Source organism: Perca fluviatilis, chromosome 6 (genome assembly GCF_010015445.1).
Source record: "Perca fluviatilis chromosome 6, GENO_Pfluv_1.0, whole genome shotgun sequence".
Taxonomy (NCBI): Eukaryota; Metazoa; Chordata; class Actinopteri; order Perciformes; family Percidae; genus Perca; species Perca fluviatilis.
The window spans coordinates 13,712,742-13,942,902 of record NC_053117.1 but is presented as its reverse complement, the minus strand read 5'-3'; the positions used below and the strand labels follow the sequence as shown (position 1 = coordinate 13,942,902).

Sequence of the window (230,161 nt, the reverse complement as noted above, 5' to 3'; positions counted from 1 at the left end):
TAAATGTCCGCCAGGACATCTGTTTGTCTGTAACATCTAGTTTGAAAATGATGTGTTTTGAAATAATATCCAATAATAGAAATGGTAAGATTTTTTTTAATTTGTTTTTTAATCAAGCACAGAATGATATTCATTCTATCTGAATGTCTGACTACTTAGAGTATTAAGCCACTATCCTATTCATGAAAACCAAATATATATAGTGTATAAAATCCAGTGGGTTGCTAGGCATTACAGTGGCTCCAGCTGTTGCGAGTACATGTGAGAACCAACTGCACAGCCTCTACAGGGAGTGGAGTTTGCCTCATGAATCCAGGCTGTTATCAGCCCTGGGTAATGGTGAGGGACTAAAATAAAAGGTCATGCGTGAGGAGTCATCTTAACATTACTCAGTGGATTTGGGGCTCCTCTGCAATGCTTTTATCACCACGTCATACTGATTTAACTTAAAAGGAGGACAGGTGCAGAAGGAATTCATACAGTCTGCACTGCGTCTGTCTTCACTTTCACCTTAACTTGGGACTGAATCCAGCAGAGGAGGGTTTGTGGCTTTCAGGGGGCTGTCTGTTGTCATTTACATCAGCAGCTCAGAGCTCGCTTTTTGATGGTATCCAGGTGAGATCTGGTGCCGAAACACAGAAGCTGAACTGACAGTACAGCCACCACTGCCCACGAGCTGGGTTTATGTTTTGACATCTGTCATTCCAGGGAGCAGGAGTCTGTCAAATTAGGCACATGTGCGTCGACTGTAGGAGCAGCATTCTGTTATTCCATTTTCACTTCATTTGTATTACCCTACTATTGACATAAGGTTCTTAGAGTGAAGATGTCTGTCCATTGTGGCTCTACATCATCCCCCTTATTACATGGCTTATTTACATGGCTACAAGTCTATATCGGCAACATTTAAATTTCCTTGGATTGTTGAGGTGTCACCAGAAATTCCGACGGATGTCCCTCATTTCAGCATTCTCATTAGCATTCTAAATGGTGGATTTGTGAGGACTATGGTCAACTGCTCCTCAGATCTCTGCAGGGTAAATCCAGACAGCTAACTAGACTATCTGTCCAATCTGAGTTTTCTGTTGCATGACCAAAACAACTTTTGAACGTACACGTTCCACCAAAACAACTTCCTTCCTGAGGCTATTTTGCAGAGGCACCGGGGCTTCATCCTGGATTTTATTATCTTGGTTATTCGGTACACACAACATCTATTCCATGTCTGTCCATCCTGGGAGAGGGATTCCTCCTCAGTTGCTCCTCCTGAGTTTTTTCTCTCCATTTGGGGGGTGTTTTTCCTTCTCTCATTTGCAGCTCCATGACTGGTAAGAGTCTGAGAACAGTAAAATGAATAGTCATAGTTAACTTAGTGGGGTGTAATAGACACTGCAGCCTCACGGCAGTGTTCGCATGTCTTTCGACGTTAATCTTATTTTGCTTAAAACAAAAGGGCATGCAGCTTTGGAACTGATTCAATAAGGATGTTTATGTTTAGCACATTAGAAAAGCAGCCTCATCTACGAGATTATAATAGAAAGCATGTGTGTGTGTGCTTTCCACAGGCCTTTGGGGACAATGTTTTACATGACCTTTCACCACTGCTGCCACAAGCATCAAGCTCTCTGTAGTGTGTCGTACCTGCTGTTAACCAGTTCACACAGTTGGATGTTGAACAGATCCACTGGAGCAACTGCTGAGATAAATGACAGCTCAATAACAGTTATTGGCGGATAAGATGACATCACAAACTGGTTTTCAGACCATCACTCTTCTGCTTATTTCTGTTCCACAGTTTTATTTGTGACTTTCATGGGAAACTTAAATAATCCCTGTGGGAAGATGGGGTTGCTGCAGTAATAAACAGGATCAACAAATAGTTTTCTCTCATTCCTTTCCCACTTCCTCTCTCACTCCACCCCACCTCACCAAACCTAACCCACTCAATCCCCCACATCCAATCTTCTTTCTATTCACTTCTTTTATTCACTAACTTTCCTCATCTAAAAATACCTTTTTATTTCTGTACTATCCCTGCTAGAGCTCCCTCTGCGATTCAGCCTGTCTTGTAATAGTCTATATCCACGATGTTCCACTTCTGGGATTGCTTTGGTGCCGCCGGAAATTCCACCGGATGTCCTTCTTTTCGGCCGGATGTCTGTTAGCTTCTGCTTTCTTTGTGTTGCCGTTCTCCAGTGGATTTCGGACTATGGTTAACTGCTCCTCAGATCTCTGCAGGGTAAATCCAGACAGCTAGCTAGACTATCTGTCCAATCTGAGTTTTCTGTTGCACAACTAAAACAACTTTAGAACGTACACACGTTCCACCAAAACAAGTTCCTTCCGAGTCTATTTTGCAGCGGCACCGGGGCTTTGTGCTGCGCTTAGCGACGCCCAAGAAGATTGGGATTGGTTTAAAGAAATGCCAATAAACCATAGCACGTTTCTCTAGACTTTGGAAATGTTACCAAATTTCCCCACTGACACAAAGATGCCTGGCAACAAAACCTACCCCCAAACAGATGTGATGTAATGCCCTCTTAAAACCATTTGAACTAGAATGCTGGAGACCTTTCCAGTGAGCTGTCTTTAAGCTGTTTTGAGTTCTATTGATTTGGACACATTTTGCATAACTGCTGCATTCTGAGCACCAGTGATCCAGTGGCAACCCGTGAAACAGATTAGGTTACTAAAATCCAAGTGAATCCTCACTTATCTCATATTTGACACAGGCCCTATTGACCAATTTCTCCCCAACTTCCCCTTCTTCAGAGGGATCCCCTCGGTGAAAAGAGTCCCAGTGTGAGCTGATGAGTGTGAATGTGGAAATGTTTTCACCACACTGCTGCCCTTGTCTAAAGGATCTTCATGCTATGTCCCTCTCAACGTAATTTGGGGTTTTTTCCTGGTCTGAACCATGATATCATCGTGCTTTTCTCAAACTCAGCATGTTGGGTGGGGGGGGGCGGGTAATGAAGCTTCACTAGGTCAAGACTCCCACCCATTCTTCTTGGATCTCTGCAAAGCTGATGAGGTGTTCCATTACATCTCTTGTGAGCTCGTGTTGCTTCAGCTGGGAGAAACGTTTCATTGTTACACCCTTTCCGTTGCAGGTTTGGGCTAATGACGCAGCAGCATCGCAGCAGCATCGCAGCAGCGTGAAATCTGCTGCAACCTGAAGCAGTGTTTTTTGATGAGAGAGTATTTAAACATGGTGCAAAGTGGAAGGGGCGCTGACAGAGCACATGAAGACACATGATCTGTATAGGCATGGAAGACTTCAATTTGGGCCAAGCAACAAGGTAAAAACAAAACTGGGCAACATTATTTTGTAAGTGTTACTTTATTGTACATACGCAACACATTATTATCAATCAATTAATTCATCAATAAACCATTATGTGTATAACACTGTTCATACTAAAGTCATGTAACACAAATTGCTTCATGTTATAGAAACAAAGACATGAATGTCACCCCCCGCCTGTGTGCGCGCACACACACACACACACACACACACACACACACACACACACACACACACACACACACACACACACACACACACACACACACTTTAAGTAAAAGGCAATAAGAACATGAGGTAAGGAAACCTTATATAATGAATGGCCTCTACCTGCATAAAACTCAAAACTCAAATTTGCAATGAGGATATTAAGTTTATTATTGCCAGAGCGTGTTTGCATGAATGCCAAAACAGCATAGGCACTCACTTCTCTCTATCCAAGCCATAAATTAATAAACCATTTTTCTTCTTAAAATCTCCAATCTGCAAGTAGCCACAAAAGAAACATTTGTTGGACAGTAGATCGTCTTTATTGCTGGTTAAAGCTGCATTACTGAATATAGTGTTTTCTGTTGACATAGTGTCCTTAATGACAATGTGAAATCGATTAATTCGCAATTATTTATCATCGACTCTGCAGAACTGAAGATTTCAGATGTAATTAATCTGGCTGACAAAAACTAGACTCCAATGGAATAATAATGTTGCTCTCTGTTTGCTGGAATTGTGTGTAGGCAATAGTCTGCTAACATGTTGGTCATAGCAAGTTCATCAGACAATGTCAAGGCTGTATGTCTGGCAGCTCGAGTCTTCCCACCTCCTAGTTGCAAAAAAATGATTGATGCAGCTTTAAAATCAAAAAGAATGTTACTAAAGCAAGCACACTGTAGGCTACAAATATGATATGCTATACTGTTTATGCTATACATTTTTTTTTTTATTGATATTAATTATAATGCTAATACTGTGGGCAGGAGGTTGCATCAACCAGAGGAACAGAACATAAACTGTATGTAAAATAAGTTCAAAAGTATAAAGCCTTGCTAGCAGGCCACACTTTTCATAGAACAAAAAATCATGATGATTTTATTTTATGTAAGAAAGCAAGAAATAATACTCAGGAACTTATTAGAGATGCAAAATCAACCCACTATAAGAATGATATTTTAAATAATAAAGATAACCCAAAAAAGTTGTGGAAGACCTTAAAAGAATTGGGAGCTGCTAAGACAAATACTAAGAATACAGGAAACACGGGACTAAAAATTAAGGGCTCCCTGAATTTTAATAAGAAAGAGGTTGCTAATCATTTTAATATTTATTTTACTGCTATAGCAGAAAAGTTGGTCTCAAATCTTCATCCTTCCTCTGGGTTATTTAACATAGATAGGGTGAAATCTTTTTATAATAAACTTGGAGCACTGCCCAATTAATTTTCCTTACAGAAGGTTGAGGTAGGGGAGATGGAAAAAAAGCTTTACAGCTAGACTGCTCTAAGGGCCCTGGGTTAGATGGGATATCCCCTCGGTTTTTACGAGATGCTGCTGCTCAAATAGCCCCTTGCATCTCCCATATTTTTAACCTGTCTGTTGAATCAGGTGTTTTTCCCAATGACCTCAAGAGGGCCAAGATAGTTCCCCTTTTGAAAAAGGGAAGCAGCCATGATCCTGGTAATTACAGACCAGTATCTATTTTGTGCACAGTCTCAAAAAATTTTGAAAAGGTGGTTAATGAGCAATTTAATGAATACATGAATAAAAACAATTTCATGTTTAAATTCCAATCTGGATTTAGAAAGTCACATTCCACTGAATCATGCCTATTGTATTTATCCGACACCATACGCAGGGAAATTGATAATGGAAATCTCTGCGGAATGGTGTTATTGGATCTTCAAAAAGCATTTGATACGGTCAATCATGACAGACTGATTGCCAAACTGGAGGCCTTGGGGGCAGACAGCTCCACCTGTAGGTGGTTTAGGTCTTACCTATCAGGGAGGGAACAATTGGTGGTTTTAGGGGGACTATTGTCTGAGTTTAGTCAAATGTGGCGTTCCACAAGGAAGCATCCTTGGGCCGTCCTTATTTTTAACATACATTAATGATATGGCAGACTCCTGTTCATGTGAACTATTTTTGTACGCTGATGACTCTGCACTTTTAATGTCTCATAAACAACAATCCACTCTAGAGAGTGCCCTGAGCTTAGAGCTATCTTCCGTAAACAACTGGCTGATTGACAATATGCTGTCATTACATTTTGGTAAGACAGAGGCCATCTTGTTTGGTTCAAAATACAGATTGAACAGATGCTCGGAATTTAGTGTCATTTTGAATAATGTTATGGTCAGTGCAAAAACGTCAGTAAAATACCTGGGGTGCATACTAGAAAACAACTTGGATGGCAGGAATATGGCCAACAAGGTTTTGAATAAAGTCACGGGGCTCACAAAGTTTTTAGCCAGAAATTCAAAATTTGTAGAAAGGTCAACAATGTTCATCTTAGCCAATGCCTTAATTTTAAACTACTTTGAATTTGTATGTACCTCCTGGTTTGAAGGCCTAATAAACTGACTCAAAGGGAGGCTACAAACAGCACAGAATAAATTAATACGAGTAATCCTGAACTTGGGCCATAGGTCTCACATAGGTAGGTCACAATTTGTTGAGCTCAACTGGCTCCCTGTAGAGTCTCGTGTTAATATGTTAAGACTGACCATGATTCAGAAAATATTGTTTGGTAAGGAAGGAACTTTTGCCTATATAGGGGCAGTTCAGTGGAACAAGTTAGATCGTCATATGAAAGTCATTTCCAGCCTGAACTCTTTTAAAAAGAGCATCAAGGTCTGGTTATTAGAGAAGGTTGCGGAATAGATTAAAGGGCAAGTTACTATTTTTATTTATTTAAAAACAATGTTTTTATGTCATTGAGTATCTTGTCTTGATGTTGTGTGTTGAGGACCACAATGGAAATAAGTCTTGGACTTTATTGTGTTTTTATCCTCGATTGTATTTGATGTCCTTTTATCATGTGTAAGGCATTCTTGTTACAATTAAATAAATCAAATCAAATCAAAAATCATAATAACATGTCTCCTGAGGGTGGAGTTAGATGTAATACTGCTCACTTTTAATATTTCCTGTATAGAATTGGACATTTTGTCCTGATGGAGGCGCCACAGGAGGGGTCCCAATATTCCAAAATATCTGAAGGATGGATGGACCGACGTCAGCATGGTGATGATGGTGATCATCCAACCAGTTCTCACTCCAACGCTTTGGCAGTGGCTGTCAGCGTCAGATTTGACGCAAAAAGCATCCTTCAGCGTGTGTGTAGAACGCACCGGGGAGAGCAACAGCTACACGGCGCTTGAAGATGACGTAGCATTAAGAGCAACAAAGGTAGCGAGTAGTATGAAAGCCTGAAAATCTGCATAGGGAGGTTGGTTGGGGTGGTGGATGGGTCAAACAACACAGGACTTTCACCCAGGAGACCGGGGGTTCGTGTCCTGATTGTCACGTTTCCTAAACCCAACTGTCGCTTTCTTCTTTTACTAAACCCAACTATACCGTTCTTCTTTTCCTAAACCCAACTATCCCCTTCTTCTTTGCCTAAACCCAACTGTCCCGTTCTTCTTTTCCTGAACCCAACTGTCCCATTCTTGTCCTGTGTGTCATGGAAACCTATCCTTTTATATGCCCACCCACAACCTTTTCCTTAACCTAACCTAACCTCAAAAGTGACGCCAATAGTCCTGACCAAGCGCATTTAGATATGACGCTAAAGGAGACTTTTAGCGTCAATAACAAAATAGGGCTTAAATAGATTTTGCCACCTTATTTTACCAGAAATGTTCCCATTGAGATCTAGAATCTCTTTTACAAGGGAGCGGAAAACCCAAATCAGAAACAACATTTGCAAAGATTAGAAAATAAGCAAATATTAGAAAAAATACTAAACAAAAAGCAGTAGCAGAAATATGTTTTTCTACTTTCCTATTCTATTAATATTCTCATGACCCCTTAGATTTATTTAACCCCTTTGAAAAGTCCCAACCCTCAATTTAGAACACTGATATAGAAAACCTGCAAACTAGGTACAGTAGTGGTTTAATTACATTTAGTAAAATTACTCCTCAACTATTCTCATTACACTATGTATATGATGTTTGGTTAGATGTAAGTATGTGTCATAAACATGATGCAAGAAAAGTTTTACAAGCATACCACCTCAAGTTAGACTTGAAGTAAATGTTTGGTTTCATAATGGGCATCTTACATGAACGTTAGTGTGTGTTTTGGCTTTGTTACTTGGCTAGAGAGCTCAAATCACTTGGGAGGAGACACGGTGATGGAATTTGTGGGAATGTGAGATTGTTCAGGCCTCTTGGTGTTACCTGCACTCACTAAGGACGGATTGAAATATTTATCAGTGGAGTAAGACATTTCTCCTGGGAGGAGCCTTACAGGATTTCCACACATTCTTACCCGTGTGAACAGAATGAGTGTTATAAAACCCCTGATGTGCTCTGACCCCAGATAAATTTCACATAAAAACCATAAAAACTGTGTTTCCATGTGGTGCTTTTCAAAGAGGAAGCAATGCTTTTGCACACGACACGCTAGCTCTGAGAATATAACCTTGTGCGTAGTGCAGCCCTATATTGTTCCCCACATTTCTTATTGTGAGGTCAGTTCTGTTGGAGGAGCAGGGGTCCTGATCTCTCACAATGAGAGACTAGTAATCGCCACAGCAGAGGAATGTGTGTTTGTTTCTGAAACTGCACTGGAATCCAAAACTTAACTACTCATGTCCCACTGAACCACTGCTGTGGTCTTCAAAACCCAAACAAACCCAAACATGCACTGCGGTTTTAGAGTGTAGGACTGCAACCCTCAATTTGGCAACCAAATGTGCCTCTAAAAAGGTTCTTTTCGGTTCTAAATGACTTTGCAATACAGTAAAAATTATTGCCTATAGTAAACCTGTTATTTTTTTCTATAACGCTAACCATACGTAACAAACTTGAACAATAAGGTTTGGCAGCTGTAGTGTTAAACCAGTTTTATGCAGTCTATGGTTACACCCAATACTTAATGAAACACTAAATGAAAATAGCAACATATCAAACATACCATGCAACATGGATCAATTGTAGTAACAGAGCAAGATGATAACCATTGTTGTGGTACCCGTTATCTCTGATTAGGGCTTCAGGCTTTGGCTAGTCTCGCATTGCCAGACCATCCTCCACAGCACTGTTGAGGAAGGTCTGGTTAGTCCACACAACATTCCAGGATGAGAGAAAAACGTGCTCTGGTTTCATTTCAAGTCATTTCTTTAAATCAATCACAATTGTCTCGGGTGGCACTAAGCCCCGGACAAAATGACGGTGCCTCTGCAAAATAGCCTCGGGAAGGAACTTGTTTTGGTGGAACATGTGTACATTCAAAAGTTGTTTTAGCCGTGCAACAGAAAACTCAATTTGGACAGATAGTCTAGCTAGCTGTCGGGATTTACCCTGTAGAGATCTGAAGAGCAGTTAACAATAGTCCTTAAAGTTTAAAACGGCAACACAAAGAAAGTGGAAGGTGTGGGACATCCGGCCGTAAAGAGAAACATTCGGCGGAATTTCATTGATTGCAACGGAGCAATCTCGGAAGTGGAACGTCGTCGATATAGACTAGGCTAAGGCAAAGAAACCCTGGCCTTGCAAACTTGCGCTTAGAGCCCTACGACATCGTCGACGACGTCACTGTGACCTCTGATTAATATTTAGATAATTTCATAACGGTTTAATGTAGCTGCTTACCGTCTTTTCCTGCTAAAAGCTAAGGAGTTAGCCATCACGGGGGTGTCTTCGGTGTCTTTGTAGCCTTTACAGAAGGTTTTATATCCAGCCTGGAACTTGTGCCTCTTTTCGGAGTTGTTCAGAAATAATTTCAAACTCTTACATCCAAGATTTATCCACGTTAGGTCTATAATTTATCACGTTTTCGGTAATTTCTGCCCGTAGCTCCGTGCTACCGTCTAGTATAAATCTCCCATGATGCTTTGCGAGAGTGTGTTGACATTTTTCAACCAATGGGAAGGCAGGACCGTCACACAAAGACTATGTAGTGGAAAAGAGAGTTCACTGCAGGGAATCCGAGCAAGGAACAAAGAGTAAAGTGAAAAAGAGAGAGAATTCCAGTCTATTACCGTTCTACAGAGAAGAATGGTGTCACTGTTTAGATATTTGGGATACATTTGGGCCTTTTTTTTGAAGAAATGTAAATAGTTTGTCATTTATATGAGTTATAATGTTCATTATGTTTATTTTTGCACTGGATGACTCCAAATATATAGGATAACTGTTTTAGACAACACAAATGCTTGTGTAGCATTGCTGTGTGTGTGTGATATCAATAAATATGACATTATTATTTTGATTATTGGCAAAAGCATCTGGACTTTTTTTGGAAAAATGTATATATTTTGTCAACTGTATAAGTTATAATGTTTATTTCTTCATACTTTGACATCCAAGACATATGAGAAGTGTTTTAGACAGGAGATTGGCTTAGCTTTTATTGCTCTGTGTGTGATATCAATAAATATCTGTGAGATTCATTTTCCGTTTTATTTATTTATTTGTCTTTAAGGTCATAGAACCTTTTTTACATTCAAGTGACCTCACTACAGCACAAATATTCTAATAGCCCAGTTTGTCCTGAAAAAAATGATGTACATTGATTGACTATAGACAACAGTGTTGATGTTTTACAAGCTTTTTTAGAAAATAAAACCAGATGGAAAAGGAATTGTAAAAATGGCCTCAGGGTTCTCTTAAGGAACGCCCCTCAGGTCTTCTGTATTTATGCTTGACACAATACAGGGCAGAAAAATAAAGGCTAATGGTGCTCTTCTGTTGCAATATCCAACCCTGAAAGTGGCCAACAACTTCACAGAAGGTACTGCAAACAGTTGCATGTGGTGTCATTTAGCCAATGGAAATACACAAACACAACTGGTGTTTACAAGCTGACACAGCTGCTCCCACCAGCCAAACATGAAGGGATTGGTTATAAATTTCAATGACATGTTAGTGTATGAGGTGTCTCGTGTCCTTTTCACACGCACAAGAAACACAAGTTTAGTTGCTTTAATTTGTAAGTCAGCTGATCAAAGGCCTTGGCAGTTGGCTGGGCTGAGGGCATTTCCAGTAAAACAGGGTTGTTAACTGAGATCATCTTGTATTTGGCTTTGTTGACTCGTGCTGGGTTATTATTGCAGCATTTTGACTTATGAGATATGGATAGTTGAAACACTCCAAAACACTGCTTACTGCAAAACAGTCCAGTCTGAAGTTCTCTAGACATTTGTGTGTGTGTGTGTGTGTGTGTGTGTGTGTTGTGTCTCTTGACGCACTAGGTAGAGCAATCAAACTTGGATTTCAACACTATGTGAAGAAAAGGTTCACATTACAAAATAAACAAACATAGTTCACTGCAGAAATAAATTATTTAACAATAAAAAAAATGATCTGTGTTTTAATTTACAGTTGATTTATTGATCAGTGTTGTTTTACTTATAATACAATGCTCTTGCAACAGTGCTGTATCAGAGATGTCTCTGAACTAAAGTCCATGTCAAGTCTCAAGTCTCTGAGCTACAGTCCGAGGCAAGTCTCACGTCACCGAGCTACAGTCCAAGTCAAGTCTCAAGTCACCGAGCTACAGTCCAAGTCAAGTCTCAAGTCACTGAGCTACAGTCCAAGTCAAGTCTCAAGTCACTGAACTAGGGCTGTGCAATTAATTGAAATTTAATCTTGATTATGATTTTGGCTCCCAACGATCACAAAAACAGAATAATCGAGAAAAACAATTATTTAGCTCATTACGTTTTGCAAGTAAACTCTTATTTTCTCTTGTGTTCTGAATGAAAAAATAAAGTTTAAATAGGAAAAGTATTAAGGCAAATTTCACCGATGTATGTGTTTTTTTACTGTTGATTTATTTAACTTTTCCCACTGTTTTTTAAGTTCAATAATTGCAACATATTTCCAGAAGTTAACGAGTAATCGTGTCAAATTATCGTGATTTCAATATTGACCGAAATAAACGTGATTATGTTTTTTCCATAATCAAGCAGCCCTACACCGAGCTACAGTCCGAGTCAAGTCTCAAGTCACCGAGCTACAGTCCAAGTCAAGTCTCAAGTCACTGAGCTACAGTCCAAGTCAAGTCTCAAGTCACCGAGCTACAGACCAAGTCAAGTCTGAAGTCACTGAGCTACAGTCCAAGTCAAGTCTCAAGTCACCGAGCTACAGTCCAAGTCAAGTCTGAAGTCACCGAGCTACAGTCCAAGTCAAGTCTGAAGTCACCGAGCTACAGTCCAAGTCAAGTCTCAAGTCACCGAGCTACAGTCCAAGTCAACTCTCAAGTCACTGAGCTACAGTCCAAGTCAAGTCTTGAGTCTCTCATGGTTATAATGAGTGTTGTATCACCTAATCTACGACCACAAGTTCACCAAACAAACACTCATTCATCTTTTCATCACATATAGCGAACGACAGTGGGAGTTAACCTCCCGTAGGTCGTACCTAAAGTAAGAAGCATGCTAACGATAGGCCAATTTTGAGCTAAACATGTTTGCTAACCTATCAAGGTGCGCTTTCAGGTGCCTTATACAATTAGGTGTGGCGGAGCCAGAATCCTTTATCTTGATACCACATATTTACCAAAGATTATACATACAAGGCTTCTGATGAAGGGCACAGCAGCTGCCAGTGCGGTCAACATGTTTGTTTTTCTCTCTACCGTGTGGCCGCAAGCAGCAGATACGTTACCTAGTACTACATAGGTAGGTTATAGGTTACTCAGGGAAGGGAATAACATTCTATAACATTCAGCTCCTCAGACCTTTCCTAAAAATAAAGATTGTTCACAAGTCCTGCACCTCGAGTCCGAGTCGAGTCTGAAGTCTTTTGAGGGCAAGTCTCAAGTCAGGTCTCAAGTCAAGTCTCAAGTCACTGTGTGTGCGACTTAAGTGTGACTCAAGTCTCAAACTCGAGTCCCCTTCCCTGTGCTCTATCAATAATTGATAAATATATAAGACATTTTTGGACCTTGATTTTCCCAGTCATAATGACAACTTGGTGGTGTACATATATTGGTGTACATAGCAGATGCGACAGGATGTGCAAAAAGAGTAGGAAGGGGTCAGGGTCCTCATTAAAACCATCTTAACACGGTTCAGTATTCCAGATGTCCTTTGTTAAAAAAAAAAAAAAAAAACTACAACAAGCAGTACAGGCAATGTGACAGTTTTGAGAAATTTCTTAGTTGGCATATCCAATATGACGAGAACAGAGACATCTTTGTCGCACATGTCTATGGCTCTCACTCCTCCAGACAGATACTTCTGTTGTCATGTGAAAAGTCTTATCCAGGGGCCTTGGACTAAGGGGGAAAGGGACTGAGTAGGGCCCTTATGTGAAGAGGGCCCACACAGATACTAGAATAATTAGATGTGGATGTGTGGATGGTTCCATAGAGAATATACAGGGTCCAGAATGTTGTGCTACGCCCCAGCCTGTACTCATACAGTAAAAGATGGGAATACTTCTCCCAGCGCTCTGTCTGTTTCTGAACACATTAATCTTATCCATTCTTTGCATGATATGTGCAGCGGGGGTTGAAGTGTGCCATTCATTTGCATGGACTGTCCACGCAGCAGTGACACAAAAATGGTTGAAAATCATCTGTTTCTCTTAAATTCATTTAAATAAAAACACCCACTTAATACTTCATCTAACTCTACTTATTTGACAATTGTTTTACATGTATGCTATTACCAAATAAATCAACCAATACCTTTTTTAAACATGGTTTCCCTTTTGTGGAAATAGAGGATTTAAAAAAAAAAAAAAAAGTATCCTTTATTTGAATTTGAATTTGTTTACACTAACGCGCCCAAACCAAAATATCTTATCAACATTCTGGTATACTGGGCATAAACAGGAGTCAGCGTGTAGACTCCACCCCGTTGCTGATTAGTTAGTAGCTTCAGTCTCAGCGAACGAGACGTTGTGACTGATAAGACCCAATCAGGAGGAGAAACAGTGGCGTGTCGGTGTTGCCGAAGGTCTCCGTTTGCGGCCGTTGAGACTGCAACACAAACCTGCAGATTCCAAACCAAAACGGATCAGAAGTGTTTCCAAAATGTCTCAGGTTTAGGGGCTCGGAAATGCCAGAGCAGGGGGAATGAGAGAGGGAAATGCCAGAGCAGGGGGAATAAGAGGGGGAAACACCAGAGCAGGGGGAATGAGAGGGGGAAACACCAGAGCAGGGGGAATGCGCAGTGTACACATCGCAAAAGATATTTGTTTTTAAACCAAAACGTAGCTATGTAAATGTTCTTCTATTGGTGAAATTCAGAGAGATTTGTTTTATGTTTCATGATATGGTATATCACGTACCATCTACTGAAACACAAATATCATAGTTTGGCCTCTGAATCCCGAATATAGACTCGAGACACCTCCCAGGCCTCGAAGGCCCGGTAGGCTGTCTAGCCATCGCTGTTCACATCAGAGCTATCCGGCTGGTGTTCCTTGTCACCAGTAGTCACCATCTTCTCATCCGATTCCCGCTGTTTCTTGTGTACGTCATTGACGGACTCGCCTTGGAGGAACTTGCATAAACCACTGAACTTATCATACAGCCCCCACCACTTCCAGTCAACGTTGTTATCGGTGGAATCAGCTTTGCTTTCAGCGTTAGTTTGTGATTCTTCGGTGACGAATAAATCATTCGACTCCCACCACTCCCAGTCGAGATCAACTTTGTGAGACTGGCCTTTGTTTTTGGGGTCATTTTGTGGCTCATCATTCATGTCAGGTCGGGGTTCCCCAGTAGTTGCGGACTCATCATCTGGCTCACCCTGCTTGTTCTCTTAAAAACCGCACGTTTTTTCGGGAGGATTTCTCCTGCCTGCGGGGGAAGATCTTTCTGCCTTTCTCTACTGTTCTCATTTTCTAGGCGATTCATCTGGAGCAGGTCCTTTTCTGTGTTCTGTGTTCTGTGCTCATTCAGATCCTTGTTTTCTATTTTACTTTTACTCTCAATAATTTCCCTATGGCGCTTATTCTCTTCTCTTAGATCCTCCTTTTCTGTCTTGAGGACAGCATTTTGATTGCCCATACGCTCAATGGTTGTGTAAAAGATTCTATGGAGCTCCATGAGATCCTTCTCTTTTGCGTCGATAACAGAGCTCCTATGACGTGCACCCTTAATGACTTTTCTCAGGCTGTGAACCTCTTTTTGAAAAAGATAGTTCTCATCAGATACATCTGCCTTGATTTTTTTCAGGCGTTCAACCTCTTTTTTGAAATGAGACAGCTCATACCTTTCATCCATAAGGATTCTTTTTAGGTTTTCAACCTCCGTTTGGTGCGCTAGTCTTACTTTCCAATCAACAACGGTCGGTTGGTCTTCGGTGAGATTCTTATAGGCCTGTTTGTCTACTTTGAGTTCCTGTGATTCTGCCTTTCCTTCCTCCAAGGTATCTACGGCGCAAGCCATATCCATGTTCTTTACTTTTGTAACTAAAAGAAATACTGCAGATAGATGTATCTATGAAACACAGGTCTCGTCCGAAATCGCAACAACGATCAATCATCACCAGATGTATCATGGTCATATCTTGTCATGAACACTTAAGCCTGTCAAAAAAACTAAATCGAAATCCAACGATTAAGTTATCTCACGTGTGTCAGATAACGTCCATAATATTTGGACATTGGGTTAGATTTGACCGTTTTAAGTGGTTATAATGAGCAATATAGAAGAGATTTTTTGGTGATGATTGATCATTGTTTAGGTACATTAAACCATGTTAAGCTTTTTCACATTAGGACTTATAAAGCCAATGAGAACCGTGGAGAGTCAACCCCCAGCCGCTCCGCTGCCCTGAAGCAGAAACGCTTTATGTCAGATAACGTCCATAATAATTGGACATTTAGTTAGATTATTTGACAGTTTTCCGTGGTTATGATGGGTAATATGAGAGAGAAATTTGGTGATGATTGATCATTGTTTAGGTACATTCAACCACGTTAAGCTTTTTCCATAGGTTCTATGAAGCATAAACGCTTAATGTCAGATAATGTCCATAATAATTGGACTTTGGGTTCGAGTTTTTGACAGTTTTCAGTGGTTATGAGGAGCAATGAAATTTGGTAATCATTGTTTAGGTACATTAAACCACGTTAAGCTTTTTCCTCGCCATATTAATAATATTAATACGGCCACTGATGAAGAAAATATTAACGTGAGATAACTTCTATAATCGTTGGATTTTGATTTAGTTTTTTTGACAGGCTTAAGTGTTCATGACCAGATATGAACATAATAAATCTGGTGATGATTGATCGTTGTTTAGATACATTAAACCACGTTAAGCTTTTTCACGTTAAGCGTTTTAGAATGTCCCTGTCGTAACCTTTGTTGGTCATTTCCTTCACGAGCTCCTGATAAATGATGGCGTTTCTTAGATTTTTGCTATCTAAAATAGCTGTTATATTTTTCTGGTAAATTAAATTAAAAAAGTATTTTGTCTCCTCGTTTGTCCACTTACATCTGTTTTTGTTGACACCTGTCATGTGTGCAAACAGAGCGGAAATACTGGGCGGAAATGAACTGAAACTTCTTCTTCTTCGTTTTATTGCGGGTTGCAACCATAAAATGACCTAAAACTTAATCGCAATTCATTATTTATTCGGCAAATAACGTTTCCATCAGCGTTTATCGCATAAGCCGTATATCGATCAAGAGAAAATCCGATGAGACCGAACGTATTTTCTTTGAGTCGATATTCATGAAATTCAATTGGATTTTACTGTTTCCATAAGGCATTTTTCATTCGATATCACTTAATTCGGATAAAAACGGGTCGATGGAAACATAGCTATAGAGTCTTAGATCAAAGGCAAATGTCTTTCATAAAAAAATTATGAAAAAATGAATCTTAGATAATCTTAGCTAAAGGGACAACTGCCCCAACAGGAAGTGATGTCACGCTCTGTTGACGGTTTTCTTAGAACCACCCTCCATAGTTACTGTTGCTATGCCTGTCAGGAAGGAATGGAACTTTCAAAGTAAATTTCAAATAAAAACATGGATCTGTTTTTGTAAATCAATGTCACTCCATAGAAATAGGATGAACACATTCATACATTTAATTTTTTTGTGTCACTCCCACACAGATGAATGTAAAAACGTATCAATAACTATCCAAAGAAATACAAAAAACAATTAGCAAAGAAAGTATTTTTTTTCTTTTTGGTGAAAGTACTGTTTGTTTGACCTATCCACCACCCCAACCTACCTCCTTACATGGAGCTCTTATACTTTGTCACCTGACTTCCTGCTTTGCTCCTGTCATAATTGCTATAGCCACTAGTGGGCGCCACATAACAACAAACGTAAATATAGATCGTGATTACAGCATGTAAAGACAAATTATACAACAGTTAGAACAGTCTGGTAAGTTCAGAGAATTAAATTACTTGACTGTAATGCAGCCTTTAAAACCAGGAAAAGACAAACACTTGTGTCATATTACACTATTATGATATCCGAAATTTAAAGATGCAGTAGGTAAGTCTTATAAAACTAACTTTCTGTCATATTTGCTGAAACTGACCCTATGTTCCAGTAGAACTACATGAATTATGTAAAATAAAAAAAATAAAACTCCTCTGGCACCTCCTACAGCCTGTAGTGCCATTGGCAAAATTCCACTGCTCCCAGTTGATTTTCTCCAATCAGGGCCACAGGAGTGGTCTATCTGCCAGTGGCTTTTCAGAGGTGGCGTGAGCTCCGGAATTTTAAAGATCTGAAGAACGATGCAGATGTAGCCACATTTCTTCTCAACAGGTAACATAATTACCATGAATGATTTATCTTTCACTTGGTTAGTAGTCAAAAGTCCACAAAGCTATGTTGGTGAGGATGATAGTAACGTTTGCACAGTGGTCGGTCTGATATGATGCTGAAATGGCTAACGCTAGCCTACTAGTTAGTTAGCATCGTTTAGTGTTGGTGAGTAAAGTTAAAGGTGCAATATGTAATATTGTATGCAATACTGGCAGCTAGCGGTTAAAATAGTTACTGCACTACCAATTCAAAATACTGGAGAGTCGTTTCCCCCGCCCCCTCCTGCCCAGACTCGAAGTTCACGGGGGTTGCCAGGCTGAGATCGCAGCATTCACAACAATGTTGCTAGACGCTTTTCTCACATAGCCAGACATTACTCCACAGCACAGCGGGGTAGCTAACGTTATATGCTGGCTATATTGACAGTCATAAAAGCCCGTGCTCACATGGAGCTCTGTAACCAACTGACAGACACACTTTTTCGGGTTAGAATTACAATACGAAACGCTAAAAATACCACTAGCTACCTTGCCGACGGAACACACTTCATTGGCTTAGAATTACGGCAACAATCGCTAAACACACTGCAAACTCACAGTCTTCTCTTCCCGATTTACAGCCCCCCTCTCGTGGCTTAAAATAACTCACCGTTGTCGGCTCCAGCCGCTGAACTACACGTTATAAACAGCCATGGGCTGCTTGCCTGGTCCTCCTGGTAACGTTAGCAGTTAACAGGGTTAGCATGGCGGCGTTAGCCAGGACCAGTCAGGATCACTTTACTGGCTATGTCTCAATTGTTTTTGCGAGTAACCAACTCGGGTACTCTAGCTATATAATTCAATGTGAGTACACAAATGTTGAAATGACATAAAATGCCCGTCTCTAGTGGCTGTGATAAATTAGCCTGAAGCTATGCTTACCTGTTCAGGAGGAAATAAGCCAATTCTGCGTCCTTTTGGGATCTAAGCTGTCTCCGTCTTTCAAATACATCTCCAATATTTACCAGGGGGTTGTTACGTCTCTGGTCACGCAACTGTTAGAAACATGCTATTTTCTTTTTTTTAGGTCGGGTAGAATCTATCTCCGTTGATCCTGTTCGTTTGTGTGCTGCTTTCATGGCTGTACTACCGTTACAGCTGTAGCGCGCTGGGTTTACGTTTTTCCAGGTAACCCGGCCTGGCTGTCAAACTGGGCCGTTGATAACAACACACAGATCAAAACATAAACATAAATTCCGTCACGGAATGTAAATTTCAAAAAGAAAAAATACTGACATTAGCATTGTTGTCAGAAAAGATAGTATTTCAGTTTAACATGTTTCCTTAATATCTGATGAGGCATTGGTGTCATTTTTGGATTTATTACAGTACAAATATTACATATTAGACCTTTAACGTTGTGTTAGTGTTTAGTTATTGAACATGTTGTCTGACATGCCGGCCGGCAGTTCTGTCAAACTCCATTGTGTGGGAGGGGCTTAGGAGATGGTTTGGGCTTTAGCAGAAAGGGGGGAGGGACTGAGAAGTTGTCAATGACTACATTTACATGCAGCCAATAACCCGTTCAAAACCGGAATATTAGCAATAACCCGGTCGCGCACGGCCATGTAAACACCGGCAAAAACCCGAATATGCTCATATTCCGGTTTTTAAAAACCCGAATATGCTACCTGGGTTACCCCTTTTCTAACCCGAAATTTTGGTCATGTAAACGCGTATCGGCATATCCCCATCAAAAGGAACATTGATTTGTGTTCTGCGCATATTCTATTCGCAAGGAATCTTGGTTTTTTGAGTAGAGGAACTTCTTGTATGTGCCAGAAAACATAGTTATAATAATAATTATATACTATAATAATATAGTTATATATATATATATATGTCAATGCAGAAAACCTGCGCGCAGTATACCGGAAGTAAACAAGAAGTAGAGGTAAACATGGCGAGACGCAGCACAGCACCACAGTTTTGGAGCGAGGAGGAAACCAATTTCTTTATTAGTGTGGTGAAAACCATGAATATAATAACTTTTGTTGACGGCATAAAGTACCGAGATAGTGAGATTTATGAGAAGGTGACCAAAAAGTTATTGCGTCTTAAGGTTGTCCGTAGGCTACGTCCAGACACTAACCGTGCGTCGCCGTTTACGTCGGGATATTGCCATTTGATTACAAATGCCATGTTTACAGGAGTAACTCTCTCTGCTCAAGCATGTAAACGGGTTATTCAGAATGTTTCAGAAACCCGAATAGTGACCTTAACCCGACCATAACCCGAAAATTGACAGCTTGTAAACGTAGTCAATGTTCAAATTTGTTGGCGAAGTCCTGGATCTTCACAATCTTACCTACATCAGCTTTAAGACCATATCTAGCCTCATGTATCGATACATTGCCCAGCCCTATATCAAAGTTACTTTGATGAGCGAAAGCAGTAAGAACAATTTGGTGACACTCAGGTGGTGGTATAACGTCACATTCAAAATTGAAATTAAGGAGCTGTATAACTTGGAGTTGTTGAAGCATGCCATTTTATTGTGAAAAATGGAAGCATGGTCCCAGATGTGTTGATAGCATTGATGTCAATTTGGGCAACTTATTAATACGGTTATTAACATGGATGGTTAATACCCCCGAAAAACCAGCAGTGCCCAGTGAGTTTTTACAGCGGGGAGATATGGGTGTCCGAGTTGGGGCAAGAATGACACAACGACTGATTCAACGGTATTAGCGTCTTTTTGATGACTCTTGTTATGACAAAGCTAAAGTAAATAGCTAAAATAATATACTGTCAGAAAGGCTATGATTTAGCCTTTAGTTTTACACTATTTAATTAACTGAAATCATTACACAGTCATTTATGTTTGTGATTAAAAGGAAATGTTGACAACTGTCCCTATAGACGTCTGACATAAGCAGAAAACAGGTTGGAGAACTGTATGTTCTTCTTTATGGCCTGTGATGTTTAATATGTGATATGAAAAAGTCACAGATTTTTTTTCCTTTCTGTTGTGTGTGTCTGTTAACACTCATTTTCACTCAGGTTTTCAGAACTATGTCCTCTGCATCCACTCCTGCTGACATTTTTCTCCATAAAGCAACGCAGACAATTCCCCAGAAAGAATGTCCTGGAATTATACATGCTTTCATGCTCACTTTGCTTTCCTCTCTGTTTTACAAGTGAAATGAAGCATGCTCTGCCAACATCTGGCAGTAAATCTACTTTCATATTTGACTCTTTATCATTCAGCATGCTGGGATCCGCCACATGATCCCTACCTCTGGGGACAGCAGCATCCAGAAACTGGATTCCTTTCATTGATATGCTTGGCATGGCTAACCTTATGGGTGAAATCACTGCCACGCCGGAAGTCTGGGCGTCTGTGTTCCCGTCCCTTGTCTCTAGAGGTAGAATTACTGCTCACTTTTATCCAAAGAACTGAAGTTCTGCATATGAGCCGACAGCAGAAATATTTGCTGTGGTGTGTAAACCATGACGACGACCACAGGCTGCTTTCTTTTGTCCTGAATGCTTGTTCTCTTAGGTCAGTGCACAAGGCAACCTGTGAAAGGGCCGAGATAAGATTCCCTTTTGTTTTTCATGACGCTCCATATGTGTTTGCAGGGTGTCAAATGCATTCCCTACTAATTAGATTAATCACATCTTGAGCACAGATGATGATAAATGTAAACAGCGTTCCATTTTGGAACATGATGCAAGAGTGGCTTTAAGATGCATCAGCCTCCATTAAACAAAGCGTGAGTCATTATAAGGCTGTAATGTACCTCACTTCATGTTCCACAACATGGTCAGTTCCCCGAGCTGTCTTTTGTCAGCTCCACAGTTGGAGCGCTGCTAATTTGACATCTGTGAGAGGCAGCTTTAGGTGTTGAATATTTGACATATCCCCATGGATCTGGAGGCATTAAGTGCATTGAAAATGCCAAATCTCGTACAGTGGTGAAACTGATCTGCACTGCTGGATGGGTGTCAGTGTGAACCAACCAGAGGGGATTACACAGGGTTTTCCCCCTTCTGACATCAGGGTGAAATTGATTTAAGCAGCAGTTGGCCTCAATTCATCACATTTGCTGTCAAGAGTGTGACCATGCTCTGAGTAGTGTCACTCTTCAAAAGTGGGTAATTTTCAACACTTTAAGGGTGACAGATTGGTGGTTAGCATTAGCTGGCTGGAAGGGTTCTGTCTTTGCATGTTTTCCCAATGTCTCCATGAGTTTCCTATCATAGTGCAAAGACTGGCAAGGTTAGGTGTCTTGAAAACTGTTAAACTGACTGCCCATAGTTGTGAATGATTGCGTACATGTGTGCTAGCTCTGTAATGGACTGGCAACCTCTCAATCTGTGCAAGGAATGCTTTTGCAACCCTGAACAAGAGAGTTGGAGAATGTTTTTTTTATCAATGTGAATGTTGTTTTGAGAGTATAACACAACCCAGAGATGCACTGAAACCTTTTCTTTTCAAAAACATGACATGTATCACTTTATAAAATATTCATAGGAGAGGATGGCAACAGTCTGATTTTCACTTTAAATAATGTATAATATAATGCTGAGGATGACACTAATAATCCACCTGGGTGAATTGGCTCCATAATGGTAATGTGAAATAGAAAAAGATTGTCAGTTCAACGGAAATACATTTTCAGGATAAAGCCTGACATCTGGCTTGTGACTCAGTTTGATGCCGTTCTCAAAATCCCTTTGCCACAGGAAACAACAACAACCTTCGAGCTAGCAAGCTATACGCTGAAAATGGCAACTTTTAAGGGCGCTTTCACACCTGTAGTTTGTTTGCTTTGGTCCGAATCAGTTGGTGAGTAAGTAAATTTGGAGCATTTGGAGTAAACATGCGAGTAAACATGCGACTTTAGGGTTACCAAATATATTAAGCACAAGTGTTACATACCACTAACCCTCTATAGGTTTTAGATATACAAAAGCCTAACGATACACATATGACAATAAACAGGAATAAATATTCAGTGTTAACCTACATTTTATTTATCACTGCACATGAACAAAATTGCCTCTTTGGGGATAAAGGTTAAAAATGTATGAATATATTTGCCACAGTTAGGGGGGCCAGAGGGGTCGAGGCTTAATATTCTGGCGGCACTGGCCACCCTTTCCCCCCCACCAGAACTGCCACTGGATAGTTTGTCCAATTAAGGCCATGTATGTATAGACATAGCACCCTCTCAGCACTAAACACTTTGAAGGAAGACTCTTGTCTTTCAAGCTTTCTAATCAGCTTAATGATTGAAATGCTTCCCAGATCCCTACCAGAAGTCCCTTCTCGTATTGTCTGATGAATAAAGCCTGTGTGTGAATGCAGGAGAAACATGCGTCAAAGCCTTTAGCCTCCAGGCAACAGCTGTCTGTGGTGCATGCAATGGTGGCAGAAGATCTGACCGTCAAAACAATGGTCACATTCTTTATTAGCCTATATTCAGGCTATTGTCACTCAGCCAGCATTCCTCAAGGCCAGGGGAGAAACTGGCTTTGTGCTGAATGTCAAGTATGTCTGGGATTGCGTGGCACTATCAACAAGCCTAGATCAAAGTCTTTGCAAAATGCCATTCACTTTTTGCACAGTTACAACTACATACAAAACTCAGAGCAAACAGTTTCCCTAAAGTGGTGCTGGAAAGTCATGGTGGCTTTAATTCAAACAACTTAACTACTAAAAGACAGCCCATTTCAAGGGAATTATGTATTTCCACCTTTAAAGGTTCTTCTTTCAACCAACACTACTGTTCAGTCCTTCCAGAAAAATGCTGAGTTTTTTTGTGAAAAGCAAGTTTTCTTAAAAAATGTGATGGAATATGCGGGATATTTATGCAATTTTATGTGATGAATTTTATGTGATGAAAACTGTGGTTTGATGAAAAAGAGAAAAAAAAGTGATTCCCCCAACACCCTGCTTTTCGATGATGTTCACGTCGCATAATTACGTCACTTCATAACGTTCCCCATGGCAACAGGGGAAAATGGCTGCTCGTGTGAAGTAAACGCAACATTTTTCAACTTTCTGCTAAGATATATGGGACTTTTTTGCAACGAAAATGCGGCGTTTATGAAATCATGCAAGCCCTGCATATTTTGCGCGGAAATCGTCAATTTATGCAGCAATTTCAAAAAATGCGGCCCCCGCATAAATATGCAGACTTTGGCTGATTATGCATTGAATTATGCGATCGCATAATCGTGTTTATCTGGAGGGACTGACTATTGAGTGGCAATCAATATAGTTCAGTGCAAACTACTCAATTTAATTAGATTCAATTCCAAACACTTGGTGTAATCTGAGGAACGCTAGATTTTGCACACAAACAATTGATTTACACACATTAAAAACTATCTAAAAATACAAATATGATTAGATAGTGTTAGAGTTGAAATACACAAGGATTGATGGCAGTTTCCAATCTGTGGCTGGCCGACAATATCCAGCACCACAAAAGCACATTATCAAAAGTGTAAAAGTGCAAGTGCAGTGCAATTCAGAACATTGATAAAGCAGCAAACAAATATTTGCTATGTATAGATATAGTGGAGTAATGGCATTCTGAATAGAGAATGAAGTCACTCTCCATCTGTGTGTGTTGAAATCTGAGTTCCTCTGTTCTTTGTGTTGATAGCCAGCCGCACATGCGTTTGAGTGCATGCTAGTCTCTACATCTGAAACTGTTGGCCTTCCCCGTTTCTACCTCCCTTTGTGTTCATGTCCCGCTGGCTACCTAATCCCCACCGCTCTGCACTGTGCACTACCCAGACAGAGTGCTAACAGTGTTAATGGGGGTTAGCTTACAATCACCGGGGTAACTTGGCTGCCGCGGGAGAGCGGTACTCATACGGTGTTACCGCTGATGACGCCAGTGTCCCGGTCGTGGCGGTTACCGTGGGGGATAGTCTATATCAACGACGTTTAATTTCCGGGATTCTTCAGGTGCTACCGGAAATTCCGGCAGACGTCTCTCATTTTGGCCGGATGTCTATCACCTTCCACTTGGAGTATGGTTAACTGCTCCTCAAATCTCTGCAGGGTAAATCCAGACAGCTAGCTAGACTATCTGTCCAATCTGAGTTTTCTGTCACACGACTAAAACAACTTTTGAATGTACACGTTCCATCAAAACAAGTTCCTTCCCGAGGCTATTTTGCAGAGGCACCGTTGCTCCGTCTGGCGCTTAGCGCTGCCCAAGACTACTGTGATTGGTTTCAAGAAAAGCCAATAAACCAGAGCACGTTTTTCTCCCATCCCTGAATGCTGTGTGGACTAACCAGACCCTCCTCCAAAGCACTGTGGAGGAAGGCCTGGCAACACGAGACTACCACACGGATAATGACGTCCCGACATGCCACCATGTGAGCTATCCCGCATTACCACTGTCAGCACTGTTGCTGTTGTTAGCTCTGTTAGTGGTCCCCATTTCTTCCACCCCCCCAGCACTACCTGGGTGCTCATGTGGAGGTCAGGGGTAACCATTCTGACTGGGATGGCGTTATTATTGGTAACCGCCATATGAGCTCTACCACTCTGCTATGGGAGCCCGGCCCAGGTAGTGCGTAGTCCAGAGACTCAATTTTGTTCTGTCATGAACAGTTTTATATGTCAAATACTGAAGATATCTCTACATTGTGCACTGAAACGCTTTGTTGCCCCCTATGATACTGTGCTTGACATAAATAATAATAAGATATCAAATTAGAAAATTGCAATATATACAACAAAATATAAAACATAAACAGATTAATTGCAAGTGGTTCAGATAAATTACAATATGGTGCAGTATATAATATTAAATATGATGCAAACATTAAAGGTAACAGGGAATATCAGAGATGTGTTAGTCTATCTGGAGCCATGGTAGTGTCCTTGTTCAGGATTTGGATGGTTGGAGGGAAGTAGCTCCTCGTGAGCATCTCCGTTTGGGTCCTATGACCGCGGTATCATTTCTTTAATCGCAACTGTTAAAAGAGGCCATTGTTCGGATGGCTTGAATCCTTTATGATTCTCCCGGCCTTGGTACTAAGTGCACCCCCAAGCAGTCCACACATCACCTGGAACATGGCTGATTTGAAATTGGTGCTCTGGCCACTGCAGGGACTGTGGGGCACCATTGTCTCATAGCAGCTTGATGGGTTTTCTTAGGATGAGCATTTGCTGCACAACTGGTGCAGAGGTACCACAGGGTCCTTCATGTTGTACCTATGGTCTGAAGGCACGCAAGGGTCCTCTTCAGCCCAAAGTGGCCACCCGCTGGACCATCATGCATCATTTCATAACAGGGGGTTGCATGCCTTCGGTGCAGTAAAATTTCCTCTCTAAAGGGCCGTCACAGAACAATAACTATAATGATTACTATAAATATATAGTTTTAAAAAATCGTTCTAACTCAAGTGGATGGCAGTGTCCACACCACAACTATAACGACAGTGGCAAACGATATTGTTGGGATCACTTTCAGAGCAATTTGACAAACGATAGAAAAACTGACAGAATACATCTGAATTTACAACATGGCACGGCCAATGACATTGCTGAAAGATTACATTAAAATAGGACTTGATTTTTCTTCTCAAGAAAATAAAATTGTTAACTTATGTATGAACCGTATCACGGTCTGCAGATTTTGGCTGTCTTTGTATTTTTAAACATAGGTATTTTGAAAGTATTTCTTATGGCCCAGAAACCACTGACTGCACTACATTCTCACATCCCGACTCAAACACTTTTGAGGTACCTTTCCACCAAAGAGGGTTATCTCTCGGTGACCATAGTTCATTTGAACGGTGATGCGTTCTCTTACCAACTTACATAGCAAAGTACATTTGGAGTGATGCGACCGCTTAGCTTAGGAAGAAAAGTTAACAAACTACATCATCAGTGATGAAGAATATTTGCACTGAGCTGAAGAAAGGGATTTCAATGATACTGATACTTCTATGACTTCTCAAACCTCAGATGGCAGCACTGATAGAGAAGTGCATCAACACAAGCAATAGCTCTCTTGGTTTCATTATGTCCACACATGTTGATCTACAATCACTCTGATTTTATTTGTGATGTTTTTCTTTTCTTTTCTTTTCTCTTTTACAATATGTTCATTCTTCACAGATTTTGAGCTGAAGCCGAACATGACAGCTCATTCTTTAAATCACCTCCTCTGTGAATTAATGTGATTAGGTTTGTAGTTTAAAGTTTTGCAGTCTTGATTCTTAAAAACAGGCCTGCATTAGAAGGATCGTGTTACTGTACTGACTGAGTTGTTTTTGTGGAATGGTTTGAACTGAAATCAGCTGTTAAAGTATAAGTGAAGTAAAGCTCAATAACGCCAGCTTTAATTACTGTGCATTTGATTCTGGGATACCCCCATGTTTACCAGAGTCAGTTCTTTGACAGCTGTAAAGAATTTTCTGACATTTAGAACAAATCAATCCTGTTTCCGATGAGGCGTCACCTCAACACTCCTTCACCCCCCCAACAGCTGCAAAGTGGTGTTCCTATTCGGCGTCATTGGAGCTGGCGTCTGGTGTTGGGTGGGGCAGTGTGACGGATGGCAGGGTTGACTGAGACTGAAGTCACTTTGGTGCTGTAGTTCCAGCCAATGGCAGCTGTTGGGATGGACCGTGTGGGTGTGTGGATTGCATTAGGCCTACTGGTGGGTGGTTTGTCTCAGAACCCTGCAGTACATTGTTGTTGGCCTAAAACTATTGTTATTAGCCTAAAAGCAAGACCAGGACACCCCTGCCCCCTCCAAAACACTCATCATCAGATTTCCCATCCCAACATATTCCAGTTATCTCTTCCCTCTCATGCTGATCCAGGAGAAATACATATAGATAGATTTCTATATATTTGTTCTTTTGTTAAAAATAAGGATAGATGGTGTTGCCAGTAGGAATGTGGTCTGGAAGTAATTTGTTGATTTTTTTCAAGGGTATTTCTCTCTGATGAACATCATGTTTCTTTCTCTGTCTGGGCCTGGCTTGTGTTGCTTCAGTTCATTTGGAGGGAGAAGTCCTGGAGGAGTCAGATGATGTGTATACACTACAGGATTTTTTTAAATAATGTGACGTACGTTTGTACAGTATATGAAAAAAATTGTGAGGAAAATAAATTTTCATAATGAAGTGCAACTTACTAGCTTTTCCTGGAACTATCAATCACATCTCATGATCTTCATCGGTGGATGGCAACTGACCAAACTCCTTTTGCTGATGAACTCTGTGAAATGTGGTTGAAAGCTCCAGAACAAGCTCATGACTGGACAGACAAACTAGTATTTCCAAGACCAGGAATGTGCATTGATGCTCAACTGAATCCCTTTTTCAGGCATGAAATACATAACTGCTGGCAATTCAGAAACGTGTGACTTTTACGTTATACATTATGTTTTTTTACAGATGTTTTCAGACATGACAGCATGTTCACAGTAAGGGCAGCTTAAGAAGTTCAAACTGCCAAAACAATGATGGTTCACACACTGCCATCACTGAGTCTCTTCTCCTGCTCCATCACCATCTGGTGCGCTGCTGCCACTGCCAAGGACAAGGGCAGACTGCAGCATATCATCTGCTCTGCTGAGAAGGAAAGCTTGTAGCCTATCCCTCTCAGCCTAGACACAAACTGTTTATCAGGACCAAAACCTTGCGCCATAAAAACAGTTTCTTCCCCTTTGCATTCAGCCTTATTAACAAGGCCCCAGACCCCCACTGACAGACTCTTAACCCTTGTGTGGTCCTTCGGGTCCCAGTGACCCGAAGGACAACACAAGGGTTAATCCTACATCCTGGACCATACCTGTCCTCTGCACATTCTATATAGCCTGAACTTTTGCACATCCCGCAACATTTTTGCACATCCTGCACTAATCCATACAGCCTAGTTTTTCCTTAATGTTAAATAGTTATAAGTATGTGTTATTTGTTTCTTCAGTTATTGTTTATTTCATTTTTCATTTAATGTTTATGTATGCACCAACAACCAAGGCAAATTCCTTGTAAGTGCTACTTACTTCCTTTTGTGATTCTGATTCTGAGAGAAGCAGAGAACTTTTCTTTGGCACTGAAGACTGTTACGATCAGTAATTGGTGGACCCAGACACAGACCAAGAGTGTATGCAGACCTAAATGAAGGATGCATTGTAGTGACAAAGGGTGATGAAGACGGTGAAAGGCTGTGGAGGAGAAGAGTACGGCAGGGTGATAAATGGTGAGAGCGAGGCTGCTGAGAGAGCTCAGTGTCATGGTCAGGGGAGGGGCTAGAAGGGGTGCACAGGGTGGCACAGGCCCCTCCTGAAATACAATTGCCCCCCCAGTGCCGCCCCCCAATCCACTGGGCTAGAGTTTAGTCAATCTGACAATTGTGACTTCCATTGGATCAGGCGAGGCAGGCAGGCAGGCAGGCGAGGCAGGGGAGATGGAGGGTACTGATCCTGAAGACAAAAGAAAAAAACAGCTTGTTCAGGTAAAGCCAACAGCATGAAAAAATAACTCTGATTACACAAACGAAAGCGGCCAAGAATGACAAACTACCACTGTAGTTGCAGTAATGATCTGGCCACGAGTGGATGGAGAACCGGAGTAGATATACAGTACTGTGGAGCTGATGAGTTGATGGAAGGCAGCTGTGCAGACTGGACAGGTGAGGCGAACCGTAATCAGGAGCCGGGGGAGCGCCAGGAAGGGAGCCACGCCCACACCACATACAGCAGAGACAGACGAGGGGGGGAAACAGGAGACACAGAAGAAGAGGGAAACGCAAGGGAAACAGCTGGAGGCCCGGCCAGGCCGTGACTGAAGACTTCATTAATGACCATTGTTAGAGCAAAGGATGCACTTAGGCCTAAAAACATTACAATGCATACTTTTTCTCAACAATCTCATAATTGATCAGCCTACTTTTTGAAGCCAGAAAGTTCACAAGCAGAGAATAAAAAGACATTGATTTGGGATTTAATAAGTCCCATGGGACAGTGGTAATATATTTTTGGTCATATGCTGTATCTCAAGCATCTTGCTGAAAATTAGGACTAGGGTAAAAGGTAAAAGGTTATTTTTAACCTCTTTTGCGCTGCACTGCATGGGGCAAAAATACAGTACATGTTAACTGACATGATAAGAATCTCCCCAACAATGTAAAATAGTCTCATTCACAGTGTTTCATTGCTTATGAGTGATTAAGTTTTCTTGGAGCATAGGACATGATAGGGCTACTTATGTAAAAAACATATTGCAGTGATCTTAATCCGGCGAACACGGATTTAATTTCTCTCTATGTACGTTGTACTGCTGCAGTCTTTGCATACATCTGATGGCATAATTCACACTTGTGCTGTGTTGAAAGTGTTTGTATACTTGTTCCAAACTAAAATGTAATCTTCCCTTGCGGGATTAATAAAGTATGTTAGAAGCAGGGTCCAAGATTCACTTTTTTGTCCACCAGCCAAATGGCTAGTGAATGTTCAAATTTTGCCAGTCACTCAATAGATTTCCAGTGTTTTTTGGCTGGTGATTAAAGCAAATCTATCAGCCACTTGCATATTTTACCAGAATTTGGCTAGTAAATGGTGCTAATTTTAGACCTTGGTTATTTGTAGTTAACTTCTTCTACAGTAGTAAGATTGTTGTTGGGAGTTTAACGTAAAAATGTCTTGAGTGCTTATTCGGACATGAGATGTTGCAAGACATCGGATTAATGTAAGGGGGTGCATGGCTGAATAAAAACTAATGAAAACCATAGGATTATATGGAAAACAACAAAACGTGACAGACAAGAGCCAGAATGTTGATATCTCCAGTAAAGGACTGGACACATGCCCTCTCCTCCTATCAGCAGCAGTATAAGCCAGGCTATGGCAGTGCACTGAATGTAACACAAAAAGTAAGGAAATTTGTGTTTGGTAGATTATTTCTCTTTGGTAACAATGCTTTTTGGCAATAAATCTTATACCGTTGGGAAGCCTGTTTAGTTCCCTTTCAAATGGTGCCCCATTCGTAAGGAACATGCATTTGTGCATCCCATTCTTCAACCAAGATTTGTCGCAAGTCAGCCAACGTGGTTGTGTTGGTCACTCTGGAATGAACAGCACGCCCAAGCTGATCCCACAAGTGTTCAATGGGGTTGAGGTCAGGACTGCTGGTTGAAGAATGGGATGCCATCCCACAGCAGTGTGTGACCAGTCTGTTGTGGCTGTGTATGGTTCTTCCACACGCTACTGAGGCTCCTGTTTGTGAAATGAATAAAGTGTTCAATTGCCAATAGCCAATTTGCCACAGAGAAATAATCTACCAAACTCAAATTTCCTTACTTTTTGTGCTAAGTTTAGATAACACTGTGAAGCAGCCTTATTTGAATGAATTCACAGTATGACTGTAAAGAAAAATGTTTCTTTATGCTAAATTTACCCTCACATTTATGTATTTATTATTTTTATCTTTGCAAGATAAAACACTGAAGCGTATTTGTCCAGCTGCAGCAGCTCTATTGTTGCTGTTGGTTGACAGATTTGTTTTCCTGTCACCTAGTGAACAGATGGAGCTTGCTTTCCTTTCATACTGTACATCTCATTCTTATCTGAAAGACTAATATATTAAGATCAAAGTGAAGCAGGTGACTTATAGATGTATTTAGAAGAATAGTTTCCCTTTATAAATAATCTTTGTTGAGATATGTCTATGACTTTCAGTGTTTTTGCCAAAAATCTGTGGGCGTTTTGGGGCATCTTTGTCTGCGCCTCTGCTACAAAATGTTGATGTGAGGTCCCTACACACACCACTCTTCCATGATTTCCAAAGGCCTCCATTGTATCTCGTACAATGGCCTCTTTGGTGTGCTGCTTGGTCGCAAGCCTAAACCGCAGGAAAGCCCCTCTGCAAAGAGCATGAGACATTATTGAGTGTGTGTCAGCTACAATAGACAAGCACAGAGAAAAGCACTTCATTACTGGATTGTTATTGAGTATTAGACCCCCCCCCCGGGCTTTATTTTACATATGAGATTCCATAAAGCTTAGGGGATTGACAGAAGTTTGACCAAGCATAAGTTTCCATGCAGCTTTGAAAAGGATCCTGTTCAGCCAACTCTTTCTCTTAAGTGACTGCTACAGGAAATAGCCCAAAGGGTCTTAATTAAAGTCACGTTGAAGTTCTTTCTACATTCTGTTGAGCACAACACTTGAGCTGTCAGAAGCCCCAGTTCCGTTTACACACACTTTAATGCATGCACTAATGTGCTTGCAATATGTTATTAAGGAGAGCTCAAAATTTAAACCTTATGGGATCCTGCAAATTTCTATTCGATCCATGTGAAACATGTATCACACTGCAGTGCTTTACACTTTTTTTGAAAGCTTGTGATTGATGCCATGTCAATCATCAAATCATCACGTCATCTCTCGTCTGGTGTTTCAATCCCTTAGTCTGATTCTGGCAGAGGTGGGACAAAGCCAGTGTTTTGTGAGTTACGAAGTCTCAATTCTGAACTATGAAGTCCCAGGTCAGCACCATGAAGGACCAATTCAAGTCCCAAGTCCTTGTGTTTTGAGTCCTAAACAAGACACTATGCCCCCCTCACCACATGCAATGTTACAGAAAATACAGTGTAAGAATGAGTACATTTACAGAAATAAAATTTGTATTTATTACTTTCATGTACATTTAAGGATAATTAAATGCAAAATGATCAGGTGTATTTTGGTGTGTTATACCTTGGACTAATGGTGGGGTTCAATAAATTATTTTAGGTTTGAATCCCTAATAGAAACCACAAAGAGTTGTGATGCTTCTTTTACCTCACAAATGATATTTGGGCAGTACAAAGAGCATTAACAAGACAACAGCTAAAAGTAAATTATGCTATCAATATGAATTAGCCACAGCTGAAATAATCTGCCGTTGGAGAAGTTTGTAATTTTAGTTAAGGAAAGATACAAAGTAGTAGTCTGATTAACGGAATGCTTAATTGTCTGAATTTGATAATGTGTTGGACTGCATTGCCAAACAATCCCTCCTGCTTGTGCGATCTGTGTTCGGATTGATTCAAAGTATCTGTAGTCAGGAGCGATTCGCGATATAATCCATTTTTTTGCAACACAATTTCTCATTTTTGGGCTTGGTGAGAATATTAAGTCATTCTAAGTCAAAAAGGCAGGAAGTCACAAGTCATTCGTTATAAGTCCAAGTCGAGCTGGAAGTCTTTCAGGATTTTGTCAAGTCAAGTCTTAAGTCATGGGTTATGCGACCTGACTCCACAACTAAAGACATATTCTTGGCTGGATGTGTAGGATTTTCTTTATGAGACTAATACGCAGAGGTCTTGATGAATTGTTGCAGTGCTGGGTGTGTATCTGTACAACACATTCTCACTTCCAGCATGTCAAAAAACAACGCTTGGTCAGGATGCTTGATCAGGCGTTTGTTACTGACGTACATTTGACCGACGTGGCACAAGTTAGGTTTAGGATAAGATCGTGGGTGGGGGTATAACATGTACGTTTCAGTGACACAAGGAACAACAGTAGGACACAAACCCCGGTCACCTGGGTAAAAGTCCTGTGTTGTTAGACCAATCCACCACCCCAGCATAACTCCTTACATGGATTTCCGGTCTTTCATACTACTCTCTACCGTTGTCTCTCTTAATACTATGTCATCTTACAGCACCACAGTTGAGCTGCTGCTCTGCTCGTTGTGTTCCATACAGACTCTAAAGGGTGATTTTGAGAGCCACTAACCAAGCGTCAGTATCTTACGAGTTGTGAATGAGAACGGGTTGATGTAAATGTGGGTCGACCATGCAACAGAAGGTCTAGCAGAGGCCTGTGAGGGAGTCAAGGAGAGCCTCTTTAACCCAATTACTTCTTAAATATGAATTATGTGGCTCAATAGTGGAGTTTCTGGCTTCATGGTGGCATGTAACATGGGGACAAAGGCTTTACATCCCGGCCACTATGAGCACATGATCGTACATGATGAGTATGTGATGTTGAGGAACAAGAGGCCCTGCTGATGTAGGCAGGATCAAGTTTAGTCCTGATTTAGCAACAGGATAGCCTTTGTGTTTGCCATGAGGCACAGGGACTGAAGGAGCATAGGTCATGTGAGTTGTCAGTGTTCATCACCACGGCTATGGTGGACATCATTGTTCCATTACAACTACATGTCAACATTTCGTGACAGAGTTCATGATTGGACACACCATTAGTGCTGCGCTCATCAAACCTACAGCCTCGCCTTGCACTCATTAATGAACCTCATTATGTGTGTGCAAAAAAAGAACAGTGCACTAAGATCTTCTTAAATGAGGACCACATGCATGGACCTACCACACCCACTATTTAGCTTTTAGTATATTTCAATGTCTCCCTCCAGAATTGCATTACTTGCAGCTAAAGTTATAGATTTAAAAATTCCCAGCCAAGAAATGAGGCAGCCATGTCCAAATGCAGCTCCTTTGAGTATATTTTGGGATTGAGATCAAGCAGAGCATGGTGACCTTTACCCCAGATCTAAACCCAGCTCATAAGAGCTTTGTAATCCAGAAATCAGAAGATCTGAGTCATCATCCCTTCAACACGAGCTGGGCAAGGCGAGTCCTGCTATCCCATGGCATTTACAGGGTCACTGCGGATTGACTTATACTGGAAGACTCGCAACAGACTTTTATGGAATTTTCTTCTCATAGTACGACACACACACAGCTGGTTTCAAGTGTAGCATTTCATGCTGTAAACCGAATGTTACAGACACCAAAAAGTGAGGCAATCAGTTGCCTCCATTTTAGTACAAAGCAAAATCGAACTTAAAGGTTGGTTGAATTGTACTTGTACTTTGATAACAGTTAAATTAAAAGTGCTCATTTAGCTCAACTCAAATATTTGCAGTTACAGTGCCTTGAAAGTATTCGGCCCCTTGAACGTTTGCCTTTGCCACTTAGCCTCAAACATAAAATAAAAACTAATTTTTGTGAAGAATCAACAACAAGTGGGCCCAATTATGAAGTGGAACGAATTAATTGGCTATTTCAAACTTTTTAACAAATAAAAACTGAAAAGTGGGCAAATTACACCCTACCAGTGCAGCAAACTCTCCAATCAGTGAGACTCTGAATATCAATGTTGACCTAAATACAATGATGATAAATAGAATCCAGCTGTGTGTAATCAAGTTCGTATAAATGCACCTGCTCTGTGATAGTCTCAGAGGGTGTAAAGCGCAGAGAGCATCATGAAGAACAAGAACACAAGGCAGGCCGGATACTGTTGTGGAGAAGTTTAAAGGATGATACAAAAACAGCTTTAAACATCCCAAGGAGCACGTGCAAGCGATAATATTGAAATGGAAGGGTATCAGACCACTACAAATCTACGAAGACCCGGCCGTCCCTCTAAACTTTCAGCTCATACAAGAGAACTGATCAGAGATGCAGCCAAGACATATCACTCTGGATAACTGCAGATCTACAGCTGAGGTGGGAACCTGTCATAGGACAACAATCAGTGTATACTGCACAAATCTGGCCTTATGGAAGAGTGGCAAGAAGAACCATTTCTAAAGATATCCATAAAAGTGTCATTTAAAGTTTGCCAAAAGCCACCTGGGAGACACACCAAACATGTGGAAGAAGGTGCTGTGGTCAGATGAAACAAAACGAACTTTTGCAACAATGCAAAACGTTATTTTGGCGTAAAACAACACAGCTCATACCCTGAACACACCATCCCACTGTCAAACATGGTGGTGACACATGGTTTCCTGCTTCCAGCAGGGACAGGGAAGATGGTTAAAATTGATGGGAAGAGATGAGAAATACACATGGAAGAAAGATGGAGTCTGCAAAACCTGTGACTGGGGCGGATGTCTCAACACAATGATCAAACAAAACAAAATACAATGGAATGTTCACAAAAAAAAGGTGAAAGCAGCAAAGGACAACGAAAGTAACGATGTTACAAACCACACTGACAACTGTTGCAAGGAGAATGCGTCTCATGTGCAAAACATAAACAAAACACAAACTGTACCAGCAAAGGTGGCCTACAAATATAACTAGGTGAATTTTATTTTAAATTGAAATAAATAATTTTTCCACTTCATATTGTTACGTTGTTATTCTTCACAAACAATTATGTAAATGTGGCAAAAGGTCGAAAAGTTCAGGGAATCAAACTAATTTTCATTATTCATTTAACAAATATAAAAAAAAAAAAAATTAATATTTTATATTTTTATTTTATATAATTTTTGTAAAACATTATCAAAAAAAACAAGCCTCACAATAACTAGAATGAACTTAACATAAAAAATTATTACTATAATCTAAACAACCTTAATGTCTATTATACTCTTAGAAGCAAAACAATTGTTTTAACCTCCTGTCTTACACATGTTGTACAAATCACAACAGTAAATAAAAATGTATTTGTCACAAAATAAGGAAATGTCTAATGGGTACAGACACAGTGCGTGTTCTTATCTAACTTGGATACTTGAATAATCCCAATAAGTACCGTATTTATATAACCTTTTTTCTACTTTGGTGTGTCTTTATACAAAATATATATATTAACATGTAAATGTAAATACTGAAACATACCATCTACAGCCGCAAGGTTTGCTTGTACACTAGAATGCTGCTCCTAAAGACAACTGAGAAGAGAAAGAGATAAACTGAGGTAGTAAAATATGCGGAAAACGGTAATCGAAGAAAAGAAAGTTTGACAGGAGAAACTTGTGAGGAGAAAGGTGATCTTATGAATGAAGAAACAAAGAAAGCTAATGCTAAAGAAGTAGAGTGGAGAACGAGTACACATGGGTGCTTGAACAACGTGTGCTGGGAGAGCTTGACGGTGCAGTTAGCTCGCTACGTCACGCCCTGGTAGGCGTGTGCTATTGTATAGTTTAATAACTGTTAATGTGTTACGTTAACATACCGGACACCACCGTACACTGTTGTTCTGGGTGCTATTGTGTAGTTTTGGATTTTGTGAAATACATTTCTAAATAAATGCGACTTATAGTCCGGTGCGATTTATATATGTTTTTTCCCTTCATACGATTTGATATTATACTTATAGTGAAAATACGGACATGTTTTAGAGAAAATTTATACAATTGTATTGAACATAAAGATAGGGAAAATAATCGGAGTAAAAAACAATAATACCAAAATGAAGTTATCGTTCGTTACAGCTATAAAAGAAAAACACTGCTTTTGGCTTCCTTTGCTAATTCCTGAGTAGCAGCACAGGGCAGCAATTTGGATGAAATTTCAAATATTCTATAGAGTTTAAGAACATTTTCACTTAAAACTCTAAAATGTAAATGTTTTACAAACCATATCAAATGCACAGTGAAATGTGAGTCATCTTGCGCAGCCCACAATGGAGAAGAAAACATTAAAACATACAAAACATTAGCGTTACTTTTGCATTATATTAATGAGAACAAAGGCATATTGAGTAGTTTGGGCCTATTGGCTGAACAACTCGAGTGCAGTAACTTTTTGAGGCATTATTTAGACAAAAGGAGATAACTTTGAACTAGCCTTTATAATGCTTTACCCTGCAGCCTTTTTTCAGATGAGTTTCTACATCATTAATTCATTCTTGAGGGTCTGCAACCTCGGGATAGTTTACCACTTTCTAGACCAAGTTAAATCTTTAGAGTGAATTCAAAAGTGTTGGTCAGTGCTTTGGGATAGCTGAGGTGTAGTGCATAGATCACTCCACAGATTACCAGGAAGGCATCGCCAAGTCTGGGAAGGCTGACCACGGCATCACTTTCAATGACGACAGTGATTCTCACAGGGTGGTAGTGGACTGGACTTGCGTCATGGTCACCGATGAAAGTAATGAGGCCCACTGCAACACCATCAAGCTCTGGCTCATCAGACTCATCCTGAATGAATGAAAAAAGAGATACTAATCACAAACCAACACATGGAACAGAACAGATGACATAATTTGTCTCTTCCTTAACCAAGTCCCATTGAAATCCAATACCACTTTTACAAAAGAGACCTGGGTCTCATTGTAAGAGTTGAAAAACATAAGATCCATGTTCTGCACACATGAATCAGCCAAAATACCAGAGAATCTAAGTGCTGACTGAAACCAAGGACATTTACAAGAAAATGTTTTACTGAACATTGAATAAAATGTTAGTATTTACGGGTTAGATAATACACAGCAGAATCTGTTAGTGACTTAAGGAGACTCACTGTGCAGGTTCTTAAACATCCAGAGACGTCCTCACGCAGATACACAGGAAGGACGTGGAGAACAGTAGTGCGCTTGGTGTGTGTGTCATGGATTTCCTATTCAGATAAAAACAGAATTGCATATACTGAAGAGTTTACATAAAGCTGATTTTAAACAGTCCAAACAGAACATATGTCCACAAATAACCTGTTAACATCTTTAATGCAATCAGACAAATGGCAAACAAAGTGGACTAATTGCAAAAGTCAAAAGCTCATTTCAATCATTGAACCTGTTCAATGTTCTACTGGTTCAACCTATGAAATGTGTAAAAATCTATTTACCTGTTCATCATGGATTTTTAAAATTTCAGCCAGAGCATCTGCTGTCTTCCCAGTTTTTGATGCCTTCCGTCTGAATAAGGTCATCAGTCGAGGAAGATAGCGGCAAGCTCAGCATAGCACGTGTTGGGCAGGTTCTGATTTGTAATCCGCTGGAACTCTGCATACAACTACATAGAAATAACAGCCAGAGGAGAATACAGCAACAACTATTATTAAAAAACAGTTCAATTTGAAGAATCTTGCACACATTCATAAAGCAAAAATATCAGCCAAATGAGTAAGAATCACAATTTTCACTTTAAAAGAGAGAGCTGATCCATATTACCTCAGACTCTATTTTAAGAGCAGGCCAGAGGTCCATGAGGTCGTTCACTGGCGGGCAGGACATCACTATGGTCTGTCGGCGTAGGGGAAATGTGGTCTCCATCATCTTTCTAATGAGGGCAGTTTCTTCTCAGTCTTCTTCAACAATTTTTGCAAGCAAATACAAAGTTAAGTAAAATATGATTAGTAGTATTCGTGAACAGAACACATTCATTATTTGTTGACTTAAATACAGCAAAACACTTTATTTTGATCAAACAGGCAAGTAGAAAAAACAATGATGTGTGTATGTGGGAGCCGTATGATTTGGGGTTACCACACTAAAACCTTGTCTGAGAAAAAACAACAATTCAAGTTATTGGTATTTAGAGGGCGGGGAGGGGGTGATAGAAGAATTCACATTCATTGGATTACCTGGTATCGTTATCACATCTCCAGTTATCTTCCTTAACTTCTTGAAACTGGAACAGCAAGATGCAAAGGCATAAACTGATCTGAAACTGAACAATTAAAAGATTCAAAGAGTGTCAAATTATAAATACTTCCATTTATAAATGTTCCCTGTTAATGATCTTTTCATTTAATCCCCATAAGTGTCAAGTTACTAAAGCCATCAAGCAAAATTAACATTACTGTAAAGAAAAGCAGCCACACTTGAACCTTAGTGCATGGTTAATCAACAATAATACCATTTCTACAAACCAAAGCTTTACTGTTAAGGGTTTTACTTTATTCATCTTTGTCATGAAAGCAGCTTGCCTCCAGCAGGGTCGTTTGTTTTAAAACCGAGGCAACACAAGTAGGCAGGCACGGGCAGTTGACTCGTTCTGTTAACAGCAATCTCCGTGTCTCAGACAGTCTGCTCACACAGAATTTAAAACTAGCGCCCCTAGAAGCTACACACAGAGCGGGACTTGCAGTGTAGGAACTCAGTTTGAGGCGTTTATGCTCTTTTGTGCACTATTGAAAGTTTCCAGCAACAAAAACTAACTATCGCATAACGAGGTGTCTGTTAGTGCTTCTACTAACAACTAATTTTCTAACACCACCTTTAAGCGGGAATGAGGGTGTGATTACTAGATTCATCCGTCACAATTCTTCAGGGAGTCGGTTAGTGGTAGCTATAGTCGCTAGTTGTGCTGCTGGAGTGCGTAACGTCAAAGTCCTTCTAAATAGTCTCTGGTAACGTTATTGGTCGCGCTAAGTGGCTAGCTAGCTCTTTAGCAGCTAACCTATATCTGACAAGTTGCCAATCCCTACAAGACTCTCCGGATAAGCCAGTGAAGGGCGGGGGCTTGGAGAAGGTCTACGCTCTCTGAGACAAACACATACAAAATGTATAAAAGAAGTAAAAGCGAATGAATATTAACATTCAAAACTTACAGTAAGTCCAGTGAGCCTGATTGCTGCTGCAGAGGGTAGTTTCTGCAACCCTACTGTCTGCTGCTTCCCCGCTTTGCTGCGTTGTTCAAACTTTTCTTCTTCTGTGTTTTTCCAAAGAGCGGTAAGGAATCAGTGTAGTGTGCAAATTAGCGCCACCTTCTGCTTCGCAGGTTGAATCAGAGATTAACTCTCCATACAAAATTATCCCTGCAGCTGCTTAAATAAAAAAAATAAAAGAATATATAGGCTACATTAAACTGATGAAGCAAAAAAAAATAAATACATTTTGTCCCTTCACTAATGTCTAATGCATTTCAGACCATTTGCTATTGCAATTTATTTATTATGATCGATTTTACTTATTTGGTGGAAAGCACTTTGAGATTTTATTGTATTTTAACATGTGCTATATAAATTCAGTTTATTTTTAAATCATCCCTATTTTAAACAATAGAAATAACAGGACTTTATCATTCTTAGTATGTTATTACTCAATTCTATTACATTGTACTTAAGTTATGTTTTTAAGTTATGCTTACTTATACACAAAATAGTTCCATTTAATCAAAAAATATTAGTTAACAATACTCAAAAAGGAAGAACATGTTACACCAACTTGACAAAATTAAGTTAGTAGAACTTGTTCTAAAACTTTGAGTATACACTACTTAATCTATTTAATTACTTTGAACGTTCGGGTTTACAGTGTGACATTATTATTCATGTACTGTATGAAGACCTTGCAATTGAAAAAAAAGACTTTATTGCAATTAGCATGCCTTTTTATGAATACACTTAACAAAACACTCCTGATAATTAAAGAACAAGCCAATGTGGTGGGGAATCGTTAATGGTGTACAAGACCAAAACAACACTACAAAGTGTTGTAAGAGTTACCTCATTGGTTTTAAAACCACTTCACCACTTCATTATGTGCTCACACGGTACTGTCAGTCATTATCACAAATAAAAAACATTCATGGGTTATGGTGTTCATTATTGAAGATGGCACAGCTAATGGTACAGTGCACCTTTTGTATAAGCATGACTGATCACGGTTGTTATTTTCCATTCAGGTAATAATGTTCAAATACTCAATTACAACAAATGTAGTGGTTAGGCAATTGTTATTAATGATGAAAGCTGCATATTTGAATACAACAACACAGAAATTCAACAAGATGAATGGAAATTAGAAAAAAAGTGGTATTATATTGTCAAATGAATTCATGTAAATATAAAAAAAAATATCTTAAGCTTAGACAATTGTGTACATTGTTTTGTTTTTGGGGTTCACAATATATTCAACACAACCCTCAAAACAACATCAATGGTAAAGAGACAGGAAGCATCATGAGGCCGGAATAATAATCAATGATCAAAGTGCTTGGTGATAGGATGGAGTAGATGGGAAAATGAAAAAAAAATAGTTGATAGTTTAGTTATACAAACATTTCCCAGAATGAGAACTACTCTGGAGGCAGAAATAATCTCATTGATTGAGTTAAAATGATGGGGGTTGGAGCCAAGTAACACGCGCCGTGTAGAAATATTTGAAGCCATAAAACACGGGGTATCTAACATTAGGAAGCCTGATGGTGGTTGCTGAATCTAGCCATGCTACGTTAGCTAACAGGTTAGCTACTTATAGCTAGTTAGGTTATCCTAACTTAAAACTTTAGAGTTTAAACTTAGTGAGAGAAAACATGGCTGAATACTGAAGGTAAATGCAAATGTCTTACACTACATTTCCTTCAATACCTGGGAAGGGAAGTTCCTCCACATGTCCTCATGAAATCGTCAGAGCTAGAGGCTTGCTGAAATAGTGACTATTCACAGGACTGTGTAGCTAGCAAGCTGCCTATTTGCTGTTTAACTTGCTTATATTAAGGTCACAATAGCTCTTAGCCACTAACAGACCAATACATTCTCACAGTTTATTCAAGAGATGTCATTGTACCATCAACTCTTGTCTCATAATTGTCTGTTTCGGGGAGGAGTTTATACTCTGGAAGAGGAGGGTAATAAAAGTTGATGAAACACAGCTTAATACATTAAATAGCTTCCTCCATTTTGGACTCTCCTGTCCTCAAAAGTCAGCACTGTCAAGGTGGTTTGCTACTGGTTAGTCTAGATTAATGTAAGTACTTCTCCAGGATAATTGCCTGACATCCCGCGCGATGTCAATCCCCTTCCACTCTCTGTGTGCTGCCGTTCTCAAACTCAGTTTGTTTCGGGAAACAACAAACTTCAAGCTAGCAAGCTACACGCTGAAAATGGCAAGTTTTGAAGACATTTTGGATCGTGCAATAAGGCATGCATGCTTAGTTCTTTCAGGGAATGATTGTAAAGATTTACAAAGAAAATGTTTACGGCATTTACTCTCTAACTGGGACATCTTAAGACCAATCGGCGGGATTGCTATGGAAGAAGTACACACGGTGATCCACTGGTAAGAGCTAATTACGTTTAACCATGTATCCAGCTTATTTAAATAGCTCACGTTACTGTATTGTGTGAACAGTTAAGTTAATTTAATGACGTTTCACTAACTTCACTGTGATTTAAAGTTCATGTATGTGAGGGTATGTCAAGGGAGATTAGTTCTCCCATTATTGTCCTAATTGCTGCTTGGATGCTTTAAGAGTTCCTTCAAAGAGCAGAGCCTTTTCCGCCATATCTATCCCAATTGCACATACTTTATGGTCAATTTCTCGACATTCCTAAGTGTCTCTGACTGAACTCTCTTCTTTTCTCTTTCCACAGGACGATATAGTCTCAATGACTCTTAACTATTTCACTTCTTCAATATGCGTCTTGGTAGCAATTTAAAAAAATAAATATTGTCTCATTAGCTGATAGGTTTTGAAATTGTCCTGTCTCCTTTAATACAACACTCAAAAGTCCAAATATATGTTTAAAGAGTTGTTGGACACTGTAATCATGTCTTCTGTCTATAGTGGTCGTTAAGTGACTCCACTGTAAAACAAATTGGACACAAAATCCACCGTAACACATGATGTAACACATGCTATGTCAATTTAAAACTAACCATTTATAGCTATATATGTCTGCTAGTTAGCCAGCCTGCTGACATTTCATAAATGAACATATAAAGAAATCTCTTTGCTTTCCTAAAATCTGCCCGATGAGTCTTCAACTCAACCTGTGAGATTATTTTCACTGTTCGTTTTCCATTCTATTGACATATTGTACAGTCACATCCCAGTACACATTTGAGACATGTATTTTTGGTACACTGTGAGGTCAGGTGTTTGAATAGTGCGCATTAGCTCTGGAAGGCTGGTGTAGGTTTATCTGTCATCCTGAGTCCAATATGGCTGCTTCTAGACTGTGAAATACTGGGTAGCTTTTTATTTAGGTGCCATACTGACAGGCATACAATGAGCTAATCTGTAGCACAAACTAGCTGTGCTCACTGGTCGACAAAGTTTACCCGATATGTGAGCTGATGGCCATTGTCCCAGGCATACAAAACCTTTTCTTTGGGGTTGTAGTCAATCTGGGTGGTGAAGGAGTACTCATTGGTGAATGGCAGGCGTGGGATGGCTTCAGTGTTGGTGTGGGTGTCATAAGCATAGTTCACCTCACCTTCCTTTTGGTTGTACACATTGACGGCGTACAAGACACCACAGATGATGAAGCAGTTTCCGTAGGAGTTTCGCTTGAGGCCTGTCCTCCAGGTTGTTTCCTTTTTCAACGACAGGTCTCCAGGATCCAGTTTACTGATGATGATCACCTCTTGCTGGTTGTAGTCGTAATCAATGGAAGGGTAGATCACCCACAGGCCACTTTCGTCCACTGCAAAGTCAATGTCCGAGTGGCCCCTCCATTTCCAGGGGGTGGTGTCCTCATAAACCACGTCATGCAGCAGTGTCCAGGCCGCCACATATCGCATCCTCAGATCATACTTGATGATGTTCTTGGTGAAGGCTCTGTTGTAGTAGAAGGCTCCATTATAAACCACATGGCCTGTGCCTATCCAGTTGTAAGGCAGTTTGAAGAGGTTGCTCCATCGGCCTACGATAAACAAGAATATTACATTAGCTTTATAATTATTTATTCGCTAGAACACAACACCCTTACTCTGAAAAATGGCTCGGTTACGATGCTCCATTAAGGAGGTTGTCAGATTCAGGTCAACTAGCTAGCTATGTGTTCAAATTGCTTCTTAGTTAATGGTAGTTAAATCCGTGCTCTGAATACATTTAACAATTGGTAAAGGCTCATTTATGCTTGTGATGACCACTCTGTGTGTGGCTCTTGGGTATTTTTCCCTGCAGCTGTTTAGGAGGCAGTCCGAGTGGCAAGGTGTAGCAAGAGAATCAGCCACACCTGAATCCAGTCTGCATGATTGCCTTGTGATTCCTATTTAAAGGTCCCATGACATGGTGCTCTTTGGATGCTTTTATATAGGCCTTAGTGGTCCCCTAATACTGTATCTGAAGTCTATTTCCCAAAATTCAGCCTTGGTGCAGAATTACAGCCACTAGAGCCAGTCCCACAATGAGCTTTCCTTAGTATGTGTCATTTCTGTGTCTGTAGCTATTGAAGAGGAGAGAGGGAGGGGGTTGGCCTTGACCAACTGCCACTTTTCTCATTTGAAAGCCATGATGTCTCTCTCTCATGGGTGGGCCAAATTCTCTGGGTGGGCAAACCAGAGAAAGGGGAGGTAACCATGCTCCTTATGACCTCATAAGGAGAAGATTCCTGATCGGCCCATCTGAGCTTTCATTTTCTCAAAGGCAGAGCAGGATACCCAGGGCTCGGTTTACACCTATCGCCATTTCTAGCCACTGGGGGACCAAAGGTAGGCTGGGGGAATGCATATTAATGTTAAAAAAAAACTCATAAAGTGAAATTTTCATGCCATGGGACCTTTAAGATTGCTGAAGTTGCAGTGCTGGCTCTTTGTCCTCACAGCCAGTTGGGTTTGTTTTTGGTTTGGGATGTCTTTTGGGTTCTGTTTTGCTGTCACCTACACCCATGCTCTCACTACACTACTGATACTACTGAAATGCATGTTTTATCCTATTTTGAAGTATTATTTAATTTGGATTTAATACATTGGTTTTAATTGAATCCTTAACTATGTGTGGTATCCCTTATTTTGTTGAACTATGAGCTGGTTCATGTCAATGCTCAACATACTTATACATACAATGCTTATTTGTGATCGTAGTAAATCGTGGTAGGCAGTGTAGTCAGTGTTGCCCTAGTTGCTCTGTAGCGAGTAGCGTATTCATCCCACCAATGCCATTTTCAGTCATTACCATTTGTAGTTGCTTGGAGTTAACTAAATGCTTTCCAAGACAATACAAAACTATGCTGATTTAAGATTTGTTATTTCTGTATGTTGACTTTCAACAACCTGTACAGCTGTGTCCAGCTCATCCACATTTTTTCATGCATTTAGCTTGGTAGCTAGCTATTTGTGTAGAAATGACAATGTTTTTACAATGCCAGACTGTGCACACACACACGCTTCATGTGACAGTGACACAGTTTGTTTAGTAGTTCCTTCCTGAACAAACACTCTGTGTACTGTAGGTGTAATTTTCTAATCACATCCTATCTGCTATCCTAACCTTCCAACCTCAGGAAGTGCAATTTAGATAATGATAATAAAGTGAAGGACAAAAACAACGTGCAATAGTACACCCCCACCCCACCGCCACTATCCCCATCTACAAGGCCAGCCCACACTCTTAATCCCTCTCCACTGTGCCCAGTTCAAAGGCAAGGCCAGAGCACAGGGAACAGCAGGCATCACCGCCACTCCAAAAATCTAGTCATCCGCACACAGCTGTGAGCTCACCACACTGCAGGACGCCTCGCATGTAAGTGCATTTAGAAAGCCCATTGTCCAAACACATCTAGATCAACAAGTTAAGTCCTACGAGGGGAGATAATCTTGACTCTCTTAGAGATGTATGTAATCCAATTCCTCAGTTGATTTGGATGTGAAAGAAGTTGATTTTCCCACCCACTGGAGTCATGAAACACCTACGACCTGCATTCCACAGATCTCATCAGTCTCACAGAGCTCATTGGATAATCAACATGAATCAATGTCATCAATGGTATTAGTGAAAACACAACTATGCATTAAAACAGGGTGATACTAGAGTTGGACCAGTGTGTTGGGACGATAATGGTGTTTTCAGTTAGATGATGCGAAAGATGTTCAAGGGAAGATATGTGTCAGTCTGAAAACACTGAAATAGAACCTCTTATAAAGCTGCTGACCCACCCAAAATCATAAAACATCATGTCAAAATGTCTGTTATTAAGGCTTTTCAAACGGTCATTTCTTAGCCCTAAATCTTGGGCTAGCTAACCAGAGATAGCTTTATGTTGTGCCACTTTATTTTTATTAACTTACTACATTCTGTACTTACTGTACAGTACGTCTCCAGTTAAGGACAGATATGGTTATGTTTGATTGACAACTGTGCCATTGCTTAGTCATGGCCTCAGCGTGTTGTTCTAAGTGGATTAGATAGGGTTACACAGGAGTGTTTGAGTTTGTACAATAATATGAGTACAAATGAATCCATACAGGTTTGTGAGCAAGAAAAAGAGCCCACAAGGTCTCTCTAAAGGTTCAAGGATGTCATGATACAGACTGTGGGCTGATGGATAATTGCTGTTTGAGAGACAAAAGTGTATTGTGTAAATTATATTTAAGGGTGCAGGAGTTAACATTTTGGCTGTTTAGCTACGGCTATTAATAAGGTTATTCTTAACTTTTGACCAAGAAGAAAATGTACCTGTAAGTTGAGTATATTTAATTTTATATTGTATATTTAATTTTCAAAAGGTCCTGATAAACACCAAATAGGATGCGGATGCAGACAGTAAATGCACATGCAACCCAGATCCCTGTGGCTATCAAACATGGAAAGGATAATGTGCACTTCAGACTGAGAAGGTTTGGTTGTGGGCTGAGGGGTTAAAGCACGTATAGTCTATATCGACGACGTTGTTCAGGTGCCGCAGGAAATTCTGCCGGATGTCCCTCATTTCGGCTGGATGTCCCACACCTTCTGCTTTCTTTGTGTTGGCATTCTAAACTTTGGTCGATTTATAAGGACTATGGTTAACTGCTCTTCAGATCTCTGCAGGGTAAATCCAGACAGCTAGCTAGACTATCTGTCCAATCTGAGTTTTCTGTTGCACGATTAAAACAACTTTTGAACATACACGTTCCACCAAAAAAAGTTCCTTCCCGAGGCTATTTTGAAGAGGCACCATCATTGTGTCCAGGGCTTAGAGCCACCCAAGACGATTGTGATTGGTTTAAAGAAATGCCAATAAACCAGAGCACGTTGCTGTGTGGACTAGCCAGATCTTCTTCCGCAGCACTGTGGAGTAAGGTCTGGCAATGCGAGACTAGAGTACGTGCTTAGGCTTCAAAGCTATGGTGTAGACCAGAGTTTTCAAAGTCTGATACTGTAAAACCCCTCAAACTGAATCAAGAAAGCCTCCTCCCTTGCTCATTTCATTGCTCAAACATCATTTTGCTACTTTAAGTACTGTACTTGCCTCCAGGAGTTGTGTATCACTGCAACTGCTGATCTCATGTAGTATCTTTGCCTCATGATTCTCCGTCTGGGCCTCCCCTCCCTTCAACTTTACTGCATCGCCCTTAGGGAGCCTTGCCTCACAGTTAAAAAAACATCTGCCATAGGCCATATCATAGCTGTCGTCCGCCTCCTCAAAAATGTAACACATCAGGACTACGGCCCAAGAATAGATTGGTCACAGTGTATAATGACCATTGTTGAAATAAAGCATGACACTGTTTAATCATGTACAATACATTTGTCTAGCATTTTGTTGGTACAATAAGCACACCTTGCTTGAAGTTTTCCAGGTTGCGGAACTCCACCAAGTTGTTGCCATAGTAATAGTTAGTGACGTAGATCTTGGAGTCTTTAGCCAGGGGATCCTTCATCCAGGCTCCCTCGTTCCGCCCATAACTGTGCTGCTTCTCTGGCTGGTCAATGGATGCTAGAGTCCCTTCACAGTTAAGGATCTTCCCTGGAAGAAACAAGCAGCACATTCAACGTGTACGCATGGGAGAGAATTAACATGGGCTTAAATCGATTTCACGCAGATACATTTCTTGGCAGAGTGAACCTACACACTTTTCTGCTGCTAAATTGGCCTCTGTCACTGCAGTCGCAGCCTGCAACACAATACTGAGCTTAATCACAGAGGGGTATTTAGCAATGTTGTAGTACTCGAGATCGGTCTTGGTCTCAAGACCACTTTTTGAAGGTCTCTGTCTCATAACGACCGCATTTTTATTCGGTCTTGTCTCAGACTCAGACAAAGAAGTAGTTCCTTTTTTTATTCCCAACTTGTATATATTGTTCTTGTATTTTGTCCTATTTATTATTTCATTTATAGTGTATCTTATTATTTCATGTATATTCTGTATGTGTGCTGTGTGTCTAATATTTTGCTATTGTAACATTGTAATTTTCCATTTTTGGGATCAATAAAAATCTATCTATCTAAAGAATACTCAGGATTTTATTACGCGTGTGTGTGTGTGTGTGTGTGTGTGTGTGTGTGTGTGTGTGTGTGACTCCCTCCTCCTCTTCCAGCTTGCTGGGATGTAGTGTTGACAGGTGGGCTCTCAAGTTGTTGGTCGTTGCGTGGTATGTAAGTTTGGTCCTACATATTTTACATATCGCTTTGTCCTTACTCGTGACTTTTCCCTGTTTTTCTTTGGGAACCCAAAGTAGTGCCACACGTTGCTTTTCAAATTGTCAGGAGCGTAGATTTCAAACTCCTCGTCAGGCATGGTTGTTGTTGTTGTTGGTATACAAAATAGGCGCTAACCAGGACGCTAACGTCACCTACAGGAGCCCAGATGACCAATAATAGCCTTGCTAATGAGCTCGCGATTCACAACTTCACCAGGCGTGAAAAAGCCTCAGAATCTGAATTGAAAACAACATTTACAGGCAAACACATTTACAAAAAATAATGCCCATAACAGGTTCGAATATTAAGGGCTGCCTAATATTCGTTCGACTATCATTATTTTTTTAAATATTGAAATTATATTCGAATAACAAAGTTGGGAGTCAAAGCCCTAGTGTAATGGTTTGGGTCTTGGTCTTGACTTGGCCTTGCGTTGGTCTTGGTCTTGACTTGATCTCAACCCCAAAAAGTGCCTCTAAAGTTTCTCCATACACTCTCAATTTAGGTGGTCATGACTATACTAGTATTTAGCACATACCTGCTCTGTGGAGGATGGGTCGACTGTTGTTGTTGGAGTTGTCCAGCACCAGCACAATGGTCGGAGCTGGTCTTTCAGATGCTGGTGTACTTAGTGTAGTGATGGTAGTGGGTGTAGTAGTGGTGGTAGTTGTGGTGCCAGGGGTTGTGGTGGTGGTAGTAGTAGTTGTAGTGGTGGTGGGAACAGCAGTGGTGGCGATGGGTTTGGCCACAGTGGCCTCCATGGTTTCCAGGACCATTTCAGCTCCTCCATCCTCTGACTGGTTTTCCGTGATGTGATGGACTGTGTATGTTTTGGCAGAATGGTCTGGGGGGGTGGAGACACACAGAGTCAGGCCAGACTATAGAGAAGAATAAGCAGTGATGGAAGAAGTATTCAGATCCTTAACTTAAAGTAAAATTACTAATACCAGTACTCAGTGGCGCCAGAAGCCGTAATCCTGTACGCACTGAGCGTATTTTTTTTTCTGTGAGACGTGCAACGCATCTAATGATAACAATGTATAAGTGGGCAGAGGAGCAGCAGCTGACGGCAGCTCTGTTCTGCTTTCTGCTCTGTTCACGGTATTGATTTTCTCATCAATTATACGTTATTTCACCAACAACCCATCCACTATTAATCAGAATGTTCATTTTTATGACTCGATCCGTAGATAAACTGGTTGCTGGACGCGGAGTTTCGCTGAACCCACGGATGGAGCTATAGCATATTGCGGTTAAAGGTGCAGTAGGTAAGCCTTATAAAACTAACTTTCTGTCATATTTGCTGAAACTGCCCCTATGTTCCAGTAGAACTACATGAAGCAGGTAATAAAAAAAAAATCTGGCTCCTCTGGCACCACCTACAGTCTGTAGTGCTGTAAATATTTTTATGATCTGGTCATTATGATGTGATAAAAGCACGCTAGGTGCACACTCTCATACACATTAAATATTATAAGAACAGCTCATTTCTGGCATAGTAAACCGCCTCCGCGGGCGGGCAGTTTCTGTGCGTACTATGACTGCCGTTACTATATATTTTTTTACATTCTGGCCTCCTTTTTCTATGCTAAACAGCTATTTTGTATATATTTGTTTCTGTTTTGGTATTTATTGTTTATTTAATGTTCAATATGTTTGTTTATGTATGCACCAAATACCAAGGCAATTCCACGTACGTGTAACCTACTGTGGCAAAACGCTTTTCCTATTCTAATTCTGAAAAAGTTTTTTTAAACATTTCCTTCACTGTACAGTACATAAAGTATATGGCTCCTTGACAGCAGGAGACATTATAGTGTGCTGCGTGCAGAACAAAGAGAAAACTAACTTCCTTCCTCTTCTCTGATCTTCTTTCTCCTCTTTCCTTCCTTACCCAGGCTGCTCTGCTGTCTGTTAGCTTTAACTGCTTTCTTAATAGAGAATACTGAAGCCGCATTTTGCTTTTAACAAAAATGGGAAAAGGAGGCCTCAGAATGTAATTACAGCTGCAACCTAAAATGATTACATTATATCTATGGCTTTTAGTGGAGAGTGTTAAGGTCTCAATACGTTTAACAACGTTTTTTTCACAATAAAGGGGGCGACTCCACTGGTTGCAAAAAGAAGTCTGTTTCTATATGTGAGAAAATGACCCTACTTCTCGCTTTATTTATTACCTCAATAAATGTTTTCCTAATGAGTTCATGGCCTTAATCGTTAGGTTTAAGTCTTCTTAAACACAGCATGATGTTGATTTAGCAAATTATAGTCCAAATTATATAATATATAATAGACGATAAAGCAGAGCGTGCTTTAGGGCGTGGCTACACACGATCTGTCGATCATTACAGGGGCTTAGCAATGCTAACCATGGCACTGTGTACATTAAAATAGCCGTGAACTTTTGATTTGACTCTCTCAAAGTTGTTTTTAATTCATCAAAGTTGTTGGGAACATTTTGGTCGCCTAAAAAAGCTTGTTGAGCGTTCGCTAGCACCTTGCCAACCAAAGCTTGCTAGCTACCGCAAGGCGTTAGCCAATCAGAGCGTTCTGCTCATGAATATGAATTAGTAGTGGGCTGAACATTCCGTCTAACAGCGAATCCGAGCATTTGTGGGAGGGGAGAAAAAAGATTCTCAGAAAAGGGTGGGAAAATCAGCTCAACTCTTTTGTTTTTGGTAACACTATTATCTAAGTGTTTAATAGACACATATAAACGGTACAGATTTAAGTATAAGTGTCACCATATGGGACTTTTAAGGGAAAGTCTGACGATTTTCTGTACTGCTGTACATGAAATGTGGCATGGTGCCAGTACCCAGAGGTCCGTAACTACCTGCCGGATAACCCGATTCAAAAGAGTTAAAAATTGGTGACTCTTGAATTTTAATACAGTGATTGGTCAAGTGTGCGAAGTCGTGAAAGTAGGCCTCTCTTTTAAGGCTTTGACACCAAGGGGTCCCGACCCAGAGCATCAAAAAGTGACACCAAAGGGTCCTGACAGGCGCGTTAAAAAACGATGCTAAAGTGTACCCAGAGTGTTAAAGGTGACGCCAACGGGGTCCTGACCAAGTGTTAGTATATGACGAGTTGGCAGTGTGACTGTGTTGTACAATCAAGTGCAACACCGTCAATGCCTTCGAGGAGAGACTGTCTGAGAGCTATGTTATTTCCATTTGCTCGATTAATTGTATCTCACCCCTTTTCACCCTGCCTTTGAGTGGGGCCACAGGTAACCAGTTTTGCCTTTAGACGTGGTTGGACAATATGTTGTATTGTGTTTGTTTTAGTCATACTGAAGCCTTTAGTGTCCTTTGATGTTCTAAACACTGTTGCAGAGGCTTGGGATAACATTCAGTAAAACACTGAATACTATCATCTTTTTGGAAAATGTGCATATTTACTTTATTTTAAATCAAAAACCCATATTGGTCAAACTCTTGCTTCTTTTTTGTTTTGTTTCAGTCACTTATGGTCTGCTGTAAAAAAAAAAAGAAAAAGAAAAAGAAAAAAAGACAGCAGGCTAAATCAAATATAATCCTAGCAGAGGGAGAGTCTGCTCTCCTTCTGGTCCACATACTCTGATTTCCTGTGCTGCCAGACAGATGTGGGGAGATCACAGCAGTGGTAGATAAGCAGTGCATCTTTCTGAAACACATACATTAAACACATGGACCTGATAAGGGAGTAGAAACAATATTCTGAGTTTTTTTTCTCTCACAATTAATAGTAGGAGGTTTCAGAGAGCCATCAAGTCTTTGGTTAAGGTGCTTTAAATTGTACCTGGAATTAAATGCAACACTCATTTCCAAACCAAACTAAAGACACAAATCTGTTACATTGTATCTCTGGTTGAGTGTAGCTAATGACTCTACGTGGACACTACATGAAAGAGGACATCAAATACTTGTTAATGGAAGTGACATCCATCTGTGTTCTGTAAAGCAGATGGGACACATATTGTATTACGTTTGTTACTTTACTATTACACAGATCAAAGACCCCTTTAAAACATTGTGATGCTGTGATGAAGATTAGTTTTTGAAGTGCCATGATGGTTTCTTTTGCCTACTATAGTCCATATGTCAAATCATTTATGCTATATTACCAAGTACAACTAACAAGTTTCCAAACAATACAATGGTTCTCTAGGTTTATAAAAATTAACAAGGAAACATTGTACTTGCTTTTTATCATTGTCCAAGTTGCATTCTTGTTGCATGGTAATGCAGGGCAGACTTTCCAAACCACTCTGCACTTATTGCAGTGTTATCATGCAGTGGTTAGGCAACTTTTTCAGACTTTGCAAGGACCTCTGCTCAATCCTCATTGGTTACAAATACCTCAATCTCAATCTTAGGTTGTGAACAGTCAGTTGTCTAGATGCATTCATGGTCACAGGGACAAGTTTGCAGGCTGGCAAAAGTAGCCAGGTGAAGTGAGTGTTCAACAATTTCCTCTTGTCCTACATCTTGCGCCAATGTGCCATTGAGCAAGTGGCCAACAGTAAAGAACCGTGGTTACACTGGGCAGCTCCCTGTAACATGTGTGTCACTGTCGCTAAATTTGAAAAGAGGCATTTCAGGAAAAAGCGGGAAGGTGTATCAACCTTCGCAGGATGAATAAAAAGTTCCTGCGTCCTGCTCTTTGCCAGAGATTATGGAAATGCAGCCGACTGGTTTCAGTGATTTGACAAGGGTGGCTGGTCTCGCTGAGGTTCACATACATGGCAGAACACACGGTCTGACAGCGTTATGTGCGTGGCAAGCGCAGCATGCCTATTCACTCAACTAGATTTAAAGAGGATTGGAAGGAGGCAGGAAATGTTTTCTCTGCATTGGTAAGGGTACCCACGCATTGTTGTGAGGAGTGAAGCGGAGGCATGTCATGGACATGGCAGCGCTCCATTGAGACAGCATTCCATAAGCTCCATGTATTTTTTTCAATAAAAGATTTGGATTTCCTGCACGCTGAATGCGCACCATCAATCCAATCCTGCGCCAGCTTTGCTAAAAACAACACCAGAATATAGCTTGTATTGACGTGATCTTGTGTGCCACACAGCTATTGCTGAAAGATTTCGGGAGAAAATCTATTTGCGATTTTTCTGCCAGATATTGCGATTACGATTCAATTTGCGATAAAAAAAAAAAAGTATAGCTAAAGTTCAATATTCACTGTGTAACTGATAAACACACGGAAACTGCTACCTCTGCCTTTTCTCTGTCGAAGCCTGCCTTTGATTTGCAGTTTCTGTGACGTCTGTCTCCGTTGCTCTGATCGGCTGTAGGTCTATCCAATTGAGTGCAGAGGCATTTTCTTTCCTGGTTCGGTTGAAACACGCCCCATAATCACAGCCGAATGGAGCAGCATCAGACTCAGATTCTGACTAGAATCTGAGTACGACGACGTCAGGCTACATTATAACATGAGACATCACCAAAACTGCTCTATATTGTTATACAAAGATGACAACATAGATATGAAAAGCCAGTAATAAGTTTTTTTTTTAATAAGCATGGAACTAAAGCTAAGCAGAAGCTCAGAGGAGACCGTGCCTTTGCTGTGGCGGCTCCTAAATGATGGAATGATCTGCCTCTGTGCGTTAAACAGGCCTCTTCTTTGTCTGTTTTTAAATCCCGTCTTAAAACCCATCTCTTCTCTGTGGTAAGATGTTGACTTGTTGTACTTCTCTTAATTATTTAGATTGATTGTTTTTCATTGCGCAGCTATTATTTTTGTATTCATGTTATATTGTTATGTATTTTATTTATGATGTCTTATTTATTCTTCTGTACAGCACTTTGGTCAACTTTGGTTGTTTTAAAGCGCTTAACAAATAAAGTTGGATTGGATTGGATTGGAACATTGAACATTCAACTAAATATTCACTTTGATCAATCGCGGTCTTCACGATTAGTTAATCACATTCTTTCAAATCGCGTTTTCGTTTTGAAAACGATTAATCATTCAGCCCTACACACAGCGATGGATTCCCTCTTTTATTGCCTTGCGGTTAAGTGTCAAGTCTGCAACACAATCACAGCCTTATCTTACACTTGCGTAAAAAACAACATTCTCAGGAAAGCTTTGCATTGTCCTCTATTGGAAACTAAATCCAGCTTATAAAGCTCTTGACTCTGGCTTTATGACTCTATGGCTGCGGGCTGATCCTGATCCAGCGAAAGTCTCATGCGGGGTTAGATTAGATTGCTAAAGAAACAAATGTGGATAATTTTCAACACTCACAGTGGATCACTCACAGACGATCGCACACAGATGGGAGTGCAAACTCAGCTAAAGTACAAGCACATTGTTCACTTTAGCTTACAGAGGGTGGCTTCCTACAAACCCACCACTATGCTGGGAGAGTATGCAGGGTGTCCTGGCCAAGCTGAAGACTCTCACCTCCTCTGTGCTCATCCTCGTCGGTCTTGGCAGCCTTGTAGTATGTGATGCCCCTCACCACGCCAGGCTGGTGGCCAACCACCTTGGCTTTGGCCGTAGGGTCAGGCTTGGCCGGCTTCCCAGGTTTAATGACCTCTTTCTTGGGCTTTACGACCTTTTCTTTGGGCTGTTTTGGTGAAGGTTTGGCAGCAGGGGTCTTTTTGTTGGGTGCTTTTACAGCCTCCTTGGTTTTCTCATCATTAGTGTTCTGTAAACATGACATTGTGTTATGTCAGGACAATTGGTAATATTGGCTTGTGGGTTTTATATGCTGACGATGCTAATGAAAGAGCGTGTTTTGCTAGTGTACTTTCTATATGTGAAAGATTTTAATAAGTGACATGCAATATATCTACTGATAATTTCTCACAGTGTGTTAACAGAAAACATGTATTATCATACAAATGATGCGTACGCTTATACTACTATTACTACTACTTAATATACACTCTAAGAAATACATCTGAAAAATAACAGAAAAGGTACTGGCAGCTCATTAATGGGACTTTGCCACATAATAAAAAAAATGGAAATTATGTGTGTACCTACAGTTAAAATGTAAGTACACACATATTTAGAAATGCGTAAAAAAGAAACGAATGCCGGAAAAGCCACAAAAACATCGGAAAAAGTGACAAGTGACAAAAACCTCGAAAAAAGGTCCGAAGTTTCAAGAAAAGTGAAAACAAATCTCCCAAAACTAACCTCCGTGGCAGACAAAACTTATTGAAGGACAAATTTTGCAATTTGAAATGTTAAAAACTAAAATACAACCGTGAATAACGTTCTATGGACAATTTCCATTAAAATCTACAGTCATGTAACTGTTAATACACAGATATTTCTTGGAGTGTAATATATTAATATGTACATCTGCTGCTGGCATCCCTGTTCTAGGTTAATGTGCTCTTGTATGTTTTCTTTTGATGGCATCCACCTGCAACGGACTGCAGATGAAAATTAGCCAGTATGGCTAAATCTGGCATGTTTACGTGTTGGACTCAAGTGCTCATGTTAATTAATGTGTATTGTCCCTTCTTAAATAAACAGATATAAAATAAAAGATATTATAGTCAAAGTATTCTTGCACAATGTTACAAGCTAAGACCAAACACTGTGATATGTGAGGCCGGTGACTGAGAGCAAAACACCCACCTGTGATCTACTGCTAATCTTACTAACTAACTACTATTACTTCTATTAGTTAGGGCTGGGCAATATATCAATATAAATCAAAATCGTGACATGAGACTAGATATCGTCTTAGATTTTGGATTTCGTAATATGATATAAGGGTTGTCTTGCATCTGTTGAAATATAGAAAAAAAACAGCTAAAGACACATCTTTTTAGTCAGGCGTTCATTTAGCCACATTGCTCACTGTATTATTTTGTATTTATGCTTTTGTGCTTTACTACGATTTATTGTGATTTATTGTCCTTTTTATGACTACTGATCTCTTTTAATGTATGTATTTATTCAGTCTGTGATAATTGCTATACAAATAAACTTTACTTACTTACTCTTCCTGGTTTTAAAGGCTGCATTACAGTAAAGTGATGTAATTTTCTGAACTTTAAAGATTGATCTCGTTGTTCTAATATTTCCCTTTACCCACTTAGTCCTTATATCCACATTACTGATGATCATTTTTCACAAATATTTTGTGAAAGCACAGACAGTCAACCCTACAATATCGTCGCAATATCGTTATCGAGGTATTTGGTCAAAAATATCGTCATATTTGATTTTCTCCATATGGCCCAGCCCTGCTTCTAGCACAACTACTAGTAGAAGTGCTACAATTCTACCAGTTAGTAGTTGTTGTAATGCTAACATGTTTGTACAACAGCACCCAAAGTGTTTCTTCGAACCTGTGCTTTGCTCTCCGAGGAGTCTTTCTGCAGCAGCTGCAGGCTGAGGCTGGAGATCTCCTTCTTGATGCTCATCATGATGTTGGAGTAGTTCTCATACCTCTTAAACTGGTTGGTGAGGCTCGTCATGCTGTCTCGGACAAATTCATTGTCTCGCGTGAGGTTTGTCTTGATTGTCTGCAAGAGAACGTCACTATTATCATAGCAATCACGATCCGTTGAATGACATCAGGGTTTCAGCGGGGTCCTAAAAAGTCTAAAAAAAAGTCTTAAATTAAAAAATCTAAATTTTAGGCATTAAAAACTCTAAAATTCACAAAAGTATTGTGTTCTAGGTCTTTCATAATTTTAAACAGGTCCTAAATTTTCCTACATCCATGTAGCACTACCTCTAATGCTCATTAAAATGTTTGTTTTTTTGATTCTGTGGTGTTGTAGTTCTTTGTTTTGCTAGTCTGAATATAATTTGCTGTATATGTACAGATTATTATTACTCCATGTTGCTTTTATTCAATTTTAATAATTTTATTTACTTTGCAAGTACTTTTGTGGCTCGGCATTTCATTGTACTTTTATGTTGTGATATAGGTCTTAAATTTCATTCATAAAGGTCTTTAAAGGGTCTTAAAAGGTAACTCACATTTTTTTTCCCTATGTTTTTGTGTTTAAGTGACTGATGGAAACAACAATCTTTAAAATTGGTCCAGTATTAAACGAGATCGCTGCAGTCGGCAGCGGCGAAACAAGCTACAATGTAAGTTAATAGAGCAATTGTTCCATTATGGAAAGGATTTCTAAGGAGGTCGACCTTTCTGTTAAACAGTAAGATCCTTTTTTTAAAACATAAAAACATCCGTGAAATTACGTTCGCTAAACCCACCAGACTCACTGTAAATAAACAGTAATTTTAGCATCATAAAATACACTTCATTCAAAGTCGACAGAAACAAAATAAAACTATGAAAAGTCGTTTTGGGTCGTCTTTCCACTATTGCAACCATCACAACTCTAGTGTTGGTTGAAATAAACACATGGTTTACCGATTTACATACATATGAGTCTGGTGGGTTTAGCGCTAGCTCCGTCAGAGCTGTTTCTGGTTAAACAGAAAGGTCTCAAAGAGGTTTTAAAGGTCTATCTCTGAAGGGATTCTTTCCATAATGTTGTGAGACACTGAGGACATTAATTTGAGCCTGTCAGTGGCAAAACAAGCACTTTTGTGAAGGTTAATACAAACTGGACAATTGCCCAATAACTTACATTGTAGCTTGTTTTGCCGCTGCTGACTGCTGCGATCTTACTTAAGACTGGACCAATGTCAAAGATTGTTGTTCCCATCAGTCACTTAGACACAAAAAACATAGGAAAATAGGGTTGAAAAAACAGTAGTTACCCTGAAGTGTCTTAAATTTGACTTGTTGAAACCTGCAGAAACCCTGGACCAAAGCCCATAATGCAAAGCATAATGCATAATGGTTCTTCGATTATAACGATATACATATGAGGAAGTACGTGAGTTTGGTTGTTTGCCTACCTCTTCGAGGGTGTTCATTTGAGACACCACCTTGTTGATGTAGGAGTGGACTTTCATCAGGTCCATGCTGTAAAGTGTTCCCTCCAGGAGGTCCACCATGGATTGGAGCTGGTCATTCGTGCCATAAAAGGAGAAGAAACTAGCGTAATTATTCACCATCTCCTGAACACAAAACCTGACAGCTTTATGTGCCTCTGTTCAAATGCAGTAATAGCCTAAGTGCCCTCCCAAAACATTTGCTCTGATTACCACTATTGACATCCACACTGAGTGCTCTCAGTCTTGGGGTTCATTCAAAGTCCAGCTTAATTATTTGAGACCTTCCCTTTTCAATGTTTCAATGTTCATTTCCTTCAGAGATGCATTAGCTTAATGTACATTTTAAAGTGGAGTCAGACATCTGGAACTGCCTTGTGTTTTATAGGCTACATAGCGTGCTTCTCCTGCCTGTGAAAAATGTGCAGAGGTATGCTGACGTGTTCACAAAAGATGTTCGATGACATACAACTATAGCCAGGTCACAGAGAGTTGAAGAATGACCTCTTATGCTTTTAAACTGAACGGGAATTTTGCTTTCACTGATTGCTTCTCTTTTAGTTCCATTTTACAGTGCTGACACTGATTTTACATTAATTCAGCTTTAAAATAGCTTTGGTGCTGCGCCTAAACCTTATAATGGTAGGGGAAATCCTGGACTATGCAAATATATATGAGATGTAATTGTCAAATTTTTGTACAAACAACAACTGGTGCCATCAGAATTCTATGAAAGATACTATTCTCAGAAACATATTCGACATTTAGCAGCTCAGTTCCTCACCTTTAGTAACTCGGGGGCCTGTTTCTTCAGCTTCTCCATCTTCCACTCATTCTCACAGGGGTTTAGGGAGGACGGTGGGGCCGTGCACGAGCACTTACAGTCGGAACCGGAGCTGACCGTCTCCACCGTGTAGAAGTCCTCCACTCGTACAGTGCCGCTCCGCAGCCGCAGGCAGGCATCCTTGCTTAGAGGCCGCATGATGCACTTACAGCGGCAGTCAGAGCCTTCTGACGTCATCCGAACAGGCTCAGTCTCCCCAAAGATCTGGAAGACAGAATGTGAATTGTCCCATTTGTATGAATCAGAATCAGGAAGGGATTTATTGCCAAGTAAGGCAAGTCAAGGCAAGGAAAGGCAGCTTTATTTGTATAGCACATTTCAGCATCACAGCAATTCAAAGTGCTTTACATAAAACAGTAAAAAACTGTTAAAAATATAAAAACAGATCAAATACGAGAATAAAAATCACAGTGCAGTATGAGAACAATTATTTAAAGAAGGGCAGCATCAAGGAGATGAGTCTTCAGCTTTGATTTAAAAGAACTGAGAGTTGCGGAGGACCGGCAGTTTTCTGGGAGTTTGTTCCAGATATGTGGTGCATAAAAACTGCTTCGCTGCTTCTCCCTGTTTAGTTCTGACTCTGGGGACAGAAAGCAGACGTGTCCCAGACCACCTGAGAGGTCTGGTTAGTTCCAGTGGTGTAGTCTAATGTATTGTAGTGGGTATACTGTACTGTATATAAATATTGGCCAGAATCTGCATTTGGGGGAGGGGGGGCCATATCATAGTGGGGGGTCAGGGTGTCCTCCCCCAGGCAAGTTTTGAGCATCAACAACTTCATTTCCTGCATTCTGATACACTTTTATGCACCAATTTACAGTGGAAATACCTTTATTTAGCCTATGTGAAGAAGAAAAACACATATGACAATTCAAAATATATCAAAAGTATAATGGAAAGTATGTTGTTGCGTGTTATTGGGCATTTTTAAGTGGGTATATGGAACTCCTGGAGGTTTCTTAGTGGGTATACTGCATATACCTGCGTATCACGTTGCCTACACCACTGGGTGGTTCATAGATAGCCAGCATTTTAGTTTTTTTTTTGTTTCCTCCAGCTTCTTTTGAAACTTTGAAATTTGTCTTCCAGCTGTGGCAAACAGCCACATGCCGAGAATCAAAAACAACACACCTCTTCGACGTTCTGTGTGTGTGTCCCCTGCAGCGTTGAGACAAGTCCAAGCTAGTAGATGGCTTGCATTCAAAAATTCAAAATTAGTTCATGTTCATATTGTAAATATGCAGGTAATGATGGTCTCCTGTAAACTCTGTGAATATCTCCACTTTGTCTATCTAAATCCATCTTTCCTCATTTCTAGGGCTGTCCTCGATTAAAGAAAATTCTTATGATTTTGTCGACTAATCGATTAGTTGATTTAAATGACAGATCTGTAAAGATCTCCACAAAGATAAGGTGCATAAGCACCACTATAATCTTGTGTTTACCAGAGATTATTCATAAGTGTCTTGGAAATAAGTCATTCAGCAAGAAAAACATTAAAAAACAAAATAAATGTTATTCAACTAAGACCAAACGACTGATTAGTCGACTAATTGACTATGAGAGGGGGCAGCCCTAGCTATTTCACAGTGGAGGGTGGGCTATAAGAGACTGAAGTGCTGCTGAGTGGTAGTCTCGCATTGCCAGACCTTCCTCCACAGCGCTACGAAGGAAGATCTGGCTAGTCCACACAGCATTCCGCGATGGGAGAAAAACGTGCTCTGGTTTATTGCCATTTCTTTAAACCAATCACAATCGTCTTGGGCGGCGCTAGGCACCGGATGGAACAATGGTGCCTCTGCAAAATAGCCTCAGGAAGGAACTTGTTTTGGTGGAACATGTGTACGTTCATTGTTTTAGTTGTGCAACAGAAAACTCAGATTGGACAGATGGTCTAGCTAGCTGTCTGGATTTACCCTGCAGAGATCTGAGGAGCAGTTAACCATAGTCCTCATAAATCAACTGGAGTTTAGAACGCCAACACCAAGAAAGAGGAAGGTGATGGACATCCGGCCTAAATGAGGGACATCCGGAGGATTCTCAGGCGGCATCGGATCAACTGGGAAATGAAGCGGCGTCGCTATAGACTAGCTAAGTGTCAGCATCAGTCCGACTCTGAGCTGTAGCACAAACACAGCACAGGCACACTGCGCAAACACACATGGTCTATCTGTAGCTTTCTTTGTTTGGCCCCAATAAACATGGACTTGAGTGGTCAAATTTACACAAATAACTCTGGGTTAAAATGAGCTTTGTGCTCAGTCTGATCACATCATAGGAGTTGTGGTTCCTATCCATCTTGATACTGAATACCTGTTGATAAGAAGGCATGCGCCAATGTTGAAATGCATGTGAATACTGTATACCGTAGCACCAAAATGAGAGCTGAGACCATGTCAGTCAATACCCATAGTGCAGCCTGCAGCATTTTTGTCTCACTAGTAGCAAAACCTAAGGATGGCCAAGAGGGTAAAACATGTAATACAGTGGCTAGATTTCCATGAAGTTTGTTGTGGATATTCATCATTAGTTGAAATGCCACTTGTGCCACAATGTTTGCATGCATTTGAAATGGAGCCTCTAGCCTGCAGCACCAGGGGTTGATAGACTGTATAAGTGAAGTCAAAACATTTGGAATGCTCCCTGGTGACTGGCTGCAGTATATATCATAAATCCCACCCCCTCCATGTTAGCAGATGGAAAATGGGCCAAACTTAAAAGTCAAAGTACACAGCAAATAAATGTTTCCCAAAAATGGTTTCTGTCATTTTAGGTATAGTTCTTATCATGCTGATGTTTGTTGAAGCGTTGATTTTTCTAAAAAGTTTGATTTTGGTTAGTAATTTGATGCTGTAAAAACAAAGCGAAAAATCATGATTGACAGCTGTGATTGACTCGTGATTGGTCGGGCGGATGTAAACTTAAAACAAAAAGTAAGGACATTTGTGTTTGGTGGATTATTTCTCTGTGGTAACAATGCTTTTGGGCAATAAATGTTATACAGTTGGAAAGCCTGTTTAGTTCCCTTTCAAATGGTGCCCCAGTGTAAGGAACATGCATTTGTGGATGAGCAGCAGCAGAGTATGTGGGTTCGCTCTTGAAATTTGCAAATCTTGTCTGCAATGCCAAACAGCTTATCTGCCATACTCGTTTGGTTTGGTGGATTGATGATTGAAGTTTGAAGAAACAAGATTATGATAATTTAACATTTATTAATTTCACAAACAGGAGCCTCATGTGATGCGAAGACCATACAGCCACAACAGCCTGGCACCTCCTCCTCATGCTGGTACCCGCCTGGTCACACACTGCTGTGGGATGGCATCCCATTCTTCAACCAGCATTTGCGCCATTCAGCTAACGTGGTTGTGTTGGTCACTCTGGCACGAACAGCACGCCCAAGCTGATCCCACAAGTGTTGAATGGGGTTGAGGTCAGGACTGCTGGCAGGCCATTCCATCCTCTCCACTCCCACATTCTAGAGGTAGTCTCTGATAAACCCGCCCTGTGGGGGGCGAGCGTTGTCATCTTGGAGGATAGTTCGGTCCCAGACTGTGGACATATGCGTGCTATTCGTGCCAGAGTGACCAACACAACCACGTTGGCTGAATTGCGACAAATGCTGGTTGAAGAATGGGATGCCGTCCCCCAGCAGTGTGTGACCAGGCTGGTGACCAGCATGAGGAGGAGGTGCTAGGCTGTCGTGGCTGTGTATGGTTCTTCCACACACTACTGACACTCCTGTTTGTGAAATGAATAAATTGTTAAATTGCCAATATGTCTTGTTTCTTCAAACTTCAATCATCCAATCCACCAAACACCATACGAGTCAATGGCAGAATAAGCTGTTTGGCATTGGCAGAGAAGATTTGGCAAATTTTTCATGGGTGCAACCCACATACTCATGCATTTTCCTTACAAATGGGGCACCATTTGAAAGGGAACTAAACAGGCTTCCCAACGGTATAACATTTTTTGCCAAAAAGCATTGTTACCAAAGAGAAATAATCCACCAAACACAAATTTCCTTACTTTTTGTTTTAAGTTTATATATCGCTTATATTAATTTTTGTTGTTGTCATGGCAACAAATATACACTCTTCAGCGTCAGCTACACGGGATATTTGTGCTTCCCTTTTGTACAGCGAGAGGAAGTGGAGACGTGGCGTCCGTTTTATTTTTACACTCTATGTGCAACACAGATGAAGAGTGGGCATCAGAGGCATCAGCTCACCTCTTTCTAACTCCACACCTCCAGACTTCAAGAACTAAAGAACATAAGTTTTAAAATGAAAACAATCATGTTAAAACTTATGGACTTTAGTCCCGACCAACGCTGACTCAAGTGACATCACAAGTGTGTGACATCACTTCCGGGCAATTTAACAGATTTCACATAGCTCCAACTGGAGACACAAAAGGTTTTTATATTAATTTTTTTCAACTTTTTTTTACCCACATGGATGCCATATTCACAAGGTTTCAGTTGTATCCTATGTTGTGCATTTTTGTACCACAGGTCATTCTTTTTGAAAATAAACACAATGACTTAAAAAAAAGAGACCAATACATACTGTATATTACATCTTAATGTTCATGCAGCTTTTTAATACTACGAGCGTTATAGGCTACTATTCATAGCACAGGTTTGCTTTCCCACTGGCTATCCCTCATGTGTTCAGTGTGTGTGTTTATTTGGATTAAAGCCTGTTGGATCATGTGTTGGAGAAGGTTTGGACTATCATCGCTCCCTGGTAAGATTTAGGGACCTCTGCAGGATGGGCGCACATGTGGTATCACTTTTATCAGAGATGGAGTTCCGCATCAAAGAGATTTTTCATTAATGAGCTGTGGTCCTGTCCTCATGTGACAGGAGTTAGGAGGTATTACTCTTAGAGTATGAAGATTATATTTGGAGAAACTTAGGTCAAAGATATACTGAGGTACCAGCTCGGATTGATATAATTCACCTTATAAACCAATCTCTTGGCAATTTCTGTCTCTCCAAAATGGTGACGTTTCTTCTTTGTAAGGACGTTTTCCAAGATATGGAAAAGAGGTTTAAAGCCAACTTAAATAGAAAGTCCTCTTGGTTATGTCAAAACAGAAAACAAAATAGCCCAAAACAAAATCCTGTTAAAGTATCTCAATTGTGAATATATTTGCTGCTTTTTTTCTGTTTTAAGATTAACATTTGTCATATAATTTAACATTTTATAGACTTAACAATTAACTGAATCGACAATCAGCAGATTAATCAATAATAAAAATAATTATTCCCATCATTTCTTTGTCTCTTATGAGTCATCCAAATTTATAGAAGTGCAATATTAAATTCTGATGGACAAAATAACAATATATGATACATGATAGGGAATATTATTTACATATACAGCAATTTACTGCGCATGACCATGACAGAAACAAAGGGTGGTGTAGGTAGTTATAATTATGGCTTTTGCAATTTGGTTTGCAATTTGGTTTGTTATTTAATGGTGTTCTGTAGTTTGACCAATTTAGGAAGTCTTTTAGCAGGATATCAGCAGGCTGAAGGTATACGGGGAAGTGGTAGAGGTGGAGGTGGTGGTTGCTCATTAGTGAAGGAATGCACGCTGAGTGATGGGGGAAGATGTGGAGGAGTGTGTACTTTCCCCCTCCATTACTGCAGACATACTGGGAGGGGGTCTGATATGGGGCAGGACTCCTGTGTGCACAGCCGGGCCAATCCTGACCCATGTCAAGCGAAAAAGCAGCAGGTTGACAAATCCTACAGCCACATGAAAACAGAGTGGATTAGCAGATTAAACTTCTTTAGCAGAGGCTATGCCTACGGCCCTGCTGAGCTGCATTGTTCAACCCCAGCCAAAGATGGACTGCTGCATAGCAACATCAGCTTAAATTGCTTTAAGTTGGAGAAGTCAGAGAAACTCCAGCCAGAGTTACTTTGGCACTTCACGTTTTGTCTAGTCAAGAAGGACTAAATCACTACCTCACAGGTTTTACTGCAGGACAAAAATTTGTCAGCATCTCATCATGAAAAAAAACTGAATCATTGTGCCAATCAGAGCAGCTGCCTCCTCCTGTCAAATCATGTGTGCCGGTATGCCTCCCCGACCGTCCAGCATCTCATGCCAAGCTGACCTAGCAGCATGAGAACAGGCAACACAATTAACAATGCTAATAATTAAGAGTACCGAGTATTTAACGCATGCTTTGAGCTTTGAGCTTTGAGTCTTTGGCTTTGACCTCTCAAGTGCAGTCAAGTTTCAGGTCAAAAAGAACACGGCTCAAACATGAACTCATGTCTGCACAATGGGAGCAAAAGAGCCGCAGAGAGCTCTATTAGATCAGCCGCTGCAGCCTTTAACAGCTAACACACCCTGACAGTGATGAAGTGAAACCCCAATTGTTCTCTGGATTGCTAAAAACACAAGATGTGTCACACAATGGCGGCTGTATTTGTTAGCCTCAGAGTTAAAGTCAATGTTTCAGTAGCGCTGGCCTGTTGTATCTGCAGCCTTGTTCATATAAACAAGGATATCCTCTCCTCTTAGTGCTTTGCCAGCTCGGGTATTCACTGGGACAAAAAGGCAGGCGGTGCAGGTGTCCTGTGGCAAAGATTAAATGTTCAGCTGCATGTTTTCCAACCTTCAAACACAAAACTCTTATGACCTGCAGCCCCCGCCCCACCACTCTTTGGTTTTTGAACTACTTTCCCACAAATGCACCGAGAATAACAATTCTAATCAGTCTTAAGCCCATCAAGCTTGTAATTTCAAAGGATGGACTATCTCTTTAAAATCCACATTGTCTCCTGTCAAGGGTACTCAAGACCAAAACCGGGAACAACATTCCAGTCCAAAGAGTCCGCCGGATTTTAATCTAATTAGCAGTGCTTATGATAAACAGTCTTACTGTGCCACTGTAAAGGTCAACTTGGTACAAAGAGGGGATTCCATTAAGGCCTCCAGTCTGGAGATGAACCATGAGGGTCGGTGGCTCAGACTATATAAACAACATCACTGGCATTAGCACGGGGATGTTAATTAGCTGAACACAAAGTGTATCAAGCACTCGCTGCTTTTGCGGGTACATATCTACATTCCTGCTGGGTCTGTTTGTGTGTCCGGACACTCTCTGAACTTTGAAGACTTTTCAGTCTTCACAGCACATCATGAAACAAAAATGAGGAAAAGAATAATAACATAATACATGTCGTCCTTTATGAAGTACTGCAATACTAAAATGTATTAATTCATTAATTAATTATGTGAAAGTTCCTCTCTTGCCACAGCAACATGATTACAGACTCTGGAAACCCTTTAAACACATTTCCACATTTGCTTAATTTCCTAACAGTCAAATCCTCAGGCTGCTGTGAGGGGTGAAAATCCCTTCTGAAAACACACAGATACAAATCAAGTTGTCAATATGGCTCCCTAATAAAATCCACATGCTGTAGTAATTCATTCACAAGCACAAAGAGACACTAATTATTAGTGTGTGTGTGTCTGGAGACCTCAACAACGAGTGGAATGATAGACGTTGCCAATGCGTTTCCCCCAGATGATTAGTTACAGCAGATGTTTATGGGAGATGTTAAAAAGCGGCAGAGTTGATCAAAGCTCAGTGAAAGATACTATGAGCAAAAAAAACATGTTTAATTAAAAATTCAACCTGCTGGTCAGTGTTTTGCTATTACTGTGCAGATGCTAATCGTAGCCATGTATATGCTAATAAAAGAAATGTTCATTGTTTAGCATGACAGCTGCTCAGAAATCCATTAATCATTTATTTATAACAATGTTACATTGAATTTGTGGTAGAGGAAGGAGACGGAAATGCACACTCTGATACAATAAAAGCATGCTTAAAAAAATGACCACATATTTTGTTTTCACTGCAGCTACACTACGTTATCTGATCTACACCACAAAGACTGGAAACGGGGAAACAGCACAGGCTCTGTCCCTATAACAAAACCTAACTACCAGCACCTCTAAAGCTCACAAATTAACACTGTGTATCTTGTCAGTTCAATATATACAAAGACTGTATAAAATGAAAAGTATAAAAAAGAATGTATAAAAAAAAAAGAAAAGTATAAAAAAGGACATGGTTACACAATAGTTACACAATAGTGTTGCTCATAATCCCCCATAACGCCACAGTCATGTTTGAACACTTTGCTTTCTTGTCGTTGCATGCTCACTGTTTCCCACTGTTTCCAGTCTTTGTGATAAGCTGCTGGCTGTATGGTTCATATTTATCATACAATCTTCTAAGTTAATTTACAGCAAGAAAGTGAATATGCATATTTCCCAAAGTGTTGAACTATCCCTTTAGGATTAGGGAAACATTGTACTGTAGTTATGGTTAAAAAATGACCGCTAGTCGCAGGTCTATGAAGAGGCACAAGCTCCAGTGTCACTTAAAATAAGATGCGCTATACCCCAACCTCCACCCCCTTTCTGGGCTGCATATAGATCAATGTATCACACTTCTTCCTGCACTGACACTGAAAGTTAGAATTGTACCTGAATTGTACTGTGCAGAAAGAATAGGGAAGTCATTTCTGGGCATACTAGGCTGGGACCTCCAACATGACCCCAGCCATCAACACCAACGCATGCAATGCAAGGCCAGATGAGATAGCCATGGCGATATCTGAAAAATACAATATGGCTCTGTTGTTGTTTTTTTCATCTCAGCCTTGACAGAATTATGTCCCACAACAGGCTGTTCTCGTGAACCAACCACATATACCTACAGGGGGAAAAATGAACAGTAATTTGTATGTATTCCACATTTATTACTGTCAGCAACACATTAATATCGCTTTGCCAGACCTTCCTCCATAGAGCTGCGGAGGAGGGTCTGGCTAGTCCGCACAGCATTCTGGAATGGGAGAAAAAACGTGCTGTGGTTTATTGGCATTTCTTTAAACCAATCACAATCGTCATGAGCGGTGCTAAGCGCCGGACGGAGCCACGGTTTTGAGGGCTAAACTCTACTGCAGCGGCCTTTGAAAGGACCGGCACCTCACGGTGCTCTGTACCCGGCTCACAGGCACCTTTTCTCGGCTAAATTTAACTGTAAAGACCGCTAAACTGACCGGTTGTCACGTGACCAGCTGGCAGTCGCTGTAACATATGAATTGGTGTGCATACAATTTCGTATCATATCAACATGTTCATGAGAATGCGTTCCACACAAAGAGAGCTCCAAGTCTCTTATACTGCTATGCTGCTTTGGAGGATTGAGAAGAACATTTTTTTGCGAGAGATTATAGTTGTTCACTGTATGTGCACAAAGGCTATTTGAGAGTTTAAAGCAAGGGGGTAAGCTTCGCTTCAGAACTCGAACCTCCTATGGCGCCATTTTAATTCTACAAAACGATCACCTCCCGTTAGCATTCCATTGACTGCCATTCATTTTGACGTCACTTTGACAGCGAATAACTTTACATCTGAAGCGTTTAAAGACTCTATTTGTCCATTGTTTATTTCTAAAGAAACACAACAATGTATAAAAGGCTCCATTACCTTGTACCTCATGTTATGGCTCCGTAGCAGAGTTTTTTTTTTTTAAATAGGCTAACGATTGTGTCATAACCAAGCGACTTACTGTTGCATAGTAGAGGAATTACCGTATAGTACAGGAGAAGCTCACAGGCAGTTTCGACTTACATGAGCTGTTTAGGTTTAATTACTAATGTTAACTAGCATTTATTTAGCAATAATTAGCCTGTGCTTATGTTATCTCCTTACATATACCTACGCTCTCCGTCTCTTTAAGATTGGGAATGATTGAGATTTCTCTGGGCACAGCTACCAGAAGACTTACAACTTTCAGACACGTTGCTCACGTCACATCTACGTTGTCTCTCTCAGTTGGAGGCTGCTCAGTAACGCTCAGCGCTCAACGGAAAAGTGCTTCTAATATCCTTCACTGGTCTCCATTCAGAGCAACGGGGTCTGTTGGTCCAGTTTATATACTGTTTATGGTTTAAAGTTGTCTATTTAAATAAATCGCCATGAATGTCATGCATTTATTCATCCATGTTTGCAAGCAGAACACAACAGGGCCCAAGGGCCCAGGTCTGTATGAGGTTAAGCTCTACAGGGCGATGATGCCTGAGAGGGGTTTCATGAGACTTCACATAGACAATACAAGAATTAGGACATATTCTCCAGATAAACGACAAACTACATTCGAAAAGTATCTGTGATCATAAATCTTGCTCTCAAGGATTAAGGGATCTGCACAGAGGGATAAAATGGCCAGAACTATGTGAAGGCATAGAAGCCTGAGAATAAGAAAGGACAACGATGCTTTCAAATGCACAAATTGGGAACATGTGATTTGTAAATAAGGCTGTGATAAAAGCAAGGCTGTGTTGGATTGGCTTGTGATAAGATTCTGGTGGCAGTGGGCCTGCAGGTCTACTTCTAACTATAATTTACAATGGACCCCTGGCTGTATTACAATGAATTGTTATGCAACACACTTTGACATCCATGCAGATTTAATGGTGGAACGTTGAATTAGTTAATGTAACGTTGAAGGATCAAGTACAGTCGAAATCATGTGGTGAGGGAGCTGCTAGTCATCCCCACAATCTATGGAGGAAAAACAAACTAAAATATAATATCCATGTTGGCCATGTTGTACCAAAGCCAAGCAACATCAGCCCTGTGTAAAACCCTGGTCATGTGCAGGGCCGTGTGCACCTGGGTCGTACGGTGGATGTTGACCCATTCACACTGACACCAAAAGCAGGTTTTTTTTCCGGGTCATTGGCTCAGTGTGAATGAAGTAGTAGTGTCTCATTTCCAACAGCTTGCAGCTTTGTTTCAACCACAAACAGAGAGACTCTCTGCAGACTGATGATGTTGACTCTTCATCAAGCCCCATGTGACATCCGCAGTTAAATGAAATCACGTTGGCATAACATGGCATGATAAAATGTTGTTTCACATAAATTGTGGCAATCATCTATGGCTTAAAGGCAACTTACCGCACCTGTAAGTAATAATATTAATAAGAATTCATTGCATCTATACAGCGCTTTATCATAGACACTCAAAGCACTTCAGGGAGGGTGGGACTACTCTCTACCACCACCAATGTGTATGTTGCACGGCAGCTTTACGACACTAGCCGCTCACCACACATCAGCTCGGTAGAGAGGGAGGGGAACATGTTTTTAGTGGTGCGGGAAACTGGAGCACCAGGAGAAAACCCACGCGGACACGGGGAGAACATGCAAACTCCACACTGAAAGGCTCGGTAGCTTCTTGCTGTGAGGCCACAGTGCTAACCATTGGGCCACAGTGCTGCAAGTGAATTTAGTTAATTAATCGAACCCTGTCTCTCCTGCTGTGGTCATCCCAGTCTGCAGTTTCCTTCTCTCTAGCGCTATTGCACCGACTATCCTCAGGTTTATTAACAACCAGAACACAAAGCAGGTGCATGTGTTGGTTTCCACGAACACCCTCTGGTGGCCCTCCATGTATAAACGAGCTTTGTCTCTCATCAACGCCAGTGCCACCAGTTTGGCTACAGAGACTACGTCTGGGCATCTCCAGTGGCCACAGGACTGGAGCTGTGACACTGCTGCATGATGAGGAATAGTGCTGTGTCATGATATAGGGTAAAGCTTAAAAACAATGGATTGAGGGCTGGGTAACATTCCAAAAAAATGTCACACCGGTACCGATACCAATACTGTGACTTCAATACCAGTTCTTAAGCGATACTTTTTTCCGATACCAATTTTATAAAATCCATTTTAACAAAAAAGAAATTACAACATTACACACAAATTACAGCAAAAGTCTTTTCATTTATTTTTCAGCTCCTACTACATGAGCCCCGTCTCTGTGCGTAACGTAGAGTTTTTCCTGCCTGCCTCTACGACGTGTTAACGTCAGACAGCCAATCACAAACATTATTAGATCTTGGTAGAAGCGTGCTGCATGCTTATAGGCTCACTGACGCTGATGAGATTTGCTCTTTAGGTATTGAAATTTGGTAATTGACGACGAGGCATTTTTCGATACTCGATACTAAGGAGGCAGTTCAGTCAGTGCCTTCTAAGTATTGAATTCGCTACCCAGCCCTAAATGGATTTAATCTAAAACTTTCAGTTCCCTTAGCAAAACACTTCATCTGAATCGATTCTAATGTAGCTCAGCGTAAATTCTTTCAGGAAGACCTAACACTTAACACTTAAGTACTGCTCTCTTCCTAAATTGAATCAGCTGTTGGAGGCGTTCACCTTCCTGTTAAACCAAACAGAATCGGCCACGAATTCCAAGGGCCAATCACAGCGTCACAAGCCTGCTTCAAATGTGTTTATCTCCCTGCTGCTGTCAGCTGTCATTTCAGGCAAAGCGTGCAACCCTCCACCTCCCCTTCCACCTCCAGTCATCGTCACCCAAAGGCACCCTGGTTCTTCCTCCTGCAGGACGCTCCGTCGACTCCTTCGGTCTGGTCTTCGGACTCCTTCGCCGCCACCTCCAGTGTCTAGACTCCATCAGGGGGATTGTCTTGGCTTCCTTACCCTTTAAAAATTCTTTTTTAACGATGGAGTCTAAGCTCCAAAGACTGTACATTGTATTATGCTTATGTATAATAAACCTTTGCATATCTGCAAACAAGTCTCTCCTGATTGAAATTTAGAGGGAGAGATGGGGAACGATAACAAAGGTGCGTGGATGGACTCTAACAGGGTTCCACCAGATGTTTGAACCTGGCTGCAGGGAGTTGCACCCTTACAGACACAAGAGCATCATTGACGTCCAACACTGATGTTGGGTGACCAGGTCTGCCTCACACATCAGTGTTTCAGTTCATCCCAAAGGTGTTGGGGTGGGGTTCGGTCAAGTTCTTCCACACCAAACTAGGCAATCATTTCTTTATGGAGCTGTGTGTGCTCGTCATGTTGAAACAGAAATGGGACAAACTTCAACTGTTGCCACACAGTTAGAAGAACACAATCTAAAATGTGATTGTAAGCTGGATTTAATAAAGATTTAGGGAACTTATGGGAATTTAGGCACTAGCACATGCTGCTTCTATCACTGTTATAATTAGTAGCACTGTTGCTGCTGCGATTACTACTATGAATACCACTTCCTATCACTACTACTACTACTAACCTACTATAATGGGGGTTTACTACTCTGCACTGCACTCCATTGCTGCTAATTTGGCCTCTGATTGTATCCAGAGCAGACAATTGTTGACACTCACACACCATACATGGCCATACACATGCAACAGAGCCTCTGGTCTTACAACATGTACTGTACATGTATTCTGTCTTCTGGCAGTGTGTGTGTGTGTGTGTGTGTGTGTGTGTGTGTGTGTGTGTGTGTGTGTGTGTGTGTGTGTGTGTGTGTGTTTGTGTCTAGATCTGGATTAGGCTGAGGGAGAGAGCGAGGGGTTACTGGAGTCCAGCAGCTGTGCAAACAAGGGCAGCCAACTATTACTTTTACCCCACTGAGTGCCATCTCTCCCACACTCTGCTGGCACAGACCGGAGGTATCATTACATAAACCCGTTGTTACTCATGTCACACAAAAGCCCTCATTGGGAGGAATACCACGAATCAGAAAAATGGCACATACAGCCTAAACCATCTGCAGGCTGGCAATGTATAGCCTAAAAGTCTGGTTTTGGGAAAATGTTGGTCAAGTCACTTATTTATCTGAGGCAGAGGCACCATCACATGGGAGAGGTGACGTTGTAATGATAGATCTTCAGTGATTGTGGGGTCCTGTAGTGACCATTACTGACTCTGAACAGCCCTTGTTTCAATACAATAGTAATACAATGCAATAATGCACGGGCATCCTCCAAAGTGAAATAATACATATCTAAAACCTGTGTTGTGTCTTTTCTTACCTTGCTGTGTGAAGACGCATCCTTACACAATACCAGCAGACAGGCGAACAAGTTCGTGTATCTCCACATTTTTCTCTCCTGAGTGTCTGGGCTTGAAGTTCACAAATCCAAAGCGACAGTCGTCAATGCATTCAGTCCATGAGTTAAGGGAGTGCGCCTATTTGAACTCCATTTCCTTTTTGCACACAGGGAGGATCATATAGGAGGCTATGTGTCCGTCTGTCTGTGGAGGTCAGTGTGTGTGCGTGTGTCTGTGTGAGTGCTGTGGAGTGCGCCCCTGTCTCCACCGCGCGCTCCGTTTTTCAGCTCGCGCATCATCTGTCCTCCGCTGTCCTCCACCGATGGGAGGGGTCTAAACACAAGCGTACCCAGTCTGGACAGGACGGCGGAGTTTGGATATCTATATTTGATGGTCATAATCATAATCACTTATTTAAAAACGTGTCTACTTTTCAAGTTTGTCTTTGCATTGGCCCTTACATGTTCACTCTAAGAACTATCCGTGTATTTACAGTTGATTGATTTACAGTATGGCTGTATATTTTGACAGACATTGTCCGGTAATTCACCGTTGTATTTCTGTTGTAAATTGCATTATGGGACCTTTATCTGTGCTCCGACCACTAACGTGGTGAGCTGTTCACAACGCCATTATCATCGTAAATTGGTAACCGGATTAGTGAGAGTGAAAAGCGCCAAAAAGTGTCTAAGGCATTGAAAAAAAGCGTCATAGTGTTAAAGTGTTTTAAAAAGCGTCAAAAGCATGAAAAAAAGTTTTGAAAAAAGTTTTAATAATTGAATCCAACCTATTATTAGCAAATATAAATCCCCACTGATCATAGGCTTACTGGCCTATAAGTAGGCTAAGGTAGTCATCCACATATACAGTTCATCCTAAGCAGTGGTGTAGTCTAATGTATTGTAGTGGGTATACTGTACTGTATGTGTATGGGCCTATGTTGGGGGCATTTCATAGTGGGGGGGTCTGGGTGTCCTTCCCCAGGGATGTTTTTAGCATCAACGACTTTATTTCCTGCATTCTGATACACTTTTATGCACCAATTTACGGTGGAAATATCTTTATAATTTACACATTATATACACACATAAATAATGTAGTATGTGTAGCCTAAGTTTAAAAATAGTAAATAAAGGAATAGAATTTAGAATTTATTTATTTTATTGTATTGTATATACTTTGTATACATTTTGTACTTAGTGCACCGTGGGTCGGAGATAAATGCATTTCCGATTCCTCTGTCTGGCACATATTTTGAAGGAATTGACAATAAAGTTGACTTGACTTGAATACAGCCTTTCAGGCGGACGGCACACATTAGAAATTTGAAGGGCTTTTGGCGCCATCAGCTGGCTGATTATTATTTTGAAACTCCAGCAGACCATTCGCTTGCATGTTTACAGTAATGGTAACAGAATGTCTAACAAATCACAAACCTGCAACCAACTGCACCAACTATACATACTCCATAAGTCTGAGCTGATGTCTCCTGTAGTCAGGTGTGTTTAGCAATCTGCGATGCAGCAGAGCAGCAAACTGTAGCAGCGTGGGGTGTTTCTATCACAGAAATAGACTGCGGTTAAGCTTGCCGTCCGTCACTCGTATGTCCGTGGTCGAAAAAACGCCCTAAGGAGGCTTTCACACCTGCTTCATTTAGTTCGGATGAATAACACTAGAGTTCGGTTTCCCGCTTGGTGCGGTTCATTTGGGCAGGTGGGAATGCAGCAATCGCACTCGGGTGCGCACCAAAAGTGGAACAAACAATCAATCGAACTCTGGAGCGGTTCGTTTGTGGTGAGAACGTGATCCGACCTCGAACTGTAGGCCTACCAACTACTGTACTGTATGTGCACTAGGGCTGTTGGAATGAATTCCCAAAAGTCGAATATAAACTTAGCACAAAAAGTAAGGAAATTTGTGTTTGGTAGATTATTTCTCTGTGGTAACAATGCTTTTTGGCAATAAATCTTATACGGTTGGAAAGCCTGTTTAGTTCCCTTTCAAATGGTGCCCCATTTGTAAGGAACGTGCATTCGTGGGATGAGCAGCAGCACTGAGTATGTGGCTTGCGCCCATGAAAAATTTGCCAAATCTTCTCTGCCAATGCCAAACAGCTTATACTGCAACTTAATGACACACGCAAATAGACAAAACACAAGCAAATTAAGATATCATCTTCATTAATTTGACAACACATGCGCAGCATTTAGCAAACGCGCTGCAAATACACACAACACAACCAAATACACAAACGCGCTGCAAATGCAGAAACGATGCAAAAAGAAAAGCACACAATCCCCGAAAACAAATGCAACAAAAGGCCTCTAGGGGGATCGCCAAGTGGAACAGCTTGATTTTAGACCCCACGGGGAGAGAGACAGCGAGAGAGAGAGAGAGAGAGAGATAGAGAGAGAGAGACCCTCCCTGGTGCCACCTATGCCTGGTGGCACCAGCTGACCCTAAATGCTGAGAGGTTGGAAGAGATGGGAAGCTGTTTTGACTCTGCTTCCACAGCACAGCTCCTTAGTTTTGGATACGTGGAGCTCTAGTGAGTGTTCAGCCATGGTTTGGACCAGGTTGCTGACTGCCTGCTAATATTGGGATAGGGCATCAGTGCCAGTCAGTTGTGCCACACAACTACTTATACTACGATTTATTTGTTTAGCAGTGAATATTACCAAACAAAGTTTTCAATGAAATAAGCAAAACCCAGCTGACACACAGTAGGGCTGAGGCCTGAGTTCTTGGGGCCCACTTTGCCTGATGGCACTGCAGCCTTGTGAGGAAGAGCTTAGAGTCAGGAGGGCAGAAGGCAAGGACATCTGCACAACCTCAAGAGAAACCTAATCTCAGATTGCCAGACCTGTCTCCACAGCACTATGGAGTAAGGTCTACACGACAGATACACATCCAATATTAAATTAAGTTAAATGTTCACACGTTACACGTTACGTTAACGTGAGCTGTTTAATTTAGCTGGATACATGGTTAAAAGTAATTTGTTCTTACCAGTGTATCGCCGTGGGTACTTCGTCCAAAGCAATCCCACCAATCCCAAAACGTCCCAGTTAGCTAGTAAATGCTGTAAACATATTTCTTGTAAATCCTTAAAATCATTCAAAGAACCAAGCATTGTTGCACGATCCCAATTGTCTCCAAAACCTGCCATTTTCAGCGTGTAGCTTGCTAGCTCCAAGTTTGTTGTTGTTTCCTGAAGCGAACCCATTTAAACAACAGCGACACACAGAGAGCAGGAGGTGAGGGACCTCTGGTGCTCAGGCAATTATCTAATCCTGGAAATGTACTTCCGTTGATGGTGAGACCTTTATCCATTTCCAGCAGTAACAGTTTATCCTGACTCTCAACATTTCTATAATATGTAGCCTAAATATACGTCTACCAAAGAAATCATAATGTGTCAATAGCAATTGATTAGCAATCATTAGATGATTTATCAATCTTAGTTTCCAATGGAATAGCCTACATATAATTAGCAGCACTGTGTTTTAAGACTATTAAAGTTATTAAACATGAGATGATTATTTAGGCCATTTCTAAGCAATTTTGAATTATACTACCGGCACATGAGATGCACGATTGTCAAAGAAACGTGGCTATAACATGCCATCTGACATAAAACACCTTTAAGCCTAACTGCTTTTTCATTTCAAAATAATTTTATTAAGTCAAACTATATACACATAAAGTCTTCCAAGGTGGTGCAAATGTTGAGTGCTAATAGAACAACAATGAAATCAATTTGGTGCAAGGTAACTGCAGTGCATGCAGTCTTCTCTTTATGGATTTGACAGTCAGACAGTTCAGGTGGGATACTCTACAGCCTTATCTCCTAAAACAGCAGGATCAACAGTCAACATTCAGCTGATAAAATGGAAACCTTGTTCATCATTCAGTCTGGTGACAAAAGAATCTGCAACAGCGTATTATCTTGTGTTCCCGTTCACATAAATATTTCTGCACTAGCTTAATCTCACACATCGACTTGACTGTTGTTAAAACATGCCATTCTAATATGACTCTTGAGAAATGCTTAAAACATGTTTATTTGTTGAACATGTGTGGTTTAGCTAAAAGCAGCTAGCTGCCTAAATGCTAATTTAAAACATGATTTCTTTTTCCTCACATTATCACAGCGTGACCACCAGACGGCACTACATACTCTCAACTATGTCTAACTGAAAAATCTTTTCCTAAAAACGAATAATAGCCTAAATAAAAGCTAAATGTGTAGCCTACTCCTTATTATATTATAGCCAAACAGCAGCAGAAGCTAACGATAGTATTAGCATTTGCCTGCTAGCTTTTGGCTTGTCTGCTGCTTTACAGGTTCAGAATGGGACTCCATATCCCATTATGCCTGCAGCATGCTACGTAATATCTGTTGTGTGTTTGTGCTGCCTTTAGGTAGTGTGGGATAAATGGTACTTCATAGTATAGGCTCAGTCTTTTTACACACGAAATTCAGTAGGCCTAGTTCACTGACACTGATCACTTACACACCCTGCATAAAAAATGAACTAACATCTAAAAATATAGATATGGGTTCTGTTTTGTTTTTTGTTTTTGTTTTTTTGGGGGGGGGGTCTCATATACACATTTAGTAGGCCTAATTATTAATATTGATTATCGTCATTATCGAGGTGATTGTATTGTGTACTGACTGTATTGTTCTTGGGGTAATATATTATGTCTAGTTTGGATAGGTTATTATTCGGTTTGATTTAACTGACAGATGAAACACTGATGTGATTGCTGGAAAAGACCAAAATGTGTAGCCAATATGTATGTGTGTATGCATGTGTATATGGGTATGCAGAGGTGGGAAAAGTACTAAAATATTGTACTCAAGTAAAAGTACCAATACTTTGATGAAATAGCCTATTACTCAAGTAGAAGTGAAATTACCTATCTGAAAAATTACTCAAGTAAAAGTAATAAGTAGTTCATTTATTCGATTTTAGTTTTCTTCCTTTTGGTTTTCGTTAGTCAAAGTTGTTTTTTAACTCAGTAACGGATGGGATTTCTAATGTAGCGAAATACAATACTTCACTCAAAACGTAATCAAGTACATTTTAAATTACAGATTTTAAAAACTACTTGACAAATACAAAGTACACCAGCAAAAACTACTCAATACAGTAACGTGAGTACATGTACATGTTTTCTTTTTGTAGATTTTCTTGCATGTAGCTACACCTTGGTTATCTTCTTCTTTTTTTTTATAAAATAAAATACTTATTTTCAAAATACACTAAACTATATATAAAAGTGAACTGCTTACGAATTCAACGTTTCAGTTTGCAAGACAAACATTGTGTCATTTCTTATTTCAAAAGTGAAGTCTTGCTTTATCATTTGCTGCTTTTGGATGAAAGAAAACCACTATCGCCCACCCTCTTCACAGGCCCTGAACGCACCACCCCTGGGGGTGTGGATCTACTTATTCCCCGCTGACTGGAAGCACCAGGCTAAATTCATGGTACGGCGGTCCGAGCAGTGAGCCAGCCGGGCGGAGGACAGAGACAAAAGCAGGGACACCTTGGTTCACTTCAGACTGCGCTATCCCTCCCACCATCATCGCACCATCACCCGCAACGGTGTGCAGGGGGTTTTCCGTGGCGGTGAGAGAGAGAGAGAGAGAGAGAGAGAGAGGCGACGTCGGGTTGACTGACTCGGGATCAGCCCATGCAGGAGGATGGAGATAGAGAAGAGGACGAATGGGTTCGACTACCCGGAGACAAACAACGCCAAGTCCGTTAACGGTAGGCAAACATGACCCCGGGACATGGTCCTGCAAACACACTTACACACACACACACACACAGAGACACTTACACACACACAGACACTTTACCACATCTAGGCTACATGTAGCCTAAAACACACTGCTGCCGTCCGTGGCAGGAACACACCTTTCCTCACCTCCAAACATAACAGCATGGCTGCACTGTTTGTGATTAGCCCCTATCGGTGCTGCAGGAGCCTACTGAACAGCCACCGCAACCACTTCTCAAAGCCACTTCTCTAAACTCACGGACGCTTGCACTCCGTGGGAATGAACACAGGAGTGTGGGAGCAGTATTATAGGCTATTTATCGTATTTTTTTTATTTTTTATCTGATGAAATGAAGTTTAGACTACTGAGAAAATTTAGCAATCCTAGCAAGTGGAGTGAGTGGCACGTAATTAGCCTTTTCCGATTAGCCTATTGAATTTGTCCTTAAATGTGGGTAGGTAGGTGGTGTGGTTAGTTCCATTGCTGTGTGTGTGTGTGTGTGTGTGTGTGTGTGTGTGTGTGTGTGTGTGCGCGCGCGCGCGCATACGTGCACAGAGGTCGGAATGTTTTTATTTGGAGGTGGCCAGTCAGGCTCGGGGAGATCGTAAAAGGTGAACTTTTGAACTTGGAGAACGCCCTGAAGCCATTATATGGCTTTTTAAGATACCCCAAACAAAAAAAGCTGCACAGGTTGGAAAAGATGGAAATGAAGGCGAGGGGAAAGGGGCAGCAATACATCATGCAGGATGGGTTCAGAGTTAGGTGAATTTCCGATTTATTATGGACTGCATTAATCTCGCAGCTCTTACATGATGCTGGCTTTTCGGCTTACATGCATATGGAGATCACATGGCAAAAACAAATGTTCCCCCGACAGCTCACTTCTTGCTCAGTGTTGCTTCCAATTGATTTTTAATTTTTTTTTCATATGTTCCATATTGTCCATGCAGTTCCAGGCCCAAGCTAAGCCCCACAATGCCTTGCAGCAGTCTCTGTCCCAGGCGCCAGTCCCATATCGTGCCCCCCACCCCCACCCCCATGCGGGTGACTGTATATAACTGTATAGAACAGTGTTTCCTTTAGGATTTTTTTTTGTAGCAGTGGGGTCTGGCCTGTCCGACCAACAACTTGACGCGTCCAATAACTAGTCTAAATAGCTCTACTTGTTGTTCAATTGCAATGTGAGCGGCAGGATAATTTAAAGGCAACCGCGACTACATTTTTTTTTTTTTGTAAAGCCCTATTTCTGATACCGTGGTGGCATACATTTTGCTGTGGTGGGCAGCCACTACAAAATCAACATAGAGGAAACACCGTATAATTATCTTGCCCTTTTTACTTTTAGCATTTTCTGACATTTTTATAAACTAAACAATTAATCGATCAATGAAAGCCATCAACAGATTAATCAATAAGTCAAATAATGGTTAGTTGCAGCCCTACTAACCCTTGAATTGATAGTTTTTTTTAAAAAGATTCTTTCACCTTTTTCATTGCAATTTTTCTTTGCATCTGTCAGCAGACTATAACCGCAAATAACTGAATGCATGAACCAAAGAAAGCCAAATCTATTTTTAAATGATTTCTTTTTTCTTTTTTCAGCCCCTTGGTAACAATTTCATTTCAATTTGTGTAATTTCTAATCTCAGCAACTGTTCTCTCTAAAAGACTAATCGAATAAGTGACCAAATTAAGGGCTTTTTTTTTTCTTTTTTGGAAATTCATCTATTGTCATGAATGCAGTTCTTGCAATACAATAAAGAGAAAGTGGCACTGTTTTCATAATATATACATTTAATCACACACAGTATAATGAATCTGGACGAGGAAGGCAGAGGAAGGCTGAAATGAGTACACTCTTATATATATAAAAAAAAAAAAAAAAAGTGCTTAGTTGTATCAACTTAAAATAATGAGTGAACTACTTGCATGAATTATTTTGAGTTTTAACAACTCTTTCTGAATTGTGCTGCCAAAAATAATTTGTCCCTCCAACTAATTCCTAAGTTTTTATAACAATTAATATCAACTGGCAACTTGCAATTATAATATTCAGAACAACGCAATGTTTGGACACATTTTTTGTTGACGCAACATGAATTTACATGTTTTGCTGACAAAAAATTTAAAACTTTTTTTTTTTTTAACAGTATAGACAATTAATTGAGTCGATCAACATTAAAATTAGCTACAACTAATTAGCTACTATAGATAATCAATTTATTTTTTTGACAAAAGTAATTGTTCAAGCAAAATGGCCTACCATTCTCTAGTATACTGTGAACCTTTTGATGTAAATTTACAGCAAAAATCTCACAGTATCTTCCTGTTTTAATGCTATACAGGATCATACTGTAAATGGCAGTGCATTCTGGGCGGAAATAATAATACAGCACTATCTGCAAATGTTACAGAGTACAGGTTAAGGCTGCAACTAACGATTATTTTCATAGTCGATTAATCTGTTGATTATTTTCTCGATTATTCGATTAGTTGTTTGGTCTATAAAATGTCAGAAAATGGTGAAAAATGTGGATCAGTGTTTCCCAAAAGCCCAAGATGACGTCCTCAAATGTCTCGTTTTGTCCACAACTCAAAGATATTCTGTTTACTGTCACAGAGGAGAAAAGAAACTAGAAAATATTCACATTTAAGAAGCTGGAATCAAAGAATTTTTACTTTGTCTTTTACTCAAACCTATTAATCGATTATCAAAACAGTTGGCGATTAATTTAAGAGTTGACAACTAATCAATTAATCTTTGCAGCTCTAGTACAGGTATTTACTGTTAACACCAATGCATCTTGAGAAAATAAAGTAAAAGGCACAACAGCCAGTATATTACTGTAGATTCAAATAATACAGTGAGAGACTGTATGTCTATTTACAGTAAAATACCTTTAAAATTAAATAAACAGTTTACTGGCAAAGCTGCTGCCAGTATATTACTGTAAATTTACATTGGAAAGTTTTACAGTGCATGGCTTTTGAATTGTGATGATTTGTCTTTTGACTTATGTGACAGATTCAATTCAGAGGAAATAGAATCTGAATGGTTTCTTACCGTGTAAGAGCCTTTGTGTTTGGGGCCTGCAATAAACCTATATCATGGGGAAATAAAAATAAAGCCAAAGTACTGCAACAGTCAAAAACATGAATGTAGAATAGAAAATGACAGTAAAAATATGAAACAAGATAATATAAAAATACTATAACAAATATATATATATATATATATATATATATATATATATACATGCACTATACCTGTATTATGAGAAGACAAGGCAGCTTTATTGCACATTTCAAACACAAACATTTTAAGGGTTAGACACCCACACACACACACACACACAAACACACACACACGTTGTTTTTTTTTTCTCAGAATGGGCCTTTTTGTTGGGGGGGGGGGGTGTCCGCGTACAGTAATGGCAATGAGTCTGTGTTACCCTATTTGACAGAAATCTATACATTTACCTGTTATTTCTGACAATTTGATAAACAAAAATGTCTATTACGAGTTAATAAATAATAATAAGTTAATAAAACCTCAGTTAACCAAACTGGTTAAAAACAAAAATAAAAAAATAATATTTAAAATAAACAAAGTCTCTCCTATTCAAGTTTTTGTTCTGCTTGTTCAACGGTTGTTTGATAAATTTCTCTTAAACACATACAGAGAGGATGCTATTTTTACTCTCAATGCTTATCATTTTATTGCTGGTGGTTTTCCTTTTTTGGGGCTGGCTAAAACCTCTTTGGGGGTGGGGGGTGCCAACAATTCCTCTATGCAGGGAAAACCTTGGTATAAAAGTCTAATATTGCAGATTAATCAATAAAGAATTTAGCTGTTGGTTGCAGCCATAGAGCAAAGACAGATGTTCCAGATGTGTAAAGCCCAGCTGGTTCAGCCATGACGGTGTTGCGTTAACTCCCCATTGTAACCTAGAAAACAAAGCAGCCCAACCCTGCTTCTATAGCTCCAGCTTCCCCACATAACCACATTTGAAGGAAACAAACTCAATTCCCATTGATCTTTAAATTGACTAGAAATTTGGCTCCCCCCCCCCCCCCCTTCCCTCCCACTGTGCTCAGTGAGGTGTGCTTGTTTTAATGTAATTGACCTCAGTGGAAGAAGGGGGAGCAGAAAGGAGGCTGGCTGGAGGAATTCTGTATTTGGGGCTTCGGGGGTTGGCAGGCTGCAGAACCATGGGCGATTCTAGGATTATTTTTTTTTAAGTGGGGGTGGGTGGCAATAATTAGTCGGGGGACTTTATCACAATACAGTGTAGAAAATCTGCTTAGAAATATTGGATAGGATAGAACATCACAATGCAATTTTGCTAAATAAAACACATCACCTTCATTTATTAATTCCACTTGTTTTTATTTAACAAATAGTGTATCCAAATACATTACACATTTTCTCCAGATTCAAGATTTTTTTTTTTTTTTTTTGCCAACAACAAACGGTGCAGGCACATAGGAATTCTTGTGCAGGCTCTTTGAGTCAAGTAAAAAGAGAAAAAGCCCACCGACTAAAATAGAAAAAGATTTGACATGCTAAAAAAAAAAAAATGAATATATAATAAGACCAAAAAAATTGGATACTATACCAAAAAGTGCAAACAATATAATAAATTGTGAATACGGTTTCTATGGGCTCTTAAGGCAAAACATTTGGATAGTCATCATGGTAACATTTAATTGGTCATGTGACCATGGCTAGGAAGATTTAGTTTTCTTCACAGAAGCGTATAAAAATCAAGTGCATTACACTTACAATAAACTTGCCTCCAAACTTCAACAAAGTACAGTTTTCAGATCATTGGAAACGGATCAGCAATGAAGTGCAATACACAATTTATTTCTTACAGCAACAAGTGCTCTAAAGCGAGTTCAGTATGTTTCTACTTCTAAACTGGCCTCAACATTTCAACAAAGAACACAGTTGCCATACAATGTGTGTTTAAAGGATATATCCATTAATCAAATGGAAAAGGAAGTGATTGGCAGAACAGGCAGCAAAGTGACAGTACTCCAATCCAATGGAAATCAAATTTGTCAGATTGACAATCCTATTTCTAGACCTGCCTCTTCAGATAGACTGAGAGAGAGAGAGAGTGCTTTGTCAGCCCCTGCTCAGGCCTGGGGTCTGCGCTGTCCCTCGGGGCAGGGTGAAGGGGACGCCTGGCAGTGGGCGGGGCAGGGACAGGATGCCCCCCCCCCCCCCGCTGTGCCGCTTGAATGATGAGCCAGGAGGAATACAGTAGAGGAGGAGGGGCTGCTGCTGCGGGTGTCGGGGGTTAGGGGCCTCGCAGGCAGATGTAATCCATCATGTCTCTTCTTGTCCTTCGTCTTCTTTCTTCTATCAGTAGACCTGTGTAAACACCAGCACACCAGCCCCCCCCCCACACACACACACACGTCAGATCTGAATCAGAAAAAGGGTTTATTGCCACAATAAGTACACTGGGATTTGCCTTGGTGAATGGTGCAAACATAAACATTAAAATGAAATGAGCAATACATACAGAAAACAAATGTATGCATAGCTACAATGGGTGTGTTTAAATAGGGCTGCACGATATGAACATTGTTGAATGTCGCGATAACGATATGAAATGTGCTCAGTTCTGCCTTTTCTGCTGCTTTTAGTTTTCTGCTAAAATACAATTGAATTTAAAACCAATGAAAAGCAGTCTTTTCCAGCATTCTTTTATTGGACATTGAATTAAATATAAAAGGCAGCACAACAAAAGTGACAGTTACATTTTCAAGTGCAGTTTTCTGCTGATACTTTCTTTCAACTAAAACCCAAAATCTGTGAGTGTCTTTCGCAATGTGTTGCAGCCTTGTCTATTAATCCGTCGATTATTTTCTTGATTGACGGATTGGTTGTTTGGTCTTGAAAATGTCTGAATTTTAAAAGTCAAATTATCTTTATTAGTCTCCCTAAGGAGAAATTTGTTTTGGACACAGAGAAATTGCGGAGTTACAACAGAGGCACACAACAAACACAGGGTTAAAGCAGTTAGAAGACAAATGTACATTGAACATCTAGGCTACTCAAAGAGCTGTGCAAATTACAAATTACCATTTTCGATAGGCTACTTGTGCAAAAAAAAAGCCATTCTTCTGTTCTACCATACATGCCTTACAATCATTCCTACTTCCATAAGCATCCATGCATTCAGTCCTAAAAATAAAAACATGAATTTATCCATTCATAAATATCCTTACAATCCATTGTAAATATGCACTCATTCCTTCAGTCATATCCATACATACATTCAGTCACAGATATACATTAATAAAATTCATGGTCATAAGTTCATCGCTGCTCATTCATGAGCTTAACTGAGAGAGGGACACATGAGTGCTTATAGCTATTATATTTGCAGAGAGGAACCATGTACTTTTTTCCTGAGTTCAACAGCTCAAACTCTGAAAACAACATATGAAAGTTATCAGATAGAATGATCTTAGCCTGCCTGATTGTTGCATGATTAAAAAGCTCCTGCGGGTTGAGGGGTACAGGTGTTCCCATAATTTTGCCTTCCGTCTTAAACAGAAAAATGTTCAAAGCCCAAGATGGCGTCCTCAAATGTCTCATTTTGTCCACCACTCAAACATATTCAGTTCAGTGTCACAGAGGAGAGAACAAACTAGAACATATTCACATATTTTCATTTTTTTATAAAATGACTCCATCAATTCATGAAAATAGTTGCCGGTTAATTTAATAGTTGACAACTAATCCGTTAGTCGTTGCAGCTGTATTTGGAGACGATGATTAGCTTTTTTTCCCAATCCATTTTTTTGCCAATCTAATGTATTGATCAACTAATCGTTGCAGCTCTGCAACAAAGTAGTGGTGAAATGACAATATTCTTTCTTTAAAAAAACAAACAACAGAAATGAGCAGGGCTGGTAAGTCTTTTCATTCCAGGATTTAGATTTGATTCTGATTCTACTCTTCATTTATCAAATGAAGGCGAGTGTTTAGACTGAATGGAAGTTGTGGACATGAATCCAAAAGTAAGTAGTAGTTTGTTTTAGTCATCACAAAAAAAACTAAAAATAATAATAATACATTTATTTATATAGCGCTTTACATGGTACTCAAAGACACTTTACATAAAACCAGCACATATAGCACATTAAAAACAGATAAGCAATAAAACCAACACATAAAATAAGCATATTAAAAGCAATTCAAAACAATAAAACCAGTATTATTGACTCTAAAAGTCTCCTTTAGCGTCAAATCTACATGCTTTGTGTAGATGTGACGCGCTGTGTCGGGACTATTGGCGCCCCTTTTGACGCAGTAAGGTTAAGGAAAAGATAGTGGCTGGGCTTATAAAAGATAAGTTTCCGTGACACGCTGGACAAGAACGGGACAGTTGGGTTTAGGAAAAGAAGAACGGGACGGTTGGGTTTAGGAAAAGAAGAACGGGACTGTTGGGTTTAGGTAAAGAAGAACGGGACAGTTGGGTTTAGGAAAAGAAGAACGGGACGGTTGGGTTTAGGAAAAGAAGAACGGGACTGTTGGGTTTAGGTAAAGAAGAACGGGACAGTTGGGTTTAGGAAAAGGAGAACGGGACAGTTGGGTTTAGGTAAAGAAGAACGGGACGGTTGGGTTTAGGTAAAGAAGAACGGGACGGTTGGGTTTAGGTAAAGAAGAACGGGACGGTTGGGTTGGGTTAAGGAAAAGAAGAACGGGACGGTTGGGTTGGGTTTAGGAAAAGAAGAACGGGACGGTTGGGTTTAGGAAAAGGAGAACGGGACGGTTGGGTTTAGGAAAAGAAGAACGGGACGGTTGGGTTTAGGAAAAGAAGAACGGGACGGTTGGGTTGGGTTTAGGAAAAGAAGAACGGTTGGGTTGGGTTTAGGAAAAGGAGAACGGGACGGTTGGGTTTAGGAAAAGAAGAACAGGGTTAGGGTGGAAGGATGATTTTTTTTTTTTGCGTCATATCTGACTCTGAGAGACACTGTTCTAAGAGTCAGTATTTTGGGAGTGAGAACGGATTGGAACTGGACACAGCATGTTACTGAAAAATATCTCTACAGTATATTCAGTTCAATACTAAATGTAAAATTGTATGGGGGTGATTCTAATTATTATTATTCGTTTTTTTTTTTTTTTTTTTTAAAAGACACTGCTTTATAAAAAACCAAACAGACTTCAACTTTGGACCTTTGGCAGTGAGGGGGCCTGTTATCTCAACTTGTTACTCGTTTAAAAGGGTGAAACAAAAAGAGTAAATCTGAGGACGCCACCCTTTCAAAGATCATCTGAAACTTGTTCACCAGGCTGATTAGCATTTCAAACAAAGTGATTTATCTCACAGCACGCTCCACAGCAGATTGTGTGTGTGTGTGTGTGTGTGTGTGTGTGTGTGTGTGTGTGTGTGTGTGTGTGTGTGTGTTGTGTGTTTTGTGTGTGTGTGTGTGTGTGTGTGTGTGTGTGTGTGTGTGTGTGTGTGTGTGTGTGACAGTACTGTTTTTTTTTTTCAAACTGCTACACTGAAAACAAATGGTACTTTGGATCAACATAAAACATTACTATAATTATTATATTCTGATTTGGTTTAAATAATTCATTTTGACTTAATATAAATTCAGATGTTTATTTAGCCAAAGACAAAAATTGACATTCACACAAAGTAAAAATATGATTTGTTATAAAGACCATAAATCTTTTTTTACTTTTTGTTCAAAATATATTTTTTTAATTCAGAAAAACCTAATATTACTATTATATCAAAGTAAAGTTTTTACTTTTGAATCAACGAATTGAAACACTCTGATTTTGGTCTACTCAAGTATCATGTTTGATTCAGTTAATAGTTTTTTTTTAATTTTACATATACCTTAATCAATATAATGTCTTTAGTCACAACAAGTCAAAACATTACCTGATTACCCTACAGTAATGTATAGGAGGGGATTGGTCTGATTGATTGATTGAACTTTTAAGTTAAATTAAATGTGTCAACAATAAAAAAAAAATAAATGCTACACATTCCCAAAACGTAAAAAGGAAAAAAGAATAACGAATTTGCTTAACATTTCAACATCTTGATGCATTGTAAGATATTGTCACTTACCAGGCTTTCAATATGTATTCCTTTTACCAGAAATGATCATTTTAGATACCTAAAAATAAACCTTTTCTTTTTTTCCCCCTCTACTCTAAATATCCCTTACCTTTTCAGAAACGCATGCAAAAATGCAAACATGAAATACATTTTTGTTTAGTTTTTATGAATGACTTTTGGACTCATCGGTTGGTTGAACTTTTTGTTATTGGTTGTCGTAGTTGTTCTCAGGGATTGTTGATTGTATTCAGACAATTTATTATTATGGAAATTTGCCATATGAGTAAATTTAAAGTTCATGTTTTTTCATGCAAGATAAAAGAAAACGATAATAGTGAGCTTTAGATTTCAGTACTAGACTTTGTCTTCATGAATTATAGGTCCGCTCCATTCAATGATCCCATTATTCATTTATTAACAGTAGATCATTGAACTGAATGGTGAGGACTTGGATAGGAATGAGGCCAGTGTTGTTGTGGAAGGTCCTCCTCTGTCTATAAGAGGCCTGGAGGCTGAATGTCCTTCGTCCTGATGCTTCCGTTTCCTAGGCAACAAGTGTGTTGTGGTCAGAATGAAGAGGGTCCGTTGGTGATGCAACATCAGCGACTGAACAGCGGAAACCACATACAACACAACGGGTTTCACATGGGCTCCAAATCATTCTCCTGTCTTATCTCATCAGGAGAACATTCAAGCAGTCGCATCACTCTGCCGTGTCAGCACAGCCACACATTATCACACAAACATAACGCAGGGGTCTTCAACCTTTTTTCAAGCCAGGGACCCCTTAACTGAAAGAGAGACGGAGCATACTGCATACTATATACTGTATAAAATAAATAAATGCATATTAAACTGGGCCTACTATAACGTGTAGGGCAGCCTAAAGCCTTTTATACATAGGCCTATAACTTTTTTTGTATGGAATACTATGCTTAAAAATAATAATTGTAATTGTGGACTTTATACATTATGCTTTGATGTCAAACATACATTTATCATATCAATAAATAATTATTGATATGATAAATATAGTCTGGGCTGTGAACATTAGGGTCTGTTTATATTAATATAATTAACAGTCTATGGGTCTAACCCATTTATGGACATATATTGGACATATGGACATTGACATATATAAAACAGATCCCGTGACACACCCCACCCCTTCTTTAACAAAACAAAAGTAAAAAACAAAAAAAAAAACACTTGTAGAGCCAATATATCATTTGAAATTTTCCAAAAACTGAATTGTTTTCTAAGAAGAATGCACATCACATGTCAGTCAGTTTATTTCATTTGTAAAGAAGAAAATAACATGGATTCTCTGCATTTTTGGTCTGCTTTGCAGTCGCAAATATGATATGATGCCGTCGGCGGTACCCTATGAACAGAAAAATATTTAGATGAATCACTGGTAACAACAAATTATCGATTCTAGGCAAAAGAATCGGTTTTATAAATCGTCGACAAAAAAGCATCAGACATTCTGTTTTAAGTATGGATGGACAGATTATCAGCCCTGGCCAATTAATCTGTGCGTTTTTTTGGCAGATTATCTCTATAAGGGTTTTATTTGCCTGATAACCGATAAAGTTAATGAATTGATAAGTGTGCCATTTTGGCTCGGCTACAGCTCTGCGTCGGTCTCTCTGCTTCGCTTTCAGTCACCACCGAGTCTGACTTAATGTCCCGCCCACAACACTATCTGACTCTCTTTTACTGTGAGTTTGTAACATTCCAAAATGTTAATTTTGACTTCAAGATTTATATTTTTACTTTAAATGTATATCTGTTCCAAATATCGGTTATCAGTTGCTACTACTAATAATCAGTATCGATCGAGCCCTAGTTTTAAGGCAACACTAAAGAACTTTTCCCGCTTCGGTCCCCCTACAGGTTGGAAGCGGAATTGTCCATTACATTACGTTGTGCAAGTTTACCAGATCGGGTAGCGGATCTGTAGTTTGAATGAACTGGACAATGTAATGTAATGGACAATTCCGCTTCCAACCTGTAGGGGGACCAAAAAGTTCGTCAGTGTTGCTTTAAATTCCCCAAACCTTTCCATCATCCCCACACTGAGCTCTTCCCCCGAGGCTGTGCCTGGGATTGTGTTGTTGTACGGACTGCGATGGACCCGTTGGGTGGAGGTGGCAGCGAGCGCCATGGGAAACGGTGACCAGGGTCAGTGGGATGTTGCTCTTGAAGCATTAATGGCCCCGCTCTCTCCGCTGACCTCGGCGTAACCCAGGAAAGTATTTACAGCCTCCACTTGAGCCATGAGCTACAGGCTGGGACGGCAGTGACGCTGCTGCTTTCTCTCTGACATGTTTGCTGTCCGGATCCTGGCACAACACCAAACAGCTGCTAATGAGCTGCAGGGGAAGGCTGGGGGGGGGGGAGGAAGCACCCCGCTGCCATAAAGTAGGGCTGGGCAATATATCAATGTAAATCCATATCGTGATATGAGGCTCGGTATCGTCTTAGATTTTGGATATCGTAATATGACATAAGTGTTGTATTTCCCTGGTTTTTAAAGGTCGCATTACAGTAAAGTGATGTCATTTTCTGAACTTACCAGACTGTTCTACTATTTGTCTTTACCCACTTAGTCCTTATATCCACATTACTTATGATTATTTATCACAAATCTCACTGTGTTTAATATTTTGTGAAAGCATCAATTTGTCAACCCTACAATATCGTCGCAATGTTTATATATAAGTCAAGGTATTTGGTCAAAAATATCGGGATATTTGATTTTCTTCATATCGCCCAGCCGCCCTACTATAAAGCATATTTTGAAGGGGAATCCAATACGGACCGGAATAAGATTCTGACGGTATGATAACCTTCAGAAAAAAATATCGCGGTATTGCAATTACAGTTCTAAAATGTATTATTTATTTTGAAATGTCGGAGTAGAAAAAATACTTTTCCATTGAACACAATCAATTTTTTTTTTTTTTAACACACTGGACACCGGCAGGGAAAGGGATTTCTAAACTGGACTTTCTGTCCTTTTGACAACTCATAAAAACCAGCTCATAATAGCGGTTTGAAAGATAACCGGTAACCGGCCCATGCCTAATGGGGGACAGTTGGTACAGTGACACTGGGCAATCTGGGAGCCATGTATATATATATATATATATATATATATATATATATATATATATATATATTTTTTTTGTCAGGCCTCTGTGATATTCAACACGTAGCGTAGCCAGAGGCCATAAAAAGTCTTCCATTTGAGTTTGAATTTGGGCGGAGGATGAGTTTACAGGCAGCTGTAAAACACTGAACTTGGTATGTAGAGTAGGGATGGCTTTCCTGTGAAACGGCAGCGCCTGAGGATGCAGTTGTTGAGGGGGGATGGGGGGGGGATTGGGGGATTGGGGGTTATAAAAGAACAGCTGAGGAGTTTCACTTCAAAAACGCTATTTCCATTTCAGAGTGGGAAAGCTGTCATTCTGTTAGCCTTAGTCATGACGCCTAGGTGCCACTTATTGGGATATTGGAAGATTTGAAGGAGCTCACCAGTGATATGTCTGTTGTATGGATGCAAAGGTTGCTTCCAAGCTGGAGATGATTGGAATCTGTTGAAGAGGATTGGTTGTTGAAGCTCAGTCATCCTCACTGATATACAGACAGAGGCACCGCAGTCAACAGAAATGAGAGTAAATAATTCAGTGCTAAATGTATTTTCCCAATATATCAGTACTTCCACTGGATGATTGTATTTCAGACCATGATGTCCTATTTGTAGGGGTGGGGGAAAATTATTCATGCATGTACCATGATTTGGAAAATTGATTCTTTTCTACATATTTTTTTTTTTTTTTTTTAACCAATGATTCACTAATAATAATAATAATAATAATAATAATAATAATAATAATAATAATAATAATAATAATAATAATAATATAGTTTCTGCATCATATCAGTTTTCAGCAAAACCGACCAAAAAAGCAGAAACCCCATGTTATGTTCTTCTTTACAAATGAAATAAATGTCAGACTGACTATGTAATGTGCATTCTTCTTGGGGAAACCAAAAGTTTTCTTTTATAAAATGTCTCATGATATATTGTCTCTAGAAGTGTACTATTCAACTTTTGGTTTTTGTTAAAGATTTAAAATAAAATGACTCAAATACTCAATACTATCGAATCACAATACATATCCAATCGGCACCCACGTATGGTGAAAGGATTGAATCGGGGGGGGGGGGAAGCATATCGCCCCAGCCCTACTTATTGGATGATTGGAAACCGTTGAAGAGGATTGGTTGTTTAGCCCAGTCATCCTCACTGATTTACAGACGGAGGCACCGCGGCCATTTGGCAGTCAACAGAAAAGACACACAGAGCTGTGCACATTGACTATTTTCACAAGAATCTGCTAAACAGTTACTGTTCTCATTACCTTAACACACAAACACACAGTTATGAGCAAACATGTCCCGGATTGCTCACTCGAGGTTCTGTCTTTAACGGCCGTGCGGCTCCAGGAGCGTGGGCTTCCTAGGGCTGCATCTATTTATTTCTTTGCCCTACCGCTTTTATTTTCTTTTTTTTTTTCCCCAAGCTTGTAAAATGTCCAAAAATAGTCAAATATGCGATCGCATTTTGCCAGAGCCCGAGTTGAAGTCTTCAGATGTCTTGTGGTGTCTGACCAACAGTCCAAAACACCAATATATTCAGTTTACAATGATTTAGAGTGAGGTAGCAAAAATCTTCACTTTGGAGAACCTGCACCTAAATAACATTCTTGATTTGGATAATTTACACTGTAAGAAACAAAAAAAAGAGTCCGTAGAAAAACGGATAATGTCCTGGCAGGAAAATTACCAGCACCTTTTCCGTTAAGTTTACAGACATTTCTGTTAATCCAAAAACCAGAAAATTCTGTACATTTACAGTATATCATCTGTACTTTTTTTTTTTTTTTTTTACGGAAATACACCTGTTCAAAATTATTACAGAAAATTTCTTCATAATAACACCGTATATTAGCCTGTATTTCTACGGACTTTTCGAACGGTGTGCTGGCAATTGAGTGATGATATGCAAAAGTTCAGTGTGTTAAAAAAAAAAAATCAAAATCAAGTATATTTAAATATGCCAACTCTCAGACTAAATGGCTTAGTTTTTTGAAGATCCTTTTGTGTCGACCCCAGCGCTGTGAGAGGCTCCTTGTTAGATTAGATGAGAAGTCATCAACAAGGCAGAAAACCGTCAGCTGTTCACAAGTTTGCTTCTGAAGTCGTAGTTTGAATTTGATCCTCACATGTTTGGTATTGTTTCATTAGTACCAGGCGCATTACTGTACATGATGTGCATTATTATATGTTGCTATTTTTATTTATTTTTTTTAAATTGGGATGCATTTTATAGTTTAGTCTACAAGTAGACCTAAGACCACAAAAGGGAATCGACATTTTACAAATGCAGTAAGCGACGATGCAGTTCAAGAGGTCAGGAAATTGTAAATTATGGCTGAATGTAAGGAGCATGGTGACTCCTCAGGCAGATCGCCTTGGTTTTTTTTAAATTTTTTTAGAATTTTTTTGTGGGGTTGCTTTTCGTCAGATGATTATTATCAGATGCCTGCTTTTCCGCCTGAGTTTGCACAGTGCAGTACGCTCGCTGGCTCGGTGAGGCAGTAAAACTCTGACCCCTGGTATGATGAAAGGGAAGATGGTCCTTTTGAGCGTGTCAAGTGGAGGTGACGGAGCCCCCCACCCCTCTGACCACAGCGTGACCCTCACCCCGGCCGCCCGCCCGGCCGCCCGCCCACCCGGCCGCCGGGATTAGCACAGATAAAGACATACATTCATTAGCCTAACATAACATACGCTGATGAGTGCACTATGAAAAGTCTCAGAGGCTATAAAAAGTGGCCTTCACCCCATTGTTTGATCCTAAAGGCTGCATTGTGGCCATCCAATGAAAAGACAAGTTAACTATAACCTAAGTGGTTGATCACTTGAACTCCCATATCCATCAATGATTAATCATTTTTCTTCAGTGAAAGAGACATTTATGTTTTTTTAAAAAGAGAAAAAAAAAAAAACGTGCTAAATCATTATTTGATATGTATTTTCCCAATATATCCTTACTTCCATTGGATGATTGTATTTCTGCCAATTGTGGCCTATTTTTTAGGGGTGAAAAAAATAATTGTTTCATGTCCGTATGTATCGTGATTTTTATTTTTTATTTTTATTTTTTTAACCAATGATTCACCTAAATATCTTCTTTTTATACTGCACCACTGACGGCGACTACATCATATCCATGTCCTGCAAAACGGAGCGAAAAAGCAGAAACTCCATGTTATGTTCTTACAAATGAAGTAAATGTCAGACTGACTGACATGTGATGTGTATGCTTCTTAGAAATTTTGTGAAAAGTTTTTAGTGAAAGAAGTTTTTAGAAAATGTCTCATGATATATTTTCTCTAGAAGTATATTATTCAACTTTTGTATTTTGTTAAAGAAGGAAAAGAAAATCGCAGTACTCGATACTATCGAATCGCAATAAATGAAAATTGCGATAGAAATCACACAGTGAAAGAATCTAATTGGGATCAAAGCATATGGTCCCAGCCCTACTTACAGTATTTGTCATTGTTTTCTGAAGTTATATATTCCCAGGTGATGCTCCTAAGTACAAAACGAGTACAATGTTCTTTTGTATCAGTTCCTCGTTTTTTGGACTTCTTCCCATATTTTTTATTTTTTTTTGTGCAGTTTATTTATTATAGGTATCTTTGGAATCGTTGAAGTAATAGTTCAATTTTTTTTTGTAAATGTACTTATTAGCTTTCTTTTTGAGAGTGAGATGAGAAGAAGGCTAAACCAATCTCATGTCTGTGTTCAGTCAGGAGCAGGAATCGGGACTTGGCTCAGCGTAAAGACTGGAAACTGTGGAAAAGTGGGGGGAAAAAAACAAAAAAAACCTTGTTTGGTTAATCTGTTTTAATTCTCTTTTAGGTTTTAGGCCGAGTTAAAGGGATACGCCACCGTATGTTGAAATAGGGCTTATCACGGTCTCCTCTAGCTGTAGATAGGTGGGCCAACGCATTTTTTGTGCATGCATCGTTTTAGTCCGGTGCAACACCGGCAGCGCCACCGCTAGTTAGCTTAGCGTAGTGAATGGAATCCTATGTTGCCGGTTAGCATGTTGTGAGTGAAAGTGAGCCAACAAAAGCCCAAAAAAACAACCTATTTACTTGCACTGAGACAAAAAATGCGTTGGCCCCCCTATCTACAGCCAGGGTAGACCGTGATAAGCCCTATTTCAACACACGGTGGCGTATTCCTTTAAGCGTTTCTTGACGAAAAACTGTTCATCTGTCTGCCGAGCATTTCAACGCAGCCTCTCCAGTGTGGGTTGCCAGTAGGGCTGCACGATATGAGGAAAATATGTAATTGCGATTATTTTGACTGATATTGCGATGTGATTCACAATATTGGAGGAAATTATAATTTCGGTGTCATTATTCTCCTTTTCATTATAATGTGATTTTATTATTTATTTTTTGCGATCTGTACCAAACAAAAGATGTTTTCTTTAGTTTGTAGGATACAATTTGCAGGATGGGATGTCTCTGCAGCACCACAATACTTCATTCAGAATGCAGTGTTTCCTCTATGTTGATGTGACCGTGGCGGCCCCCCACGGAAACATTTCTGCCCCCCACGGTATCAGAAATAGGGCTGCATGTCGGAGAATAGCACGGACACACGAGGATAACTAGCCAGTTGAGATCGGGTGTGTACGCCCTTGAGAACTGTAAGTCTTATAACTTATGTCGTCCGTTCATTTAAGCCTGGTGTTGCAAATTTAAGTTAACTGGTGATTTTCGTTGTTTATGTTCTTCACCTGCGAGCTAAATTGCACATGGCTGTTGATTCGATAGCGATTGCTCAACGCCCTCGCTCACGTCTTGTATTTTAGATGCATTATCTACATGCTGAAGTAGTTACACTGCATTAAGATAATGGAATTAATTGTGGGTTTATTGTTATTTGCTACAGAAGGCTTAGCCTATACGTCAAGATCAAAGTTGGCCTATATAGTAACTCAAAAAACACAGTTCAATCACAACAGAAAATTAGCCTCATTATGTGTGTGAATAGAGGTGATAAATATATTAGTTTGTGTTGCAGTGAATTGTCAGTTCCATTTCATGGGGGTGGGGGAGTCTGGACCTGCCCCCACTCCTAAAAAAATATCCTAAAGGAAACACTGGAATCAAGTCAAGTCAAGTTTATTTCATCCATAAAAATGGAAATTACAGTGCTCATACCCGTCTAATACAATACAATAAATACAATATAATACAATACATAAATACCATACACAATTTATAAAAATTTACATTTAAAGTGCTTATTGTGCTGTCTGATAGTCTGAGGTATAAAAGAGAGAGCATACCGCTTAGTTCGTGTCAATGGTTGGACACATATTTTGCCTTTAACAAATAGTGCAGCCAACCGCAGTGTGATAACTACACCTGGTTGTCGTTCATCTAGAAATAGTCACACACACCATAACTCCATTGGAAAGCACCACTAGTTAAATTTTCTGTGTGTACGGATTAAACAAACGAGGTACAACGTGTTCATTCGTGAGGTTCAGAGGTGCTGAAAGGCATTTCTATTCTCTGTGTGAGAGCCAAGCTGTTTCCTCCTAGAATCTAACCGCATCCTGACTCCAGCTCTCTGTCTCACCCACAGACATGATCAATCTTCCCATCTCACTCTATTTATTTTTATTTTTAATTTTTAAGATTTTTTTTTTTTTTTTGCCATTTTTAGCCTTTTATTTGATAGTCATGAAAGCGGAGAGAGAGGGGGAATGACATGCAGCAAAGTGCCGCAGGTCGGAGTTGAACCTGCATACGCTGCGGTGAGGACTGAGCTTCTGTACATGGGGCGCACGCTCTACCAGGTGAGCTACCCAGGCTCCCCCTCATCTCACTCTTAAAAAGAAATTAAACGTGGCCGGCTAACTCGGAGGGTAGAGCAGCCTCACACGTGAAGGTTTATTCCTCCACGCAGAAGGTCCCGCGTTTAGTCCGACCTGTGGTGGTTTCCTGCATGTCTTCCCCTCTCTCTTTCCCCCCCTTCATTTCTGAGCTGTCCTATCCATTAAATTTAAATGCCCATAAAAATAATCTTAAAAAAGAAGAAGAAATTAAACGAGCATATTTCCCATAATGGGGAAAGTAAAGTATTCCTTTACTTTAGAAAGTTCGGTGTAAAATGAGCAACATGTGTTTGTAATGATGGATGTAGCAGGAGGGGGTTGGCAGAGTTGAAGAGGTTACATTCTGTTCTGTACAGTATGGCTCTTGTATCATGCAGATTTCTGTCGGTCTAAGATGCTGGTAGAGTCGCTTCGGAAATGTGCAAAAGCTTTGGCGGTTTATCTTTTAGATGCATCACTCCAAAAAAGGCTGAAAAATAAAGTTTCAGGGTGTCTACGAGTCCTGGAAAAGCTTAAAAATATCTATATGAAATTTAAATGATAAAACTCAACATGAATATATAAAATGTGTGTACCTCTCTAATTCAGTTTTAACCAGTCTGGGATGGTGTGTCTCTTGGGTTTTTAGTGTAGGTTAGGGCTGAATGATTTTGAAGAAAAAAAAAAAAAAATCCAATTGCCATTTTTCTGCCAGACATTGCGATTTAATTTGCAATTATTTATTAAAGTATAGCTAAAGTTCACTGTTTAACAGATAAAACATGTCATGGAGCATTATAACATGAGACACCATCAAAACTGCTCTATATTCTTATGCAGCAATGAGGACAAAGATATGAACTGCCAGCAATGAGTGTTTTTCTTTTAATAAGCATGGAACATTGAACAGCCAAACGCAGAACATTTATCACAAAAGCTAAATGTATAATAATACAAAAAATAAAAATAATATTAAAAAATCAGTACTTTCCTGTAAACTGAAATGTCTGATACGCCTCAGTACAACCGCAGCATCTACATGTTGCACCTTCTACCATGATGTTAAATAGTCATAAAAAAATAAAATCCACTGAAAATACGACATTTCTGTAAACAATCTGTTATATGTAACATTATTCCAGCATTTATCTTGTGGGAAAAAAAAAAAAAAAAAACATAACTACAATAATAAAAAACAATGTTAAAGCAAATGTTACACCAAACATTATTAGTTCAAATTTCGATTTGAAAACGATTAATCGTTCATCCCTGGTTCAGGTGATAAAAATGTAGCATTACAAAGTTTAAACCCCTTCTTACTCATACTAAAGAAACCCCCCCCGTCCCCCCCGTCCCCGTCCCCGTCCGGGTCACATCCAGGTGATCAGAATGTGAGCCTATGAGCTCGGAGATCTGTGAACTTGAGCGGCGCTGTGAGGCCATGCGCTTTGTCAGCCTGAAGCAGTGGGGAGGACAGAGTAGACATTGTGTAGACATTGTGCTGTGCTGCGTTACACACCGGGGTCGAGGGTCAGGTGAAGGGCTCGGAGGGATGACCGCCAGCAGCCTGTGAGGCCAACACTTGAGTTCCTTCACAATCTGTCAAATGCAATATCCACCATGGAGCGCTGAAGCGGCTCTGTGCTAAAGGCAGACTGCTAATCAGGGCCCATACTTTGTTATGGGGGAAGAGGGGGCCCATTGAAGTGTTTCGGAATGGATGTAGGGTTTTAGGGTTTACCCGTAGATTCTTCCTTTTTACGGGATTCTTCCGGTGCCACCGGAAGTTCCGCCGGATGTCATCTTCCCATTTTTCGGCCGGATGTCCCTCACCTTCCGCTTTCTTTGTGTTGGCATTCTAAACTCCGGTTCGATTCGGGCTAGAACCGACCATCAAATTTACATCCATCTTGTTTTTGAATAAAATTCTCAACACACACCTGCCAGCTATTTCAATTCCAGAGCTCTCCTCCCTACATGCACATGCACATGTTCCACCAAAACAAGTTCCTTCCCTCATATCGATTATTGGGACGATATTGTAGGGTTGGCAATTGGTGTTTTCACAAAATATTTCTCATGATGAGATTTTAGATAAATAACCACCAATATATGTGGATATAATTACTAAGCGGTTAAAAGCAAATAATAGAACAGTGGAGTTAGTTTTAAAAAAAATGACATCACTTTACTGCTTTTTATGCTGTCTATAGCCCTTGTGTTGACTTCGGGTCACATTCACCCGTTTTCAATTTTTGTTTTATATCAGAAAATATGGGACGTAGAAATAAAAGCTGAAAATGTGTAGAAGAAAAATTTTAACAATTTAAAATGTTGGAAAAAGCAAAAACAAACTTTTTTTCTTTCAAGGTTGACGGGAAGACAACACAAGGGTTAAAAACCAGGTGACAGACACTTATGCCATATTACAAATCAAAATCTAAAACAATATCTAATCTCATACATAAGATATGAAATCGATTTATATTGCCCAGCCATCGTAGCACCAATGTAACATTCAGCAGGCCATGCGAACCCACTGGAAGCAACATTTGACCCATAAAGGAACAATAAGGCTTTGATAGCAGCCAGCTAGATAAGCGTGATCCCCCTAAAGCCAGGTGGTCGCATCACAGTGGCAGAGTCTTCCCTCTACACTTGGTTATAAACCCATCTGCTCCTTCAAGTCTGTCTCAGGCAAACTGAAACTCCTTACTGTCATGCTTGGGTGTCTCCGCTGGAGAGGGGGGGTGGATCGAGTGGTGCCCAAAGGGGTGGAGCAGCTCTCTCGGCTCTGACCCTTTCAGCGAAAACAGGATTCATCTAGTCCTGCTGCCACTGAGTGAAAACAATGATCTATCTGTGGTGGCTGCTGCTTCCTCTCATCCATCTTACAGTGTGGAGGGGGGATGGATTGATTGATTGATGGATTGAGTGAAAAGCTGACGTCGCACAACCCACAGCTGTAATTTTACAATACATTTCCCCTCTGTGATGTCCTCACTGCATCAGCCAGTCCCTAGCTGCTTACACAGACAGGAGATTTAGTGATGGGCTGTGAGAGATGTTTGGGACATTTCTAAAGCTTCTGTAGACGGAGCTCTTTTATGCTCAGCCACGGCGACTCTCATTGCTCATGTTTGCTACTAGGGGTGTAACGACGCATCGATCTGGATCAATATATCCACTGAATCCTCAAAGATCCATTATTATCGATACAAAGTGAAAATATCGATACATATCGTCCTCTTTGAAGGACAAATCCGGGTTAATAATACATGTGTACAGAGTTCGACCGTTCTCTTTTGGATTTGTTTTCATGGTAATCGAATGTGACCAGTTTTATCGCAAACCGCTAATTAGCTTATCAAGCTAGTCGTCGGAGCACTGGTAAAGTAAAAAGAAATCGCTATTTCTATACCACTAACAAGGCTTAGAATAGCCCCACACTTCCACGGGAGCATAATGAGGGTCCCCTACATGTAAACTGAAGCATTGAGAACTTTCTAAGTGTACGGACAGTTTATTAAAAAGATATTTTATAAAGACGATACCGTTCACGTATACATGCGGGCGCCATCTTGGGAAAACAGTCATGACCAGTCGAACGCCGAACGCCGTGCAACCAGTAAGATAGCACGACGTTAGTCGTTCGACTGGTCATGACTGTTTTCTCAAGATGATTTATTTTTACTTTACCCGTGCCCCGACGATAGCTTTATAAGCTAATTAGCGGTTTGCGCTAAAACTGGTCACATTCGATTAGGATGAAAACATATCCCAGAGAACGGTCAAACTCGGCTTTGTCCTTCCTTCTTATCCGTCTTTATTTTGAAATTCCCACTTTAAATGTATTCTTTTTATTAGAATAGAATGGTTTGTTTTTCATTTACATGTTTGGAAGAGCCAGTGTCAAATCATATTTCGGTTGCCTTTTCTAAATAAATATACATGTAACCGATTGTGTTAAAAGGGCTAATGTTTGTCTCGTAATGCCTGAATTAAATTGAATCGAAATCATATTGTGGCAGACTTTGTTCAAAGAATCAATATATCGAATCATGATAAAACGAGTGATCTGACTATACAGTAGGTTGAATCATCTCCTATTGGGTTGTATCCATCTGTTATGACCGGCTTGCAGAAAACTGCAAAAGCAACATTTATATATCAGTCAATCAATACATACAAGAAATATAGTTAAAATGGCTTACGGTAAACATTTCATATGAAAATAGTGATATGTAAAGACAAACTGATGGTTTAAAGCCATGAAATCCAAAAAGTAGTATTCCGCTAAAATGTTTGAAGTTGAAGTTTAATAATAAGCTTAATAATTTGACTGACCCTGTATCAATCTCATCCTCACTTTCTGCCATTTTTGTGTCCATTCAACCCCCCCCCCCCAGAACTTGACAAGTGAATGAAGAATTATTAATTTTTTTTTTACACATGGAAATGTGACTCACTTTTATGTAAAAAGCTTTTCTCATGGAAAGTTTTTTTTCCTGCATCTCTATTAGCTCCTAATGCTCAGTCAAAGAGGAACAGAATATCCTATTAACGGTTTTATTCACGGTAACAGGGAGACTCAGTGGGGGTATCAGAGGTTCAAAGAAACGGTTTGACCTCACTAAGTCTTCAATGGTCCCGTGGCCATATAGCCAGGTTACTCTGACATCTGAATTCAGCCTCTAATCCGGCTCACTGACTCCTGTCGCTACGTCTCTGTCATCATTCCCCCTCCTGTGTCCTGTGCGCTGGTGGGGCCAGGCCTGCTGTGGGACATGTGATAGATGGTGGCTGTGTGGTTCGTAGTTGCTGAGATAAGAGCAGGGCTGGCCCAGGGCCGGCCAGGCTGGCAGATAGAGGCCAACCTACTCAGATAACAGGCTGGCGTTGCCCTCCGCTGGCCATGCGGAACCCCAGCCATCTGGGACAGAAGAGCAGGGACAGTGATGGACTGATATAGGGCCTGCATGAATGTTAAGGAGGGATTCCTGGGCTGTGCTAATGGCTTCAGGTTGAGGATTTCAGAGGGTTGGGGACTTCGGTTTCTGTTGCATGTACATCAGATGGAGCCTTTACATTGTGGCCTCGTGCAGCGACAAGTCCAGCCATATGGCACTTTGTAGTAAGGAATGTCCATTCTGCTGTCTTGCAATATACATTACAGTGTCTGGTGTGGCTTCTTATTGACCACAGCGTTGTGTGAAGACTCAAACCACAACTGGAGTAAGGTTTATGTGAACCACATTATAGAAAAGTATTTTTATTTGTGTATTGTAAGAGATTATGGGGATCTTTTCAGTAGGGCTTGGTTAAACAAATTGATTCTCCAATTAAAATCAATCTTTGTTTGAGTGATCTGATATGGATTTTTATTTATCGAGCTATTAAAATTACTTGACGATTATCAAATCATTTCAGCTCTAGTCACCAGATTTTTTTATTTACTTTTTCCAAATCTGAATCGAATGTCTAACGATAGAGTGCACCGTAGAGTCTGTAAAGCATTTTGCATCATAATTGTGACTTTGCACTATATGCCAATAATATACTGTATGTTTGTTTTTTATAGAATTTCAGTGCTGAAGCAACTAGTGAATCAAATTAGCTGATGATCTGTTATTGATATCATAGGCCTTTTTCACAGAAGACATGTTGACCGATATAAATAATAAAAGGATGAATCTCTTCAGGTTTTTGATTGGTTGTCTGACAAGAAGCAGTTTGAAGAACCTTGGGCTCTAGAAACGTTTTTATTGACTAAATGATTTGGAATTAAACAAAAAACATCAACAGATAAAATTAAACTAATCCATAGTTGCAGACACTTTCCTTGACCTGTCTTACTGGAGCCACAAAGTCCAAATTTGGGGCAAAGTGGAGAATGGCTGGGCGTAGCTTGCTTTGATAGCGAGAGACAACTGTCAATCAGCAAAAATGTCCCAAATAGGTCCAAGAAAACGTGTTCAAATAGCTTGTTCTTTGCAACAAACCGTCCAAAACCCAAAGCGATTCAGTTTACTATCATGTATGGCAAAGAAAATCATCAAATCCTCACATTGAAAGCTTCAGTGCATAACTTTTTGATATTTATTAACAACCGTTACATTCAAGCCATTTATCTGCCACAGAGTTTCTTGTCAGCTTGATGTTGGCAAACGCAAGTTGCATTCTGCTACGACGGCATTCTAAAGCAGTTGTACGAAAACTAATAATCTTACAGAACCGGGAGAGAGGGGTGATAGTCTGAATAAAAAAATTAAAAAAACTCAGAATTTCTAAAATTAGTCGGAAATTTACGTAAAAAAAGTGCTCCGATATTCTCTGAGATTAAAGGGTTGAATTTGGAATTGGAATGAATTACTTCTCTGCAATTTTCACACTTTGCAACATCAACCACTGGGCCTGATTGGACCCTTTTGGCTGGGGCGGTTCTGGCCCACGGGCCGTATGTTTGACACCCCTGCATTAGAGGAACTGCGGCCTAAGATATTTCCAGTCATGAGGTAAATGCCTCACGCAAAAGACTCAGACCATTGAATCTGTGGTTAAATCACCACATAGAATAAAGAAATGTCTGCATTAGGTCTGCACGATATGAGGAAAATACGCAATATGCGAAAACGTTGTGGAATATATCGATAACAATATTACTTGGGATAAACAAACCGATATTGGAGTGTACTAAGTCCTGCACTTCTGCTGCTTTCAGTATTCTGCTAAAGTACAACCTATTGCTTGTTGAATTAAAAAAAAATGAAAGGAAATCCTTTCCAACGTCCTTTTATTGAACAAACTGAATGTTGAAGTCAATATAAAAGGCAGCACTAAAACAAGAATGACCGTTAACATTTTAAAGTGCAGTTTTCTACTGACATTTTCTTTTTAACGAACACAAAAAATCCCTCGGTGTCTTTCTGGATGTGTCGCAGCCTTTCGCGATGGGTTTATTGCGCCAGTTGAAGTCGCGATGACCATTCAAACAAAACAATATATTGTGTCTTATTGGGCATGCATAGCCTCCATCCACAGTCAGAGGGGACAAGAGGTGGTGGGTTATTTCGATGGCGAGCTGATTGCGTCAGAAGTCACAGGGGTTTTTAGAGGTGAAAGGTTAAAGATGCAGCCTTTCTTTGTCAACACACAATGGGCCACAGCGGAGCAGGCTCCGGCTGTATGGGCTGCTGCTGCTGCTGGAAGCCTTCCCCAGCCTCAGGCTGTAATGGTCAATACACCGTCATGAGGATTAGCAACAGAGACCACACACTGGAGAGCTCCATTCTTCTCTGTTGCTGGTCCATTATCAACCCAACACTGCAGCCTTGGAGTATGGACTGAAACCAGGCTTAATCCTGATCCCAGAAACGCCAACCATTAAGGGCTGACAAGAAAGCCGCAGAGAGAAGATGCGTGGGAGGACTGGCTGACCAATATCCTCAGCGTGTCCTTGTGCAGACATTGGCTTTCCGTTGAAAGATCATTATAGCGGAAAACTGACCATTTCCCAAAGCATGGGAAATGATTTTAAAATGTGTGTTTTTTTGTTTTGTTTGTTTTTTTATCCAGCATTTCCAATAATTTCAGAACAGTATGAACGTTGTCTCGTGGAGACTTGAGTTGGTTAATCCGTTGCAGTGAGAGCATCACCACACAACACTGTTTTATCCACATATCTTGACAATAATAGAAGAAGACATGATATTCACTGGGATCAGTTACTCAAGTTTTTAAGTCTTTACACATTCACACGTTTTCACACAAAACATTAAACAACTAGGATTTACAGACATTTTGAAAGCATCGCACACATCCCAACAACAAAACTGATGAGAGCCACTTATACAGTCCTTTTTTATTTAAGGTGCTTTCTTGCGCTCTATCGTTAATAAAGAAGGAAAAAGTTCTTTGGCCGGTACACTTCCGTGCTTCCTGAACAATAGCTGTCAGTCTGTGGGTGGGATCACCTTGAAAGTGACCAATCGTAAGGAGGGCCAGTGCCTCCTTGGTTTCCACCCCCAAAATCTCAAAAGTCAGTTTCACCCGAGCGAACAGAATTGGAACTTTGAGAGCAGCGTTTATGCGCACGCTGCTTAGTTTTATACACACAGGTGCCATTCTTTCCCCCCTCCCTATTTTTTGTTTCACGCTCGCAGCTGCTTCTACGACAAAGATTAGTATCTGCTCTGGTGAAATTATGTGATTTGCTTGTGAGCATGTCTTATCGCGCTCGCAAGGTACAACATAAAAAAAATGCAAATATCCATGTTGTCTGTCTGTAATGTGTTTGTGTCTGGACTACCAGCTAACCGAACCAATCGGAGTCCGGTGAGGAGCCCGGTTTAGGTGTGCGTGTCATGGCCGTGACTGTTCCTTCAAAACAACAATGGCGGACGCGATGGACCAATGGCGGTTCATCCAGTCACCGGTCAGGTATTTGTTTTGAAAGCGCCTTCCCCTTTCCAAACGGTTTCCAATGGCGTCTTCTAAGTTCATCTGGTGCGTCAGGCTCATAACATGGTGCTAAATTTTAATGTTGGCAAACCTACTTTGGCAGTAAAGCAGTGACAAAATGCAAATACATAATTGTTAGCTAGCTGAAATTATTGACTCAAGATAACCGATTAACTTCAGTTTTTCTTTTTTTTTTCTTTCTTTTACCTCTGCTTCAGCGCTGCAGTGAAAGAAAAGTGCGGTGTTCACTTGTCATCTTTTTGTCGATCTCACTTAAAAGCTGTGACATATCTCGGAGGGCGCTCACAGACATTCATCCTTGTCTTGGTGCGTGTTTGTGTGTTATACGTCAATAGAAGTGTGTGTCTGTTCAGGGGAGGGCGACTGAGGCACGTGTGCGTCGGAACAGAGCTTGTGTGTGTCGGTGTATGCTCCAGGGAGAACATATGCTGGTGTTGACTGTGGGGCAGGGGTGGAGGTAGTAGGGGAGGGGGGTGAGCTGGCGTGTGTCGGGTCAGGGGTCTACAGCTGTTGATAGCAGGGTGGTACACGGACACGGATAGGGGGGTCTGATGCCCCGACAGCCCACTCTCTGCACCCGTCTGGATGTGAGTGATGGAGCTGTTCGAGCGCCGTGTAAGTGAGAAGTAGACGCTGTGTCTCCAGACGCCGGCCGCACAGATGGCCAGGCTGCTGATGGAGGCGAGATGGGGGGGGCGGGGGGGATTGAAAGAGCGTATAAAATTAAGCTCAGACAGCAAGAGGGTAACCAATATGAAGCAAACAGATTGTTCTGGGGTTATGGTTAGACCCGTATGGTAGTCAGATGACATATCAGACTTTGTATTAAAAATTGAATTTGGTCCTGTCAGTGTGGTCCACCTCCCTTATTTATGATGCACTTTGATTCAGAATTTATTTATTTAAATATTACACAGATTGCCCATTAATCTAAAGATTATTCTAATGAAAGAGTTTGATAGCCTATACCTCAATGTTTTCCCTAGGTTTGTGTGACTTGGGTGCACATATTTGGCATGGGAATTTAGGGGTCCTAAATGACTTTTTTTCAATAAACTCATGCATATGATTTTGGACCTTATTTTTTTTTACCACATCTGTGTCAAAACGTTGGAAAAGCTAGAGCAGATCAATAAATAAACCTCACTAAAAAAAGCTTAAAACTCAAAACTTGCTTAAGAAGCGCACTGTGGGCCAACTACAATCCTTAAATCTGACAAAAGTAATTTAGTTAGTTTCGATGCTCATGTTGATTTTTACATTCATTCAGCTTGGGTGGTGTGGCCCAAAATTGCTTGGGTGCTGCACCTAAGCGTTATAATAGTAGGGAAACCCCTGTTATGCTTTGGGATAGAAATGGTCACATTTATAGGAACAATTACGGAAGTGTGCTTGTGGCTTTCCTCCAACTTATCTTATCTGACTGAAAGCTGTATGGTTAAGATTTGGTTAGGTTTAGGCAAACAAAAACTTCTTGGTTAAAGTAAGTGAACGATTGCCATGTTTAAAAGGAACCGGCATTGACTCATGCATACTCTTGTCAATACCAGACACAATGTATTAAGCCCAACCACCACAAAAATTATGAATTATTAGCCGGTTCTAACCAGAGCAGGATTAACCTGCTAGATTAGATTAGATAGACTTTATTGGGAAATTCCAGTGCTACAGCAGCAACATATAAGACACACACAGCACACATACAGACTATACAAGAAATAACAAATAGGATAGAATACAAGGACAACTATTCAAAAATAAAGATTCAAAAATACAAAGGAAAGAATGTACACACGTATATGGTAATGATACCTGCTGCAAAATAAGATTTGGGTTTGACTGGGACCCCTGTATAAAATAGGCCCTCAAGATTAGATAAAAATGCATGAGCCACCTTTATCATTTCAGTTATATTGTACTTCAGTGGTGCTTATTACCAACCAATGTATCAATGAATCCATCAAATGACCGCAAAGTAATGGCTACACAGTCAACCTGGGGGGCTCCAGCGTACCTTCCACAATCTGTCCTCTTTCTTTCACTTCTAATCTCAGTTTGAGTTCACTAAAGCGGTGAATAATGCTGAACATTAACAGGGACATCACTTCACATCACTGCTGATGCCAAGTTGTAAACTGTTGAATGTTGACCTGGGCGTGCTGCTGCCTAAAATTTCTCTAAGCAGGAAAAGCCCTGTTGACTGTAGTATTTAATCTCGCTCTCGCTCTCGCTCTCTCTCTGAACAGTCAGCCCTGCAGAATGATCAGATGTTTTGTGTTGCTCTCACTGGGAGCTCTGCATTCTGGCCCATGTGCATATCAGTACAGTTATTCTTTGAGCTGTATTGGTATTAAACCTTTGTAGTATTTTGAATAGTAAATAATACACACAATGAAGTAAATAGAACAGTAATTTCTCTTTAATACAAGTGCCCTCTGGCGAGTGCTGTACTTTACTACATTTAAGGTAACACGGGTATAGCATTTAGCATTTGTGGAGCCTTTTAACAGTTTGTCGTCTTATTTATGTGCAGGTCATACTGTAATTTTGAATATGGAGATGTGAGTTGATCTTTTCACCAAGGATTTTTGTCTACTAATTATTTGTGCTTCAGTTAAGTCAGTACTCACCAGTACAATGTTCCCGGCACTTTGTATTTCTTACCAACTGAGTGCTGTTCCACTGTCTTAATTATATGGGTACACACTACACAGGTATAAGCGTAAGGCAGATCTGGTCCATGTCCGGCTCAAAAAGTTGGATAGAGGAGGCAAAGAAGTGCTCTGTTAGGTCCAACATTTTGTCAAGTTTATTTTAAAGAGAAATAGTTTAGAATTCTATTATGGATTTAAAAAAATCCCCATTCCGTGAGTGGTCTGTGCAAAGCCCGTCATGTACTGGCCGCATATTTGTTGAGATGAACGGTTATTGCCATCATAAATAAGTACCCTAGAATTACAATTTTGTCCTTAACCCTCGTGTTGTCCTCCTGTTGACCATGCAACTTTTTGGGGTCAAAATTTTAAATAAAATTTGTTTTGTTTTTTCAACGTTTGTTTTTTTTCGACACTTTATTGGCTTTTCACCTTGTTTTTGTCACTTTTCCCGATGTTTTTTGTAACTTTTTTTTTAACACGTTTTTGTAACTTTTCCCAATGTCTTTGTAGATTTTATTTTTTTTTTCTGCGCATTTTTTTGAAGTTTTTGTTTTGTTTTTTTAACGTTCTATAAATTTTGTTTTTTCTTCAAATGCTATAAAATTGAATAAAACACCCAAATTCAATGAAAGTAGTGAACTGATCATTTATTTAACTTGTGAAGAGCGTTTTATGGAACAATCCATTTATTTATTTTTGACAATTTGGTTGAAAGAAACAATAACTTCTGATATAGAAACCTTTTGAAAAAGGGTCTAATTTGACCCGAGGACAACAGGAGGGTTAAATGCAGCTTGTGCAGGTTGTGCTGGTTTGGAGTACTGGCAGCATTTCTGTGGTTCAATTCAAGCCCTGCGTTAAATAATACTTGGACTTCTGCATGTCTCCTTTTCTATCATTCATTACATTACAACAGAGTCCTAGTTCTAGTTTGCCTTATCTTCACCACTCTTCAGAAATAGTGGAAATGCAAACTCCCAAAGGGGATTCTTAGTTCCTATAGTTTTCTTCCGTCAGTACCCGGAACTATTTGGTCAAAAAGGGCTGTTTGCCCTGGTTAATCATGGAGCTGCATTGTTTCTTGATATGTCCCTGATCCAATGTTTCAATTCAATTTTATTGTCCTTGACACAATGTGCAGGCACATATTAGAGCTGGGCAATATATCGATATTATATCGATATCGTGATATGAGACTAGATATCGTCTTAGATTTTGGATATCGTAATATGGCGTAAGTGGTGTCTTTTCCTGGTTTTAAAGGCTGCATTACAGTAAAGTGATGTCATTTTCTGAATTTACCAGACTGTTCTAGCTGTTCTATTATTTGCCTTTACCCACTCACTGTCATTATATCCATATTACTGATGATTATTTATCAAAAATGTCATTGTGTAAATATTTTGTGAAAGCACCAGTAGTCAACACTACAGTATCGTTGCGGTATCAATATCAAGGTATTTGGTCAAACATATTGTGATATTTGATTTTCTCCATATCGTGCAGCCCTAGTACATATGTAACGAAATGTAGGTGCACATACATAGTAGATAAAAAACCAACAACAACACGTTAACATTATCAACGTTATTTACAGGCTTAGAATTATTTTGAATTATATTATAAACGTGCCAATTTTGTAAATGTTCTTGTGCGAATGGCATTGTGTATATTAAAGTGCAGTAACAGGAGGGGGAAGGGGCAGAGGAGATCTAAGTAAAGATCAGTGGGTAGCCAGGTTCAGATGGGTGAAAGCTTGGGGACAAAGACAAATGTACTCATGTGTGGTTCGATTCTATTACAGTATTAATAAAAATTAAAAAAATCCTTATTTAGTTGTACTATCACTCAGGGTCCACATTATATGCATCTTAAACCTCTAAAATATTGATTGTGTCTACAGTGTTGAGAAGATTTCAGAGTATCCACATCTCTCTCTGTGGAAAAATCTCCCACAACTAACCTGTGTACCTTAATTTTCTCCCAGGCTTTTACAGCGACCATCCATTGGAGTCTGAACAGAACAACAGCATGGGTGAGTTCATAAACATGCATTTATTCTCCGATGTGGACTAAGGATACAGCTCGGTGTGTATCTTCGTAACTTTTTCCCTCTTCATGCTTTAGTCACTGAATGGCCCTGTAGCACTGACACTATATGTTACAGCCTGACAACATCAGAAGAAACTACTATGTGTCTACATACTACAGTCTGGTTTTACTTTCTGCTATTAAAGAAAATCATTAGATGATAGCTCCATCTAGTGGTAAAGTAGAGGCTCGTAATTGTATCGAAAGGCTTATAATTTCCTGTCAAATCCACAAGAGGGAAGTATAAACTGAATAATAATGGGGGCACTTTGCTGGCTCTTAAGAAGTAAAATGGAAAACAAGAGGGTGAATTTTAAATGTCTACAAGCATTTACAGAATTATAACGGGATCATTATTGACTTTTGCTTTAGGAGGGAAAACACATCTTACTTTACGTTTTTTTTTATTTTTTATATCCGTTCCATTTGATAGCCTCAGTCTGTGTAAATGTGTGAGTGGTCACAGAACATAACCTCAAAGTGAAATGGCTAACTCTTTCATGCTGTCATCAGAAGTGGTTTTGCATCCCAGTTAAATGCAAAAACCTAAATTGAGAGAAAAGTGTGAATCTTGGCCCAGAGGAAACTGGGAGCAAAGGGCCAGGGGTGAGGCAATAGTCCAATGTTAAGTTCCAGGTTCAGGCGAAGTTCACTCGGGACTCCCGTGGCTGCCATCGCAGCGCCAGGTGGCACCACGGGAGGGTCAGAGGTCGGACGCAGTTCAGCGAACGCTGACCTCGCCGTGACTCTCTCCTGACCTGATTGTGTGCAGCTCTCCGGCCTGGGCTTTCTCACCGCTGCTTCTATAAACTTGCGAAGGGAGAAAAGGAGAGGTCGCTAAGAAGTGGAAGGAAGCCGGAGAGGAGCTATTAAACCTGCGCGCACAGTGAATGGCCGCCATTGTTGCATGCCGCAGGAGGAGGCGTGGATTTATGAGGCCGAGCCTGATTGGGTTGTAAACTTGACGAGGTGGGCTCGCGGCCGCGGCCACTCGCTCTCTCTCTGTCGGCCCTATTCTCCTCCCCAGGATGCCTTGGTGCAGGCACTGGGCAAGGGTGATGCTGGGGTCAAGGGGGGGGGGGACTGAGTCAGGGCTCCTTAGGCTTGTAAATGCTCTGACAGGGGTGGGAATTCAGAGACCTCCATTCAGTGACCAAAAAACCCAGGTCAGGGGCCAAATAGCTGAGTTGGCAACAGCTGTTTTCAACACAAGCCCTGTAGATGAAGTCCTAACATTAACTCTGGTACCCCCAAACGAGAAAGTTTAAGTCATTTTCCTCGCCCCCTTAATCTAAGTGTTCCCAAAAAAAAACTTGGATCATCCATCGCCATCTTCATGAATCTGCAGAGGGTCATTTAGTGGGGAATGATTTGTGGCGTGAGGAGTTATAAACCTATGAGAGTGCAGTCTCATGGGCACAGACGTAGCTCTGTGGGGGTGGTGGTAAAATGCAGGAGTCTGTAAGAGCTGTAGCTGCTGACCTATTCGCTCGGATCAATGATGGAAATCATTGTTTAGGCTTGCCGTTTTTCAGTTGCAGTCCAATTTAAGGTCTCTTGAAGCAAATAAGTCGTATCCTTCATATAAAACCTGTATTGGGACCTGTGTCAGGACTTGTTGTGCCTCCATTGCTCCTCCTCCTGCAGCTCTGAGCTGACCTGGCTCTGTTATTCCCCCCACCCCTCCCCAATAAGTCCCAATACATGGCTGACCAATGGCTGCCGAGCAGGTCACCAGTGGAGTTATCAGGGTTCTTCTGTTCCATGGTTAATCATTACGAGCTGGGGACGGGACTTTCTCTCCTCAACTTTGCCCCTGAATGGTTTCACTGACTAGATCTACATGCAAATTTCAGTTCTTTGCAGTAAACTTGAACAAGCATCTCATGGGAAATGTACACGGTAGACATGAAAATATAGGTGAAATAGTAAATGTTATAAATACCTTCCAGGGTTTCCCCCAGAAAACGAGGGCCCGGCTTAAAAATACATTTAACAATATTAGGCCTGGTGCGGGCCAACTTGGGCCCAGTGGGCCACCAGGCTTGCAATACATTGGCGCAAACCCTGCCCTGTGGATGATGGGAACCAGTTAAAAGAAGCATATGATATGCCATGACAGGACTCGGTTTTGATGAAATCATGTCTTGGAAGAATATGTCATGAAACCCACCTCCCATTAATCAGCACAAGCAGCCAGGCCTCCTGCAGCACTGCACGTCGCGGGCCAGAAGGGGGCAGTAGATCCTTGGTGGACCTACATGTGATGTATGCTCCCACAAGCCACCTGGACCCAGTGAACTCAACGACCATATGGAACTACTTGGCCAGAGCTCAGCACATGCCTTTCCTTTGTCCTCACGTAACCGGCCTTCAACTTCATATGCCTAAATGTCATTTCATATCACCAGGTTTTCATTTTCCTATGTGCTACACAGCAGAGCAGTCAAACGCTTGATGCCACTTTAAATCCCGCTCTTTCTTCCTTGGTGGTGGTGGTGTTTTTTTGTTTTTTTTAAGTGGATTTCAATGTTAGCCTAAGGGCTGTGTTTCACTCAAGTTAATGTATAGATAAGCGGATGAAGAATGAAAGGCCACTAGTAGCCTTTTTCTTTCACTTGATTTTCCCTTCCTACTCCCGTGGGTACCCCAGCTCTTTGCACTCGGAACATGGTTTGAGTGCTACACAGTGTTTAGGAGCTGCTGCTGCTGCTGCTGCTGCTGCTGCTGACCACCGTGCTTTATCATTTTAGCCTTTAATAATTCATGATTAGCCTAGATTTGATCCACCGTCCCTTCTTTTTTTTTTTTTTACTCGCTTGATGCAACTGGCTTTGGCGTTAGACTCAGGGTCAGCCTGCGGACTGTTTCCAGGTCAGGGAGAAGTGGGTCACGCTGTGCCAGGGCCTATAACTTCAGTGTGCGATGACAAAGCCTGACTCCACAGGGATAAACAAGCAGACTTTTGTGTGGCCCTTTTTTTTATGTAGCAAACAGTATTCATCCGCCGCACACAGGCCTCTGTAGATATACCGCTTTACTGAAAGCGGCACCACTGCGCTGACATTTTATGAAGTCATTCACTTATTTATTCATAGATTAATCCCTCATTTAAAGTCAGTAATGCATCACGGTGTCCCAGGGCTTTAAAAAGCTGCAGACTTGAAAGCATAAGACTTTATTTTACAGAATTCTTGGTTGCTTTTCTTAATAAGAATTCATTACAGAAAGCAGAACATTACAATTTATGCCATCACTCATTGGTTTCTGCATTTTCGTTCAATTGTTTACTAGCTTACAGTACAATTTTTTTTTTTTTACATTTTACAATAATTTTACTTGAAAATCAATTAAAGATGATATATCAAGTAATTATTTTATATAAATGCACTGTAACTATTAGTTTAGTCGACTTATTTTACACCTTTTAGGAGTTCTGTCTTTTCTGTCTGTGTGTTTGAATGTGGAGGAACACTGTTGGTTTGCTTTTTATTAAGACAGCTGGAAGACAAGAAGCGACCCAGGCTGCTTCTCGATGTCCCCTCCGACACTTTCCACTGTAAAAAAAAAAAGTGTTTTGGGTGTGCAATGGCTGGAAAACGTCAGTGTGTTTGAAATTTCCCAGCATGTTAACCTAACCTTACAGGGCAATTACTGCAAGATTATTTCCATATGCGTACATCTCCTCCAATTACATACTGAAATGGGGTTACGAGGCTGATTAACTTCCCAAGAACCATGGGCACAGATTGTTTTTCGCTTTTTAATATATATTTGAGTGGCTTGATCTGAAGCAGAGTTTAGTTTAGTTTCTCAGTTTCACTTCTGTTATATTTGAGTTATTGTACATTTGGGGGATTGTCATGTAATTACAAAGTCGCAGGTACCAAAAAATAAAAGTGTCATTGACAGAGTTCCCTCTGGCCTTGGTGCCTTGGAATCCCCGGAATATCATGGAGTTTGGGGGAGTTCCTGTAGACACGCAAAGTTTGGGAATTTTAGGTCAGGGGGTATCGGAATACACAAAGAAGAGTAGCTTCAAGGAACACAGCCAGCAGGATTTTCCAGCTTGTTTCACACACATTTTTTGCAGTAGTTGATTTTTACATTAACAAACAAGAACAGAATACAGTTTTGAGGTCACGGAAGCGGTCGCACTTGGAAATGGAAAATCGGAGAAAAGTCATGGAATTAACCATCTGGGTCATGGTGGGAAGCCGGCTTTAGGCAACATGCTGAACCCCTACCTCTGCGCTTCGGATAAGACTGGCCGACACTGAGGCTACAGTCCACAGAACAATGTGGTGATTACCCATATATTACAGATATTGTGCTAATTCAAATGTTCAATACTTTTGTTGAATTTAAATAAAAAATATTTAGATCCGTATTTCACTTTGTAATGCGAGAAAATGCTACAAACAATGGCGATGTGTAAGTATCTTATCGATATCTGTCCAATGAGAATCGGATATTTTGCCAAGCAACTTTGCACTTGCAAGGAATTGGCCTTGGTGTATTAAGTGCATACAGTAAAGGAAAGTACTGCTACAGTCAAGAACGTAAATACAGAATAGATATATTACAGTACAAAGTGTCAAGACTCTATAACAAATATGTGCAATATGTTTAAGAAAGAAGAAGATTGTACTGCATGGATTGTGCAGGGTGTGCAAAAACTTTGAATTATGTATTCTAAGAGGTGGGTAGGACCATAGTTGTTCATTTTTTTATGTTTTATCCCATTCACTGCACAGTACCGTACATTACAGTTAGTGCTTGGTACCAAACCTCTTTTATTTTTTTTGTACCATCTGAAATGTTCCTGTAGCCGCACCGGATATATAAAAAATGGTCAAGAAGTGAAGTGCTTTGAATGTATGGCCAGATTTTATGCCAATTTTATGCTATTTTGTTAAGACAAAGTTCGTCTACAGCTGCTTGTCTTTAGACTTTAACATTAGGTTTAACATTGGCTTCTGTCGTCAAATGAGAATTGGGTTTTGCAGAATTGTTTTTTCTTCTATTTTTCAGAAAAAGTATAATTTTGATGTCTGTGCCAAATAGGTATATTATAGGTATATTTTTATTTATTCATTACTATAAAATGAAGTTTTGAATGAATCCCAATATACATCTTTTGGATATCACTGTTATGTAACCCAGATAATGTAATAACACAAATACACAGCCTATGAAGTAAACAATGCCTCTTTATTATCATAAAAATCACATTTTCGAACTGTATTCCCCCTTGTCATTTCAGTTGCTACATGTACAGGGTCAAGTGCCAACAACTAACAATTGAAATAATACAAATATACAGTATAGTCCCAGCAATAACCGCTTATATAATTACAATTTGGCATATCTAAACAAAATCAACAATCACCAGTCATACGCCTTAAGACCTTAGCTAATGTTAGCAATTAATTGCGGTTAAATAAAGAAACTGCAGAAATGTAAAAAAAAAAAGACAATTATGTAATAAGTGTAACAGGCCTAGTATCAAGATTGCTTAGGAAAAAATAAATAAAATAAAAGAGGATTTTTTTAAACTCCCATTATTGGTACCAGTATCGGCTTCAAGAATCCAGTGTCAGTCAATATCTAGTTAAATATGTAATTCATCACACACTCTGAATTCTAGTCAAAGATACAGTATGTCATTGCTGTTTGTTAATATGGTAGCTGCATTGCCACGTAAATGAATAAAATAACAATAGTAAAAGGAGACGGGTTGTTCACTGTTACTGATTACTCTCTAGAGTGTGTGTGTGTGTGTGTGTGTGTGTGTGTGTGTGTGTGTGTGTGTGTGTGTGTGTGTGTGTGTGTGTGTGTGTGTGTGTGTGTGTGTGTGTGTGTGTGTGTGTGTGTGTGTGTGTGTGTGTGTGTGTGTGTGTAGTGTACTGAAATGAGTTGAAGCCCACACATTGTGATACCTACAACTCTACTGTATGCTTTGAAAACTGGTCAGTTTTAAATGTAAAGAACATCTCATTTACCCAAATAGTGATCACTTACAACTAGTGGCTTCATTTCATGCAGATGGTTTTGCTTTTATTTATCCAGATTTTGGGTTGTCAAACTGTGAGATTTCTGCCTCTACACTAATAAAGTGGAGGTGAATCTATCTTGTTTGTGTTGCTCACAGCATCGAAAAATGTCATTTTAAAAAAAAGTCCTCAACAACATCTCTCCCAGAGACAAGTGTCCTTGTTACTCTGTATAGTCTACAGACCTCACTGACCAGTTTCCTTTTGGAACTACTTTCTACTGAAGAAATGGTCCCTATGAAAACTGTTGACAGCCTTTTAGGTTATCAGGGACAAAGAATTTCTGGAATGAGATGTTGCTATTGAGTTTTTCAAATATCCACATTTTTCAATGGCGTGAGCGCCACAAATGAAAAGCCATTCACTTTTATTATATTGGAACTCGAAACGTGGACAAATAAAACCACAACTAACCACATTTCTTGATAGCACTGTTGGCAAGCGAGAAACTATATATATATATATATATATATATATATTTTTTTTTTATCTCATTTTGATGAACTTACCCTTTAAAAACCAAGGCAACATTGTAAACTGGTGGGAAATGTTACAAATAAATTTGAACTTTATGCCAAGATATCCTGTATGGTGACACCAGTACGCTTGTCTTTACTAGCCTAGGCCAGTGTCCGTGGAAAACTTTACCTTAGTTTGTCACATTACCGTTAGCATGTTGTATCAAGACTTTGGGTACGCATGCATTGCCCGCGTCGAACCCAGCGGCCAACTGGTTCCTGAGGTGTTTGAACCGCAGTCTGCATTCATTGATCAGTGAGTTATTCTCATGTAAACCCACCGACAGCAATGAATGTTTATTGCAGCCTTAAGAGTGAACGCCTCCCCAGCGTCACCGCTGATCTGGCGTCTGCTGAAAGGAGTCGGTGTGATTCCAGCCAACTGAAGGTCACAGTCATGAGCCGTGGTCCGCCCCCCAGATTGTGGTTCTGCTTTTTGCTCTGTATGAGAGCAGAACTGAAATATCTCACAACGTATGGTTTCCAGAGATATATGTTCACACGGTTTCCCGCAGAAAAGTTGGTTAGCCCCGTGGCAAGTGTCTCATGGCCAGTCGCAGACTGATGGCAGCATTAATGTAGAGCCTGTGCCAAAAGCTAACTGGAGATTTGAAAATACTATGTCTGTTTCCAACCAAGCCGCCCCACTGTAACTGTAGTATAAAAACCGTCCTTAAAAATGCAGGTGTGCTGTGGCGTCCCTCAGGGTACAGTCAACGGTCAATGGTTTTGTTTAGAGCTCAAACTCACCGACAGCGTTGAATGTTCACCGTGGGCACCAGGAAGGACCGCGTGTTTCACTGTTTGGTTTGTTTGATTGGTGGCAGCTATTTGACTTTGTCATAGAAAATCAACGCATGATTAACCAAAATCAAGCTACCCAGTTTATATATATATATATATATATATATATATATACTCTTTGTCGCTGCAGTTGGACTCAAACAAGTGGAAAATCACAGACATGCTTGCATGTCCCTCGCCTGCTGATTCCCATCCAAACCACGTACATTTAAAATGTCTGCAATTCAAATCTAAACATGTATTTTGTGTTTTTTTTTTTTTTTGCAAGCCTGCTATGATGTCAGACCTGTCAAGTGTTCTATATGTCCATCTCAGCTGTCAACAGATGGTTAAAACGATGGGAAAATGCTAACTTTGTAATGCTGTCACCCAGAAAGACGAGCTAGATATACCTGCGTGCTGTGAGTATCACAATTGTGTGTGTGTGTGTGTGTGTGTGTGTGTGTGTGTGTGTGTGTGTGTGTGTGTGTGTGTGTGTGTGTGTGTGTGTGTGTGTGTGTGTGTGTGTGTGTGTGTGTGTGTGTGTGCGCTTCCGTGTTTTTCTTGGCCCTTGCGGAGCAACACCATGCCAAGGCGTGTTACCACCCATGTCGACGTGGAGGTTCAAATAACGTTTGAAGAGAAGCCAGCAGGGGTGTGGAGACGCGGCGATGCAAAGGTTTCCTTAAATAGCGGCGAACGCCGTCGTCATCATCGTCGTCATCATCATCCTCACCCTCTGCAAAACTACTAACAAAGCTCTCATCTGTCTCCGCCGAGCCTGTGCTCCTTTTTTTACCTGCAGCAAGAAGAAGAACAAAAATGAAAAAAGGAGGAGGGGGGGGGGGGAGGGAGAAATGGCATGAATAAAGGGGAAAGAAGACGAGGTCAGTCGGGCTGGTGGATGGAGGCGAATAGGCGATCAGAGCGCGCTGCCGTGCCCCGCAGTTTGTAACTACTGCACCGCAGTGTTGAGCTAGTTAGAGATTACTGTTCCTTCACCCTGCGCTGAACCTCAGCTACTGCTCTGGGAGTGTGCCTTCCTGTGTTCGCCTCTTTGAGGTTGGAAAATCATGCAGTCATGTTTTATTAATGCTCTCTCTCTCTCTGTCGGTCTCTCCCTTTTTCTGTCTGTCTCTCCCGCTGTTTTGCCTGCTTCCCTCAACACAGAAGAAAAGATTTGCAACACTGTATTTTTGTTTGTTGTGCGTCCTCTTTTCACGTCACATTTTGGCGTTTTTTGATTTTTTTTTTTTTATGCGTGTCGGGGTTTTATATTTGAAGACTTAACTGAAACCTGTTAGGGAGGTAGTAAATATGTGATGCAACTCATTGTGGAGAGATTTGTTGCAGTTCTGCAGGATGTGTGTGTTCTGTTAGACCAATCTGATGGAACCCGAGAGAATTGGATCCGCAGATTTGTCTGCGTTCTACACACACACACACACACACACACACACACACACACACACACACACACACACACACACACACACACACACACACACACACACACACACACACACACACACAGGTTTTCAGAAAAGCGCCCATTGCTCCTGCTTTCTTCATAGTGAACGATGACTTTTGGAAAGGAGAGGCACAATTCACTTTCTCCTGCTCTGACACCGTTTGCTGACCTCGGCGGAGACGTCATTATTACCACGATATGAAACTAAAACCATTCTCAATTTTCACGTGTTCCATGAATAATTTTCACTGCCGTCATCGTTGTTCCCATCCAGCGCTTTCGCCTGAACAAAAAGCCCAAACGTGTCGAGATGAGTTCGCCCCTGTCACCTTCAGTCAAAAATAATCAACATAGTGTTAGACCAAGGCTTTTTGAACAAATGGATGAATCATTTGTAAAATATATATATATATTTTTTTGGCAATAGCTCTTTTGTGATGTTGATATTCCTATTTCAATGTAGTCATGGCAAGATATTGTTCAATATTTGTCTTATCTCTAAGAAAGTCTTACCAGCTAGATGCCCCCTTGGCTCCTTTTTTATTCCTCCAAGGATACAGTCCACATTTTCCTAATTTCGCTCTGTGTTTCCACTCGCAGACAAGGTGGAAATTAATAGTTTATTATTTTTTTTTCGTCCCTCTGGCTCAGGCTTCAATGGCTTCCCTCTTTGGCACTTGTACTGCTTGGCTGCATGCCCCAGACACACAGAGGCTTTTTTTCATTCTCAACACACACACACACCTTTCGCTGCACTTGGGAGAACTTATGGGAAATGTACGTTAACTTGCTGCACGCACACTGACTTATTCATCCGTTTGAGGCGTGGCCGTACTCTTGCATCAGGGTTCTTGATAATTCCGCTGCTGCTGTGGTCTCCCAGAAGCTTTTGCATAACTGACAAACTTGCACAAAAAGTATAGCGTGTAAAAATAGCTGGGTGAGCATGAGACGGGGCCAGAGTGCAACAGTGTGACTGAACCGGTGTGAACCCTGCGTCGTCAGCACATTCCAGGGGTTGGACAATGAGAAGCACACAGTGTACTCTCTGTCGTGTTGCCTGCATAGCTGGCTGTTCTGCAGCCAGGACTCCATGCTGCCTGAAACATGGCCAACGCAACACACATGCACAGAGTTCAGCGAAATGAGCTCCGACTGTTAAAAGTCAGTGTATCGTACATGTCTGTTATAGGGTTGGGAAACCATGCGCTAATGTTAGGGCTGCATAGATTTGACAGCATTTAACCAGTTTTTTTTTTTTTTTTTGTTCGAAAATGGGAACTTGCAGTCAGGGATAAGTTTAGACGTGGCTAAAAAGTAGATCATCACGTGCCAAGTTATCCATGTAACCCTGGTTCTGTGATTCTGTGATCTTTTTTTTTTATTTTGGTTAGGATTGAGCCTTAAGAAAGGTTCCAGGACCTAAACGCTGACTAAAAGATGAAATTGTGCTCCATGTGGGAATCTATTTTCAACCTAGAACCTTTTTTAGAGGAATTTGTTTTGTGCACCAGGAAGAAGAACTGGTTGTTGTACATGCTCTCTGTTAGAGTTGAGGCTAGGTTTAGTTCAACTTTTTGTAAAGCTAGCAAGGAAGTGAAAATGTTGATCTAGGAACAGATGTGGGGAGTCCCTGGATTGGAAGATGAATGTATCATCGTGTCAAAGCATTCTGAATGAAGTATTGTGGTGCTGCAGAGACGTTCCGGCCAAAACATCACTGTTTCATCACACTATAATCATTGTTTTTATTTGCAATATTTTTCAATGCAAATGAGAATAATGCTGCATGATCATTTCCTCTAGTAATGGAATCGTATCGCAATATCTGTCAAAATAATCACAATTAGATATTTTCCTCATATCGTGCAATTTACTATCAATTATGTTAGGGAAATTTTTGTTAGAATTTCAGTCCAACTTTGCTTCGATATGAAAGACAATTTCAGAGAACTTCTACTGTAAATTGTACAAGCAAGAAGCACCCCTTAAAATAGTGGAATTAAGAACCCCCGGCCCGTCACATGATGCCCTTACACATCCATGGGAAAAAGGCACATTGATTGATTTCGGGATATTATTTGTCTCGTTTTGCCAGACCACCTTCCACAGCGCAGCGGAGGAGGGTCTGGCGAGTCCACACAGCATTTCCGGGATGGGAGAAAAACGTGCTCTGGTAACGGACATCCGGCGGCACCTGAACAAACGCAGAAGTGGAACGTCGTGCGTATAGACTTTTAAAGCAGCCCTAGTTACAGTATGAAACCACCTACTGGTTTCTGTCATGGCCAAACCATTTCATAAGAAATTTTCTTTCTTTCACTTTTCATTACACATTGTGGTCACTTCACAGATTCACACACTTCACATGCTATGAAAAGGTAGGCACCGAGAGACAACATCATATCAGGAAATATGTAGCATCCATTCCCGCCATTCGCAAACTTGCTTAATATCTGCCCGACAGTATAAATGTTTTGCTCACATAACTGTACCCACAGTTAACCCGACACTCCCAGCATAACTCGGATGCCTGTTCAAAAATACTCAGCTGGGAGGCTGCCAGCATATGATCTCTCACACTTCCCCATCCCATCATGCCTCTTGATTAGTATTATACAATCCACTGGCACTGCGAGACCTCTCCTAATGGAAGTGCATGCGATTTATATCGCTACATATCACTCGGGCTGGGAGTGATCCTCTTCGCGGACAAACTCAATCAAATTCAACAAATACGCCCTAATTGCTGTGTCAGTCCCAACATAATCGGACATTTTAATATCTGCTCGAATGCAGAAGTTTCATAATGAGATTTAGCGGTGCAAAGGGCTTCGTGCAGCATCGTATTTAGCTGTCACGCTGCTTGCGTTTCTTGTCACACACTTGTAAAGGGGAAAGGCCTGTTGTATAACAGTGCTGATATGACACGAGGAAGTCAATAAAGAAATACAATCACTTGTAGATAAATAGAAGAGCTCCATTATGGCCTAGCAGGAGCAATAATATTCACCACGCATGATGAATGAAGTGTGATGTCATTTAATTGCTTGCATATTTTGAACGGCCCTGTGTGTGGATTCTAGTGAGACATTTTGTGTGCATTGTGGTATAAATGAATGGGTTGCATATGTGATAATTAATATTAGTCTTAGCACAGGTGATGATGATGATTGTTCTAGTTTCAGTGTTAAAAGTCCCATAAATCCAATTGTACTGCAAGTTGTTATAGTTATTATTTGGCATGATTTTGCTGTTATCGGACAGTGAAAGCAGGACAAAAGGGAGATGACAAAGGTCGCTGGGCTCTAACTGGGGTTCCAGTGGTTACCTTTATGGGTGTCAAAGTGCTAGAATCCATCTTATCTTTTAAGATACAAGCTATTGGCCCAAAACATCAACATTTAAGCGAACCCTGCCCGGTGGGAAAACGGCAACACACTACTGAAAAGAACCTTTTCAGTCGAGCATGGTTTTGACGAGCCTAGGTGTATTTCTTTGGATCTTGGTGCGGGTTAAAGAATTTAGTGACCGTTGATAGATGATACTGGCTGAACCTGGGGTACAGGCTGCACTGTCCAGGCCGGCCCGGATCCAGCCGAAGGGACTCCTTCAGGCGGAGCGCCAAGCATTTCCAACAAAAAGCCCCCCTTGCCTCCACGTGCCATGGAACATCCTGCCAAGGCTCCAGGGGTTTTATTTTGCAACCCTAACTGTGGCCAGCTCGTATCTCTGCTGCCAGCTACTTTCTCCGCATTAACCTGTGAATCGGTCTTGATGGTGAAATACTGTGTTTCTCAACGTACGCCTGTCCCAACCCCCCCATCATCTCCTCAGTTTCCTCCTTGCAGTTTTCTCACTCTTTTCCAGCGCTGATTGACATGCCGGTCTGTTTTTCTCTCTCTGCTGTTGAACCTTTGAACCCAACGGTGATGCCCTTGATCGCGTCATGTCAGTCTGGCTCTGGTTGACTTATCCACTCTGCAGCTTGCCTGAGAGAACGCCACTGTATGTGACACACTCCTCTCTTCTCCAAAGCTTTGTCGGCTCATTTCAGTGATGAGCGCGGAGGCTAATCAATATGCATCCCGGGCTTTTTTTTTTTTTTTCTTTCTTCGCAGCAGTTTGAGGATCTCTAACAAAGCGGGATGAGAGAGTTCTTTGTTGTTGTCTGCTGGATTTAACCGTGACATTTCTCCGGAGCCTGCTGCCACTTCCATTTATTTATTTATCTCCAACAGACTTTATCCCCAGGTCAGACTCTCATCCCCCAACCCCCCCCCCCCCCCCCGTTTTGAACGCTGGCATTGTCAAAGCTCACCCCTAAAATCCTCGCTCCAACCATCATATTTCGTTATTCGGGGAACTCGTAGTCTGTTTGAATCTCTGGGCATCGATGACAAGTCATTAAAGCACCGGCAGAAATAAGTTGCCAAACGCAGACAAATGTATTCTCAAGGAAACCCAAACAAAAGGTTATACAACGCTCGGTTATGGCACGTAATCCATGTTTTTAGTCCGTCGCAAAACACCCTCCGTCTCACGCATCCTCCCCATCCACAAAGCGGGGAAGCCTCCCACCGAGAGATTTTAGAAATGGCGCAGAGCAGTGAAAATCACAGGCGCCAATACTGATTTCACATTTCCGTTATCAGTGGGAGCCAGCAGGGTGAGCCAGCATGGGAATGACCTGGATACCGATCAACCTTTTTTTTTTAAATTTTTTATTCTGCCTGTGCCACCTCACGGCCCCACACCGACCTAGTCCATCTGTCGTCTTGCTGGTGGGTTTAGCTGAAAGAAGTGCGCAGAGGGAGAAAGAATCTGTGTAGGAAGAGGCGAAACGGCTCGTTTTTTTTCGTTGTCGAAATTGAGGGTGCACCCTTGCAAAATAATCATTCAACAGCCAGCAATGCAGCAGCATTCCCACAAAACACAACAGGATGTACAGTACACCATTCTATACCTTGAATTGCTTAGTTTTGCCCTTTGTCTGGTGTGATTAACTAAAACCCCTTCCTGTACCACACTGACATGTTTAGCCCCAGTTAAAATCCGAGCCCCTTAATACTGGCCATTACCCTCCTCTCTACGTTTTGTCTATGGTGCCGTTTTATTCACCATATAGCCACACTTTTCCTTTTTGTGTGACAAACGTTACAATGCATCGCGCCCCCGTCCCAGCACGGGAGCGTGTCGCCGCGTTGCGCCAGCGGGGACACCGTGTCCTTAATGCGCTGTGCAGTGCTTTGTGCTCCGTTGACCTAATCAGCTCCGCTTAAGCCAAAGTTAAGCTCATCTTTTTGTCCTACTGTATATGCATGAAAGACAGGCGACGGTTCACTCAACTGTGGATAAAAACACACAGAGCTCATGTATGATTATTTTTGTACGGCTGCGTAAACGCACACGAGAGCGTTGCGAGCGGTGGAGAACGCTGCGGTATGAGTCGGGGACGTGCCAGTCGAACACTGCGGCGGTTCGAATCGGCTGATCCTCTGCATAGCGGGTCTGACGACAGAGTGCAGCAGAAGTTGTTGAGGCCAGTGCTTTGGAGAGTTGCTCAAGAGACTTAACCCTCCTCCCCGAACACCTTCCTCCTCTCCTCCTCCTCCCCAGCAGAAGAAAATCTCTGCCGAATTCATGTCTCCTTTCAAATTTCTAAGAGGCGTTAAACCTTTCTGGATTAAAGAAGGTAATCTGACAGGCAGAAGATTGTATTAGCCCGAGTGTTGGCAGAGCTTTTAATTTCTCCTCTCTTTTCATTCCCCCCCCTCTCAGCCTGCCTCTCCTGCTGACCTGCTAGATGGTATTATTGTGTTTTTTTTTCTTTTGAATTACAGCAAAAAAAAAAAAAAAAACATCCACATCTTCCCTGCTATTCACACTCTTCTCTCCTCTCACATGCTCTCTATCCCACTCTTTTTCATATCTCTCCTCATCCGCGCTGTCCTACCCCTCCCTCCCTCTCTCTCTCTCTCCCTTGCTCTCCGGCTCTTCCAGCAGTGACAGCATACTTGTGTGAACCCATGATTTATCATTTGCTAATCCGTGATGATTATGAAGCTTTTCCACGCGGCCCTTATCTGTTGCTGAGCCCGCTTTTCACTCCATAGCTGCCAATTATCTTTCAGGCGGCCTGCAAAACAGCCCCGTCTCTGTCAGCCAGCTGCCGAACCGCCGCTGAGGCTTCTTAAGCCGCCTACGCGTGATCCGCGGAGTAAAAAAATAATAAAAAACGTCAGGCAGAAGCGCAGGGCAGGTATATGTCAGCATTGCTTCTGGAAATGGTTGCGCCCCCGCGAAAGGTCAGCGGCAACGAGGTCAAAGTTGAAATAATTTGAACTTGGAGCGTTCGCGGCAATACCGACATAGGGAAAACGATGCAACGGCCAGCGCAGAGCGGTTCTCCCGCGGATCGTGTGTGGGCCGCTTTTTCCGCTTTCGTATACTTAAGAACGCATCCACAGACGCACCAATGATGGGCTGCCTATGGGTGCATACATTATTTTTTTTTTTGGTCCAAGTGCTTGATGAAATGTCAGATTGAGAGATCAAATTGAATTCATTGCGTTCTGTGTGTGCTGCACTTTCACCGAAAGCTTAAACTCCCCCACTTAGCGTCCCCTCCAGAGGGCAGGACACGTGTGAGTGAGAGAGTGAGTTTAAGAAGGGAGGGTTGGAAACCGCTGCTGAAACGCAACCTGTCCATCACGGACGCTTAAACTGCTCGACAAACGGGAGCCAGTCACGCCACTACTTCACTCGCAGAGAGCCGACGAGGATAAATAACCAGCTCTTTAAAATAAATAAAAACATGTCCGAGTGACAAATGCTGCTGAATTTTTTGATTTATTTTTTTAAAGCCGTTGATCTGAATATTTGTCCTCGACAGCCCTTAATGCGCGGAGCTGATATTAATTTAGATGCATGCTGCTTTTGGCTAAAAATAAAGCACAGAGGATGCGCTGTCACACAAGCTTTTACTCATTTGATTTGACATCCGGAAGCTTTAGATATTAGTGTATTAGAATCAAGGTCAACATTCTGCTAGCGTGCCAAACGCGCCACCCACACAGTTAGGACCCCGGAGCCTTGATGGCGATGCCTCATTGTGACTCCTCCAACGCCAGGGTTGGAGCATGACAGCATGGGGGGGGGGGGTTACAGTGCGCAGGACCTCGCCCGCAGGGAGGGTACGCAGATCGCGGCGCGCTCAGCTGATGTGGCGTCCAATTGTCAGTGTAATGGGAAGTGACGTGCACATCAGAGCAATGTGGGTCAGAACGCCAGACGAGCAGCCTGCGGCCTGTATCTGCTCCGCCTGTCTAATCTGCTGTGGCCCAACCAGACGAGACGCTCTAATCGACCCTGATATTCACTGAACACACATTACCATCTCTCCTCACGCTCAGGAACGCAAACGCACACAAAAGGCACGAAGGGAGTCGGGTTTCTGAGACGTATATAAGACGTTTAAATGTAGTGGGTGGCGTTGGAACAGAAGCCAGTTCTTTTGTAAGACGTTGAATCATTATTTTGATTGTGGGGAAAAAAGAATCAAACATGGCTAAAGACCCCCGGCAGATATCATGTTGGGTAGGTTCTTGACCAAGACCAATGACCGCTCATCGAAAGCGTAAGAAATCCAGATTTTCCACGTTCATTTAACTCCCCATCTCTGCTTCTTTAACCTTTTAATGTACTGACCAGTAGAGATGTTGCCCTACCATTTCTTTCTTACCGATATGTGTGTGTGTATATATATTTTTTTAACCGCTGTATACTAACCCTGTAGTACTAGTATCATTGTTGTGTGTATGGCCTGGCTCAGGTTACAGAAAATGAATGCCAAAGAACTTTCTTTTCTTATCAAGTTTGACAGTCTTGAACTGGATGGACTAGATTTATTTATATATTTTTTTCAGTGCTAAATTATGTGGTATCAGATCGGGGCAAAGACTCGCACGCTCACTGATACCAGCCTTCCGATACCGGCATCGGAACAACTCTTTAACGGCCAGTATATTTCCAATATTTTCCACGCCTCATGGTTTCTCAAATATTCATGCGGACGGCTAAATATGTCTGCGGTTTCCTTGCGGTGCGGTATTGAGATTGAGCTGTGATCCTTCAGCGGGTGAAAAATGGGTCGGATGGATGCATAGCTTAATAGGATTCCCATGACATGGTCAGGGGGCTGGCGTCTGAAGGCAGGAAGAGGACGGGAAGGGAAAGGCTGGAGAGGGGCGGGGGGGGGGGGCAGCAAGCAGCAGTGGTTGTTGTTGGAGAGGGGGGAAAAATAAAAGCGCAAACTTTTTGCGAGTGTTTGCTTAGCACCTGTGTCTAGACTTAACTCCATTGTAGGCGGAGGGAAGTGACACATGGGGGCCTTGAAGTTTTTGATATTTTCTGGGGTTTTTTTCTTCTTTTTTTTTTTTTGACTGCTGGGCGAAGAGGCCCAGAGGAGTTCAGCCTGTGCGAATCTGCCTCTGCCTCATCAAAGGCAGTAATTTCCTGTTCATTTCAGGCCACCATCCCCCAACCCAGAGCTCTTGTCTGCTAATCCCACCCCTGCAAACTGCCCCCACACCGCCAACCCCCACTTTGCCCCCCCCCCTGCTGTCCTGCCCGCCTGTGCTCTCGGCTTGCTTACACTCCAGGGCTGAGGGACTGGGAGGCTATGCGCTTTGTGTCAGCAGACTCGCGGCTGAGCGCTAACAAATCCTCATTGTCCCGCGCGGGAGTGGTGACAGAGGAGGAGGAGGTGGTGGAAGGGGGGCGGCGGCGGCATCATCATCATCCGCTGTCTGGTTTCTATTCAAATCCAGGTACACACACACAGGCCTGGGAGGGAGCAAGGGGTGCAGAGGGGCTAACGAAGCTCCAAACCATGGGATCAAAGTCCACGCAGAGCTCAGCTCAGGCCGGGCCGAGGTGCGGGGGTGGGGTGGTGTGGGGTCACAGGAGCCGCTTACACAACCGCTGTCTTCGCTGAACTGACGATCAACAAGTGCCGCCGGCCTGCACAAAAACCCGTCAAGGTTTCCAAAATGCTGCATAGCTAATTTTTGGGGGATGGAGAAAGGGGGGGGGAAGAAAAAAATAAAATAAAATCAAAGCCCTCAAGTTCACCTCCACAGAGTCCCGAGTGTTATCATTTTGTCAACAAAGGACTTTGACTAGCTGTAGTCCTTAAGCCTGTGCTGTCACTCATTTTGTCAGATTTAAAAAAAAAAATGTTCTCATCTGGAGACACGGCACTTGTTTTTAAAGGCTGTATGTAGTACATAGTTTAGAAGGGTTTTCAGTGACGGCGTCACAAAAAAAAAAAGGCTCTGCTGATTTGGGGTTATGGAGTGTATGACTTCAGTTGCCAGCCGTTGCCGGTGATGAGGGCTGAGATGTGTATCTGGGTAACAAGACTCTACATGTACAGGCATTTCAGAGAATGAGTTGTACTCTGCTTTCAGTCTGAGAGCCTCAAAAGCGCATACACACACACACACACACACACACACACACACACACACACACACACACACACACACACAGTTTTAAATGAATGTTTTGCAGACCACAGCCAGGACTGTTGTTTTTGTTAATTTAATCAGAATTCGTTACCTTAAGTGATGACACTTGTTTTTCAGTTCCGCAGCTGCGTGTAGCTTCAAAGAGCTGCTCCTCCCCCCCCCCCTCATCACCAGCACTCAGATATCAATCCAGACTCATGTATGTGTGTGTGTGTGTGCGTGTGTTGTTTGTTCATCCTCATGTTAAGCCTTTTGTGCCTTCTGCAAATGTGTGTGTGTTTTTTTGGTGACTACAGCAGCCGCGGCGGCGGCCGCGTACTGTATTCTGATTCCGGGGCCGTGTTTTTCTTGGTTGTTGCTGCTCCTTCACGCACTCAGCTTTTGCGGTGGATTAAGAGCTTTGGACAAAAGCAGACCGGGACAAGCTAAAAAAGTATAGGGGCGGCCAGTATTTCCTGTCACTACATACATTCCAAACCCAGGGACCCCCCACGCACGCGTGGCGGCGGGGTGTGTGGGGGGGGGACCAACGAAAAAAAGGAATAGAGGAAAAAAAAAAACCCTGTGAAAATGACAGTCTCTGCGATTCTTCCTCTTTTAGCGTCATCTATATTTAACCGCCTCCTACATTTCCACTTCCTTTGCTGCATTTTCCTCCCTTCACCTGTTTTTTTTTTTTTTTTTTTTTTTCTTTAGTATTTTGGGTTAACTCTAGCAAGTCACTGACGGCAAGCTTATTTTGAATTTTCGATTCCGGAACCATCGCTACTTTAACTAGACAACATTTTTACACAAACTGAAAGAGTGCTGAAAGGTTTCCCCAATGATGCAGGGGGGGGGGGGGACTAAATTCTTTGTGCATTCAACTCCTGCCTCGAGTCCTTTCAAGCTGCAAAGCACGCCGGCCTTTTTTTCTCAAAGTGGGGAAGGGCGTGCAAGGTGAGCACTTTGAGAGGCAAGTCGTGAAGTGAAGCATGGTCACCCCTAACCTCGATCGCAACTCTAACCCCCCCCAGCCTGACGCTAAAGGCGGGGCATGCCCTCCCCTCGTGGAGCGGAGCAGCAGCTGGCTGACCTGTCCCTCGGCTGCAGCCTCTAATGGCTGACCTGCCCTGTCTGGACAGCCCCGCTTGCTTTTGTCTACTGTCTGGCTCAGTTCCTCCCAGTCAAACATCGCTACTGGCTACCGCGCTCCGCATTCCGCATTCCCACAGAGCAAGCTTTAGGAAAGAAAAAAAAAAAAAGACCCACGCACACATACGCAGACAGTCACACGAGCACACGCAGACACACACACACACACACACACACACACACACACACACACTTTTCACACTTGGCACACTTTGTCCGGCGCACACAATCTCTCTGTCCTCCCTCTCATTCGCACATACATCCTCTTCAAAACTCTCCCACACACAGAGCCGCTGTCTGGTTTCACACATAACGCATAACACCGTTTTAGACCAACTGTACCAAGCACAAATGCTCCTACACATAAAAAAAAACATTGTCTTTTGTGCCTGCCTATAAGTGAAAATCCCAAACTTTCCATGCATTAGCTTTTGTAGAAACGGAGTAGTGTTTCAATGAAATCATTGAATGTAGTTCTTTTTTTAAACAAGTCGTGCATTAGTGTAAAAGAAGTGGGAAAAGTGTTTTTAATCAAGTGAAGCTGGAAATGAAAAGACTCGGGGAAGGACGAACAGTTTAAATACTTACCTAAAAATGTGGCCAAAAGTTCGGCAGCGTAAATCTGTGGTGACTGGAGGGTAGGAAAACAAAAATCAAGAGAGCGAAAAAAAAGCCTCCATATTCGGGAAGAAAGCTCATGTAGACGGGCCGAGGAGTTGCTGGCTGAACGGGGTGGAACGGTTCCTCTCTGTGTCTGTCTGCCTGTCTCTCTATGTCTCAGTCCTGATACACACGCACGCACACACACACACTCACACACACACACACACACACACACTTTCAGTCTGATTTCTCTGCCTCTAGTGGGAACTCAGCCAGCAGTTTGCAAATACAAGTGCTTTACAAATTCTCTTTTTTTTTTTTTTTTTTTTTTTTTTTTTTTTTTTTTTTTTTTTTTTTTTTTTTTTCTCTCTCTCGTTCTCTCTCTCTCTCTCTCTCTCTCTCTCTCTCTCTCTCTCTCTCTCTCTCTCTCTCTCTCTCTCTCTCTCTCTCTCTCTCTCTCTCTCTTGCCCTCCCTCTTCTCTCTCTCCGTCCATGCTTCTAAATAGGTAAACCAAACACACACATTCCCACATGCATGCAACCCCCTACACACACACACACACACACACAAACACACACAAACACACACAGACACATGCACACACAAGAGCCTGGCTACGACGCAAGTTATTGAACTGCTCCACATTTTCATGCATGCACTATATATGAGGCGGTTAATGCACAGCAGCGCGTAGAGTCATGTGTGGAGCGGGGGCTGCCGTGATTGGCCGAAGGCCTGGGAGCTGAGGGGGGGTGGGCAGGGGGTGCTGTGATTGGTCTGAGCTCAGACCATTGAAAGTAGAAGGCTTCTCTATTGAACGGCTGCCGCTCTGGGTGGAGTTTGGGTGACACTATTCGGGGGAAAGCAAAAAAACAAAAAAAAACATCCTGAGAGTTTTCTGCTTTTATTGGAGTTTTAACTCTGTGGTTGGACTGTATGGAGATATTTTGTGTGTGTGTGTGTGTATACACATGTCACGTTTTCAGAAGCTAAAACCAGTGAATGTATGGCTTATTCTGAAAGAAAATAAATAAAAATAAAAGATTTTCTGTTGACGTATGGTTTCAGGTCTATAATTGACCCATGTGAATTTTGGATATTGCTGAAAAGATTATTAGATAAATTGATAGGTCAACTGACAGGAAATCAGAACTAATTTGATTACTCGTTCAAGCAAACATGCCAAACCTTTTCAAATTTGTTTTTTAACTTCACAAATGTTTTTTTTTTTTTTTTTTGGAACTTTTTTTTTAAATGGTTTTCTGACATTTTACAGACCAAACAATTAGTTGATTAGAAGAAAAAATATGGTGAACTGATCAATGATGGAAATAACCGTTAGTTGGTAGCATCCCTCATGTAGGATGCTTAGCTTGGTTAAACTCACCATGAATCGTCCAGACCAAAATGTGCTGAATTTAATTTGTGATCGGATTTGTAATTTAGTTTCTTATTCTTTGATATAGTTGTCATTTAAAGTCCCCCATTACTCACACAAAGGGCTGGCCGATATGGAGAAAATCAAATGGATATGATATTTTTGACTAAATACGTCGATGCCGATATTGCGACGACATGTAGAGTTGACAATTGGTGCTTTCACAACGGAGGACTTGAACCAGCGACCCACCGGTTCCCAACCCAAGTTCATCACTTTACTGTAATGCAGCCTTTAAAACCAGGAAAATATAACACTTACATTTTTCTGTTGAAGTGTCCTCACAACTCTAGTAAGATAAATATATGTGCGGGTTTCCCTTCCCCCTGAGTGATGACGGCACATCGATGCCTGGAGCTCTGCCAAGTGTTTTCATTCACACCTGATTAGATCACTGTGACCTGGATAACATGCAGCGCTCCATGCTCAGCAACACGCTGCCACACAGGCCTTTTTGTTTGACCTTAACAAAATGCCGATAGCCTCCACTTAGACTCAGGTGATATTAAAGCAAATACCTTGGTGGATGTCAAGACGGCAGTTGAACCCGTTCTCAATCCCAACAACGCTTGGTTAGTGGCTCTCAGTGTCCGATACCGACGCAATAATCACCCTTTACCTGTACGTAACGCACCGGGCCGAGCAGCAGCTCGACCGCTGCGCTTTAAGATGACGTAGTATTAAGAGAGACAACGGTAGAGCGTAGTATGAAAGACCGAAAATCTCCGTAAGGAGGTTGGTTGGTGTGGTGGATGGGTCAAACAACACAGGACTTTCACCGTGGAGACCGTTCACTGAAACGTACATTCTGTAACCCCACCCATCTTTTTCTAAACTTAACTGTCCTGTTCTTGTGCCGCATGTCAGTTAAATGTACGTCACGACCCAGAGCGTTAAAAAGTTACGCCAAGAGTCCCGACCAAGCGTGTCGAAATATGATGGCAAAGGAGACTTTTAGCATCAATAACAAACGCACCTGACCAAGCGTCCGTATTTGACGCAATGGGAGTGTGAATGTGTTTTTGTAAGATGACGTAGTATTAAGAGTGGCAACGGTAGGGAGTATGAATGACCGAAGAGTGGGCAGGTTGGGGTGGTGGATTGGTCAAACAACACAGGATCGCGTGTCACTGAAAACGTACATTTTATACCCCAAACGCTATCTTTTCCTAAACCCAACTGTCCTTTTGTGCCGCATGTCAGTTAATTGTACGTCCCGACCCATGGGTGTCAAAAAGTGACCCTAAAAGTCAGGACCCACAACATCAAAAAGTGACGCCAATAGTCCCGACCAAGCGGGTCTAAATATGACGCTAAAGGAGACTTTTGGCGTCGATGACAAACGCCAAAGGCACCTGACCAAGAGTCGCTTTTTGACGCGATGGGAGTGAGAATGTGTTGGTCCTTTTCCCTCGCCATCTGAAGAACTTACTCACTTGAAGCACATCATCACTCGCTTCATGTTAAGGATGCACCGAATCCAGGTTTTGGGTTCAGATTCGGCCGAATATTTAGAATTTGATTTTTTTTTTTTTCACCGAATGGAACCCTACTCGGCTGCTTCTTGTTAGCTAACGTTAGCTTTCAAATTTTCACCCACCCAACATGCCTCCTGTAGTGGACTGGCTTGGAACGACGACCAGAAACGCTCATCTTTTACTGTGAACATTTGCTGTTCAATATGTTGCAGTTTTACACGCAAGAAAGTGAACAACTTAACCTTGACGGACATGTTTTTCATCTAGCATCTAACGTTCATCTCAGTAAGCTAGCACTTCCGGTGACGGTTCGCAGTAAAACTAAATTACTGTTGAACAAATAAGGTTGTGTACCTTTTTCACGTATCAGCTGTAAATCAAGTACTGTAAATAATGTAAATAGTGAGTTTTAATCACACTATAATTCACCATTTCTTTTAAAGAAAGTTTTAGAGAATTTAAAGAATTAGTTTTAAACTAAACAACATGAATTTCTTATTTAAGTGCTTTAAACAAACATTTAAAAACACCATCATACATTGGTTAGCGAAAATTTGCCAAACAAAATTGTCACTCATCTGGCGATGTGCTTTAAGTTGTTACGTTTAACTATTTTAGAGGCTGTGGACGTCGTTTACTTCATTAATGGGTTTACCGTGTTAATGGACTGAGGATGGGAGTAGGATTTGGTATTTGGTTTCGGATTCGGCAGAATCTTAACCAGTAGATTTGGTATTCGGCCGAACCCCAAAAATCTGGATTCGGTGCATCCCTACTTCATGTAGAGCCAATCACAAATGCAGATTTGTTGATCTTTCTTTTTTAATAATAATAATAGCTTGGATTGTTATATGAAGGCAGAACAAGTAGCACAGACAGAATGAACAAAATAAATACTGTACATAAGTATTCAGATCCTTTACTTACTTTAAGTCAAAGTATTATTACCACACCTTAAAATACTCTGTTACAAGTAAAAGTCCTGCATTGATGTTCAGTAAAAGTATGTAAGTATCATCAGGAAAATGTAGTTAAAGTATTAAAAGTGCAGAAAAATCCTCCCATTTTAGAAAGCGTAAAGGATCCAAACAGTTGTGTGTTTAATGGTCTAATCATTTGCAGCTGGACTTGTAAGCAGTTATATTGTTGGCTAGTTTCATTTATAATAAAACCTCAGATTTTATAAACTACATGTGTTTTGTGTGAAGAAATCTTAATGTGTAAAGTAACTAGTAATTGAAGCTGTCAGATGAATGTAGTGGAGTAAAAAGTACAACATTTCTCTCTGAAATGTAGCGGAGTAGAAGTAGAAAGTGGCATGAAAAGAAAAGACTAGTAAAGTACAAGTACCTCAACATTTGTATTTAAGTACAGTACTTGAGTAAATGTACTTTACGTTACATTCCACCACTGGTAATGTTTGCTGGGAAATACAGGATTTACCGGAGTCCGTATTCTGTGGTGAACATGTGGGCGTCGAAGTTTTTTTGAATATGTCCGTGGATGTGGCATTACGAATTTCTGCAGGTTGGCGTGGGGAGTGGCGAGCAGACCTTTGTCCGAGGACCGGATGTCCTGCTGTCAGGTATGATTAGGGCTGGGTACCAAATGCAATACTTTTTCAGCACCGACCGAATTGCCTCTAAAGTATGGAGTTTCAAAAAAATGCCTCTTCATTCAATACCCAATTTCAATACCTAAGGAGTAAATCTTATCAGCATCCGTGAGCCAATAAATATGCAGCATGCTTCTTCCAAGATCTAATGATGTCTGTGATTGGTTGTCTAACGTTACACGTCGTAGAGACATGCAGGAAAAACTCGGCTCATGTAGTAGGAGCTGAATAATAAATCAAAAGATTTGTGCCGTAATGTGTAATGTTTTTGTTTCATAAATTGGTATCGAAGGAAGTATTGTTTATGAACGGTATCACTGGTATCAAACATTTTATCATCATACCGATAGATATACATGCTTGTTTTAGAATGGTTGTATATTTTCTCTAAAATACATATTTTACTTTGAGGATATATATATCAGCTTTTCCCTTAATGTCTTATAGACCAAACTACTTTTTATGTTCATAATATATAGTTTTTAGTGTATTGTGCATGTTTAGAAATTCAGTTCATGGCTTGAGCCTGCGTACAACTCAGTCTAGAGAACTTGTATTTTCTGTAACAGGTGAATAAAATGTCTGTTTTTTTTTCGAATACAATAGGGTTTGGTATTGTGTTTCACAAATTTGTTAATTATAATTTGAATATCAATTGCTATGACCTCTAAAGCTAAAACAGACTTGAAGATAATACAGTAAAAAAAATAAAAAAGTAGCGTCAAGAGGAATCTAAATCTATGGATGTAGGAATCTATGTATTTTACTCCTTTAGTATTTCCACCAAAAAAGTTGCGGTCAACCTTTCTGCCTAATGTCCAGCATAAACTGACTGCTGTACTTTTGTTTAGCCGTAGAAAAACACAAAGCAAAGTCGATATAAGAGTTAGAAAGAAAAGAAAACGCTGCGATAGCGGGACAGAGAGTGCTGCGTCCAAACACGCCGCCATCTTGAATACGTTTAAATATATTTTATTTATTAATCAAGCTAGATTTGCTTTAGCTTTTCTGTTGCTAGCTTGTGTATTTTGACATATTTGATGGTTACCATGGAGGCTAGCAGTTTACCCCCGCATCCAGTCTTTGTGCTAAGCTAGGCTAAAGCATCCTGGCTCCATCGGTTTTACACTGAGATCTTCTCACCTGATTCAAGGCAAAAGTTTCCCAAAATGTTGCACAGTTCCTTTTTCAAAGAATAAAAGTTTTAAAGTTATGAGTTACTTGATGAAAGACACAATTTCACAGTGTTTCTCTTGTATGGCCATGGCTCAAATTACATCTCCTCCCTAAACACTACAACACTACGTCTTAACATTAGCATGTTGTTCTGTATCGAACACGGCATCTCGGTAAGGGATCAGCTAATTATGCTGGCGGGCCTTTCTCTAAAACACCTCTTTGTTGTGCTAATGCGCTCTCTGTGATTGCATCTCCATCCATAACCTTCTCCATGTGTACAGATAACCTGGAGGGGGTGGAGTGGTGTATGTAGGGCGCTGGGAGTCGAGTAGTGTGTGTGTGTGTGTGGGGGGGTGTGGGGGGGGAGGCGTGTTGTTGCAGCATGTCCTGCAGCTGTGCCTACGATGACAAGCCTGTCCTCAACCTGCCCTCCGTTAGACTAAACACAACACATAGCTCTACCTGCAGGGCTTCCTGCCTGCCTTCCTTCCTTCATCTTTTGCAGTTCCACTTGTCTTCTGACTTTGGCGAGGATGCGGTGCGGTTTGGGATCTCGGCGGTACGTTTCTGCATCGCAAGCTGTAGTTAAAGCAGCGGCGGCCTTCTGTTGCTGTGCGATTGCTAGGTTGGCCGCTCGCCCATGTGCACTGGCCTGACTGAATGCAATGAACCAGGTTTTTGTGCCCAAAGCAGTTCTGAGGGAGTCATGCTTGATCTTTCTGGGCCACGTTGAAACTAGGTCACTGTGCTGTGCTGTCAGTCGTGTCTCTCTCTTGTGGTGTGTGTGTGTGTGTGTGTGTGTGTGTGTGTGTGTGTGTGTAGAATAAAAGTGTAAAATAGGGCTTTTACATAAGGATGGGATGAGTTCCACAGATACAGTATGCAGTACTGCTGTTGCGGAGATTCTCTGAAACTGCAGCACAACCCCCCCAACCTGCGCAATGCCACACTGGGATAGAGCGAGATAGAAAGAAACGCAGAGAGAGAGACACATTCTCATCCTTGGTTCAGATCCCTAAGAACGCTTGGGAAAGCAGGATCTTATTATCACAGCAAATTTGCAATGTGCAGAGTGGAGGAGATTAGATGCGTCTTGCCTTTGAAGTGTATTTTCCGACCATTGTGCGATGGCAAATTCCATCAAGTGTTGGAGGGAGCCGTGATAAGAGCCATGGGTTATGAATGCTGCGGCATTAAAAGCCTTCATTTAAGCAATAAGATGAAACACTCACAAACTCCTGCTAAATGGAAAAAAAATATTTCCCCTCATTTCAGCACTGTCATTCACAAATGTGTTGTGGAAAAGGCACAGATACTAAAATAACAAGGTGCATTGGATGGCTTGGATAAATGGGTCAAAATATGTGGAATATGGATTATACTTTATGTAAATGATGGGGTATTGAACTTTGAATAGGGGAATCCTAGTCATTTCTTCTCTCTTTTCATATTTGTTCTCCCAATCACCATCATTTAATTCAGCTCTGAATTGAATGGTTTGATTAAGTTCAATTCAATTTTGTTTGGTGTCAAATCATAACAGAAGTTATCGATAGAGTAGGTCTAGACCATCCTTTTTCAAACTAAGGGCCGCGGACTGGCACAAGGCCACGGAGGAATGCCTACTGGGCCGCGGGGACACCCCAATAAATAAAATAACTGTATATTCAATAAGTTTGGGTACCGATAACCAGTGTTCATATGGCACCGGTGCCTAAAGGATTTACTGGACCGAATACCAACACCGATTTCGGTGCCACAAAAGAAGAATCGCTGCACGTGGCGCTGGTTAACACTACACTTGGCAGCCGGTAATGTTGTCCTACCGTTGGCTTGTAGCTGCATGGCTCAAACACGGTCAAAATGCTGACAGCTACAGGGTCCAAAGGATTCCAACACTGAGACGTACAACAGTCTGCAGCTAAAGAGACAAACTAGCTGCACTATGGCCACTGTCATCGGCGGAGAAACAACACAGATGTTGCGTTCACTTGCAACGCGTAAGCCTTGTAGTGCATTCAAAGTTATTGTAAATTACCCCATTGCCATTTGGTGGTTCTTTTTGTAGTTTAACAGCAATTTACTGGTGAAATAAGTTATTGTTGAATTCATAGAACTGTATAACAATCAGGTTTAATCCAGATGTAGTGTTGCATTGCCAGACCTTCCTCCCCAGCACTGCGGAGGAACATCTGGCTAGTCCACACAACATCCCGGGATGGGAGAAAAATCTGCTCATGTTTATTGGCATTTCTTTAAACCAATCCCAATTGTCATGGGTGGCGCTAAAGTGCCGGACGGAGCAACGTTGCCGCTGCAAAATAGCCTCGGGAAGAAACTTGTTTTGGTGGAACACGTTCAAAAGTTTTTTTTCGTGCAACAGAAAACTCAGATTGGACAGATAGTCTAGCTATTGGTCTCGATTTACCCTGCAGAGTTTTGAGGAGCAGTTAAATTGACTGGAATTTAAAGTTCCAACACAAAGAAAGCGTAAGGTAAAGGACATCCGGCCAAAAAGAAGGACACACGGCGGAATCTCCAGCGACAACGGGGCAAGCCTGGGAAGTGGAAGGTCGAGGATATAGACTAATCCAGATGTAATGCAAAATGATGGTTTGCACTAGAAGAAAAGACTTCATCGGTTGTTAAAAGAGGAAAACAAAAGTAGTAGGGCTCAGATATCCAGAACAGAAAGGAAGGTGCTGCTGGTCTTTGATCAGGCCGTCTCCGTGTGTCCTCCTCAAATCTTTAACCTTCACTTTGAGTGCTGTGGCTTCTCGGGTTGGGTGTCAGGACAGGGCCGACGGGGGTAATGGGAGGGTGAGCAGAAACGTCACTGACGTGACCCCTCCAGTCCTAGTCCCCCCACCCCCCAAATCTCAGGGTTCCTCAGGGGCTTGAGAACTGCAGGGTGGGAGGCCGTCTCAGGGGACCCGGCCGAGGAGTGACATCCTCGGCCTGGGCCTCCAGATCCTGTTGCAGCTTTAGACCAAACACAAACAGTGCAGAGCTGCTGGAGGTGTCTCAACACGTCGTGACGCATACTGCTTCTACAGTTCGTCTGCTTTGTCTTGGTCTTCTTTGACATCAAAGAGCATTGCAGTCTAGGCCACACAAAACAAAAGAATGTTGAATAAATCCTTCATTGTCTTCTACAATTTGGTTTATTGGTTTATAATTCTGACAGATAAACGGTTAGCTCATCCATTTGCAGTGCATGTTTGCATGAAATAGTAACCCAGACTAACACTATATTTACGTAACATTTAAGTAATGTAGTTATTGTTGCCTTTCTGTAGTAATCGGAGTTATTATCTGTGGTAGAAAAAGAAACCTCCTTTCTATTAGAGTAAGTTATTAGTAAAACATCCAACCTCTCTGAGTCAGGTGCATCCACAACATCAGACCTGCCAAACTTGAAAAACTTTTTTGAGTAGCAACTTACTGCCTTATTGTCGAAAGTTCTGGTTCATGAACACGGCGGCACGCACGCGGAAAAAATGTGCCCTTAAATGTCAAATCTGTATACATTTTAAACCCTAGAAAATAATGATGTTCAAGTAGGCTACTTGAATTAAATAAAACATTTTATTTAAATTATCGGTCATATTTAATACAATTAATTAATTAAATAAAATATATATATTACACTGCATAATGAGCACTTTTACTTTCGGTACTTTAAAGCGCCCATATTATGCTCATTTTCAGTTTTATAACTGTATTTTAAGGTTGTACCAGAATAGGTTTACATGGTTTAATTTTCAAAAAACACCATATTTTTGTTGTACTGCACAGCTCTCTCCCACTGCTGTAGATCCTCTTTTCACCTGGTTTCTGTTTTAGCTACAGAGTGAGACCTCTTTTCATCTTCTTCTTCTGTACTATCTTTGATTGCACTCGCACATGCGCAGTAGCTCAGATGTAGATCATGTCAGCTAGCTAACTCTAGAGACAGTAAAAGAAAGCCTGTTTCTCCAACTTTGGTCAGTTACAAGGCAGGATTAGCTGGGAGACTTCTAAATGAGGGCGCACATGTAAGTAGTTCTTTTGTAGATTATGGTGAACTTGTGTGTGTTGTAGCAGTGCTTTGCTATTGAGAACGACGTAGCATGCTAGCGTTAGCATTAGCGTTAGCATGCTAATGCTAACGGTTAGCATGCTAACGAGCTAACGGTTGTGGTTAGCCAGCTCATTTCGGACTGTGACGTCACAGTCCGAGCCGATTTTGAACAGCTCACCAGGAGACTGAAGGCAGGACACATTCAGAAACCGTATCTCACTCAAAACAGCATGGATGGATTTTTTTCAAAGTTTGTATGCGTGTGGAAGCACCAGAGACACAAAATAACACCCCAAATCCCAGAAAAAGTGATTTTTTCATAATATGGGCACTTTAAGTATATTTTGATAATACTTTTGTAATATTACTTAAGGAGTTGTATCTGACAAGTCATTTGTAACTCTACAACACAGTTGTTTCTACTTGTACTGCAATACATGATGTGAGTAAGTCTTCCACCTCTGGAAATCACCAACAACAGTCGTTCATGAAAACCTGCAGCAGTATTTAACACTGAGAACACACAGCTCAGTTCAGCGTTTCCTTGCAGCTCTGCTAGAGTAGCAGATAACTGCTAACGTTACCTGCCGGTCACATCGTCTCTAAACAGTCCTCTCACAGTGAAGTCCTGCACGGATCAACAGGTGTTAGAGTCCGCCGGCTGCTCGCTCCGTTTGTTACGCACACCGAGCAGATTGATGCGCTCACAGAGCCAGTCTTTGCAGATGTTACCGCTCGGTGTTTGGCTAGCTAATAAGCTGTTAGCCTGTTAGCTTGAGCTTTGTCTAAAGGTGCCGAGCGGCCAGCCAAGGTCCGACAGACACCGATACATTCTGCACATCCTCCGCTCAGTTTAACTGCCGGTACCAGTCAGTGAGGCGTGTTTACTTTGTGTCTCGGTCCTCCGGTGCGTCCAGCGACGGGCTCCGGTCAGTTTTTAATTAGCCTAGTAACAGTTAATTTTGTTACGGTATGAACTTAAATCCTAGGAAAGGCAAAAAATATATGACCTTTTGTAACGGAATCCAAGACTTTGTATACCAAATGCAGGCTTTATTAATAATATGAATAAATAATATTTCTCCAAGGTTGACAGGTAGGCTACGTAAATTAATTAATTTCACAGTTTCACCTTTCTACATCAAATCCGTTTACCTTTTGCAAGCACCGTCCTCCCTTGGGAAAACCAACCAAACTAAACGGGAATGAGAGAGGAATGAATAACACTTGCATTTGATGCTTTTGTTTTACTATCGGTTGCCGATATCCCATAGACAGTATATCAAATATCCCCGCCTGACCTTAGAGGAAGGAACCCGACGGTGTGATTGGTCGAACTCTTCTTTTTTTCCCAGCATGCTCGTGGCTGCTACACTGTTTTAGCCATAGGTTTTAGCTGCCTACTACCATCAAGAGTTAGACTGAGACGACTACTGCACGTCAACAAGTGAACTCAAAGCAGTCACCTGATTTTCGCGTAGTTTAAAGTGACAAATCGTATCACCGTATTTTAGGGTGACCAGATGTGCCGAAAAATTCGGGACAGTCCCGAAATCCAAGCAGTTGTCCCGAATCCTGTCCTAATTGTCCCGAAAATTAGAGCAAAGTCTCAAGAGCAGACTCTCGAGTATAGTTATAGTCTGATTGAACATTAAAAACTGTCCATGGTGGTTTTTAATTGTGTCGTCCTGCAGCTGCAGCTGCAGCTCCCGTCACCACTTGAGTTCATGATTTTAATGATTTTTTTATATGTATTTTCGGGTTTACAAGACTGTTGAGTTTCTGAATAAAAATAATAAATAATTTTGGTGCAGCGTTTTGAAATTCATGTTAAGTGCAGGCAGTCACGAGAAGGAGTGATTGGATTGGATGTTGCTGTTGTTAAAGAGCAGACATGACAGTCAGTTGAATTCCTGAATAAAAATAATTAATAATTCCAATCAAAAACAGCGCCGTTATGGTGCCGTTATGGTTTATCCTGAATAAAAATAATCAATAATTCCAATCAAAAACAGCGCCGTTATGGTAATATTTATGTCATTTGGACGACAATTTATTTATTGGTTTACCAGAAAACATTGTATATCGTGATATATATCATTATTGAGATATGAAATGACGAATATCGGCATAGAAGATTTTGGCCATATTGCCCTGTCCTAAGTGCAAGCCAATATAATTTTGATTTAGTGTCAACTTTGAACCAAAACCACAAGATAACAGTAGTTCTGCTGTCCATGTGCTGGCAAAATCATGCATGCTGTGTGTCTAGAGATATTATTGTCAATAGTGTTGTTATCAAAAGAACTTGTGAATTCTAACTTTCCAACTGACCTTTGTCTCATTTGCTATGCCAGTTACTGAGCAGGTAAATGTCAGTGTTTGGTAGCACAACACATGGCATTACATGGTTCCTCTTCTTACCTTGTAGCAACACTGAACACTTATTGATTGGATTTCTGAAGAAATGTGTTGGGCAATATAAAACTCTAGCACAGTATAACTGCTGTCTCTTTTGTGCAACATTTCAAAAAGCTTGGAAAATCAACAGAAGAGTGAGCAGGGCCAGATAATCTTTGGTTTCAGAAAATATATTTCCTTGGTTACCTGGTTACTCTATTGTATGTGTTTTGACTCACATTCAGCACAGGTCTTTATCGAAATAATTGGATTTAGATTTTTGTATGTTGGTGCATGGCAGGAATCAAAGACTCGAGACTAGAAGAGGCTGTCTCTAACTCTGCCATTGGTTCTTTAGTCAGATAGTCTTTCTCGGATACTCTCCACATGCTGCTGGTGAAAAATTTAGTTTGGTTTTTGGGGAAGCCTTCCCACCGAGCCTGACTGGGGTATTTTTAGACCATGGTCTCTTAAGTGGAGGTCTGAGAAGCAACACTTATGGGGGGGGGGGCACTCCCTTTTCACTACTGATCCCCCACCCTTTCCCTTCCCCATTTCTTTTATCCCTTGTGTCTCCGGATTGGCTTGTCCGATCCCTTCCAGGATTGCTTAAAGTTTATTGCTTAAAGTTTATTGCTTACAGTTTATCTTAGAGGGTAAATGTAAGAATCATGTTTACTGTTTACTTTGTCATGTGGCCTAAATACTGTGTCTGCACCATTAAAAGCTTCATGAACTGTTTTTATATATGAAGGCTTAATGTCTCCATGCTGACAGCTAACTGATTTCTCCCAGGTGTTTCTATCTCTGCTTCCATATGTGTGCAGATATAGCATCGCTCCATCCTTCTGTTTTATTGTTGAAGTGGAACTATAGCAGCACTGTATGCACATTCGCAAGGGCCCCCCACAGAATTATTCATTTGATGCTTTGATGAGCGATAATGGACCCAGTAAGGTATTATTCATATGCCCCAGATCTCTTTAGAGACTCTATGGCTTCCACAAAGTGTCCCACTACCTCCCTGAATACCCCCCTCTTTCAAGACTCTTGTCTGGTTGAAGAGGGCCTATTTATTATTTAAATCCTTCCATAATTCATCCATTCCCCACCAATACACCCTCCGTTGCTCATTCCTCATCTAGTGCAAATTAGCATGAGCTCTGTATCTGTATGTCTGAAAACAGAACAGAGAAAGTAAGCAAACAGAAAGAGGTAGCAGCGGCTCAGTCCTATGGAGACGGCTCAGTGCTTATTTCTACAGTCCTCCATGTGATGTGATGCTGTGTGACATATTGAGTCTAATTTGGAGCCTAAAGAACCAAACCAGCTGTGGCCTATTTTGTTTAGCTGTTGTTCGGGTGATGTCACCATTTCTGCCTCGTAAGGCTGCCTCGCTCTCGGCGTTCAGTGTGAGCATGTCAGGAGCATTTTGTTAAGCTGCTGATGAGGAGGGCAGGGGTTGGGTAGCCTTTAGAATAATCAGATAAGCCAGCCGAGGCTGTTATGTACAGTTTTTACTATTAAACAGTGTTAAATATTCACACATGCCCTGTTGCTATGTTTGACATGAATTATCTTTTTTATATAATGAATAATGGTTTACCATGCATTGTATGATGATGTTTTGGGGGGTGGGGGTAGGGCTGAACAATTTAGAAAGAAAATCTGACTGCAATTATTTTTGACTGATATTGAAATTGCGATACAATTCATGATATTGGAGGGAATGATCATTTTTGCATGATTATTCTCATTTTATTGAAAATATATATTGAAATGATCATGGTGTGATATTTTGCGAGGATCTGTCCAAACAAAGTCAAAACAAAGATTTTTTTCCTCAATTCTGTTGAATCCGATTTGTAGACTGGGACATCTTTGCAGCACCACAATACTTATTTCATAATAGGTATATTTTGAAACATATTTTGCCTTAACAAATATTGCCCCTCTTGCGATTGGAATTTTACACTAGTCCATATTGCGATTTCGATAAAATTCAGATTAATTGTTCAACCCCAGGCAAGGTTATTACAGTTTTTTGTTTTTTATTTGTATTTCTTTTGTTTTCAAATTCAGTTTAGTTTTAATTAGTTTTTAAAGTGGGTTTGCTGGTTTAGTTTTGATTTTTTGAAAATGCTTAGTTTTAGTTTAGTTTTTATTAGTTTTAGTGTTAGTTTTAGTCTTTTTTTGTAACATGGGTTATTTATCAGGGGCAAGATTAAAATAGATCACAAAAGGTATTGTGTAGTAGTAGTAGTAGTAGTAGTAGTAGTAGTAGTAGTAGTAATAATAGTTATTATAATGATGATGATGATGATGATGATGATGATGATGATGATAATAATAATAATAATAATAATAATAATAATAATAATAACTCAACAAAAACATCATACAATTTTAGAAATATGTATTCACAATGTATTCAACAATAACACCAGTACATAAAATGTAGCCTACATATGGTCATAAATATGTAAACAGTACACAAGACGCTGCAGTAAGTGCTAAATGTGTAAGTAAAAAGTGTGCCAGGAAAAAACCTAAACAGCCAACAGACTAAAGAAGACATACATGAACTGGTGTTCTGAACTTTAGTTCGAGTAAAGTGGTGAACTTTTTGAAGTCAGTCGACTCACAGTTGTGTAGACAACCCAGTATCAATACACATTAACCACGCTTCCTCCTTCGTGTTTGTGCGTATTTACTAACCAGCAACTATCAGGTCGCTGCTGAAAGCCCTCCTGTAGTGTTCTCTGTCCTGCTGTTGTCTCCATCATGCTGCCTGGCCCTGTACCCATACATCCATGCCCTGTACCGGGGTTAGCCTCTGTTTCGGGGACAGGGGGCTTTGCGTTCTCCTTTACCTTGTTAAGGTAAGCTAAGTTGGCCTCCCTGTGCGTGCTTCTCAAATGTACTTTCACATTCGTGGGATTTTTCCCTTTAATACATTTTCCACATATTTTACCACCTTCCACTGCAAGGCATTTGCCTTTATCTGACACAATCAAGACACAGTCGCAATCAAATAGGACTCTGCTGCTTTCTTCACACTTTCGGTACCGCCATGATGCCAGGCGAGGGGATGGATGATGTTGTGTTCAATTTGATGTGGAATGTCGGAATTTCTGGGTTCTAGTCAGAAACTATTTATGTCCGTGGCATAGACAGTATAAAACAAGTCTATGGTCGGAAATGTTAACTCTGAAAGATATAACGTTATTTGTTCTATGAAAGACATTGATAAAGACGAAAACTTAGGACATTTACGCGATTATTTTATTTTAGTTAGTTTTGCAAACATTACAGTTTTAGTTAGTTACCATTTTTTATGTAATGCCTCGTTTTTATTTTTATTTTCCCTCCTAGTTTTCTTTATTTTGTTCGTTTTCGTTAACGATTAAAACCATGGCCCCAGGTGGTGGTAGTACTACATTGTATTAATTGTAGAATAATTACTAATACTAAGAGCACATGCGTGGTGTCGATGTGGTCTGTTAGGCAGAAGCTCTGTCATGAATTGCTGTTTTATCCAGTTTTAACCCATAGTTTTACAATATATTTTTTATATCCTTGTGGTTTTACCTAAATGTTTTACCGGTTAAAAGCTTTTAGTAATCAGGCAAAAGTTTTTGGCCTATCTGCATCATGGCAGTCCTATGGAGGCCCAGCTCTAATTGCTGTCAATCTACTTCATTGCTGTGGGCTCCCTTTTATGGCGCTCTTGGGACCATTCCATTTCCTTAAATCATGACAGTACTCACCTTCCCACCTGGCTGTGACAGCTGCCTCCGGTTGGAGGAGAGGATTGTTGATTAATTGTGCAGCCCTGGTTTGACAACAAAAAAAAAAAACTTTTTCGGAGCAAGCTCCATCTACCGAGGAAGACATCTCCCATCTACTCCCACGAATTCGGGGTCACGTAATCTTAGTTAGTTGTGACTCAGAAACATGTACATGTACTCCAGTGTACATGCTTCTTTTCCAGATAAGACTTCAAAGTACAAACAATCTGATATTTGTAAAAATGTATATTTCAGGATGTTGTAAATGAACTCTGGAACATTGTTGTACTGGAACCCCCTGCCTGACACTTACTTGCCTGTGCCATTACCTCTTCCTTCCGGCAGTGCAGGCCTCGGCAAGTCAGACCGAATGCCCCGACTTAGCACATAGACATAACTGCATGAATATGTCCCGACATTCCATCTCTATTGATCATGTGCATTGATACGGTTTTTGTCTTCTGTATTCACAGATGCAATCAATGAAAGTAATCTAGGTAAGTGGAATACTCTGAGTTTTGATCTTATGTAGTGCTGTTTGATGAAGGTTATCCTTCAAGATAACAACTAAATCCTCAATAGATTGAAATGCTGTAGTGTGATGTTTTTCTTCTACTACTACTACTACTAGCATTAATGCTGCTGCTATTACTTCTATTACTTTGTACTAGTGTTGTAGTCCTGGAAGTAGTGGGCAAACTGTCAGTTTACCAAACACATTGTGGTCTTTGTTTCCTTTTTTTAAATGACCAAATTCGTCCAATGCCCAGTGGCAAGAACAAAATAGATGGTTTAGCAAATGCATTGCATTAATTGTAAAAACAAATATATAGCTTCGTCTTTGGTTTGAAACTCAAATTTGGCAGTACCATTCAGGCTGGTTGGGTCTTAAAGACACAAGAACAGGATGGGTCTCAGTTTTAAGCCTGTGCAGAACTCTCACACCCCTATGAACACATTTTGCTGAGTGTTTTTCATGGAATGGAAATGCTTGGTAAAATAAATACTAAAATCCAACGTTCACTAGAGCAGAGCGATCTGGTTTAAAACGGGTGAGTGTAGTCCAGGTAATTTCTCAGGCTCTTTCTATATCGTCACAACCTTACCCAGATAAGTAGGTATGTGCCTGGGTACTGATTATAATGTATGATTAACACACAGTGATACAGTCTGTGGGCTACAGCATGGGGGCCTGTCACATTCCTGCGTTCCATCTACTCCAGGGAGGAATGTTTGTGGACAAACCTGCTTCAGTGCTGCTTGCTGATAATTCTCAGGGTTTGCTTTAATCCTCTTGAAGTGTAAGATGAGTGGGGTTTACTGCATTAGGAAATTCCACACAGTGTCAGGTATGTGGTGAAATTGGATTGATGCTCGTATACAGACATAATGTAATACATGGGTGTTCCAACTTGGCCATTGCTAAAACACCATATTGATCAAATGAAGCAAATCCACAGATGTTTGCAGTACAAAGCTATAAAACATTTGTAGTATGTTTTAAAACCAACACTATAATGTGAAGTAGGCAGGGTTGGGGGGACAGGGCCTCACAGAGGTAGCAGTGAAGCTAGCAGAAGATGTACAATTATATTGCTAAATTCAGTATCACTGAGTAGCAATTCACCAGTCGCAAAAAGAAAATCGAAGGTGATGGTTGGTTGAATTTCATTTCTCAATAAAGGCTAAAAAAAATAAAGTCAGTTGGCTACAGCTGAAACAATTAGACCATTGATCATTTAGTCATTTTAAATAACATTGGCAACTATTTTGATAATTGATCAATTGTTTACGTATATATTAAGAGTTTGTTGTAGCAACTAACTTAGCATTTCATGAAACCCAAACACGCTTTACACAAGTATGAGAAAATAGAAGGGGACGTAATTTAATGTAGGCTACTGACGTACAACCACATCGCACATTGTTATTTTATGACTGAAATGGACATACCTGAGGGTCACTTCAGGGACTTTTTTGAATTATTTACAATCCAATAATAGTCTCCATCTCTTGAAAGCCCGACCAAGTTTGACTCGGGTTTTCGCCCATTATCAGTCACTTTCCCCTTTTAGCTTTTAGTTGTTCTTTGTTTAATTTCCTTCTTTTCTGTGATCAGGCATAACTACAGTAGATAACTTCTAAAATAAAATGAAAAAGAATTCGGCCTATATAAAGAAATCTCCTGCTACCTTTTAGCTGGCTTGATACACTAACACAGGCATTTCCGGTGTTAGAACGAAATATGTGACCCATCATTATTGTGTTACTGTAGCGCTGTCTACCTGCCGCAAATCATTCTGTGTCTTTGCGGGAAAAACCTGACCCGGGCAGAGGCATTAATAAAAACTATATAAAAAGCATTCTTTTCACTGTTGGTCTCGTTTGCTGTTAAAGGTCATTTATGAACATCAGATGGAAAATTAAACCATTTCAGAAACATTTAAAAGTTACATATAGTCAATTAGTTATCAACTATTGAAATAATTGCGAACTATTTTGATAATCAGTTAATCAATTTGAGTAATTGTTTTAGTGATTCCAATTTTTTTATTTTTTTATTATTGCTTTAAACAACATACAAAGCATACCGTTTACAACATGAACATACCATCCTGAACCCCCTCACACATCATCACCACACATGCAGTAGGCCTTTGGTTGTCAACTTACAGTACAGGCCAAAAGTTTGGACACACCTTCTCATTCAATGTGTTTCTTTATTTTCATGACTATTTACATTGGAGATTCTCACTGAAGGCATCAAAACTATGAATGAACACATATGGAATTATGTACTTAACAAAAAAGTGTGAAATAACTGAAAACATGTCTTATATTTTAGATTCTTCAAAGTAGCCACCCTTTGCTTTGAAGTGAAAACCATTTCAGGTGACTACCTCATGAAGCTCATTGAGAGAACACCAAGGGTTTGCAGAGTTATCAGAAAAAAGCAAAGGGTGGCTACTTTGAGGAATCTAAAATATAAGACATGTTTTCAGTTATTTCACACTTTTTTGTTAAGTACATAATTCCATATGTGTTCATTCATAGTTTTGATGCCTTCAGTGAGAATCTACAATGTAAATAGTCATGAAAATAAAAAGGAAACACATTGAATGAGGTGTGTCCAAACTTTTGGCCTGTACTGTAGGTACACAATGCAATAAACTAATAACCAAATAGACAAAAAACTGTAAACCAAATAAACATGATGTATATGCGATTACACCATAAGCACATACAATACACTTCTCCACAGCAAATGGCTTCTTAGGAGCTTTTTTTTTTAAACACTGCCACTCTAGCCATCTCACAAGCCCTCTCCTGAAGGTACCCCTTCATTCCTCCATCCTCTTAGAAGAATCTGTTTGGCTATCATTAAACCAGTTTTGACCCAGGTTGTTATGTGCTTATCCATCCCGCTTAGGATTGACCCATCTCCCAGAACAAATAGTTTTGGGTTGAATGGAACCTGGCTCCCTGCAATCAGACATAGGTTATTATGTATCCCGGTCCAAAATTCCTGGACCTTGTCACATGACTATAGGACATGAAGTAATTGAGACAATTATTTTAGGAAAAAAAATTCTCTGATTCCAACTTCTTAAATGTGAATATGTTCTACTCTCTTCACTACTCTGTGACAGTAAATATCTTTGAGTTGTGCACAAATAAAAAAATAAATGTAAGGACGTCATATTGGGCTTTGGGAAACGCTGATCAACATGCTTACCCTTTTTCTGACATTTTATAGACCAAACAACAAATTGATTAAACGAGAAACTTAGTCGACAGATTAATCAACAATGAAAATAATCGTTAGTTGCAGCCCTATTCTATTCTAAGTCTTTGAACTGACTCTGTAGATGGATTGATAGACAGATGTGTATTTATTGTCCCATTTTTGTTTCACAGTCGGTTTCATGCACGTGGCAATATATACAGACGAATACATCAACAGATAACCTAAAGACAGGCATGTGCTGTATTTTCTATACTGTTTTTTTTTTTATATCTCTTTATTTTCTAAGTGTTTTGTAAGCTGAAATCTGCTGCTGGAAATCTAATTTCCTTGCGGGAGTCATCCCAAAAGGATCAATAAAGAGAAGTCTAAATCTAGACATAGAAACAACGACACCAGATCAGCAAGATAATTTGTTCAGCAGTTATGGCAGAAGTGACAAAACTTCTGCCAAAGCGAGTCCTTCTACACCTCAGAGTCCTGTATCTGTGGCCAGATGGTGACTATATGATGGTGTGGATATAGAGGGTGATTGGTGTCATTGACAATGGTGAGGGCAAGGCGTGTGATGGCTCCATCGTTCAGGTCTGAGATGTTGGGGGTAGGGGAGCTGACCATTTTGGAGGCGACATGTGTGACTTTGAGTTTTTTTTTTTTTTGCTAGAAATGATGATGTCAGTGGCACAGAATTATCTACGTTTAGCTAGCATTAGCCATGGTAAGCTACTGGTCACCCAGGCCAAGTGAGGCTGTAGCAGCAAAGAGTTGGTTGGAAAACATATGTACCGCCGTGCTCGTTGCACTTACTTTGCAAGTAGCAACAACTAGGTGGGTTACTCTTGCCACTTGTTATTGCTCTTTGGCATGTCAAAAACAACAATGCATACTTAAGGTTTAAATCTTTTGGAAATGATCTCCTGAGCCTGCAGGCCCTCCTAAAGGTTGAGGTAAGACAGAGCCAGGCAGTTACCTCTTTGTCTCCACACCGAAACCAGTGGGTCTGGCCTCTCATAGTATCCTTGCCTTCCTGATTAGAGGTCTCCTCAGGGCGTAATGACAGAATTGTGTTCCTGTCAGTTCCTGCTGCTCAGAGTGGGCTAATAGTCATGTTAGCCCACGCAGCATGTCATTAGCTCTCCACCCGTAGCCCAATAAGGGGCAAGTCTGTCATTTCGAGGCTAAATCACAGGGCAGGCAGGCAGGCCGGAGATCACAGTCACACCGGTTCTCTGAAGCTTCAGTGTTTACGCCCACCCTTCCTCGTCGCACTTAATGTACACCGACTTACACATACTATATTAAAACGGAGGAATTACTGCGACACGGGCTAGAGGAGGCAAATGGAAGTCAAAGAGAGGCACTTTTGATCGGCCGCTGATACAGAGATCATTCCATCAAAATCGTAATTTGAAACACACTGCTCATTTCTGACTGCGATGGGATGATTCATGGTTATCACTCGGATGATTAGCAGGCTTGCGTAGCATCTATCAGAGCTAGGGCTAATCTGCTTTGATTATTAGCCTCTAAGCCTTACTTCCATGCTGGGCTTGTCGAGGACGGGGTGATGAGAAAATATACTCTCCTCGTATTTGTATTAATCTGTCTGTGCTTGCTTGTCAAACCGATAATTGCGTCGCCCATGCAGATCACCCCTTCAAGAACGCATTTGCCTCACAAACGCAAACGCTCCTTCACACTTAATCAATTATTGCATTGTAAATACTTTAGTTTAATAATCAAGTTGTTTCCTCTCCAACCACAGTTCACACCACCTCTCTTACGTTTGTTAGGACTGGTTTACACACTGAACAAAATTATAAACGCAACACTTTAATTTTTGCCCCCATTTTTCATAAGCTGAACTCAAAGATCGAAGACTTTTTCTATGTACACAAAAGGCCTATTTCTCTCAAATATTGTTCACAAATGTGTCTAAATCTGTGACAGTGAGCACTTCTTCTTTGCCCGAGAAAATCCATCCACCTCACAGGTGTGGCATATCAAGATGCTGATTAGACAGCAGGATTATTGCACAGGTGTGCCTTAGGCTGGCCACAATAAAAGGCCACTCTAAAATGTGCAGTTTTACTGCATTGGGGGGGTCCGGGGAGGGTCAGAAAACTAGTCAGTATCTGGTGTTAGGGGTAAGGTTAGGGTTTGTCCCTCTCTCGCTCTCGATCTCTCGACCTGACTGCAGTTCGTCGGGCAAATGCTCACATTCGATGGCGTCTGGCACTTTGGAGAGGTGTTCTCTTCACGGATTAACCCTAACCCTAATATTGTAATTTTTGTAACTATTCCTATTCCTACTAAATCCTATTCATAAAGGTCCGCAGACCTTCAAAAAAATGAAAATCAGATTAATTATCCATGCTACATGTTTCAAACCCCCAAACTATTAGATGAAATGTACAGATAATCAGTCTGGACACAGTGACAACAGCTACAAGTAGAAATCTCCTCTCCAACTGGGTTAGATTAGTTTCAGGTGTTGAGTTTCTCAGCCTGAGGGATGCTAGCCCGGCCTGGCTCGTTCTGGCTCTGGCTCTTCTTCTTTGTGGTGTTCTACTCAATGTCAGTAGCCATGCACACCATGAAATCTGAAATGCCTATGTTTGTGATTTCAATACACGTATTGATGTTGAAAATACAAGACTCTTAAAGATAGTGACATATTTTCAGAGTGGAATACATTAACGACTAATCAGGTTTTGGCATGAAAATCAGCAGCCTGTATGCAGCATCTGTTACATGTATGCATGCCATATTGGAATCATTTTACCCTGTTTCAACGCACAATGAAAACTTCTGCACATTTTACAGCTTATTGGTCACAGTGGGCTTTTAATACCAACCACAACTTGCCCTGCAGCTGAAACTTCATGGGAAATAAGCTGAGCATGATATATTTAACAAATTTTCAGGCCTGTGGCTCCATAAGTAGATAAGAAGTGGATCCGTTTTTGATCCACGTGAGCCAGATCTTAGCAAAGCTGTGGGTCGATCCTTGAATCAGTGGGGGGCGAGCTGATAATTATGAGCGAGTGTGACCATGTTATACAATACACGCACATCTTTACTCGGTGCCCTGACCTTCTCCGCTGAGATTTGCGTCCGCCTTACTTTGCCCTTTTAGTGGGGCATGTTGTGTAAGTGAAAGGGGCACAACGTGAATAACATTGGTATTTGCGCAACAGCCTGTGCTGAGTGCAGAGCTAACTGGAGCAGGAGAATGGCGCTGTTCGGCGAGGTTCACGGCTGTTATTCCTACAGGCCGTGAGCGTGAACGGAGCTAATGCCATCTGACAGTTCTGGAGCAAGAAGAGGAGGGCTGGACAGAAAAGGAGGAGAGAGAGAGAAGACGGGGGTGTTAAGAGATAGAGAGGGATGGAGAGGGGGTGGGGGTGGGAATATATAAGGGGGGGGGGGGTGTTGGATGAGAGAGAAATAGGGGATGAGCTAGATATGGACAAAGCAGGGATGAGGGATATAGGAGGGGAAGGGCTAAAGAGGCGATACTGTAGGGACCTCCATTGTTACCCGCTTTAGAAAATGGCCTATGAGAGCCATCACTTTTTATCAGTGCGACATATTAAATGGCCAAATATTCCCAAACATTTTTCTTGAAATACACCGAAGAAGTCCGCACCTCCAAAGTAGGAGCTGAGGGCTGCAGATTGGGGGACAGATTCACTCAAAACGCCATGGTGAGAATCTGCCTTTTGAGGGAATTCCTGAAATACTCTTAAAGCATCACTCGCACATTTCTATTCAATGTCGCTTCCAGATGTTGGTGGAGCGCGGGCACGGCCGGACATGTTGATATAAGAACATTTCCATTTTGTGTGTCTCTGAGTCGTAAAACGAGTTGTGCTACTTTAGAGCCGACAGACAGACAAAAGATAGCAAAAGGAGGAGTGGCGGTGAAGAGATAGACGGCAGATGGAGGGAAGAGGGAGTGGGAAGTGAGTTAGCATCCCACTGTAATTTGACAGGCTCCAGTGCCACTCAGGCTTCGGCAGCAGTTCTTCTTGAAGGAGGCGTAGCAGACACCCTGCTGCCAACCTAACCTGTCATTACCGACATGGCAGAAAGACAGCGATTCTTCATCGCGCTGTCTCATCGTCCTCTACAACGCACATCTGGACATTCGAGATCTATGTCAGATTTGTGACTTCCCGGCATGTGGCGGGAAAATTGTCCACGCATCGACACATAAAAAGTATGAGAGTTGGCACATTGATAAGCCTGCTTTACAATCCTTGCACAAAGTATGCCTGTACAAGAAAAATCCTTTAGCACTTACATCTAACACAATATTTCACTGTAGATATTATGTCATGCTTTTCATGTTAAGGTTTTTTTTTTTTTGTCTACATGTTACTCATAATTGAAATGGTTAAATGCTGCAATTTTTTCCATCCGTATAGTGCAAAAATAGAGATGATGCTCAATCGTTTACCATCAATAGCCAATCGTTTTAGCTCCTGTGAAGAATTTTCTAACAATGGATTTTTTTATCACGAGCGGGCTCATTGGCTTCAGCCCTACATTGCTGTAGCATATATAATGTACGTCTGCAGTTGAGGCTTCATATCAGTTGGGTACATGAGGTTAGGGGTGGGGTCTCCGCTGTGAAGGTACCTCTTAAACCTGATTGTTGTGGTTTTTGTTTGGGCTTGCCTGCATTTGTTTGATCACCGTGAGGAGTTTTAACCACCTTTTTTTGTTGTTGTTATAATTGTACAGCTATAGCTTACAAATGTGCAGCACCGAGCTAGACCTCTCTTAGTCATAGAGAGCCATTTTTCTGTCTCCAAAATGGACAGGTTTTGTAACAAAAGCCATATACTGGAGCAAAAAAAAAAAAAACGGTTGTTTAATCCAGAATAGTCATCCGCCGCTGAAACCACTTCTGTGAACCGAAACCACGCAACATCAAAGGTGGTGTTGGTTTGTTTGGCACCAGATAAGACGATTAGGAGTCGGAGCCCCCTCAGCACCCTCCATCATTAAAGCTGCTGGCCCACATCTAGAGCTTATAATGGCTGCTCCGCTGCCTCTTAGCTCGCACATTGCTCCGCTTTGATCAGCCTGTTGGTATTTGTGAGTGACCAAGTCAGCTCATGCTGCTGACTTCGCTTGCTCTTTGTCTGCTGACAGAAAGCTCACAGGGGGGCCCCATGTTTGTATGATACCGCCCTCTGGTGGGGAAGCATGGCGCTGCCCTAGCCCATAAACACCCAGCAGCACCTTCTGGTGCTGCGTTCATAGGTGTAGATTTTGTGTGTGTGTGGGGGGGCGATGCAGGGGATATGTGCCCCCCCCCCCACAATATTTAGAAGAGGGTGTTCAGGGGGCTCAAAACATGGTTGGAAAACATGGATTATGCCTACTTGTGTTACGGCGAGAAAAATAAAGATGCTTTAAACTTTGGAGTTTCTGGTTCTAACAAGGTCTCATTCTCCAACAGATTTGTTGTTGAGATGAACATAATTCCTAAAAAAAACGTTCCGAAACACGTGGTGATGTTTTGAATAGGCAGAAAGAAATAATACAGGAGAATAATAATATCCCTTTACATAAATAAAGACCTCTTCATGCTAAATTGATGCATACAAATTCCCCCAAATGCAGGAAATTAAGTGTTATAAATGTTATAGACCCCCACCCACATTTATAGTGTGTATCCCCCACCCTCAGAGTTGAAACAAAAGCTACACCCTTGGCTTGACTCTGATGATATGATAACCTTCAGCAGAAATATCATGGTTTCATGGTATTGCATTATTGCAATTACTAGGGGTGGGGGAGGGGAAATCGATGCAGCATAGTATCGCGATATTTTCCATGGCAATACTGTATGGATACACGGATGCCAAGTATCGATCTTTTTATATAAATTGCACATGAGAATTTAACCTTTTGGTACTAGAATGAACAAACCGGAGACATTTTTCTTCAGACAAAACTGATGTTTGACAAGGTTTTACTTGGGATATAATTTGAAATTGGAAAAAAAGGTAATGAATTGAAATATATGGCAGTATATATATATATATATATATATATATATATATATATATATATATATACACATACACATATATACATATATACATATATATATATATATATATATATATATATACATATATATATATATATATATATATATATACACACACACACACACACACACACACACACACACACACACACACACACACAACTGGTCAAAAGTTTTAGAACACCCCAATTTTTCCAGGTTTTTATTGAAATTCATGCAGTTCAATGTCTTATTGTACTCTGAAATGAAAGAATAGAACAAATGAAAAATTTAAGTTAAAAAATAAATCATGGAATCAATTTATCAACCAAAATGTATTCTAAATTTTTGACTCATCAAAGTAGCCCCCTTTGGCAGATATAACAGCTGAACACACTCGTGGCATTCTTTCTACAATGGAAATCAAATATTCTTCAGAAAGTTCTTCCCAACTCTGTTGCAGAAGTTCCCATAAATATGTGGCACTTGTAGGTTGCTTTGCTTTCACTTTTCTGTCCAGTTCATCCCAAACCAGCTCAATGGGGTTTAAGTCTGGTGACTGTACTGGCCACTCCATGTTTTTAAGCTTACCATCTTGTTCTTTTTTGCTAAGGTAGTTCTGGCATAGCTTGGACTTATGTTTTGGGTCATTATCTTGCTGTAGGATGAACCCCTGACCAACTAGGCGCATACCAGAGGGTACTGCATGGCGCTGCAAAATGCTGTGGTATCTGTTTTGGTTCAGGGTGCCTTTCACTCTGTACAAATCACCGACCCTGGATCCAGCAAAACAGCCCCAGACCATCACGCTTCCTCCTCCGTGTTTGACAGTTGATGTCACACACTGAGGAACCATCCTTTCGCTTACTCGACGGCGTACAAAAATCCTGCGTGATGAACCGAAGATTTCAAATTTGGATTCATCAGTCCATAGCACCTTCTTCCAGTCTTCAGTAGTCCATTGACAATGTTTCTTGGCCCAGGCAAGCCTCCTTTTCTTATTCTGACGTCTTAGCAATGGCTTTCTTGCTGCAGCTCGACCTATCAAACCTGAAGCTCCAAGTCTTCTCTTTTCAGTTGAAACTGAGACTTCTTATTACGACCACTATTAAGCTGTGCTTGAAGCTGTTGTCCTGTGAGCCGCCTATCACGCAAGCTGTTGACTCTCAGAAACTTGTCTTCTGATTCTGTTGTGGCTTTGGGTCTGCTAGACCTCTTCCTGTCAGTTTCCCCCAGTTTCTAAGTGCCTTTTGATGGTGAAGAATACTGTACTCACTGGCACCTTGACTTTCTTCACAATTTCTCTGTAGGAAAGACCAACATTCTTAAGTGTTATGATGGTCTGTCTCTCTTCCATTGTTAATTGCCTTTTTCCCGCCATGTTTATAGCAACCCACTCCTTTCTGCAGTACAATACTGTTCAAATAATGCTCACGAGGGTACGGTACCACAGTGTGTTCCAACAATACTTTACTTTACTTATACTATACTTTACTTTACAAACAGAGGGGGTTGTAAGTAATCCAGACAAGTTGGAACACCTGTGGGACTTGGTAGCACCAACTTTCAAAGCTTGATCAACCTCCATTGCTGCAGAACAGCTTTACGTTGTTTATTTCTTGTTTCCTGAAAAAGGCCTTTTTGTAAAATACTGAAATGTACATTATTTTTCAGTTTTGGGTAACCTTACTTTTTTTTTTAACCTCAGGCAGTTCACCACTTACCTTTGTACCATTTCAAGCTATTCATTGGAACAGCTAAAATTTCAATAAAAAACAAAAAAAATTGGGGTGTTCTAAAACTTTTGACCAGTTGTGTGTGTGTGTGTATGTATATATATATATATATATATATATATATATATATATATATATATATATATATATATATATATATATATATATATATATAAACAACTTGTTGTAGATTTGTGATACACCAGTTTCCATTGGCAAATCTGGCACTCGACGTTTTGGATGTCATCTTCTCATATTTTGAAATTATTCCAGATGACTTTTAACCCTCACGTGGACAAACTTTCAGTTTCAGTGCTGTTAACGGTAGATAATCGTGACATAAGTAACGTCATAATATCGTATCGTGGGGCCTCTGGTGATTCCAACCCCTAGCAATTACAGCTTTAAAATATATTATTTTAAAATGTCTGGGTAAAAAAACGTGACTTTTACAAATCTGCGGTGTACCTTGAAACCGGTCACAGGCCCATGTCTATTCGCAAGTCAGTCAATGGCACAATGGCTTCAAATTCAGTTAAAGCTACATCAGTATGATGAATCTGTACATGATTTGGGTTTATTTAAGGGAGTAAGGAGAGGGGCATTTGTACTCTTCAGACAGAGAGGACCCATTCAAATGTTTTATCAGGATCTTACACAGTTCAAAGTTCTCTGCTCCTTGAAAGACGTTTCATTTCTATTTCATCCGTTGCCTTTGTCGTGGTGTGACTGATACCTTCAGTTTCTAATCTAATCTTTTCAGATGGATTTAAATGAAAAGGTTGATGATTAATCATCCAGGCCTTTGCATGAGGTTTTATTTATGTTAAAGGTCACTCTGAATGATTTCAACTCATGATAGTGTAGAAAAACAAAGATTTCAGAATCTGGGACAGTCCGCATTCATTTCAGGATGGCTTAGATTGTATTTCGGGACGGTTCTGGGAGGATAGTGAAATAAGTTACTATGTTGGACACCTATCAACATCACTGGCATGTAAAAGTAATTTGTGTATGACCGGTATGTTTTATTCTGATAAGATTTCAGCATGTAACCGATGAGTCGTTCATTTTAAAATCCAATAGCGCAATATTTTTGACCAAATACTTCAATGTCGATATTGCTGCGATATCCCCGGCTTGACTATTGGTGCGTTCACAAAATATTAACACTGACCGTTTTTTATAGATAATCAATCACTCAAATTGTATTTAAAGTGTAACATCACCATTACACATGGTCTCAGTGCACTTGTCCAAGTAAAGGAATAACAGACAGCAACAAAACAATTGAACAGCAATTAAAGCAGTAATAATAAGCAATACAAAACCAGCAACATCAGACTAGTGGAAAAGGTTTGTTTGTGAAGGACACCGAATGGATGGTGTGTTATGGTTGGCTGTAGTATAATGAGTGGAGGTGGGTTTTCAGTCTAGATTTAAAAATGTCAACTGAGTGGGCTTCTTAATAATGTGAATATAATGACTAAGCGGGTAAAGGCAGATACTAATTTAACAGCTTGTAAGTCTGGTAAGTTCACAGAATTGCATCACTTTACTGTAATGCAGCATTTAAAACCAGGAAAAGCCAACACCTGTGTCATATTACGATATCCAAAATCTAGCTAAGACGATATCTGGCCTCGTATATGGATGTCAATATAATATCGATACATTGCCCAGCCCTAGTTTGAAGGCATCTTTATTTTTTGTCTGAGCTTGATTGCATTTAGTTGGCAAACCATTTGGTCCAACAGTATGTTGCTGCTGACGTTCTGTAACAGTGAGGTCTGTATTGAGCGATGCTTGAACCCCCATTGTAAAAACTGTAAAGCAGGAGAAATCCCTCCTCCTCTCTTCAGTCTTGTGACAAAGGCATGGTTTAACCTTTGACCCCACCCCCCGGGTTTTTAACCTGGCTCAACTTATTCTGATATGCAACGTGACGTCATCCAGCAGGCTGCTGTGGCCAGTCACATAAATGCAAACGCACAATCCGGGTAGATTACTCTGTAACGTGAACGCCATATTTCTACTGTTTACCATTGCGATCGTTGCAACGAAAAAAACAAACCGTTGCTGCCGTGGTCATTTTCCAGTCGTAAAAACTGTGTCTCAGAGTATTATCAACCGCTGTGCTGTGTTTTGGAGTCTGAGAAGCCCTCAAATGTATTGGTCTGTTATTCCAACTGGACTTCCTGGATTGAATTTCATGTTTTCATCGGTACCTGATGCAACACAGCAGAGGCGATGTGGGTCTGAGTGCAGCTTTAGTGGGCATTCACACTGACACCAGCACTGCATGAAAAAACAGCTCCTACATTCATTTGAATGCTTTATACGTAAAGTCAAGGGATAGGCATTCGTTTGACCTCTCGCCAAGGAAAGGAATTATCCTATTTCTCAAAATGTCAAACTGTTCCCTTCATGGGGACTTGGATGTGACAGGATACATATATGATGCATAGAAGGCAGTAGTGGGTGTGTAGGTAGTCAACAGTGGCCCAACAGCAAAGTTTCGCCCTATGGCCCCAAAACAGGTTAATCTAGCAAAACCCTTCTCATACAGTATGTTGGCAAACAGGAATTAAATGAAAGTTACAACCTATTGTGTTGTCATTGTTTACTCTGCTTGGACTGTATAATAGGCAACAGTATTGTATAATGTTTTCGCTGTAATACATGATAAACATTTCTCTTTTAATTTAGAGCATCCACTCGATGGGAGAAAAGAAGGTGAGCGTCAGCAATTATGGTTTTAACTGGAAAATACGTCGTCATTAACAGACTTACAAATTCTGTAAATCCGTAAAGTAACAGAAAAGGTTCTGGCACCTAATTACCCGGACTTTGCACCGGAATTAAAAAAACTGAAATGATGTGTGTCTACAGTATAAATAATTCTGTTATTCAAAATCCCCTCATACAAAAGCTGCTCGGTTAGTAAACTAAATAGATATATGGATGGATGGATGGATAGATATAGATGTAGATGGATGGATGGATGGATGGATGGATGTTGATTGATTTATCAGGACACAATGGAAGGTCCATAGTACAGTAAAAAATGTATACAATATATACAAAAATATAGCAAAAAATATATAGTACAATTCATATAATTTAAAAACAAGGTCAGCAATCTTCACCTGTAATATACAAACATGAGCGCCATTGTCTCCACAGTCTAGAATCTGACAGAGCTAAGATCAATGTGTCATCCTGCGCATACTTTATATCAATAAATAAGCTTTCTTATAATGTCGGAACAGGTAGGCAAACAAACACGGACAACCATTTGGCTAGCACTACAGTGTAGATAGATGGATAGATGGATGGATGGATGCACCTTTTCAAACATGAACATCAATGCCTTCTATTTATAATTCCTCCCGGTCAGGATAATTAAAGGCGTGATGAATGGCTATTGAGGACTGCTCCTATGAGTGGCTGTTTTAGTGGTAATTAGCTCCCAAGACGGTGGCCAGGTCACCTCGGTTTTATATGCCCTTTGGAAGTTCAGGCAGAAAATAGCTGCATTGATCTGCTGGTCACCAGGCCTCCGAAAAACGCAAATGCATCCGGGGAATGTAAGGTGGATCATTGTAAATCTAATCAGCAGGAGTGGGCAAGACCCAAACCCTGAGGTCAGCTCCCGTACAAACAGCAGCCTCTGAGGTGACTCATCACAAACAGTCCTATATGCCAGTGATTCTCAACGCGGGTCGTGGATATAAATAAATGAAAACTATTTAATGCGCTTCTGATTTTGGACTTGTCTTTTATTTTGAAAAAAACTAAAATTTGGACGATTATGCGTCGGAGCCCTGCAGCAGTCTGGCGCCGTAGCCATGGTAACCATCATTTGATTAACGTTCACTTTAAGTCTGTGTTGATGTTCGGAGGCGAGATAATTTGTGGCCTTAATTATTTTCTGCAGTTTTGATATTTAATATATTTAAGTCACTTTTGTCCATGCAGTTGTCATGTTCCTCCTGAGTTTCTTATTCATGTTCTCTGAAATGAACTTTGCACATGTAAATATGTGTATTCATGTTTTAAAAAAAGATGGCGTACGTGTGTTTTCGAAGGCTATTTTTGAAAAATAAATTTGCTTGGTTTGACTTCTATCAAAGTGGGTCACGACTTAATGACCATGGGAAAATGTGGGTCACAGGGTGAGACCAGTTGAGCACCCCTGCTATATACAAATATTGTTTTCCTCTTATCTTTTAATCAACTTATGAGACTTTAGGTTAATCTTGGTGCCCCCTAGTTAATATAACTGATAAAAAAAAACAAAATGATGCCAATAATTCTATTCTCTATCAGCTTCTTTTTCTCTATAACATGAACAAATTTTCATAAAAAACTGAGATAAACGATAATATTTCTTGTCTTCTAAATACTCTTTAAAGAAAATGGCAAACCTAATCGATTCCCACAGGGGAAAAAGTTGAAATTAGCAATATAGAAACTTGATATTTGAAGATGGAAGGTATGCTGTACTCCTTGACTTTGTTATAAAATTGTTATTTTTTTTTTATTTTATGTACACAACATTGATGTGATGATACTGGCCTAGCTAAGTTTAGAGGATTCACTGTGCCACATTTTAACATTAAAACATGATGTATAAATATATTAACATGCCAATAAACATGTTTTAAAAGCATAGTATTGTATGCAGCATAAAAAGGTATGTGTAAAGAGTAGGCTGCCCTACTATGGCTGCACGATTATGGCCAAAATGATAATCACGATTATTTTGATCAATATTGAGATCACGATTAATTATCATGATTATTTGTTGATTTTAACCAAAACAAATTTCATTGTCACATAGGCTAATTATAACTGCTTTTACATCCATATTGTGCTACATTCCTGCTAATACATCCATATTGTGCTACATTCCTGCTAATACATCCATATTGTGCTACATCACTCCTTTATTGAAGGATACTTTGAAGGAGTATGCCATTTCAGCTGTTGTGCGACCGCTTTCCATACATGCATGTTTGCCGTAAGGTATCTACCTGACGAAATAGCAACGCGGATTTCGGTGGCTCATTGCACTGCTACTAACATGTCTGCGTTGCGCTCTGATGCTCCGAAACCCACGTTAGAGGCAACATAAACATCGCTGCATGTCACGCTAATAAACACTAATAACACGTTACACAGCAGGTAACGTTAGCCTACCGTTAGCCACAGTAGTAACTGTATTAAACACGGCTAAAATGCTGACAGCTAAATGGTGTAGTGTGGATTCCAACAGCGGGACATCCAACAGTCTGCTGCTAAAGCTATGAGCTAAAAGACACAAACTAGCACTGGTCACTGCTGTTGTCTGAAAAACAAAACCGATGGGACAAAATGTTGCGTTTACTGGTAAACTGGTAAACATTGTGACCGGCTTACGATGAGCAGATGTCCAACTGCTACCTGTTGTGGAATTTTCCTCCCGTTACTCTGTCCTCTGTGACTGTCTACATCTAAAAACTAAGCTGCGCGGTGCAGGGAACAACTCTGATTGGCTCACGGAGGCACGTGATCAGACGGTGGTTTATGGAGCGCTAGATTGGCTTTGCAGAAACTTTGATAAGGACCGTTCTATGAACGGAATGACGCATTTTAAATATGGCTCAATCACGCAAATTTGATCGTTGGAAGCCAAAATCGTGATCGTGATTAAAATTCAATTAATTGTGCAGCCCTGTGCCCTACACATTATTGTAGACTCAGTTCAATATGCAACTCAGTTTTATGGAGTATGTAGTAAGGGGGGTCCCTGCTGAGTATCTTTTACAGCTAAGGGGTCCTTGGCCTAAAACATGCAGAAAACCCCTGTTATAGAGCGTCCCCCTGCTGTTGATTATTAGAGCATCATCTGTAAATTTAGTTGGGTCATCTTTACAGTATGCATGCATGTATCCTGACAAAGAACCACTGATGTTAGTAAGAGTGTTTATTGACTAAATGTAGTAAGCCACAAAGCACCGTTATTTTGCCTTTCTACTTGGTGCGTGGGTACAAAATACTCCTACTCATGAAAACAAATGGAAAACCTCTTTTTCGGAAAACCACACGCTTCATGTGGTCTTATGTATCCGTAACAGAAGTCCAAATGTTTTGGCAGAGGAAAGAATTTGTGAGGAACTTTTGTTCCTCCTATTTAAAGGACTTGTCTTTCAGAGCAACATTTCTGTGTCTTGCTGGCCTTTAGGCAGGGTGAGGCAGCTGGTTTTCAGGTTTAAGCAGGCCGACACCCCGAAGCTCTGGAATTAATCCGAAAAGAAGGAACCTCCATTAACTTCTACCTTCTTTTCTTTTTTTTAACCGTCAATGGAGGATCCATATCTCTTGTTGGCTCTTGTTAGTGTATTCAGTAGAGGCAGCGGGACAATGTGTTCTGTCTGCATAGAGATGGTGAAGGTCTTGAAGTGCTTTAGCAACACTTGTCATCCTTTCTTCTAACAGGAAAGGCCGATTTGTTCTGTATTCAGAAACACTTGACTTTAACTTGCTTTGGGAAATCCGAATGTACATGTTTGTATAAATTTGGAGGAGAGCTACAGGCAGTGCGGCCTATTCCGGTTTTTCTTGAAGCTCTTTGTTTGTTTGAAGAGTGGAGAGGTTTGGCCTATGTGACCGTGTGGGGGGGAGGGGGGCTCAAACAAAAGAAATGCCCTTTTGTTACTCTAATGTTTAGGGAAATGCAGAAACCCAAGTCACAAAACAGCTCATTCGGGCTGACATTGTATCAAATTAGCATTTAAGCTAACAAATTGGGCTTGTTTAAAAGGGCTTTGCTGCCTGTTTGTCAGGAGCAGGAAAGCCAAAGCTAACCCTCCGGCTGCCTGAGGCTAATTTAAGATTTTCACTTTAAATACACTTTTCATGTCTGAGGGATACAACCACAAGCTTTTAGCAGTTTATGTCTTTTTAATGTCAGTGTCAAATGAAGTTTAATTATTCATTCGTCCAAAGATGCGTAGATACCTCAACAGTTTCTATTCGCCAGGTCTTTTAACCGCAGAAGTAGCTTTCTAAAGTTAGTTTAATATTGGTCATTGTGTGTGATGTTCTAAATGTATGATTTATCTTTTGGAAAATATATAATGTATGCTTTTTTTTTTTAAATTGTGAAGCATCACTTACAAAGATATCTAAAGTAGGGTGTTGTCATGTTGTGGTGTAGGATTTTAATTAGTCACATTCACACACAAATGAGTGGGATTGACTGCAATCTAACTAAAAAATTAGAACAGCATGTATTAAATGATGGCCTATTTTTTCTGGCTGCTTGTGCACATACAGTACGCGCTCCCCAAGGGCCCACAAATCAAGAGAACACCTGAGGTTAAGAACCTGCACTAATTAAGCAAATTTAAATTAAAGTAATCACTCATGTATGAACACAGTATCAAAAGCTGACATTGAAAATAATCAAAAATGCTTTTTATTCAGCAAAAATTATATATACCAATGTCATTTCTGACATACAGAGCAATGGGAAATACGTTTCTCTCCGACCCACGGTGCAATAAGGACACTATAATATAAATAATAAGAAACATATACAAAAAAAGATTAGTGATGTAAAAACATAAAAAGATTAGTAATATGTACAAATAATATAAAGAAAGATGAGTCATATGTACAATTGAAAAAGTAAAGTAATATAGACAATGCACTAATACATTCTAAAAGAAATGCAAACGTAAGGCAAAACCGAACAGTATAGAAAACTAAAGAGAGAGATTAGCGAGCCTGTCCGATATGAAGTTGAAAAAGTGGTATTAGCATTGTAGCATTGTGTCCGACGGGTGTAGCAGCGACGGGTGTAGCAGCACTACATGTCCTGAGGGTCCCCCCCATCCTCGGGCCCAGTCTTTAGGTAGCGCCTCTCTCCACATGACGGCAGATAACCAGCGGAGGCTCAGCGCCACACCGGCTCCGATTGACTTCAAGGTTAAAGGCAACATGGCTGATTATGCCGTTCATCTTCGCCGCATGGTAGGAAAGGTGCTAAGGTCAAGGGTGACATATGGCATATGGCCCCCTCACACCCCGCAAGGCTCAGATTTGACTTCCTATTACTATCGACAAGCAAGGTTATGCCATTCAGACTGAAAATATGTCAACAAAGCCTGCTCCTGAATCTGTTGGTATGGAGCAATTTTTTTTGTATTGTTTGCATTCAATTAAATGTTAAGGAAAGTGTATTTCCTGCTGGGTTTACTTACAGTAACCTTTGAATAATACCAGGAATGTAATGGGGAAATTTAAAAAGCTGGTTAAACTATGAGAATTTCTGGACTTAACATTTATGTCAGCTTAAAGAACTTCTTTGGAAACCTGCATATGTAGAGTAGGTTTAGATCGGTTTACTCTTCCATATTTACCCAGGCCATTAACTCATGGTGAACTGTAAAGAATATTAATGCTCAAAATCTGCATGTAAACACGTATGCAATTACAACACCATGGCTGGGTCTTTCCTATAAGCCTTCCCTGCCTTTGACACGGTGACATATGGCAGTGGACTCTTATGGTATTAGTGTAAAGTAACCTGGGAGACAGCGACACTGCCTTTGATCACACCAACAGGTTACACATGTCCTCATACTTCTACCTGCTTACCAGCTCAGCTGTGTTTTTTTTAATGAATCCTCCCCAGCCCAGTGGAACGGCTCTGTTCTCTCTCTGACTGTATGCATTCACATGCCAATCTCTATCTATCTATCTCTCTCTCTGTTGTGTTTGAATGTGAAAAGCTTCTTATATGTGACTTAATGCAGCCGGGTCATTAGCATTCTCATCAGGGGTTGGGCCCCTGGGGGGAGGGTTGGGGTGGGTTGCTGTTGTGAGAGTGAACAAGTGGTGTTAGTAGGGTGGAGCTGTGGAGAGGGTGGGCTGGGAGACTCGAGACAGGCTTGTCCACTGTAATGCGAGGTGAGGATCAGGTAGAGAAGTGGCTGCTGGGTACACAGAGCATCAGGTTGTGCAGTAGAGTTTTAGGGAGTGGCGCACCGGTGAAACACTGGATGCTTCTCACTATGGCCCCCTAACCAGGACGCTGGAGGGGATGAAGGAAGAGAACCCACTGGATGGTAAGATGCTCTTACAGGCTTAAGGCTGGTTACCACAGCACCAAGATATGGGCAGAATCGTGTCAGAAAATGTGAAACTCAATGTGTTAATTTCAAATTGGATGGCCGTTCAAGTCAAAGGTGCAAGTAGGAAACTGTAGGATTTCTGCAACCTAGTGTTTGTAAGGGCTGGAATTTTTTGTGTGTATGCTTTTTCCAATAGTATTGCTATATGATAGCCACAAATATGTTGTTGTCTTACTTGGGGCATTATAAACAAAATGGGGGAAAAAATACCAAAGGAAGCAGCAGCACGAAGAACTTTTTCATGATAGAATCTAATCTTAAATTGGCACCGTCTTCATCAAAGAAGAAGTCGACTAGATACTAACCAGACATGGAATGCATTCAGTACTTGACAGTTTTTGATTTATATGTCTGTGCCAAAGACCCATTTCGGTCAGAACTAAAAGTATTGAGGTTCAATACCCAACCCTAGATTTTGTAAGATGCACAGGTTCATACTTCACCTTTTAACAGTATTTGCTTGTTGTGTATATTCATGTTCAAAATCTGTTGGGGTGGGTAAATGTATCTTTGAAAAATAGAAATAAGCCTGCAATCGCCAATAACGCCAATTATTCTCATCATTAGATAAACTACTAATTTTTTTTTTTATCAAATGCACTTAAAGTGATGTCTTCACATTGCCCATTCTGTTTAACAAACTGTAAAAAAAAACAAAGCTTTTAGATATAAAACAGAGGAAAGCAGCAAAGCATGTTAATGGAGAACCCATAACCAGCAAATGCATGGCATTTTTCCTGACAACGACCATGTCTTATCGATTCTGATCAAAGCAATAATTGCTTCTGTGAATTGCTTTTTTTATTTTAAACATTATTTATAAGCCTTTTTAGAATGTATTTTATCATAGGAAAAATGGACACAAAACATTAGGATAGAGAGGGGTGACATACAATGAAAGTCCTGCCCAGAATCGAACCAGGGACACTGCATTTAAATAGCATGATATTTAGATAGGGTTGTGCTAGTTGCTGAAATATAGTCATTTATTACCTTATTAAAAAAATAACTAAATACCTTCACTGGTTACTTCCTCCAAATCGAGTAATGTGTTACTGTAACTTTTTAGTTACTTTTTAAGTGTCTACTTTGAAATGCTGCCATTGGTAATGTGCCTGTAGCTCTCATTTCACTAGGCTTCTGTTTTTATACGCCAGCATCATGACTTTAGTCCTGTGTCTGTGTGTACTATCAATAAGATAAAATACCCTTTATCAGTTTACTCATCACTTATGGTGGTAATACACTGGCCGACGTTTTGGTCAACATGACGGGGCAATGTTTTTGTGAATTAACGTAGCTACACTGAATGCCTTTTGTAAACCTTGCAGTCCAATGGCTGTATGAAATAGAGCAGTCAATAAAGGTTTGGTTTAAAAAAATAAATAAATAAATAAAGTGACTCAACACAAGAGTAGAGGACCTGGAGCATACAGAAATGTGCACAAAAAAATGAGAAGCTAATGGTTCCAGTAGTAGCCTATGCGAGATTAGCTGCAGGCAGACAGTTACCCAACAGTGCAGATACACACACGGCTAAACGCATGATCCCTCCCAGACTTACGCTTGGCAGATGGGGGAGATAATGACCAAGAAACGAGCCTTTCGTTAACCGTTATTTAATTACCTATTTAAAAGAGAATGCATTGGCGTACAAGTTGCTGCAAAAAGTAACAGTTACTTTAACGCCTTCCAATTTAGACCACTCCCCCAGGATTCCCAATTAATTATTTAACTATTTAAAAGAATGACTAAATGACTGGTCATCACATTATTTCAGCACTATTATATGAAATAAGTATGCTAAATCTATGGCTTGCAAAAGAAGTACACATTTATGACTTAAAGTTGCACTTACAGTTAGTAATTGCCAGCATGTTTTCAGAAATACCCTTGACATTACATTTGCTGATGGAGAATAGTATTTCCCGTTGATTGAAAACATTGTGAGTGTCCATGTTGGACCACAAGAGCACACCCACGTTTAGCTGGGAATATCTGAATGTAATGTTCATCCTTTATGGATATTGTATTGGAGGAAGAGCATCCACCTCAGCGTTTCTCTTGGCCTCCATCTCATTGGCCCTGTGCTCCTTTTGCTTTCCACTCTGCTCAGTTTGTAATAGGGCTGTTTAATTACTTGCAGTGTTAATCATGATAACGATACCGGCTCCTAACGATCACATAAACCGATTCATCGTAAAATGCTTATTTTGCACGTCGCGTTTTGCAAGTTGACTTATTTTTTTAAACGGCAAACGTATGAAGGGAAATTCCACAGATCAAGGTGTTTTCACTGTTGATTTGCATCACCCTTTGTGTAAATTCAATAATTTGTCTTTTCAAAAAGACGAGTAATCGTGATATCAATATTGACGAAAATAATCCTGATTGTGATTTATTTTTTATTTTTTTCATAATCGAGCAGCCCCAGCTTGTAACCAAGCAAGTGGAGGAACTTTAGCTTTACCTTGTGCACTAAGTGCTTCAATTAGTTCATGTTTGTGTGTTTTGTCAGCTTGAACCTGTGTTTATGCTTAGCCGTGCACTTTGGTCCCACTCAGAAGTGCCAGAGGCGTTGGTCGAGGGGAGGGCAGGCTAATTTGGGCGAGGGCTGGGAGTGCCGGCTGGGGAGGATAGTATTGTTGAACGGCAGCGAAAATAGGACTATCAGTTCCACTCCGATAACCCCTAGCTGTCATTGGACCTCAAGCCAAGCTGTGACCCCGGGGCTTGAACTCTGCGGTCATGTGACTGGGCAGTAAAGTGACCAGTGGTGTTGCTCCGCTCTGGCTGTGGTCAGAGAGGGACAGGCTGTCGAAGAAAGAGGTTGCTGGGAGAGAGAGAGAGAGAGAGAACTGAGGCAGAGAAAGAACAGAGAGTCATGAGGCGACCAGGCCCAGTGGCTTTTTCTTAGCCTAAGTCCGAGCTTGAATGGGGTCCAGGCAGACTGGGAGAAGCATGAAATGGATACATGGGAAGGTAAGCCAGCAGAGAAGGCTATTGCTTTTATTTATTTTTTAAATGGGCCGTACTTCAACTCACCATAATTATGTGTGCATGGGAGAAGAGAGTTGTTTGTAATTGAAGCAGAGAGAATGTAATATTCTGTTGTATACCCTTTTTTTGTTTGTTTGTTTGATTAGGGAGGCTAGTTTCTGTTATGTTTTTATATGTCCCATTAGTATATTGCTAGTCCGTCAAACATAGATCCATATCCAACTGGTTTCTGCAGTATATTTGAGAATGATATTGCCTTGGAATTACTATAAATGGATGTAAAAAAAAAAAAAACATTTTAGTAAAGAACTATTGAAGAAAAAAAAAAAAAAGCCTAATTAGTTCCGGTATCTGCTGCGCTCTAGATCCTTGCTGCAGTTTGGGTAAACAGATGCTACGTTGCTTTTAGATTTGCGCTGCATTTGATGGGATTAGGCCTTTCTGCAGAGAGTTGTTAATGATTCTCAGGCCACGGCTAATGAGCAGAAAGATATTCCAGCTTTTCACAGGGTTCCTTGTGATCGATGCCTTCGTGTGTGTGTGTTGTGTGTGTGTGTGTGTGTGTGTGTGTGTCTGTGTGTGTGTGTGTGTGTGTGTGTGTGTGTGTGTGTGTGTGAGTGTGTTATGACGTATGGCGGTGCGCCTCCATGTGTATTGATCTCTGGTATGTGCCTGTGGCTTTTGTACAGTGTTGATGTGATGCCTCTGCTGGCCAGTCACCACTAGCCCTGAACTGAGAGTATTTTCACATATTGCTATTTATTGCCCCTTCTTTCTTTTGCTTCTTTCTTTTTTCTTTTTTCTTTTTTTTTACTTCCATGCTGTTCTGAGCCATAGTGTAGTTTTTTTTTCTTCTCCCTGAACTTTGTTGATGACCCTCAACCCAAATTGCTTTTGGCTCGTCTGTTCTTTTGTCGCTTCATTTGGTTGTTACTATCTAAAGCGCTAGAATAAAATGACCTTCCTTTGGCAGTTTTCGCACTGCATCCCTTCCCCAAGCACCCACCCCCGGTCCTCCCCTTGTAGTCCAGGAATTTGGAACGTGAGCCTCTCTCACTCTTTTTAAGATATATAGTCCACATGGCAAAGCAAAGTGTCCTGGACTGCTCATCGCTGCCGCATGTCCTTAGATAAGCGCTTATCTCGCACTTCGTTGGTTGTAGCGTTCACTCAAATCATTTTCGTCATAACTTCGCTAATCCTCCACGAATTCGCCGCTGGGGGAGTTTTAAAGACCATGAAAGAATTGCTGGTAGTAACGTCCTTCATTCGATTATTTTCCCCTTCAAGGACTAGCTGTGTTGCATTTGGAGGAACTGTGTTACTGTATTGGTCCCCCCTCCCCCTCGTGCTAATCCCTCTGCCAGCAGCCATGTTGGTTGTGCTCCAGCTGAGGGAGGGGTTAACTCCACACGTACTACTGCTAACACTCACCACATCGCCTTCATTCTGCAGGAAGCCCTACTGTTGTTGATATTGTTCTGTATTTTTTATTTTGGAAAGGATGTATTCATTCAGTTGGGGGGGGGGGGCAGAAACGCACACAAAAGGCAGAGAGAGAGAGAGAGAGAGAGGGAGCATGAGAGGTTGTTTATGTGGATGTAGGTGCAGGAGGACAGAAGCTGTGTGAAGATCAATAGTAACCGTGGGGGGAGGTCAGGGACTCCTGTGACTCTGTAATGCACGCCTATAAATAGCCAATGACAGGGGCTGCTCATTCCAGCCGTGCGTGCTTCTTCCTTTTCCTAATTTCACTGAAACGTATCCATCTCCCCGATCCAAAGCCTTGTCAAAGCAAACACCACGCACGCACAAGTCCATCATGTTGCAGATCATTGTCTGTTTAAAGGGTGTGTTATTTCAACTGCCCTTCCCCCCCCCCCACTCCCAACACAAATACACACATTTTAACAATTTATTTAAGTCCATTTGAAGGGAACAATTTACAGGGACAGAAATATTATAGGTGCAGTTAAATACATATACAAAATCACACACACGTATATATACACACACACACACACACACACACACACACACATTGTTTTTCTTCTTTTTGCTTATTGTTACCGAAGGACATGTCTGCCTCAGATGATCTGCTGAGCCAAAACGAGCTCCATGTTTTAACGGTGGACTTTTTAACAGTGTTTTGGTCGGTCCTGCATGGGAAATATCAGTGGGAGTTTATCCTGCTGGCTCTTGAGTACCCCCCCACCCCTCCCCCCCTCACACCGTTAATGTAGGAGAGACTCAACATTCATTAACCGCACTTTTATATGAGTGTGTATCACAAAGCCCGGGCTGTAAAAGTCAGCACATGGTTTATATCAGCGTGTGCTGACCCGGCATTAAAAAAAGAGCTCGGGGCCAACAACAAAAAAAAGCAGTTTCTGCTGTCTTATTTTTTTTGTTTTGTTTTTTTTAAGTGGTGGTTTTAATGTTCTGCAAATAATAGGAAAGCTGGAACTGGCCACAGGCTTGCATCATGCATCACTTCCACAGTTTGTCCTCTTTCTTTGTTAGTATAAAATGTTGGCATGTTATGTATTACACAAAAAATGTTATGGCACACGATCAATAAAAAAAAAAAAGTAACATACAAACTTTATTAACCGTAGAACACTAATTGAACAGCGTTCCCATTCAAGCGTACTAAGCAGGTTTTATTCTTCCAGGATTGTTAACCTGGTTCAACACACAGAACTCCATTTACTTTTTTTTTCTTCTTCTTTTTCTTTCAAATTAACAGTAAATAACCGAAAAAATATTAAGCAAACGTTTTTATGTGTATATATATATATATATATATATATATAAATAATAAGGGCTGGGTACGTTTGTCACAGTAGGGTATTGGTCTTTGATTTCGAAGTAATATTGATTAAAAAAAAATAAACCTTTTAAAAGGAGCAACTCATGTGCACATAAATATAGGAATGCATCTTCACCAAAGTTCTCCACATGCAGCTATACATTATTTGGAATAAAAAAAAACTAAAAACATGTAAATGATCTTATTAGATGCAAACAAAGCTGAGACAGTGAGCCAGACACTTACAGCCGAGGCTTTTCCCCCACGTTATTCACCAATATTAGCATAACATTAATATGTAGCCTATCTCTGCTGTGGTTTTACTCAATGCTAATGATTTAGCCTCTAAGCCTGGGTGTATATTATCAAGACCTCAATGTCAACAGGTCGCCATTGTCTCGTTAACGAGCCTGATCTGCAACTCCATGAACGTTGCATGTAAGATTAGCATCACAGTGTGGGCTGCCAGGAATGCTGCATCCGAGTCGGATGCTTTTAACCCCTGACAATGTGTTAGATGTGGTGTCCATGCACATACCAGTCAAGTATGGGGGAAGGGGGGGGGGGTGGAGGCGGGTGCTCCCCTCATTCACCCCTAGGTAGGAGAGATAAGTTAGATAGGAGGAGGAGGAGAAGAAGAGATATGAGGAAGGGAAAGGGGGGAAGAAGAAAGGGAGGGAGGGTGCCAGCTGCGGAAAAATACTGCAGATTCCTCCAACCCCCGCTCCCTGTCTCAGCTGGGCATGATTGTGACGGAAAGCCCGAGACAAAACCTGAAGAGAAAACCCCTTCAGCAGCAGGCCTTGTTGCTCTTGTCAGCCACTCAAAAGGGCTGCTTTACACTATCCGGCAGCCTTTTGTGTGCGTCGGGTGTGGACAATAGGGAGATTTGGCCCACGATACATCTCTGTTCTCAGCATGATGCAGCTCACAGAGTGTCAAAGAGATGGGGGAAACCTGGGCACTTTCCACATAGGATATCATGGAAGAAAAAAAGTCTTGGGTCAGCACGCGGCTGATTTCAGCCTCAGTGCATGCTGCGCTTGTACATTCATGCCCTTTTCCTCTGTGTGAAAAGACTATTTCTTACAGTTCTACATGACGACTGATGCGCATCTCACTCGAACAGCTGGGTTACAGTGAACGTTGTTGGGACATGTTGGGAGCAGTGGGAAACAGGAGCGCTGTTCGTCTTTGCCAGTGACAGGGGGGTTAAAATGCGTGACTTGCATTTCCTGGTTTGTGTTAGGAATTTCAAAATTAAACCCAGGCTGAACCCCTGGGAAACAATGCAGCCTTTAATGGGTGTGTGTGTGTGTGTGTGTGTGTGTGTGTGTGTGTGTGTGTGTGTGTGTGTGTGTGTGTGTGTGTGTGTGTGTGTGTGTGTGTGTGTGTGTGTGTGTGTGTGTGTGTGTGTGTGTGTGTGTGTGTGTGTGTGAGACACAGAGCATCGGGGGTTTTCTGCACCCAAGCTAGAGAGAGAAATTGGGTGGAGGTCAAGATGAAGCACTGCTTTTATAACTCTTTACCTTCACCGCAAGTCATCGTCCCATTTCACTTTATGGCCTCGCGATAAATTCACAGGCTAAATATTTCATTTAGAAGTTATTTGAACGAAAACAGCCTTTCTGCGAGTGAGTAAGATTGCACCAAAATTGCAGAACGTTCCTATCTCATTCAGAATTCGCATTTGATTGAGGGGACATTTGGCCAGCTGCAACTATTTAGCCGTAATCTCCTGAATATAGCAACAATCCAAATCCTAACAACGTGAGATTCTTTGCAAATCAACCTTAAGTGCCTACAGACTTCACTAGCATGTAGGACACGTAAGCAGGATCCACTATCAACTCTGTATAATCCATTTCCAGTGTTAAAAATAATAAATACATTAAATGGGTACTTCAGCAATATAGTTTTGCGTTTCTGTAAAGTTGGAGGATTTACAGACAGCAGATGGAGAAAATGGAAGCAGCAGAGGCTTAGCCTACATCCACACTGCTGAGTTTTTTTTTTTTTGTATTTTAAACCGGCGTATTAAAACGAAAACGATGTCCGTCCTCACGAGCATACTAGCACCGTTTCAGAACTAATCTCCCTCCATATTAACAAACCTGAAAATGCATTACACAGACAATTCACTGGGCATTGGCGTATTGGTGTAAACACAGTGCAGGACCGACAGCAAGGACTCTTTTGTATAGTATCTAAGCCTTTTTTTATTTTTTTTGTCTTATTTGAATTTATTTACATTTTGTGTAATCTTTTTCTATTTTTGTCGGAATGCTTTTCTTTGCCCTTAACTCTTTTTACTTGGCCGCAAGTACAAAAATGCAAGTCTTCCGATTCATTTTGAATGGGGCTTGTGCGGCGGGAACACAGCGACATGCGGCGAAAAGTTGAGACTGATTCAACTTTTGGAGAAACGCAACCTGACACTGTCACTCTGCGATGGCCAATCATGTCACTGGCGATGATTTTGAGGCGGTGTGAGAGCGCCGTACAGTAAACGGGAAACATTCCTGCCTCTATCGCTGCCTCAAGAAAGATTTCAAACCCTGAACCCAACAGGAGTTAGTGTAACAGCGCACTGTTTCCTGCAACAACAAAGCATAGTCCCTCCGTCACTTTTCCTTCACATCCGGTCGGAAATGTCGAGATCACTAAGCGATCTGACGGAAAACCAACAAAAATGAAGTTAACTTGTGCTGCATTAGGGCGTTTAACAACCCAACAGGACGTCACACAAATGGGCCATTTGGTGACACCCCCACACACCGCCGCACAGCCCTGTGAATAATCGCCGGATCACTTTCTGTGGTCTAAACGCGGCCTTAAGCTTAAAAAAAACTCCCACTGCGTCCTACATTTCCCACAGTGCAACTAGTAGCATTCTTTTGTTAGACCCTTCCTGCCTGGTAACCGCCCACGTCTTTCAAATTCCACATCCACAGTTTGCAACACAGGCTCAGCTACAGTGTGTATTCTCCAAGCCCAAGCTGAGATAACCCTGGTGATGTTATCGTGCGAGACATCATCACTGTTATTTCCTTGGACTTAACAAAGCCCCTCTACAGCCACAGAAGACATTAGGCATTTGTTTTCACAGGCTTAGTAGTACTCCTCATGACTAGTAAACATGTAAAGCCTCTGCTGCCTCCATCTATCAGTTAGATAAGTAAGAACCTTCTAGTAAAGCACCATGTAACCCCTTGTAATACACATCTGATGAGTAATGTTTTAATAGTAGATCAGATATGACATATGAAATGGTTTACACGGCACACCACCCAAGTTGGTTGTAAAGGGGTCAGTTCACCCATATATTCCTTAATAAGTCCAAGTTGTATCCAGCAATGCATCTAGTTTAGGTTCTTTTATCCCATGTTTTCAGAGGTCTGTCTTAGACTTTGTTCTAAGATGTTTGCTGCAACTACAACAGAGATGAACTGAATTTCATTGATGATGCTCATAGACGAAACCAAAAAAATACATTCAAAAACAGCTATGTGTCTAAAACAATGCTCCAGTTAGTCAAGTGGAACTACGGTTTGCAAGGTGTTCTGAGGACTCTATAGTAACTTGTACGTTGTTTCTGGGGAACAAAAGTTGCAGGTAGGTGTCATTTTTCAATTCCTTAAGCACCACAATTAAAAAAAATGTCACTCTTCCATTTGTACTTGTACTTTTTTTTTTTTTACAGTGAAGTATTAGTACTTTTACTGGAGTTAAGGATCTGAATACTTCTTCCACCACTGGTTACATATTATCTATTTTACCAGACTGCCACAAACTCGGGGTCAAACATGCTGCAGACGCAACCTTTACCAAGTGAAACCCCTCAGAGCAAATGTCATGAATATTTAACTGTCATCTACAGGCAGGAGGAGGAGGAGTCATAGGACGTGACAATGTGAGATCAAGTGTGTTGAAGGTGTGAATCAGCCCGTTTTATATGGTGGCCATGCACTTGAAAGACAGGGTGATAGATTTGGCAAATAAGCCCGAGTGAAGGCAACTAATAGCCTTTTGTGTTTTTGCCTCAATGAAGGAAGTCGGGCGTTTTCACATAGGGTGGCCAGTGAAATATATGGTTTTAATGTGTTCCCTGAATGAGCACATGGGCTGACAAATGGCTGGCTGGGGAGCTGATCTTCCTCATGTTTTATGATGCCAGGGTCTTCATATGGCCTAATGCTTAGCTTTACTTACAGTAACGTGTGCAGAGGTGATCGCTTTACAGTAAAAGCAGGGGTTTTTTTTTTTAGCTGAAAGTGTTTGAGGAGGGTGGTGAGATTGTTGAGTCTGCCTTCTCTGCTTCATTTTGAAGCCTAGCAGCTGAAAAGCTCTTTATTGAGACTTTAGCTGAATCCGTGCTAAACTGCCGCTCAACTCTTGTGCTCTGTGTTGCCATGCCTGAAGTTCATTCAGAGCTAAAACGTAAAACAAAAATTGGATTATCTCGAAAGCATGTTGGATCACTTTCAACTTTTATAACTCTTTTTACCCTTTTAAAAAAGGGGGTGGTCCTCCAAGTAATGAAAACAATTCTGCTGGGCATTGTACCTGGATCATTTTAAAGCAGAGTTTTCTTCTTGAGAATAACCCAGGAAGACAAGAGTCTTATCTGTCGATAGTGTATTGCCGTCTACTCTTAATATTTAATTATAGAGTGTGATCTAGACCTACTCTATCTGTAAAGTGTCTCGAGATAACTTATGTTATGATTTGATACTATAAATAAAATTGAATTGAAAAAAATATTCATGTAACTTCTCATACCTGCTGTTTGTTATAGTTCTCCACAGTGCTGTCCCATGGGCAGAACAGTGGGTGGTAAAGGGGGTCAATTTAGTGAATATTGTCACACATAAAGAAGCAGTTACAGACTAGAGATTGTCACTATTGAAGTTGGTGTTCCTCTGTATTCATTTTGAAGAGTCTTCTGTGTTTCAGTTTTTAGAGAGATTACAGAACTCTTAATCCTTAAAGGCAAGTCCACACACTTGTGATCTTGTAAGATGTAAGATGTTAATTTAGGTACAATATAGCCATTATTTAGAGAGCAGAAACAATTAATATTAATATTCTGATTTATTTATTCATTATTATTTCTATTCTGATGATATTATTATAAGAAAAAGCCAAACATCCCCTATTGTGCCTTCTTAAATGTAAGTATGTGCTGCTTTTCTTTGTCTAATACGATTGTAGAAATTAATATATTTAAGTCTTTGACTGTTGGTTGGACAAAACAAAGTTTTTATAAAATGATAATAGCCATCTTTCACTTTTTTTCTGCCATTTTTCAGGCCAAACAATCAGGGTGCAAAATTAACTTTTTTGGCCACACGCCAAATGGCTAGTGAATGTTCACATTTCACTAGCCACTCAATAGTTTAACTTTGATTGACGGAAATCTACCAAACATTTGCATAATTTACCGCCATTTGGCTAGTGGGTGATGCTAATTTTGATCCTGCAAACAATTCCTCAAGAAAATAATCTCATGAAACTAATCATTAGTTGTGTCCCTAATTATATCCTGTATTCTTACTTTTTGTAATGATAGAACGGTGTTAAATCATCTCTATAGAGCTAAAGGTCACACTGTGTGCCTCAGCAAGGGTATTTCTGAGACTGGTTGAGCTTCCTCTCAGAGTCGCCTTAACCTCTGTGCTGTATAGAGTTAATCACCAAAATAGTTAAATTCTAATCCCAGGATGGGCTCACTGTGTGACGCCCCATTGTCTCTGTACAGTGTGGCAGCCCCTGTAGGCTTCTGCAGGCAGCACATTTAAAACCTTGCACCATTTAAATGGTAATCTGTCCCTGGGCTTTAGAAGTCCTCAATTCACCATTCATTATCTGGGATAGGCTTTATGCCATATACACCCCCCACCTCCTTCTAATTACCTTTAGTACATGAACCCTGCAGCCCTGCTATGAAACCCCCCCCCCTCTCACTGGGAGGCTTAGCTCTCAGCTCAGTCACTTGCCTCTGGTGAGCTGGCCCTTTAAATGATCTACACACAGAAAACTCTAATCCTGCTCATTTGAATATTAAGAGATGGTGTCACTTTGGCCTGTTTATTGTCAAAACATTGTGCCTTTTAATCAGTGATGGGTGACTAGGTCAACCATTGACGATGGTCCCAATATCAGGTTTCTTGTATCATGAGGTCACCGGTATCATCATGTGTGTTTGTGGGACTCTTCAGCGGCTTCATCTTAGGGCTGGGCAATATATCAATGTTATATCGACATCGATATATGAGGCTAAATATCATCCTAAATGTTGGATATTGTGATATGACACAAGTGTTGTCTTTTCCTGGTTTGAAAGGCTGCATTACAGTTAAGTGAACTTACCAGACTTACTAGCTGTTTAACTATTTGCCTTTACCCACTAAGTCACTGTATCCACATTATTGGTGATTATTTATCAGAACTCTGTGTTAATATTTTGTAAAATAAAACTCGGAGCAGGGGTGCCTCTGCAAAATAGCCTCTGGAAGGAACTTGTTTTGGTGGAACATGTGTACGTTCAAAGGTTGTTTTAGTCGTGCAACAGAAAACTCAGATTGGACCCAATTTACCCTGCAGAGATCTGAGGAGCAGTTAACCATAGTCCTCAGAAATCAACCGGAGTTTAGAATTCCAACACAAAGAAAGCGGAAGGTAACGGACACATGGCCGAAATGAGTTTCAGCCATTGGAATTTCGGCGGCACCGGAGCAATCCCAGAAGTGGAACGTAGACTACATAAAATGTGATCCAAAAGCAGCATGTCTATTTCAGTCCACCATCTGGACCAATGGAGATTTTGAATGATAGCAGTGTGTGATTCTTTAGCAGTACTGTAGTGTGACCGGAGCTTAAACTAAATGATTGGAGTCAGTCAGTAGGAAAGCGATTTAAACCTGTCTGTACAGTCGGGGATTTCAATCCCCAGCTTGTCTGCCTCCATTATTGACTTCCAACCACAGAGTCCCATAGGAGGGTAAAGGTCCCCGTCTGTGTGTGGGGCTGTTTGTTCCATTACACAAGAGTCTTACGTTAATCAGATGTCCAGGTTAATCTTCAGGCTCAGCAGCCAGCATTAACCTGCTGGACGGCAGCCCTCAGACCTGTTATGTCTTCTTCATTCTCTCTACTCATGAGCAAGCTCTCTCTGAAAGCAAAAACATGCTGCTCTCCACATGCATTCTTGTGTTTTATCATGACCACATTCTTTCTTTAGTAGAGCATTAAAGCTCTTTACATCCACCACCAACCACCAGTGGTCCTGCAGGAGGCTTTTATCTCCGGCTCAAACACACACAAAAAAACCCTGAGCTGTAAGTGTACCCAAGAAGAGAAGAATCGCAAGCTTAAATGTTACATAATTCTACTTACTATGCAACAAAAGGTTTGACAGTTTACAAGCTATGTAGTAAGAGTTAGCTTGCTCGCCTGAAGTAACAACAAAATTGAAAAGAGTCTGTGATTACAATAATTACATAAAATAAGTGAAATGATCTGTCTTGTTTTGTCATCGCTAGGAGACATTACTGGGCTAAGTGACTAATTAAAATAAAGAAAATCCAAATTTTGCAGAATTTGTAGCAGTTTGTATGTCATAAGTGTCTCATATCTTCCCATAGTTTGTAGTTTATTGATAAGCTTTGGTTCCACGTTGTATTATTTTAATTTTGCTCATGCGATGTCCCCTGCCCCGCAAATATTCAGAGCCACTGAATCCATTCACGCCTATAGGGTGTAATAATTATAGTAATTATGCATGTCTGATATTATTTAGAATAGAAATAAATCTCACGTACCCCCTGAAGTACTCCAAAGTACGCACATCCCAATTTTAGAAACACTAACACACTGGTCGGCTTGTCCGAGGTCAAAGTCAGCCCCCCCCCCCACCCCGACCTCAGATTTCTGAGCTTGGAACACGGACAACCACTGAGTACCCTGAGCTCCGAAGTCCAACATGGCTACTCCGTGCATCAACAGTAGTGAAAGCTGTGGTAACATACAGTTATAAGCACTTCGTCTTATTTGTGTCTCACTAAATCAGCCGTACACTCAGCGCTGTCCATCTTCTATGCGTGGATGTGTTGTTAAGCAGTTTGTACGCACAAAAAAACAAGAGAAGCGTAATGCATTGCTAATAATGGCTAACCTGGCTAGAGCTAGCGAAAGCGATGAAAAATCCGACTTGTGCGTGGAACGTATTCGACTCGGGCGCGACGTCATTCCCAGCATCGGCTTCCGAGTTGCGTGGTAAACGGAATGCACTATGACCAATCTGGTCCTGATATGCTGGATCCCAGCGAAGCCTGCAGATCAGTAGAAGGCCACATTCCTGCTGCAGCTAGTATCTGTTCTCTGTAACCATGGAGTCCAACCCATCTGCTCTCTGCGGCTGTTAGCAGGAGGTGTGTGTGTGTGTGTGTGTGTGTGTGTGTGTGTGTGTGTGTGTGTGTGTGTGTGTGTGTGTGTGTGTGTGTGTGTGTGTGTGTGTGTGTGTGTGTGTGTGTTTGTGCGCGTGATAAAAGCTTAAGACCATGGACAGCAGAGAATATGTGCTCCGACTTAATTCTCGGCTTCCTCCGTGAGTTTGATTATGTGCGTTATGTAGCCTGGAGGTAGATGGGGGGGGATTAAGAGCAGATTTTCCAACCGCCCTCTCAGTTTGCTGTCTTAACAGTTTGAGAGCACCTTCATGATTAGTAAAAGTAGCTTCACGAAGAAGGTACTCAGTAATGCCCGTGGCTCTTTGATCCTCTCCCCACCCTGTCACATATCTGTGGTCTCCCATACATCCAAAACGTCATTTTGAATCACTTTCTAAAACTTTGGCCCATTTCTTTTCTTGCCGTCTTAATGTCTCATTCTTCATGGTCAGCAAGCTGCCGGCTATGCAGCCTTTATAAACCAGCATCACACCACAAGTTTAATTCCTACTATTATTTTTTAATGTACTTTGTTCAGGACATCTTTGTCCACACGGTGTGAGCCCCCTCTTCCTCCTACCTCAAGCACCTAAATATCCCATTGCATGTTCCAAATGACAGCCCTCATTCATTCATGTACCACAACGTGTGCGCTCTTTTAGGAAGCTAATGATTGAGAGAGCGCCTGTGTGGAACATCCAGGCCGAGATTGGCTTGACATGGGCCGGTCCTGAAAATTAGCCACCAATTGTAAGTAAACTTTTCGATAACGCTAGCGATACCAAGACTGGGACTTCGATACCGGTTCCTAAACAATACTTTTTTTTTTTTGTTCAATATCAATTTTATTAAACAACAAATAATTGCAACATTACTGCACAAATCTTTTTTATTTATGTTCCAGCTCCTGCTGCGTGAGGCTGTCTCTGTGTAGTTTTTCCTGCGTGTCTCTACAACGTGTGACATTTGACAGCCAATCACAGACATTATTTCTTGGTAGAAGAATGCTGCATGGTTATTGGCTCACTGACGCTGATGAGATTTACTTCTTAGGTATTGAAATTGGGTATTGAATGACGAGTTGAATGACTCGATACTTAAAGGGTAACTACCGTTTTTTTCCAACCTATTTCCCTATGTTTTTGTGTCCAAGTGACTGATGGGAACAACACTCTTTGACATTGGTCCAGCATTAAGCGAGATGGCGAAGGCTCAGATTAATATTCTAAGTGTCTGCCAACATTATGGAAAGGATCCCTTCAGAGATAGACCTTTAAAACCTCTTTGAGACCTTTCTGTTTAACCAGAAACAGCTCTGATGTTGCTAGCGCTAAACCCACCAGACTCCATTTAAAAAGCAATACTTTTAGTGTGTATTAGAGCAAACATATTTTTCACATGTAAATCGGTAAACTATGTGTTAATTTCAACCATAACTAGAAATGTGTGATCGTTGGAATCCGGACCAGAACTTTGTTATGAATACAATACTTTTATGAAGTGTAACGTTTTCTACTTTTAAATAACATTTTCTATTGATCAATACATTGTTGGTGCAGTTGAACAGCAGTGTAACAGACTGTAGATGATCGCCCTCCCCCTAAAAACATAAATAGGTTTGGACTTACAGTATTTTTTACAACTGAAATACATTTTTTTGTTATAAGAGAGAAATTATAGGCTACCGAAAATTCCAATACCGAATTCCAGGTACCGGTACCGGTACTAAGGTTGACCCGGAGAACTGAGTACTCAACTTGAATGTGTGTTATTTAACCCTTGTGTTGTCTTCCCGTCGACCGTGCAACTTCAAATTTCAAATTAAAACCGTAAGACACTTTTGTCACTTTTCCCGGTGTTCACCCCGTTTTTTTTAAATGTTTTTTTACCATGTTTTTTAAGCTTTTTCGTTTTGTCACTTTTCCCAAAGTTCTTTGTCACTTTTTCCGATGTCTTTGTCGAGTTATTTTTTTTTTTCTGCACTTTTGACGTTTAGTTTTTCCCCCCGACTTTTTTTTCAACGTTCTCTTATCAATTCTTTTCTTCATATGCTATAACAGTGAATAAAACACCCAAATCCAGTGGAAGTAGTGAAGTGATTATTTAATTGACTTGTGAAGAGCGCTGTACTGAAACATCCACATAATATATTTGACAATTTGGTTGAAAGAAAGCCACATTTCTGATATAGTAACTTTTTGAAAATAGGTCACATTTGACCCGAGGGTTAAAGTTATAGTTATAAGTTAGTGGATTGATTAACTGTTTTTTTTTTCGCCAATCGTTCCGGACCCCTGACCTTAAAAAAAAAATAATAATTCCGACGGGGACCTTTGAGTGATACGTTTGAGAACCGCTACTTGAGGAGTTAGATGGATAGACTGATATTAAAACTCAACAAATTGTCAGTCACCGATTGAGTTGATTGACGTACAACATTTCAGACATTTCAGAGTGCTGTGGCTCAAAGCTCTTCAGCAGGAAGAGGCTGTTTCATGTGATACTGCCGTTGTCAGAAGAAGAGAAAGGAGAGACTGTAAACAAATCAGCCGTGTCGTTTTTAGCTCGCTGCCTCCTCTCATCAGAGCTGCTGAATAAAACATCCTCGAGACGTCTCCGCTGCCTGTCCCACTGCCTGTTACACCTTCCACTTTCACAAAATAAGAGTTATAGGGCTTAAGAATCCTTTTGGATTAGCCAGAGCCTGGCTAGTGCTTAAGCCCCAACCGCGCCCCCCTCATGGTCTCAATTAAAAACACCTACTTTTTTTCTTTTCTTTTTTTTACACGCTGCGGATGAATTAGTGTTAAAAGGTGGGTGGAAGTGGTTCCAAATAGATTAATCGTTTTCAAATCGGAATCGAGATTGCGATTGTGCAATGTTTAGTTGACCTGTTTGGTGTAACATTTGGTTCAACATATTTCATTCCTCTTTTTTTATTTTAGGGTTCAAGTGCTGGAATAATGTTGCATATCACAGATTGTGTACAGCAGATATTGTTAGTTTGTCCAAGACAAATTTCCTTCGGGATTAAAAAGTCTATTTCATTTTATTTACAGTGGATATTTCATTCATTTTTTTATTACTTTATCTAACATGATCATTTAAGGTGCACTATGTAGATGCTGCTAATAAAGCTTAAGTGTGTAACTTTTTTGGTTGTGTCATTATACTTGCCTATGTGTTCTCATTTAATGTATATGCGTTGTATTGTTGTAGCGTATCTATTGTTTTAAGCCATCAACCTGCTAGGGCCTGCAAATGAAAAATTTGCCCGCGTGGGTAAATCTGGCACATTTACATGTTGGACACTGTGCCCATGTTGATAAATGTGCGTTCAGCCCTAATTTTAAATGCCTCCCTTTTTCCTTTTTCTATTCTGTCCCTTTAACAGATGATCCAGCGGACCAGCGAACTTGCCTTATCTGTGGAGATCGCGCCACAGGCCTGCACTATGGCATCATCTCCTGCGAGGGCTGCAAGGGCTTCTTTAAGCGCAGCATCTGCAACAAGCGCGTGTACCGCTGCAGCCGCGACAAGAACTGCGAGATGTCGCGCAAGCAGCGCAACCGCTGCCAGTACTGCCGCCTGCTCAAGTGTCTGCAAATGGGGATGAACCGCAAAGGTAACGCATGGACACATCACAGGGACATTGTTTCCGTTTTTCATTTTTTTAACACTTTAAAGCAGGGGTGTCAAACCTCAACTTCACTAAGTTTCATGTTTCAAGTTTATTGTCATAGAGATGTACCGATACCAGTATCGGTATCGGCTCCGATACCGCCTAAAACGCTGGTATCAGCATCGGGAAGTACTTGAGTTTATGCACCGATCCGATACCACATAATAAAGTCCTAAAGAAAATCTACGTTAAAGTATTTTATTTATGTTCTTTTTCCATTATAACTATAAAAGAAAGTTCTGTGGCATTCATTGTTTGCGTTTGTTCATGTTTCACAAAGAGTTTAACCTGAGCCAGACCGACAACAAAAATAGAAATCATATCGCATCCATACAGGGATAGTATACAGTTGTTAAAACATAATAAAATATATGACACGCTGGTATCGGATCGGTACTCGATATCGGCAGATACACAAGTTCAGGTATCAGAATCTGCATCGGGAAGCAAAAAATGGTATCGGACCATCTCAAGTTGTCATGTGCATTTAAAAGTACAGAGATAATGAAATGTGTTTTGCCATGGCCTTCTCTTCTCATAAAAACACTATAAATATGATTTAAATATAATGAAATGACCTGAATAAGTAGTACAATCTTAATATGTTGTAGCAACCTAAAAACTATTGCAGCCATCAGGCTCGGGATATTGCCAATTGATTACAAATTCCATGTATACAGGACTAACTCTCTCTGCTCACGCATGTTAACGGGTTATTCCAAATCTTTCAGAAACCCAAATAGTGACCTTAACCCGACCATAACCCGAAAATTGACAGCTTGTAAACGTAGTCTTGAGTCAGCATGCACAATACCAGGGCCTCTCCTAAGTGGAATGCAGCCATCATTAATGCTTTTGAATACACCTGTGCTTTTCCTACTACGACATGTGAAAAAAGGTCTGATCACGATAAAGTTTCTGATCTCTTTGGAGTGGTTTACTGGTCTGGCCCACTTGAGTTCAAATTGGGGGGATGTGGCCCATGAACTACATTTGACACCCCTGGATTTACATCATTATGTTCATTAACCCCTAAACTTAAAACTAGGCTAAATCAGCAAATATTTTTAGTTATGAAAACCCAAAACGTGGCACATGCCAAGAGGGATTTATCTGCTAACTTCCTGGAAGGAAGCCACCTGCACCCTAACCATGGGACTTTGTTTGGCCTAACCCGAGGGAACACTAGAGACGGCTCACTCCGGTTAGTTAAGTGCAACGCTGCCTCCCAGTGGGCAATAATCGTAAATGAGCCTGCAGTGCTCCTTCATATGATTCATCCTCTAAATACTGTGATTAAACTTGTGTTGACACGTGAAATAGATTTCCCTTAACTTTTAGCAAACTGTTCCCAGGAAACAGGAAAAATAAAATAAAAAATAACATCTTTGCCTGCCAACAGAAACAAGAAAAAGTTCTGTTTTCAAAAATAAAATCCCCACGTGGAAAATAAATGATGTGGAGTGTAATTTCTTTCAGCCACCGGGTGGTGCTCTGATACTTATCCTTAATCATGTTCTGCTTGTTGACCACATGTAGATTTCCTTTTTTTTTTATATTTATTTTTTGTCACGCAGCAATCAGGGAGGATGGCATGCCAGGAGGGAGGAACAAAAGCATCGGGCCTGTTCAGGTAACGTACCGCCTTCCTGTTCAATACTCGCCAGAAATGTTGTTTTTGTGACACTCGCTGACCCCCCCCCCCACCCCCAACCAGCCAGTCGAGAGTCACTCTATGCTGTACATATTATCGTCGTTAGCTCACTGCGATTGCATTCAGAGCACAAACCATTCACTTAAAGTTGGAGTGCTGTAATGCTAATGATTCGGGTGTATGTAACGAGAGTGAGCCCTGACCTTGTTGTATCCTCAGTGTATAATCATGTAGCCGCTTATTATCCCCTAGTCAGAGCCGGCTGCATTGTTAACACCGACGAGAGAAACAAGCGGTGAGGGATAATGTGTGACACAAGGCTAGGTAGGGATGTGGTCAATTCATTCCAGCTCAATTCAGCAAGTCCATTAAAAAGAAAAAAAAACGCCCGCTTCCATTTAAATGCCTCCCTGCCATTAATAATGGAATGAATTGCTGTTTCAGTATGCGTGTTGAATTAATGGAAATCAAAGTAAATTGAACCCCTGAGATACGGATACAAGACACCACATTTAACTGGCATGCTGATGCCTTTCAAAACAGCTTTTGTCCGTGTTTTTTTCTTTCTCTTTTTTTCTTTGCAGAGAGGCAAAGGATTCCTTTATTTTTGGTTGTGTGTGTATCAGCCAATCAAACACACGCATACACATGCTTGCGCGCGCACACACACACATACACACACAGCCGTGTCCGAACATCGAAGATGTAACATACACACATGCAAGCACACACACACTTCCATGTCCGAACATCGAACATGTAACACGCACATACACCCATGCAATCACACACACACACACACACACACACGCAATATGATTGTGCGTCCTTGCTCTTCAACATTTGAGTGAAAAACAGTGTGGTGCTAGCAGATGCTAATCCATTGACCTGAGATACACAGCCCAGTGCTTTTGGTCACATTAGGATGTGCTCCAATGAAAAAAAAGCTCTAAGTGTGTGTGTGTGTGTGTTACAGATCACTGAGGAGGAGATAGAGCGGATCATGTCGGGCCAGGAGTTCAAGGAGGATGCCCCGGAGCACACCTGGGGCACCAACGGCGACAGTGACCACAGCTCTCCGAGCAACGGAGCCTCGGAGGGCAACCAGCCGTCACCTGCCTCCACCCTTTCATCCAAGTGAGTCGCTCACCTCATCCACTCAGCCGCCGCAGCGCCAGGCACTCGCCTCACCGTTGAGATAATGAGCCGGCCCTGACAGTCTTAACACCTCGTTCCCATCTTAACCAGACTTTTAGTTAAAAGGTATTCATCAGCCACAAAAAAATTCTGAATATGCCCATCTCCTCAGACTCGGCTGATGATAGCGAACACAAAGAACTCGCTGCGCTATCTGCAATTCTTGCTGTGCAGATGAGCACAATGTCTATCTGCACTCACCAAGGACAAATATTGTCTAGCTGCTCGCCTGGCTGTATTTATTTTAGTCTCGTTATGTATAAACATAAGGTTTATCACCACAGGATAGTTATTCAGAGGAATACTTGTTTTATCAAATGAAATGCAAGCAGAAATGAACAACACCAACCGAATGCCTGCGCAGTGCAGTAAGCATTAATATGCAGGTACGAAATGAACTCAACTGCAAAGTTGTGTCTACAGTTTCTAAAAGAAATACAGTACGCTAAGATTTGTAATGGTAAAGAGAGTGGAGCTCCACCATAAGGTCACAGGTTAGGAAGTTTAAAGGAACAGTCTGGATGTTCAGTACAGAGATGTAGTAGATCTGGGATGGGTTTAGCCTACAGTAGCTTAGCACAAACACTGGACGCAGAATCTGATTCAGAAAAGGATTTATTGCCAAGCAAGTAGCACCTACAAGGGATTTGCCTTGGTGGATGGTGCATACATAAACACATTAAAAGGAAATAAACAGTACATTGAAAAGAAACGGTAGTATAAATAAACAAATATGTACAGTATAACTGTTTTAACAAAAAAAGGTTTAATGGTTTGGAAGAAGATGTGCAAAATGTTGATGAATGTGCAAAAGATTGAGAGGATAAAGTTTGTGTAAATGGGCAGGTATATAGGATGTAGGTTAATCTAAGGGCGCTGACACACCAGGCCGATTATCGGCCGTGGGACAGTCTGGCGAGGTCAGTGACTCAAATCTGTTCGGTGTGTCCCGTGCCGTCGTCCGTCTGAGGGGCTGTCGGCGTTCATTTTGGCTGACCTGACATGTTCGGTCGGCGGCAGGGCCGTCGGGACTCACCCGGAAATGGGGAGCGGAATGAGGTGACTAGAGTCTCTCAAAATCTGACGTAAATCTTTTAAACTGACCTTTGTTGAGCTGAAATGAAGACAGATTCAGCAACTGCACGGCCTATTTCTCGCTTAAAATGTTCTCAGAAACATGTTTCAGTGAACTATTTTAGTACAATATGAGATCGTATTCTGAACGGTCGCCATGACAGTCTGGCTTTGGATTTCCTGAGAAAACAAATCCACGTGACTCGTTCGTCCTATCAGCTGCCGGTTTTTTATTTCTTGGGCAACAACACAGAGTAGCGCCCATTGGTTGCGCCGCGTACTTCACTAGCGAACCAATGCACGAGAAAACTGGAAGTGACATAAACATACCAGATAAAGGAGGGATGTTGTCAGTACCCGATCCGTTCCACCTGCACAATCCGTTCTGCGTATGCGCAAGATGTTCACGCATGCGCTGTGGTACAAGGATTTACGACACTACCCAATCTGTTCCCACGCTAGCCTCCAGCTAACGTCAGTTTAGCTAATACCTAATTCGGCGGACCGCTAGGTGATTATAGCGGTCATCCATTAGCCTCCACAGGGAAGCTAACGTTAGTTTAGCTAACGGTTAATTTGGCTAACCGCTAGCTGATTGTAGCGGTCTGCCGTTAGCCTCCACAGTTAAGCTAACGTTAGTTTAGCTAACAGCTAATTCGGCTAACCGCTAGCTGAGACAGCATGTAAACTTTAAAAGACCCTCAAAATAAAATTTGAAAATAAACGTTAACATATATAACAGCTGTTACGTCACTTCTACTTGTGCTCATTTAAAATACAATCACTCAATACTTGTCTTTATTGTTATTACTGTAAAGTCTTAATTTAGCTGTAGCCTGCTTTTCCCATTATGTTTGACTTAATGTTATTTTAGACTGAATCTAGCTGTCCGTTCTGCCCAAGGGGGTAAGCTTCGCTTCAGAACTCGAATTCCTATGGCGCCATTTTGACGCTACAAAGAGATCACCTCCCGTTAGCATTCCACTGCCTAGCATACATTTTGGCGCCACTTTGACAGCGAATAACTTTACATCTGAAGTGTTTAAAGACTCTATTTGTCCATTGTTTATTTCTAAAGAAACACGACAATGTATAAAAGCCTCCATTACCTTGTACCTCATGTTATGGCTGCGTAGCAGACGTTTTTATAAAAATAGGCTAACGATTGTGTCATAACCAAGTGACTTACTGTCGCACAGTAGAGGAATTACCGTATAGTACAGGAGAAGCTCGCAGGCAGTTTCGACTTACGTTGTTTAGGTTTAATTACTAATGTTAACTAGCATGTTAGTGATCAATAATTAGCCTGTGCCCATGTTATCTCCTTACATATACATACGCTCTCCGTCTCTGTAAGATTAGGAATGATTGAGATTTCTCTTGGCACAGCTACCAGAAGACTTACAACTTTCAGACACGTTGCTCACGTCACATTTACGTTGTCTCTGTCAGTTGGAGGCTGCTCAGTAAAGCAAGAGATCACCGGAAAAGTGCTTCTAATAGCCTTCACTGGTCTCCGTCCAGAGCAACGGGCTCTGTTGGTCCATTATATATATGTCAATGGTTCTGTCTGCACGATCCGTTCTGTGCGTGCGTTATTTTAGACTGAAGGCTGTCGGCTAGCGGTTAGCCGAATTAGCTGTTAGCTATCCCGGTGGAGGGTAGCGTGGAACAGATTGGGCAGGTCGTGAAACAGTATTATCATCTGCGCATATCATGGCATACGTGTCATCTTGCACATGCGCAGAACGGATCGTGCCGGTGGAACGGATCGGGTACTGACAGATGTTCCGTCACCGGCTGCTGTAAATTCCCCGAAGAAGAAGATGTTGCGCAATTTACGGTTTTCATTTCTTGGGCGACAATACAGAGTAGCGCCGCCTGCTGTTATCAAGACGTATTAGGTTTCTCAAGTTGGTGTCGGATGAATGTGTCCCGCGGCAGTTTTTTGGACCTCGGGGACGCGACTGATTATATCGTCGGGGTTTTCTGTCAACGGTCAGCCGTCAGCTAAATGTGTCTGCACCTTAACTTGTAGGGTCTAGGGGTAGGGGAATAATCATCTGACAGCTTCAGCTACTTTACACATTAAGATTTTGGCACACAAAACACATGTAGTTTATAAAATCTGAGGTTTTAATATAAATGAAACTAGCCAACAATATAACGGCCTACAAGTCCAGCTGAAATGATTAGACCATTAAACTCACAACTGGTTGGATCAACTGGTTTACACTTAGTTAGTCAAGTGGAACAACGGTTTGCAAGGTGTTCTGGGGACTTTCTATAGTAACTGGTGCGTTGTTTCTGGGGAACAAAAGTTGCAGTTAGGTTTCATTTTTCAATTCCTTAAGCACTACAATTTAAACTTTTTTTTCCTCTTCCATTGCATTGCTGTGGAGGCAGAAATCTCATAGACGGATATCTCCAAACCTACCGCTAGGGATATGTGAGAACAATATGTGTTTGAGTAACTCGGGGTGAGCTGACCCTTTAAAAAGTAATTGCACGAGATGTCAGTGTTTTGCTACTTTTATCACATGCTTTTATTTTGGAAGGCCATTTTATTCTGAGTCTAGTGTTTGTATCTGTTAGGTTACATACAGTGGTGGAATGTACAGTAACTAAGTACATTTACTCAAGTACTGTACTTAAGTACAAATGTTGAGGTACTTTACTAGAGTCTTTTCTTTCTACTTCTACTCCGCTACATTTCAGAGAGAAATATTGTATTTTTTACTCAGTTTATAAAATCTGAGGTTTTATTATAAATGAAACTAGCCAACAATATAACGGCCTACAAGTCCAGCTGCAAATGATTAGACCATTAAACTCACAACTGTTTGGATCCTTTCCAGTTTCTAAAATGGGAGGAATTCTGCATTGAGTACTTTTACTTTTGATACTTTAAGTACATTTTCCCGACGATACTTACATACTTTTACTTAACATTTTCAATGGCACGACTTTTACTTTTAAGAGAGTATTTTGACAGTGAAGTATTACTATTTTTACTTAAGTAAAGGATCTGAATAATTTTTCCACCGCTCAAACTATACTAGCCTTACTCTGTCCTGGACACAGCTATACCATCTTCTTATCGGACTCTGGGAAAGTTGGTACCCGAGAGTGTTTCCCAAAATGTCCCATTATTCCTTTTAATATAAACAAGTATGGCCAAGTGTGTGTGTGTGTAACCTTTGACCTTTTGTGTGCTTCCAGCCGCTCCGTGGAAATGAACGGCTACACGGCGGCCCTCAGGGACCAATACATAAACACCTCCATGTCCACACACTATCAGCTCCTGCCTCACCTGTTCAGCTACGCGGCCCAGTCCGGCCTGCTGGCCCCCCAGCCCCGCAGCCTCTACCCACAGTCCCACCCACTGGTGCTGCAGCTGGTGGCTGCTGAAGACCTGGCCCCCCTGGCAACCCCTATGCTCATAGAAGACGGGTGAGTCCATCCATACACAACTTGCCACATATTCTAACTAGGGAAATATTCCGATTATCAGGCAGGTGTAATTTCAAGTGTTAAGGTGTGTGTCCATCGTCAGCGTCATTTCAACGCTTCCCATTCATTGCTACGGGAGCAGCCGTGCAATGCTTTCTGGTAGCGTCGCAGGAGACTGGAGAAGATAGGTGTTGAGTCGCCCGCTCCTCATTTGCATAAAGTTGAATCCAGACAACTTCATGTAAATGAGGAGCGGCCGGCACCAGAGCTGAAGATCTTTCGGGTTCGGTCTTAATTTCTATCGTTTTACACGGGCTCGGGCTTGCGCTCCGGGTTGCGCGATAAATGAGCGGTCAGGTGATGCGTTTCGTTTAGCGAGAAAATGGATGCTGAGGAGGTGAAACGGAGGCTGGCCTCTGGAGTTTTTTTGTGATTGTTGCGGGCAAAAATCCTTGATTATGCGGCACGTTTTCTTAAAAAATGCGATGGAATATGCTAGATAGTTATGCGATGAAATTAAGGGAACTTGCAAAAATTGCGGGAACTTGCAAAAATTAGGGGGAACTTCCAAAAATTGCGGGAACTTGCAAAAACTGCAGTTTGATGAAAAAGAGAAAAAAAAAGTGATTCCCCCAACACCCTGCTTTTCGATGATGTTCACGTTGCGTATTTACGTCACTTCATAACGTTCCCAAAAATGCGGCCCTCGCATAAATATGCGGACTTTGGCTGATTATGCATTGAATTATGCGATCGCATAATCACGTTTTTCTGGAGGGACTGTATAGCCTACGTTAGTTATGAATAAATGATGTTAAACAATGTATATACAGTGCCTTGCGAAAGTATTCGGCCCCCTTGAACTTTTCGACCTTTTGCCACATTTCAGGCCTCAAACATAAAGATATAAAACTGTAATTTTTTGTGAAGAATCAACAACAAGTGGGACACAATCATGAAGTGGAACGAAATTTATTGGATATTTCAAACCTTTTAAACAAATAAAAAACTGAAATATTGGGCGTGCAAAATTATTCAGCCCCCTTAAGTTAATACTTTGTAGCGCCACCTTTTGCTGCGATTACAGCTGTAAGTCGCTTGGGGTATGTCTTTATCAGTTTTGCACATCGAGAGACTGACATTTTTGCCCATTCCTCCTTGCAAAACAGCTCGAGCTCAGTGAGGTTGGATGGAGAGCGTTTGTGAACAGCAGTTTTCAGTTCCTTTCACAGATTCTCGATTGGATTCAGGTCTGGACTTTGACTTGGCCATGCTAACACCTGGATATGTTTATTTGTGAACCATTCCATTGTAGATTTTGCTTTATGTTTTGGATCATTGTCTTGTTGGAAGACAAATCTCCGTCCCAGTCTCAGGTCTTTTGCAGACTCCATCAGGTTTTCTTCCAGAATGGTCCTGTATTTGGCTCCATCCATCTTCCCATCAATTTTAACCATCTTCCCTGTCCCTGCTGAAGAAAAGCAGGCCCAAACAATGATGCTGCCACCACCATGTTTGACAGTGGGGATGGTGTGTTCAGGGGTGATGAGCTGTGTTGCTTTTACGCCAAACATAACGTTTTGCATTGTTGCCAAAAAGTTCGATTTTGGTTTCATCTGACCACAGCACCTTCTTCCACATGTTTGGTGTGTCTCCCAGGTGGCTTTTGGTCGCAACTTTAAACGACACTTTTTATGGATATCTTTAAGAAATGGCTTTCTTCTTGCCACTCTTCCATAAAGGCCAGATTTGTGCAGTATACGACTGATTGTTGTCCTATGGACAGAGTCTCCCACCTCAGCTGTAGATCTCTGCAGTTCATCCAGAGTGATCATGGGCCTCTTGGCTGCATCTCTGATCAGTCTTCTCCTTGTATGAGCTGAATGTTTAGAGGGACGGCCGGGTCTTCGTAGATTTGTAGTGGTCTGATACTCCTTCCATTTCAATATTATCGCTTGCACAGTGCTCCTTGGGATGTTTAAAGCTTGGGAAATCTTTTTGTATCCAAATCCGGCTTTAAACTTCTCCACAACAGTATCTCGGACCTGCCTGGTGTGTTCCTTGTTCTTCATGATGCTCTCTGCGCTTTACACGGACCTCTGAGACTATCACAGAGCAGGTGCATTTATACGGAGACTTGATTACACACAGCTGGATTCTATTTATCATCATTTGTCATTTAGGTCAACATTGGATCATTCAGAGATCCTCACTGAACTTCTGGAGAGAGTTTGCTGCACTGAAAGTAAAGGGGCTGAATAATTTTGCACGCCCACTTTTTCAGTTTTTTATTTGTTAAAAAAGTTTGAAATAGCCAATGAATTTCGTTCCACTTCATAATTGGGACCCACTTGTTGTTGATTCTTCACAAAAAATTACAGTTTTATATCTTTATGTTTGAGGCCTGAAATGTGGCAAAAGGTCGAAACGTTCAAGGGGGCCGAATACTTTCGCAAGGCACTGTATGACTCATTCTTGACAAAAGGCAAAAGAGCTGTGTGCATGCGCACATTTGAATAATGTCAGGCTGTAAACGCGTTCGTCCAATCAGCTGCAGCTATTGCGGTTGTAGGAGGGTTTAGCCTGTTTTCTTGGCTTGTCAGTGGTCAGTGAAGAGAAACTGGTGGCAATACCACTAGCGTGCAATGCTGGGAGGAGGGGCGATCCCATCCGTGAAAACAACGCGTATATGGACACGTACTATTAGTGTGGTGGAATAACAATGTTGGCATGGTGACTTTAGCATTCAATATATCATCAATCAAATGACATCGTGGTAGTGGTGATCCAATAGTGAACACGCCAAATCTGGTTTTACACAACAAGCCAATATTTTGGTCATGTATCACTTCCCTATTCAAACAGTTTTTTAATTTTTGTGTCCCAGGTACAAAGTGACCCAGGTGGAGCTGTTTGCGCTGCTGTGCCGCCTGGCGGACGAGCTGCTCTTCCGCCAGATCTCCTGGATCAAGAAGCTGCCGTTCTTCTGCGAGCTCTCCATAGAGGACTACACCTGCCTGCTCAGCTCCACCTGGCAGGAGCTCATCCTGCTCTCCTGCCTCACCATCTACAGCGCTCAGATCTTCGGAGACCTGGCCGACGTCACCGCCAAGTACACGCCGTCTGACGACGAGCTGCAGGGGTGAGTGGAATGCTCTTGGAGAGGAAAGAGGGGTCCCAGAGTTTGGTTAGAGTAAAAATGTGTCTCTATATCGACGACGTTTCATTTCCCGGGATCGCTCCCGTGCCACGGATGGTGCTGCTAAGAACTTGAAATGTATAACTATTATCAGACCGGCCCTCGCGGCCTCGAAACACTACCGGCCCACCGGGAAAAGTCCCAACTCTCCCGATTGCCACTCTGCTACTGGCCGCCCCAGTAGAGTAGAGCTACTTTTGGTTGTTTTATTTCCCAGTTTATTGCCAGGCCTAACAAGACCTAAACACGACAATTAGTTTGTAACCATACAGCAAATTACACAGGTAAAGTATGACTTCACTGGGGAATTTTTCCATTGCATATTTTCCATGCATTGGTGTCTTAAGTGACTAATGTGAACAAAAATATTTGAAATCTGTCCAGTATTGTGTGAGAATGTTGTGACCGGCAGCCGCGTACCCGGCTGCAATGTAATCATAAAGGGCAAATGCGAATTATTATTCCAAGTGTCTGACAACATTATGGAAAGGTTCCCTACACAGATAGACATTGGTCAATATTTGATTTGAGTTTTATTTTGTTTCTGTCGACTTTAAATGAAGTGTGTTTCAAGATGATAAAAATTACTGTTTATTTAAATGGAGTTAGGGTTAGTGATTTTGGGGATGTCTCATGTTAAAAACTCTTCAACAAAAAGGAATAATAATCTGAAGATGTCACTTGCAAAACAAGCACTTTTAGTGGACGTAAATTGCCCATGAACGTTACATTGTGGCTTGTTCTTGCTTAATACTGTACCAGTTTCAAAAAAACTGTTGCTCCCATTCAATTCCAGGTTGAGAACAAGTCTCAGGTCTAATCCAAAACACTTTTTGTCAAATTCAGTGAATATCTTCTTAAGACTGTCTGTTCTATGTGCGCGCTGGAAGAACATCTTGGGCCCCATCTTGCACCCGACGCAGCGCAGTTAAAAAGCCCGACGCAAGTGTCTTTGCTAGTTTAAGAGTGACGTAGTTGTCAATTTCCCGTCCAGCGCCCGTGTCAATAAAATAGCAAATGCACCTGCACCTTTCTTGGCGTGTTGCTATTTTGAGGCAGTGGGAAGTGATCGTGCCATTGACCAACAAAAAGCTGGTCTGAAGTCAATAACGCAGCATTTCATTGTTATTTTAAAGCCTGCTTGAACTCGTGGAGTTTTGGTGGCATAGTGCTCGTGCCATATATGATCTGCTTGCGTGCACTTCACGCACGAGCAAATCAGTTTCTTCTCCTGAAAATCTCTCCTTCCTGCTCAGCAAATCCGCCATCATAATAGCAATGCGCCACGGTACAAACGCGCCTGGCTTTAAAAGGGAATGGGAGATGACACTCTGATTGGTTTATTGCATGTTACGCCCAAAAGACACCTATGAATTAATTAAGACACTAAGTACAACCCTTTTGCACCATGCGCCTGGCGCACGGGCCCTTTTTTCCGCCGTTAAACTAGTAAAAGTGGATTCTTCCATGCCCTAAACGCACCTGCGCCAGGCGCTTCCCGCCATGAGCTTAGATCCTTACAACGGGGCCCCTTGTGTTCATGCACAGCCCTGGCTCTGTAAATGGGAAACAAACACAACAATAATACGTTAGTGCTCGTGCACAGGGCAGGGGAAAGGCCATGATGTATAAAGAGAAAGGCAGTGGGAGTGAGAGGGCTGGAAAATTTGGCACGGGCTCTGAAGGTATTTGTTTGGGTGTTGGGTTCAAATATCAACAATCTTTCTTTAGAATTGCAGACTGCACCTAAAGCTGCGGCGATAAGTATTTTCTATAAACAAGAACTGTAATGTGAAAGGAGTCGCTGATTACCTCAACTCAATGGAGCGTTTCAGCATCTGCTCATTGTTTGCTTTTAGGCACCAAAGTATATATTTTTTTTGTTTAATTTTACTTTACAGCAACAAATATAATGAAAGAAACCAAGATAAAATGCACAAGGATAGACGAAGAGCAGCAGGGTGACATACAGAACTTAACATAACACCTGCATGAAACAAAACAAACAGGGGTTAAAGTATAGTCATAATAATGTTTTTAACAATAATATCATGCAGTTATCATGATTTAATTTAGTGCAATAACTGAATGTTTCAGGGAATCTGGAGCTCATAGCAGAGCTAAAAATCTGCTATGTTGCTGGGTGTGTAAATGGGCAACTGTAAGCTAACTTGGTCATAGCAATATAATAAGTTTATAATAAACCAATATTGTTTTTGCAGCTTGCTCCACTGTCCTCAAAAGGGAACTACACCCATTTTTCAAAATACTTGTGTTATTAGCCAAAACAGATACAACTCCCAAATCAAAAAACTAGAGTGCTAAAACTCAAATCTGTGTTGTCATCAAGCATAAAATGTGGATCTGCTTAGACAATGCATTGGGAAAGATGTTACAGATGACAATGAGGGCACCCAGGGGAATGTTCTGAGAATATGGGAACTGACAAGAGTGAATGAAGAAAACAATCGATGGAACTTCCCAAGGCCATGGCAATAACATGTTGGGATTCATAATTTAGGTGGTGTGTTCCCCTTTAAGTGGCCAGAAACAAACGGTTAATAATGCTTTAGTCAATATCGACGACGTTTCATTAACGGTATTGCTCCGTTGCCGCCGAAGGTTCCGTCGGATGTCCCTCACCTTTCCTTTTCTTTGTGTTGGCGTTCTAAACTCTGGTGGATTCATGAGGACTATGGTTAACTGCTCCTCAGATCTCTGCTAGACTATCTGTCCAATCTGAGTTTTCTGTTGCATGACTAAAACAACTTTTGAACGTACACATGTTCCACCAAAAAAAGTTCCTTCCCGAGGCTATTTTCTTTGCAGCGGCACCGTTGCTCCGTCCGGCGCTTAGCGCCGCCCAAGACGATTGTGATTGGTTGAACGAAATGCCAATAAACCAGAGCACGTTCATCTCCCATCCCGGAATGCTGCGTGGACTAGCCAGGCCTTCCTCCGCAGCTCTGTGGAGGAAGATCTGGCAACGGGAGACTAATAATGCCTTCATCCAGACGTTTGTGAGCTGACTAACATGATCTACAATACATCAGCACAACAGTGAGGTAGCTAGCCACATAAATATGTCCCACATCTACAGTACATTTACATAGACTGAAGAAATGACCCTCATTCATATGTGTTAATGTCTCACCTACAGTGACTCATATAGACTCCTACGTCTCTTTTGTGGAGGCTATCACACCATTAATATACACAAGATATTAAATGCTAGATTTAGCCTCTGGGAGCATTGCCAATTCAATATTTCACTATGATGAAAGGTGGATATCAGGAATTAAATGTTCCCCACTGCAACGATAATCCTCTCGAATGGCGAGACGTTCCGCTCTGTGAGCTGAGCATCTCCCAAAGTTTGATATTTTTTCCTTATCGCAGCAGGGAAGTTATTGATGTTGGATGAGGGCCAGCGTGGTGGTCCGTGAACGGGAGGCCTCCTCAGGACAGAGCTGTGGCTAGCACCGTCTGGCATATGAAATACACACATGTCCCACGCTAGGTAGAAAAGGATGTGTGGGGGGTTTGGAATGATCTGACCTCATGACACTGATTCTCCTAATATACGGTGCTGTTCTGCTGCCTCGGTCAATTTGCCTGTAGTTTAGGGGCGGACATCTGATTTACAGTGGCAGCACTGAAGTTTGTGAGAGAGATTGGGACTGTGAGAGCCAGAAAGACAGGAAATGGAGCTTTTGATGAGTGGATTTACACGTTGTGAATCTTTCTTCAAAAAGCTGTGGGATTAGCGAGACGTTTTGTTAAACCACTTTCAGTAGATCTGACGTATTCCCTCCCTAATTTTTGCCTTGTTCATCGAAGCATAGAAGCTTTAAGATAATGGGGCTTGAGGGATTTAATGTCTTTTGACAGTGGATTTTAATGTGAACATGTGGACCGTAAACCTGCTACAGCTGAGTCCATCTTCTGTTTTGTTTGGAGAACAGCTTTAAAAAGCGTGCGATATTGCCATAATCCAGCTGCCGTGCAAGGTAACCGTTGAACAGGTGTGCCTAATAAAGTGGCCAGGGAGTGTATACCTTATCCACCACTTCATTTTCCCAGCGTCATTTGACAAGTCTGTCTGACTCCCTCAGCTTCAGCGAGGACGGCATGGAGGTGATGGAGAGGTTGATATATCTGTTCCGCAAGTTTCACCAGTTGAAGATCAGCAACGAGGAGTATGCCTGTATGAAAGCCATCAACTTCCTCAACCAAGGTAACGCTGCAAGCTCCGCCATTAGGGAGATCGAGCTTTTCTTAACCCCCCAATACAGTATTCTCCACGTGACTCTCTCCGTTCATTTCCTACCTCTGCAGATATCAGAGGATTGTCCAACATCTCCCAGCTGGAGCAGCTGAACAAGCGCTACTGGTATGTGTGTCAGGACTACGCTGAATACAAGTACCCGCACCAGCCCAAACGCTTCCCTGAGATCATGATGTGTCTCCCGGAGATCCGCTGCATCGCAGGTAAGGCCTCGGAGTACCGTATGTTACAGCGGTCAGTAGTTTTGTTGTGAAATCCAACTCTTGTCTATTGTATGGTGTCTTGAACATCGCTGCCGTTAAATGTTTCAGATTCTAGTAAGAATTAGGGGTGGGAATCACCAGAGGCCTCACGATACCATATCATCACGATACTTATGTCACGCTGCGATATATTGCAATTCATTACCTTTTTTTCCAACTTTTCCCAATTTCAAATTATGTCCACAAAAGGAAACTTTGTCAACATCTGTTTTATCTAAAAAGATCAATTTCTCTGTTTGTTCATCTCACTTCAATGTTATTGCTGCAAAATGGGATTGTCAAGCGGACAGACTGACCAACACATATATAATAAAACATCGATACTTGGCGTCTGTATCGATACAGTATTGCCACGGAAAATATTGAGATACTATGCTGTATTGATTTTTTTCCCCCCACCCCTAGTAAGAATGCTACGGTTCTTAAAGGACAAATCCGGCGCAAAATGAACCCAGGAGTTAATAACACATGTGTACCGAGTCGACCGTTCTCTGGGATTTGTTGTCACGCTAATCGAACGTGACCAGTTTTAGTGCAAACCGCTAATTAGCTTATAATGCTAGGCACCATCTAGGGAAAACAGTCACGACCAGCCGAACGACGAACGCCGTGCTTGGGCTAGGTTACTGGTTACTGGTTGCACGGCGTTCGTCGTTCGGCTGGTCGTGACTGTTTTCCCAAGATGGCGCCTGCCTGTATACGTGAATGCTGCTGTCTTTATCTTTTTAATAAACTGTCCGTACACTTAACAAGGTCTCAGTGCTTCGGTTTACATGTAGGGACTCTCATTATGCTCCCGTGGAAGTGTCGTGCTATTCTGAGCCTTGTTAGTGGTATAGAAATAGCGATTTCTTTTACTTTACCCGTGCCCCGACGACTAGCGCTATAAGCTAATTAGCGGTTTGGGCTAAAACTGGTCACATTCGATTAGCATGAAAACAAATCCCAGAGAACGGTCGACTCGGTACACGTGTTATTAAGCCCTAGGTTCATTTTGCGCCAGATTTGTCCTTGGTATTCCTCTTTTACCAATTCATTTTGTAGGGGGGCTTTTGTGCAATATTACATAGCCAAAGAAATGGTGGCTATTTGGCTCCAACAGTCCGCCCATGACCGGAGAGAGCAAGGCCTTTATTTTAGATTAGAGATGCTATTTATTTAATACTTAGTAACAGAGCCTCCCTATTTTTCTGATCTGCTCCCATTTGAATTTGCAGTTCATGATGTTTGATGTCAATGCCAAACTTCCTCCATGGTTACCTGTTACCTTGATAAATTCCTTATAACATTTCCATAGAGTCGCACCCATAACTCAGAGTTTACATATTCAAAGGACACATTCACTAAGACAATACAATTTTTTCTTTTTTCTTTTTTGTATTTCGGTCTATGAAACTCCCTGTCCTCATTGGCTTTTAATGTGACAAAAAATGTGCAGGAAGTGTTGAGTTGAGCGATATTACAAAATGTCATTTGACATTTATTTACTATTTTGATCCTATAGACCCTACAGACTCTGGTGAACTCGTTTTACGGTTTGTTTTCAAAAAGAGATTTGAGGAATTTCAAAAAGCGGAAATCAACATTTCAGCTCCAGCGCCAAATTATCTCTTCACACATTGCTCTGGAAAAAATGTGGGCGTCGCTATACGGGAAGCTGAGTTTGTTCTGGACATTTTGATACGGAACACATTGGGATCAGTTATACCTTTTTTAAAAAGGTCAATTTAAGAAGATATGTGAAAATGCTCTTAGGCCTCAGAGGGTTAAGTTATGGTGCGTTCTTTTTGTCTTGTAATCGCGACTAGTAGCTCGAGCGTGACGTCACATCCATGTCGAAAAACGAATAACCGCGGGTTGGTGCGTTCTTTTTGTCACACAATACTACAAGTCGGAGAAAAGATGGATTTTTGTAAAATTTTTAGTAACATTTAGGATTCTATTCACCCAGTTATTGACATATTACACACATATATTTCACAGTTTGATATATGAAAATTACGTTTTGATTAACGTTAACGTTAGGCTACTGCTCTGCTTTCTGCTCAAGGCTCGGCTTAAAGCCATTGTTGTCTCTAGCCAATTTCAGCTGCACAAGCTACAAAATAACTAATCAGGCGGTATTTAACTCCTAATAAGACTGTAGCGACATGCCTATAGGTAGCAGTATACAGTGCTATGTGTACGACTTCTTCATTTGGTTACAACAAAGACAAAAGTGCTAAAAATTGTAGATAACCACAATGTTTACTACGTGTGATGCACGACGTAGCCATCTTTGAAAGTGAGCTCGGGGTCCTCTGAGTTCAGACGACTTGACGAATTGAATTAAATCGACCTGGGGGCGTTGTTTTTGCAACTTCCGGGTCGTAACTCCGGAAAACAACTCGTAAAACAACTTCGGTGGACAAAAAGAACGCACCATTATTATTTATTATATTATTATTATTATTATTATTATTATTATTATTATTATTATTATTATTAAGCTAACCCTACCTTGTTTGCAGGGAAGCTTGTGAATGTCCCTCTGGAGCAGCTCCCACTCTTGTTCAAAGCAGTCTTGCACTCCTGCAAATCCAGCCTGACCAGCTACAGGACCGGCCCGTCGCCCTGCGTGACCACCTCCTCCGGAAACTAGACCGACCTCCCCACCACCCCAAGCCGAGGGACTGGTCTCCCCTCTTGTGAATGTGACAAGCAGCTAGTTTGTTTTTTGTACCTTTTTTTCCTTTATATATTTATTACACGACAGAGCTGAATGTATGCTGATTTACACTGTGCACATGCTTCTGTACAAAACAAATGCTCGTAGATGCATTGGTCTTTGGAGTTTACAAGTGTGTATCCAGTTTGCTCAATGTGTCAGTGTTGCTATTGTTAGAGCTAGACTTTAAAAGAGTTTATTTTATTCAGATGGGGGGTTGGAGGGGGGTGGCGGGCGGATAGACACATGTGACTACCTCAGGAAAATGTTGTTGCTATTTTCGGGTACCTTTTTTTTTCCTTCTTTTTCTGTCTGTTAAAATGAAGAGTTGCCCAGTCCAAAACCAAATCCCTTTGGATGTTTTGGCACCTCAATCAGACACTGAATGTTCAAAGGAGCTGCATGAATCAAAGGTTGAAAAAAACTGTGTTTTTGTTACACTGAAAATGCAAAAAAGTATTCAGCTAAAATGGAGCTACTTTATCTGCATGGACTCTCAGACATCCTGCTTACGGGAGGCAGTCTTGTCAATTTAACATTCCGTGGGTTAAGGTGACCGTTGTTGGATCTGTGGGATCTTCATTGGGGGGGTGGGGGGGGGGAATAAAAGGAGAATACGGGTATTTTCTACAATCATAGACCGGGGATCTAAGGCTTTATTGCAGGGGAAAGGGAGGATAGCTAGGTTCGCTGTTCGTTTTTAGTTTTATTGTTTTTCTTTTTTGACCAAAGTGTTATGCAATGCTTTTTTTCAAACACCCAATGATGGGTAGGGAGCTGATAGCTCCACAAAAAAAAAAGAAAAAGATTTCTTATCAATGAAGGATCAGGATAGGAAATTAATCAATGAGGGGAGAACCCTCGAGTATGTTGCTGGATTTCATTCTAAATGCTGCTAAACATGCACACATCTCTTGTTCGCACACATATATGCATAGAGCAGATGTGATGAGATATGTTATTTTTTTCCTCTGCTTCTTGTCAGATGGCTCAATTTTTTTGGGGCACTGCTGCCTTCAGTACCAGGAACTATATCACCATCGGAATAAATTGGAAGAAAAAAAAATGTCACTTCAGCCTGCTTTCAACACACTTTTGGTTTAACAAATCTCGCAGGTTTTTTTTTTTCTTTCAATTCATTCCGAGCAAAACCAAAAGCCAGAAAAGATAACACTTGGTGTTTTTGAACAGCGAGACATCTTCACGGGTCCGGAAAATAAATAAATAAATGTATACCTTAACTACTAGAACTAAAATAGAACGGACAACAACTAGCTTCGGTTAGCTTATCCAGCGTCAGACCAGTTGGGGAAACCCCGGATTACAAAACCAGACGGTCCATTCAAAAGTTCCACTGGCCAGTTTTAGAGGAACTTACTTAGACTGTTTTCAGGTCTTGTCAGGTCCAATCAAAAGTTTGCACAGACCCAAGACCAGTAGCAGTCAGTCAGTAAGTCTGACCTGACTCAGACCCAAGGGGTCACGAGACAGTGTGGACCTGAGACTTGGTTCTAGTTCTGGTCCTCAGGGTTCAACTGGACAAGGTTGGCCAAGAAAAGCCAAACAAATGGGTAATGGCTATTTTAAAGTTATAATTTCAAAGGATGGATACAGTGTAATTGACCCAGGCCACGTCTCAACGCATCCAGTTTATCTGTGTTTTTTACCTTCCTGGCAGCGCTGCCTGGAAGGCCACAGGTTATGGTTAGGGTTAGGGTTATGGTTAGGGTTAAGGTTAGGGTTAGGTGCCTTGAAGGCAGCGGTCGCAGCGCTGCCTGGAAGGAGCAGTTGGGGGCAAAAAACACCATCGAGCACGAATCCACGCTAGGTTTAGAGAATTTGAGTGACTTACCTCCGGCTTGCATACATACCCTCTGTGACAGATGTGCACACTGTTAAAAAAAAAGCCATAGAAATGGTCTATATTTTTGAAGTATGAGATGATCATTTCAAAACCGTTTGAAGTGTCTTCTTGGATTCCTCGAGTTTTTTCTTTTTCTCCCTCCGCCGTTTACTGACGTACGAACGACTTGAAATGCAGACAACAAGCAGTCCTTGGAACAACTCTCTTTTTCTTTTTCTTTTTTTTTTTTTTTGCACACGACGGTGAGGTTTTGGAGAGCTTGACCTTTGACCTCGGGCCACTGCCCCACCCAGTGTGTTCCTCTCTCTCAGGTCCCTGCCGACCTGAATCTAAACAGGGTAAAGTGAGTGTTATGTATTGCATTCGGGAGTAACTCAGTGACCACGCTGATGTACTTGTAGTATTAGTAGAAGTAGTTTGCAGGACATTGTAGGTCCTCTGTAGGGAAGTGGTTTGTTTTTTTTCTATTCTTTTATCCTTCCCCTCCCCCCTGAAAGTCATTCAGTGAAAGTGGGTGTAGTTTTGAAGACGAGACACGCAGGGTGGATTTTTCTCTCGCCATCGGTGACGGGACGGAGTAGCGACATTTGTCAGAACGCCGCGGCGTCTCTCTCCCGTTTCCGTCCACCTCTCTGTGCGCACGGCCTTAACAGCAGCAGTGTTCTTCTTTCACATGTTCCAGTTAGCCTCTTCTCATCTTTTGATTTCTATACATTTTCACGTACCTTTTGTAGTTATGATGTGAATTTCTTTTTTTGGGTTTTCAACGTATACGTTGTCTTTTTTTTTTTGAGAGTGAAGACAACCCCCCCCTTATCATTTTCTAAACTTTGAATTAATTCTTGACTTTTTGTTTAGTTTTTTTTGGACGTGATTTTAATTAACTCATTCCCTTGTCCATCCATGGTGGTTTATTAAAAAAAATAAAATAAAAAAAATAGTATTACTTTGGGGGATGTCAGCCACGTTTTATATGGACCATAGTGACGTCTGTCTTGGGAGCCTTTTTATGTATTATTTGAATCATTTTACAATGATAGTGTGATGTTTTGGAGCCGTGTGTGGTTCCAAGCCTGAATGAAATTACACTCGTTTCGTCTCTCTCTCCATTTCGTAAAACGTGCATCACTAAATCACACAGGCATCTGAGGTTAAAGGGCAATTTCACCCCCAAAAAAAAAAAATACATCTATATTCTCACTGTCCTCTAGTGGTAAGGTTCTGGTTTCTATTTGTCTCTGAGATTTCTGCCACCACCCCCAAAGAACAAGGGCGGGTTGACTGGAATTTAGTTTGCTATGGGATGGAGGCAAATCATTTTAGAGAGCAATACCTCTTTTTTTAAAAGCCAAGCAGATAAAACCACAACTGTCAGAACAGCCGGATAGAACGACAGGTGGGAAGAGACAATGTGTGTTTTTTGTAATTTTTTTGTGAACTGACCCTTAAAACCACACAATCTCAGGGATATGTACTTTTATGTAACAGAAGTCTGAGTGATGTGATGTATCTTTTTAAAAAGGAACCCCCCCCCCCTCCTAAAATCCTTAATACCACTGCTGACAAACGGCTACAATTTAGTTTCATAGTAGATTTTTTTCGCACAAAAAAAACCATCTAAATAAATATCAGGTATTGAGTGTCAGAATATAGAAGCAAGGGCTTTTTTTTATTTTTCTAGAGCTGCCGTTTTACACTGCTCTTTAACAATCCCACCTATCTGTCCAGAAAGAGTCTGGGGGGGGGATTCTTCCAGCTGTAGCCTATATGTCAACGGCTGTAGCACACGTAGAAGAGAAATAGCAGGGTGGTCGACAACAAAGTCGCGTCATCTCAAAGTAACTGCAGGAATGCTGTGATCATCACAGACTGCTGAGATCTGACAGTGGAAGAGGATCTGAAGGGGGGCGGGGGGGTTGTCCTTTTTAATGTAGCAGCAAAATGATATCGATACTGGCCGCTGCCCATCAACATAAAAATAAAAGAAATCACCACGGCTACCTTACTGCCCCCACTCTGACTTCCTACTACTTCCTGTCATATTTTGATACACGTGCTAATGAAAGTGTTCTTTTTATTTGTGTTTTATTTTTTTTTATTATTTTATTTTTTTGCAGACAAGAGATCTGACATTTGCAATGTCTGTACTAAAACTACCTCTTTATTTGTCATTGTGTTGCTTTCGTTCAATTTTTTTTGTGTCTTATTTATTGGTTTCATTGCACCAATGTTCTGTTATTTTGTCTTTTTTTCACTCAGTGACCTCTCAGATTTCTAACAAGCTCTGATACATGTTTTTTTTTGTAATCTTTTTTTAAATCTTTTTTTTTTTTTTTGCGTAAAAACATGTTGCCTCATAACCCTCTCTACCTCAGACTCGCCTGCTGTCGGCAGCTTTTTATTTTTCTCTGACCTCCGGCTGTACAGCATGTTATACACTGTTAACACTCTTGATCGCTCGTTTTCAGGGAACCTCTTTCCTCCTCCTCCTCCTCCTCCTCCTCTGTTTTTGTTTGTGGCTTGGTTTCATGTTAAATTAGCGTCTGATTTTTTTTTTTTGTGTGTGTCTTTACTTCACTTTTGCCCTGTTATCATGAATCCAACACCAACGATGAAAGAATGTCACTGACAATGTCAGCGTACTGATTAAGCATTCACGTGATGCATTCTCGCTGCAGTGCTTTATTTCCCCGTGTGTGTGTTTTTATTTTCTTTTTCAGAGTGCGTCTTGTTATCTTGTGAATGGCAGTTTGTTGTGCACACTATATTCGCCACATCGTGATATGACAGTGTTTTTTTTCCATTGGTCCATCCATATCGGACGCTCGGGATTGATTATCAATTGAGAGAGCGTAATTTGGTCAGTCTGACATCTCCTTGTGCATGATTTTCGCTCCCTCGCGTGACCCTGACACTGCTACACGCGACCACAGATTGGCTGCTGCGGTGTTATCGCTGGGGTTGAACTCGTATGGCTTGTTGGATAGAAGCTGCCGGCCTTTAGTTACTGATATGGAACGCCGTGTAGCCCAACAATAGGGGAAATCTTGGATCTAGTTTATCTTTTAACCCTTGTGTTGTCTTCATGTCGACCATGAACTGGTTGTCCTTCCGGGTCAAAATTGATTATTATCTTTTTGCCGCTTTTTCCAAATTTTTTGTCAACACTTTTGTTTTTTATTCATGGTCAATAAACCTTATTTAAATGACATTATATCCATAATTTTTAAGTTAAAAAAAACAAACTGCAATTATGTATTATTTTGTCTAATACAGGTGTGTCAAACTCAATTTCAATAAGGGCCAGACTGTAAAATGAGAATCACGTCAAGGGCCAGACATGTAGAGTTAACAGACATGCTTTTATTTAAGAGAAAAAGTCAAATATGTTGACTGTATTATTGCATGTCTCATATAGCTTTCTCACTTACAGTTTGGCCCTGTAAAAGTAAAAAAAAAAGTCCTTAGCGATTATAGGATAACGTGAATGGCAAAAACATTGATAAAAGTGTCAAAAGCGTCGGAAATCTATTGTGAACCTAAATTGATATGCAGGTCTTGAGTTTGACACATGTGGTCTACTAGATAAGATCAGAGGATGTTGAGTGGATCCCAGATTGCGTTATGTCAAAGTTTAGTCAGGATATTGTTTTTAACACCATTTCATTTTTTTTTCTTTTTCAAATGCTATAAAATGATATAAAACATCTAAAATTCAATGGAAGTTATTATTAATTATACCTGGGAAGAATGTTCTATGGCTTCCATACAACATATATCCAAGCATCCATTTTTTGTTGGCAATTTGGTTGAAAGAGAACCACATTCCTGATGTAAAAAAAAAAAAGAAAATTTGGAAATGAGTCAAATTTGACCCGAGGACAACACATGGGTTAAACTGACATCCTGTCTTATTTGCCTACTTGAAAAATAAGATCTAGGCTGTAAAGAAAGTAGAATTTTCAAGGTTTAGCCAGGTTTTGCACAGTTCCTATATAAAAATAAAAAAAGCCAGTACAGGCAAACCAACATCCAACATGTGTGTCCAACCCTAGCACTGTAACACCGTTAGGACCCTGGGAAGATGAGATCTGGAGCACACGGTTATATTTCACATGAATTAGAAACGTTAATAAGTTGCAGCAGGAACGTTTACATTATTAAAAGCCCCTACCATAACCATGTGGTCCAGATCGCATCTTTTCCGCATCCTGCCACAGCTGTCCCGTCCGTTGAGTTCAATAACAACCGCCAAAGACACCTAACCAAGGGTCCGTATTTTACGTGACGGGAGTGAGAATGTGTTTACAGGATGAGAAGAGTTTAGAGGGTGAAGCCAAAGAATCTTGACATATCTCAGGGAAGAAATCGATTTTTACACACAGTCATCAGACAATTGAAATGTTTTTTTTCTCTTCAGAAATCTCTTGTCTGCTCTTGTTACTTCAACTACCTGTGAAGACTGTGATCCATTACGTGTTAAAAGCATGTTTAGAAATGTTTTAGGGCTTGAAACCAAATAAATGTGAACGTTATGCAAGTGTACAACGGACTCTCTTCCATTTTTCTGCCCCGTCTTTCACTTTCATACGCACACTGTGAACCCTTTGATGTAAATTTACATTTACAACATCACAGTAGCTTACTGTTTTAATGTTATACAGGATCATACTGTAGAGAAAATAATTTTACAGCACCTTCTGCAAATGTTACAGATTACAGGTCTTTACTGTTAATACCAATGCATCTTGGGAAAATACAGGAAAAGGTGGGAATTACCCCTATTATTTAAATTCAAATAATACAGTAAGAAACGGTCTATTTACAGTATATCTTAAAATTTAAAAGTGGTATGCTTACTGTAAATAAACAGTTTACTGGCTAATCTGCTGCCAGTATATTACTGTAAATTTACGGTGAGAAGTTTTACAGTGCAGCGATAAGGTGACCATAGAAACGGATGCTAGTCTATTTAGTCAGAGATGCCGAGCATTTGAATATGTTTATTTTGCACAATAAAATCATGGCAACAGTAACCCAATAATAAAGTAATAAAATAAAGATTGTGCATGTGAGAGGAAGAAAACTCCTAGGGGCTTATAGGAGGAGAGGAATGTCACCTAAGGAAGAGAAAAATAAAATATATGAGCAATTATCAAAGAATCCTAAACAAACAAATTGAACACAAGTAAGCACTGAATTAAAAAAAACAAGCATAAGGTTGGCTACATAAAACAACAAAGGCATTAAATAAATTATAGAAATAGAAAATATAGATAAAATGAGTTATGAGAGAGCGGAAAGCCAAACAAAATCAGATATGAATAGTTCAGATCAATAAAGATGGTTAAGTTTGGTTTTCAGACAGGTCTTTAATCTCTTTTTTTTTATAATTTTTGACAGAAGTTGACTGAAATGCAGTGTTGATAGAACGGTTCCATACAGTAGCTGTGCTTCCCCTGTATCTAATAGAGAATTGACAGAGCCTAAAACGCAACATTGGAAGATGTAAATATTTGGCACGGTGTGGAGAATGGCCGCCATCTTTGACAGCTAGCTACGGCAACACTTGGATGAAGTGCGAAAAACATTTTCACCTAGGGAATGCGCATTTGTTCCTCGGGAGTTTATTAATCCAAACCACAATCTTTTTTTCTAAACTTGTCGTTTCGTTGCCTAAACTTAACTGTCGTGGTCGAATGCTGACTTTTTTCCCGGGCTGTTCTCAACTGCCACATCCATTGACATATATAAACTTGACCAACAGAGCCAGTTGCTCTGGACGGAGACCAGTGAAGGATATTAGAAGCACTTTTCCGGTGAGCGTTGAGCGTTACTGAGCAGCCTCCAACTGAGAGAGACAACGTAGATGTGACGTGAGCAACCTGTCTGAAAGTTGTAAATCTTCTGGTAGCTGTGCCAAGAGAAATCTCAATCATTCCCAATCTTACAGAGACGGAGAGCGTAGGTATATGTAACATAGGCACAGGCTAATTATTGATCATTAACATGCTAGTTAACATTAGTAATTAAACCTAAACAGCTAATGTAAGTTGAAACTGCCTGCGAGCTTCTCCTGTACTGTACGGTAATTCCTCTACTATGCGACAGTAAGTCACTTGGTTATGACACAATCGTTAGCCTATTTTTATAAAAACGTCTGCCACGGCGCCATAACGTGAGGTACAAGTTAATGGAGCCTTTTATACATTGTTGTGTTTCTTTAGAAATAAACAATGGACAAATAGAGTCTTTAAAGGCTTCAGATGTAAAGTTATTAGCTGTCAAAGTGGCGCCAAAATGTATGCTAGTCAGTGGAATGCTAGGTGATCTCTTTGTAGCATCAAAATGGCGCCATAGGAGGTTCGAGTTCTGAAGCGAAGCTTACCCCCTTGGCCACATCCCCTGAAAGGACGGTCATGTCGTGGTCAAGGGCGGGGCTAGAAGGGCTGTCAATCAGACAATTGTGATTTCCATTGGATCAGAGTACTGTCACTTGGCTGCCTGTTCTGCCAATCTCAATCTTCCCACCCCTTGTCACATGACCAATTAATGTTTCCATGACGACTATCCAAAATTCTGATACCATGGAACTAGCACTGGAATAATTTCTTAAAAAAGTGGCAGACCGAACCTAAAGAGAATGTGGAGATGACGTCACTACACAGCGCCCCGCCCCCGCCATTTTGGGAGCATACCCGCCAGAACCGTTCATTGTTTGTGTTGGTAGCAGAGGAGGTTGTTGCAGTTCCTCACTATTTTTAAATGCCTGGAAAACACTGCTTTGTAAAACAAAATGCTCCAGTGTCTCACACGATTGTCGTGGAAACCATAGGAACCATGTGTCAACGTTTTTTCGTTTACCTACATGGAAAAAGCATGAAGGAGAGCATGTCTCCGATGTGACAAGGAGACGTCGGATTTCTTGGGTGGCTGCAATTAGAAGAAAGGACCTTTCTCTGGTCCAGCACAGAGACAGGATCCCTACAGAGATAGCCCTTTTAGTTAAAGAGTAAGTTTAACATGAAACAGCCCCGAAATCACCATCACCAAACTCCACCAGACTCCATGTAAATAATCAGGACTTTTAGCGTGTATAGAGCCAGCATATCTCCACCAGACTCCATGTAAATAATCAGGACTTTTAGCGTGTATAGAGCCAGCATATCTCCACCAGACTCCATGTAAATAAACAGGACTTTTAGCGTGTATAGAGCCAGCATATCTCCACCAGACTCCATGTAAATAATCAGGACTTTTAGCGTGTATAGAGCCAGCATATCTCCACCAGACTCCATGTAAATAATCAGGACTTTTAGCGTGTATAGAGCCAGCATATCTCCACCAGACTCCATGTAAATAATCAGGACTTTTAGCGTGTATAGAGCCAGCATATCTCCACCAGACTCCATGTAAATAATCAGGACTTTTAGCGTGTATAGAGCCCAGCATATCTCCACCAGACTCCATGTAAATAAACAGGACTTTTAGCGTGTATAGAGCAGCATATCTCCACCAGACTCCATGTAAATAAACAGGACTTTTAGCGTGTATAGAGCCATCATATCTCCACCAGACTCCATGTAAATAATCAGGACTTTTAGCGTGTATAGAGCCAGCATATCTCCACCAGACTCCATGTAAATAATCAGGACTTTTTGCGTGTATAGAGCCAGCATATCTCCACCAGACTCCATGTAAATAATCAGGACTTTTAGCGTGTATAGAGCCAGCATATCTCCACCAGACTCCATGTAAATAAACAGGACTTTTAGCGTGTATAGAGCCAGCATATCTCCACCAGACTCCATGTAAATAATCAGGACTTTTAGCGTGTATAGAGCAGCATATCTCCACCAGACTCCATGTAAATAAACAGGACTTTTAGCGTGTATAGAGCCAGCATATCTCCACATGTAAATGGGTGAATTAAGGGTTTATTTCAACCAAACCAGAGTGGTGATTGTTGGAACAGTGGAAAGATGAACCAAGTCAGCTTTTGATAGTTTTATTTAGTTTCTGTCCACTTTGAATGAAGTGTGTTTTACGATGATAAAAGTCCTGATTATTTACATGGAGTCTGGTGGAGTTTGGTGATGGGGATTTCGGGGCTGTTTCATGTTAAACTAAAAGGATCTTACTCTTTAACTAAAAGGTCTATCTCTGTAGGGATCTTTTCCATAATGTTGTCAGATACTTAGAATAATAATCTGAGTCTGTCAGCGGCAACAAACTGAAATTTTAGTGGACACTAACTGATTAATATACTGGACCAGTTTCAGAGATTGTTGTTCCTATCAGTTTGTCCCTGTAAGGGCCCTTTTCTTTTGCTGCCTTCTTCTTAATTTTCTTGTAATTTCTCTGTTTAAACCATGGATGTTAAGAGAACAAAACGCCTTAATGATAATTCCTTGAGCCGTCTTTCCAGCTCCGTGTCTGTGTCGCTCTGTCACTGTTGCCCCTGGCAACCGATAGCGTAGGATCCCAAAATGGTGGACGGGCTCAGACCATAGTCTATGGCTCAGACACTTCCCAAATCGGTAAAACACCGGACTTTCACTCAGGAGACTCGAGTTCGCGCCCAGCGTGTGGCGTTTTGTTTCCCCGTCTCCGGCGTGTGTTTCCCGGCTTTTGAGGCATCCTTTCCCCGTTGTTTTTGTACTAAACCCAACCTCCGCGTGTGGCGTTTTGTTTCCCCGTCTCCGGCGTGTGTTTCCCGGCTTTTGAGGCGTCCTTTCCCCGTTGTTTTTCTCCTAAACCCAATCTCCGCGATTCGGCCGTCTCCCGGCGTGTGAGGCGTCCTCCCCCGCTTGCTGGAGTCGCTTTATAGTGGCGACCAAGCACGTTTACATGAGACGCTAAAGGAGACTTTTAACGTCAAATAAGAACGAGAAAGGCTCCTGACCGAACGTCCTTATTTTATGAGTTGGGTGTGAGAATGTGTTGTGTCTTATTGTTGCGTGCTGTGGTTTATTTGCACGTGTTGTCTTATTAGTGCGTGCTGTGGTTTATTTGCACGTGTTGTCCTATTGTTGCGTGCTGTGGCCTCTCAGGGCCACCGTACCAATCACTTTTTTAAGGTAAGATAGTATAATGTAATTAAACCTGCCAAATTGACTGTCACAGCAACAACAACACACTGCTGTATAAAATGCATAAAATAAACAAATAATTGTTAATATATTGGGCAGCAGTACATTTACTCAAGTACTGTACTTAAGTCCAAATGTTGTGGTACTTGTACTTTACGAGTCTTTTCTTCATGCCACTTTCTACTTCTACCCCACTACATTTCAGAGAGAAATATTGTACTTTTTACTCCACTACATTCATCTGACAGCTTAAAGCTATAGTGCGTAGTGTCTGTCGCCCCCATGAGGAATTCTAAGTAATGACAACAACACTGTCAGTGCATCCAAATGATATAAGCCTTCAGTGATCACGCATGCGCCCCCACCCCTCCTGGACACAGTTGCTAGTAGCCAAGGAGGATTAAAAAAAACATGATGGACTCTTCAGAAGAGGTAATTATCTTTACCCGAGTTTCTGTGCGCCACAATCTTCTGAACATAGCCATACTGCGAAATACAGAGAGAGTTGTGTGGAGGTGATAGTCTTCATTAGCTTTGTAGCAGCTTATTTGGCAATGGCTTGAATGTAACGGACGTTCATTAATACCAAAAAGTTACGCACTAAAGCTTTAAGTTACTGGTTACTTTAAATGAAGATTTCTGCACACAAAACACATGTAGTTTATAAAATCAGATGTTTTATTATAATCTAAACTAGCCAACAAAAGTCCAGCTGAAATGATTAGACCAATAAACACACAACTGTTTGGATCCTTTACAGTTTCACTTTTAATACTTTAACTACATTTTCACTGTATTTTTACAGTGTTAGTACTTTTACTTTAGTAAAGGATCTGAATACGTCTTCCACCACTGTTGGGCAGCACGGTTGTTTAGTGGTTAGCACTTCTGCCTCACAGTAATGTGGCACTGCAGAGTTTCATCCCCGTTCCATGCAGGGCCGTTCTGTTTGGAGTTTACATGTTCTCCCCGTGTTTGCGTGGGTTTCCTACAGGTGCTTTGGTTTCCTCCCACTATAAAGACATGCATTGCAGGTAACTATGGCTACAGTTGGGCGCCCGGGCAGCTTAGTTGGTAGTGTGCGCGCCCAAACGTAAAGGTTTAATCCTCAACGCAGTGGCCCAGGGTTCGATTCCTACTTGGGGCAGGTTTCCTGCATGTCTTCACCTCTCTCCCCACTTTGATGCTGTCCTGGTGATTAAAGGTGGCAACGCCCAAAATATTATCTAAAAAAGAAAAGCCATATATATATATATATATATAAATTAGCCATGTGGCTAACACTGGCGCGTTTACAGAAATGTTAATTAATGTGTATTGTCCTAATAAAATAAATAAATCGTATATTAAATATTGTACTGTGGCTCAGTGGTTCGATCCCTGGCCCTGCAGTCCCATGTCGAAGTGTCCTTGGGCAAGACATTGAACTCTGAGTTGCGTTGCGTAGTTGAGTGTAAATGTGTGTGACTGTTTATTGGATGAGCAGGTGGCACCTTGTACGGCAGCCTCGGACACAGTGAATGAGTGTAAATATATGGACTGTATATAAATACAGTCCATTACATTCAGTGAACAGGACTCAAGGTGATTGTATCTTGTACTGTCTGTATGGTGTCTGGGCTTATATACTATGTCTAGTTTGAATGGGTTATTATTCAGTTCGATGTAGATAGAAGGAAAAGAAGTAGATAGACGGAAAAGAAAAAAGATTTGTACATTTATGTGTGTATGCATGTATGTATCCATGTGTGTCTGTGTGTATGCATGTGTGTCTATGTACAGTATATGCATATGTTTTTTCATGCCTAAAGAAGAATTAAAATGTTTTCATAATTCATGCTTAAAAGGGTTAAACAGCGAATGGAAAGTTCTGAGGCAGTGCATCAGATGGTTTTCACTCACAGTCCAGAATCAAGGCTAGGGTTTATTAACGCTTCCTTTAAAGACACTGACACATAATAGATAAATGGCATTCAATTATGATGACGCTCTGCTTTCAGATTAGATTCATTCAAACCGACTCTCTTGACCAACAACGCAGTGACTGCGCACAGCATTCTGGATGCATTGGTAACATGTGCAGCATATAAAGAAATGAAACAGCTTTGGAGTTGTTGGGGGTCAGGGTCAGGTTAACCCGATACCAGGAACAAATATGAGCTGCTGGGCTCCTGAAAGAAATAGTTTGACATGTGGGGACAGATGCTTATTCACCTGGTTGCTGAGAGTTAGATTAAGATGATCAATATTACTTTCATATTCTGGAGTGTCATTTCTTGACATTCTTGAGTGTCAAGAAAGTCACTGCGTCCATCCAGGAGTTCGGCATCAACCCATCTTGTCATTGTTACCATGTGGTCTTTCTACGGATGAAAAAGATCAGGCATGAACGTCCTCATCTAATGAATTAGTGAGCTGTAGTGCTAAGCTACCTGTTGGCTGGCTGTAGCGTCATACTTTAGTGAATAGATAGGAGAGTGGCATCAACCTCTGAATAAGTGTATGATAAACTATTCTTTTAAGCCAAAAGAAAGACTTTGAAAACCATTTTAAACTAGAAAGGTGGAGGCTGGGGAGGTTGAGGCAAAGCGTTGCAAGCGGCAGCAGCGAGCGAAGCAGCGTCAGTGTAGCAGGGACCAGTGAGGAGGGAGTCCCATTTAAAAGGACCGCCTTGATGTGCGAATGGCTGTGATTGGCAGGCGTACGACTTCCGTGCCCTGCATGAACTAACGCTGAGCTTAATTGTTGTGAAAGAGCCAATAGTCAACCCTACAATATCGCTGCAATACGTACATGACGTGATATTTCATTTTCTCCATATCGCCAAGCTCTAAAACAGAAATTCATATTCATGTCCACATCATTTTGGAAAAGAAGGGGGCTGCACCCGTAATGGACCAACGAACAAGCAGCTGTACTGCCTATATTTCAGCCACTACACAGTGATGCAGATGATCATTCTTCCCATCTGACAGCAAAATGTTGGATCATTCCTTTAATATAATGCCAATATCAGCCCTGTGCATTGCTAAAATTATACATCAATCTAGGCCTTAACCCCGAATCAACCTTCCTCCACACACACACACACACACACACACACACACACACACACACACACACACACACACATATATACCCGTACACACATAAGATCGTGTCAGTGAGTGATGGTTGTCAGCGAGCTGCTGATTGCATCATGAGTACGGCGCAGACCGGAGGTCCACGAGGCATCACTTCATCTCCTCAAGGCTGACTGAGGGGATTTTGACAGGCTGTCCTAACCCTTCTAACCCCCCCACAAAAAAAAAAAAAAAAAAGCCTTGAATCAGATCAGAGCCAGTCAAGGCTGCGGATCCCCCTGGGCACAACAACACCGCTGATGTGCTGGGGAGGGGATGGGGGCTTGCAGGATGGATTTCGTACATGATTATATAAAAGGGCAGGACCTGCAATGAGTATCAGTGTGAAGGGTGTTTATTTGCCTGATGTGTTGGTGTTTCTGGTCTCACCTTGGCACAAAGCATCAGATGCTGCCCTTCACGAATGCCAACCACTGCGATTGTGTTATCTGTACCCAAAGTCCAACATCCTCTTTCTCTCTTTGATAAAACACGTAGATCAGGGGTCTTCCAACGTTTTTTAAGCCAAGGACCCCTTGACTGAAAGAGACTGAGCAGGGACCCCCTACTAAGTATATTGTATAAAATTAAGTTGCATCTTAAACTGGGCAAATAACGTGTGGGTGGCCTGAAGCCCTTATACATACCTTTTTAGCGCATAGAATACCAAGCTTAAAATAAAACAAATATAACATAAAAATATTAATTGTTGGCAACATTTTATAAATCAGGTTTTAATGTTAAACATGGGTCAAACAATAGAGGATTTTCACTCAGGAGACCGGGGTTTGTGTCCGTTTCTTGTCCCGCGTGTCCCTGAAACGTACATTTAATAACCCCACATCATCTTTTCCTAAACCTAACTGCCTACTATCATATGGACAACCTTGTTGAAACGGCGCATTTCTATGCTTCTAAACAAAAAGTAAGTCTCTACACTGTATTGATCTTGAGGTATTGAATCCTCAATACTCCCATTAGAAAACAAGACATTGTGGAAGGCTATTTACTGATCAACAGTCAGAGACCCTCTGGCAGAGTTGAAGGCTAACAATATTTCTTCTCTTTTGGTGGAGACCTCCAATCCCTACCTCAAGCCAGCACGTACTGGACCGGTCTGTCAGCTGAACACATGGTGACCAAACGGATGTCTAGAGGGACGCCATCATGAAACCAAAAAATATATAAAAGTCCTTCTTTTTGGTGTCTGATTTTGTTTTAGAACACAGGGCACGTGTTTACAGTGAGATATGTATTCTGTAGCAGACAGATGACATGCTATTTAATTTCAGTTGAATTTACGAAGTTGAGCTTAGAGGTTTATTCTTGACACGAGAGAACCACATTGTCAAGCCCTTTCTCAAGTATTGCGAATTAAATAAAAAAGTTGCTGAACAATTAAATAACCTTATAAAATGCAGTTATCGAAGTTTGTTCATCTAAGTCTTTCAGGTTCATACCAATCACAATCATTTTGGGCTTGCGCTAAGCTCTGGACGCAGCGACGGCAGCTCTACAAAATAGAATTGAGGAACTTGCTTTGTTGGAAAAGAAAATGCGACATGAAATATTAAATTAAGTGAACTGTTCACACAATACAGTAACGTGAGCTATTTAAATTAACTGCACACATGGTTAAACGTAATTTGATCTTACCAGTATATCGCCGTGTGTACTTCGTCCACAGCAATCCTCTAATATTGGTCCCAAAAAATCCCAGTTAGAGAGTAAAGGACATAAACATATTCTTTGTGAATCTTTACAATCATTCAACAAAAGAACCAAACAGGCCTGTCTTGTTGCATGATCCAAATTGTCTTTAAAACTTGCCTTTTTCATCGCGCCAGATGTCAGGCAATTATCCTGGAAATGTACTTCTGTTGAGCCAGACTAATGTTTACATGCTTTGATGTTCAAAAAACACATTTTTCTCATATTGTCTGTCTAAATATACCTGTGTTCACCCTCCGTCTGAAACGCTACATTTATGACACTTACCCACTGCTAGTACCAGCTCTGTTCGGATCGGCTCGGCTCGACTCGGTCGCGGTGCCCTGTCCTCCTTTTTCCATTGCAGATTTAGTACCACCTCATGCGTGAGGGCGTGGCTGGTCGTCATAGTGACACCGAAGGAAACTCCCGTGACCTAACGCGACACACACACAGAATGTCGAAGGTGTGTTGTTTTTGAGTCTCGGCATGTGGCTCTTTGCCACAGCCAGAAGACAAATTTTGCTTCAAAAGAAGCTGAAGGCAGCAAAAAAAAAGAAAAACCACCGCTGGCTAAACTATTTAAAAATGGTGGGTTTGTTCAGGACACCCCCGTCTGTCACTAGCAATGATGACGCAGTGACTAGTGACGATTCTCTCCGACCAATCAGTAGTCTGCAGGTTTTCACGTCACCTTTTGGTATCGTCTCAGCTCGCTTGGAACCTCGACGGAGGCGATACAAAAAAAAAGTAGGCTACCTGTTGGCAGGTACCAGGGACTTTTTTTCATAATGGAAAACCAAAAAAGAGTCGTGGCGAGTCGAGCAGGTATTATGTGACAAAAAAAAGCCCAGTCTGCTCTGACTCAGTGTTTTTGGGTCTTCAGCATTTGAGCTTTTGGAGTCTCTCCACCGTCATTGCAGCTGGGGAACCTTTCACCTGTAGTATAGTTGTGACATCACAATCGTACGGAAGTCCTTACGGCACGTTTAAAGGCACAGGTCCTGAATACGGGCTGTGTGCATTTCTTATTTGATACATTCACATTATTAATATAGCACCTCAACCTGCTTTATAATAAAAAAAAAAAAGACATGGTAATCTCAGTTTTTACAATATGGGACCTTTAACTATCGATTGCCTAGCTGCCTTTTCTTCCATTTTACTAAACATACAGTAAGTGTTCAAATTGATTTCCTTGCAGAAGTCAGTGGGTTCAGGTCACTTCAGTACACTATGAAAATTGTCTTGCTGACAGGGGCGTACGCCACTGTTGATAGGTAGTTGATCAAAGTCAACATTTGTTGTCAAGTTGCATTACTGTTGTTGACAAAAGAATTGAATGTGTGTGTGTGTGTGTGTGTGTGTGCGTGCGTGTGTGTGTGTGTTCAAGGACGTCTGACAGATGGAGCTCACGGTGTAGGCTCAGGCTGGAACATAAAGCCATTAAAGTGGCACCTACACACCTACACACATTGAAGTGTTCCGCACATCCAGTGCTATCTCTGCTAACTGCTGTCAGCCACTGTACACCAATACACCCCCCCACTTAAGCATTCACCTGTCTGACTCAATTGCTGCTGCTAAGTGATATTGCTAATGCTCAGAAGTATGCAGTTGTCAGTAGCATTGCAAGCTGATTCATGTCACTATTTTTGAGACATCAATTGAGCAATTGAAGCCTACATATCAGAATTAGAGCCATGTTTATTATGTGTAGGTTTTCATAAACACAAAGTTTGCCTCTGTATTTTGGTGCATATCAACAAACATAGTGAGGTACTCAAGTAAAAATTTAAAGCAAGAACTGCGAAAGTCAAGAATCATGAATAAGATAGATATTTGGAATATTCTCATTTGAGGCCCTGTAATTGGAATGAGTACACTTTAAATCGTTCTACATAGTTAAAGACAGTGTTGTGCCTGGCTTTTATTGATGTATTCAGATTTTGCAAGAAAGCTGCTTTAAAAGTAAATGCCAAAATACAAACTATGATGTGAATGTTTCTACCACTGAGTTCATGACCTCTCTATTTCAGTTCATTTCTAATTGTGGGATTTTAGGCAACTTGAGGAGAGTTAACATTACTATTATTAACTTACAAAATGGTGGATATGCTATGGGCTGTTTTCAGTATTTTATATTCTTAACATTTTTAAATTGGACTACTTTTAAGCCAACAATCAATAAATGAATAAAACTAAACCTGAAAGCTTTGGATCTTCCTGTTGGAAAATCATTGATCAGTTAACAAAATATATACAATCTGAAAATCAAATAAATGAAAAATGAACAGACTAAAAGGGGCTGCACTCGACATTCAGATCATTAATAAAGCACCCATTTGCTATGTAAAGATAATAATAAAAAAAGGACTAATGGCGTCCTGAGCAGAGAACGAAGGCTATCAGCACCACACAACTCTCTCTCTCTCTCTCTCTTTGTATTTCTCAGTATGGCTATGTTCAGAAAATGGTGTCTTCCAGTGACTTTCGTGCACAGAAAATCAAGTAAAGATAATTACCTCTTCTGAAGAGTCCATCATGTTTTTTTTTATCATCCGTGTCCTCCTTGGTTACTAGCAACTGCATGGAGGAGGGGTGGGGGTGGTGCGTGATCACAGAAGGCTTGTATCATCTGGATGTGGCGACAGTTTTGTTGTCATTACTTAGAATTCCTCATGGGGGAGACAGAAAGTACGCACTATAGCTTTAAGGTATTTAACGTATTGGGAAAACATCTGTGAGAGCCGTTTGGATGCAATGGCCACTGTTTTTCAGTCTTTCTGACGGTGGCCGGGAAGTGCAATGCAACATTACAAAGAATGAAACACTTTTACAAGGCTTGAGACAAATTTACATTTTGGAAAACAAATTTACATTTTGGAAAACAAATTTACATTTTAGAAAACAAATTTACATTTTGGAAAAAAAAATAACATTTTGGAAAACAAATTTACATTTTTAGAAAACAAATTAACATTTTGGAAAACAAATTTACATTTTAGAAAACAAATTTACATTTTGGAAAACAAATTTACATTTTAGAAAACAAATTTACATTTTAGAAAACAAATTAACAAGATGCAAAACACTTTTACCAGTCCTGAAACAAATTTACAAATGACAGATTCTTCACGGAAAGGGAATGTACCACATACCGGAAGTGATGAGGTGTTGTATACATGTGTCGCCTTGACTACGGCAGTTATGGATCGAATGTGCCAATAGAGCCGCCATCTTGGAACAGGGGAGGCACTCCCTTATATACTGTCTATGGGCCGTCCTTAATGCATCAGCGTCAATGTAGGCAAAGGTCTAACGGAAATAAAATCACTATAAATCGTCATGCGATGTTGTAGTTTTTAAACAAAAGACAAAGAGACTAATTAAGGTGTTAATACAAAGAATATTTATTATAATCAGTTCACAGATATGAGTACAAACGGAAACTTCACCCTTCTGAACTAAGAGGTTCTGCTTCAAAGTGAAGTTTAAACAAACTGAAATGTCCAGGCTCACTCCCCCACTAATGATTCATTTATTTCTGCATGTAGTTATTCATTTAACGAGACTTAAAGTCATGTTTCGTCATCCACAGTCCGGAGTCCCGCCAGACTCCCCTTTAGGAAACCTGTGATTTAAACTTCAGCAGGTTGTGACAGTCCGCTCCGCTCAGTCCTGGATCTGATTCTCCCGGGCTTCCCTTCCCTCGGCGGGCCCAGCAATACGGCCTGGGTCTCCAGCTGCGTGGTGTCGTTTTGGCTCCCAGGAATGGGCAGTGAGCTCCAGGTCCTGCAGCAGCAGACGGACTCAGCTGCCCCCGCTGTAGCTTCGATCCGGCCGTGCGTCGACGTTCCCCGTTTTTCCAATGTTTCTGTCAGGTCCGCGCGTCTATATAAAAACTCCAAACACCGACCACACGTAAAGTACCACCAAACTTCATTCACGCCATATACTCAACAACACAAATTGACTGCGCTCACCAGCAACACCGCAACACCTCATCACTTCCGGTATGTGGTACATTCCCTTTCCGTGAAGAATCTGTCATTTGTAAATTTGTTTCGGGACTTGTAAAAGTGTTTTGCATCTTGTTAATTTGTTTTCTAAAATGTAAATTTGTTTTCTAAAATGTTATTTTGTTTTCCAAAATGTAAATTTGTTTTCTAAAATGTAAATTTGTTTTCTAAAATGTAAATTTGTTTTCTAAAATGTAATTTTGTTTTCCGAAATGTAAATTTGTTTTCTTAAATGTTATTTTGTTTTCCAAAATGTAAATTTGTTTTCTAAAATGTAATTTTGTTTTCCGAAATGTAAATTTGTTTTCTAAAATGTTATTTTGTTTTCCAAAATGTAAATTTGTTTTCTAAAATGTTATTTTGTTTTCCAAAATGTAAATTTGTCTTGAGCTTTGTAAAAGTGTTTCATTCTTTGTAATGTTGCATTGCACTTCCCGGCCACCGTACTTTCGAGTACAGCCGCTTTAACAGACAGCCTTGTTAATGACTGGATTGAGATTTGAGATTCAGCTCCTGGGTTGGATTCCTCAACAACATAGCTTGTGAAGGCCAAGCTCTTTGGCAGCTGATAATCAATTCTTGGATGTTGGAGCAGACACTCGACCAAGGAAAGTTTCCAAAATTGTCCCTTGGACCAAATGACTGTAAAGAAACATGGCAAATGTTTCACACATGACATGACATGAAATAATTGCTGTAAGACTTCATCACTGCATTATAACTAAGAAGCTAAACATGGCCATGTGCTGCTTTTAATAATGTTTCCACTATAATGTTTTGTGTTCATTCATCTCTGCTTAGCATAGAAGCTCTGTGTCAGTAATATTGCTTGTTATTTCAACAACTGACCTTGTTTCAGTTCAAGAAAATGTTCTGCGTCACTTGTCTCCCACTAATGGAACAGTTCTGATATAAAATCTGTGAAGGAGCTGATTTAGCCAGTTGAGTTGTTAGAGTATTTTGTACTGCATGATGAAAATACACCACAGTGTGCCTGTGCATGATTCAAATCTATGGTGGCCAACAGGGGCAAACGCACTGCAACTTAATGAAATGCACGCAAATAGACAAAACACAAGCAAATTAAGGAAACATCTACATTAATTTGACAACACATTGTGGGATTGTGTGCTTTTCTTTTGCATCGTTTCTGTTTTTCGGTTGTGTGCTTTTCTTTTTGCATCGTTTCTGTATTTGCAGCGCGTTTGTGTATTTGGTTGTGTTGTGTGTATTTGCAGCGCGTTTGCTAAATGTTGCGCATGTGTTGTCAAATTAATGAAGATGTTTTCTTAATTTGCTTGTGTTTTGTCTATTTGCGTGTGTTTCATTAAGTTGCAGTGCATTTGCCCCTGTTGGCCACCGTATATATTGAGTAAGAAAAGAAGCAGTACCTTTATTTTGACCTCTGGATAAGCTGATAGTGGGAGTGATGTACCAGTTGGACTGAAGCTTTAAATAATCTCTATTTTTGAGTCATGCATGCAGTTATTATTCTGAAAATGTAACATAGTTATATCTGATCATTAGTGTCAATCATTTATATAAATCAAATAATTGTTAAAAATTCGTAACAGAAGTTATCTTGGGACACTTTACGTAGGTCTAGACCAAACTATCATTTAACAGAGACCCAACAGAAATAGGACTCATAATAATCATAGCAGTGTGTATAATGGCATGACATGATGAATCATGGCAATTATAGTAACAGTAAAGATAATAGAACTATGACTAATAATTAAAATGGTAGTAGCAGTGCAGGGGGTGGCAGGGCATTGAGCAGGACCATGACAGCAGCTGCAACCACGATCCAGTTGCCACCACAATCCAAGGAAATATGCTACCCGAGAAAGCACAAGGACTCCGGGCAAGAAGCTAAGTTAGTAACATGTATTATTGGGACATGAATGCACACTAATGTAGAGAGAAAGGAGGAAAGAGGAGCTCAGCGTGTCATATGAAGTTCCCTGGAAGTTTTAAACTATAGCAGCATAACTAAGAGCTAGTCCAAGGCAAACCTGAGCCAGCTCTAACTACAGACTGTATCAAAGAGGAGAGTTTTATGCTTTCTCTTAAATGTGGAGGCTTTCACAAACAATATTGAGTATGATATATTTCTTAACCACTTTAGTTCAGTTCAGTTTCTGGTGAAATACAATGAGTACAGTGCACTTATTTCAGTTAATGTATTGTAACAATCACTCACTCCAAGACCAAACAATGTAAGATGCATGTTTCAAATGTACCTTTTGGAGTGCTAAAAATGATCTGTTTGCTTCACTGCTTTCACATTACAGTAGGCAAAAATTTAACTGCACATTACCCATCAAATTCAACAGCAAACTACTTCCATAATTCCTATCTCATAATCAGAACAATCATCGATGCCACAAACTTTTACTGTATTTGGTGTGGTCAAATATGAATGAAGTGGTTGACATATTCAACAATTACTTTGTTAATGTGGGTCCTAATTTGGCCAAAGACATAAATTACACAGGGACAAATTTCTTTGTAATGGACCATGTGGACCCATATTCATTGTTTTTGGGAACTGTAGAAGGCAGGGAAATTATAGAGATTGTAAATAAATGTAATAATAAAACTTCCTATAAAACATGTCTATAGCAAAAAAAGTAATAGACGGGATTGTTGACCCACTATCATATATATATATATATATATATATATATATATATAATCTATCATTTAAAACAGGAGTATTTCCTGATAAGATGAAAGTAGCTAAAGTCATCCCATTGTATAAATCTGGTGACTCACATATTTTCAATAACTATAGACCAATATCTCTGCTTTCACAGTTCTCAAAAATATTTGAAAAACTATTTGTCAAAAGGCTAGATAACTTCATTGATAAAAACAATTTACTAATCGACAGTCAGTATGGATTCCGATCTGGTAGATCAACGTCTATGGCACTTATTGAGTTAGTTGAAAGATTATCCAATTGTATTGAAAATAAAAACTATGCAGTGGGGGTTTTCATAGATTTAAAAAAAGCTTTTGATACTGTTGATCACAAAATCATGTTAAAAAAATTGGAAAGGTATGGCATAAGAGGTGTGGCCTTTAACTGGATAAAAAACTATATTGAAAACAGGAGTCAGTTTGTTCAAATGGGTAATCACTGGTCAACGAGTCTTAATATTTCCTGTGGAGTTCCACAGGGGTCAGTTTTAGGCCGCAAATTGTTTATCCTTTACTTAAATGATATTTGTAAATCATCATATGTACTAAAATTTACTATTTTTGCAGATGACACAAATATTTTTGGTTGTGGGGATAACTTGCAGCAGACGCTGGAAATGGTCACTAATGAAATGAATAAATTAAAACTATGGTTTGATTCAAATAAGTTATCTTTAAACTTGAACAAAACTAAATTCATGATATTCAGAAATATAAATACTATAAATATAGATGTTAAAATAGTAATTGATAATGAAACAATTGAAAGAGTCTACGAAAATAAATTTCTGGGTGTTGTTCTTGACCATAAACTCTGCTGGAAGCCACACATTAAATATTTGTGCACAAAGATGGCCAGGAGTATTGGTATATATTGAGTAAAACTAGATACATCTTGAACAAAAATACATTACATACTCTGTACTGCACCCTTATTGTACCATATATGTTATATTGTGTGGAAGTTTGGGGAAATACTTACAAAAGCAACTTGAAAAAAATGTGTGCATTGCAAAAAAGAGCAATGAGGATATTATGAACCCACTAATCATTTGTTCTTAAATTGACATTTGCTGAAATTTATGCACCTTGTTACGTTTAAAACTGCTCAATTTATGTTTAAAGTTAAAGAAAACAATTTACCATTTAACATATGTGCAATGTTTAATGAAAGAAATGGGGGATAGCATCTAAGAGGTCATTGTATGTTTAAGCAACCACTTGTGCAAACTACTGTTAAAAGCATGTGTGTTTCAGTTTGTGGGGTGACCTTATGGAATGGACTGAACAATGATATCAAACAGAGCCATAATATCATTCAGTTCAAAAATAGATTGAAGACATCATTACCTGATCAATACAGAAAAGAATAAACTGAAACAGAGGATTGGAATTTGTAATTTAAATGGTATTGTTGTATATTATTGTCTTGTTGTAAATTACTGTAAGACTGAAAGATTGTATGCTATATTTGCATATCTATTTTACTTTGTATAATATAATTTTGGGAAATAAGGGGCACGTCCAAATAAGCTATTTGCTTCTGCCTGCTCCTTCTCAAACAAATCGTTCCTGTTGTTTTTGTTAGATTCTGATTGTTCGTGTTTTATCTTATGTTTTTATGTTTTGCAACATTGTTGATTGTTCGAGATAAACAAATAAACTAAACTAAACATTACTGTAAGGTTTTGTCTAATTATAAATTCTGTAAACACACTGTAACATAACAAAGACAATTGTTTACTGTAAATAGTGTAAAAGTTTTCTGTAGTACACACTACACTTATTTGCATCAGTCCACATCACAATGTATTTTTTCATAGTTCATGCACCTTGGGGAAAAATCTCCTTGAATGTCGAATCCAAGCCTGCCATTGGTCAGCAGTGATGTCATCACAAGCCTCATCCACACTATTCTATTGTATACACTGTAATAATTGCAGTGGTCCTTTGTGGCCCTGATGGTTTGAGGACTACTGTAAGTTACCAACACTAAGGTTGTGGGTCCAAATCCCACCAAGGTCACAAAAAAATCTCACACCTTTGGGTGGGGTTCTGAAGTTTTGCATGGGACTATAATAGGCAAAAAAACAAACAAACATACATGCAGTATATTAGGCAAATGTTTCTTTGACTATCAGTTATAAACAATGAGCATAGTGTTTTAACAATAAAGAAGAAAATCCTATCCAAAGTATGCAGGTACTTTGTACTTTCTAGATATTTTTTTGTACAGAGTCAATGTCAGAAGTACTTTTTGATGATCTGTTAGTTTGAGGTAGTAAAATATTACCAAATACTTGAGACTTACGTGAGAATAGTAATATACCATCAGATAAAAAAAACTGTATTTGGGACTGCAATCAAAATGACACAATTAAGCAATTAAGGGACTGTTCGTATGGGGTGGCTCTGGCTAAGTGGTAGAGAGGTCGCCTGCCAATTGGAAGGTTTGTGGTTCAATCCCTGGCTCTGCAGTTCCATGCCGAAGTGTCCTTGGGCAAGACACTGAACCCCGAGTTGTCAATCGGAGTGTGAATGTTTATCTGATGAGAAGGTGGCCCCTTGTACGGCAACCTCGGCCACAGTGTATGAATGTGTGTGAATGGTGAGTGGTTCCTGTCCTATGTTAAAGAGCTTTGAGTAGTTGTTAAGACTAGAAAAGCGCTATATAAAAACAGTCCATTTAATTTGTTATTTATTTAAGGGGCCACCGTAGGAGTTTTGGGACCTTTCGTCAAAAAAGACTTGACCCTCCCTTTTGTATGACCCTCCAAAACGATTAGGAAAAGAGGCATGGCCCTCCCGACATTTCATTGATGCTTCCTATACTGGTTTGAGCTTGGTAAAGAGGTACAGATGCCCATTGTTTGTTTACAGCTATGAGATACACGGCTTAACCTCTGCTTTGTCATCTTACGCATCCCACTCCTCTGTTATGGTGTGGTGGCCATTTCAGTAGATTTACTCACTAACATCATTATGGTGGGTGGGGGCCATTTCAGTAGATTTACTCACTAATGTTGGGGAAACACAATAAGCATGGAAACTAAATGCACACTTCCTGCATTACTGCATTACTTGAACATACTAAGTTACTCCTCTAGTAAACTAGTAGGCTATTCACATGAAATAAAACAATAAAACATTGAGACCATTCAACAAAGCGCACATGGATAATAATCAATCGCCAATCGCGGCACGGCTGTCTTGGAACGCAATAGACAGACGGTGGCGGAATAATTCAACTAAAATGTAACAGTGAACAATCAGTGTTCGACCTACAGTCTGTTGAGACGGCTCTCCAAATGCAGCACAATCACACCATAAAACGTTAAGACACGTTAAGAAAAAAGATCCGTATTTTGCCGTAATCCAATGACACGCAAAAAAAGTAATCCACAGCGATAAGTAGATCCACAAAAAAATGTCACGATGTATCCAGCAAGGCCTACGTGTGTCACATTCACCAGCCAGCTCCAAACAGATGAACGAGGCCTCTCCACTTCGCCGTTTAAACAAAGTGGAATAAACGTATCAAAGTCCAAAGAAATCTGATGTATTACCTACCACCATTTAGTTATTTTGTGTTATTTAAAATATTTATAAAATATCTGGTCACGCCAAACGTAATCATTTTTCAAACAATGCAATTACCCTTTTCAGCCACCAGGGGGGCAGTGCCCCTTTTGCCCCCAGCAAACTCCACGTATGTGGTCAGACCCATCTGCTAGGGTGCTGATGGGGGGCCAAGACTGAGAGCTACATGGAAAAATATCCACCAAACAAGCCACTTTGAAATGTTGCTCTTTTCATGAATACAAAAGTTGGGTGACCCCCTCCCAGAGTAAACATTTTTGGGCGACCCTCCCCCCAGCAAAGAATAAAAAGACATGACCCCCCCCTATTTTCCTCCGGTGGTCCATTACATAAATACCTAACGGTCCCTAAGCAATACACTCCATTCAATTTGCTTTCTTTGTATCATCTGTAGAAGGTATTTTAGATTTTGAAAGGCAATGTAAAAGTAAGAAACAGGATTTGCTTGACTTTATCCCCAACCAATCAATCAATCAATCAATTGTATTTGTCACATGAAATCGTATGAGGTACAATTACTCCTTGAACTTGCAGAATGTGGCCGTCAGATCAGCACATAGAAAAAGAGTCACCCTGTTGAATGGCAGCGGCACCCCAGGATCCAGCCAAGTCTCGGAGAAAGGACACCACAGCTCCAGACATCCGGCTGGAAACTGACGGAGGCACCAAGGCCACCCATCTCACCGCCTGACACCTTCACACTGCAGCACACTTCCAGCAGGACGCCCAAAAGAGAAGTCACCCCAGATTATTCCACTCGAGAAATGCATTATCTGAAGTGGAGGGAGAAAATTATTATTATACTTGATGAATTTGCTTAAGTAGGCAGTGTGTAATATACGGCCATTGCAAATCGTTAAACTGTTCTTGGATTCACTTGGTGCTGTAAATGATGGGACTGCCATTCTAATTAGATGTAGTAAGTTTTAGCAAATAAATCAAATCAAATATTGAGATATTTCAAAACTTCCCCTCACAACATTGTACTCTGCAGATGAAGTGTTCATGGTATGAGTGTACTAAGAGGACCCCCCTCCCTCTTCCTCTCCGCATTGTACAAGCACACGTTAGTCTGGTTTTGTCCTACTGTATTTACGTCAGCCAGGACATGTCAAGGCTGGAACTGGCTGTGCAGCTCTGCCTAAACTCTTCCACTTTGGCTTCTCCTGGCTCGTGTTAGCAGAGCGTGCGCTCTACCGCTCTCCTGAAGCGTGCCTACACCAGGTGTGGTCCTCCTCCCTCCGCACTCCATCCCTCCTCCCTCCCGTCTCCCTCTCATCTCGTTCCCCTTGACCCTGATCCATTGCGACCTAGACGTTGATAACGGGAGAACAGCCCCGCCATTCCTCACCCCTCGCCAACTGACACACTTCCAGAGGGGGATAACCTTGTTCCCTAACATTTCTCTGATGCCTCTGCAGCCAGTTCCTCTGCGCGATC

At 40.8% G+C, this 230,161-nt stretch overlaps 2 protein-coding genes and 3 long non-coding RNA genes across 8 annotated transcripts; 1 reads left to right on the top strand and 4 right to left on the bottom strand.

The window, feature by feature from the left end:
• Window positions 1–37,562: 37,562 nt before the first annotated feature.
• Window positions 37,563–38,210, bottom strand: LOC120561318. Its single transcript, XR_005639583.1, has 3 exons — window positions 38,129–38,210; window positions 37,804–37,970; window positions 37,563–37,575 (listed from the first exon to the last, which is right to left on the bottom strand). It is a non-coding gene; the product is annotated as an uncharacterized LOC120561318 (long non-coding RNA).
• Window positions 38,211–38,244: 34 nt separating this feature from the next.
• LOC120561317 lies at window positions 38,245–39,540 on the bottom strand. 2 transcript variants are annotated; one of them, XR_005639581.1, is made up of 3 exons: window positions 39,511–39,540; window positions 38,542–38,627; window positions 38,245–38,265 (listed from the first exon to the last, which is right to left on the bottom strand). It is a non-coding gene; the product is annotated as an uncharacterized LOC120561317 (long non-coding RNA). The 2 variants fall into 2 exon arrangements; XR_005639582.1 differs by having other exon boundaries at window positions 38,245–38,262.
• Window positions 39,541–40,253: 713 nt separating this feature from the next.
• LOC120561313 (olfactomedin-like protein 2A) lies at window positions 40,254–73,221 on the bottom strand. Its single transcript, XM_039804375.1, has 8 exons — window positions 72,902–73,221; window positions 58,928–59,191; window positions 58,108–58,215; window positions 56,574–56,750; window positions 54,661–54,907; window positions 48,791–49,096; window positions 47,392–47,577; window positions 40,254–43,551 (listed from the first exon to the last, which is right to left on the bottom strand). The coding sequence occupies exons 1-8, from the start codon at window positions 72,968–72,970 to the stop codon at window positions 42,947–42,949; spliced, it is 1,962 nt and encodes a 653-aa protein (XP_039660309.1). The 5' UTR covers window positions 72,971–73,221; the 3' UTR covers window positions 40,254–42,946.
• Window positions 73,222–78,462: 5,241 nt separating this feature from the next.
• Window positions 78,463–202,550, top strand: nr6a1a (nuclear receptor subfamily 6, group A, member 1a). Of its 3 annotated transcripts, XM_039804378.1 has the most exons (10): window positions 78,463–78,703; window positions 109,939–109,986; window positions 184,480–184,710; window positions 186,345–186,400; window positions 187,398–187,558; window positions 191,915–192,145; window positions 195,033–195,287; window positions 199,460–199,581; window positions 199,683–199,835; window positions 202,406–202,550. In XM_039804378.1, exons 1-10 carry the CDS (start codon window positions 78,637–78,639, stop codon window positions 202,534–202,536), a joined length of 1,455 nt encoding a protein of 484 aa, XP_039660312.1. In that variant the 5' UTR covers window positions 78,463–78,636; the 3' UTR covers window positions 202,537–202,550. The 3 variants fall into 3 exon arrangements, with proteins under 3 accessions (XP_039660312.1, XP_039660313.1, XP_039660314.1); XM_039804379.1 differs by lacking the exons at window positions 78,463–78,703; window positions 109,939–109,986 and adding an exon at window positions 166,684–166,757; XM_039804380.1 differs by lacking the exons at window positions 78,463–78,703; window positions 109,939–109,986 and adding an exon at window positions 169,525–169,805.
• On the bottom strand, window positions 117,669–130,444 carry LOC120561319. Its single transcript, XR_005639584.1, has 2 exons — window positions 130,126–130,444; window positions 117,669–118,198 (listed from the first exon to the last, which is right to left on the bottom strand). It is a non-coding gene; the product is annotated as an uncharacterized LOC120561319 (long non-coding RNA).
• Window positions 202,551–230,161: the final 27,611 nt, after the last annotated feature.

Coding starts and splice junctions, on each gene's coding strand:
- LOC120561313 (XM_039804375.1), bottom strand. CDS start 72,970: ATGTGGAGATACACGAACTTGTTCGCCTGTCTGCTGGTATTGTGTAAG. Junction 59,192..72,901: donor ATGCGTCTTCACACAGCAAG/GTAAGAAAAGAC, acceptor TCTGTCTTCCAG/ATCTTTGGGGAGACTGAGCC. Junction 56,751..58,107: donor AAATGAACACCCTCGAAGAG/GTAGGCAAACAA, acceptor GTTCTCTTGCAG/ACAATCAAGACAAACCTCAC.
- nr6a1a (XM_039804378.1), top strand. CDS start 78,637: ATGGAGATAGAGAAGAGGACGAATGGGTTCGACTACCCGGAGACAAAC. Junction 192,146..195,032: donor CCTATGCTCATAGAAGACGG/GTGAGTCCATCC, acceptor TTTGTGTCCCAG/GTACAAAGTGACCCAGGTGG. Junction 195,288..199,459: donor TCTGACGACGAGCTGCAGGG/GTGAGTGGAATG, acceptor TGACTCCCTCAG/CTTCAGCGAGGACGGCATGG.